Below are 233898 nucleotides of genomic sequence, written 5' to 3'. Positions count from 1 at the left end.
GAACTCAGATAACAAGTTAGGCTACACGTGGTTTAATTAAACAAAGGGTAGTTTTGTTGTGAGTTTATTTCTCTTTCTGTTTGATAGTTTATTTTTAGGTTACTAGTAAGGCCACCTTTCAGTTATTGGCACAAGTAGTGACACTTGTGCCTTCAGAGTAGACAGCAGAGATCCCTATGCCTTAATGTCCTCATTTTCATCATTTTCTGACACTGCCCATGTTGGGGACTGTGCTTGGTTGTGGAAAATACACAGTATTTGGAGGTGTCAAGGCAGCATGTTGGTGACTTATTTTCTTTCTTTCTTTCTTCCTTCCTTCCTTCCTTCCTTCCTTCCTTCCTTCCTTCCTTCCTTCCTTCCTTCCTTCCTTCCTTCCTTCCTTCCTTCCTTCCTTTCTTCCTTTCTTTCTTTCTTTCTTTTCTTTCCTTTTTTTTTTTTTTTTGAGACAGTCTCACTCTATTGCCCAAGCTAGAGTGCCGTGGTATCAGCCTAGCTCACAGCAACCTCAAACTCCTGGGCTCAAGCGATCCTCCTGCCTCAGCCTCTGGAGTAGCTGGGACTACAGGGCATGCGCCACCAGGCCCGGCTAATGTGTTTTCTATATATATTAGTTGGCCAATTAATTTCTTTCTATTTATAGTAGAGACGGGGTCTCGCTCTTGCTCAGGTTGGTTTCGAACTCCTGACCTTGAGCAATCCGCCTGCCTCGGCCTCCCAGAGTGCTAGGATTACAGGCTTGAGCCACTGGGCTCGGCCTGGGTTGTTTTTTTTTTTTAAATATCAACTTTATTGAGGTGTAATTTACATACAATAAAATTCATCCTTTCTTTCCTTTTTTTTTTTTTTTGAGACAGAGTCTTGCTCTGTCGCCAGGTAGAGTTCAGTGGCATCATCGTAGCTCACTGCAACCTCAGACTCCTGGGCTCAAGAAGTCATCTTGCCTCAGCATCCAGAGTAGCTGGGACTACAGGCACCCACCAGTTTGCCTGGCTAATTTTTTTATTTTTAGTAGAGACAGGGTCTCGCTCTTGCTCAGGCTGGTCTCGAACTCCTGGGCTCAAGCAGTCCTCCTGCCTTGTCCTCCCAGAGTGCTAGGATTACAGGCGTGAGCCACCACGCCCAGCCTGAATCCAGCAAGAATCTGCCCCTCTCCCGGGTGGCCCTGGCCAATGACTGATGGCGCCAGGACACAAAGGTCTGACCCCTTTGCCTCACTTTGGGAAATGGCTTAGTTTAATCCCAGCTCCAGAGGTCTCGTGGCATGGCGGAAGGTGTCCTTGGGATAGATTTTCTCTCCAGCCAGCTCTGCCCTCCCCGTTGCCTTCCTCCTTATCTCCCCCAACCCAATCCTTCTGCATGCAACTGTCTCAGGGTCTGTTTCTAAGGAGCCCGGCCCAAGACACAGGGGGAAGTAGCCATAAGTGTCACTTTTCCCAAGCTTCCAGGGCCACCTGCCAGCCTCTGAACAAAAGCCAAGCAGGCAATGACTACGAGGGCTTCAACTGTTTATCTTTGAGAAACACCAGATTCTCAATTAATTAGCACGATGGATATTAGACATGGGTTTTCATTTGTGCATTTAGTGGCTTATTAATTATCACAGTGGGTGTTAAAAAGGAGTTCTTACTGGTGCAATTGCTAGCATGCAATGTTGGCTGAAATATTTTCTTTTCTTTCTTTCTCTTTATTATTTTAACATATTATGGGGATACAAGTGTTATGGTTACATATATTGCCCATGCCCTCCTCCCCCCTGGCTGAAATATTTTCGATACTTGCCACTGTTGTTTGAACAGCGAAAGTTCCCGAAAGAGTTCTGACACATATGCGGACATTTTTTTTTTAAAGGGCACACACAAGGCCGGGCGCGGTGGCTCACGCCTGTAATCCTAGCTCTCTGGGAGGCCGAGATGGGCGGATTGCTCGAGGTCAGGAGTTCGAAACCAGCCTGAGCAAGAGCGAGACCTCGTCTCTACTATAAATAGAAAGAAATTAATTGGCCAACTAATATATATAGAAAAAATTAGCCGGGCATGGTGGCGCATGCCTGTAGTCCCAGCTACTCGGGAGGCTGAGGCAGGAGGATCGCTTGAGCCCAGGAGTTTGAGGTTGCTGTGAGCTAGGCTGATGCCACGGCACTCACTCTAGCCTGGGCAACAAAGCAAGACTCTGTCTCAAAAAAAATAAAATAAAATAAAAAATAAAGGGCACACATAAGAGCTTTGTTATTGACCAAAATCATAGAACTTTAAAATGCTGTTTTAAAGAACCAAAACAACACAAATGTATGCGGGCATTTAATACATAGGCCTTGCTCTGAAACTGGTAAGTGAAGGGAAAAGAGCTGGGCGCGGTGGCTCACGCCTGTAATCCTAGCACTCTGGGAGGCCAAGGAGGGAGAATCACTTGAGGTCAGGAGTTTGAGACCAGCCTGAGCAAGAGTGAGACCCCCCATCTCTACTAAAATAGAAAAATTGGCCAGGCAGTAGTCCCAGCTACTCGGGAGGCTGAGGCAGGAGGATCGCTTGAGCCCAGGAGTTTGAGGTTGCTGTGAGCTAGGCTGACCCCTCTGTACTCTACCTGGGGCGACAGTGAGATTATCTCAAAAAAAAAAAAAAAAAAAGAATGGAAAAACAAACACCACCCGTACTCTCTAATAATTTGGAACTAATTGATGGGCACACATGGGCACAGAGAGAAGTAAAAGTCATTAGAAACCAAGAAGGGGGAGGGAACGGAGGGGAGGAGTAAAAACCCACCTGATAGGCCCGGCGCGGTGGCTCACGCCTGTAATCCTAGCACTCTGGGAGGCCGAGGCAGGCCGATTGCTCGAGGTCAGAAGTTCAAAACCAGCCTGAGCAAGAGCGAGACACCGTGTCTACTATAAATAGAAAGAAATTAATTGGCCAACTAATATATATGGAAAAAATTAGCCGGGCATGGTGGCGCATGCCTGTAGTCCCAGCTACTCGGGAGGCTGAGGCAGAAGGATCGCTTGAGCCCAGGAGTTTGAGGCTGCAGTAAGCTATGGTGGCGCCACTGCACTCCAACCTGGGTGACACTGATAACCTCTCTTTTTTTTTTTTTGAGACAGAGTCTCGCTTTGTTGCCCAGGCTAGAGTGAATGCCGTGGCGTCAGCCTCACTCCTCGTGGCTGGGACTACAGGCGCTCGCCACCATGCCTGGCTGATTTTAAAACGTTTTAGAGGGGGGAGGGGGGATGGGGCAATATTTGTAACCCTAACAGTATTTGTACCTCCATAATATGATGAAATAAAAGGAAAAAAATAAAAAATAATAAAGTAAAATAAAATAAAACTTTTTAGAGAGAGGGTCTCACTATGTTGCCCAGGCTGGTCTCAAACTCACGGGCTCAAGCGATCCACCCTCCTCTCCGCCTCCCAGGGTGCTGTGACTGTGGGGGTTACGGGGGTGAGCCGCCCCTCCTGGCCTTCAAAGCACTCTTTAAAAGAACAGCAGCACGCCGTGGGTAGGCTGCTGAAGGTGGCTCTGCCGGTCCACACCGTGTTTGCAAGATTCACTCATCGGGCGGGGCACGGTGGCTTGTGGGGACAGGGCCTGGAGGAAGGGGTGGATGGATGGAAGGAACGTGAGCAGGTGGATGAAGGATCAGGAGAAAACACCTGCCCGAAGCTGCCTGTCTGCTGTGTGCGAAGGGCAGATGAAAACAGCTGACCCGTGTGGACGTTGTTAAAGAAATCAGCAAACGCCCCTGGCCCCTTGCACGTGTCCTTGATGGTAAATACGGGGAGGACCTTAGCTGGGGACGCCATTTTTTCTTGCAGACGTTGGTCTCTTCTCTCCCTGTAAATGCTGTGTTTATTCCTTTGCTACTGAGCGCGGGAGCGAAAAGCTGCCACTACCAGTGGTGACCCCGATGTGACTCGGGAATCTGCGCATCCAGTGAGCGTTTTTGTGGCCCGGTCTCCAAGCGACCATCCTGCCATTTGGGAAGGGGACCGACGGGTAGTTCAGAGCGGGTTTCTAACACGGGGCAGCACCTGACAAAAGATCAGCGAATTTCTCTGCGCACTTCGCGACAGTCCTTAGAGGCTGCCCGGTGTTCCTTTGCGACAACTCTGCAAGGTGAGACAGCGTCGCCCCTGGCACGGTAGACTTAGAGCCCTGGGAGCAAGTAGGGAAGGTTTTTAAGAAGAATTTGGGGCAGGGGGTTCCAGTGCCCCTTGCCATGTTAATTACATGGAGCCTGGTGCCAACAGCCACCAGCTGACTCCCTCACGTGTTCCTGAGGGTTCCGACCCATTGGAACCCGCTTGGCCAAGAAGGAGCAAGCGTCCCTGCCAGAAAATTCCCAAATCCTGAGCCACCATCGCCTTATGCGGCTCACCAGGAGGAACAGCTACCTCCTCCTCCTTCTCCTCTTCCTCTGAAAGGGGATTTCTCTTCCTCCCCTGGCAAACCATCTGCATTTTAACATTGCCTACAAGAGGGCCAATCTTTATGGGGACGAGATTTGCTAGAACAATGGAATCTTCTAGCTACCCAGCCTTTTCAATAGGGGCCACTGCTCAGGTGCATCCAATACGACCCACACCTTTACAATGGACGACTAATTCACCCATCTGGATACAGCAGTGGCCCATTAAGCAGGATAAATTAAAACATTTAAAATTTCTTGTCCAGGACCAACTTAAAGCAGGACATATAGACCCTTCCCCGAGCCCATGGAATACTCCTGTATTGGTCATACTAAACAAAATTAGTGTTTACTACAAGACCTAAGAGATCTTGTGTTTTTTTGTTTGTTTTTGAGACAGAGTCTCACTCTGTTGCCCGGGCTAGAGTGAGTGCCGTGGCGTCAGCCTAGCTCACAGCAACCTCAAACTCCTGGCTCAAGCAATCCTGCCTCAGCCTCCTGAGTAACTGGGACTACAGGCATGAGCCACCATGCCCGGCTAATTTTTTGTATATATATTTTAGTTGGTCAATTAATTTTTATTTATAGTAGAGATGGGGGGAGGGGTCCTCACTCTTTCTCAGGCTGGTTTCGAACTCCTGACCTCGAGCAATCCGCCCGCCTTGGCCTCCTAGAATGCTGGGATTACAGGCGTGAGCCGCATCGCCCGGCCTACCTAAGAGCTCTTAATGCTATTGCAGTCTCGATGGGACCACTACAATCCTGCCTTCCCCAGCTGTCATTAATTCCAAGAGATTGGCCTTTGATTCTAATTGAGTTAACACGGGGGAGGGGACATGTTCAAACTTCTACAGGTCCCCAGTGGTTCCCTTCCAGATGAGTTTGCCTACATCACTAGCTAAACGAATCAACCCAACAACTCGATTCCACAAATGAAACGTGTCTCCTCCAGCCACCGCCATCAGGGTCACCCTGAGACAGACACGTAACACCATGACAGTGCCCGGGATCACGTGGGGTCAATTGAGACAACTAGAGAGACAAGCCTCAGCTATGATGACACAGTTGGGGGCTCCTCCTACCCCGGGGAACGCTTTTCTGGTGTGTTTGGCTATTGCTGCTGTGGGGGCGTCTCAGTGGCACAACAAGAAAGGTATTTCCCCCCCCTTCGTGTGAAGTAGGGTGAGGCAATTAGCGAACAGCACACATCTGTTTATACTCTTACCTCCGGTTATCTCTTGGGGTGTGAAGAAAGGCAAAAGGGAGGTGGGTTGCGCAGGGATCGCGCAGAATTCAAAGAAAATTAATCACTTCAAAGGTCAGCTCATGGCCAGCGCGTAATTAGTTTGTGCCTTGCTAGGGCCCTTTGGGGGGGGGGATAAAAAGCACCCCGCAATTCAGGTCGGGGTCCTTGCCCAAGGAGAGCGACCACTGCGTTGGTGCTCTGGGGCTTGGACCCTGGCTAGCCAGAAAATAAACCTCCTCTTGTGTGATTGCATCCTCGATGTCTCTGCTTTTCTGTCCGGTGGGGCTGTGGAAGGTCGGTCCCTAACATTTGGGGGCTCGTCCGGGATTCGCCTTCCCCACAGACTCCCAGATAGAACTCAGGGCTGAGGGAGGAGTGTGAAAATCCACCCCGGACTAGCCGGGTGTGGTGTTGGGCAAGGGACGCGGAATCCCCTTGCAGGACCCCGGATCAGGACGCCGGCACAGGACCTAGGCGGACGCGCTGGTGGGTCGCCGGTCGGAGCCAGGCGGAGACGTCCTCTGGCCCCGTTGGGACTCCGGAGCTGACCTTGTAGCCTAGGGCTCGGTCAGGAGGATACCGGGGAGCAGGTCCGGACCAGGTTAGGTTTATTGTTAATTCGTTTTCCGTATGTTATCTGTCGTCTGTCTCGTTTGTCGCCGGCTTTTGTGTTCTGTCTGAATGAATGGGTTTTGTGAGTGAGGTTGTTGATTCCACAGGCCCACGCTAAGACCCGTGAGGAGACATCGGAGTGCCGAGGACTGGAATTGACTAGATCAAAACCGGAGCCGGTACTTCCTTATAGTTGCTTGTCTTACGCCACCATGGGACAAGCCATGACAACGCCCCTTTCCCTTGTACTGGGCCACTTTAGAGATGTAAAGGACAGGGCCCGTAATCTGTCCTTAGAGATTAAGAAGGGTAAATTGGTCACCTTATGCGAAGCCGAATGGCCCATGTTCAATGTCGGGTGGCCTAAGGAAGGGTCCTTTGACAGGACCGTGGTTGAGAAGGTAAAAGAGAAAATCTTTGGGCATCCTGGGCACCCCGATCAGATCCCATATATCGTAGTCTGGCAGGACCTGGTCAGAGACCCCCCGCCTTGGATGCGAGCTTTCGTGCCCCCCCTTAGGGGACGTACAGAGATCCTCACAGTACAAGAGGCTGGGAAGAAGGGGAAGCCAGGTTCGTCACCCGCCAAGGTTCTCCCAGACTCTAACCTCTACCCTGACCTGGCCGGGCTTGAATGGAATGCCCCCGCACTGCCTATAATAGTAGTCGAATACCCCAGGGCTGCTCCACGGCCTTTTTCTCCTTTTATTTCTCCCAGGATATACGGCCTCAGTTTACTGGACTCATATCTTATACCCACCCATGTTCAAGCCCCTAACACGGTGGGACTTGAGATCCCTCTGTCTACCAGTGAGTGCACACGGACTGGAGGAGTATGGTTGCCTCCACGTTCCCGGCAGAGAAATGGAGCAGACTGCCTTAATATCACAGTCAGTAGTTTATTATTCCCCTAATCCTATGAGCATTACCAGCTTACACAGTACAACATGGTGCATTCCCACGACCACCCCAAAATGTCTATGTTATCAACCGGTCGTGCCTGGTCTTGTCATTTTCTGTCTTTTACTTTCTAGAACGATGGATTGGCCAATTGACCTCCCAATGCCATTATGAAGAGACACTGGCTGAAGCTTGCATCTTTCGCCTGCTCACACTCCGTCTCTAATTTTATTTTATTTATTTATTTTTGAGACAGAGTCTCACTCTGTTGCCTGGTCTAGAGTGCCGTGGTGTCAGCCTAGCTCACAGCAACCTCAAACTCCTGGGCTCAAGCGATCCTCCTGCCTCAGCCTCCACAGTAGCTGGGACTGCAGGCATGCGCCACCATGCCCGGCTAATTTTTTCTTTATATATTAGTTGGCCAATTAATTTCTTTCTATTTTTTTTTCTTTTTCTTTTTTTTTTTTTTTGAGACAGAGTCTCACTTTGTTGCCCAGGCTAGAGTGAGTGCCGTGGCGTCAGCCTAGCTCACAGCAACCTCAAACTCCTGGGCTCGAGCGATCCTTCTGCCTCAGCCTCCCGAGTAGCTGGGACTACAGGCATGCGCCACCATGCCCGGCTAATTTTTTTTATATACATATCAGTTGGCCAATTAATTTCTTTCTATTTATAGTAGAGACGGGGTCTCGCTCTTGCTCAGGCTGGTTTTGAACTCCTGACCTTGAGCAATCCGCCCGCCTCGGCCTCCCAGAGAGCTAGGATTACAGGCGTGAGCCACCGCGCCCGGCCAATTTCTTTCTATTTATAGTAGAGACGGGGTCTCGCTCTTGCTCAGGCTGGTTTTGAACTTCTGACCTCGAGCAATCCGCACGCCTCGGCCTCCCAGAGTGCTAGGATTACAGGCGTGAGCCACCGTGCCTGGCCTCTAATTTTAAATGAAAGGCATGAGGGGACTGGGGCTAGAAGAAAGGATGGATGGATGAAAGGAATGTGAGCAGGTGAATGAAGGGTCAAGTGAAAACGCCTGCCCGAAGCTGCTTGTTTGCTGGGTGCTAAGGTCAGCTGGAAACAGCTGACCCGTGTGGATATTAGCAAACGGCCCTGATCTTTTGCACGTGTCTTTGGAAATACGCGAAGGACTTAACTGAGAAGGCCATTTTCTCCTGCAGGCTTTGGTCTCTCCCCTTCTCTCTAAACACGATGTGTTTCGAGTAATTCCTTTGCTACCGAGCACCAGGGCGAAAAGCTGCCACTACGGTGGCTCACGCCTGTTAGCCCTTTGGGAGGCCGAGGTGGGAGGATCAGTTGCACCCAGGAATTTGAGGTTGCAGTGAGCTATGACACCATGCCACTGCACTCCAGCCTGAGTGACAGATGAGATCCTGTCTCAAAACAAAAAAATTCTCATGTTGGTAGCTGCAGTTCAATTTCCACTTCCACGTAGTCTTCCCTTGCATGAATATGGCATAATTTACTAATTTTTGCTGACAATAGACATTTGATTTTTTCTTATTTCAGTGTATTACAGGGGGTCAAATGTTTAGTTATGTATATTGCCCTTGCCCTACCCGAGTCAGATCTTCAAGCGTGTCCAGCCCCCAGACAAGATACTTGAATTGTTTTCTTCAGTTTTTTGCTATTAGAAACCATGCTGATGTGAACATTTTTGCACGCGTCTTCTGCGACACGCATACATGCCTCTTTGGGGTAGCGCATATAGACCTAGGCGTGGAACCGCTGGTTCACAGGGTAGGCATTTACTAAGCAATGCCAAATTGTCTCCAAGGTGTCTCTACTGAGTCACACTTTTCCATCAGCAGTTCTGTTGCTCCGTGTCCCTACTGACACTTGGTGTTTTCAGATTTCTGGACTTTCTTCCTAATCTAGTGGGTATGATGGTGTTTCATGTGGCCTTACTGGCATTTCCCCGAGCGTGTGTTCACGTGCTCACTGGCCACTGAGTCTGATTGCTTATTCATGTGTTTTGTCCATTTTTTCCCATTGGGTTAACTGTTGTTTATTTATAGGAGCTCTTTATATATTCTGAATGCTAATCCTTCAAGAGGTGACATAGCATCGTCAGTAAGCCTACAGCCTGATTCTGCACCCGTGAGATCATGGGTGAAGCACCGTACATACGTGCCTGTTTCCTGTAGAATGTGGGTCGCTATAAACGTCACCTCCCAAGGCCCTGCGAGGCTGAAATGAGATCCTACCTGTGAAGTGCTTAGAACGGTACTTGGTGCACAGTAGCTCAGTGAGCACTCGCTGTAAGTATTCGTTATGTGTATAACAAATATCTCAGTCTGGGGTGGGCCTTTTAATCTTCATGATAGTGGTTTTTATTTATTTGAGACAGAGTCTCACTTTGTTGCCCAGGCTAGAGTGAGTGCCGTGGCGTCAGCCTCGCTCACAGCAACCTCAAACTCCTGGGCTCAAGCGATCCTCCTGCCTCAGCCTCCCGAGTAGCTGGGACTACAGGCATGTGCCACCATGCTCGGCTAATTTTTTCTATATATATTAGTTGGCCAATTAATTTCTTTCTATTTATAGTAGAGACGGGCTCTCACTCTTGCTCAGGCTGGTTTCGAACTCCTGACCTCGAGCAATCCACCTGCCTCAGCCTCCCAGAGTGCTAGGATTGCAGGCGTGAGCCACCGTGCCTAGCCTCATGATAGTGTTTTATGCAGATTATTATTATTTTTTTTTTAATGACTCAAACTGGGTCTTGGTGAAGCGGGAACACAACACGCTTTGCCAATGTCACCAGGAGGCAAGACCGAGGGAAGAGGGGAGTAAACTCCGGATGTGTCGGCAGCCACAGGCGCTTGGTCTGGATATTTGGGCAGCTGCATTTCTGCAGAAATCACGCCAACTGAACTGGCAACATGTGTTTTCGTTGCTAATGTGAAAAATAAAATGGAATAAAACTTAAAACTCGGAAAAAGGAGGAGTAGGGTTTACTTGCTCCTTTCCTGGGAAAGTCTGGATTCCCGGGCCAGTCCCCTCTCCCCGCGTCGCTTGGCTGCGCTTCTCTCCGCGCCGTCCTTTCTGGGGCAGGGTCTCCCGCCAGTGTGGCCAGAGTAGACGCCAGCCACTCTGCGCTTCCGTCCCAGGAGCTTGGTGGCCCTGGGTAAGGAGACCGCCTCTAGCAAAGAGCTGAGGGAGCTAGGGGGCGTGGCCGGGGCGTGGCCAGGGGCTACCGTGCTCTGATTGGCAGGTCTGGATCAAATGCCCTCCCCTTGGATCCGGGGAGGGACCGGATCCACAGGAGCCACGTGGCTTGGAAACAAGGGACCAGTGGATCCTCAAACATAATAGGGGTGCTGCTATCAGAAATAGGGGTAGGAGCCCGGGTGGGGTGGCTCATGCCTGTAATCCTGGCACTCTGGGAGGCCAAGGTGGGAGGATCGCTTGAGGTGAGGGGTTGGAGACCGGCCTGAGCAAGAGCGAGACTGTCTCTACTAAAAATAGAAAAATTAATTGGGTGACTAAAAATAGCTACACATGGTGGCGCATGCCTGTAGTCCCAGCTACTTGGGGAGGCTGAGGCAGGATTGCTTGAGCCCAGGAATTGGAGGTTGCTGTGAGCTGGGCTGATGCCACTGCACTCTAGCCCGGGTGACAGAGCGAGGCTCTTTTCAGATAAAGAGAAATAGGGGTAGGGGATTCCAGGCTGGCAAAGCAACAGACATCCCTACGATGACATCGGTGCGGTTTTCTTAGGCTGGCTGGGGAAGCCTGCGTGGGCCCGGGGTGTGGGCGGGACTGACAGGACAACTCTTGTGGGCTGGGGACAGCCCTGCAGCAGGGAGCCAGAGGGCCTTCAGTGAAGCGAGAACGTGGAGAATCTGGCAGAGGTGGCCGTGGAAGGGGCAGAAGCAGCAGCCCAGACCCGAGGAGGTACGTGACCACGGGTGGAGCCTCGGGACTGGCAACCTCTGACATGTGACACCGTGTGAGGCACTCCTCTGAACACATCACACGTAACTTGTTTGCTCCTTGCAACAACCCTCTAAGGAAAGCCCTACTGTCCCCCCCTCCCCCATGGCAGAGGTGAGATGGAGGCACAGGGGTTAAATGACTTGCCCAAAGACACTCAGCTGGAAGTGGCAGAGCTGGATTCGAACTCGGGCCCTCTGGCTCTTGACCCTGGCATGGCCGTAACTACCCTCACACGCCTCATATGGGGATGGGGAGGTGGTCTTAGCAATTCTACAGGAAGCAAACTTGTTTTCTGTCCCTCTGTTGGTGGCCACACAGCTGGGGGGCTTGGACAATATCTGTTGGTCCACCTGGAGGGAAGGATGCCAGAAAGCTGGAGGGACATCGAGGTGCCACCGAGGTGACAAGGCTCTGGTAGGGCAGGAACCCCCTCACTGAGGGGGGGAGATACCCGCGGTGGGTTTGTGGCCTTATCTGCACCTGTTTCTTCCATTTCTTCCAACAGCCCCAGAGTCGTCCTGGGGAAACGCTGCTCCACCTGGACCCTGAGTTGCGAGCGGCCACGATGGGCCATCGTGGTCACAGGGGGCCCCTGGCTCCCAGCCCAGGACAGATAGATGCAGAGAGAAACGGGACACACAGAGATGGGGACAGAGAGACGTGGATTCAGACGGAAATAAAAAGAGACAAAAACGTCGGAGATGGGGAGACAGGCTGAGATGGAGATATGAGGGCAGGGAGAGAAACCGCCAGATGGAGAGAGACCCAGAGACACAGACCCGCCTCCCGCCCCACCGTGGCCCTGCCCAGACCTGCAGCGACAAGCAGGCAGAAACGCACCCCCATACTGACCTCCTTCTTAGCGCTCCCACAGCGGCAGCCGGTCCTCCCTCGGCTCTGCCCGCCTTCCCTCCTGCTGCTGGCCAAGCCCATTAAGCTGCTACCCTGGCCACAACTGAAGGCCCCACGCCCCAGGGAGGAAACCACAGAAGAGGCGTCCCTGCTGCCTGGCACCCCAAACCATCAATTAGTATTAACGAGGGAAGGCTCCTCATGGCTAAAGACCCCCATCGAAGCCCGGATGCAGGTGAGGCCCCACCCCCGTGGTGACTCAGGAGGTTAAAGGGCTTGGGGCCCGCCTGCCAGCCCAGAGTGTCCCGATGGCGTGCGGCGGCGGGAGGGTCACCATCCAGCTGGTGGGCGAGGGGGCCGGGCCGGGCACCGGGGGCCCGCAGCTCTTTCGGGGCCAGAGATACGAGGCGATCCGGGCGGCCTGCCTGGAATCCGGGATCCTGTTCCGAGACCCTCATTTCCCCGCGGGCCCCGATGCCCTCGGCTACGACCAGCTGGGGCCCGACTCGGAGAAGGCCAAGGGGGTGACGTGGATGCGGCCCCACGTGAGCTGCGGCTGGGGGCCTGGCCCCCCCCCCCCCCGGGTCTGGTGGTGGTGGGGGCGGCCACCGTGGGGCTGGCTCAGCGCAGGCTCTGCCGGGCGGCGGGGTGGGGGACTGGGGGGGTCGAGCCGAGCCCCCACCCCAGGCTTCGCAGGCCTGTCGGGGCAGGAGGCCGTCGTCACTCTGGGGCAGGGAGGGCAGGCGGGGACGCAGGGTCTGACCCCCGGTGGCTCCTTGCCTGGCTCCCTGCGCTGAGCCCGGACCCGTCACCCCCAGGAGTTCTGTGCCGAGCCCCGGTTTATCTGCGAGGACATGAGCCGCACGGACGTGTGTCAGGGGAGACTGGGTGAGACCCCGGAACCCCTCTCGGGCCCTCGGGTCCAGCAGGTTGCCACCGGGCCCCCGGGTCTCCCTGTTTCCGTCCTCGCCCACTCCCAGCCTTCCCTCCCAGGTAACTGCTGGTTCCTTGCGGCCGCTGCCTCCCTCACTCTCCACCCCCGGCTCCTGTGTCGCGTGGTGCCCCCCGGACAGGGCTTCCACAGTGGCTACGCAGGCATCTTCCACTTCCAGGTATAGCTCAGCTCCTCTGCCCGTGCCTCAGTTTCCCCCACGGTGGAATGGATTTCCTAGCTGACTTTGCCCCCTTGGGGCTGTAATTCCTGGACTCTGGGCCTGGGGCAGCAGGGCCGGGGGGTGGAGGGTGAGAGCCGAGCCCTGCTCCCCCTTTTCCCGCCAGCTCTGGCAGTTCGGCCGCTGGGTGGACGTCGTGGTGGACGACAGGCTGCCCGTGCGCGAGGGGAAGCTGATGTTCGTGCGCTCGGAGCAGCGGAACGAGTTCTGGGCCCCGCTGCTGGAAAAGGCCTACGCCAAGTGAGGACCCTGAACCCCCGGCTGCAGCCCACCCCCGGCAGCGGCCCCAAGCCACCACGGGGGCCCTGGAGTCCCCTGAGCTCTGGAATCCCCCGAGGATCCCAGACCAAGTGACAACCCCGGAACCCTAACGTCACAACATCCCCTAAGGGCCTCCACGTCTTAGACATCTCTACCCCTCGATATTTCACAGAAAATGTTAGGGACGCACCGATCACCTAATTCATAAGGACCCTAGATCCCACATATCCGGCCCTGGAGGCCCAAATCTGAGATCTGTCCCCTCGGGGAACCTGTGATCTCAGAAACCCTCTCCCACTCCACTGAGAGTCTGAAGCACCCCGAAAACGTTGGGTGTAATCCCTGGGCCCCCAAACCTTTGCCTCTCCCCATGCCGAGGCTCTGAACCCCCTGCCTGGGCCCTGCAGGGGTTACCCCCAAGGCAGACGCCTCCCACAGACTCAGTCTCAGACCCCCGAACCCAAACCGCACAGTCCCGGTGGCCCCAGGGACCACGGGCCCAGCTGGCACAGCCTTCCAGTGTGGGGCACGGTCCCTCACCTCGAGCATCTGAACGTTTGGGGGTAGCCCCTGGGGATCCCACACCCTGGGCTAGACCCCAGGTCCCAGGTGGCCCGAGGTGTCGCGCCTCAGCTCTCACCCGGCTCTGCTCCCGCAGGCTCCACGGCTCCTACGAGGTCATGCGTGGCGGCCACATGAACGAGGCTTTCGTGGACTTCACGGGCGGCGTGGGTGAGGTGCTCTATCTGAAGCAAAACACCTTGGGCCTCTTCTCTGCCGTGCGCCACGCCCTGGCCAAGGAGTCCCTTGTGGGCGCCACTGCCCTGGTGAGAGAATACATCTCCCACGTGGGCCCCCACTGGAACTTAGAGCAGTCGGGGCTGGGGTGGGGGTGCTCCCTGTGTCCCTGTCTTCTCAGCTGCTGCTGTTGGCTTATTCTCTCACAAATCAACTAGCGTAAGTCAGAAGGAAGTTTATTTGCTCTCATTTAACAAAGCAAGCTTCAGGCATAGCTGGATCCAGGTGCTCAGAGAATGTTGCAAGTGTTTTTTTTCCATTTTTCTGCGTTAGCTTCGCTCTCAGACTGGCTTCTCTCGTGGGCATAAAAGGGTCCCCCATAGCTGGAGGTGTCTCCCCGTACCCCAGGGGTTTAGGAAAAAAGGAGTGCCCCTCTCTGAGGATCTCGGAAAAAGACCCAGGATTGACTCTCACGGGCTTAGCTTGGGTCGTGTGTTCATCTCTGACCTCATCACGCCCTCGTTTGTTCACGGAGTTGGTCTAACTCATTCACTCGTTCATGTACTCTGTCCCCTGCTGGGTCACTGATTCTTTCTTTCGTGTGTCTGTCACTCCTCTTTCCATCTTTTTTTTGTCCCTTGTTCCCCCTGCCGCTCACGCGAACCCTGGCAGCCTCCCTGGGCCCTGCGTTCTGTGCCCCGGTTGGGGGCAGGAGGTCGGGCCGGGAGGAGCAGCCACCCTCCCCTCCCCCACCTCGGCCTCACCGTCCCTGTCCTCTGCCCAGAGCGACAGCGGCGAGTACCGCACGGAAGACGGGCTGGTGAAGGGACACGCGTACTCGGTCACGGGCACGCACAGGGTGAGTGTCCCCGCGAGGGCGGGTGGCGGGGCCGGCGGGGCGCCACCCTCACTGACGCGCTGCCCCAGGTGTCCCTGGGCTTCACCAAGGTGCGGCTGCTGCGGCTGCGGAACCCCTGGGGCCGCGTGGAGTGGACCGGGGCCTGGAGCGACAGGTGCGGCGGGTCGCGGGCGGGGGCGGGGCGGGGCCACCTGCGCACGCCTCACAGCCCGCCCTCCCTCCCCAGCTGCCCGCGCTGGGACGCGCTGCCCGCCGAGTGTCGCAACGCCCTGCTCGTGAAGAAGGAGGACGGCGAGTTCTGGTCGGTGCCTGGGGTCCCCGCTCTGCCCCTGGGAGGGACGCCGGGCCGAGGGGCTGGAGGAGGGACAAGTCCCGCGGGAAGGGCAACGGGGAGCCCAAGAGGACGGGGGAAGCTGTGCGTGGTGTCGGCGATTTGGGTGTCGGGTCCCCATTTTGGAGAAGTCAAGACGGCGCTGACGCCGGGGCCCGGGAGGCACGGGGCGTCCGGGGTGAGAGGGAGGGTGGCGTTTAGGGCGACGGAGGGAGGCTGGTGATGTTTGGGCGTTTCCTGGGACGCAGCGTGCTGGGGGCTGGGGGACGCTTGTCGATCATGGAGAGTCTGATGGCCTTGACAGCCGGAGTGCGAAAGCCATCGATGACATTTGGGGGCAGCTCGTGCATCTTGGCGACTGTGGGGAATTTCTGAGGACGGAGGGCTCAGCCCCGTGGGGGGGTCGTGTCTGGAGAAGAAGGGTGCCTGGCACTATCCAGAGCCTAACGGGGGGCTTTGTGATTTGGGGGTCACTCCTGGGCCCTGAGCTGTTTGGGGCCGGGCAGTGCGTGACCGTGCCACCGTCCAGGATGGAGCTGCGGGACTTCCTCCACCACTTCGACACGGTGCAGATCTGCTCGCTGAGCCCCGAGGTGCTGGGCCCCCGGCCCGCGGGCGGCGGCTGGCACATCCACACCTTCCAGGGCCGCTGGGTGCGCGGCTTCAACGCGGGCGGGAGCCAGCCGAGCGCCGGTGAGGTCGGGCCCTGGGAGGCAGGCGGGGGGTGGGGGGGCTGTGGCAGGCCACGGGACCCCCCTCTTTCTCCTCTCTTAGAAACCTTCTGGACCAACCCCCAGTTCCGCCTGACGCTGCAGGAGCCCGATGAGGAGGACGAAGATGAGGAAGGGCCCTGGGGGGGCTGGGGGGCAGCGGGGGCGCGGGGCCCAGCACCCGGGGGCCGCGTGCCCAAGTGCACCGTCCTCTTGTCACTCATCCAGCGGAACCGGAGGCACCTGAGGGCCAAGGGCCTCACTTACCTCACCGTGGGCTTCCACGTGTTCCGGGTGAGGCCCCGGGCTGAGCGCGGGCAGGCTGCGGGTGGGGGCCGAGGGGACGTGCAGGGGTGGGGGCCGAGGGGACGTGCAGGGGTGGGGGCCGAGGGGACGTGCAGGGGTGGGGGCCGAGGGGACGTGCAGGGGTGGAGGCCGAGGGACGTGCAGGGGTGGAGGCCGAGGGCCGGGCTGAGTTAGACAGGGAGCCAAGGGAATCGGAGGGAGAGGCTAGAGTGGGGACAGAGGCTGGGGGCCAGAAGGGCCAGAGGTGACCAAGCAGACGAGAAGGGCTGAGGGCACAGATGAGGGCGGGGTTGGGGACTGACGAAGGACAGAGGGAGGTCGGTCCCGGTAGAGGTCCAGTGCAGGAGGGAAGAAGGAAGGGACGGGGTGAGGCGGGGATGGGGAGGGTACTCAGGGTGGTGGCTGCCTCTCCCCTGCCCCTGACTCCCCTTGCTCTTTCTTGCAGATTCCAGATGAGGTGAGCCTCCGGGCGCCCCCACCCCCTCCCCCACCCCCTCCCCCACCCCCTCCCCCTCCCCCACCCCCTCCCCCACCCCTCCCTGCGCGGGGGACATGGAGGGCTAAGCCAGGCGGGCTTGGAAGGGCGGCGGGAGAGCGGGAGGGTGAGCCTGGCCGGGCCTCGGTCTCTCCCCGCCTTGTCCCCAGCTGCTGGGCCTCTGTCTCTCCCCGCCTTGTCCCCAGCTGCTGGGCCTCTGGGACTCCCCGCGCAGCCGTGAGCTCCTGCCCCGGCTGCTGCGCGCGGACCGCTCGCCCTTCTGCGCCCGCCGCGACGTGAGCCGCCGCTGCCGCCTGTGCCCCGGCCACTACCTGGTGGTGCCCAGCGCGGCCCGCACCAGCGACGAGGCCGACTTCATGCTGCGCATCTTCTCCGAGCGCCACCACACGGCCGTGTGAGCCCCGGGACCCCCAGACCTGTCTGCCCGCCCCCCCCATAGACCTGACCCCTCCATCCCGCCCCGAACTGCCAGTCCCCGGGGGATGAGCCCAGCCCCAGCCCCAGCCCCGCGGGCGAGCGGCGCCCTCCCCATCTCCGTCTGTCATTCGCAGGGAGATCGACGACGCGATCAGCGCCGACCTGCGGGTGCTCCAGGTGGGCGCTGGGGGGGCGGGGCGCCGGCGGGGGGAGGGCTCACGTCTGGAACTGAACGTCCCCTCCCCCGCCGCAGGGCCCCTGCGTGCCCCTGGAGCTGGGCTTGCACCTGCTGTTCGCGGAGCTGGCTGGAGAGGTGAGGGGGGATTGGGCGAGGGCCCTTCCTCACCCAGGGGTGTCATGTTGATTTAAGTCCTCCCTCCCTCTCGGCTTAAATCTCCTGACCACCTTTTCTAGAAATGTTGTTCCCTGCCTCAGGGACTTCACTGAATCGGTCCCTTAACACTGTCCTCACCCTGCCAAGGTGCCTTCCTCTCCTGGTGCTCCTGGCCCGGCCTATCACTGCCCTGCCCACTGTGGGGCCGGGGCTGTTCCCCCCACTAGGCCGGGAGCTCCGAGGGTGGCCCTCCCGGCGCAGGGCCTGGCCCAGAGCGGTTGAGGGGCCTCACTCCAGTGGCCTCACTCCGCACTTTCCCTGACCAGGAGGAAGAGCTCGATGCCCCGCAGCTCCAGGCCTTGTTAAGTGTCGCCTTGGAGCCCGGTGAGTCAGTTGGGGTTGGGGGGACGTTCTTGGCAGGTCGTGCATCCAGAGCCAGCCCCCGCTGGTGTGTGTTAGTCCACAGTGCTGCTGGGAGTCGGGCCACGGAGGCCTGGGCAGTGCGTGGGGCCTGGCAGGTGCCCCCTGCCGGCCATGGCCACCCACAAGACTCCCCTTCCTCTGAGGGGCGGGATGTGTAGCTGCCTTGAGCACAGGCTCACATCCCAGGCCTGTTAGTCACAGCAGTCCCTGGCTGTGCCTCAGTTTCTGTAAAATGGGGGAAGCAGTAACGTCGACTTCAGGAAGTTACGTCCACGAAGCCCTTACGGTGGTGGCCGGCGTGCAGCGAGTACTGTTTTCCCTTTTTCCTGTAGCCAGGGCCCACACCCGAACCCCGGGAGAGATCGGGCTCAGGACCTGCGAGCAGCTGCTGCAGTGTTTTGGGGTACGTGGGGGACAATGCCTGGGTGGGAGGATGGGTTAGGATGTTGGGGTCTCTGTTCACCTTATGGGGACATGGACCCTAAGCAATGGTCCCCATCCCCAGCACGGGGGCAGCCTGGCCCTGCACCACTTCCAGCAGCTCTGGGGCCACCTCCTGGAGTGGCAGGTAAGGCGGCGGGAGAGGCACCTTCAGGGACAGGGAGGTGGGTCTTCACGAGTAGGGTCCCAGGGAGCAGGTGGGAACCGGACCACCCTACGCTGACTTGGAGTGACTGGAATGTCCCTGCCCCGTCCACCCCTCTGTGGTCCCTGGAGGGGTACTAAATAGCTGAGGATCGAGAGCACAGCCTCTGGGCCTGGGTTAGAATCTCTGCTCAGCCCCCTTTTGGCTGTGTGACCGAGTCGCCTTCCCCCCGAGGGGCTCGACTGCCAGTGGGGGCTCTGACCCCTGTGGGAGGGAAGGGCCAAAGGCCCCTCCGAACTCATCGCGGCGAGGAGGCGCTACCTACTGAGCCTCACTAAGCCCTTTGTGGGCAGAATCTCGATCAGGAGCCTGCAGGCCACGCTGCTGTTCCCACGTTACGGGAGCCAGAGGTCCAAAGTGGTTAGGCTGCTTTGCCTGGGGCCCACAACCAGGAGAGAGGGATTCTGGAAGCCCCCTTGGCTTGGCAGCCCTCCTGGGGGTGCCCGGTCGCTGCCCAGGGGTTCTGGGTGGTGAGATTGACTCCCGCCTCCCGCCCAGGCCATATTTGACAAGTTCGACGAGGACGCCTCTGGAACGATGAACTCCTATGAGCTGCGGCTGGCCCTGAACGCAGCAGGTGTGGACGCGGGCCCTGGGGCGGTCACGGGGACGGGGGGCCGTCCGTCCCCTTTTCTGTCCCGTCGTCTGTCTGCCCACGAGACCCACGCCTTAGTTCCTTGCCTGTCCCTCGTAAGGACTTGGGCGACCCTGAGAGGGGCCAGATGGGGGCTGCAGCTCTCGGCCCTGAGGGGCCAGCAGCTCTGCAGCAGGGCCGTTTTCCTGGCGCCAGGACAGGCCCGTCGCGTGCGCGGAAGCGCAGCGCCCTGACCGAGAACCGCGCCAGAGCGGTGCTGTTCACAGGCTCGGAAGCAAGCGGGAGGTGTGGGAGTGGAGGGGGCTGGAGGCTGCGGTCAGACGCGGAGCCCCCAGACCCCCGTCTGTCCCCGCACTGCAGAGGGAGCCCTGGGGAGGATGTTGCGGACGTAGGGTGACTGTGACCCAGCCAGCGTGAGGGTTTGGGGGTGTGTGAGACCCAGCGCGGGTGGTCAGGGGTCCAGGGCTGTGTGAGCAGAGTCGGAGCCAGGGGGGGAGGGACAGAGGGGCCGATGGGAGGCTTGTGCTCACGCGTCCAGCGCCGCTGCGTGCCGGGGCCCCGCCGGGAGTCACTCTAGGCAGGAGAAAACTGATGAAGCGCTCCTGAGAATTTCTCCCCTGGGACTTCCAACGGGGTCAGCTGAGGGACTCTCGGGTCCTTTGGCCCCCTCGGGCTGGGTTTCCCACAGCCCTGGGCACAGCGACAGTGACCTGGGGCAGGTCACACAGCCGCGCCGAGCCCAGAACGAGGCAGCGCTTGCCAAACACTTGTTCGTGAGGAACGGGAGAGCTCACAGAACTGCCCTCGCACTGTTTTTATCTGGCCGCGCGGGGGGTGGAGGAGAGGTCAGCAGGCGCCCTCGAGTCCCGGAAAGGGGTCGAGAACCATCGTTTGGGGCTTCTAAAAGCCTCTGTTGAGATTCCACAGCAGAGACGGCTTCTAAACTTGAGAAACGGCGTCTGATGTGCAGTATAAAGAAACTGCCTCCACAGGGGACGAACAGAAATGTGTTTGCTGCACAGAAATATTCCCTAGTGGGCAGGAGGGGGAGAAGGTCCTGCCGGATTTGGAGGAATAATACGCGCAGTTGACAGGCGTCACTGTTCTAAGCGTCTCCCTCCACTTAACCCACTTAATGGTCACACAACCCCCTGAGGTTGAGACCTTTATCGCTCCCATTTGATGGATGGGGAAACTGAGGCCCAGAGAAGTGATAGGAACAGCCTGGGGTCACCCAGCTCGCTGGGGCAGAGCTGGGATTTGATGCCCGTGGGGTGAGTGGCACCCCTGGGACAGTGGAGTTCACAGCCCCCCTTTCCCCCCAGGTTTCCACCTGAACAACCAGCTGACCCAGGCCCTCACCAGCCGCTACCGCGACAGCCGCCTGCGTGTGGACTTCGAGCGCTTCGTGTCCTGTGCGGCCCGGCTCACCTGCATCTTCCGTGAGTGCCAGCTCCGGCACCGTGGGGGGCCACGGGGAGACTGTCTCCCGCGGCTGGGGGCGGTGGGCCCTCACCCTGCCCCTCTCTCTGGACAGGTCACTGCAGCCAGCACCTGGACGGGGGTGAGGGCGTCGTCTGCCTGACGCACAGACAGGTGAGCCCTGGCCGGAGGAAGGATGGGGGGCTCGGACACGGGCCCAGGAGCCCGCTGCCTCCAGCCTGCTGTCTCCCCTCTCTCGCCCAGTGGATGGAGGTGGCCACCTTCTCCTAGGACCCCAGGAAGCGGGGGCACCTGGCGCAAGATGGCCCTGCCCGGCGCTGGTGACCTCTCTGCACTGTGCTCTCCTCAGCTGGACTCAGGACGGCAGTGTAGACGACACAAGCTCGTCCACGGTGCCGGCTGTAAGAGGGTCCCCAGCGGCACCTCCTTACTCTGCTGCACTCACGGGGAGCAGGGATCACGGGGCCTGTGTTCTGCCCTTGCTCTCCGACACGTAGGCAATGGAGACAGGACAGAGAAAGAGGACACTGTGGGAATCCTTAAAAATATTACATGTTTTATTATCCTGTCCCCAGAGGGTGGTTTATCCAGAAACCAAGAAGAAAAAAATCAATCAGAATAAACTCAAAAAGGGGAGGAGGGAACCAAACCCTCAACTACCAGGCAGCCAGGCCCGCTGCCCGCCGCCATGGGAGGGTCCCCGAGACCCAGCCCCAGCGGCAGACGGAGGGAAACCAGGAAGGGGGAGGCAGCTCACCTATGTGTTCATTACGAGAGCAAGAGACGGCAGAGATGTTGCCAGGTGAATATATATTTATATAATAAATCCGTAAGTTAATAAAGTAAATAGTAATTCTCTGAGAGTTTTTAATTTTTTTATAGCTTTTTTTTTTTTTTAGAGGTTTTTTTTGTGGATTTTTTTCTTTTTTTGGTCCTTAGAAAATCTGAGACATGTACATGTGAGTCCAGACAAAGCAAGGCCCAGGCTGGCTGGGGTGGGGTGAAGGGCCTGGTCTGCCCCCCTTTCTCTGCTTACAGAAAGGGGGTGCTGAGCAGGGCCCTCCTCCTGGCCACAGAAATTGGGGAGGGGGGTGGGGCCCCGGTAGCGGTGGCGCCCTCTGCTGGACCCTTCGCCGGGCCCAGGCGGTTCCTGGACAAGGCACGTGGGGCTCTGGCCTGGATCTGGGAGGCCTGGAAGGGAAGGCGGGGGACGGGGTGCACGGGACCTGCTTTGTTGGGGGGATCCACTCATCCCCCCACACAGGTTGGAAAGACCAGAACACGTCATACACGTCTACCAGACCAGAAGCACTGACCCCAAAGGCCTCCCTGGCGGCAGGAGAGGAACCTCCTGGGCCATGGGACAGAGAGAGCCTGCGCTGGGCTGCGCTGCCACCCGCCCACGAGAGGACCCACAGGGCGCTTTGCATAGATACAGAGTCGGAGGCGGCCTGGCCTGCCGGGGAGGGCGGGGCTCGAGGCCGTGAGGAGGGCGCGGTCCGGCTCGCGAGGCCTCACAGGTCGCTCTCGCCGTACAGGGCCGTGGAGAAGGACTTGTAGTCGAGGGCGCCGGGCACGGCGTCGGGGCCCTGGTACGGCGCCATGCGGGCGATGCAGTACTCGGCCTGGTCCGGGGGCAGCTCTCTGCGCAGCTCCTCGGCCGTGATGAAGTTCTGGGGGCGGCAGGCAGGACTCTGAGCCGCCCCGGCCCGCCAGCCCCCCGCCCGTCCTGTGCAGGGACCCCCCCCAACTGGCCCGTGTGCCTTGGCGGGTCTGGCTCACCTTGTCCCCCGCCAGGACCTTGAAGGAGGCGATGACCTGGTCGGCTGTGTCCGTGTCGGTGGTCTCCCGAGACATGAAGTCGATGAAGGCTTGGAAGGTCACAAGGCCGCTGTGGTTGGGGTCGACCACGCTCATGATGCGGTTGAACTCGGCGTCGCCCTGCGAGGCGGGGGGACAGCGTTGGGCGGGGCGGGGACGGCCAGGCCGCAGGGCCGAGTCTCACAGCAGAGCAGCCAGGAGAGCCTGTGTCGCCGGCCCACCTCCAGTGGCCTTGGCCTCGGGCAGAGCCTGCGCTGCACTGGCTACCCCAGGCCCCTCTGCATCCTGCCCGGTGGGGAGTTGGGGTCACCACCCCTGAGTCCAGGCTTAGCGCCGGGGGGAGGGGAAGAGAGAGAGAGAGGGGAAAAGAAAGAAGAGGGGCAGAGTGCAAGAGGGCTGTCCCCTCTCTGGAGCCCTCTAGGGAAGGAAGAGGGGCTCCAGGAGTCATGGGGGACCCCAGCCCGGCAGGTGCAGCAGAGGAGGAGGAGGGCAAGGCCGCGCTGTGGGGGGAGGAGTGTCCCGGAGGACGTGGGAGCTCTGGAGGCGTGAGGGGGGAGGAGGAGTGGTTGGAGCGGCGGGGAGGCAGAGGCGGCATACCAGGCTGTATCCTGTGGAGATAAGCAGAGCCCTGAAGTCATCGGAGTCCATGCTGCCTGTCTGCTTCTGCTCCCAGGACGCAGCATAGCAGAGGAGGCCGGGCCCAGAGCAGGCAAGAGGGGCCGCCCCATGTGCACAGCAGGAAGACAGGACAGTGGCAGGGAGCGGGGAAGACAGAGGCCCCGAGAGACCAGGTAAGGGGGAAGGTGTCCAGAGAGACACGGCAGGGAGGAGGCAAGAGAGCCGTGGAGTGGCACACACGATGGCGGGGGTGGACAGGCGAGAGGGAGGAGGGGAGAGAGAGAGAGAAGAGCAGTTAATGCAGAGTCCGCTGGGGCCCAGGGGTGCGCGTACCTGCCGGTCGTTCTCCACGTCGTAGCCCAGGCTGATGAGGCAGGCCTTGAACTCCTCGGGCCCCAGCGCCCCGCCATGGTCCTGCCGGGCCATCCGCAGGCGGGTGTGCGGGAGGGGAGGTGTGGAGACCAGGACGAGGGGCCGGGGCCACATGCAGAGGGCGGGGGGAGGGAACACGAGGGGGAAACACAGAGTTAGAGGCGACGTGGACAAGGTGATGATCGGGACAGAGGGGGCAGGGGAGGTGCAGACCCTTTCATCCCCGCCTCTGGCTGGCAGGGGCCTCCCGCACCAGGACTTGTGGGAGGGGGCGAGGGACTCTTTCTTTGGGGTACGAGAGGGGACCTCGGGGCTGGCTGACCGTGCAGAGCTGAGGCTGCGCACTCCTGCCTACCAAAGCCAGGCGCCACGACAGCCCAGCGGGGCTGGGGCAAACCCTGGCGCCCAGGGCCCTCTAAAGCGGCTGCCAGACTAAATCTGAGCGTTAAAACTGTGTGTGGACCAGGTTCGCCAGCCAGGGCCCAAATCCCAGGGTGCTGGACCCAGTTTCAGGGTGTCCCTGGCAGGCAAGGACGCGGCCCTGGGGGCAGGACCTGGGGCCGAGGTGCCACACGGCCGCTCACCAACTGCGACAGGACAAACCAACAGATGCAGAGACAGGGGAGCACTGGGACGGTGGCGGTGGGGAGGGCAGACGCCAGAGCAGGACACGGAGCCGCTCACCTTGTCGAAGTGGTTGAAGGACGCCCGGAAGTCCTGCATCTGCTCCTGGCTGATGCCCTTGGCGTCCCGCGTGAGGATCTGGTTCTCCACCTCGTTGATGGTGCGGGCGATGGTGGTGAGCAGCTGCTCCCAGCCCACGCGGATGTGCTGGGGGAGGACGGTGGCGTGAGCGTGGGGGTGCGGGGGCAGAGGGGACCCGAGGCAGGCCTGCTCTGAGGACCCTCTTCCCAGGGCCACTACAGCCCCTCCCCCATCTGCAGGTGGGGACACAGGGCCCTGGGGGCCGCTGCAGCCTGCTTCCCAGTGACGGCGGCGTATCAGGGGGACACGGACCCAAGATGCTTGTGCCGGGATCCACGTGGGACCTTTTTAGAGGCGTGTTGCTCAGTGTTTAGCAACTGGCCTTCTGGGGGAAGAAACAGAACACGAGCTCTGGCCTTCGGGTTTGCACGGCGCGACACTCGTTCAAGCTACCACTGTGATCCCGGCTCGAGAGACCCCGGGCACGTTAGCCCTTGGCGAGCTGGGCCTCAAGCGAGGTTGTCACGGCTAAGCCCAGTCCCCTTTCCCTAGTAACGTCCCCCTGTAAGCTTGTCCTAAAGTGGGCAATGCTAGGAAAACCTGGTTTTCAAAACTGCGGAAACATTCTGGTCTAGTCTTTTTGATCATTTCAAACAAAAGCTTAAAAAGAAAGATGGATGGCCAGCGTGGTGACTCCTGCCTGTAATTCCAGCACTTTGGGAAGCTGAGGCAGAAAGAGCGCTGAGGCCCGGAGCCCGAGCCCGAGCCCGGCGGGCGGCGCAGGGAGACGGGGCGGCCCACCTCCATGGTGTAGTTGGTGTGCTTGTTGTCGAAGATGAGCGCCTCCTGGATGAGCTGGTGCTGCTGCTCCAGCAGGTCCAGGTTGGGCTTGTAGTCCACGATGCTGCGCTCGTACTGCTTCAGGTGGCTCAGCTGGTCCTCCAGCGTCCCGTTCATCTCGATAGAGATGCGCCCGATCTCCTAGAGAGCAAGTGCGGGTGCCCGCGGGCAGGGTGAGGCTGGGGACCCTCTGCCCCCCGTCCCGTCCTGCCCTCTCGTGTGAAAGCAGCCAGGACGGGGCATCTTTCTGTGCCGAGAGCTCCACACGGCCAGCCTCACTGTGCCAGGCCCTGATTGCAGATGTGAAAACTGAGGCTCAAGGAGGGCAACTGATCCCAGTAAGGGACAGTGTCAGGATTTGAACCCAGGCCTGGCCGACCTCAGACCACACTCCCTGCAGGTCCTCAGTTCCCAGTGGCCGCACACACGGTGGAGCTAGCACTGCACCCTGAGGCTGGCCCGCATGGCACCTACGGGCTCCCTCGTGGGCTTGAGTTTACACAAGGCCCCTGGCACGTCAGTGTGGCCATGGCTGCTGTTGGCCACATCACAAGCCCTCCTGTGGCTGGGGCACGAGGGGCCGCATGAGTGCACTAAGGGCATCCGAACTTGGCCATCCTGTTCACGGTCACGGGTACACAGTGGCACTCATGACAGGGCCGACACAGAGCGGCATGTATTGAGAGAATAAAGTAACTATTTTCATCCCCATTTTAGAGGCGAGAAAACTGCGCGTCAGGTTACACCATGCCTGAGGCCTACGGTCATCAGCCCAGGGCCGAGTCGGGCTCAGCGTGTCCATCTGGCTCTTCAGCCAAGTTTCTCTCTGGTCAGCACTGTCACTTTCATCAATATGATCTCGCCGACCCTCCTAACCACTCAAGGCCCCCAGCCAGTGAGAGTGGCCCTGGGCCCGCAGAGCTGGGCCGGGCGCCTCACCTCCATCTTGGTCTGGATCCAGGGCCCCACGACGTTGGCCTGGCTGGAGAACTGGCGGCGGAGGTGCTCGTTCGACTGCTGCTTGCTCTGCTCCTCCAGGAGGGCGTGGTCCCGCTTTGGCACCAGCTGCTGCACCTGGTGGGGGCGGGACGCAGAGCACTGGCGGTCAGGGGGCAGCCCCCCAGCCCGGCCACCCCTCCCCCAGCGCCTGCCGACGGCCCCGCCCACCTTCTCCCACTTGGAGTTGATGATCTGCGGGGTCACGGTGGTGTAGGGGTTGCTGCCCGACAGCTTGATGTGGTTGCTCTCGGCGATCCTCTGGGCCTCCTTGTGGATGGCCAGGATGGCCTCCCGCTCCCGGTCGGCGTCCGGCAGGGTCGACTTGAACTGGTCGTGCGCCGAGATCAGGCCCTGGGGGGAGAGCGGGAGTGAGGGAGCAGCCCCACCCCACAGAGGCCCCTGAAGGTGCGGGGGAGGAGGGGACACGGACCTCGATCTCCTCGATGGTGTGGACGATGAACATGTCCTGGAGGTCCTCCATGGCGCTCTCCATCCAGTTGTTGAAGGGCGCTGCCCGCTTGGCGTACTCCAGGTGCAGCTGGTCGATGGTCTCCAGCTGCTTCTCCGTTTTCTGGAGTGTCGGAGCAAGCGGGAGGGGTTAGGGACGGGGGTCCATGGAAACCCACGGATCTGGGCACAGTCCACACCCCCGCCAGCCCTGGGGGGGGGGCACAGGGCTCCATGGGCGATGTCACCCCCTCCTCACCTCCAGGGCTTCCCTGCGACTGTGGGTCAGAGAGCCGAGGGCATCCCACTGGTCGCAGATCTTCTGGCACCGGGTGTTGACGTTGTGGGAGTCATAGTAATCCAGCTCGCTGTGGGCCGCAGGCAGCAGTGAGACCCGGCAGGGCAGGTGGGGTGCGGCTTGGACCCACCTGCCCCCGGGGTGCCCAGGCCCAGGTGCCAGCCAATGTCCCAGGGTATCAGTAACCAACCGCCCCTCTGCTCTGGCCCCTGGCACCCCCAGGGCAGGAGGGAAGGGGGCATAACAGAGGGCCGGGGCCGCGTCCTGCCTGCTCTCTTCCTGCCTCACTCTGCCACCACAAGCCACCCAGGGCAGCCTCCAGAGTGAGTGCAGCCCTTCAATCAGGCCTGGGACCTAGATTGCTTTTTTAATTTAGAGCACCTCTAGCAGAGTGCAGTGGTTAAAACAATGGGCTCTGGAGGCAAATTCCCTAGGTGTGGATTCTGGCTGTAGGATTTATTATTTGTGGGACGTTGGCCAAGTACATTCCCTACTATGGATGCCGCACTTTTCTCATCTGTGAAATGGGAGTGGGGATCTAACCAATTAATGCAAGTAAAGTTCTTAGGTGGATGCTAAGTAAAAGTAGCAAATGCTATTTATTAAAGGTTTTATTTTAATGGGCACTAAGAATAAAATACATAGCCTACAATCTCATTCTAAGCAACTAAAAACATTTTTAAAAAAATGTGAGTTGGCTTAAAAGGGCAAATACATAGTGGTACAGGGAGCCTCTGAGTGACAGTGGTCTGGGAAACGCAGGGCTGGCGCACGCTGCTGCCCCCGCCCCGGCACGCTCCCGCCCCGCCACTTGCACCTACTCGGCCAGGATCCCAGTGAGTCAGTGTACACTGGGGGACCTTGGGGAGCAACTGTGGGAGGAATAGGACATGGAGACTAGGCGAGCCAGCCACAGGGGGGCGGCGGGACCCGGGCAGGGGAGGGGAGGGGAGGCCATGTTCCGCACTGGGACTCCCTGTCTGCCCACTCCCTAGCTGTGTGGCCCGGGGCAAGCCCGTTGGCCTCTCTGGGCCTCCGTGGCCCCTCTGTACCACGGGGTTGCTGGGGGGATTACATGAGCTGGTACACACAGCGCAGAGAGCCCGGTGAGCTGCTGCTGTCGCCATCAATCAACGCCCAGCAGGGCTCCTGTCCAGCTCATCGGGACAGTCCACCACCCTAACTCAGCCTCGACAGAAGGGACAGCACCGCACCAGCCCTCCGTTTCTCTCCTGCAGGGCTCTGTCCAGAATGCTGCTTCAGGGTCACCTGGCTTAGGGTAATGGGCTTCACGGGGACGTCACCTGGTGCCTGAAAAGTGGGCCGGCCAGCTGGGGTTCACCCCAAGTCTGTTTCCTACCAGCTTCAGGGGCTCCCCAAGTCAGCTCAGGAACCTGCCCACGTGCCACCACCACAACCCCCGGGAGTGGCTGCACCTGGGGCCTTGCTCTCCTGGCTGCAGAACCCCCAGGGGTGCCCCAACTGTGCCAAATAGGGGTGACGTGGTTCCCGGTGCTGTGAAGGCCCCACAGTACTTCAACCTCTGGGTGAGCAAACGGTGAACCCTCAAAGCACCGGGCAGCGGGGAGGGAGGGAGTCGGGGAGGAAACCGGCCCTGCCCAGTGTGGGGCTCCTCTGGCCACACTGCTGGGCCCCAGGCCAGTAGGAAGAAGCAGAACTTAAGGGGTGAATGTGGCAGGGCGGGGGTGTCTGTGGAAAGGGCAGCTTCAGCCAAGGATTCTATTTTTGTGCAGGCGGCTATTTTGGGAGCCCTGATGCCCCTCCAGGGCCTGTGGGTTTTCCATGAAGTAATGGTCTGGCCTCCCGCTGCCTGGGCCCTCCCTGTTGCTGGCTGCCGGCTGGTGGACTGAGGCCCCATTCACGGGCTCCAGGGGCTCGGTGTACTAACTGTGCACACAGTTTATCTGACTGGGGCGGGCAAGGGAGGGGAGGGAATTCGGCTGCCTGCAAGGCCTACAGTAAGTGCATTCTGAGCGAGAGAGGACAGGGGCTGGGCAGAACAATGGGCTCACTGTGTAACCCAGTTCCCTCTGCAAGCAGCGGCCAGGAGCCACTAGTCCAGTGGCCTGCCCCCTCAGGGGGCGAGGGGCTGGCTTGGTGTGACAGGCAGGGAAGGTGGTGCCCCAGGGACCCCTAAAGCCTAAGAATCAAGATAAGGGGCCAGAGACCTTCCTTCAGCTAGAAAATCTAGATCCCTTGTTTCTCGGCCAGGGTTGAGACAGGATGGGCAAAGACATCAACCCATAAGGCTCCTCCCTGGAATCTGATAGGAGCCGAAGGAGGAGGGCTGGGGACCCTGTTCCAGGCCTCGAGGCAGGCTGGGCCTTGGGAGGCTGCCGCACCACTCTGGGCAGGGTGCAGAGGGGAGTAAGCGACCGAGCGTCACGAGCCCACACGTACTTGAGCTCCTGGGCAATCGCTGCGATCTGCTCCACGCGGTCCTGGTGTGCGGCCAGGTCACTCTCGAAGGCCTCGTGCTTGCGGATGAGGGCTTTGATGTCCGACAGGGTGGCTGTCTCGTAGTCCCGGTGCTTCAGCATGGCTTCCTTCCCTGGGGTGGGGCAGAGAGTCACTTAGCAGCGCAGCGCCCCTGGGCCGGCAGCCTGGAGGGGCTGTCTGACCAGAGCGAGGGGCGGGGGGACTATGGATCCACATCCTTCCACACCAAGGATCCCACGAAGGCTAGAAACTTCCAGAAGCATCTTCCTTGCCCTCCAGGGATCTCTAAGCCCAACTATATCCTGGGAGTCCCTGGGAGACACTTCGAGGTTGGTGGGCCTGAGACAGATATCCCATCTCAACCTGTGTGCTCAAAACTTAGCATCCTTTCCTGGTCAGGGACTATAAAAATCGGATTGTGACCAAGAGAGGCACCAGGGGTCACAGCCCATACCCCGGCGGGCTCAGGGAAGGGGGAGTGTTGGAGCCGGGGTTCTTCCAGAAGCCCAACCTCTGCGCCTGCACCCCGGCTCTATGGATTTGGGTCCCATGTGGGCACGCAGACATGTGGGCCCATCACACATCTACGTGCTCCATGCTGCTCTTGGGCTTCTTATGTGCAGCGGGGCAGGGCCCTCCATCAGGCCTTTGAAGGGAGAGAGGAACGCTGTCATTAGTCCTGGAGCCTGGCTAATTACACAGCCCAGAACAAAAGCTCAAACAAGCCCTGCAAGCAAGTTACGGTCTTACAGAAAACTGAGGGGAAAGCGCCAACCTGGGAAGGTGGCTGGCACCCCCAGCTCCAAAAGGGGCCATGCTTCAGGGAAGCCACCTCAGTCTCCCCCTGGAGCGGTGGCTCAGAGATGACCCTCAGCCGAGCACCCGACAGCCAAACAGCTGCCCGCGCGGCGGGGCGGCAAGGCGCTCCGGGGCCCACTCCTGCACCTGTGAGGCGGGCCAACACTAGCCTGTGCTGCATGGGACTGTTCCGAACTTTCAGCGAGAGGATGTTCGAGAACAGCAAGCACAAAACCAGGACCATCCTCATCGCAGCCTCTCACGGGGTCATCTGTCTGGCAACTACCAGCCACCGCTAGGACAGGGACTGGCAGGCGAGATGGCAGCCTGGGAGACTCGGGCTCCACTGGCCCCAGGGCAGGACGCTTAACCACAAAGGCCAGTTTGCAATTCCCTCCTCCAAATTGCTTTCTCCCAAGGGTGGGAACCAGAAATAGTAGGTTACGACTCTCGGCCGCAGCAGTTTCAGCAAGGCGGCAGGCAGGGGTGTGCTGGGAGGACTCGGAGGAGGGGCCACGGCCATAGTTGCCTGGGACACAGGCCAAGGGGCAGCCACAGAAGGGACAGGGGGCCTGCTGGCTTTTGGTTGTTTCCCCAGGAAACCCAAGTCCCTCGCCCCTGCGGGCCATGCGGATGATGAGGGGGACAGAGAGTGATGGCAGCTCAACCCAGAACTGAGCCCCTCCCCCACAGCTGAGGAGGCTGCCAGGACCAGATCCCAGGGGTGCAGAGGGGGCGGGAGGCCAGCCTCTAGTTTCACATAATTGGTGGTTCAGCCGACAGAGGTTCGGGTCTTGGGAGTGAGAGTGGGCAGGGCCAGGTGCCAGATGCCTGCAGGGGTGGGGCAGGGATGTGTGGAGGCCGATGAACCAGTTGGACCTTGATCTGAAAGTCGACTTCTAAAGGCCTCAGGTGAAGGCCAGCCCCGGGGTCATTCCCAGGGAGGGGCCCTCCTGGGCCACCAAACCCACAGCCCTCTGCCTCTGGACAGCTTCTTCCCAGGGCCTCGTGGAGCCCCAGGCAAGGGGCTGAAGAGCTGCAGGCATGGGCAGAACTGTCTTGGAAGGGAAATCACAGGGACGAGCCTCCTCGGAGAGGCGGAGAAGCAGCACATGCGTGATACAGCCGGAGACACCTTGGTCTGAGCGTGGGACACGGGTGCTACGAAGCCCACTTACGTGCCCAAGGGCTCTCTGATAAGGAAAATGTGAAAACCTGCTGGCCTGGGAGATCCTGGGCAGGGACCTCACCCGCCTAGGATCTACTGTGCACGGGGCCAGGTGTAGGAAAAAGGCTCAAAAGACACCTGCTGAATGAATGCACTAAACGCTACCCCTCCCTGCCAAGACAGCATCACGGCCAGCGCCCCTCCTCGCATGGGCGCCGTTCTTCTGCAGGGCAGGAGGGAGGCACTCACACCCCAGGCCCCACCTGGCTCCTGCTGGCCTCTCCCGGCGGGAAGGGGTGAGGGCACTGCTCCGGACCTGGCAGTGGCTGCGGAAAAGCAGCCAGGCTGAGCTCATGGGAGGAGGGCACCAGCTGGGCCACAGCCAGGGACACGGGGTAAGGGGGGGCCGGGCCTGCAGATCATGTGGAGCTGCACGCTCGCATGGCAGGGGTGGGAGGGCCATAGAGGGGTGCCCCTGGGTGGGGGGTCTGAGCATCTGGCCAGAGCTGGGGTTGCCTGCCCAAACGGTGGAGAGGCTGGGGGCTGGAGGAAGCCCCAGAAGCTCTGTGGGGACTGTGAGTCAGCTGGGCAGAGTGGTGGCAGGGGGGCAACAGAGTTGGGAGGGAGGTGGCCAGAACGGGAGGGAGGGAGGGAGCGCTATGGGTGGCTCTTTCGGCTTTCCTAGGCAGTGCCAGTTTTCTGAAGGCTTTCGGGCTCCTGGGATCTGGAATCTCAACCATGGTGTGGGACCAACTGAGGGCCAGGGACGTGCTGGAATGCTACATCCTGAGCCAAAGGGACAGGCTGCTGCAGCTGCCAAGAAACAGGAGGTGCTGCGGCCCTTCTGGGAGAAGCCTCCTGCAGGGGGAGCCAGGCACCTTGGAAGGGGCTCTGGGATGGGGAGGGCGGGAGGAGGGGCTTCCAGCGTGGGCCATGCGACAGCTGGGGGGCGGGCAGCCGGTGCGCCTGTCTGGGTCAAGCCACAGAGAGGAGGCGGTGCCCGGGCCTTGCCTCTGATGAACGTGCTGGTGAACCCAGATCCATCCAGCACCAGCTCTGCGGTGTGGGGGCCACGGTCACAGAAGGTGTGGGGGAGGGGAGGCACGGTGGACACGGGCTGCCAGCAATGGGAGAGCCCTGCCCCACACAACTGCCCTGAACAGGGAGGGACACCGTCCTCTGTCCCTGGATGGCTGAGCTTTGACGACCAGGATGACCCGCAGGGGCCCACATGGCCGCCTGCGGCTGGATGGGCCCAGAGCAGTGTTTCTGACATGCACGTCCCCAAGCAGCAGCAAAGGGGCCGACACACAGACCTGACGCGGGAGGGGCTGCGTGTGTGCGTGTCGGGAAGAGGGAGCCGCGGGGACCGTACCGTCCGTCCAGGCCTCGTGGATGGAGGCCTTCTGCCGGAACTTCTCTGCCAGGTGGTCCAGCCGCTCCAGCCTGCGGATCTCATTCAGTAGCCACTCCTCGTAGCCCTTCTCGGCCTGCTCCAGGTGCTGCCAGCCGTTGTTGATGTCCTGGGGGGGCAGGAGAGGGCAGGGCTGTCACAGAAGCGTGGGGCCCCAGCAGGAGGAGGCCTCCCTGAGGGATGCTGATGGAAAGTCGGCAGAAATGGGCTAGGAGCTGGGCGCGGCGGGGCACGCCTATCGTCCCAGCTACTTGGGAGGCTGAGCTGGGAGGATCACTTGAGCCCAGGAGCTCAAGTCCAGTCTGGGCAACACAGCCAGACCATCTGTATTTAAAACAAACAAGCAGACAAAAAACCCGCCCGCACATATACACAAATGGGCTGGGTCACGGCTGTGCCCTGCTTTGCTATATATGGATGCCTAAACAGGACACGACAGGTACAATCAACTCTTTAGGAGTAAATGGATGAGCGTGTGACCAGGGGAATGAATGAATGAACACGTGCCACGAATGGGGCTGTGTGCGCCAGAAGGTGAGAGTCAGGCGATCCCGGAGACCCGGCAGACTGGGGTCCAGAATAAAACAGTTCCACACAGACCGTGGTGTGGTATCGGGGTGGGTATAAAACTCTGGGTGTGGCCGGGCGCTGTGGCTCACGCCTGTAATCCTAGCTCTTGGGAGGCCGAGGCGGGCGGATTGCTCAAGGTCAGGAGTTCAAAACCAGCCTGAGCAAGAGCGAGACCCCGTCTCTACTATAAATAGAAAGAAATTAATTGGCCAACTGATATATATATAAAAAATTAGCCGGGCATGGTGGCGCATGCCTGTAGTCCCAGCTACCCGGGAGGCTGAGGCAGAAGGATCACTCGAGCCCAGGAGTTTGAGGTTGCTGTGAGCTAGGACGCCACGGCACTCACTCTAGCCTGGGCAACAAAGCGAGACTCTGTCTCAAAAAAAAAAAAAAAAAAAAAAACAAACTCTGGGTGTAAGACAGGGAGTAATGGGCAAGGGGGGGCGTGGCAATGTGTACGTATACCCTCCCCCACCCACGCACCCTAAAGGCTGCGTATCCCCGTTAGGAAAGACCACAGTGGGCAAGCAGCGAGCCTGCAGGCGGTCCTGGAACTGCCTCTGCCCCTCCCGGCTTCCCCCGCACCCCGGGACGCTGGCCGGCCCGGGCCCCGAGCCCGCGCTCACCGAGACCATCCTGCCCTCGGAGGGCATGAAGGCGGGCCGGTTGCTGAGGCGCAGCTTGGTCTGCAGCGTGTTGAAGTTGATCTCCAGCTGGCACTTCTCCTGCACCTTGGGCGGCTTGTGGACGCGCCGGTAGTCGCGGAAGTCCTCCAGCTTCTGCTGCATCTCCGTGATGGTCTTCTGCGGCACGCGGTCCTCCAGCCAGGGGATGGTGCGCCGGATCCACTCCAGGAGCTGCGGGCCGTGAGAAGCTGTGGCGGCCTTGCGGGGCCCCCGAGTGCTGACAGGGCCACCCCTAAGCTTACGCGGGCTCTGATCTTGTTCAAGGACCCTGTTTCGGGGTCATCCCTGCTCCCTAGCCCGACTTCTCCGTGACTCCTGTGGGAACCCCACAGAGACTGGAATTCTGGGAACGTGCCCCCTCCCGCTGTGCTGTCCTCTGGCTACTTCCTGTCCATGCCCTTGCTCTTGGTCTTCCTCTTCCTCAGATCTGGGCAGGGCAGCCGCCACTCACACGCCCCTCCTCAGAGGGCCCCCCTCTTCCCTGAGCTCCGCGCTGTCTGAAAACCTCACTGCTTCCTGGCTCCCTGACTCAGAGCCTCACGGGCAGGGGCCGACAGGCACGCCACCCCCTCATGTGGGGGTGGCCAGCGCATGCACAGGGCCTGGGACACAAATGAGAAAATAAGATTGAAAAACAAAGGAAGATGTACTTTTAGGAGCTACTCAGATCTTGGATGGGGTAAGGAAGGGCACGAACATGAGGACATTCTAAAGCAATTCCACAGGGGTAAAATCGGTCATTTTCTAGCATAGACATGCTTGAGAAGCGGCCCCCAAATGCCAACTTCTGGCAAAGTGAGAAAACCAAGGACAAAAGTATTCATATGCACATACATCTTGATGCATGGTGCTAATTACCCCTTCTTGGCAATGGCTGGAGTTCTAAGAATATAACCTCTTTACCTTGTCTTGGTGTTAGAAATGGCGGTGGTAACAGATGGTTGTGTTCTCTTTTTAAAATATCCTTGACTTGGCAAAATAAAAAGTTGGCCACCCCAGATTGGCTAAATACTTTTGCAAATTTTCCTGGTCCATGAAATCTCAAAGTCTGGGAACCACTGGTTCTAGAAGAGCAGTCAAATGACTGCTCTTTGCGAGCTTACATTGTTTTTATTTTTTAATTATGGAGATTTTAAAAACAAAGAAGAGAATCCAGAAGACATGTACTAACCACCCACATTCCCGACTGAAACGGTGGTCCAGGCTCTATAGCGGGGCTGCCTGGGTTTGAGCCCCAGCTCTCTGGCCCACCAGCTACGTAGTGAGCCTGAGCCTCTCTGGGCCTCAGTTTCCTCCCTTGGGAAGGAGGGGCTGCCATGGAGACTGAGCTGATCCTGACAGGAAGTGCTTGCATGTGGGGCTTGCCACTGTTTCTGTCCTCGGGTCCCTCTCTACCTTACTGAACTAGTCTCTCCAGGAATCAGGGATGGGAACAGCTCTTTTAAAAAGCTCCCCGGGTGATTCTAAAGCGATGAAGTATCCAGGAAACTCCACCCCTGAGCACCTCCAGGAGCCCAGGCTTAGGACCACGGGAGCCAGCTGGCATGGAGACCCCCAGTCTGACCCTCATGAAACCAAACTGAAAGGTCACATACTGGCTGAGTCTGTAACCTTCTGGCCTCTTCTAGGAGCTAAGGACCAGGCCCTGCTTTTCCCCTGCAAGTGTCACACCACTCCTTTGGTCAAGGTAACAAGAGGTGACCCCATCTTTCGGGTGTGGCGGGGCCACCAGGCGGGGGGCAGGCGGCACACTCACATCGCTGGCCAGCTTCTCGTAATCTTCCATCAGGTGCTCGTTCTCCTGGTTGACGGCCAGCACCTTGCAGATGCGGTTGGCGGCAGTCTCGGCCTGGGGCGGGGGAAGCGCACAGTCAGGGCTGCCTGGGGGCTGGCGACCCTCCCTCCTGACGGGCACGTCCCTGGAAAGCAGCTGGTCCGTGGCCCACACAGAACTCGCAGAGGAGGGAAGAGGAGGAAGCACACCAGCGAGACGGGGCCCAGAGTGGCCACGTCCTGACAGCTCACCGCAAAACGCCCCCAGCCCAGAGAGCCCGGCTATCGGCTCTCTTGGCCCAGACCCTGGAGGCCCCGAGGAGGGTGGGGGGCCTCCCCCTCTGCTAGCAAGCCTTCTAGCGCCCTGCATGGAGGAGGCCGGGTGAGGCCATCCGTACTGGGCCTCAGACCCTGAAAGCGTCCCCCCTGGGTAGAAGAAAGACTAAGAAAGGCCAAAAGCTGGAGAGCTGGGGGGCAGCAGAGTGGGGGCCAGTGCCCCCAGAGGAGCTGGTGGTCAGAGTGCAGGAGAACATGCTCGGCCCTTCCTTCTCCTGCCTCGGAGGTGGGTATTAAGAGGAGCCCATGTGGGCAGGAGGGGGCCAGGGCTTTGGAGAGCAGGGCGTGGTGGAGACAGGCCCTGGCCCGGAACTCCAGGAGAGACCTGGCGTGTCCTGCCGGGGGGCAGTGTAGGCGTGGAGGAGGACGGGAGGGGCCACACGGGGAGAGGAGAGAGACCAGGTACCTTTCAGGAAGCACAGAAAGGGTCCAAGAGGAGGAGTTGAAACAGCAACAGAACAGGAACAGAAATAGTGAGGAGGGTCTACAGAGTGATGGGGAAGGAAAACGGAGAGGCTTGGGAGGCGGCTCCGACGCCGGCCTCTCCCGTCCACACAGCACACCCGCAGACAGGCGGGGAGGCGGGGGCAGCTGGGGTCTGCGTGAGCGCACGCATGCACACGCACACGCCCTGTCTCAGGCTGCGGGACACACGCCAAGGGCCCCAGGCAGTGCTCCTCAGAGGTGAGGCTCAGGAGGTTCCTCGGCCCATGAACACCAGCCCCAAACCAGTGCGCACGGCACAGCCAGGGGTGCAGCTTGTGGGGGAGCCACACGGGTCAGTCCTGACCCCTGACATGGCAGAGGCAACTGGCACCCAGAGCTCAAATCCTGGGTGCCACCACGGGGCTGCTGGTCAGGGGTGTCTGGTTCCCCTGCTGCGTTCCCAGCATCTTGCTCAGGGCTGTGTTTTAGGTGCTCAGGGCTGACGAATGAATGAGAGAATGAAAGAACAAGGAGGGAATGCTTCAGTGACCAGGAATAAACTGTCGGGACAGAATGGGCAGACTCGGGGCGAGGCCTGGGGTTTGCCCTGCGCTTGTAAAACAGAACAAAGCCCAGAGAGCGCTCTTTCAAGGGACTGGAATGCGTCTCTGGGGAAACAGAGCAGTAAAAGCGTCACAAGGCTGTCCTGAGCAGTGAACGCAGGCTTGGGCCTGGGGAAGCTGCGTTCGTGGCTGGAGAAGCCTGAATCTAGCACTTTCCTCGGTGAACGGGCCAGCTCCCCACAGCCTGGCCTTTATTTCCTCCCCAACAAGAGGGGCCAACAACAAGCCCTCTGACCTGGCCACCTCAAACACCTGCAATGCCGTGACTGGGCTGCACAGTCCCCCCGGCCCGCCCGCCCCAACGCCATGCTGGAGTTTGGCTCAAGCGTGGAGGAGCAGATCGGGGAGAAGTGGAGACAATCAAGCGAGGGCAGTGTAGGGGGCAGGGAGGCTGGCTCGGGCCCACAGGGCAAATGTGGTTGGGGTTCTTGGTGAGGAAGCTTCCACCACTGTCCATCCCCACTCTGCTGGGGTTGGGTCGGGGGTCCTCCCTCCACCTTCCCTGTGTCCCCAGCAGAAGGCTCCAAACACGAGTTCCCACACATGCTGGCTGGGAGGTGAAGAGGCAATCAAACTTCTCTGTCTGTGCTGGGAGGAACCACCCTCCCCCAGGTACTAGTGTGACACCCATTTCACAGATGGGGAAACTGAGGTTAAGTGGCTCATCCACGGTCACACTGCTGAGAGGTGGCAGAGCGGGGCCGGGACAGACTGCCCATGGGTACCACACCTGCTGGCCGTGGGGCCTAGGAAGGTGGTCTACGGAGGTACAGCCCCGTCCTATGACTTTAGAGAGGCACAAAGAGCCGTTCCTAAACTTCAATTTCTCCCGTTTGAAATGAGGTTAGGTGCACCTAGCCCCCCCCCTCCCCCCGGGGCACCTACAGAGACTCTCTCAGAGCCTGCGCATGTCAAGTCCCTAGAGAGTGCCTAGCACGTAGTAAGTGCTCAATCAACAACAACCGACTCCTTCTCCTCCTCCTCCTCCTCTTGGCACACCTGCCAACTGCTAATGCAAAACCGAGGCACTGGGAGCACTGCCCAAGCCACTGCAGAGACCGGCAGGTGGACAGAGGGAACAGAGGGGCCAGGCCTCCACGCAGAAGCTGGGGCCCGACAGAGGCCGTGGCGGGGCATGAGGTCAGCCGGGCTCGGGTAGAGCTGCCGCTGGGAACCAACGCTTCTGACTGCTCTGCCTGCTTCTGGAGGGACGGGTCACAGAGCAGCCCCAAGACGTGGTCGGGCTGTCATGCTGAGCCCTTCCTGGCAGTCTGGGAGGGGAAGGAACTGCAGAGGAGGAGCAGAAAGCCCGGGGCTCCCCAGTAACAGGGCACAGCAGGCAGCCCTGCGGCAGCTCATGGAGAAGGGGACGGGACAGCCCAGGGGTCACCCCCAGCTCTGCCATTTGCCAAGATGCTGGGCTTCAGGTCCTTGCCCGAGAGTCTGGGACGCCTCCCCCCCACCTCCCAGGGTGGGCTGCGGTCAGAGGACACCTGTGGACCCCCAGCACGGGTCCGGCACCAGCCGGACGGCAGGAGGCGCTGGAGGCCCCATAGTCACAGGAAACCTGCCCTAGGTGGCCTTTCCAAGTGAGAACCCAGCAGGGTCGGTCCTCATGGCTCGGTGGCCTATGGCCTGGCCAGGGCTCCACCCACAGACAGACGGTGGTGACACAGGGTGACAGTGAAGGCAAGTCCGAAGCCACAGCAGCAAGGGTGCGCCCGCCCCAGCTCACCTTCTGAGCCCCCGAGAAAGCGTGGTAGAAGCAGGACACGTAAGTCATGATGGCCTTCTCATCTGGCCTCAGAGTGCCCACAATATCTGCACAGAGAGAGAGAAAGAGAGAGAGAGAGAGGCAGGAGAGAGTGAAAGATGCAGGGAGGGCGGCCAGCCGGCCCGAGGCTCATGCGGGAGGAATAGCGCTTGCTCTGGACTGGAAGCCAGACCCCGGCTGAGGCCTGCGTGGGCACGTCCTGTGCGGTTTTGTATCCAAATGAGGTATGTTCCTTTCCTAACCAGCCTGGGTTGTGACAGAGTAGCCATGGGCTCTATAAAGCAAGCTCTGTTTGGGGCACTTCAGTAGGACTGTGTCATGTATGACCGCCTACCATCCTTGTGCAAGACCCCTGACGGTCTCCTGTGGCCCTCAGAAGAAAACGCAGACTCCTCATCCCAGACCACAGTGGTCTTGCAAGGCCTGTCCCTGTCACTGCCTTTCACTCCCTCTGCTCACTCACTTCTCTCCAGCCACTCCTTGAATAAGCCAAACTTATTCCTGCCCCAGGGCCTTTGCACTTGCTTTATCCTCTGCCTGGAATGCCTTTGCCTCAGGTCCTGCTCACCGCTCCAAGTCCCTGTTCCTGTCACCCTTCCCTGGTGAAGGCTCCAACTGAAAGTGACCCCCTGCCATCTCTCTCCTCGCATCCTAGACCACCATTGCTCTCTATTCTGCTGCTTGCCACATGAAATGACTTTATCTGCTGAGGTGCTTGTTGCCTGTCTCACCCACTAGCACGCAAGATCCCTGAGGACAAGGACCTTGCTGGCCACAAGGGCACTACTGTGTCCTGTGCCTGGAACAAAGCCTCAACAGACACTGTGAGCAAGGACTGCTCAGGCAGCCATGCTGAAGAGCTGGGGGTGGCTTCCAGTCGGAGAGAGGCCACGGCCGTCTGCAAGAGAAACGAGGTGAGCATGGGAGGCGAGAGGCAGCAGCGGCATTGGGCAGTGGCGGCGCGGAGGGCCCGCCTGGCCCTGCCCGGTACCTTCTGCGCTCCTGAGAAGGCATGGTAGAAGCTGGACACATAGGTCATTATGGCCTTCTCGTCGGGCCGGGCCGTGTTCACGATGTCTGCAAGTGAACGACAAGGGTTAAACCGCCCAGTGGGGCGGCTGGGGGCGCCGCTCACCAGGATGCAGGGGCTCCCAAGGCCACAGCCATCAGAGTGGATGCGGTGACACCTGGTGACTCGGGTGGGCTCAGCCACACCCCAGCCCCCTTCCCCCATGGCCTTGGGAAAGGCCAAGGCTGTGGGAACTGGACTGAAACGAAGCCACTTCCTCTCTCTGAGAATGGCCCCAAGGGGCTGCTGGACAGTCAACTCCAAGGGCCACCAGAGGCCAGAGACCTGGGTCCTGGCAGGGGGTGGGGCACGGCTGGGAAATGGAGCAAAGCCGGAAAAGGAAAAAACAAAACTCTCCACTTTGGCAGGCTCCAGACTCCGTGCTGCGGCAGCAGGGAGGGGAGAGGCCAGGGCTGCTCACAGGAAGTCTGGAGCCAGCCCTCCTCGGCCACTTCGTCCCCCCTGGGCCTTGGCAAGACGCAGCCCCCGGAGAGCTGATCCTTCGAGCTCCCCTTCCCACCCCTTCTCTGTCCCTGAACGCGTCTGGGCGGCTCCCCAGGTCACCGGGACTCACAGGGCCTTTTCCGCTGGCTGTCAGCTCCCGGGGTGACCTCCGAGCTCTGACGCACCCATGGGCCTTTGCCCAAAGCCAGGCCTGGACAGATGAGGCCCAGGGAACACAGTGCTGACCGAACAGAAACATGTCCTTACCCTCTGCATCCAGCATCTTGGGGATGTCGAGGTATTTCTCGGCCACTTCGAAGGCATTGTTCAGGTTGGTGACCGGGTCGTCCTGTGGGAGGCAGGTGGGGAAGGAGGAAGGACTCCATCAGGGGCAGGAGGGAGCCAGGGCCAGCCTGGAGGGGAGGGAGTGTGGGAGGGGGACAGGGCTGGAAGGTTGGGAGGAGGGCATACCCCAAATAAATTCAATTCCTACCCACAGGAACACCTCTTGAAACCTTTGTGGAGCAAATTATGGGCCTTTTCTCCAGAAAAATGCAGGCCTGCTCTTTTCATACAATTTCCAGCTATTCACGGACCCCAGATTAAAGCCCCTCCCCAGAAACGGGGTCCAGACCTGACGGGGCTAGAGGCGGGGGAGGGGAGCAAATCCAGAGCGCCCTGGTTCCACCCTGCTGCTTACAGACTAAAGCCCCTGACTCTCCGTCCCCAGAGCCCAGCTCACCTGCTCGCTGTGGCTGGAATGGGCCACATGCAGGCCAGTCCCACCACCCATGCCCTCCTCTGGCTTTAACCTGCCTCCTCCCCCAGGGCCCTTTCCTGCTCCTGCCAGTTCAGGGTGCACCAGCCTCTCCCGGCAGCACTTCAAAAGTGTCTGACCCCACCCCCCTCGCCCCGTTCAGCCCGAGCCCTCCTGCACGGCCTTGTGCGGTGGTCACTCCCGATACAACTGTCCTGCCTTCCCTGGGAGGCTGGGGGCTCCTAGAGGGCAGGGACTAGGGTTTGCTTTGTACAAACTAGAACAGGACCCCGCACAGGAAACGCCGGCTGGTGGTGACCGTTTGGAATTCGTTACCTTCCTCCCCATCGGGCAAAGAGGAATGCTTCCAGAATCCAGACGGTTAAGGAAGGGGAGTTAGAAGGCATGGCTGGCCAGGCCCTAAAATAACCCTGGGTGGGTTGCAATGTCCACAGAGGGAGATGGGACAGTCCCCAAGGGGAGTAAGTGAGGGAGACTTGGCCTCTAGGCCAGGAGTCTGGGGAAGCTGGCAGGAGGCTCTCCCAGCAGGCCCATCTGAGCACAGGACCCAGCTTTGGAGGCTGGCATTGGTTGGCCTTGGGGACGGTGACCCAGAGTTAGGGCTTCACACTCAGGTGCCTATGAGCCATGGAGGGGAGCTCGAGACACACACCTTTCTCAGCTTGTCGTACTCGATCAGCTCCGGTCTGTGCCGGTGGATCAGGGCGTTGAAGGCAAGACCGTCCTTCCAGCTGGGGGAGGAAAGGCAAAGGTTACGAGGAGGGCACCCTCCCCACCGTGGGGTCCCGGACGGCTCTGGGCACTGCGGCAGTGATCAATTCCCACCTACTGAAGTTTGGCGAGTGCCAGCACCACAGGGGGACAGGACGGGGAGAGCAAACTCCGGAGCCAGCCAGCCTGGGGGCAAATCCTGGCTCTTCCACTCCCTGACAGCCTGACCCCCTGCAAGTCGCACTGCCTCGGTTTGTAAAAAGGGGATAGCAGCCTAGGGCTGCTGTGAGGACTAACTGGGTAAATGCTTAGACCAGTGCCTCCCTCACGACAAACACTTTGGGACTGCTGGCCTACTTGCCAGGCGAGGTACACGGGAGGCCCCCGAATGGGACAGGCCCCAGCCCCACCGCAGGAGGCTGGTGGCTGTGCTGCCTGACCTCTGCACCTTGGCCGTCCTGACCCACCGGAGGGCCAGTCCACGGGCTAAACGCCAGGATATGGCTTGGCACGAGAGTCTCTGAAGGAAAATGACCCTCCACAAGGTCACGAGCTGGTCACAAGCTGGATTGGTTACACTCTCCTCCCTGAGATCCTCTAAAGGCTGCTTCCTTCTGGGGTCAAGCTCAATGTCACCTCCTCAGAAAGGCCGTCCTGGTCACTTTCTGTCACCTCATCCTACACTGCTGTCTCCGCACAGCACTTCTTACTGCCTGACACTGTGCTGTAGGGTTGTTTGCTCACTGCCGGTCCCCTGCTGCAGTACAAACTTCCCAGGGACGGGGACTCTGTCTGGAACTGCCGTATCCCGACCATAGCATGCAGCAGGTGCTCCGCAGATATTTACTGAGTGAATAAACGAGCGAATGAAAGCTCAGAAGGGAACAGTCGGTTTGTGGCAGAAAAAGGAAGGAGACACACAGAGCAACCAAGGGAAGGGCCACGCGCTGTGAATGGCAGAGCGTGATGAGAAAGGCCCTCGACAGCCGAGGACATGGCAGGACTGCTGTGGATGCCATGAGTCCCTGCTGGTCACTGCTGAGCACACCCCTCCCAGAGGCTCAGCAGGGTGAAGTCACAGGGTCAAGCCGGACCTGACGACCTCAGGGCCACCCCAGGGCCCGTGCTCCCAGCCACCAGGCAACCTCGCCTCCTGCCGCATTCTGGACCCCGTGCGACGGTGGACACATCTCGCCTCCCTTTCTCACCACGAGGGAGACAAGTTCACGGCAGGGCTGAGTCTCGTTCAGGTTAGTAGCCACAGAGTACATGTTCTACAAGATAAAATTCACTAGCAACTCCAAGGACTAATCCCTCTGCTGCTTCTGAGAGTCACCGTGCCGGGGAGGAGGATTTTCTAAGGTCTGTGGGAGAGCCAGGTCTTGCTGCTGCAGCCCAGGACAGCCGAGCGGCTGCCTCTCCTCCCTGGGGAGGAACCAGGTGACCTTCCTTGGGTCCCGGCAGGAAGTGAGGGGATAAGAAGGGCCGCGGGGTGCCCTGGTCAGGCACTTACCTGATGTGGAAGTTCTGCACGTTGACGTTCTTATACGGGGCAGTCTTTCTCTGGCACCAGAGGAGGAGCCCTTCCTTGGCAGAGGTCTCTGCAGAACACACAAGGACAGTGAGCACTGGCTCAAAAACAAACCCTCAGAACTCAGCCCAGGTTGGAACGGACTTCTGCCCTCAGACTTGGGGGACAGAGAACCTTGGATGCAACAACGGCAACAGTGAAAGTGGAAACAGCAGCCACTCCGGTTCTAGATATGGAAAGACCTCTGCCACTACTCCTGCTTAAGCCTCACGGCCGCGAGGAGACCAACTCAACCACAGCTGCCCCAGGAAGTGGCAGTGTCAGGACAGGCACTGTGCTGCTTGCCTGACCACCAAGCCTGTACCTTTAACCACCAGAACACAGTCACAGACGAGCCCTCGACAGCAGCCGGGGCCTCTTATGAACAAGGTGAAAAACACCAGCATGGACAGCTCAGGAGGCCCTTCTATGCCCAGGGACGGCTCATTGTCCTTGTCCTCACAGACTAGGAGTCCTACAAGGGCAGGGAACACGTCTGACCTGGCACCCATCCCCTCTACGTGCTGGCCAGGTGGCTTTGCTCATCTTGGGCTGCACGCAGGTGCCTGGAAGCAAGTCAGTCTGCTCCTGCGCGGCCTGAGCCGACCCAGCTGCATGGAGGCAGGAGTCCAAGGACGGGGACATCCAGTGGAAAGAGAACCAGGCCCTGGCCCAACTCCGCCACTAGTTTCTTGTGTGACTCAGTTTCCTGGACTGTGAAATGGGGCCAACCTTCCACGCCTGCTTCACGAGAGGGGCTGAGGGTCCGCTGAGAGAACAGAGGTGCTCTGGGCAGGTGCTAGAGCCCGGAGCGGGGAGGGCTGTGGGGGCGGGCCCCCTTCACCTGCCGCCCACTCACCGCTCCTGTAAATGGCCAGGCCCTGGGAGTGACCTCAAGGCAGCAGGGAAGAGGCCTGAAGCACAAAGCTAACACTCAGGAATTCTGATCTAACTCACACGACTTGAGAGGACCAGGGTGGGAAGCAAAGGCGGGTCTCGCCCAACTCTTACCTTCCACAGAGATGTCCTGGATGGCGAACCTGAGGATGATGGTCCAGATCATTCCCAGGGTCATCTTTGCGTTGCCGTCCACGATCTCTGCATGTGGGGGGGGGCGGAGGGAGAAGGCTGTTAACACGAGATGCCTCCTCTTTCCCTTCCGTCCCTTCTAGAGACCAGCTCTGAGTGATTTGCCGGCGGGACCACCCAGGCCTGTCCTCCTCCACCTCCTGGGGAGAGAATGTGCCTGAACATTCTCTGGGAAGCTCTGCTGTTCCCTGCCTGCTGCTGCTGAGGGCCTGCAGGCCTCTGTGCGTTGTTTCCTCCACCATGACCCCCCCCCCGCCCCCACCGCCCCAGCTCGTCGCCTCGACAGCTCCGCGTTTGGCCCTCTGTGGGCACCCGGGTGTGCTCAGGGCAGCGACGGCCGTCTCTAAGCTGCGGTCGGCCAGGGAAGGCGCACACACACTGCGCTGTCGTTTGTTGACCGTGCCGCCCCATCTCTCCCAGCGCCTGCTGCAGCTACCCCCGCTGTACCCCCAGCCCATCCTACACAGCAGCAAGGAGGTCGTCTTTAAAAGGCACTTTGGATTTGTGTCCGATGTCACAACGGCAGCGAAAGCAGTAACAGCCACCCCCATTCTGCACGTGGGAAGCCCTCTGCCACACTCCCTGCTCTAAGCTTCTGTCTGCCACAAAGTGCGCCCCATGCGCCTGCCCCACATGGCTGGTCCTCATCCTGAAGGCCTCTGCTGTGTGTCACCTCTCAAAAATGGCTTCCCAAGGAGCTCCCCCCGTCTGCCCAGGTCCTCTCTACCTGTCCCACGTCACCATTTGTGATCGCGGATCTGCTGGTTTGTTTACTTGTTTGCTGTCTGCCTTCAGGGGCAGGGCCGTTCTGATCACTGTGTCCCCGTGGCTGGGCAGGCCCTTGAGGGACACATGCTGCTGCTGCTGTGGTGTCAGAAAGGGGAAAGCAGGGGACACGGGCCAGACTGCTGGGCTGCGTGCTTTCTTAGCTAACCTAAAAGCAAACATTTGCTCGAACTTCTGGGAGCGAGAAAGAAGAGCAGGGACCACACGTTCTTCAGCAACTTAGAGAAAAACCACTTCCACAAGGCGAGGGGCGGCGTGGATCTGCCGCTGGACGGGACAAGTCAGCGCCTCGCCCTGCAGCCCCTCAAGCAGGGGTGCCTGGGGCAGTCCTCTAAATGCCTTCTGCTCCCGCATCTCGCAGGCTCAGGGACAGGGCGAGGTGGCTTCCGAAGAGGGAGGGGGCTCCACCGCCGCAGCCACTGGAGGGGAGGGGCTGGGCAAAGGGCGAGTTCCAAAGCTAACTGCAGAGCTGGAGAAGGCTGCGAGGGACCCTGCAGGAGACCCTGTCATGCCTTGGATGCACATGGAGTGGTCACCCAGAGGACGGGGCCTGCCTTCCCCAGGGACACCCCCAGAGGAAGGGGCTCTATTAGCCACAGTGGAGAGGCCCCCACAGCACAGTCACGGCCTGTGGCTGACGGCAGCCTTTGAACTTTGGGTTTTAGGATGAGGAAATACGCTCAGTCTGCTGCCCAGAGGCAAGGGAGGAACCCAGAGTCTGTGCTGGTCCTGCCCCAGGCAGGGGTCCTCAAACCCCCCTTTTTATTTATTTATTTATTATTTATTTATTTATTTATTATTTATTTATTTATTTATTTATTTGAGACAGAGTCTCACTCTGTTGCCTGGGCTAGAGTGCCATGGCATCAGCCTAGCTCACAGCAACCTCAGACTCCTGGGCTCAGGCGATCCTCCTGCCTCAGCCTCCCGAGTAGCTGGGACTACAGGCATGCGCCACCACGCCTGGCTAATTTTCTCTACATATTTTTAGTTGACCAATTAATTTCTTTCTATTTTTAGTAGAGACAGGATCTTGCTCTTGCTCAGGCTGGTCTTGAGCTCCTGACCTCGAGCGATCCTCCTGCCTCGGCCTCCCAGCCTCAAACTTTTTAAACAGGGGGCCAGTTCACTGTCCCTCCAGACGGCTGGAGAGTGCGGTGCACATTCCACACATGCGCACTGCGGGCCTGGGACGAGTCGGCTGCCAAGCAGGACAGGCAGCGGCGGCAAAAACACCCGGCCGGTCCTTGGGGGGCCACATGTGGCCCGCGGGCCGTAGTTTGAGGACCCCTGGCTCAGAGCCCCAGACCAGAAACTACGCAGGGCCCCCTGCCCTTTCCCAGCGTGGGGCGAAGGCAGCTCTTCCCCCAAAGCCAGGGAGACGAGCACAGTCTGGAGGGGAGGCCGCGGCTCCCACACCCAGCCGGCCGCAGGTGCGAGCTGCTCACGCAGGGCTTAGAGTTCCTGTGAGGAGAGGAGGAGGCGTCTCTCGTGACACATCCACCAGCTGCTTCTCTGACCCGCAGCTGTGCCTCGGCTCCTGTCCTTCCACGAGCCCCCGCGACTGCTAGAGCACGTGGAGGGACGGGAGACAGGGCAGGGGCGAGGGCTCTCAGGTGCTCTGAAGCCCAAGGAATGTCCCCACTAGGCGCCCTCCAGCTGTGTCCCAGGGCCTGGAGCTCACAGGGCTTGGAGTGGACCCATCTGGGCATGAACAGAGAACATTTTTAGACTGAGTTTTTCTCCAAATGAAAACTGATGACCGCCACAGGTCTCTCCTCTAACCCCTTCTGTATTTACAAACTAGCATGTGAGCAAAATAAATGCAGCTGTGAGAAGCAGAAGGCTGGAGTGGAGCCCAGAGGAAAGATCCATGCAAGGACAGAAAATCTCAGGGCCTGATTGAATTTTTGGGTTTTGCTTTTTCTTTTTTTTTTTAAACAAACACCAACCACCTCGACTGTGGCATGCAAGGCTTGGCACCTCTCCTCGGAGAGGTCCCGGGCTGGGGCAGAGCCTTGGAACCCAGCATGCACATTCCGGCCTGAAGTCTTGGCCACGCTCTCAGAGTCCTGTCATTAATGGCAATTAGTTTTCTTTGTTTTTCGAAAAGCTGGGACAACATGGACGTCAGGGTGTAGAAACCCTGTTCTGACTAATGAGCGGAACCTCGAGCCCAGATGCTGGGCTCGATCAGGCCTCGCCTCGTCTCCGAAAGCGCCTGGGAGCTCAACCCGGGGCCCCGCCGAGAGCCCGCCGCTCCAGTGCGAGGGCCTGGGGGTGGCAGATCGTGGTCCTAGGTGTCCACACAGAAGGATCCTGGGGTGGTCAGAGGACGAAGTCTGGCACTGACCTTTGGATTCGCACTCCCCGCCTCAGTGCCTGACACAGGGCCTCCGGCCCCCACCACGCACACACAGAGACAAGGCAGGGCATAACAGCGAGGGTGCTCCTGGCACGGAGACAGGCCACGTCACGTGTCTGTCCAACAGGCCCAGCACGAGGAGGACTAGTGAGGGCAACCAGGTGTCCGTCAAAGCCATTCCTCCCCCTATGGGGACAGCTTGGCCCCCAAGGTTGGCGTTGCACCTCCCAGATTTGGACTGCACCTGCCTGGATTCCTCTTTGGAGCTGGGGGGAGCCTGGGAGCCCAACATCATATCAAGGGCAGTCATTATGATCCCCCCTATGTACTGAGGCTTTAAGCACCCCAAGTGCTCTGCCACCGACGAAACTTCTGTTCAGAGTGCAGGTGTCGTGCCCCAGAGCCTGGAGGTCAGAAACCGAGCTAGGCGCTGGCTGCCTCATCTCCGACTCACCTTCCGCCCCGATGGAGACCAGCTTGACGCCTTTGCTGGCAATGAAGTCCAGCGCCTTGTTCACGTTGTTGATTTTGTGCACTCTCATCTTCCCCCGCTCCGGCTTAGGTAACCGCTCCCCTGAGATGCACGGAGAGAAAGGGGGGCAGGAGAAGCGTTAGAGCCCCCCCCTGCTCTCCCAAACCAGGCCTCTGCTCCCCGCTGGCCCGCCTAGCGGCTCCAGCTCCAGCCCCACCACCCTCGCGGCAACGGGGCGGCCGGGTGGGCGGCGTCTCTAGGGGCTGCACTGCGACAGTGAGAGCCTCACCTGAAATGACCTCGAGGAGAAGCATGAGCTTGAGCCCGTCTCGGAAGTCCTCGTCGATGTTCTCGATCTGCGTGCCCGCCTTGCGCAGGTGGGAGTTGCACCACGCCGTGAAGGTCTGCGGGGCGGAACAGGGCGTGAGAGCCGGCCGGGCTGTCGGGGCCACCACAGCGCGGGGCCGCCGCCCTGGCCTCTGGAGAACAGCGGTCACCTCGGACACAGGCCCTAGACCCACAGTTTCCCATCTTCAGTGACCCGGGCACGAAGACACAAGGAAACTGAGGCTCGGGGTGGTTAATGATCCGCGCACAATCACCTGGGCAGTGAATGGCAGGGCCTGGATTTGAACCCAAGTCAGCCAGCCTTGGCAGCGGTGCTCTTTCCACAACACCAAGCTGCCTCGAGGCGCCCAGTACGTGCATCCGACAAAGGTGCCTCTGCCGCGGCCTGCTCACTCGGTCACCCAAACCTGACTGTGCGCCAGGCCTGGAGCGTGGAAACGGGCAGGGCCCTGTGCTCACGGGCCGGAAGGCCCAGCGCGTCTCAGAGGGAGCGCTGGCTCGGACACGGGTCCCAGGTCTCTGTTTGTCTGTCCTGTTTTGTTGGGAGCGATTTGGTGGGAGGCAGGCACCCCGCCAGGTCAGGGCGCCGTGTCTGAGGAGGTTTCTGAGGATCAGCTGGAAGATGGAGGAGCCGGAAGGTAGGGAGGGTCCTGAACAAGAAGTCTACACCCCAAACCAGAACAGACCAAGGACGACGGCAGAACACCTGAGGACAGGGCAGTCAGCCCCCTGCGAGCTGGGGCATGTCCCTGTCGCCAGACCCACAGGAGCATCTCAGACGAGTTGACACCGCACGCCCAGACACCTTCCGGGGAAACCAGCCCACCTACCCTACCGCGGGAGTCTGGGAAAAGCCCCAGGTCTCTGCTTCTCACAGGAGCCTCTGTGCCCCGCAGCCCACCCTGCCCCCCGGATCTGCAGGGGCCGGTGTGGAAGCGGGCAGACCGCCAGGGACAGGCAAGAGCACATTCCACACCCACAGTGCGGGCTGAGGCCATGTGGGGGACAAGGGGCTTCCACAGAGCCTCTGGCCAAGCACCATGTGTTTTGACAACTGACATCAGTCCTGCTCATTCAGACAGAGACTTGACACAAGGCCCCTCCCAGACAAAGCAGCCGCCTAATTAATAAGCTGCACCACGGCGTGCACTCGGCTTAGGCAGCGAGACCACCCCCACCCTGCCTCTCCCCAGCAGCAGAAGTTCCTCTGCCTGGGAGACAGACACTCCTCCTGGTGGCATGATCCCGTTCCCCCAGCCAAGGATACGTCTGCCCTGCTTCTGAGTCGCCCTGTAGCCAGCACCTACCTACCCTCAAAACTCAGCCCAAGCAGGCGCCTCTAGCTTCCCCCACCCGGCTCTGCACAGACCGCACCCACCGCAGCGCCCGCTCTCTGGTCTCCAACAGTCGTGTTTCCTCTTCTGCCCCTGCCCCAGCTGTGGGCTCCTTGAGGGGAGGGGCCGCAAGCGGGTTCTCATTCGCCGTCCCAACCCTGTCTCCTGTGCTTCCCCTACACAACCGCGAATTCAGACAACCCAGGGCTGGACCGCTGGTTACACCACCAACGTGGCAAAGGTGCCCAGGCTTCCCAACTTCCTTCTCCTCCTCTGCAACTTGGCCATGAAGATACCACCTGAGCAACGGCCAGCGTGAGGGCTCGCGGCAGTAATGCCTGCAGAACGCGCGGCAGTGCGCGGTAAGTGGCAGCTCTCCAGAGGGCCCTGTGCCTCCCAGGGTCTCCTCCCTGCCTGCCCCAGGCTCAGGACTCCTGCCCCCCTCCTTCTGCAGAGCACGTTCTCTCGGCCCTGCCTGCCCTTGCCACCACATAGCCTGGGCATCTCTCTGGCGGCATCCTCCAGGCATTTTTTGTCTTATTGGATGTCGCACACACACAGCTCTCTCTCCTGCCACGCGTGAGCTCCGAGGCGGTCCGGGGTACGTCTCACCGGGCCTCTATAAGGCCCAGAGCACAGCCGGCCTCGACGGCAAGCGGCACGCGGGCCTGGAGCCCAGCAGCCCTGTAGGGCAGAGGGCAGGAGAAAGGAGTGGCCACAGAGGCTGGGGCCCTGCTCTCTCTGTGCCTAAAAGACGCTGTTGGGCAGTAAAGTGACCGAGTCACACCCCACAGCCCGAGGGTGCGAGAGGGCTGCCCCTCGAGGGCCGTCCCCCGGTGCTGTGGTGTTGCCGGAGCCCATCCAGGCACGTGGTTGCAGGGAGGGCCGTGTGTTTCTGAACGGCACCCCCACCACCTCGGCCTGCGTGGGTCGCTCTCCTCTGTGCCCGGAGGAGGCACAGACTGGGTGTGAATGAAGCCCCTCAGCTTATTTTTCTATGTTTCCAACCAAGTGACTTCACCTACTCAAGCCCGTCTCCTTCTCTGTAAGGTGGATTTGTCAGAACCTACCTCTTGCAGTTGCTCTAAGGATAAAACGGGGGTGGGGGGGTGGGGGGATGTATTTGAGCATCTGACACAGTGCTTGGCATGAGCAGGTGCCAGGTGGTGCACACACACGCATTCTGACTGGGCGCTCCTCCCCTTCTCTGCAAAGGCCCTCAGCCCACCCCCGAGGTTTGGAAGAAAGATGGGACTGCAGGAGACCCTCTGCAGACCGTCCCCTCCTCACCACGGGGAGGCTCTGAACAAACCTTGCCCCTCGGGCTCAGGCAGGCGGGGTCGCCGCGCTATGCACCCTCCATGTACACGGCCCTCCCTTGCTCATCTTCTCTGGACAGTAAACAAGAGCTCTGCCTTGGGGGCCGCTCAGACCTGGATTCAAATCTTGCCTCTGCCACTGCGGCAGTCTGCTGTAACCTTGGGCAAGCAACGAGCCTTGCTTTCCTGGTTGATGAATGGGGACCATAATCTCTCCTCTTAAGATGAAGATTAAACAAAATAATGCAAGTAAATCACTTAGCACTGTGCCTGGCAGATCTAAGCATTCAGTGTTATGCATATGTCAAAGGAAGGTCTATTTTTAAATAAATGGTAACTCTGCCACGCGCTGTCTTCTGACGGGAAGCAGCGTCCCAAGCAGGACACAGAGCAGGTGCTCGGGGAGGACACCCACTCGCCTGGCCTAGGGGGAGGAGGAACAACTCGCTCCTGAACTTGAACCTGACGCAGGCTCAGGAACCCCAGGGACGGCCTCTCACCCTCACTCCCTGCCTCGCTTGGTGCTTTCTCCTCCCGCAGGATGAGGGGCATACCTGACACCAGAGGCTCAGGGAGCCGCCCCGGGGAACAAGTCAACCACGGCCGGCTGCTTCTCCGGGCGGTGAGACCTGCGAGTAGGAGCTGGAGTTCAAACGGGACATTAAAGCTTCATCGCGTTTTCTTCTTGGTTACAAAAATAACACTCTGCTTATATGCTTCCTCTCCGTTGCGGGTTTAGACTAAGACGTGTGGGGTGGGTCGAGTGGAGAGGTGGTTTCCATAGATGGCGGCCTCATGCGCCCACCACCGTGCGGAATTCTCCACGTGCGCTACAGACCCTGGCCTGCACGGGTCCCGTCTGCTCCACAAGGGCCCAGGCCACACTCACTTCTCCAGCAAGCATCTGCTGAGCGTCAGGGAAGGACCAGGTCCCGTGCTGAATACACAGCAGTGAGCAAAAGCAGACACGAGCTGTGCTCCGTGGAGTGCCCCGTCCGATCTCATTAATCAAGTAATTACTCAACTACAGAAATAACACCCTTAGGAAAAGCGGTAATCACTGTCACTTCCATAGAGTCAACTGCGTACTAGGCACCGTTCCAGGCACTTTGTCATGTCCTAGCTTCTCTCCTCCTCACGATGATTCTGCGAGGCGGGTGCTATTACTGCCCCCATTTTACAGATGAGGAAACTGAGGGCCTAAGAGGCGAAGGACTTGCCTCCGTCAGTTACACACCTAGAAAGTTACAGAGCTGGACTGAAGCCAGGTAACTCGGGCTGCAGAGGCCGTGTGCTTAGGTATTATGCTGCACCTGTCCCCCTCCGCCATAACGGGAGCCGGTGAGTGTGTTCGGCATGGTGGGCGAGTGCCAACTGAGCGGTGGGGGCAGACGCCCGCAAACGTCCCCGAAGAGGCAATTCGCAAACTCTGAGCTGAAGGATGAGGAGTTAATGAGACAAAAATGAGGGGGGCTTTCTAGGGGTCAGGAACAGCGTGTGCAAAGGCCCTGCGGCAGAAGGGAGAAAGGGAGGGAGGGAGAGTGCAAGCCCCATGGGCCGGCCTCGTGGGGCCTTTCAAAGGCCACGCTGTCTCCTGCTACATGGGGCAAACGCTGGAGGGGGCACGGGTCAGCGTGCGACGGCCAGGAGAAAAGGAGGGTGAGGAGCCTCCCAGAGAAACGTCCTCCACGCAGGAGGGCGGCAGAGAAGCCATGTCAGAGACGCGACCAAAAATGCACACTCAAGGTTTCCATCTCATCGGGAGGAACGCGAGCTGCCGGCCCTGTGAGAGAGGAAGGAAAGGCAGAAACCCGGCCTTGCGGACGCGGCTCGTTTTCCAGGAGTAGCACCAACCCGGACAGGTGGAACGTGGCAGTGGCCGCGCCCCAGCGCCTCACCTGCGCGGCGCCCGATGCCTTCGCCTGCCGGGCGGATGTGGGCTGGGGACCTCTCCCGACCACTGGACGGGGAAGCAGCAAAACAGACATGTAATTTACACTCGGGGGGCAGGGGCACATCAAAGGTAACAATAAATGCTAGTTCTTACTATTTACATATTGGCGACTCTTTAAAACCTCCAGCCCCATGACCACATGAAATGGTGTCTTCTCTATGTGATGGATGAGGAAACTGAGGCAGGGAGAGGGTAAGTGACTTGCCTGACGTCACACAGCTAATAATAAACACAAACACGGAGCGGGCACTCTCTGAGTGGAGTGCGGGGTCCGGCAGAGTGAGGGGGGAGACGGCACAACCAAGGCAGGAAGGGCCCGGCTGCAGCCGAGTCCCCAGGCCGGAGGTGAGCTTGGAAAGCAAGGCAGGCAGGGTGGCGCCCCCCACACTCGCCTGCTTCTTAAAGGGCGGCCCGGGCAGGGTGAGGCAGGCAAAGGAGTGCCAAGAGCGGGCCTGCTGCTCCCTGTCCCTGGCCACCCTGCGAAGGGAGCTCACACCCAGCCCTTGACCTATCTAGGGAGGAAGGAAGGATGCGGACGCGTCTGTCTTTGAGAACACACGTGAGAAAACCGCAGAGAGGAGCCTTCAGAACGGCCCCTGCACACTGGCAGCCTGTTAAGAGAGTCCTCTGGTTGCTAAAATAGCACAGGGTGTGAGTTGGGGGAGGAGGAGGAGAACGAGGGGAAGGAGGAAGACGACAGACAAGCTTGTGGCTTCGTTTGGGGTCCACTGTCACCACTCCATGTGCCGAGGCCCACGGGGAACTGGACGGGGTGGGCTCAGGGAGTTGTTTCTGCTTTGTCACTGTGGGCTGCAGGGGGAAGGGACCCAGGATCACTGGCCATAAAGTCCTTCCTGTGTCACAGGGACTGGACCCCTCCCAGCTGCCAGGATGTGGGGCGGCCGGGTTGAATGAATGATGGATATTGTTCAGGAGGTGACCTAAGCAGGCAGGAATGTGGCGGCAGTGGGCTTTAATGAGCCATTCATCAATGACGCCCTCCCCCAACCCAAAGAGGTGAAACACTCTGCTCTGGGGCAGTCCCCAAGTAAGTGACAAGCATCGAGAAAACACAGGGCAACCCCGCGGCGCGCCAGTGGGCAGAGCGATGGGACACATGAGGACGGGAGAGGGTTCTGGTGGGATGGGGCGGCCCCAGCTGGAAAAACTTCCCTTCCCCTTTCTTCCTGACTTCCTGTTACAAAACATGGTCTTGGTGCCGAAGGGGGCGGTGTGGAGGGAAACGTCTGTTGGGAGCTGGAATTCCACTAAGCCCAGGATAAAAGGAGTCTCTTGTGAACTCAGTTTGGGCCTAGAAACAGGCCGACCGGCCCCCAGGTTGCGGCGGGTGCGCTTGCTCTGAGCAGCCCGGGACCTGGGCCAGGGCCGGGGCTCCTCTGTCCCTCCTGCCTGGCAGACGCTCACAGGTGGATTCTGTCCCCTGCGCCTGACAAGAGTTTAGGGAAGACTGATCACCGTCTCATGCTGTATCCTCTGCCTCCAGCTAGGGGCACCCACCCGCTCAGCAGGACAGCACGGGCCGGTGGGCTGGCCGAGGGACCAGGCGCGGGCGTTTCCCCCGGGGCTCAGGGCTGACTGCAGCTGGCCACGGCAGGCTCCCCCAGGCTACGCAGACGCCAGACAGCGCTCCCTGGAGTCCTGGGAGTTTTCAAACCTTTGAAATACCGTGTTGGGTTTGCTGTTCCGCGGGGGCCTCGGCTGCTTTGAGGGGCAGGGCGGCGTCCCACCTCCTGAATTCCCGCCTCGCCTGCTGCGGCCTCTGAGGCTGCCCATGGTTCCCGCTTCCAGGGATCCTTAGGACGGGTGTCCGGGACTTGGACACAGGGGAGGGACAGCTATTTATTCCTACGGTAGGCACCCACCCTTCTTATCACCCATCTGCCAGGCTACGCCTGGCCCCAGGGGGGCACCTTCTCAGTTCCTGAAAGCAGAGACCGCTCCCCCGGGCTTGCCGTCAACTATAAAGGCGCCTTCAGGGCCCGGCGGCTAAGCCACCTGGAATCTGGGTTACCAGCCGCCCAAGCAAGGCGGCAATCGCGCGGCAAGGGAGTTGGTGAGACTGTACATGTGAGCACTGTTTGGAAGATCCATGGCCTTCACCAGATCCTAAGAGAAAAACAAACCCAGGGACTAGGCCGAGAGAACAGAAGATGAACTGGTTGAGACGACACGGCCACAAACGAGATGGGTGCAGCAACGCGGAGGCAGAGCCCCGCCAGCGTGGGTGACCAGCACTGGAGCCACCGCAGAGCGAGGACACGAGGGGCTGCCCGGCAGCGCCCCCCAGCCAGGGGCAGAGCAGGCGAGCTGTGTGCGCCTGCCCCGTGATGACACAACCCGATTAGGAAGCAGCTACAGTCAAACATGGAATGCTTCTTATGTCCTCGCCCGAAGTTGCCTTATTCGGAGTTTTCTCAGCCTACACGAAAAAGCTCTTACTTCCCAGTTGGAGCAGAGGTATAAATACTGCGGAGCGGAGTAGTGAGCATTCCTAAGAACCTGCGTGGCCATCCAGAAGCCAGCGCCTCACCCCATGGCCCCGCTCTGAGAGGCACGAGAAAGCGTGCACGCTGCTGCCGCCACAGACCGACCCTGGAGCACTGTCCCTTCCTCATGAGACACGCTGGTCCTGAACGTCCTCACAGCTCTTTTTTTTTTTTTTTGAGACACAGTCTCACTGTGTTGCCCAGGCTAGAGTGAGTGCCAAGGCGTCAGCCTAGCTCACAGCAACCTCAAACTCCTGGGCTCAAGCAGTCCTCCTGCCTCAGCCTCCCCAGTAGCTGGGACTACAGGCATGCGCCACCATGCCCGGCTAATTTTTTCTATATATATTAGTTGGCCAATTAATTTCTTTCTATTTATAGTAGAGACGGGGTCTCGCTCTTGCTCAGGCTGGTTTCGAACTCCTGACCTCGAGCAATCCGCCCGCCTCGGCCTCCCAGAGTGCTAGGATTACAGGCGTGAGCCACCTCGCCCGGCCTCACAGCTCTTTCTTTACAGGGCTGGTTCCGTCTCATCACTCACGACTTCCCCCTCGACTGTCATCGTCCCGGGAGGCCTTCCCTGCCCCTGTCCCGAGTTCACAACCAGTCTCCCTCCCGAGTAGCTCCACGAGGGGAGGGCCGTTTGCTGTAGGGCCCCACTGCCTGGAAAGGTGCTTTGCACATAGTAGGTGCTCGATAAATCCAAGAATGAATGGAATAGGGACAGGGCTCCTCGTGTCCAGCTGTTTAGGTCTCCACGGTTTCTAAGCCCATTTTATACTAGACAGGGTCCCTACTTGATAAAACTGCTTGCTTTCAGAAGTTAACAAAAATAATCCTGGGGATGTAGACAAGCCAGGGGAGAAAACGGTCTGGGCTTGCCACTCCGTGGAAGAGCAGGGCCCTCGACAGCCTTCCGCTCCGGCCTCCGAGGCCCCTGGGCTTGCAGGGACCCCGGATCAAGCGGAGCTGGACCCAGACGTGGGCAGCAACGGGTGGCTAGAAAGAGGCAGGTTGAGGAGCTGACGAAGCCTCCAGAAAGCCTATCTGCCTGGAGAGGACAGCATGGCCCAGTGCTCCAGAGCAAGGGCTCTCAAGTGTAAACAGACAGGGGTTCAAATCCTAGCCTCGCCACTTATTAGGCGCGTGTGGCCTCAGAAAATGAACTTCACCTCTCTAAGCTTCAGCCTCCTCCTTTGTAAAATGAGGAAGAATACTCACTAGGATAACATAAAAACCACTACCCGCACAGCCTGGCAGGAAGTAAGTGATCAACTGATGTTCTATTCATTACTCTGTGGAAGGTGCCACTCCTTGGTATCAGCACTACGGTTGGTAAAGTCAGATCCTTCTAGGAGTCCCCACGTTGATGGCTGCACTCTCGTGGCTGACACAAAGTGGCTGTCCTCAAACCTCCCTTCCTTAGCATAGCTACCCAACTACCAAATGAGTAAAGGAATGTAATTATCAGATCTGCTCCTTCTTGCTTCCAGAGATCCTTCAAATCCAGTGGTTCTCAATCCTGGCTGTGCGTCAAAATTACTTGGAAGCTTTTCTCTCTCTCTCTGAAATAATATATATTATTAAGCTTTGAGGCAATTTGTTACACAGCAGTAGATAACTTATATAATTTAGTAGCAGAGTTGCTGGATCACAGATGTGTGTGTACTCTTTTAGAACACATAAACCATTCAAGGAATCAGTATTTTTTTTTATTGATATAATTCACATACCATAAAATTCACGCTTTTACATTCATAAAATTCAGTGAGTTTTTAGTATATTCGACACTGTGCAACTACCACCGCTAGTTTCAGAACGTCTCCATTAACCCCAAAACTGTTAGCAGTCATCCCCACATCCCCTTCCTGCCCAGCCTGCGGCAACCACTGGTCTACTCTCTCCACGGATCTGCCTATTCTGGACATTGCACACAAATGGAATCACACGGTATATGGTCTTTTGAGTCTGGCTTCTTTCACTTAGCATGTTTTCAAGTTTCATCCATGTTACAGCATATATTAATACTTCACTCCTTTATATGTCTGAATGATAAAGGACATATCCTTTTACTTTATCCATTTTATTCACTCATTCATTAGTTGTTAGCCATTTGAGTTGTTTCTACCTTTTGGCTATCATGAATAGTGCTGCCATAAATATTCATGCACAAGCTTTGTGTGGCTATATTTTCGACTGCCCTCGGATATATACACCTACGAGTGGAATTGCTGGATCAAATTGTAACTCTATGTTTAAAAAACTGAGGAACTGCCAGACTATTTTCTGAAGAGGCTGCACCATTTTACAGCCCCACCAGCAACGTAAGGGTCCTGATTGCTCCCATCTTTGCCAATACTTGTTATCATTTGACTTTTATTATAGCCATGTAGTAGGTGTGAAGTGGTACCTCACTGTGGTTTTGATTTGTCCTAATGATTAATGTTGTTGAGCATCTTCTCATGTGCTTATTAAGCATCTGTATATCTTCTCTGAAGAAATGTCTACTCAAATCTTTTGCCTATTTTTAACTGGCTTGTCTTTTTACTGTCGAGTTGTAAGAGTTCTTTATATATTCTGGACACTAAATCCTTACCAGATATATAATTTGTAACATGTCTTTTAATTTAATAGTGTCCTTTGAAGCAAAAAAATGTTCAGTTCTAGGCTGGGCATGGTGGCTCACACCTGTAATCCTAGCACTCTGGGAGGCCAAGGTGGGCGGATCGTTTGAGCTCAGGAGTTCAAGACCAGCCTGAGCAAGAGCAAGACCCCATCTCTACTAAAAAATAGAAAGAAATTAGCCGGAAAAAAACAAAACAAAACAAAACAAAAACCAGGCATGGTGACGCATGCCTGTAGTCCCAGCTACTTGGGAGGCTGAGGCAGGAGGATCGCTTGAGCCCAGGAGTTTGAGGTTGCTGTGAGCTAGGCTGACCCCATGGCACTCTAGCCTGGGTAACACAGTGACTCTATCTCAAAAAAAAAAAAAGTATTCAGTTTTGAAGAGGTCTAATTTCTCTATTTCTCTTTGGTTGCTTCTGTTTCTGCTGTCATATATAAAAAGCATTGCCTAATCCAAGGTCATGAAGATTTATACCTGTGTTTTCCTCTAAGAGTTTTAGCTTGTACATTTCGGTCTTTGATCCATTTGGAGTTGATTTTTGTATATGGTGTGAGGTAGGATCCACCTTCATTCTCTGCTGGTGGATATCCAGTTGTTCCTGCACTGTTTGTTGAACTGTCTTGTACCTTTGTTGCAAATCAATTGACAACAAACATACGGGACCTGGGAGCTTTTTAAAAATGCCTGAACTTCACCAAAGGCCAGATGAATCAAATTCCCTGGAGGTGAGTCCTGGACAATGACATTCTACAAAGACCGGGTGAGTCTAATAATGGAGTCAGGGTTGAGAAGCACCACTCTAATCTAACCCCCTCATTCCATAAAGGAGAGATCTGAAACCTAGGTAGAACCAGAGAGGCCTTGCCACTAGATTTGTTGGACCGGATCGGACCCTTGGAGTTAAAAGAAACCCCAGAGGAATGGAGGATAGTCAGCCCAGGGCTGGGAGAGGCCCCCAGTCTGAGCCTGTCTCTTTTCTCAAACAGACTTTTCCGGAGCCATCCCACACACAGAGAACCAACCCACCCACTCACCCAAAGCTACTCGGATGACATTCCACAGATCTGGGTCCTCACTAAGGGGCCTGCCCTCCTCACACGGAGTCTGCCTTCACAGGAAGACGTGGTCTGCACTGAAGGCAGTGCCCAGCCCTTCAAGCAGAGCTTCTCACCAGGAAGAGGAGATGGGTGAGGCCCACCTTGAAATAGCTACCTTTAACAGAGGAAACTTCCACTCCCAAAAGGCATTTTAAAATTAGGGCAGCGGCAGAGGCTGGGGCCTCGCCCTCCGCCTCCTCTGGCCCCAGCTGGCATTTTGCTGTGAAACGATCGGGCACACAGGGCCCTTCACCTGAGGAACAGGGAGTTTGAGCTACAAAAACCCCATTTACTTACAGCTAAGCTCGGGTTTCACGGTGGGGGTGGGGACTAAAGATCATCTGGTTTAAACTTTGATCCTTCAAAAAGATAGCCAAGTAAACCAATTCTGGCCTTGCGACTGTGTGGCTTGGAATCCTAACAGGTGTGTAAGAGGCCCAGTCTTTAGAATTAATGGTTTAGTTTGGACAAATGGACCCAGGGATTTGCTCACCCAGACAAGGGGCATCTGGTATTTGGGGAGAAGAGGTCGGAAGGGGCACTGATGAAATTGTGGTTGAGGCAAGTGCTAATCCTACACACCTCTGCCCTGGCTACAGATGCCCACCTCCACCCCCACCCCCACGCTCCCCAACAGATCTTTCCAGGTGCAGAGGGCCCTAGGAAAGGGGCGTCCGGAAGCAGAGCAAACACTCCCGCCATTTCTCACCCCATTCGCCTCCCTAGCAGGCAGCTCTTTTTTTTTTTTGCCGGTGTTCACATTATTCACAAACTGGGCCTTGCTGGCTGAAGGGTGAATGGCCCAGGAGTGATCCTTAACAGTGACAAGGGTTTTGCCTTTGACAATTAAAACTCCTTCTTGGTGATCTTTTTCCTTGTTTGCCGGGTGGCTCTGATTCAAGAGTCCACATGGCTTGGTCAGAGCCTTCTCCTACTACGGCAAAAGCAGAGAGTCTGGGGGTGAGTGACATGGTCTGGGGGTGGAGCCAGGTGAGTATGGAAATCTGTGATCCTGACTCACTGGGGGGGGAGGATACAGTAGCCCGGGGTACGTACAAGTGTCACAGACATGCCCTTGTTTCACATATACTCTGCGCCCTCTGCCTTCCCTCCCTCTGAACCTGGGGCTAAAAAGACCCCTTTCAGAAGCAGGTGAGCCTGGAGCACTGAGAGGAGTCAGGGGATTTATCTGCATAATCAACTCCCCTCTCTTAGGGGTGGAACAGCACTGGTGGGGGGCCCAGCCCAGGGAGGTGCTTGGTGCTCATCAGCCAGCTTGCCCTTTGCCAAGGCTCAGCCAGGCTCCAGTTCAGGACTGGAATTTAGCAGGGACTCATCAGCAAGTATTGGATGAGGGGGTGAGTGAACCCATCAGTCCCTCTAAGACGTGCCTCAGACCAAAACTTCCATGCTTGGAGTTTGCGCAGAGGCAAGTGGTATGTGAAGAGTTCCCCAACTTTGCCCTTAGCCTTGGGTGAGCAGGTGCTGGCTCTCCTGACTGGCACTAGGATGGTATGGGGCACGCAGTTTGGGTGGGTTAGGAAATCCCTCTGGATTTAGGGGCTTTTTTCCTTTACCATGTTTAATTTACCCCAGACCCCTTGGACACATGAGATGGACAATACTAACAGCATCTTGGGGAAGATTAAAAAAAAAAAAAAAAAAGAAGAAGAAGAAAAACCAAAATATGGTTCTATAGCCAAAGAGTAATTATAGGATTGGGAGGAACCAGTATAGAGAGACTGAAACCTCTGAGTCATAATTGCTGCATTAAAAATGGTGAAACCATTTGCCCTGGCGGAATACCAGGGCTAGACTCTCCCCCTGGCCTGCCCCACCTACAAGCCTTCCTGGGGCTGGTATTGAGGCCTGGCCAAACCACACGGCAGTCATGAGGATGGCTGTCTCGGGGAGCAGCGTGACGTCACGGGACGGGGCCCTGCCACGCACAGCACAGCCGGGGACAGTGGAGGAGTGGCTTGCTCGGTGTGGAGGGTGATGGGCACAGGGCACGCATAGCACTGTGAGCATGCGGGCTGTTTTCCAGGGAGGCCCGCAGTGGTCCTGAGTGCTCTCATTAGGGCATGGCAAGAGGACTGGGGACTCTGGGCACCATCTCAAATTGCCCCATTAAAGCGACTGAGACTTAGCTGAAGACAGCAAGAGGTGTTTTTTTAATTGTTGGGTGGGGTATAAGGCTTGCCCTAATTGCACAAATGACTCACATTTATTGAGTGCTTACTGTGTACCAGGATTTTTTTTGAGTGCAATAATTTTACAGACAAGGCTCTGAATGCTGGAGCGATCTGCCCATAGTCACACAGCTGCTAAGCGGCAGGGCTGGGACCCACAAGATCCCCTAACTAACCTCAAGCCTCGCCGAGGCTGTTTTCCATTTCTAGTGCTTGCTGAAAGGCCCCACGTGAGGTGCTTCCTGTAGCTTCTCCCATTTGATCTACTCTAAGGAAGACACAAAACCAAGGGCAGTCCCAGGAGGCCCCTGGTGGATTCCAGCAGCCGCAAGTGCAGCAGGCCTGGCCCTGAGCTGCAGGGTGAGTCATGGGGGAGGGAGGGAGGGCGTGTCAGGTGACCGGGTGAGAATCAGAGCTATGCTGAGGTGGCCTGGTTACCTTGACATTCCTGCGATTCTGCCAAGGTAAAAAAGTAACCTAAGGAGTTTGCCTTATATGGGCACAATGACAGATTTCGACAAGACAACGTGTTAACTGACCCTATATCAAATCCCTTCCTGGACTATGCAGGAGACGCCTGATAAAGCTGTTCTGAAAGCATAGGAAATAACAATTTATGACGGGCTATCACTGGTGACTCATAAAACAAAGGTGCAGCCCAACTCCATTGTGTGCCATTTACAGAAAGGGGGAAAGGTTGGTCGCCCGAGGGCCAATTGGCTGTATCATCCTCCCTCCCACAAGTGGCAGGAGAGGCCTGGCTCAGACCTCTCCCTCCGTTCATGGGGCCCCGGTTCAAGGCAGGGCTGGAGGAAATCAATTTCAGGTTAGAGCTGATGGCCCCTGTGGGGGTTCAGAGAGCCCTCAGCACCTGCTCTCCCAGAGGAGCCCGAGGGAAGGGAGGCAGAGGCCGTGCTGGGAGGTACAGCCTCCCAGGCCAGCAAGGAACAAAATGGTTAGTTGTGAGTACACTGATACTGCGTGAGAACCAAAGAAGGCCAGGTGCGGTGGCTCACGCCTGTAATCCTAGCACTCTGGGAGGCCAAGGCAGGAGGATCGCTTGAAGTCAGGAGTTCGAGACCAGCCTGAGCAAGGGCCGAGACTCCATCTCTACTAAAAATAGAAAAAATTAGCCAGGCGTGGTGGTGAGCGCTCCAGCTACTCGGGAGGCTGAGGCAGGAGGATCACTTGAGCCCAGGAGTGCGAGATTGCTGTGAGGTAGGCTGATGCAAGGGCACTCTAGCCCAGGCGACAGAGCAAGACTCTGTCTTAAAAAAAGAAAACACCAAAAAACCACCAAAGAAAATTACTGGGCCTCACAGGACTCCACAGAGTCATCCCAGCCTGGCCCCCCCAATGCTGGTACCAGACAGCCCCTCCTAGGTGGTGCCCAGTCCTCAGGAAGGGGAAGATCGCTGCTCCGAACTTAATTCATCCCAACTTAAAAATGTCCCGGGCATCTACCACGTGCCATCTGCTATCCTGAGCACTGAGATTAATTACACAGACAAACTCTCCTGCCCTCGTGAAGCTCACCTTTGATGGAAGAGACAATGTAGACAAAAACAAGACAATGAGACAGGGCGAGGTGCCACAAAATGGAGTGACCTGACAGAGAGTAACTGGGAAGGGGACACCCAGCAGAGGAGGGAACCAAGGTCAGCCCATGGGGACAAGGCCTCTCTGTGGAGGTGACATTTGGGCCCAAATGAATAGAAAGAGCCAAGGAGAGGAGGAGGGAGATCATTCCAAGGAACAGCACCAGGTAGGACAGCCCGGTGGGTGCGGCTGGCGCAGAGGGCGCTGGGCATGAGGGGCTGGTCCTCGGGGCGCTGCACATACCAGGGTGACAGTGGGGTTCATCCTGCGAACAACAGGAAGCCTGCAGAGGGCCTCCTGGGGAACAGCAAGACCAGATTTTTGGTGTGAAAAGAACCCCCGCCCCCCACTCATGGAAGGCAGGGTGGTGGCTTGGGCCACAGTCACAGCGGCGCAGCCGTGAGAACGGGGGCATCTGGGACACATCGTGAAGGCAGAGCTGACAGGACTTCCCGTCCTCTGTCAAGGCCTCCCCTCTGCAGAACCATCACCTCCAGGAGGCCAGGGACCGTGAGGCGGCCACTGCCCGGCACAGCACTGAGCTGTGTCCAACAGGCAGACCCAGGACCCAACCGCCCCGCCGTCTGCTTTAGGACACATGGCTTGAGGGTGACCCACAGTGGACTTCACAAAGGGACGCTCAGAGGGCAACAACCACGGACTGTTTCCCTCAGCAGAGAAGTAGAAGAAACGTAAGTTAGACCAGGGATGGATTTTTCACACGTTGTTTCCAAAAGTGCTCTGCCTTGAGGGGCACCAGGGGTGAGGGGTGCCCCCTACTCAGATTTAACAGCAGCAGCTCCTTTGTCTATTTTATGATGTGGCAGATCCACGTGAGACCGTTTGAAGAGCAGCTGCTCTGCTGGAAAATATCTTTGCTTTAAATCTCCAATCTTCCATGCAAAATCTACTCCAAATGGCTGTGGCCCGTTCCACAGTGGCCCCCACAGCCCACTGGACGGAGGGGAGGACAGGGCTGTCAGGCCGAGCTGTGGACGGGCGCAGAGGAGTTTCTGGTTCCACTGATGTGTACACCCCACCCCTCTCTCTCCTCCCCCTCTGACCCTCTCTGTCCTGTGGGTGGCAGGCTGCAGGTCCAGCCCGAGACGGCTGAGGCCTGCTCCTTTCTGTAAGGTGGAACAACAGAGGGAAGATAAGAAAGCCTGTATCCTGAATTCCCCCACAGAGAAATGCTATGATTCCAGCACCTGGCCGAGTGCCAACAGATGGAACCTGACTCGGAGACCAGACAAAAGCAGCCTGATTTGCGGCAGAACTGCCGAAACACGCAGACATTCCCCCCAGTGGAGCAAGCCTTGCCATAAGCTTCTAACTTCAATGGCACTTGAACAAGAAAATGGGGGGGGGGGAGGAAGAAAGAAAAAGAAAAGAAACAAAGGCAAAGACAATTGAGAAATCCTCAGCTTATTTAACTGAACATCTACTAAGTGGAAACCTGCCTTCAGGTAGCTTCCCATCGACCCCGAGACCTGAGTTTCAGCACAAGCAAAGAGAGGATCACAACCGAGTGTCTAGGGGGGAACGTGACAGTTCTGTCCTCAAGAAGTGCACGGTCCGGTTGGAGAGGGACACTGGTGAGCCAGTCACTGCAGGGCAGTGTGATACGAGGACAGCGGAGGTCAGGTGACACCTGATACAGGCCTTGAAAGAAGAGTGCTATTCTGATAGGCGGTGACCTGGGAAGAAGGTCACTCCATGCAGTGGGAACACCAGGGGCAAAACCCACCAAAGCGCAGATGTTTGGGGACCCCAGGAGAAGAAGTGGCAGGGGACGGTGTTAGCTGGGGTCCAAAGGCAGAGAGACTGAAGAGCTCAGAACTTGCTCTGTGGGTACTGGGGGCTGGAGGAGGTTTCTCAGGGTGACCTGATTAGATATGAATCCCAGAAAGATAACATTCACAGAGCCACCAAGGCAAACTAGGAGACCGGAGTAAAGGCCAGTCATGAGGCCACCGAAGGAGACGTGGACCCGGATGGCGATAAGAGCCAACAGAGCATTTCCCGAGCGTTGGACGTAGCCCTCACGGAATGGGTTAAGTCACGTGCCCAAAGTCACGTGGATCGGGTAGCTGTCACCAGCACTGCAGCTGCTTCGAAGTCTGCACTTCTGAGCACCCCATGGGGTTCTGAGTAAGGACAAGGGCAGAAATAAGGAAGGCTGGGGTTCTGAGAGAGATTTGAGAGAAAGAAGTAAAACTCAGTGCCCGTACCATTACAGGGTAAGGGATCAGAAAACGATTCCAAGATTTCTGACTCAGAAGACTTATGTTTGGGACAATGTCAAACCTGGGGGTGGGGAAGCCAGGAAGAGGGGCTCCTCGACGAGTTTGGTGTTGCACATGGCGAAACTAAAAGTACGTACTGCCAACCTGCAGGCATTTAGAAACTTCAGTCTAAAACTCAGCAAAAAAGCCATTTGTTCCCACATGAATTCATTCGGCCACTCGCTTCGACGGTGGGTCAGGCGTGGTGCTGGGGGGGGTGCGGGGAATAACACAGGGCTCCTCCATGAAAGACCTTGACGTCCAACGGGGAGAGGGATGTAATTGCCATGGAGCGCGGAACAGGCCAGGACCAAAGACACGGCCGGAGTCACCACAGGTGGGGTATTTTAGGCTGGGGGTGGGGCAGGTGAAGTCTTCCAGGGGAAAAGGACAGCACGAAATGCCACGTTTGAGAGATAGGGAGAGGGAAAGGATTCAAACAGATGAGAAAGAAAGTCAGAGAAATAGAATGTGATGTCAAGGAAGTCAAGGGGAGGAGTTCCTTTTTTTTTTTCTTTCTTTCTTAAGACATGGTCATATGAATTATCCTATATACAGAAAGAAAGAAAAACTATAAAAAAAAAAAGAAAAAGACATGGTCAAAAGCACCAAATATAAGCATGTGGTGATGTTAAAAATGTATACATCCGAATCTATTCGAGAAACAAAAAGCATCTGTGGGCAATGTCTTGGGGGGAGTGTGTTGGGAAAAGCTAATGAAACAAGTTTGGCAAAACGTTAATCATCGCTGATGCTGGGTGATGGCGCCTAAGGGTTCACCCCACTTCTGTACACAGCACATACATGTGTTTGTGTGTTTAGCAAGTACTGCAGAGAGGTTGAGAAGAGCACAGCAGGGACCATCGCCCGTATCCCGAGCACCTAACATAGCGGCAGGCACACGGCAGGTATTCAGCACCCTGATCAAGGGGTGCTGTGCAGATCCTCGGGAAGGAAATCAGCAGACAGCCTCTAGAGACCTTTGCGAGAGCAAAGTCGGTCAGGCTCGTGGGGGCTGAGAAGTATTTGGGAGGCGAGAAAATGGAACCCGCAAGCAAAGGCTTACACATTTTAAAAATGTGCCCAGGCCAATATCCAAGCACGTTCCCTTTCCCCAGGATATGACCCAGCTTGCGGGCCATACGGGACCGTTCTATTTTCCGACAAGGGAAAGACAGGCTCGACTGCTCCAAGGCGAAAGCTGAACTTTCCCACCCCACACATCAGCTTCAAATTCCCACCGAGGTCCCTGTGTTCTCCTCCTCCCATCCCGCAAAGGCTGCTGGGGCAGAGCCGGGCCCTTTTCAAAGGCGTATCAGAGCACACCCCACTACCGTCAAACGAACAAGCCGCCTCTTTCTTGCTTTTCTCCTCTCCTGCACAACAAGGTTGCATTTAAAAGGAGAAACAGTCTCGGGTTTTGTCTCCCAAACAGAGCAAAGGTCCCAGGGGCAAGGACTCGGGGGAACACAGAGTGGCTGATTCCCCGGGACCGGTGGCGGCTGACAGTGAAGGAGGTGTGGAGGGACACGGGAGACAAAGCCCAAACCCAAGCCAGACAGCGGAGAGAAAAGGGGCGGCTGTGTCGCTGCTCTGGGTCCCAGGGCCCGGTGAGAGCCGAGGAGCTATCGGGTTCTGCTCAACCACACTGTGTATCCTCTGTCTTTCTCTAGATTTTCCATGGCATTGACTTCGCTGCCAATGCCCCACAAATGACAATGGCCACCAAAGACGGCCCAGACTGCTCTTCCTTTCCTGGTACTGCACGTCTCCAGGCTCAGCTCGATAAGCGGAGACGAGTGGGCTGCCCCAGAACACGGCCCGAGGAGAGTAAGCCGGGTTTCAGGAAGGTGGCCAGCCAACTAAACCGCAGGGCTGTGCTTTAAGGGTTTAGCTATCCCCAGAAACAAAACACTTTGTCGTCTCTTTTTCTATATAAGCTAATTTTGTCTATAGGTAGCAATTTCTGTATAAAAATGAAAAGTTTAAAAAAAGAAAAACACAAAAGGCCTCCTGCATTTTAGCCAGATATATCATTTTTTTTTTTTTGAGACAGAGTCTCGCTTTGTTGCCCAGACTAGAGTTCGTGCTATGGAGTCAGCCTAGCTCACAGCAACCTCAAACTCCTTGGCTCTAGCAATCCTGCTGCCTCAGCCTCCTGAGTAGCTGGGACTACAGGCATGTGCCACCATGCCCGGCTAATTTTTTCTATATATATTAGTTGGCCAATTAATTCCTTTCTATTTATAGTAGAGAGGGTCTCGCTCTTGCTCAGGCTGGTTTCAAACTCCTGATCTCAAGCAATCCACCCGCCTCGACCTCCCAGAGTGCTAGGATTACAGGCGTGAGCCACCGTGGCCGGCCAACACATATCATTTTTGAGGGAGGGGCCTTCTCTTGTCTCCATTACCGACGTGTCGCTGCTACCTAGACCCAAAACACACAAACACCTAGCTCAGTGAATATTTGCACAAAATAGGATGAATTTTTCTGCTCTAACAATGATCATCCCACCTCTCCGAGTGACAGTGATGTCTCCCTTTTCTGTCCACTTGAAAAGCATCCTGTTTGTGTCTCGTAACTAACAGGCACCGATGCAGAACTCCGCGAGGACAAGTGGCTGCCCCACTGGTCTAGAAGTGTCCCAAGGAAGCACTTCTTATGACCTTCCAAAGCACACAGCTTACTGTACGGCCAGCCTTCAGACGGGGCACAGGCCTGCCCAGGTGAGCTGGACCTGGATGGTGACAGTACACTCTTCCTAAGAGGATGGGGCCACGGGTGATCAATCTCTACCCCCGACACCAAACACCGCTGCTGCTCCAGGGGAAATGCTCAAACAAGTGGCTGGACGGATGAGTGGCAGGTCCATTCTACCTGTCTGATTGGTTATTTATCCATTCACTCAATGTGTATTTCTTTATTGAGCACTTATATATGTCACACATTGTCCCAAATGCTAGGGACACAGCAGTGAACAAAACAGATTCTCTCTCTGCTCTCACGGCCCTCAGTCTCGTGGGGGATGGAGCGACGAAGACGGTAAGAGTTAAGAGGACAAGCAGAGGTGATGGGCATGCCCCTAAGACAACGAACCTAGGCGGGAAGCGCCAGGCATGACTGCCCTACAGACAGTGGAGTAGAAACCGAGCTCTGAAGAATGAAGCGGAGCTGGGTAGAGATGGGCGGGGAAGGGGCAGAGGCAAGGGCCTGTGTACAGGCCCCAGCAGGCGGGAGCAGAGGCAGCTGGTGTGCCTGGAGCTCAGAGACCATGATGGCAGGGGAGAGGACAGACCCTGCAGGCTCCGAGCACTTGCACATCTGATCCCAAGGGCAAGGGACACCGATGAAGATTTTGAGCTGGATCCCATTTGGCCCCCCTGTGGAGAACAGATTGAAGGGGCTCAAAGGAATGTGGGGAAGCCAGGGAAAAGCTGCTGCTCAAATGTCAGCGTCAGCACCTGGGCCACACTGGTTTTCCAGCAGTGCCCCGGGAGCTGGAGCACCTGGTCATGCTCTTGCAAAGGGACAATGAGGCTCATTAGGAGAACTGGTGGGACCTCAGGGCTTCCTGAGATGAAAAGCTAGGACTGGGGCCCTTCCGGGCCTGTCTGTGGTAAAGAGCAGAAAGATTGCCTGTTTACCTTCCACATCCGGCCCCAGAGGCCCTGCCCGGGTGGAAGGTTTCCCAGAGGGAAGGACACATGCGGCATTCAGCAGGACACACAATGCCTCAGTTAGCCTCCTCCAGGCAGTGCGGGCCCACTGGCCTCCCTCAGCGAGGTCTCCGTCCCACTGGCAGGACGCTGTTATGGAAGAGCCTTGCCTCTCCTGGCCCCCTTTTCTTGTCCAGCAAGGCATAAACCACGGGCTCCATCCACCACTCCGAGTGTGACATAATCAAGGACAAGTAAGAGGCTGCTGCTTCTGCCACTTCCAGGACCCCTTAAATGCTTACTTATCTAGCAGTTGAACTTGCTGGAACTCAGGGTAAATCCTCAAAGAGTAGCTGGCTTCAAATTTAGACATCTATTGCCTTGGTTCTTTGGCTAAGTTTCCTAGTTGAAGAAAGGTTCTCTGATGCCCACTCTGCCAACCAATAAAACCTACTGGGGCGCAGTGGCTCACGCCTGTAATCCTAGCACTCTGGGAGGCCAAGGTGGGAGGATCACTCAAGGTCAGGAGTTTGAAACCAGCCTGAGCAAGAGCAAGATCCTGTCTCTACTAAAAATAGAAAGAAATTAATTGGCTAACTAAAAATATATAGAAAAAATTAGCCGGGCATGGTGGCGCATGCCTGTGGTCCCAGCTACTCGGGAGGCTGGGGCAGGAAGATCGCCTGAGCCTAGGAGTTTGAGGTTGCTGTGAGCTAGGCTGATGCCACGGCACTCATGCTAGCCTGGGCAACAGAGTGAGACTCTGTCTCAAAAAAAAAAAAACTACTGGGACCTCAGATCCAACAGAACAAGACCCTATAAAGGCTTCAATCCACTGAATCCTGACAAACTAACACCCCGAGAACCCTGAAGTACACACATTATTGGCCTTGTTTTGTAGATGGGGAAACTGAGGCTTCCTCACCTAAGGCCCTACAGTCAGTAAGTAGCCGGTCTAGGATGAGATTGAGTCTCTCTGGGAAGCCGAGTCTATAGCCTCCGATGCGGGAGGCAGCTGCAGGCCCGGAGCCCAGCACCACGCCACGGCACCACTGGGGCTCTCTGCTCGGCCTGGCTGTGCACAGGAGGAGCCCCAGGACCCCCACGCCCAGGCCTTGTGCCCTCTCTGCCATGAGGCCTCTTGGCTGGGTGACGAAGTTGGGCCCATCCAGCTGACCTTTCATCACGAGACCTAGTGGTAAGGGCTGAAGCCTCTGCCCAGCCAAAGGGCACAAAATATTAATAGCAACGTGGACTTGAGCCCTTTCAGCCATAAGGAATGTGGCTCAAGATGTTCATAAAGACCCTCCCTCCTGAGAGTTATTTCTAGGCTTATCAAAAAGTAACAAAGTTGAGAAGGCGACACCCAAGCCAGGTTGGCTATACTCTCAACCATATGCCTTTCAGACCAGGATTAATTCTTTGGCTGGTTTCAGACCTTCAATTTCAAAAATATCTAGTTTGTGCTTGTCTACAAAGGAATGTGGCCGGGCACCTCCCACCAGCAACACAGAAAACAACTCCCACTGCCGTCACCTGTTCTTTGAGATCAAGCCATATATAGGCAGACTGAGCCCAGAGGATTGGCCAAAGAGCTCATTCAACTCCCCAGCTCCACGCTGCTGTTTAGGCAGGCTCCCCCACACATGTCGTTCAGCCAAATGCTCGTCTCCAATCTGAGACGCCCAGGTGAAGGCGAAATGCCCCAGAACTGGCAAAACTCTGGGCTACTGAAGCAGGGGTATCACAACCTCTCTCCTTTCCCCATACCACATCCCCCAGGACCCAAACCGTAGGTGCTTTGATCCTGTCACATGCCTGAATTCCAAGGAGCACCGTGAGCACCATGAGTCTTAATACCAGGGTCATGAGGCAAGAGGGCAGGAGAACTCAGCCCTGACGTGGGAGAAATAACCTTAAAGGAGACAAGTCTGGTTTGATTCTCAGTTCTGTCCTCTACTGGCCAAGGGGCCTGGGGCAAGTTGCGTAACCTCTCTGGATTTCAGTTCCTTCATCTGTAAGGTAGGGATAGAAACGGCGGGCTGAAGTGTGTGGCTAAGCTGAAGAAACTGTTGGAAAGGTGCTCTCTGTCCTGGCGCCGACAAAGACATGCTTCCACAGCATTCCATCTGACTGCGAGCCCTGGGATCGCTCTGTTTTTTTCACTGCTGTATATGCCCAGTGCTTAAAAACAGTGACTGGTATGCAATAAGTATTCGTGGAATCAATGCTTTCTCGTTGCAGCTAGATTAAAATCCAAGATCCTTGCTAGAGGCATGCTCTGGCTGCTGTCATCTCTCCGATCTCATCTCACGCTGCTCTCCCCACCTGGCCCCAGCTACCCTGGTCTCGTTTTATTTCCCTCCTCCCACACCGTTCAAGTCCTCCTGACTGAAACACTCTTCCCTTCTCTCAGTTTGGTTCCTACTCGTCCTCGTTTCACTGCCCCCATCTCAGAAAGGTCTCCCACCCAATCTACTGCAAGTCTCCCGCTGTCCCCTCTTAAAGGGCTCCACTCTTTCCCTCCACAGAAATGATCACAATTTGGAACACTAAATATTTGGGATTTTCATTGCTGTTGAATACCTGTCTTTCCCACTAGGCTGCAAGCTCCATGAGGACAGGAAGGACTACTTTGTTCACATCTCTTTCCCCAGCATTTTGTTCACAGCACATGCTAGATAAATGCTCAATAAATGCTGCATGGATGGCTAACCCCATCCTCTCCATCAATCATGCTGGGATTAATTATTTTAACATGGTGAGAGGGCTTCTCCTTATCAAGGGCTTCTCCCTTCCCCTCCACAATTCATTTCCTTCCTTTCTGCATTCATTCTGAATCCATCAAAAAGGTCATAGATCAAAAAAGACAGCCTCGTGTAACAAATACTGCTGTGTGGTCCGTATAGCTGGCAGTAAAGCCCACTATGGGAACTCCCACCACTTTGGTCCCTACCCTAACCCTAATGTACCTAATGTTGCAATTGGGCAGAACTAGGAACTTTCTCATCCCAATCGCTGTATAGATAGAATAATGTGAAAAGCCAGCAGGACAATGAATTCTCTCTGCCCAGCTATTTTTCTGGGTGAAAAGCCCTTTCCCTCACAGTTTCCATAGAAGCAGTGAGCAATGCAAAGCATTACAACCATTTTTCCTCCAGCTATTTCTAGGCACACAAATAACATCTAAGGACTCAAGGCCAGCTTGAGAAAACAATCGAGCCAGGAAATACTCAAACCACAGCAGAGGCAACAGAGACCAAAAAAGTTAAAAGTTGAGGGCAATGCCTTTATGAGGAGTTTCCTGGCTTTTCCCAGACAGACAGCTCCAAATGCAAAGTTTGATTAAGGACTGCGGGACCACTACTCCAATTAACAGGGGCTCAATTAGAGCTTAGAAAAAAAGTTACATAAATTTCTCAGGGATAAGCATCAATTTTTTTTTTCAAGAGTCAACAAATTTATTGCACATCTACTATTAATATATCCCATTTTCCCGAAACTCATCAACTCTCTCATCAGGACGAAGTGCTGTGTTCAGGCTTTTCTGTCTACGCAGATCTTAGAATTGATCTCTGTTCACACAACCTGGATCACCAATAGCTTCCAGAAGTCAAATTTAAGTGATCAACCCTAAAGGAGCGTTTCTGTACATCTGCCACTTGGGTGCAAGTTGTGAACTGGCAGTTCAGTTTGAAGGCTGGCATTGTTCACGGGTTATTGTGCGTGCAGAATAGCTCCCTTTGTATGAAAGTATTGCTTTGGGCCTTTTAAAACAAGCAAACAAAAAAAAAAAACCTTTCCGCTATTTTTGTTAGTAGAAACCTAGAGCCAGATCCTAAAAATATGTATATGGTGAGAAGAATTTTGAGTAACCAACTCTTAATTGTCTATGGTAACAGGAAAAGGGGAAGAGTCCAGAGGGTAGAAAACCACAGATAAAGCAAATCCTTTTTGCTACCATTCACACTTCAACCACCTTTTATCAGAGCTGTCACTGAGGAGCAAAAGAAAGTGGATTTTCTTCCTTCCAGTAAGAGGATTCAGAAGCGGAAATTCAGTCAAGAGGAAAGGAGAAACTAAAGGAGAGGCAGAGACAGCATCAGGAACATGCAAGGTCAGAGGTCACAAATGGGTAGGTAGCTTTTGGTGCCAAATAGGCCCCATTTGTGCAGCCTACAAATTTTTTAAGTTGAATTAATTGCCCCATGAAACTAAGGATTTCCAGCTTCTTGGAAAATGAAGTCCCAGGCCCCCATTCCCACCTGGCCACAATCAGCTGGAACTGAGCAGTGGCTGTCCCAGCCACCACCCAGGGTACTTCATTTGTTTTTGTCACCTGCCCTGTGATAATCTAGGACTGCAGTCCCTCAGCCCCAGGAGAAGAGAATCAGCAGCACTCACATCCATTCCCCTCACAATGGCCCAAATGACAGACCCACCCACCCCAAGCAACAAGATACGTGCCAGTATGGAGCCACCCCTGTCCTCACTGTTCCTGAAAAGGGACCAAGAGGAGAGCTGCCCTGGAGTGGCTTTCCGCCCAATCTGACCCCCATCCCACCATGCTCCTGCGCTCCCACAGATGACCTGAAAGCTCAGGTGGAAGTGCAGGGTGTTGTGTGATCCCCAACTCCCATGAGTAGAAACACCAAATTTCCTAAGGGACCTAGGAGACATTCTTTCCAGGCACCTTACCCAAATGGTGGGGCCGAGAGGCTGGCATGGGGCAAATGGAGAAAGGTATAGTTAGGAAAATGTTAGAAACACCAGATACACTGGCTCTGTGGGCCCCTGTGGAATGACCCTCTTCAGCTGCCAACACTTTCCAACGAGCACTAAGAGTGAACAGCTATTTCCACTAAAGATCAGAAAAGCACTGAAGTTTCCATACCTTGAAGACTGCGCCTTGATATTCTTGGCTGGGCTGCAATTGCCTTTCCCTCCTTCTCCCAACTCTTGCTTCAAGCTACCCAAGGAGTCTTTTGCTCGGGGAGCTGGTGGACCAGCCTGCCAAGCTACAATTTCAAAGTGTTCCCAAAGAACAAAACCCCAGGGCTACAACCATGAGGGTGTCAGCCCTGGTACTATAACCAAAAAGTGGTGCTAACCTCATCAACTTCCTGAGGCCACAGTGGGCTCAGCTTCCTGGCAGTTACCACAAAACTGTGGCACCAACTGCACCCACATAGCTCCTGAAACAAGTAGCAGCTCAAGCAATCCGAAGGGAGCCCATCTTCCTAGGAAATGGCTAGGAGTAGCCTTTGCCACCCACACGCTCCGTGATCTCCTCAGCTGCCTCATATACACAAGCAATCTAAGCAAAAACAGCATGCCTACAGCTTCAAGACTAGTCCCCTACCCGGATCCATCCACTTCAAACCACAATGGGGCACCTAAGCTTTTCCCATGTAGAAATTCTAGAGACTCTACTGGTGGGGACACGTCCAAACTCTGGTTTCCTTGGCTAGAAGATGCATCCCTCTTGCCTAGATCTGTCATTCCTTTCCAGCAATATGTCCCAAGCCAGGAACTAAGCAGCAGCCAGGATCCCATGGTGACTCCTCAGCCCTGGGCAGCCTATGAGACCCCACACCAAGAACCAAACACCCACGACTCTCCTGGAGGTTAATTTATAAGGGAGGCAGCCCTGAAAACCTGAGTTCTCAGACACAGAGGACGTCAGAAAAATCCTTCCCAATCCCAGGAAAGCAATGTCCACGGGCCTACTTAAGTCAGTCAGTAAGCAGTAAACCACATTCACCTCCGCACGTCGCCCTAATACTCAGCTCACCCTAATACTCGGCTTGGTTCCATCACTTAATTCACTGCCAGCCTTTCCTTCAAGAATGTAGCTGCTATTAAGGACAAGGCTGGGTTGGTTTTCTTTCGTGCTATTATCTCCAGGCCTAACACAGAATCTGGGTAAATGTTAGTCGAATGAGGAAAAAAAGGTTATTAACAGATCACAGGAAACTTACACGGCTCCCTGTTTAATCCTCAAACTTCCTTCTAAAGCTGTTAGGATGTCAGGAGGGGCACAAGGAGGGGGCTCTCTAACCGTGTCCTGATCCTGCATTATTAGCATTTCAGAGAGCGTTGCTTCCTTCAAGAAATGGGACTGTGCAAACCATGAAACGAGACACCGCATTACAGCTCATCTGAGTAATCATCCATGGTTTATTTGGAATTCTAAGGAACAGGCACCTCAAAAGACATAACTCTCCTTAACCAGGCCTGGGTCTTCTTATGACTGCCTTCTGCCGTATAAATAGTAAGCCAGCTCGCATAGTTTGCATTAATGTCTTCACGCAGGGCTGCTTTGAGTTTATTTTTGTTGCTTTCATTTTAAGACTGTGTTTATGCCTCTCCGACTTCCAAGCCAGAGGAAAAATGACAAGATGCAAAGCTTGTCCTTTTTTCAGAGATGCTCCAGACGGTTCCTGGAGGCACATGGGCAGATTAACAACTTATACATGCCAACTCTCTGGCACTGGGTAGTTTTCCAAAATGTTTTTTGCGGAAGAAACAGACACATCAAACGAGTCCAGTGTCTAGTCTCCACGCTTCGTAACAACCTAGCGAGCATTTACCTAGTGCCTAACTTACCACACTGCCTTGCGGGCCACAAATTCCATACTGTAACAGCCAGTTACCCAAGCACTAAATGGGGAACGGCTCAGAAAAGGCTGTCTCTGAAAAAGCAGCAGCATTTTGAGGAGCAAAAATAGTGAGAGAGGATTTTTTTAAGCTTAGGAAAACAAGGAAAGCTGAACCCAGATAAGAATACTTCCAAGACCGCCTAGCCCCTGTGATTTCTTTCCCACTCAGCTTTTCACTTGACTTGCCTCTTCTAAACACACGCACACAAACCCATTTTCTAATCCCGCCAACCCTCCTCCCCCAAGGCCAGAGGCTTGGCGGTGACAGCTTTGAACAATGACATCACCCCAGGTTTGCCTCCTTGGCAGGGTCACCAATATTGTTTGCAGTGAATTTCCTGTAAAGGTTCTTAAGACAGGAAACTAGTCCTGTGCCTCGAGTCCTCCCCCTGTTCTGAGCCATCCTGTCAGGTCGAAACAAAGGCTTTTTGTGTTTTTTTTTCCTTTTAAGAAAAAAAAAAAAAGCAAAACTTCCCTGCACTTTTAATGAGCACCTTAATTACAAGCTAAAGAATTAGATATATTTACGGATGACCTCACGCTTGCTGATAATTAGCAATTTGAAAGACCTGCCACATCCCTAGACCTGGTTCCTTCGCCTTCATCCCCTCCCCCAAGCATTCAGGTTAATTACTAAGCTTGACCTTCCAAAACAAAGCAGGCTAGGCCCGGCCGGCCCGGTCCCCCAGGGCTTTCCAGAGCGGAGGGGCTTGTTCCTCCCTCCCCCTAGATGGAAACTGCTTCAGAGAGGGTTGATTTGCTTGGGATAATGATGTAGGAGGGGTGACAGGTTTCTGGGGGGCCCCACTCCAAGTGTTGACAAGTTTTAATTAACGCCAGGGCTAATTTAACCCTGGCACAGTCAAAGGGAAGAAAACTGCTCATCTCAGAGGCAAAAGTGTTTGGATTTGCACAGTCCCAGCCATGACGGAGGGGAGATGTCTCCAAGCGTGCTCCCACGGCGGACTTTCGTGTTTGTACTCTGTGTTCTCCTAGCATGCAAATCCCACGATTGGAGGTGCAGCTGACTCAGGCTGTTACTTTCCATACACTTTTTTGTGCTAGAAGGGTGTCGACACAGCCTGATTTGGAAGGCGCGGACCTGGTGGCCCTCCCTCAGGGCTCCTGCCTGCAGCCAACAACAAGGCTCCTGAAAATGGCTGCACGCCCCCCGCCCCACCCCCAACCAGTTGTCACTCTGGCTGTAACATTTTCCAAATTTGCAGCGGGCCTGCGCCCTGTTAGGGGAGAGGCTGGGAGGCGGACATTCTCCTCATTCTTTTGCCTTATTAGGTTGTGGATTTGATTGCTTTTGGGGGGGATAGGGGCTAAGTTGAGGAATGGCATCAGGAAGTGACCCCAGGAAAGGGGGGCTGGGAGGAAGGAGGAAAAGAGGATGGAGCAGCAGGCGTGAGAAGCACTGGGGGAAGGAGGCCTGGAAGGGCACAGGCCTTCCAAGCCCTCTACAAAGCCTCACGTTCCAGGTCAGCAGCTGGGCACAGGCTCCTGCGCACCTCTTGGCCCTGTGTGACAGCATTTCTGGGCAGTCATTTTGGGGGTTATCAGTGGGAAGCCCTTCCTGTTTCTACATCATTTACCAGTTGAAGAGAAGGCAGCCTGACTAGGTTGCGGGCTGTTTCTAACTTGAGTCAACAGGATTTTTTTTTTTTTTCTTTAGGGGTCAGGGGACAGGGAAAGAAGAGGACCCAGGGAAAGGAGGCCCTCAGCTGACAGCAAACTTACTAACAAGCTGAATTACTCACGAAAGAACCTTCTTGGCACTGCCTATGGCTCAACCAGACACAAAATTGTTCAGGGGCCGCAACTATGAAACAAGAAGCCACCTCCCAGATAATGAAGCCCAGATGGCCGCAGAGGCTGGGGAGAGGGCTGTGTCGCTCCAGCTCAAGTGCACGCTGCCACTTGATGGAGGGTGTTCTTTGAAGTTGTTGGCTGGGTTTGGCAGTTGGAGTTCCCATGGGGAAACTGCAGGAAAGGGGGTCTATGTTTTGGTTTCCCACTGAGCTGCACCTTTCAGCGAGCCCTTCCAACCCCTTTGAAGAGGGGACTCAGCAGCAGACCCCACCTGGATGCAGGATGGTGAGACACTGAAATTATTTTGAGAAGTTTATTGAACACTTACAACATACCAGGCACTGTGCTAAGTGCGTTGTACACACTATAGAGTGCACTGCTCAGAGTCATCCTGTGAGATAGGATGATACCCCTTCTCAAAGGAGCGCACCGAGGCTTAGCCCCTGTCCCATGCCCAGGGTCACGCAGCCAGCAGGTGGAGGCGGCCGGTGTGAAGCCCAGGACAGTCTCCCTCCAAAGCCTGTGCTCCAGCTGGGCCCTCTGCCCACCCCACGCCTTTCACACCTCCTGGTTCTGCTGCCGGGGCACCCTCCCACAGGAGCTTCAGCGGGAAGCTCCGACACCCCTCCCGGGGTGCAGCTGCTTGGGCCAAGAGACAGCCTGTGACACTGTGAATCCCAGTGACATCTGAGCCGCCTCCTGTCTTGGTGGGTAGGCTGGGTGCTATCAGCTAACCCACCAGCTGAACAGGCCTCTCCTCCCAGCCCCTGGGTCCACGCAAGAAACTCATCCTGAATATTCTGCAACTTCTCCCCAAGAAACCTCGCCCCAAATGGGGGTGAAGCAAATACATTCCCCAACTACAAGTAATGAACCTGGGTTGTCTTCTCAAAGAATGGCCACCTCCCTATCACCTCTGCCTTTCAAAAAGGGAGAAACAGGCACCCTGCAAGGACTGCAGGCAGGCCCTGCCTGGAAGCCCTGACAGGTGGGAAAGGAAATAGTAACCGGTTGTGCTAATACCCTAGGGCTCTCTCCCTAATGGCAGCTAGGGCTCTCTCCCTAATGGCAGCACAGGGCTTCGGTGCTCAAGCTACAGAGACTAAGCCGATCCAAGTGACACTTTCCACCCTTACCATCCCCAGCAAATCCTTCCACAGCAAACCTACAGATCCCTGTGGAGACCAAATTCTCCTGGGCGGTGCGTGAGCAGAACCCCACCTGAAACCACACACAGAGGCGAGGGCCAGAACACAGTCGAGTGTGTCAACTTGGGGAAAGCATATCAAGGACACTGCACTATCTGAGTCACACATTTGGCCATGAGCATCAGCATGAGGATTTTTTTGGTTTTGTTATGTTTTTTAAACATGCTGGAGTATTGCCTGGGATGGGAACTCTAAGTTCCACAAACCAGCTCTAAGGCATTTATTTAAAGAAAATAACAGCACCTGGAAGCTGAGCTTGGCAGGTAAGAATAAACTCTTAAGGCAGAACACACCTGAGCTGCCCTCCTTGCAGGGACAACCGCGAACTGTGGCACACCAAACCGGCCAGCTCCAGAGTCGGCCCCATCCACCTCTCACTGCAGAATGGCCGTCCCCAGTTTAGAGTGGCCACCGGGACCAGGAGACTGTGCGGCACCACACACCCCGAGGGGCTGTTAAGGCACAGGGCTTGGAGAGACCCTTAGACATTAGAAGAGAGGAAGAGAGTCTCTCTTTCTTTTTTCTGAAACCTGTGCTTATTTTGAAGAGACCATTGGCAAACCCAGAGCACGTGCCTCAAAAGGCCGGGGGCAGGGGCAGACTCCCTCCTGGGAAGAGGGTCTGGCCCACCCGCTGTAGTTGTGAAAGTGACAGGACCCAGAACCTGCAGTCTTGCTGCTCAAGGTTCTAAGGCATGGCTAAGTCACACAGAGCACGAGGAAGGCACCAGAGGCAGCTAAGGAATGCTGTCTAACTGCCCGCAGGACCCTCTGGCGCTAGCCCCCAGGCACCTGCCCACCCCTCCTGCACACTCACCTCCTTTATGAAAGTTTCCATGACTGACCCCACCTGCCCTTATTCACCCCTTTCCTCGCCCAGAACACGGCTAGAGAGCTGTGGGCTTGTCGGTGTGCCGCTTAGTGTCCTTCTGAGGTCTCATGTGGCTTCGCTCTCTGCCCGACTACACTGCGAGCTCCTTCAGAGCATGGGCCGGGTCTCCGGTTTCTCTCAGGCCCCAAAGGCTCGGCACAGCTCCGCTCTGCAGAGGGGCCCAGCGAGGGCTGTCGTCTGGCCCTGGCGGTCATGTTTCTACCTGAGTGCTGGACTCCAGGACCCACGAAGCCCCAACTCATGTTACACAAGAAGCTAGATGGCTACGAAATGCAGACCCACTTTGCTCACCAGCCTCTAGTTCTGTTACCCAAGTGGCAAATGCTGAAGTCTTTCAAAGTACCTTCCAAGTCTTTATAGTGTGACAGTGAGGCAGCCTCCCCTCACAAGAAAGCCTTTTCTATCTGCAGCAACAACTTGGAGCAGGTTCAGCTCAGCATAAATGCATAATAAGCCACCCACCACGGAAACTTACAGCTGCATCCCAAACGTGGGGCAGGACTCAATATAATCCGACACATTTTCCACTTGCCATGTACTTTCTTCCCACTCTGAATCAATTTCATAAAGGGGAAGTTTTATTTTTGTATTTAAGGGGAAAAGGATAAACACATAAACACACACAAACTTATCTCCCCTCCTATACAGCTACTTAAAAGATTTAACAAGTTCACATGAGCATGCTGCCAGGAGAATGGAAACCTCGCCGTAGTCTTTCTAGCTGAAGCAGCTGGACTGGCTGTGCCGTCACAGGACACCTTCATATTCATGTGTTCCTCTATATGCTGTCCACAGGGACCATTTTTGCTCCCGAATATCATCAAGGATAGGGCAGAATCCGAGCCCATGTGCATGATGGACACTTTATGGCCCGTGAACTTAACTTCTTGCCAGGTGCTATGTGTACAGAGGCAGGAGTGTCTGTTGATAGCCCAGAGCTCTCTCTGGCTGTAACTCCCACCCTCAGTAAAGCCACAGAACCAGTTTGACCAGCTCTGCCTTCAAATGGGGAGCCACGGGCCCAGTGAAATCTACCTTGTTCCTGGACTGGCTTCCAGTGGAGTACAGAAAGCTGAATGTCTCAGACTGAATCAGCCTGCATGTCCGTGTCTTTCTGCAAACTAGAACCGCCCTAGCTCCACCCAACCAAAGGAAACAAGGAGGAAATACTGAGTAAATGAAAGAGGGATTTATAGAGAAGAAAAAGACCTAAGAGAAAAGCCAATTTAAAAATCAGACTTCCTGGCTTCCAACTTCAAAGAGGGAGACTCAACATTTTACAAAAGATGCTTTGTAAAGCGAGTGGCATCTCACCAGGTGGAAACATCCTCTCGACGAGACTGAAGGGGGCTGAGAACTTGTTCATGTGGTATAAGTTAAGTTCTATGAGCGAGCCGCACTACAAAGCCACTGTGAGCGCAGTGCAGTAAAACTCCAGATCCAGAAGTTACCAACGCGTTAATCGAGTACAGGTGCCTACTGCGCAATGACCACACAGATAATTAAAGCTTTTGTTTGGTCTAATGTTCTGCAGCCTTGGGATTCCCACTTAGAAGCCAGTTCTGGTTTGGCCTGTCCATGGGGCCTGGAAGGAAAGGCTGTCGTGCTACGTCCTGGAAGCATGAAGTCCCCGAACTACTGGAGTCTAGCAGGGACTGAATTTGCAGACACAAGTTGGCTCCAGCTCTAGTCAGCGCGCCCGACAGCACAGCTCTAAGTGGCCCGGTTGTGCCCATCTCTTCCCCTTGTCCTGTCCTGACCACTCTTGCCCTCCTTCTGCTCCCAGGGCTGCCACACTTCCCTCTGCGTGGAACAGCCGTCCCCTAGTGCTCTCCCGGCTCCCTTTTCCTCATCCTTTAGTGGAACAGCTGAAACCACCCTCTCCTGGGCAAGTGGCTTAAAGGCCCATGGATCAATCCATTTCTGCATGTGTTCTATAAGGGTAACACCACCTCTCTCTCCTCTCTCCCTCTCTGGATTACCTAAACCACTCCAGTGTCTAGCACAGAGTAAAACGCTGTTATTTAATTTATAGCACATAACCTTATCTGAAGTTACTTTATTATTTACTCACTTGCTGTCTATCTCCCCCATCAGCCTGTGAGTAGATTAAGAACATATAGAAATGAGATGGAATCCAAGGGCAGGAAAAGAAGAGTAAAAAAATTTTTTTAGGCCGGGCGTGGTGGCTCACGCCTGTAATCCTAGCACTTTGGGAGGCCGAGGCGGGCGGATTGCTCAAGGTCAGGAGTCCGAAACCAGCCTGAGCGAGACCCCGTCTCTACCAAAAATAGAAATAAATTAATTGACCAACTAAAAATATATATACAAAAAATTAGCCGGGCATGGTGGCACATGCCTGTAGTCCCAGCTACTCGGGAGGCTGAGGCGGGAGGATCGCTGAGCCCCGGAGATTGAGGTTGCTGTGAGCCAGGCTGATGCCACGGCACTCACTCTAGCCTGGGCAACAAAGTGAGACTCTGTCTCAAAAAAAAAAAATTTTTTTTTAAAAAGAAACGAGATGGAAGATGGTTTGCATTTGGTCATCTGATCTACTTGGTGGCCACGGCCAATCCCAAAGCAGGGGCACACTCCACAGAGACCCTCACTGCCCACATTCTGACATGATCCACAGAGCCTGCACTGCTACTCAGAAATCTCATGTTTAAACTATGCTTGGAATGTCTGATAGGAACATACACTTATTTTTAGGCAAGAACGTTGTCTCCCAAGCTAACCCCATGGCCCTAGAGCAGGCCCTATTTGGCAAGGACTGCTTTATGCTTATTTATTAAAGAGGCCCAGAATTTTCTCAAGTCTAAGGTAGCTACTAAGAGAACTGGTCAAAGCTTGTCCCCTTTGAGTCTCTTTGGTGTTTCTATGCAATTGAGTAGGAGCTGAGTGCCAGCCCCTTACCTTACACAGCTTTGGGCCATGATCCATTAACCAATCGTCCCTAAATCAGTTCACAGCTCTCAGTGGGTGAAATTCTCTTCCATGGGTTGTCCCTCATCAGTGACTTAATGAAAGTTACAAATGGAAAGGGAAAATTCGTTTCAAAATACGGCTAAGAATTCCCTCCCCTAACTGGTCTAAGTATTTATTTCTCCTACCCTCACCAGGAGACAGGGTGCTGGGTGACCACAGCCAACATCCCTGAAAAAGACATCTTGATACAGACCTTTCCGTTTTACAGAGTCAAGTCCTACCACAGTTTTGGCAGTGTAGCTCAAATGATCAAAAAAAAAGTAACCGTCTCACAATCCTGGTGTTTACTGTCTGGATACCTTCCAGGACTTGAAAATCTGAATCACCACTGGCTAGCAGACAGCCTGTAAGAACGGTGGATTCATCAGACTGCCCTCGAACCAGCCTGGCAAGTCGGCTGCGTCCAGACATTTTGAATTTTGAAACTGAGTTAATCTCATAGGCCAGAACTGGAAGATCACATAAGTCTTAAAAAAAATCTCTGACCCTTCCAGATGCAAGGCATGCCAGTAACAGCCAAAGAACTTTGTGAAAGCATCTAATATTTTCATCCAATACATAGTTTAATGCAAAGGTACTCATTTTCTTAACGGAAAGAAGGGGGGGGGAGTGATTGGGAGAAAAAAGTATATTTTCTGCCGAAGTTGTAGTAGGAAGGATGTGTATTTTTTTAAAAAAAAAACGTTACTTGTGCTTAGGATTTGCTGGAAACTTTAGCATTCTTTTTAATTTGTGTTTGTGAAAGCAGGCAAAAGATGCCGGCACATTTTGCCCTGCTATTAAGAAGTCACATAGCTGAGATTCCAACTCTAAACGCCTGGAGAAAAGGCACAAGTCGCAGCCACAAAGCCAACAGCAGCTTTCATGGTGTGCTCTTCTTTTTCCTCTCCATCTCTCATGCACCCCTCATTAATAAAATAGTCTGAGGCAGGTCTCTGTAGCTCATGCCAGTAATCCTAGCACTTTGGGAGGTTGAGTGAGGCAGGAGGATTACTTGAAGCCAGGAGTTTGAGATCAGCCTGGACAACATAGTGAAACTCTTACAAACCTTAAAAAATTAGCCAGGTGGGGTGGCACACGCCGACAGTCCCAGATACTTGGGAGGCTGAGACAGGAGAATTGCTTGAGCCCAGGAGTTCAAGGCTGCAGTGAGCTATGATGACACCACTGCACTCCAGCCTGGGCAACAGAGACCCTATCTAAAAAAATAAAACAAAAATAAAAATTCAAACAGAAAAAAAAAAAAATAAAAAAATAAATATAAAATGGATTGGCCTACGTCCTGCACTTGGGGACAGAGGGATCTCATCCTCCCACCCAGCATGGACACTATGCTAGTGGGTATTTTCCTGTGAGACCAGCTGGCAGCATCTTTTTTCTGCCCAGGAGACTAACACTCCACACCACTAGCGCTGCCTTTGGTATGCTGGCACTCCCCAAAACAGTAAGCAAGCAACCCGGTTTCCATGGTGATAGCAACTAAATACCTTTTACTCATACCCACATTGAGATTGATCATACAGCACTAACGTGTTAACTGTTACACCCGCACATATCAAGGCCCTGATGACAATGACTGAAGTCAGCTTCCAGCACTGCCCTTGGCCCCTGGCAAAGGAGGGCCTGTCACTTTGATAATACAAGCTATAGATTCACAAATCCTCTTACTGGGATGACGCCCCTCTCAAGCAACTTCTCAGCGTGGTTGGATGCTGAATCACTTGCAAGCAAGCTTCCTTCCATGATGGAAGGAAGGAAGGAAAAGGAAGGAAAAGGAAGGAAGGAAGGAAGGAAGGAAGGGAGGGAGGGAGGGGGGAGGGGAGGGGGAAGGAAGGAAGGAAGGAAAGGAAGAAAAGAAAGGAAGGAAGACAAAGAACATCTATTTAACTTCCTGCAGTGCCTCCATTCTGAATGGCTGCTAATTAAGACATTCTTAGAACTGGAATCGGAGTCACCACTACTCAGGAGGTAAGATATGGAAACTCTTTATCTTAGAGTTTTTGGAGATATAAAACCCAAACGTGTTCCCTTCAGACATGGAGAACAAGCAGCGAAGCGCATGGCCTGCTTTCTGCGCTGCCTCCGATCCACCTAGACTGTGGCTTCCACTCACTCTCAAAAGCCATCAGGGAGGGCGGGGAGATGAAAAGAAAAACCCACTAGAAAGCTAGTGACAGACATCACTCAGCCCCACACACCTTTGGGGGTAAAACCTAAAACAGCATAAAACAAACCACAATGTCTTCTTTATTCCTGCCTGAAGCCGGAGACACAAATGCTATTGTATGGCTGGTGTTCTAGCATCTCATTCAATCATTGCAACACCCTCAATATTTCCCAAGATGACTTCACTGTGTTCTGCAGAGTAGTAACTGCTGCTACTACTACTTCTGTCCCACGTGGAGAGTTCCACTGGAAGACAAAGAATCTGTTCTGTTCTCATATTTGAAAGAAAAACATTTAAATAAGCTTTTCTTAACTCGGCAGGAGGGTACTGCTCTCCTTTCAGAATGGAGGGTTCAAATGCCCAGATGGGGTAGCAGTATGCTTTATTCATGGGAGCAGCCAAGCTTTAAGTGTGTATGTGTTAGAAAACCGGAGCCTTAAAAAGGAAAGGCTGTATGAGAGGCAAGTGATAAACCCACAATTCTTACACACAATCGGCCCTCTGTATACACGGGTTCCAAATCAGTGGATGCAACCGACCATGTTTTTTCCGAACATATTCAGGGGAGAAAAATGAATGACTGTCTCCATAACTGAACATGTAGAGACTTTTTTCCCTTGTCATTATTTCCTAAACAATACAGTCTAACAAGTCTAATGCAGCATTTACATTGTATTCAATATTATAAGTAATCCAGAGATGATTTAAAGTATTCAGAAGGATACTCACGGGTTATACGCAAATGATACACCATTTTATGGAAGGACCATCTCTGGATGGTCTCTTGACCATCTCTGGATTTGGGGAAGGGGGATGTCTTGGAACCAATTCCCCACAGATGCCAAGGGACAACTGTATTTAACATGTGGCCTGGCTTCTTAAAAAACAAAACCCAAGGCTGGATTACAGGCTCACACCTGTAATCCCGCCACTTTGGGAGGCTGAGGCAGGAGGATCTCTTTAGGTCAGGAGTTTGAGGCTGCAGTAAGCTGACTGCGCCCACTGCATTCCAGCCTGGGCAACAGGCTGTCTCAAAAAACAGAAACAGATACCCACCCAAAAGCCCTAACATTTGAAATACAAGATTAATCAAGTATCATCCAATCACAAGCAATATCTTCAAGGCAAGAGGGGCCGTGTGTTTCTGGGTAAGTCACTAACCTGCTCACCTAGATTTTAAGGATTATTCACACCTTACATTAAACCTTGAAACACAATGAGAAAGTTATACTCTTTGATTCTCTTGTAAACCTGACAACTCCAAAGAGAAAGTCTCTGCTTGCTGAGTCTTTAGCACCTCACCAACACTCTGGTTAACAAAGAGAGCAGGCCTCAGGCCCAGAGCCTTCTGCAAAAATACTATCTACCTAGAACCCAAGGACACTGTTTTGTTTTCAATGTGTTTGTTTTTGTAATTTCCTTTTACTTATGGCCAGGGAAGCTGGTTTTCCATTTGCCATATTCGTATCAATTTTCCTTTTAAAACTTAATTTAAAATGTAAATTGACTTAAAGAAAATAACTCAGCATATAAAAGTGGTCATGGAAATATCACAAATGACTGAAGTTTGGGAAGCATGGAGATAAGCACAGGGAGACCACTGTCCCTTCTGGAAACACAGGATGGTCCCTCACTCTTGGGGTAGGGAGGACAGGATGGGGCTCATCCCAGGAAGGCAGGAGCCAGCACAGCGACAGGTGGCAAACAGCAAGCCCTGAGTAAACTCAATCCACTCACTTTTACATAACACTTCAATAAATCACATCTAAGAAAAAGGCCACTGGCCTCTTCCAGAGTAAATACTGTTCCAACCAAAGGGAAGGCCACCCAGTTCCACCAATCAGCTTTTAAAGACTGTCCACGGACATTCCAAGTTAATGCCTCTGTTGTTTACAAGAGAGAGGGGACCCAGAGGACATGAAAGAACACACCAAAAAAGGCATGACACCAAGACAAATGTCTCAGGGATTTTTATAATCCCAGGGAGACTGCCACTACTTGGATAAAACTTCCCAAGCGCTAATATAAGGACCCTCTTGCCAGTTAAACATATGCAAAGATTTCACTTTCGGGAGTAGGTGGGATCCTTCCCTCCAGCCACTTGGTTAAATTTTCACCTGAATAACATCACTCTTTCCTGGTACATGTCATAGAGGTTAAAAAATAATAATAATAAGATCATTCTTTAAACACACTGGAATTTAAAACAATTATGTTTCTCTTTGATTCATTGAAAATTACACTCCTTGATACCTGGCATATTGACTAAAATGTAACTCATAAACCTTCTTGAAGAAAAGTAAGTGATACTTGTGCCACTTTCAGACACTTTATAACAAATTCTGGCGCCTACAACTGCCAACATTGTAAAACTAAGTTTCCTTATAACTCTGCTTTGATGTTTCAAAGTTTAAACCCTTCCTGAAGGAGACTAATCTTGAGCTCTCAAACTACCTGCGACATAAAGGCTTCTTTGAAACTTCCACGGATGACAGTATTTGTATCTGGTCAAGTAGAGACTTCCGTCTACCTTTAATAGGTCAGTGTTTCAGTTACTGCTGCCATTGAATTACCAACTTGCTATCACTTGCCTCTTATTTCCATGAAAAAAGAAAAGGAGAGGGAAAATCTTAAACAAGGTAACATGAGCGTTTTTTGTGACTCTGTAAACTAAATACATAAATAAAGGCAACGGAAGGAAACTGAGGGAAGGGAACCAAATGTGAATGATGAGAACATGGATGTCACTAAGTGAAGGAAACAAGCAGAAAGCTGGGGAAACGTTGCTCTAGAATATACTAAATGCCAGGGAAGAGATAAACATGTTGATATTTTAGCTATTCAGAAAACCTGAATGAGCAAGTGATACTACAGCAAACAGCTGTTCAGTAATTATTTTTGCCCTTCCCTTCTCCCCTTCAGAAAATAAAAGCAGCAGCAAGGGAATCCTTTTTTTAAAGAACAACCCTAAGATCTGGTCAAAGGCTCATACAATTCCCAGCACACTATAAATCAGTATAGCAAAAGCCTAAAGTGTTTGTCTCAACAGTCTCAGATTCCTTGGGCCTTCCCAAATCAATTCTTTTTTGGCTCCATTCTCTTTACTGTCATCTGCTAGAGAGCACTGCCAGAGAACTTGTACTATGCACTCAGTTAATTCTGAAAAAGGGTGCTGTCTGGCCAAAGTCTGCCATGACTGGAGTATATGTTGAAATGGCAGCAGTCCCCGCTCCAGAGGCTTGGACTGGACGCTAGACTTGTCCCTGCCATCGGATTAAGAGGGCATTTTGAGAGGGCAAGCCTGTATTTTAACTGACCTACCTGACTGCATCTCAGGAGTTTAACAGCACATGGCAGCACCTGGATATTAATACACCACCCTCATTTCCTGGGCTGCTTCCTCCAACACTTTCACCAAACATTCTGCAAAAGGCAGCCCACTTGAGGCCAAGCAATTGGCTTCCATTAAATGAAGGCTATTAGCGCCAGTTCCAACTGGAGGGTGAGTCAGCTCCCTGCCGCCAAAGTAGCCTTCCTGTCGGTCTCAGAAGCCGGAACCAGGGTGGGTGTTTCAAAAAGGCAGAGGGCAATCCCTGGGCCACACCCTGGACTGCCTATTATTAAGTGAAGTGGCAGGCACCACTCCATGGCTCCAACCGGATCTCAGAAGGCCCTGCACGCCCTGGCCATGCTCCCATACCTCACCTCTTCTTCAGGCAGTAAAGTCATGTTCTAAAACACATTTGGGGAGAACAGAGTGCTAGCAGCTGCCCCTACCCCTCTCCCAAGAAGGCACATGCGTGTATCTGCACCGTCTTGTTTTTAGATGATAATTGAGTTTGGTTAGTTTTTTATTTTTTGTAAGTATGTTATTCAATTTTGAAAACTGCTAAGGACCTGTTAGTCTTAGCCAGATCCTAAGAGGCAAGCAATTAGAGTAATGGAACAAAATAACAGATGGCTACTTTGGGGCCTCCATCATCGGCCTTTTAAAAAAAAAATACTTGGAGAAAAACAAAACACCACTGAACTTTTCAAATAATTAACTCACACCTAATACAGCTGAAGCCAAAGGTCAGAGTCTAAACGCTGAAGCCCCTGTAAATAGTGATGTTTCGATGAACACGAAAGCTTAGCAAGTGAGGCATTTCTTCTGGCTGTGATGAGAAGTCTGGGCATAACTATCAAGAGGTCTCACCCTTCCAGGACAGCAGAGGGTGGCAAGGCCACCCATGACCCCTTTTAGAAACTGGGAGAGGGAACTGTGGCCCAGAAGTATAATTGCTTAAGAATTTGACCAGGGCTCCTCCATCTGCCCAGGAGAATACTTACGGCCCTCCCGCGTAAAAACTGTTGCATAACCTACTTACTGGATAACGCCTTGGTTACAGGGGTCTCCAGAAGTCAGAGCAAAGGGCTTCCAGGTAGAAGTGAGATACAAACGCCCTCTGACTTGGGCCAACTCTTGCTTAATTCCCGAAAGAATTAAACGCTACCCACTTTAAGGGCCTACAGCTGTTCTGTTCACAGATTTTTTTTTTTTTTAATGTACGCACAGGACACTCATAGGACTGTCACTCTCCCTATGTCCAGTGGCTCAGCTTTGGAGAGGCAAGAAGGGCACCCTGTCACTCACTAAAGTGACACTGCAACATAGAAAAATCCCAGCCAGCCTGTTGGAGGTGGAGGGGAGAGGGTCTCTTGGAAGGCAGGGAGGGAACAGCACAGATTGGTGAATTCCTTTCCACTACTCCTCCCCCCATTTCATAAAGAATCCCTAGCCCACAACGGGAAAGGGCACAGAAGTGAAACAATCCTCCCGCCCCAAAAAAACATAGCTGCGTGTAAATATTTGCTGGAGTAGCAGGACGTACTAGAACCTGGCCCGTACTGACAATCTAAAGCAGCTGGAATTAGAGGACACCGCCACCCACCCTTTTCCTCAGCCCCGCCTGGCCCTGGAGGAGCTGGGAGCTAAGGGGAGGGAGAGTTACACAGGGCAGCAAGGTGTTGGGGTTCCAGGGACTCCATGTTCCCACCCAGGTGCCTGAGTGGTGCCCAGCCTCACCCTGAGGGCAGGGGACACCACAACCTCGAGCAGAACGAGCACACGCCCTAACTCCCAGTAGGGAGTGGAACTGAGCTAGCAAAAGGAGTCACTTGGGGAAGGGCAGAAGACAGGAAGGGAGGGAAAGGGAAGGTTCCCCACCCCCGTCACCGGAGAAAAAAGGGTGAGGAGCTCATTCTCTCCAGTACCTACAGCCAGAGAAGACAGATCCTAGACAGCCCCAAACACAAAGCGGTGGTCCCCAGTTCCCCTCCCAACTTTCCAAGTCTCTTGGCAACCCTAAACCTTTTCCAACCTGGCGCTGCCTCAGGCAACACGTTATTGTCCAGACTCCAGACTAGATCTCCCCTTCCCATCAAAAGCATTTTTGTGTCAGCTATCTCAGGGTGCCCACCCCAAGGCAGGTGGGGCAGCGGATAAGCACACCACTCCCAGCAAGCCCTGCCGCCTCCCACTCCCCCCCCCCCCCATTGCTACTGAGGAGGAAATTCAAGCAGACACTGGTAATTTACCCAAGGTTAAACCACCTCAGCTGCCTTGGAACTGCTGCTCCTTCCACACTGGGCTACCTGTGCACCAACTCACACCCTCCAGAGACTTCCAGCCACACGCTCCGCTTTCTTCCCTCAGCTCACCACTCAAGCCCCTTCTGTCGGCCCCCATGTTCCTGAAACAGCTCCAGCAAACCCACTCTCCCAAGTCCTGAGAGCCAAAGTCCCAACTCCATACACGTCCATCTTTATAGAGCCACCCTTCGATCCCTTCTCATTTTACAGATGACAGAACTGCAATGAGAGATCAAGGGTCTTGCCCAAGGCCACAGAGCTAATTAGTAACAAATCTGGCAAGAAAATCCAGATCTCCGGATCCCATTTAATATGCCTCTAACTTCAAGTACCTCCCACCCTCTTCACACACACTCCTGAACCCCCTCCCCGACGCCCACTCAACACACTCCTCTAGCTCTCACTGCACACACTCCAACTCTCTCTTAAATCGACTCAGAGCTCGCCCCCCCACATTGCATTATTCCCCCCACACACCCTAACACCTTCCCTGGGCCTCCCACTCTACTTCTGATCTCCCTTTCACTCCTGTGGGTCCCTCCTAAGTTGCTTCCACACCCCAAAGTGCCACCTGAAAACAGACTCTGCGCTAGGATCCTTTCACCTGCCTTTCTCTCCAAAAAGACACAATTCTTCCTGGACACTCTTCCTCCCAAAACTCCTTATTTTCCCTTTACAACACATATATGCTCTCCAGTCCCAGGACTGCATTTCCAGAAGCACCCCCCCCAATTCCTTTCTCAGTCTATGCATCACACATTCCCTCCCTAATGAGACTTTCATTTTCCTAAACTAACCTCCCTCCCATTATCCGCCATTCCAGCTCACGCTCCCTCCCACCGTTCTCACCTTTCCCAGACTGTTTCTTCCTCAGGATCCTCCACCCTTTGCTGAGCTTTTCAAACTCCCATCCATTCTTCAGAAACCCTCTTCGGAATACCCCCAATACTCTCTGTATCCCCCTTCGGCTTCTCTGACCCTCATCAATTCCTCATTCCTCCTATCTCCCAATCCTTCTCCTCTTCCCTTTGAAACAGGGGACCCCAAATCAATCCCACCCTCTTCAAAAACATCTTATTCGCAGGCCCCTTAACGACTCCCGTCAGTATCCCACCCTCTTCAGGGCCCCTAGTCCCGCCAGACCTCCTGAGCACGCCTGCCCTTCCTCACACCCTAAAGCCCTTGTCTTTTCAGACCCAATTCTGTCCTTTCATCTTCTCGGCCTCCCTAATCCTCCCACCCCCTCTTCAGATTCCACAATCCCTTTCCTGGTACCCCCACTCCATCTTTAGACTTCTGATTGTTCATCTCCTTTAGAACGCCTCCAACCTAAGGCTTCCCCAATTCCAATCTTCTTCAGATCTTTCTTCACTCCAAATAACCCCCTCCATGTTTGAGATCCTCTCCTGACTTCCCAAACCCCTAATTTTGCCCTCACCCACAAATTCCCTTCCCACATTCCCTCGCTTCTCCTCCCAGCACTCCCAACCCACCCTCTGACCCTTCAATCCCGCCTCAGATCCCAATTCCATTTTAACCTCCCCCACCGCCTCCTCTGTTCCCCCTAATTGCCCTCCCAGACCCTCCAAATCCTTCACCAGGCTTCCTGATTCCTTTTTTTTAGCCTCCCACATTCCCTGCTCGGCCGCCAATTATTTTTTCAGGTTCCCAATTCCTTCCTGGAGCTCAGCGATTCCTTTTCCAACTCTAAATCCCTCCTCAGACCCGCCAATTCCTTCTCAGGACCCCCCGTTTCCACCACGGACCCTCCAATGCCCTCTTGGGACCTCCGACCCCCTTCCCAGCCCCCGACCTCCCCTCCAGGACCCCTCCAGCCCGTCCGGCCCGCGGGCCGCGCACCTTGCGCTGCTGCTTCTCCCAGGCCGGGTCCAGCAGCAGGTCCCGGTCCCAGTCGTCCTCCTGGGCCATGTAGTCGCCCATGCCACCCCCGCCGCCGGCGCCATTGCCCGCGCTGCTGGGGCCGTACTGGTACGACTGGTTCGCCGCGTGGTAGTCCACCATTCCGCCGCCGCTCGCTTGCCCACCAGCCGGTCCGCTCCCGCCTCAGCTCCCGCCCCTCTGCCCGAGCCGCCGCCGCCGCCGCCGCTTCTTCAGCTGCTTCAGCCCGCCCTCCGCCTGGCGCCTGCGCACTGCCCCAGGCGCCTGCGCACCGCGCCGCCGCCGCCGCCGCCCTCCCGCGCGCGCGCGCCCGTCAAGCCCGAAAGGCACTAAGACCGCTCGGCGCCTGCGCGAAGTCCAAGTCCCCCTCGCCTTCCCTCAGCTCCCGTACGAGCCACGCCCCACCTCTCGCGTGAACGCGCGCGTCACTGCGCGTGGGCGGGGCCAGAGTCATGAATGATTCATGAGGCGAGTCGCGCCACTGGGCCTTCACCTGCTCAGGCTTGGGCTGTGCTGCATGGTTTTCCCATTCAGCTACACAAATTTAACAAATGTTTCTGGGACGCCTACTGTGTGCCAGACCGTGTTTTACACAATGGCACTAAAGAAGACAGACAAAAATCCCTGCACTCATGAGACTACCTTCAGATGAAGGAAGACAATAAACAAAACAATTTTTTTGAGACAGAGTTTCGCTTGTTCCCCTGGCTCGAGTGCAGTAGCATCAGCCTAACTCACTGCACCCTCCAACTCCTGGGCTCAAGCGATCCTCCTGCCTCAGCCTCCCTAGTAGCTGGGATTACAGGCGTGCACCACCACCCAGCTAAATTTTTTTTCTATTTTTAGTAGATATGGGGTCTCACTCTTGCTCAGGCTGGTCTCGAACTCTTGACCTCTAAGCAATCACTCCTGCCTCGGCTTCCCAGAGTGCTAGAATTACAGGCATGAGCCACTGCACCCAGTCAAAATTGTAAGAAATATATAGCACTGTATATTCCAAGGTGGTAAGTATTCTGGAGAAAAATCAAGCATGAGTTGGCATGTAAATAAACTCCTTGAGGTAGGCTCCATGGAGAAGGTGAACATTGGAACAAAGAGGAGTCACAAAATGGACACAGGAGTTAGGTTAGACTGGAATAGGTACTGGCTGGTTGGTACTGGGAGGTAGAGGATTCTTTGAACTTGTCTACCTTCAGTCATCCAACAAACATTTATTGAGCATCTACTATGCACCAGGCACTGTGCTTGGGTACTGGTCGTATAGTGGTGAGCACGATATGCCTGGTTATTTCTCAAGTGGCTAACCTCATAGTGGGCAACAAATATAAGCAAACAAATACAGGTAAATGATGTTACTGCCAGCTGCGGACCTCACACCTGTAATCCTAGCATTTTGGGAGGCTGAAGCAGGAGGATCATTTGAGGTGAGGAGTTGGGCGACCAGCCTGGACAACACAGGGAGAACTTGCCTCTAAAAAAACAAAAAACAAAACATTTAGGCAGGCACGATCATCCCACAGCCATCCCTGCTCCAGCTCACGGCACCTCCAGCCTTCCTGCTGCTCGGCCAACAGGCCTTGCAGTCATCCCAGACTGCTCTTTGTAGTTACAACCCACATCCAGTTCTTCAGGAAATTCTGTCGTTCCATCCTCCCAGAATATTCCAAATCCACCCACTTCCCCTGCCTCCACAGCCCCACCCAGGTTCTGTCCACCCTCGCCTTGTCTTCCATTGTGGCAGCCTCCTCACTATCTCCTTTCCTACAAGAAGCCAGAGGGAGCCTGTGATCATGTCCCTCCCTCCTCTGCTCAGAACTCGCCTGTGGCTCTGCACTCAGAGTAACAGCCAAAGTGACAGAAAGGAGGAAAGGCCAATGCGGCAGAAGAGTCTGCCCAGCTGAGCCCAGCCCACTGACCCTAGTGGTCTTCCACATCCCGGTCCCCATTTCCCTCCCAGCTCACCCCCAGTCTCCTCCAGCTCTTTGGCCTCTTTGCTGCTCCTGGGACCCATCAGGAGCCACGTTCCAGCCTCAAGTCCTTTGTATTTGGTTGTCACAACGTGGAGCACTCTACCCGGGGTACTGGATCCCCGGGGTACTGGATCCCCGCAGCTCCTCTCCTGCAGGTCGCTGCAGAAATGTTACCTTCTCATTCGAGACTAACCTGAACAAGAGTGATACCCTGTCTCTACTATAAATAGAAATAAATTAGCCAAACAACTAAAAATAGAAAAAATTAGCCAGGCAGAGTGGCACATGCCTGTAGCCCCAGCTACCGGGGAGGCTGAGGCAGGAGGATCGTTTGAGCCCAGGAGTTTGAGATTACTGTAAGCTAGGCTGAGAGCTAGAGCTAGCCACAGCACTCTAGTCCAGGCAAGAGAGTAAGACTCTGTCTCAAAAAAAAAAAAAAAAAGAAGAAGAAATGTTACCTTCTCAGTGAGACTTTCCCTGACCACTGTATTTAAAATAGCACCCCACACCTTCCCTGCTTAACTTTTGTCCATAGTACTTACTGCCATTTAACACGCCACAAGATTTACGTATGTATTGTGTGTCTTGGTCTCCCCAAGAATAACAGCCCACAAGGGGGAAACCTTTGTTTTGGTCACCACTGTATCCATAGTCTCTGAAGCAGTGTCTGGCACCAAGCTGAAGCTTAATAAAGCCTGGGTGAATGAATGGGCTTAAAACAATGATGGGGAATTTGAATTTTATTCTAAATGCAAGAGGAAGTCGAGGTAGGACTCTAAGCAGGGGAGGGCTGTGATCTGACTCAGCTGCTCACTGGGTGTCTCTGGCTACTTTAGGGGGACAGACTGTAGATGGTTGAGCACAGGGGTCCAGGGAGGAGGCTGTGACAATGGTCCTGCTGGAAGAGGGAGGCGTGGGAAGATTTAGGAAAGAGCAGCTAACAGGACTCACTATCATGACTTTGACTTTGTTGGCAGAATCCAGCCGGCTCCGAGGTTTTGGACCTGAGCAACAGGGAAGTGTGAAGCGCTTTACTGAAACAGGAAGGACCCGAGGGGAATGGCTGTGGGGGTAAGGACTGGAGTTAGACTAGAGCAGGAACTGGCCGTGTGACAGCAGGGGACTCTGTCACAGTCCAACTACTTGGGGTTGAAGACTAACAGGCATGGCTCCTTCAGGCATGGGAGCTGCAAGGATCCCTCTATACCTCTCCCAAAGGCCCATGAAGGGACCCAGTAGCAAGGAGAGGACGGGGACAAGGCCCAGGCAGCAGCCTGGTTTCCTAGGGCATGCTGAGACCGGCCAAAGACTCCCAGACATGCTGGCGGTTTCCGAAGTTGGACTGGGCTGGGGTGCAGGTGGGGCGGGCGGCTTCTGCCTCTGAAGCCCAGGAATCTTGTGCTGGGCCTGGTCTGGGGGAAAGGCCGCCCAGGTGATGGGCCGTCTGCCCCTCCCTGCCTGTTCCCAACAGACACTTGACAAACCTCCCAGACAAGGGCTGGGAGATGGAGCCGATGGCCCCAGCCACTGAGGTTTAAAGGCTCCTTTTAATTGCCAGCCTTGAGGCCACTTCCTGGCAGCCATCCACGACAGTGTAGTAATAATAGCTGGTGTGTCGCTCAAGGGTCCAGGGGCAGCAGGGGAGGGCCTCAGGCAGGGCCGGAAGGGACCAAAAGGGGTTCTGAGTGAGGGGTCCAGCCAGTGGCTTTGTCATTTCCGCACCCTCAGAGCTTCAATCAGAATGTATTAAATGTTGCACCCAATGTTAATGCTACTTAGGGGACGCAGACTAGAGAGAGTGTCTTCGCAGGGCGGCGATGTGAACAGAACTGCAATGTCTGGAGGTGTCCATGGAAGCAGCTGAAACAGCAACCCTGAGCCGAAGCGAACGTGACAGGCCATCACCAGGAGGCATTTGGAGACAGCAAGTTTGCAGTTTTAACAATGTGCCACGCTGTTGTCAACTCTTCCCAGGCATTAACTCCCAACTACTGAAGGCGATATACTTGCTACCCTCCCCAGCTGTCAAACTGAGGCACAGCAGGTGAACTCACCTGCCCGGAGGCCACTAGGCCAGGGCTTACCCTCAGGCAGCCTTTCTCACACCCTCCCGGCTACTCAGACTAGACGTGGCTTCCAAAGGAGCCTATGAAGGTCGTTTCTTCTTCCCCTGCGGAGCAGCCATGGCCAGTTGTGCAGGCTGTACCCTACACAAGGGTACCTGCCAAGTGGGTGACTGGGAGTTGTCCCCACCCCCACTCAGGGTGCCTTTTGCTAATTTGCACGAGTTCATGCGTGGGTAGTAGTAATATCCGAATCCTCTAATCCACTCAGATCTGGCTCCCAGTGAGCTGCAGAAGCGCCCTTTCGTTCTGTCCCCAGGGTTTGGACACGGTGGCAAAGCTTCCACACCGGCACACGGCTCTAAGGAGCAGCTGCCAGTCTATACTAAGACATTAACACCTGTTGGGGCATTTCGTTTCCTCCATTTTTCCCAGGAGGCAGGCACCCAGTCCCCTCCCGCCAAAGACAAGACTCAGAGGGGAAAACAACTACCCAAAGTCACCCTGCCAGAGTGCCTGGAGCATGTGTGTGCAGAATGGGAATGAACACCGTCCCGCTGAGGACCAAGCTGGTGAGCTAGGGATCCCGGGGAGGAGGCGGGGACCCGGGGAGACTGGCCTGGCAGGAGGGGCAGCCTCTGGCTAGCTCTCACACTTTGTCTTCATGGGGGGAAAAATACCAAATTTTTCATCGAGTTTCTCCAAACAGAAGAGTACTGAAGACTAGTTAGCAACCTTGGTGACAAACCCCGAGTCTGAAATTTTCAACGGCTCGTGTTTTCTAAGAGCAAGAGCAGGCTAGCCCCGATCTAGGACCTTAAATGCAAGAGCTCATGGAACCTGCACGGCTTTCAGGAAGGCCCATTATGCTCCCCTTGCACAAATGAGGAAACTGAGGATTAGAGAGGTACAGTCGCTGGAGCAAGGACACAGAGCCACAGAGCCAGGATCTGAGACGGAGGGGACCCTCCCTCCACTCTCCCAAGAGGAGCCCAGGCTCCACTACATCCCGTTCATGCACTTCTCGCTGGCTCAACCTGCCTCCCTACCCTGACCTCAGAGGGGTGGTAGGGGCCCAGCTGGAGCACAGGCCTGCTCCTGGGCTCCCTCTGGTGGGCGAGGGCCAGAGGCCAGGGACGAGGAGAAGACAGCAAGAGACCGCAAGGCTAAGTCAACAAATCTTTATTAAATGCCTGCAGTTACTGGGAGGAGGCCATGATGCTGGACACACCTGTTGAAAAGAGAAGGAGAAACCAGAGTGAACTCGGGAAGAGTGGGAGACGAGCCTCCGGCACCCACAAGCCCCTTCTGGACCCGGGTTACCATCACAAAGGCAGTTTGGTGCAGTAGTTAAAAAACAAAACAAAACAAACATGGAAACTGGAGCAAGGGGGCCCAGGTTCAAATCCCAGCTCTGCCAATTACCAGCTGGGTAACTATGGGCAAGTTACCTAACATCTCTGTGCAGCACTGTCCCATCTTTCAGCAGCAGCTACCCTTTAGGACTACAGGACTAAATGAAGTGCTTGGAACAATGTCCCAAGTGTGGTTTATAATTACCACCATCATAAGAATATTTACTACATACTATTTGCAGCATATTCTAAGTGCTGGGCTTGCAGTTCCTCACTGCAGAAGCTTTTGCTATCACAAAAAAACCCCAATGCAGCAGGCGCTTCTTAGAGGTGAGATTCCACGGTCCACAACAGCAGAACCGCACTTGAGAGGAGGGAAGTAGGCCCAGGGGCCAAGGGAACAGGCCACTGCTGTCCCCTGCTCTCTCTCAGGACACCTGCCCATGAGCAGAGTGACAAGAGTGCATGCTAACGGAAGAACTATTTCTCACCCCTTTTAGCTGAGCAACCGGTTGAGTAAAAATGTGCGTATGATGATGACAATTATTAACATTTCATGAACTGTGTGACTGGCTCCTTGCTAAGCGTTATACGTGGGCTATCTCACTTCACCATCCTACTTCCATGAGGCAGGTATGATACTATTTATATTATCTACTTATAACCAGGGCACCTACATTACAGGGCTGATGTGAGGATCGAATGACCTAAGTGTAAGAACCTCCAGTGCTTGTCATAATGATCGTGGCTGTCACCCCCATGTTGAGACGAGAACACTGAGGCACAGAGAGGTGACATCACCCAAAGCGGAGAATCGAGATTCCCGCCGGGTTAACCGGACTCCAGAGTCTGCACATTAGGCTCCTGGGACCAATAGAGTCGTGGAGACACGAGGGCCCAGGAAGTCCTGTTGAGTGCTACCGGGCAGGTCACAGCGCCTGGAAGTCCCAGGGAAGGACACGTGGCAGCCCCACCGTTCCTCCCTGGCAGGCAGCGCCGAGAGCGCAGGCCAGTGGCGTCGGCAGATGCAAATGTCCCAGCCGTGCACTAAAACAGATCTACCCTGGTCCTTTGGGCCCCAGCCCTGGTCCCTGCTGAAGGGCACCCCTTAGTCCCACAGCCTGAAGCCTCAGGCCACCACTCACTGTCAAAGTCGATCTTCTCCACGATGTTCTTGGGCTTAATGCTCTCTTCCTGGCTACAGATGAAGATCTGCCCCGACTCGTCTGCGCTCCAGCCGTACTTGCTCATCCACACCTTCAGCTGGCTGTCTGCAGGTGACACGGGCAGCGAGGGGCTTCGGTCAGCCCGATCCCACAGTGCCAGGGGACCGGGAGGCAAGGGAGTCACAGCTCACCAGGCCAGGGTCCCCCCCTCCACGTGACTGCTCCGCTGGGATCTCCCTGCTGTAGCCCCCACCCCCGCAGGTCATTCTCAGAACAGCCACCAGAGGGAGCCTTTCAGCTTTCTCATCCTTGTACCATTACCCGGCTTCCCCTTAACATCTTTTATTTTATATTCCCCTCCAGGGCACAGCGTGGTTCCTAACAAGAGCAGTGATTTACTCACCTGCTTTCCCCACAACATATATGGAATGGTTGCACAATTTGGATCTCATCATTGTCGCAAACAATAAGCCTTTTGCCCTTAGTGTTGGTAAGGATGTGCTGCCAGAGTGGTTTTCAGTTACCCGAAATAATTTTGTGAGCCTTCACTATCAGTTTGATACAGAATCACCCAGTTCTCTTTATATCTAATTCTAAGGCTTGTTTCATACCCTTTTGATTAACTTTTCACTTTTAAATATGTAAAACATATACTTTATATAAAAACACTTAGTATGGTGCCTGATCCAAAATGTGTAATAAAAGTTAGTTTCTACTAAAAAACAACAATGAAACACACCTCTACAAAACTGCCTGGGCTGGGCGCCAGTAATCCTAGCTCTCTGGGAGGCCGAGGCGGGCGGATAGCTCGAGGTCAGGAGTTTGAAACCAGCCTGAGCAAGAGCGAGACCCCGTCTCTATTATAAATAGAAAGAAATTAATTGGCCAACTAATATACATAGAAAAAATTAGCCGGGCATGGTGGTGCATGCCTGTAGTCCCAGCTACTCGGGAGGCTGAGGCAGAAGGATCGCTTGAGCCCAGGAGTTTGAGGTTGCTGTGAGCTAGGCTGATGCCACGGCCCTCACTCTAGCCTAGGCAACAAAGTGAGACTCTGTCTCAAAAAAAAAAAAAACAAAAACAAACAAACAAACAAAAAAACTGCCTGATTCAAAAGGCAAAAACTAGCTGGGTGCAGAGCAGATAGAGGGTCCCAGTGCAGGGGGCTGCCTGGCATGTTCTCGGGGCAGCCAGAGTGCAAGTGGCTGAGCACAGCGAGCTTGGATGTGACGGACGGGCCTAGAGCAGAGAGGTGTGTGTGTGGGGGGGCATAGGGCCAAGGATTTTGTCCTTTCCCCCCAAGTGAGTTGGAGCCACATGAGGGCTCTGAGCACGGAGGGCCATGGTAAAATTGATATTTTTAAGAGATCCCTCCCAAAAACAAAAAAGAAAAAAACCGTGTATTTGCTTGTTTTTGCAAAAAGAAACACAGAAAGGAGAATCAAGAAATTAAGGAAAATGGTTACTCCTGGGAGGGGAGGTGGGAACAGGGAGGACTTCTGAGTATCTTCCTGTATAGCTTTTGCCTTTTCTTGTTCCTTTTGTTTTGTTTGAGACAGGGTCTCGCTCTGTCGCCAGGGCTAGAGTGTAGTGGTGCGATCAAAGCTCACAGCAGCCTTGAACTCCTGGCCTCAAGCGATCCTCCCGCCTCAGCTTCCCAAAGCGCTGGGATTACAGGTGTGAGCCACCACGCCTGGCAAGGGCACGTCTTCACCGAGGTCTGATTTCCTCCCTGGGCTGAGCCTTCGATATCAACCTGGTGAGACCAGGATGGGTCCCTCCGCGGAGCTGGCAGAGGCCCACTGCTCCTGCCCACCCCCGGCCACCAGATCTGCACGAGGACCAGAGGGCCTTACCTGACAGGTCCCCGAGCATCTCGGCCAGCAGCCAGCGGTCAATGTGCTGGTAGGTGATGCCCACGACGTGGCAGATAACTGTGGAGATCAGAGACAAAGGCAGTGAGGGGCTGCCCCCCACCCCCAACCCTGCTGCCACTCCCTTCCCCTTCCCTCTGGGGAGCCCAGGCTCAGAGACGGACTTACATTTTCGAACGGAGTCTTCAAAGCCAGTTATACCTTCTAAGAGGTCCATGTTTTCATCCAGGGCTTGCTGTGACAGGAATGTTGATGGTCACAATGTTATCATCAGCATCAACAATGCTAATATTAGTAATATTAACAAGAACAGCAGCTAACATTTCAGCATCCATCCACGTGCTAGCCACTCTTCTGTGTGCAACCCTACAATGAAAGTTACTGCTTTTGTGCCCATTTTAGAGATGAGGAAACCGAGGCAGCTAAGTGATCTGCCCAAAATCTTAGAACTAGAGTTTGAACCTGGCAGGCAGAAACCATAGCCCCAAGAGAGCCATGTGCAATTTCTGCTGCAGCTGCTTCTATTTTCTCCCAAGAAGCCAGAGCAAAGTTGAGTTGAGAAGAAAGGGGAAGAGATGAGAAGGTGTGAAGAGGTGTCCAGAGGTCGGGGAGGGAATGAACTGGGCGAGGAAGCAAGACGGCGGATACAGCTGGGGATGGGGAGGCACGCACGATTCAAGACAGAGCAGGAAGCAGAGCCGGAGGAGTGCAGACAGAGGACGGGGGCTGCTGGCCAGGCCCAGGAGTGTCAGGTTGGGACTTCGCGGGGGTGAGCGGAGAAGCCAGGAGGAAGTGACCAGAGAGATGTCCGGGATCCACGGGGGGAGGAGGGCAGCAATTGCTGGTGAGGACAAGTCTGAGGCAGGCAGTGGCTCCCAACCGTGGCCAGATGCCAGAATCACCTGGGATAACTTGTAAAAATCCCAAAGCCCAGACTACACCCAGACCAGTGACATCGGACTCTGTCAGGGGAAGACCAGAGTAGCGGTATTATTTTTTAATAATAATAATAATAAAACGGTCCAGGGTATGACTGGGAGTGAGAGGCCAAGGTCAAGGGGAGAACAAGGTAGTTGGGCAAGAGATCAAGGAACCAAGAGGGCTAGTGCTCAAAGGATCACCCATGTGGCTTTTCAAGCATCTAAGAATTGGGGTAAGAGCAGTAAAACAGCAGTGAGGAGGAGCTGAACTCTTCAAGAAACAAGGAGCAATCATCTAGGGGGCTGACACCAACAGGGTGGCATGGGAAGCGCTGACACGAGAGCTTCAAGACTAGGGTTTCCGGAGGAGCAGTGGGGGACAGGAAGGCGATCCAGCCTACACTTGGGGGGCTGCAGAAGTGGAGGGCCAGGCTCCGCTGACAGCAAGAAAGGGAGAGACGTTTTGGGTTTTTTTTTGAGACAGAGTCTCATTCTGTTGCTAGGGCTAGAGTGCCGTGGCATCAGCCTAGCTCACAGCAACCTCAAACTCCTGGGCTCAAGCGATCCTCCTGCCTCAGCCTCCCGAGTAGTTAGGACTACAGGCATGCGCCACCATGCCCGGCTCATTTTTTCTACATATTTTTAATTGACCAATTAATTTATGTCTATTTTTAGTAGAGACGGGGTCTCGCTCTTGCTCAGGATGGTCTCGAACTCCTGAGCTTGAGCGATCCTCCCACCTCGGCCTCCCAGAGTGCTAGGATTACAGGCGTGAGCCATCGAGCCCAGCCAGGGAGAGAGCTTTTAAAGAGGCTGTGGAGAAGGAGGATTTCTACTCATGATCAGTAGCATGTACCAGAGGGCCCAGTGGAAGGACGGGGGAAGGGGACAGGGTCAGCCCCAGCCTTGTGCCACCAGGATGATCTGTGAGTCTTGGCTCTGTGTGAGGATGACGATTCCAGGAGATCACACGCAAACCCGAGCGCAGGGTCCATCGCCAGCAGGCAGACGACATATGTGCGTGATCGTTACCTTTAGCATTCCGCTCCCCGTGGCCTTGCCACCCACCGTGCCCCCGCCACCCACCGTGCCCCCACACCAAGGCAAGTTACCCAGAAAGCCTGGAAGTGGCAGGTCTCCAGCAGGTCCCCGAGGTACAAGATCTGTCGGATGGGCCGCTCTTCTTGCTGGGAGGGGGAGCCATTAAGGGAAAATAGCCCCGGAGACTGAGGAGGCTGGGGCTGGGTCCTAGACCACCTCTCCCCACCCGCCTTCTTCTAGCACCCGTCTTCCAAAGGCTCAGCTCAAACAAAGACATAGAAAACGGAGCACCCTGTTTCTCCTGCAGATGTGCACAGGAGAAAAGATGTTCGCTGCGGTACTCTTTGTAATGGCAAAAGGTGAGGAAAAAACCTAAGGGTCAAACGATGGGAACAAGGAAATAAGCGGCCGCCCATTCCTACACTGCGACCGGGTCTACTCTCGTAGAACAGATATGGAGGACGGGACACCTGAGATTACGAAAACAGCAAGACACTGAACGACTCACGTGATACCCTACCATTGGGTGGGGGAACAGGTGCACGTGAACACACACACCTGCGTTTCTCCATACACATCTATGGAAAGCATCTGTGGAAAGGTTCCCAAGAATTGCAAACAACTATTGCCTCCTAGGAAGGGAGTGGGGTGGCAGAGGGACGAGGAGGGAAGAAGCCTTATCTTTTGTATTTTTAACTGTAAACCACATATTTTTTAAAAGCCACCAGAACACACCTACGTGAAGTGGACAATCTCTCAGAAGGCAGGAACCCCCACAGGCACACCTGACAGAGCGAGCTCAATAAGCCACCCGCCATTTCACGGATCAGCCACCAATGAACAGCCAGTGTGACAGCTGTGGGCACAAGGGCCCAGCCACCTGCCTTGTAAAGCACAGGTGAGGAGGGACTTCCGGGTTTGTTAAGTGATTAAACGAAAGCCGGAAGCCCGCCTGGCCCAACAACGGATCAGTCACAAAAATGCAAGTCAAGGCAGGAGAGAGCAGGGTCACCGGTTTTCACCAAAAGCCAGCTCTGTGCCAGACACTGAGGATATGTGTAAACGGATCCAGTCTTCATAGCCCCTCCGGCCTCTTGCCTGAAGGTTCTCTAGTCAGCTGGGACCCTCAGGGAAATCTTTCTAAAGCACACGCCTGCCTATGGCACCCTGCATTTTTGAAGGTCTTCATGGTCCCGCAGAGCCACGTGAGTCTGGCCACATTCTACTTTGGATCACCCTTACTACCCCTCATCTTTCAGATCTTCCCCCCTCCAGGAAGCCTCCCCTAACCGCCAGGCAGGCTCAGGTGCCTCCTCTGGCCCCTGTGCCCCAGCCCTGACCAGCCCGGGCTATCACTGATGTCTCCTCACTGGACTGTTGGGAGCTTCGTGGGCCCCCAGTGAGACCAGTGTCCCAGCCCCACCCGGCACTGGGCCAAGCCCAGAGCAGGCACCCGGTATCTGTGGCTGAGCCCGCAGACCATCTCCCTGCGGATTCGTCTGCTCTGACTCCCGCGCCCTGGCACTGCCCCCTGGCACTGCCCCCTGGCACTGCCCCCTGGCACTGCCCCCGGCCGAGGCTGGAAGGATACGTGCGCCTGGTCGATCATGCACTTGCACAGCGTGAAGTCGGTGTGCGGCAGGTTGGTGAGGGCCTTCAGCAGGATCTGGGCGGTGACTGTGGTCTGAAAGAAGGCTGGGTTGAACTGGTACCTGAGAAGGGGAACGGGAGACATGGCAGCACTGGCAGCTCCAGGTCCCCAACCCTCAGCAGGTGCCAGGCCGGCTGCCCACCACTGTAACCTGGAGCACGGGACATGCCTGGACTCTAATCCCAACCATGACACTTTCTGGCTGCGTAACCATAACCTCCTCGAGCCTACTTTGCTGCTCTACAAACAGGGACAGTTAGTCCTCACCACCTCACAGGGACAATATAGCAATTGAGTGAGTTAGTACGTATAAAGCTTGTGGCACAGTTGCTAGCACACGGTGGGCACTCATCGGCGGTGGTAATCACCAACATCTAAACCACCCCACAGATACAAGCGTCATCTCCATTTTACAGACGTGAAAACTGAGGCTACGTAATCTGCAAAAATCACACAGCTGGTCATGTGTCAAGAAAGCACCCAAAAGCGGCCAGGCGCGGTGGCTCACGCCTGTAATTCTAGCACTCTGGGAGGCCAAGGCGGGAGGATCGCTCAAGGTCAGGAGCGAGACCCCATCTCTAGTAAAAATAGAAATTACTTGGACAGCTAAAAATATATAGAAAGAAAATTAGCCGGGCATGGTGGTGTATGCCTGTAGTCCCAGCTACTTGGGAGGCTGAGGCAGGAGGACCACTTGAGTCCAAGAGTTGAAGGTTGCTGTGAGCTAGTCTGATGCCATGGCACTCTAGCCCTGGGCAACAGAATGAGACTCTGTCTCAAAAAAAAAAAAAAAAAAAAAAAAGAAAGCACCCAAGGGAGAAGAACGCAAAATGTCCATCAAGAGGGGAACAGATCATTAGGACAGAGTCACACAATGGAACACTATATGGCAATAACAAACAAACTGGAGCCACACAAAAATGGATGGATCTCACAAGCCCAGTGCCGAGTGGAAGATGACATCATGCTGTATGATTACATTCATGTCAAGTTCAAAGGAGGCAGACCCAAACTAAGCTGATCCACACACATGCATGCGTGGTAAACTAGCATATAATGCCAGGCCACAAGAGCATGACAGTGATCACTGGGGCACTGGGGTTGGTTGGCACAGAGCATGTAGGGCAGAGGGCTTGTGGTACTAGCAACACTTTTGCACCATGGAAGGCAATCTCATGGGAGTTCATTTACAACAGTTTGTTAAACTATATATTTTATGTACTATGCTGTACATGTATTTTGCAATTAATTTTTTAAAAAACCATCCCTCTTCCTGCCCCAACTTCCTTGGCTTCTTAGTCTTGCACACCAAGAGAAGCCACATCCTGCAGGCTACCCCCAGCCCCCACCACCCCTGCCCCCACCCTGTGTTGACAGGGGCACCCTGCCAGCTGCTGGCATGGGGGTATGGACGGGGCTGCACACTCACAGCTTTAGGACAGCCAGGTTGGCTTCCAGATCATAGGCATTCTCTTTGGCCTGCGTCTCCACATAGCGCTCCAGGGTGGCCAGATTCTCAGGATTGTACCTGGAGGAGAATCAAGATGGGTGAGCAAAGAGGAGATAGGTGCTGAGGTCAATCATTTTATGGGGCAAGGGGCCACTGTAATCTGTTCCTCCTTCCCTTCCCCTCTAAATCTGGCACCTGCTCTACCCAAGTAGTGAATTGGATCTATAATTTCTAATAAAACCCGTGCACATCCTAGACCTCTCACCTAAGCTCTAAGCCCCATCAGAGCCTTGGGTCTTACCTAGGATGGCTCCCCACTTGCTCAGCCAGGTCACTGCAGTGTGTACACATGGCTTCCAGGACATTTCTGCTACCCACCCCTTCCTCTCCTCAGGCCCCCACCCTGATCCAGCCCCATGCTCTCCTGCCTAGGTTACTGTCTAACTTCGCCATCTCAGCGCTAAGCACTCCTGGCTATCACTGTCTGTTGTAGGTTTTGTCTCCCCTCTGGAATGGGAGCTCAGTCCACGACCACACGACCTGCAGCTGCCTTAGTCACCCCTGGTTCCCAGCACTGCGGAGTGGACTTCAGTGAACGTGTGCTGATGAATCACATGAGGAGCAGAGGAGGGGGAGACTAAGAAGCACCGAAAGACTGAGAAGCAGAGAGAGGGAGGAAATCGGGGGCCGAGAGGGAAGGCTGAAGCGCAGAGACGGAATTCTTAAGCAATTAAAGAGCATGAGTGGTAAGCAAGGCTCTCTCTCTTGCCTCTGGGTTGCTGCAGAGCTGTTTGTTCCCTTAAACACACCCCCCTCCGGGATGACCTCCTGACATCCAGGATGACGGAGAAGCCCCGCGCCAGCGCAAGCCCAGGACCCGGACCACCCCTTGCCGTCTCCGGAAAATCCTCTCCTCCACCCGCTCGGCCAGAGCGCGCCCTCCGCCCGGGCTCGGACCTGTCGATACCCTTGAGCAACTTGCCCACGTTCGCTCTCATCTGCTCAAACATCGCCATGACTGCCGTCGCCGCCCACGACCAGGGCTGGAGGCGAACACCGCACCGGCAGGGCGGCCTCGAGGACCGGAAGAAGAAAGAGGCCGTGGAGACGGAAACTGCGTCACTGTTGTCGCTCCAGCCCCGGAAGAGCGGGGAAGGGCGGGGAAGCTTTTGCAGCTGCCGTCACGCTTTCCGACTGCCGCGTGACTTCTTCCCGGCGGGCTCAACCGGAGCGTGCGCATTCGCTCCGCGCGAGCGGGAGCGACGGCGTGAGAAAAAGCTTAGTCCGCCCCAGTGCGCATGCGCCACTCGTGGCGAGGAGGCGGGGCTAAGCATTTCCCGGGCCTCCGGTGCCCAGTTCCAGCGCCTGGGGCGCGCGCGTGCGCGGACTCCGCGGGACGCGCGCGCACGTCGCCTTGCGCGCGCCGTAAGCCCACGGCACTCCGCGGGAATGCTGGTAGTAGCCCTGCCCAAGGCCACGGCCACGTCCCTAGGGAGGTGATCTCAGAGGTCCCTCTGGCCTGAGGCAGCATCCTGAGCTCTCCAGTTTCAAGACCTGCACCCTAGTCCCTCCCCTCCATCCCAGATCCAGGAGTAGGATCTCACAAAACCACTGTGCTCTGCCAGGCAGGGATTAGGGTGAGGGGCTCCTGGACCCCCGCCGGATCGCGCCCAGTCTCCGTTAGGTTCCAGTCTTGCGGCCCAGGGCGAGCGCCCCACCTTGTGGTGCCATGAGTTATTTGTGTACAGAGTCTGTACACTGCAGGCGTGAATGCACAGACATGTACCTTGTATGTGGAGGTATATGCCCTGGGTATAGCCACATGTGTACACACATATATAGGCATGTGCATGTCTACATACCCGCGCACCGTGCAGGAGGCAATACAAGTGCATGTATGTGCCCCAGGTGAACAGGCATGTACACTGCAGACCTGCCACCTCTAGGTTGTGGCCAAACCTTCAAACACCAAGGGGTTCAACTACGGTTTTTAGCCACCGCCCAGAACGGGGGAGGGGGTGCTAGGGCGCCCCCAAGGTTACAATTAAGTTCTTTTGCATCGCATTTACATCCTGTCCTGGGCATTGAGGGTGGAGGGTGGTCCCCTGGGTCCCAAGTAAGCTGCCTTGCATAGGCTTTCAGAACCCTGGGGACAGGGGGTGGAGCTAGTGCATAGCCCTGCAGCTGGGGCAGGAAGCGAGAGTGGGGAGGGGGGAGGCCACAGCCCGCGGAGGCAAGGCGGGTGCAGGGCTTGTGGGGAGGGAGGGAGGTGCCAGCACTTGAGCCCTGAGGCCCTGCTGGCCCCTGGGCGCAGGCCTAGCTCCTGCCCCCCAGGAATGGACCTCGCGGACCCCGATATTTTTAATAGAGACCCCCGGGACCATTACGACCTGCTGCAGCGGCTGGGTGGCGGCACCTATGGGGAAGTCTTCAAGGTGAGGAAGCCCCTTCAGTCCCATCACCGTCAAACCAGTGACCTTTGGAGTCAGGCCCAAGAAGGGAAGAGGGTGCAAGAGGGCCGCAGTCCTTGGCCTTGGCGCAGAGATGCTAAGGCCAGTGGAGCCTGCCTGACTGCCAACTTCCCCTTTACAAGGCTCGAGACAAGGTGTCCGGGGACCTGGTGGCACTGAAGATGGTGAAGATGGAGCCTGGTGAGGAGGGCAGCCGGGAGATCCTTCCCCACACCCCACCCCTGCCTCCTGGGCACTGGGACCCCCCTTCCCATGGCCCCCTCCCTGCAAGCGGCCTTTTCTCTCCTGCTCCTCCTCGCAGATGATGATGTCTCCACCCTTCAGAAGGAAATCCTCATGCTGAAAACTTGCCGGCACGCCAACATCGTGGCCTACCATGGGAGTTATCTCTGGTGATGAGCTTTAGACCTCTGCCCTAGAACTCAGCTCAGTCCTAACCCAGACCCCCATTTCTGAGAGGGACACCCCCTAACTTGATCTCCAATTCTGAACTTCCATTTCTGACCAGGGCGCCCTAACCTAACCTCTAATCCTAGACTTTCATTTTTAACTGGGCCACCCCTAACCTGATCCCCGCTACAAAGTCCCTCGTTTCTGACCACAGTACCCCCTGACCTAATCCCCAATCTAGAACTCCCATTTCCGACCTGGGTCCCCAAAAATGATCGTTTCATAGTAATCCAATCTGAAATTAACTCCCCTAAAACTAATCTCTCATCATTCTGCCCTTTGGGTCCCCCAGTTTCACTCTGCTCCTTGGATATGAACCCCTAAATTTCCTGACCCCCAAATTAATATTCCAATGGCCCCAATAATGACCTCAGCTTCCCAGAACTGGCTCCCTGGGCCCCTCTGTCCCCTCCAAACCTCTGCAACCCGTGAGATCTCTGTTCTGCTCCTAGCTTAGCATGGGACCACAGAGGGGTGCCCTGGGTTTGGAGCCCAAAGATCTAGATTCAAGTTGAGTTGCCCCTAAAAACACATTTCCTCTCTGAGCTTTAACTTCCTCATCTGTAAAATGGGAATGGAACAATCTCACCCTGGTGGGCAAGGGGAGATAGAGCAATGACAGCTGTTAAAGATCTTACTGAACTAGAACAAGACAGCGGACGAGGGGCTCTCCTGTAATAATGTATTACTGCTATTATTGTTGTTATTACTCTCGAACCACTGTAGGTTGCAGAAGCTCTGGATCTGCATGGAATTCTGTGGGGCTGGTTCTCTCCAGGACATCTACCAAGGTTAGAGGAAGGACGGGGGGATCCCCCCACCCCCAATCACCCCTTCCGTCTCTGTGTGCATGTGTCTCGCGGAAACTGACTTTCTGGTCCGTATTTCACGCACTGAGCCCCTCCTGTGGGCCTGGCCTGGCTGATGCTGCAGATACCACGGTGACCAAGCTGGTGACCGAGCTGGTGACCCAGCCAGCCCAGTTGCAGTCTCTGCATGCAGTGATCTTCCTCCCCCTCCCAGCTTTGTCTTGGTGTCTGCATTTTCTTGCCAAGGCCCATTCGTGTGTTCGAGTATTTCTGCATTTTCTGGCTCAGAGGTGCCCACATTTTCGTGGAATGAGTGGACGAATGTCTGGTTCTCTCTATCCGCCTGCCTTTCACTCTCTCGCAGAACTGGAGTGCAGGGGTGTGGCTGTGTGATCACCTCTCTGCACGTCTGATGCCCACCTCTGTCTTTGGCCATCTCCCTGACTCTCTCCTGTCCTGGACCTCAAAGTGAGAAAAGGAAGGACTTCTTAGCCCTCGGGGGGGAAACTGAGGCACACAGGAAGGAAGTGAAACACACAGCCGGTCTGCCAGAGCCGACCCCACTCCTCCGTGTCTCTCCCTTTCTAAACGTGTCTGTCTTCCCACGTTCCTGTCTCTGACCGTCTTTGTCTCAGTTTGGATCTGTCCCACTTTCTCTTTCTCTTTGTCCCTTTCTCTGCCATTCCCCATTTTGCAAAGTCACATCACTCCCTTGTGGAGATCCCTCCCCCACCCCTTTCCTCCCCGCACCCCACTGCCCTTCAAACCCACCAGGCGCCCTCCCTCCCGGCTCCCCAGCCTGCACGTGCTGCTCCCCCTCACAGCGGGACCCTCACACCTTTAGCCACTGTCACCTAGAGTAGCCTTTGCTGACCACCTTGTGCAAAATGTCAACCCTTCCCACGCATATTTCCATTCCTGCTTTATTTTTCTTCTTCTTATTGGTCAGCATCTCAGAGGCTACGTATTTCGTTTATTTATCTTGCTTCCGTTCCGTCTGCTCTACCGGAATGTTCTCTCCCCGAGGGCCGGGATGTCTGTCTCTGTGTGCAGCTGTGTCCCAGACGGCACACGCGGCGAACATCTGCAGAATGACTCTGCCTCCGCTGGCCTCCTCGCTCTGTCGCCGGCCATCCCGCCACCTCCCCCTCCCACTGGTCCCTTCTTGGGTCCCCTCCCCTTGTGGCTGGTTTGGGTGAGGGGCAGGACTCCCCGACCCAGCTTTCCTGGCTCCACCCAACGCCTGGCCTGGCCGGGGTGACCTTTGCAGTGACAGGCTCCCTGTCCGAGCTCCAGATCGGCTATGTGTGCCGGGAAGTGCTGCAGGTGAGGACAGGCCTGGGGGACCTGGGGGCGGCGGGGTAGGACCCCCCTGCAGCCCCGACACTCACAGCCCCCTTGTCTGCCCTTCCCCCAGGGACTGGCCTACCTGCACTCACAGAAGAAGATACACAGAGACATCAAGGTGGCCTGGGGGCGGAGGGGTGCCATGGAGGGGTGGGGTCCAGGCGATGGGAGTGGCACTGGGGGGCTCAGGGTGGTGTGAGCAGTGGGGTGGGGGTAGCAGGGGGTCCCGGCAGCCTCTGATCGCTGGTGCCTCCCTCTGGTCTCCAGGGAGCCAACATCCTCATCAACGACGCGGGGGAGGTCAAACTGGGTAAGTGAAGCTGGGATGGGGGTGGATTGGAGGCCTGTTTGCTGGTCTTGGGGGGACATGGGACACCAGGTCACTATATGTCTCTGTCTGCCTCCAGCTGACTTTGGCATCTCAGCCCAGATTGGGGCGACGCTGGCTAGACGCCTCTCTTTCATCGGGACACCCTACTGGTGAGGGGTGCCCGGCGGGCAGCTAGGGGCAGGCCGGGGGACAGTGGCTTTTCCCACCCTGGCTCCCTGGGAACCTCCTCCTGGCTTTGTTCCCTGCCCTTGCCTTTCTCCCCTGAAGCTTCTCCCGTTCTCTGGCTCTCTTGAGTTGTCCCTTCCCCTGCGTCGCTGTGCCCTTTCTGCCTGTTCACTCGGGGTGTGTGTGTGGATTTTCATCTTGGGCTCTGTTTCTGTATTTTCCCTCTGTCCCAGTCTCTGTCCCTTTGTTTTCTGTCCTTCTCCCTCCCTGTCTGTTCATCTCTTTGTCTCTCTCTGTCTGGATCCTCCAGGCTGTCCCTGCCCCCAAGACTTTATCTCTGTGTCTGTCTCTCTCTGTCCAACTGTCTCATCTCCCTTTGCCCCATTCTCGTCTCCCTGTCCCTCCCCTGCCCCTCCCCGTGCCACCCCTGGCTCTCTGAGGGTCTCTGTCCCCAGGATGGCTCCAGAAGTGGCAGCCGTGGCCCTGAAGGGGGGCTACAATGAGCTGTGTGACATCTGGTCCCTGGGCATCACGGCCATCGAACTAGCCGAGCTGCAGCCGCCGCTCTTTGATGTGCACCCTCTGAGGTAGGCGGGCCTGGCGGGTCCTCAGGCCCAGGGACCCTGCCCAGCCCTGAGCCTGAAGACCCCCCTGCAGTCAGCCTCCCACGTCCAGATCCCTCTCGGGAGACCACCAGGGGCTCCCCCCGCACAGACAGCCTTCGTGTGAGCCTTCCGTACCTGGAGCCCTGACTCAGGGGTCCCCGCCTTGGTCCCCTGCACCTGCTCCAGAGTGTGATGAACGTGTCCCTGGGGAGAGGCGTCCTAGCGTCATAAGACCCTCACTCTCGTCCCACCCCTTGCTGCTGGGAAGCCCTCAAGCCACGTGGCTTGTCTGGCCCCTTCGGGGGTCTGAACCCCACATTCTTTCCCTGCCATTCCAGGGTTCTCTTCCTCATGACCAAGAGTGGCTACCAGCCCCCCCGGCTGAAGGAAAAAGGCAAATGGTGAGACAGGGTGACAGTGGGGGTGGGGCGGGCGGGGTGGTCGGTGGGAAGGCCTCTGGTCCCCTCACCCCAGAACCCGGATTCTTCCTCCCAAGGTCGGCTGCCTTCCACAACTTTGTCAAAGTCACCCTCACTAAGAGCCCCAAGAAACGACCCGGTGCCACCAAGATGCTCAGTGTAAACCTCTTTCCCTGAGAAGCCCCCAGACTCTCACCCCGGGATTCCTCAGGGCCTTCCACGACTCCCTGGAACATTCAGTCCCACCGAACCCCGTGGCCCTTTCAAAGTCCCTGGTGTGTCAGAATTTCCCAGGACCCCACCCCCCACCAACTCTCAAAATTGTACCCCAGATCTTCCCTGGATCCCTGAGTCGCTAGAACTCACGCTTCCCCAAGGGCCCAGGACGTGACCCCGAGTGTCCTCTCCCAGACAGCTCTGGGGTGCTCCAAGGCCCCCTCTGAGGACCCTAAATTCTTCCAGTCCCTAAAACTTCTCAGGATCCCCCAGGCCTCTGAGCTCCCCAGATCTCCCTGCCGGCTCCTTCGGCTGCCACCCCCCCCCACAATTCCTTAGCTGAGTCCCCCAGCCCCGCCCCGGCCCTTTCCCTCCGGGTGTGGACACCTTGTCCCTTCCCCAGCATCAGCTGGTCGCCCAGCCTGGGCTGAACAGAGGCCTGATCCTGGACCTTCTTGACAAACTGAGGAACCCTGGGAAGGGCGCCCCCATCGGGGAGATCGAGGACGAGGAGCCCGAGGTGAGGGCCCGGGGGACCAGAGCACGGCCCCTCTCAGCTTTTGCTCAGGCTGCCCCGCGGGGAGGGGGCCCTTCCTGCCACCGCCCTGAGAGGACACGGGGCAGGAAGCCGGGCAGCTTGGCAGGAGGCCTGTCGGGGCGAGGAGGGCGCGCGGTGGGCCCACAGGCTTGGGGTCGTGATCCCTGACGAGGCCGCCCCTCTGCCCAGCTGCCCCCTGCCATCCCCCGGCGGATCCGATCCACCCACCGCTCCAGCTCTCTGGGGGTCCCGGACGCAGACTGCTGTCGTGAGTAGAGAACTCTGACGTTTGGGGACGTCTGACCCTGTCATAGACCCCCCTTTCCCCGACATCAGACCACCAGAGACCTTCATCGCCACCTGACCTACAAAGTGACCATAGAGACCCCACCTCTCTGACCTGCCTAAAGACCCCAGGAGACCTCCTGTCACCACCCTGATCCCAAAAGAGATCTCAGAACTCTCTACCAGTGCTCTTGACACCCAGTGGGTGCCGAGAGCAAACGCTCCCTGACGACCTTGAGCCCCAGCCTCCCTGATCCCAAATGAGACCCCCTAACCCTGAAAGGCGGTTCTAGTCTCTGAGATCCTGGCTCCAAGACCCCCCAAATTCTACCCTTTCTATTCCCAGCTACATGTCACTGCCCCGCCCCCGCTCACTGTGGCTTCCCCCACACAGGGCGGCACATGGAGTTCAGGAAGCTCAGGGGACACGAGACCAGACCCTTGTCCGACACCGAGAGCCGCCCTCCTCCGCGCTCCCCAGACCCCCTCCTCGCACCCTCGGCCACCGCCGACCCTTGCCCCGTCCCGCAGGCCCGCTTGCAGCCCCCCAGAGACTGCAGGAGCAGCAGCCCCAGGTCAGGGGCCGCGGGGGGGGGGGGTCGGGATGTGTGGGTACCCGCCAAGGCTGACACCTGTCACTCTTCAGGCAGCAGCTGTCGGAGTCCGAGGATGATGACTACGACGACGTGGACATGTAAGGGGGGCCTGCCTCAGCCCCCACCTTCCTGCAGGCCCGACCCCAACCACACCCCTACCGCCCTTCTGCTCGGGAGCCTCCTGCAGCCCCGCCTGCCTTCCTTCCCAGGCCCTGTCCCCTGCTCCCACTCGCCACCCCTGCACCTCCAGCCCTGTCCCCACCCAATCCCAACTCCAGCCCACCTTCTTTCCAACCTCCCACACGACCCGTGACCTGACCCCAACTTGAGCCCCCACCTATGCTCCTCCCGGCCTCGGCCACATCCCAGTCTCTGCTCCTCCCAGATATCACCCCCAGCCAACCCCGGCCCCAGCCCTCATCTTCTCGCACAACCTCAGGCTCAACCTTGGCCCCTGGAAATTGCCCAAAGGCCAGACCCTGAGCCCCAGACCCAGACCTCAACCCCAGCCGTAAGCCCAGGGCCCCCGGCCCCAAGCCCAGAGTTGGGTGCAAGGGCCACCCACCCATCGCACCCATCTCCAGCCCCAAACTGCCCCACCTTCCCCCGGTCCTGCTCCCCAGACCCCGCCTGCTTACCCCATCTTTTGGTTTCAGCCCCACCCCTGCTGAGGACACGCCTCCTCCACTGCCCCCCAAAGTAAGGCCCTGGGCCAGGGCTGGGAGGCTGGGGTCAGGGCCCCTGGGTTCCAGAGGGCCAGGGCCTTGGGTGCTGGACACTGGGCTCTCTAGGGCTGGGCGTCCGGGAGACAGGGATGATGGGCGCATTGGGGTCTGTGGCATCCCTCAACCTGGGGGTGGGATTCAAAGTATTTAGCCTCGTGGCACTGCTGCACCCATCATCAGCCCATGAATTTCTAGAGCGTGTTGATGGCCCAGGCGGGGTGTCAGAGGGGAGGGCTGAGTGGTGGCAAGATGTGGTGGGGAGGGTCAGAGCCACCAGAGGGGCAGTTCCGCCGGGGCAGTTGGGCTGGGCTTGCAGAAGGCTGCCTCCCCACGCTCCCTCCCTTATTCCAAAGCCCAAGTTCCGGTCCCCATCAGACGAGGGTCCGGGAGGGCCAAGGAATGAGGGGCAGCTGAGCCCAGGGGTGCTGGTCCGGTGTGCCAGTGGGCCCCCACCGCGTACACCCCGTCACAAGCCGCCACCAGCCACCAGCAGCCCCCACCTCTCCGCCCATTCAGGTAACGGGCCAGGCTGGGGTGGAGGGGGGATGGGGGGGTGAGGGGTGGCCTTGGGGGCTGATTTTCTCCCAACCCCTCTCAGAACCCTCCCTCTGGAACCCAGCCTCCCGGGAGTCTGACCAGCCCCCGCTCCTGCCCCCCAAGAAGGAAAAGATGAAGAGGAAGGTGAGGGCCAGCCATGCCGGGGATTCTCACCTCTGGAAGGGGCTGGAGTTGCCTGGTGGGGGTGGGGAGGGGGCAGGAGAACTGATAATAATGGTGACATTTGTTGAGCACTTTTCTGTGCCCAACACTGATCTCATGTCTTTATTTATTTATTTTTTTGAGACAGAGTTTCACTTTGTTGCCCAGGCTAGAGTGAGTGCTGTGGCATCAGCCTAGCCCACAGCAACCTCAAACTCCTGGGCTCAAGCGATCCTCCTGCCTCAGCCTCCCGAGTAGCTGGGACTACAGGCATGCGCCACCATGCCCAGCTAATTTTTTCTATATATATTATTAGTTGACCAATTAATTTTTTTATAGTAGAGACAGGGTCTTGCTCTTGCTCAGGCTGGTTTTGAACTCCTGACCTCGAGCAATCCGCCCGCCTCGGCCTCCCAGAGTGCTAGGATTACAGGCGTGAGCCACCGCGCCCGGCCTGATCTCATGCCTTTAATGGTGTGAACCTTCACAGATGGAGGTGGATATCACAGAAATAGATATGAGCCCCCATTTCACAGATTGGGAAACTGAGGCACAGGAGGCTAAGTAGCTTACCTAAGGTCGAATATACATCTTTGAGGAGGCAGAGGCAGGATTTGAACCCTAGCACTCTTGCTGCAGAGTTTTAACCCCTGCACTTTCCTGTTCTGTTGCTCCCTTTGGCTGGATCTGCTGCCTGGCCCCACGCGGCCTGCCCAGGGACGCGCCCTTCTCGTAAAGCTGTTCAACGGCTGCCCCCTCCGGATCCACAGCACAGCCGCCTGGACACACCCCTCCACCAAGGGTGGGCATTCAGGAGGGCCACGGGGAGCCTGGCGGGGCTGGGGCACAAAGGCAGAGATGGGGAGGGTCTTGATGGGGGGGCTGGCCACGCTGAAACAGGCCAGAGCCTGTGGGTCAGCTGGGACTTGGGGATCAAAGACGGGTAGAGGGAAGATGAGTTGGAGAGTGAAACTAGGACAATTAGGGGGGCTGGGAACGTCAGAATGTAACAGAAAGATTAGAGTTTGGGGTACAGAAGGCGTGGACAGAAGTCCGCTGGAGGTTACCGGTAGAGACTGCCGTCAGCATTTTGGGGTCAAGAGTTCTGAGCGTCTGAATGCAGCAGCAAAGGACAGAGTCTGGGATCAAAGATAAGGAGACACGGTCGGTGAGGGAGTCGACATTAAAGAAAGAGCATCGGTTTTCAGGGTGTCATACTGGAAAGAAAAAGTCATATTTGGGGGTGTCTGAGTTTGAGGATCAGTGCTAAGACAGGCTTAGCATTTGGGGATCAGAACTGGGGAGAAGGAGGGCTATTTTGGGGGGCTATTTTGGGCAGGTCTAAGGTTGGGGTCAGAACTGAGGGCCAGGATTTGTGGGTGTCCCCCCAGACCAGCACCTGCTCCTGGGGGCAGAGGAAGGCATCTTCATCCTGAACCGGAGTGACCAGGAGGCCACGCTGGAGATGGTGAGGGACAGCACCGGGGTGGGGCGAGGGCAGGGGCCGGAGCTGGGGTGGCTGGGGTGTCACCAGAGCCACCTTCCCTGTCTCTGCAGCTCTTTCCTAGCCGGACTACCTGGGTGTACTCCATCAACAACGTCCTGATGTCTCTCTCAGGTCTGGGTTTGGGTGGGGGGAAGGGGAAGGTCAGAGGTTAAGGGGTCAAAGGTCAGGGGGATGGGAAGTAGATGGGCACAGCTGAAAAAAAAACTTAGGTTCTTCATCCCAGAGCCCTAGCCACCTTTTCGCTGTGCTCCCTGAGCCTCAGTTTCCCCCTCTGTCAGATGGGCTCACAATAATCTCCACCTCTCAAGTCAGTTTTGAGATAATGTCTACAATCAGTCTTTAAATAGTTTTCATGTTCAGACGACAATCAGAACTTATTTCGCACTTACAGTGAGCGAGTTACAGATTTAAAAAATCTGTACCATTGTTTTATAAATGTTTTGTGTAAAAGAATTTCTAGTTTTGGAGGAAACACCCAACCGAATAGGATTCATGAGCTAGTTAAATATCACATCTGTGATGACAAACTTGAGGAGAATTTATAGATGTGTTTCTTCTTAAACTTTGTAGTATGTGTAACTTCATCTAACTGGATGTGGCCATGGTTTCTTCTGTGGCTACAAGACCCACGAGGGTAGGGAACAAGGCCAAGGCCAAGGCCAGGGCCAAGCACAGCAGGCTTGGCGACAACAGGCCTTTGAAGTACGTGGAGTGAGAAATGAACGAATGAAAAGTGCTTGAGACTTGCAGGCTTGGGGGTTTCAGACAAAGGGATGGGGCGGAGGGAAAGGATGGAGGGAAGGTGGGATGGGGTCCTATAACGGCCTGCTTCCCCTCACATACACACACTGCAGGAAAGACCCCCCACCTGTATTCTCATAGCATCCTGGGCCTGCTGGAACGGAAAGAGACCAGATCGGGAAACCCCATCGCTCACATCAGCCCCCACCGGCTACTGGCAAGGTACTGGCTCCCAGTGGCACGGCAGACCCCAACGGCCCCCTCTCCCCCCTGCTGCTGTCCACCCCCCTTCACGCCTCCCTTTCCTGCAGGAAGAACATGGTCTCCACCAAGATCCAGGACACCAAAGGCTGCAGGGCGTGCTGTGTGGGTGAGAGACACCCCCTGGGCGCGGAGAGGAGGCTGGGCCTAGCCAGGGGCCGTGGCGTGGGGGGATGAGTCCTCACCCACCCTTGCTCACCCCACAGCGGAGGGTGCGAGCTCTGGGGGCCCGTTCCTGTGCGGGGCACTGGAGACGTCCGTGGTCCTGCTTCAGTGGTACCAGCCCATGAACAAGTTCCTGCTCGTCCGGGTACGGGGCCTGGGGGGCTGCTGGGGACCCTGGGGATGCCGCGGCCAGGGCCTTCCGCCTTGGGGCTTCTGGCGAGAGCTCCGCGAGGCCCCGCCTCCGCCCAGGCCCCGCCCCAAGCCTCAGAGGCCCCGCCCACCTGTGGGCGGAGCGGGAGGCTCGCCCTTATGAGGCCTTCCCGATCCTTAAGCTCCGCCCCTCATACCTGGGCTTAATTATTGCTCAGGCACTACGCCCCGCCCCCGGGTCCCCAAGGAGAACTTAGAGCCTGTCCCTTTGAGTCCCTAAGGAGGTTTTTGCCGCCTTCGAGGCCCTTTCTGTCGCCAAAGTGGCACGCCCCCACGCGGAAGCCACACCCACTCTGAGGCCACACCTTGTGTCTAAGGAGGCCCCCCAAGCCCTCTGGGGCCCTACCGCCTGAAATGTGTAGGTGCCACCTGCACAGGCTGAGGGCCCAGGTTCGGAGGTCCCCGGCCTGCCCCAAGGCCCCGGGCCCCGCCCGAAGCCGCCTCTGAGCGCCCCCGCCCCGCGCGGCCCGCAGCAGGTGCTGTTCCCGCTCCCCACGCCCCTGCCGGTGTTCGCGCTGCTGACCGGGCCGGGCTCCGAGCTGCCGTCCGTGTGCATCGGCGTGAGCCCCGGGCGGCCGGCGAAGTCGGTGCTCTTCCACACCGTGCGCTTCGGCGCGCTGTCCTGCTGGCTGGGCGACATGAGCACGGGTGAGCCGCCGCCCCGCCCCGCGCGCCGCTGCGAGCCGGGGCCTGTTGCTCGGAGGCTGGGCCTGGGCGGGGCTTGGAGAGAGGGCTGGAAGGGGCGGGACAGAGGACGGCCGGCTTCATTTAATTGGTGAGCGTGACAGTGGGTGGGGCCTGGAGGGTGGGGCCTGGAGGGTGGGGCCTGGAGGGTGGGGCCTGGAGGGTGGGCGGGGCTTAGCCTCTTTGGGAACAGAGGGACGGGCCTAGGGCAGGTGTGGCGAAAGGGGGACTGGGCGACGTCGGTCCTTAAACTCCACCTTCTCTCAAACAGAGCACAAGGGACCAGTGCAGGTGACGCAGGTAGAGGAAGATATGGTAATGGTGTTGATGGACGGTAAGAATCCTCCTCCCTCCCCGCATCCTCCATCCCCGTGCGTGGGTCTCCGCCCCCAGACCTTGGGCCTCTAGAACCCCTAAAGCCCCTCCTGACCTTGCACCCTTATTACCCTTCACACTGAATTTGTTGCCTGGTCCCTTAGTGACCCTCTAAACCCTGATCACAGTTCTTAAAACTCTGTCCCTACCCCCTTCCAGGCTCTCTGAAGTTGGTCACCCCGGAGGGAGCCCCAGTCCGGGGGCTTCGCACGCACGAGATCCCTATGACCGAAGCGGTGGAGGCCGTGGGTATGCGCAGGGGCAGACGGGAGGCCCATGGTCGGAGTGGAGGCGCAAGTGGCCCTCGAGGGTAACGGGCGCTGCTTTCTCCCCAGCTATGGTCGGGGGTCGGCTTCAAGCTTTCTGGAAGCATGGAGTGCAGGTGTGGGCTCCAGGCTCGGACCAGGTAAGCTCCTTCACCAGAACCCCATGGCCTGTCCCTCCTGCCTCAGTCTCCACCTTCATCAGATGGGCCTGAAGAAGTCCCGAGTCAGGCCGTGAATTCCTGCAGGGGAAGCTTCCTCCAGTTTCAGTTCAGACAGATCCGCTTCTCTGCCCCCGAATCTCTTGAGTGCCAGTGTCATCGGGGGCCACTGTGTGACCTTGTGCAAGGAACTTTGGCTTCTCTTGGAGCCGTTGTTCCCCGACTGCAAAATGGAGATCCCTCTAGAGCTATATGGATGAGTAAGAGCACGGACCACATTGCCTGGGGTAGAATCCAGCTTGGTGATCTCATCAAGTGGCTTAACCTTCCTGTGCCTCGCTGTCCTCATTTGGGAAACAGACAGTGAAATGGTGCTTGTCTTCTAGAACACTGCCAGACACTGTAAGGCCCTTACACTTGAGGATTTCCTTTAATCTTCACCATCAGCTGCCAGCTAGGTATAATACTATGATGTCACAGGTCAGTGATCAGAGGCACAGAGAGGTTGCATAGCTTCCCCGAAGTCACACATTTGGTGCATGGTATTGGCAAAAGTGATTGTGTCTGGACCTGAGGCTAGACATTTGCAGTCAGTTCCTTGAGCTGTTTAAGGGGTCGTGTTTGGGGGAGAGCAGAGGGTTGTTCTAGGCACTGATAACACACGCACGCTTCCCCCCACCCAGCTGCTGCAGGAGCTGAGAGACCCCACCCTCACCTTCCGTCTGCTTGGCTCTCCCAGGTATGTCTTGAAGAGGACAGAGCGACTGGGGGGGGGGGGGTGTGGAGAGGGCATCCTGAGGCGTCCCCAGCCGAGTCTCTTACCTGGTATCCTGGCTTCCATCCCCACCCCATAGTCTGTTCCCCATAGTGCAGCCAAGGGGGCATTTTCATTTTATATTTCTATTTTATTTTAAATTTCAACTATTAAAAATGACTATTTTAACTTTTTGTTTTTACACTCAGAGGAGTTGCAAATATATTACAGAAAATTCTTGTATCCTTGGCCGGGTGCAGTGGCTTAGGCCTGTAATCCTAGCAGTCTGGGAGGCCGAGGACTGCCTGAGCCCAGGAGTTTGAGGTTGCTGTGAGCTAGGCTGATGCCATGGCACTCTAGCCTGGGCAACAGAGTGAGACACTGTCTCAAAAAGAAAAAAAAAAAAACAATAAAACCAAAAAGAAACCAAGGACATACTTGCAAACCATGATGCAAAAAAAAAAAACCAACACTGAGACGTTCCAACCTCCCAATTCATATTCCCATTTGGGTTTCACCAGTTGCTCTTTATAACAAAAAAATAATTTCTTTTTTCTGGTTCAGGATCCAATCCAGGATCACAGGTTGCTTTTAAGAGTCATGTTTCTTTTGTCTTTAGCCTGGAACAATTCTTCAGATTTATTTTGTCTTTCATGACCTTGACATTTTTGAAGAGTACAGGAAAGTTGTCTTCTAGAATGTCCCTCAGTTGGGTTAGAGGTGCCCAGTTCGTGCATTTTGGGCAGGAATGCCACAGATAGGATGTTGTGTTCCTCTCAGTACATCCTATCAGGAGGCACGTGATGTCAGTCTGTGCTATGGCTGGTGATATTAACTTTGATCATTTAATTAAGGTGGAGTCAGCCATTTTTCTGTGCTATATAGTTGCTTTTTTTTCTTTTGTAAGAATAAGTATCTTTGGGGGAGAGTCCTTGAGACTATGTAAAGATATCAGACTTTCACCCACTGGTTGTAGAATCTATTGACGATTTTTGCCTGAATCTATCATTGTTAGGGTGGTCACCAAATGGTAGTTTTCTGATTCTATCATTCCCTGCACGTATATTAGTTGACATTGCACTAGAGGGAAAAGCTGTCTCTTCACCATTGTTTCTTTCTTTATATCAGCATAGTCTCATGGATTTCTATTTTATTCCTTTTTTTTCTTGTTGTTGCCCAGGCTAGAGTGAGTGCCATGGTGTCAGCCTAGCTCACAGCAACCTCAAACTCCTGGGCTCAAGCAATCCTGCTGCCTCAGCCTCCCGACTAGCTGGGACTACAGGCGTGCACCACCATGCCCGGCTAATTTTTTCAGTATATATGTTAGTTGTCCAATTAATTTCTTTTTTTTATAGTAGAGACGGGGTCTCACTCTTGCTCAGGCTGGTTTTGAACTCCTGACCTTGAGCAATCCTCCCACCTCGGCCTCCCAGAGTGCTAAGGACTACAGGTGTGAGCCACCACGCCCGGCCTATTTTATTCCTTTTAAAAAATTATTTTTATTTTTAATTATTATGGCCACAGAATAGTTGTATATATTTATAGTGTAGGATTCCTATTTTATTCTATGGGATATTGCTTTCATTGTTTATTTTGAGGCACAAATAGTCCCAGATTTAGCCAGTGGGAGCCCCTTTAAGGAGCGCTGTGCTTTTTTGGCATGCCAGAGGGGTCTTTGTAAAATCCAAATTTGATCGTGTTACTCTCTCCCTGCTTAAAATCCTCCTATGGCCTCAAGAAAAATATTTAATCCTGGCCACAACCCCCAAGGCCATAACATCTCTGGCCAAGGCCCAGCCTCTCTCTTACCTCAAAGCTTTTGTACAGGCTGTTCTCTCTGCCAGGAACACTGTTCCCTGCCCTTTCACCAAATACCTTCCTGAGAGTCCTTCAGGTTCCACCATCTTTCTTTGGGGGAGTCTGGGCTGACCTCTTGGGTTAGGTTTCCCTGCCACGCACCCCATGATTCTTTGCACTCAGGTAATTCACTGATTCATGCTGGTCTCCCTCTCTAGGCTGTGAGCACCCCAAGGGCAGGAACCAGTATGCTTGTTCACCGTTACAGCCCAGCATTGGGCTGGCACAGTCTCTATTAACTTCTTTGTGAATGAATGAATGAATGAATGAATGGGTGAAGGAACAAGCAAATGAATGAATGAATGAACTGAACTCTCCTTTCCCTCCCCAGGCCTGTAGTGGTGGAGACGCGCCCAGCAGATGATCCTACTGCGCCCAGCAACCTCTACATCCAGGAATGAGTCCCTAGGCGGGTGTTAGGAACTAGTCCCTACACCCCCCTCCTCAACAGACACACTAGTGGTCACGACATAGCCTCATCTGCCAATAAACATGACTTTAGCCTCTGTTGTCATCTCGTTTTTCTGGGGGGAAGCAGAATTTCTGGATGCCAACTCCAAAATTTCAGCAACCCGACACAATGATGCCAGGTGTGTAGCACAGACTTTATTTCTCCAGCACAAGGTCACCTCTCCCCCAGCTGCCTTGGGGGGAGGGGCTTGGGGGAATCTAAGGGGCTTGCTTACGAGAATAAGGCACTTGAGTGGGGGTGGAGGGCCGGCTGGGGCTGTCTCAGCTAAGCTGGTCCTCATACTGCTTGCGGAAACAATCGCCAGCCGGGAAGAAATCCCAACATCTCTCTTGGTACATCTTCCAGACATAAGACTCCTAGGATTGGGGGATAGGGATTGGTCACATCTCCAAACGCTTGGTATTGAAACCAGCTTTTTACTGCCACCTGCTGATTGGCCTTATGTTAAAGCTCTCCATGTCTCTGCCCACTGCCCTCCCATCAACGCCCCCTCACCTGACCCGTGTGTTCCGTCTCGTCCTTGTTGATCAAATACATCAGGAAAAACCTAAGAGTGGGAGGGCGCAGGAGACAGGTCAGAACCACCCTTTCCTTCTGATTGGCTGGCTGGGGATCCACCCACATGGATGCCACACCCTCTACCTCCCTGGGCCCAAGTCCAGTGCCCGCCCCTGGTTGTTGGCAGCCACGCCCCCGCCCTCCTGATTGGCTGGCGGGCCCGCGCTCACATGTAATTGGCCAGATTGTGCTCCTCTAGCGTGTGAGTTTCAAATCCGTGCGGCGTCGTATCAAAATAGTCGCTTCCGATTCCGCAGATGAAACACTTGGTCTGTGAATGGTGAGAGACATCAAAGTCGAGGCCCATTTGCCCTCCTGGGCCCCATAATCCCTCTGGGTACCCCCAGACAGGACCCACCTCCATATCCTCCTTCACTTGCTCTTGCTGGTCTCTGAGCTCACCGAAGGCGTCGATGATCAGACCTGGGGTGGCAGGACGGAGATCAGTGCCCGGCGCAGTTCAGACTCCTCCCTCCCCGGACGCCTACCTCTGCGCTCTGCCTTCCGGCCCCATCTCCCTAATCTCACCCTGCTTCCTAAGAAGAATAATACCAGGCGTTTACTGAGCACTTGCTTGAGCCAGGCACTGAGCAAGCATGCATCGACCTGGTCCTCATCACAACCCTATCAGGTTGGTACCATGAACACCCTCGTTTTGCAGATGGGGAAACTAAGGCCCATAGGGGTGACCCGCCCAAGGTCTCACAGTATGGAGAGGCAGAGCTGGGATCCGAATCCCGGCAGACTGGACCCCGGGCCTGCACTCAGCCCTGGAGCTAGCCTGCCTCTGGGCACTGAGCACCCTCTCCCAGGCCCCCGGCCAGCACTGACCCTGGATGATGGCCAGGAGGATGACGATGACAAAGAAGAAGAAAGTGATGTCAAAGACCACCCGGTAGAGCTCGTATTCATCGCCTGCTGGGTCCTCGATCTCGTCCCCGATGCCTCCGCCAGCCCGGACGCCCACGTACATGTGAAACAGGTAACACTGAGGAGGGGGAGCATATTGGTCAGTTACTCAATCATGGGACAGTCACAGTCGTTCAAGTACAGCCCTGGGCGAGGCAGGCCTGGAGACATAACGACTAATCGTGGTTGACCTCGGCTAAGGTCACGGGGTTCCCAGACGGCATCGGACAGTGACAGCCCAGAAATGGTCAGGGCTGTGACAGTGAGAGCACAGGCAGAGGGACCAGGCAGGATGGGGGGCATGGCAGAGGGGTTGGGCATTTGGGGGGCATGGCAGAGGGGTCGGGAGTTTGGGGGGTCACTGTGAGATTGAGGGTGAGCTGGGGAAGCACAGAGCTTTGGGGGCCCAGTGGAGGCCTGGGACCCAGCCTCGGCAATCAGGCCAGGCTTCTTGGAGGAGGAGACATGTGTGAGCTGGAACCCAGAGGCGGTGTCAGGTGAAGGGGTGGTGGGAGAATGTTCCAGGCAGAGAAAACCACATGCTACATCATCATCGGGGGGGGGGGGGGGGGGGAAGAAGAAATCTTGCTCCTGTGAGGAACTGAAACAGGTTTAATGGGGCTGGAAAACAGACCTCCTGTGAGTGAGAACTAGGACAGAGATGAGGCCAGACCTGGTCACAGGGCTCTGTAGGCCCTGGCCCAGCCAGTGGTCAGGGAGGGCTTCCTGTAGGAGGCAGCATTTAAATTGAAAGGTGAGGTACCAATGGAAAGGTGAGGTGTGTGTACAGGTTGGGCTTGGGGTGGGAGGCAGAGAGAATGTCAGGTGCAAGGGGCTTGAGTCAGGAGGAAACACACGGTCTTAGGGGAACTGAAAGAGGACCAGGCAGCCAGAAAACAAAAAGCAAGAGGGATTGTGGTTAGACGCAGGCAGGGCCAGCTCCCTGCTGGCTTTGTAAGCCATAGTGGGGTGATTTAATTTTATCTACAGGGTTCTGGGGAGCCACAAGAAGGTTCTACGCGTGGGGTGGGGGTGGGGGTGGAGCATGGTCCACCTGGCACATGGGAAAAACTTTGCACTTGTTCTTTCTGTGTCCCCAGGATGTGGGAGAACCCAGGTGTCTCGGGTTAGGGACTAAGGCTGTGGACGGCAAGGCCGTGTCTGGTGGGGCCTCGAATGTCTGAGGAGCTGGACACTGTCTTGACAGCAGGGACTCATGGGGCCAGATCACAGGACACCTTCTAAGATAAACCCCGAAACAATTCTTTCAACTGTGGCCCGTGACTCCAGCAAGTTAAAATCAGTCTGGCCGGGCGCGGTGGCTCACGCCTGTAATCCTAGCTCTCTAGGAGGCCGAGGCGGGCGGATTGCTCAAGGTCAGGAGTTCAAAACCAGCCTGAGCAAGAGCGAGACCCCGTCTCTACTATAAAATAGAAAAGAAATTAATTGGCCAACTGATATGTATATATAAAAAAAAAATTAGCCGGGCATGGTGGCGCATGCCTGTAGTCCCAGCTACTCGGGAGGCTGAGGCAGAAGGATCGCTCGAGCCCAGGAGTTTGAGGTTGCTGTGAGCTAGGCTGACGCCATGGCACTCACTCTAGCCTGGACAACAAAGCGAGACTCTGTCTCAAAAATAAATAAATAAATAAATAAATAAAATCAGTCTGGGTTATGACCGCCATCATTGGAATAAAAGAGAAAATATAAACATGCGTTGCATGTTGGTCCTTTGGGTGAAACTTCTAATTATGGAGAATAATGCTAGTAGCTAACATCTGTATAATCCTTAATACATGCCTAGCACTATGCTAAGTCTTTTTTTTTTTTTTTGAGACAGAGTCTCACTCTGTTGCCCAGGCTAGAGTGAGTGCCATGGTGTCAGCCTAGCTCACAGCAACCTCAAACTTCTGTGCTCAAGCGATCCTCCTGCCTCAGCCTCCCGAGTAGCCGGGACTACAGGCATGCGCCACCATGCCCAGCTAATTTTTTCTCTATATATTTTTAGTTGGTAAATTAATTTCTTTCTATTTATAGTAGAGATGGGGTCTCGCTCAGGCTGGTTTCGAACTCCTGACCTTGAGCAATCCTCCTGCCTCGGCCTATGCTAAGTCTTTTAAGTGTGAGCGACCGGGGAACACTGTTTAGGAGTTGGTGCTATTATTATACACCCATTTTTCAGGGCATAGGGAGGAGAGTAAGGAGCCTGCCCCAAGTGACATGGCTCTTAAGTGGCCAGGGTACTTTGCCTGAGCACTTTTCCATGTTAAAACGTCAAGTAAGGCCGGGCGCGGTGGCTCACGCCTGTAATCCTAGCACTCTGGGAGGCCGAGGCGGGCGGATTGCTCAAGGTCAGGAGTTCGAAACCAGCCTGAGCAAGAGCGAGACCCCGTCTCTACTATAAGTAGAAAGAAATTAATTGGCCTATATATATATATAAAATTAGCCGGGCATGGTGGTGCATGCCTGTAGTCCCAGCTACTTGGGAGGCTGAGGCAGAAGGATTGCTTGAGCCCAGGAGATTGAGGTTGCTGTGAGCTAGGCTGACGTCACGGCACTCACTCTAGCCTGGGCAACAAGCGAGACTCTGTCTCAAAAAAAAAAAAAAAAAAAAAAGTCAAGTAACATTGAAACAATGGCTAGGCTGGGCGCAGTGGCTCACGCCTGTAATCCTAGCACACTGGGAAGCCGAGGTGGGACGATCGCTCAAGGTCAGGAGTATGAAACCAGCCTGAGCGAGACCCCGTCTCTACTAAAAATAGAAAGAAACTAATTGACCAACTGAAAAATATATATACAAAAAATTAGCCGGGCATGGTGGCGCATGCCTGTAGTCCCAGCTACTGGGGAGGCTGAGGCAGGAGGATCGCTTGAGCCCAGGAGGTTGAGGTTGCTGTGAGCTAGGCTGACACCACAGCACTCACTCTAGGCTGGGCAACAAAGTGAGACTCTGTCTCAAAAAAAAAAAGAAAAAAGAAAGAAACAATGGCTAACGTTTAAGGAGCAACTTATCATGTGCCTGGCAGCGTTGAAAGTACCTACATGGGTCAGCTCACAAGTCCATGAGGCAGGCGCTTTTACTAACCTCTTCACAGACGGGAAAACGCGGCGTCACCTGCCACTCAGCACTCACCGTCATCATGTCGTCGCACTTCATGTCGGGCTCGTCCTCGTCCTCGCTCTTGTTGTAGAACTTGCGGAAGAAGTTGAAGGCCACCACGGTGTACAGGTACACCACCACCGCCAGGAGGCCCACGGTCATCACCAGCTGGGGGCAGGCACGGACGGGACAGGTCAGTGCCACCCTCGGATTGTCCCTCCCCCACGCCCGTTCCGGGTCCTTACCCCGGCTCAGCCCGTGTGGCCCTCAACCCCTGGGGCTCACTGCCCACGCTTGCCCAGCTCAGCCCGCCCAGCCTCGCCCCTCCCTGGCCCGGCTGCCGGCCCAGACCCCTCCACCCCTGCCCACACGGCCATGCCCGTCCCTGCCCAGCCCACACCCCTCCGCCGGGTCCTCTCCATACCTGTTTCCCATTGTGGGTGACGGAGGACAGGATGGTGCGCAGCGTCTTGACCCCCATGGCGATGTCCAGGAGGTGGGCAGCGAAGAAGAAGTTGTTGTAGTGGCCCAAGAGGGACATCACCATGTACCAGCCCAGGTACAGGAAAGACTGCGGACACAGAGGCCGGCAGTCAGGGCGCACGCGGGGGCCGTGCTCCGGGTGTGGGGCGCCACCTCTGATCAGGGAGCACGTGGAAGACGGGAGCACCAGGAGTGAGGAGCACTCTCGGTCCCGGGCACCCTGGGCAGGTGGGGAAGCCCTGCAGAAGGAAGTCATCTGGGAATCCACCAGCACTCGGGGGCAAAGGATGTGCTGGGGGACAGGGAGCCTGGGCGTCAGAGCTACACAGGGGCTCGGGAGTCACTGTCTGGCCAGGGACACTGAGGGTGGCGCCCCCAACCCCCTAACAGCCCTCCCCCGCCCAGTCCCTCCGCTCCTCACGTTGTCTGTGAAGATGACACCAAACTTCCAGATCTGGTACTTGACATCGATGGACATGAGCCTGTGCAGGGGCAGGGGTTGGGGCAGGTGCCCGAGGGTCAGAGCCCGGCCACCTCCCCCCGCATCCCTGTCCCAGGCCTGCCCAGGGGCGTCCCCGGCTCACCAGGTCAGCAGCCCGGGCGGCGGGCTGGGCTTGCGCTCGTTGTGCGCCGTGATCTCCAGTGTGGCCAGGTCCATGCCCAGCAGCTCCGCGATCCGCTCGCGCCCGTAGATGTCCCCGTGTTTGTCCAGGACCTGCATGGGACAGCATCAGGCCGCGCACACACGGGGCAAGGCAGGAGAATGTGTGTCGTGGCCTGCAAGGGCTGTTTTGGGGACACTCTGGACTCTGTGTGACAAGTTAGGGGAAAAGGGCCAGAGCTTTCTTCAGATCCTCAGGGAGAGGGTCCAAACATTATAGAGGCCCAGCTGATTCATTAGCCAAATTAACTGGGGTAATTATTTTTAGGTAGCCAAGCAAGGCATCCTGCATAATCTGGCCCCTGTCACCTATGAACGTGCCTCCTCCCCTTCGCCCCTCACTCACTCTGTTCCAGCCACATTGGCCTCCTCAAACATGCCAGACTCAGTGTGCCTCAGGGCCTCTGCACGGCTGCTCCCCCATCCCAGACTCTTCCCCCAGATTTCCACTGGCTCACGCCCTCGCCTCCTTGTTGGCTGGCACCACCTTTCCCGAGCGCCCTGCCCACCACGGCAGCCTCTCCCGAGCACATGCGCTCCCCACCCCTGCACCACGCTGCTGTTCGCTCGGCTCCTTGCTGACCCCCCGCACGCCATGAGCGTCTCCTCATCTGTCCTGCCAGGCCGAATGTCGGAGCCACTGTTTTGCTTACTGCTGGATCATTAGTTCTTTTTTTTAATTGTTTTTTTTATTTTTATTTTTTGAGACAGAGTTGCATTCTGTTGCCTTTGCTAGAGTGCCGTGGCGTCAGCCTAGCTCACAGCAACCTCCAACTCCTGCGCTCAACCGATCCTCCTGCCTCGGCCTCCCGAGTAGCTGGGACTACAGGCATGCGCCACCATGCCCAGCTAATTTTTTCTATATATTTTTAGTAGGCCAATTAATTTATTTCTATTTTTAGGAGAGATGGGGTCTCGCTCTTGCTCAGGCTGGTTTCGAACTCCTGACCTCGAGCGATCCAACTGCCTTGGCCTACCAGAGTGCTAGGATGACAGGCGTGAGCCACCGCGCCCGGCCTGGATCATGAGTTCTTAAAACGTTTCCTGGCGCTCAATAAACATTTATTGAGTGAATGAATGCTTATAACAGCCAACACTTATCTAGTGTTGCCAGATACTGCTCACGTAGCAGGTCATATAATCTTACAAGCCTGTGGGGTTGGCCCTATGAGTGCCCCACTTTGAACACGAAGGGAACCGAGGCACAGAAGGGTTGACAAGACAGGAGTGGAAGAGCAGGCAGTTGGGGTGCAGAGTGCATGTGTTTCAGACAGGGCTGCGCTCGGTGCCAGGCCCTCGCTAAGCCCTGTCCACACATCGGTCATTCACGCAGGAAAGCGTGGTCACCGCCCACTGCCCCATGGGGAGACGGAGCTGTCCCTAGAGGCAAAGCCCCTCGCCCGGGGTCACATGCAGAGCCAGCGCGGGGCAGGCAGCAAGGGCCCCAGCCCGCCTCGGCATCCGTGTCCTCTCACCTTGCGCTTGACAAACTTGTCCCAGTAGTTGCTGGGGAAAGACCTGGCAGGAGAGAGCGGCCGTGAGATGTCAGGACAAGAGGGGTCCAGAGCCGCCAGCCAAGCCGGGGCAGCTGGGAACCCCAGTGCTCTCTCGCAGGGGACTCCGCACAGCGGGGACCCCGGTGCCCTCTTTGGCGGGGCCCAGGCAAGGCAGGGGAATCGCACTCCTGTAGGGGACTCTTGTGTGGTGACAAGCACGGAGGGGTCCAAGCCAACCGACCCTGTGCCAACTCCAGGAGAACAGCCTGCTTTCTCCCACTGTTTTATTTCATTTTATTCGATGATTCTGGCCCTTTATTTACCAGTTTTCTTAGCGATAAGTTATGCCCTGGCAAAGGTGGCCAATAAGTTCTTTTTTTTTTTTTTTTAGAGACCTTCTGTTGCCCAGGCTGGAGTGCAATGGCTCTATTATAGCTCACAGCAAGTTCAAACTCCTGAGCTCAAGTGATCCTCCCATCTCAGCCTTCTGAGTTGTGTAAGATGGGGTCTTGCTGTGTTGCCCAGGCTGGTCTCATACTCCTGGCCTCAAGCGATCCTCCCGCCTTGGCCTCTCAAAGTGCTGAGATGACAGGTGTGAGCCACCACACCCAGCCGAGTTTTGTTTTGTTGAGGGGCTGGAGTGAAGATGTGTTAGGAATTCATGAGACTTAGACTTATTTGAAGGGTTTCAATTCATTGCACTTCCTGTCCGTATTGATGTACATATTGGCCTGGCTTTGCCCAGTGGGAGCCCCATCTAGCTGGCTTCTGGTTCCTGTCACCATGTCACTGCTCCTCATGGAGCACATCCTTGCTTTCTGATCCAACATGACAATCTAGGCTCATCATGTATGTCCCCTGCCCCAGCCCTAAAAGCTACCATTTCTCTAAGGAGGTGGCTCCTTTTCATGGGAAATGGCATTTAGAAGTCAAGATCTTGAGCAGACATTATTATAAACAGTGCTCCCTCCCTCCCTCTCTCCTCCACCTTCCGCTAAGCACATGTACCTAAATGTGTGTAAGCTAAACGTGCCTTTGACGGTGACAATGAGTGTCGGATGTGCTTGGCGTGGCTTACCCCCTCTCCCCTCCTCTCACCCCTCTACTAGGCAGGACTCCGCAATAAAATGACCTCCAGCCCCGGTCTGGGATTTACTGTGCTGCAGAAACTGACTGAACCATGACAAGATCTTGTGAGGTCAGGGCTATTATTTATCCCCACTTTACAGATGAGGAAACTAAGGCATGGAGACGCAAAAGCGACTTGACTGAGAATTCTCAGCTTGGGTATGGCCAAGTCAGGGGTCGAACCTGGCCTGGTGTTCTTTTTTTTTTTTTTTTTTTTTTGAGACAGAGTCTCACTCTGTTGCCCTGGCTAGAGTAATTGCCGTGGCATCAGCCTAGCTCACAGCATCCTGGGCTCCCTTCTGCCTCAGCCTCTCGAATAGCTGGGACTACAGGCATGCACCACCATGCCCGGCTAATTTTCTCTCTATATATATTAGTTGGCCAATTAATTTGTCTCTATTTTTAGTAGAGACAGGGTCTCGCTCTTGCTCAGGCTGGTAGATCGAACTCCTGATCTTAAGCGATCCTCCCACCTTGGCCTCCCAGAGTGCTAGGATTACAGGTGTGAGCCACTGTGCCCAGCCCTGGTATTCTTATTCTGTAGCTGTCACCCTCTGACGCTGCAGCCCCACTGTAAAACACATGGAATGGGACCTCGTCTGGGGGAAATGGAGGGGCTGGGGTGCAGGTTGGGGGCCAGACTCTCATCGCATGACCCTCACACGCCCTCACTCCTTTCCTGCTTAAAGACCAGATGGTTTCTTACTTCCCACTCACGGCAGCCGGGTGAAGATCACACCCGGGGCAGGATTCAAAATGCAGGTTCCTGGGCTCCGCCCCAGACTCAGTGACCCAGAACCTCCAGGGCTGGGACCCAGGAATCTCCACGTGTCACCAGCCCCCAACCACAGGCACTTTAACACAGGGGGAAAGTGTCTACTTGATGGAGAGGAAGACTAGGGCTGGGGACAGTGAGTCAGGGCCAGCAGGGACGGGAGCCCTGGTCCCCCTCCCCGTCCCGCAGTGAGGCTGGGCCTTACGGAGTGTTGAGCACCAGGCGGTCCCACTGTCCCTTCACGTCGTCGTCCTCAGGCTGCTCCGTGATGTAGAGGCCATCGAACTCCAGCTTCCGGGCCAGCTCCTTCTCCCGCTTAAAGATGACCAGGGGCACCTGGATCGTGGAGGGCGCAAAGGGCGGGTGTCAGGCGCCTCGGCGAGACCGCGGCCTCCGCAGACCCCGCCCGTGAGACGCCACGTTAGAACAGCTTTCCCAGAACGGTGAGGGCAGGAACGGGCCCGGGCAGAAGGGCCGGGCTGGGATGGGGCATGGGCGGAGGGGTCGGGGCCAGGGTGGGACAAAAATGGGGCAGTTGTGGGGCCCAGAAGCGGTGCCTGACAGTCTGGGGCTTCCCGAGGGAGGGAGGTTTGCACTCGGACCTTTGGAACGAGTAAAACAGGCGGGGGGAAGTGGGTGGAAGCAAGGCAAAGCATTGACGGTAGAGGGAACAGCATATGTGAAAACGTCAAGCCCAAAGAACTCTTGTTCTTCCGTTCCGGTTCCCCAGCTATGACATGCGACAGTTCTGGTTTGAACGTCGTCCTTGCTGAAGCCCCTAATACCGTACCCAGTATCCCGGTCCTTACCCTGACTCCAGGAGCCCCTGGCCTGACCATTGCTGGCCGGCATTGCTCCCTCCTCCCCGCCCCGGAGCCCAGGGTCACGGCCCACCTTGAGGCAGTTGTAGCCAATGATGCAGAGAAAGGCCACCAGCGTGTGGAGCAGGCTCAGGCACCGCAGCGCGGGCTCCATGTAGCCCGTGCTCTCCTCCAGGAAGTAGTACACCATGTTCTCATCCTCGTCACCCTCAGCCTCCTCACCGGCCCCCGAGCCCCAGCCAGAGCCGCCACCAGACCCTGCGGTTGACAGGTCCCCAGTGGCTGAGCCCTCCATGTCGTCCTCCCCTGGTGGAGAGTCTGAGACCTGAAGTGAGGACAGAGGTCCGTCAGGGCAGGGCCACGGTGTCCTGGCTCCTGAGCTGCCATACCCAGAACCCACTAACAACATTAACAGCCTCCATTCCTGACATCGGACAGGGCCATCAGATACAGTCTTGGTGGGACTGTCAATCAAGAACGAGGGGCGGGCCCAGGACCCTAGGTAGCAAATCAGACTCTGTCCTGAGAATTTGCCCATTGAACCACGTGGCAGAGGACTGAAAATGGTTGATTCATCTGCGTAATTGAGCCCTAAGGAGACTGACCACTAATATTAACACTAACCCTAAAATTAATAATAACTACCGTTTACACAGCACTTTCTATATGCCGGGTACTGTTGTGCTTTACATATATTCGTCCTTTTTTCATCCTCATAGCTCTACGAGGCAGACACTGTTACTCTCCCATTTTGCAGATGAGGAAGTGAGGCACAGAGAGGTTAAGTGTCCTGCCTAACATCACACAGCCAGTGAGCGGTGGAGGCAGGACTCTATGCCATACAAGCCACACTCTGATCTTTAGTCTGCCTCTCTGTTCTGTTATCTGGATCCCTGGCAAGACCCCCCCAGGGTCCCTTTGTCCTTTGGGAGGCCTAGTTCTTAGCCCTTTCCTTCCATTCTGTGAGCTGCCCATTTCCTCCTCCCCACACAAGTCTCTTTCGTTTATGTGACAGCAAAGATGCTGGATTGAATCAGTGGGTGTTGCTGAGAGATGAGGGCTGGCCCCCCGCAGAGCTGGGCAGAGAATCCGGATCCCACTCCTGCTCTGACTCCCACAGGCACCCATGCATCTGTCCCAGATGGACCTTGACACCCCCATTTACCCTACGCTGGGGGGGGGATCCCAAGATCCAGGTGTCCATGCTGAACTCTCCTAAGAACCCTGAGCCCAACTCCTTGTCCCTTTACTACAGGGCCCTGGGAACCTGCAGGGGGCCGAGCCTCCCACCCCACAGCCTGGGCAAGGGCCTGACCCTCCCAGCCCCCCATGAGCAGCACCTTGTAAAACAGCAAGATGAAATTGATGGCAAATGCCAAGAAGAGCGCGAGGAATCGCAGGGTGTAAAAGTTCCGGGAGAGGTAGTTCTGAGAGCAAGAGAAGAGGGGGAGAAAGAGTTCACAGTCAGCCTCTTCCCTGGAGAATCCATCCCATTATCACCCTGGGTTCTCAATATCTGATCTCACAACCTCCTATTTATTGAGTGCCTGCTGTATACCAAGACCTGGGCTAAGAGCTGTATATACGTGAACTGTTTAATTCTCACCACCACCCTATGAAGCAGGTGCTGTAAAGTGTTATACCCACTTTGCAGATTAGGAAACTGAGGCTCGGGGAAGTTGTGTCTTGCTCAAGATAACACAGCCAAGGAGTGGCAGACTGGGCATATGAGTGTGACGGTTGGGCTCCAGAGTCTACATTCCCAACCTCTCCGCCGTGCTGCTTCCCATGTGAGGCTCCCCTGTCTGCTCTGCCCCAGGCAGGAGACATCTTCCGTCTCCCCCTTCCTCTTTTTTCTCCACCTCTGTCTTTCCCTCTGTCCCTCATTCTTCCCACAATCCTCACTTAACCACCTTCTGCTTCATGTGTTCCCTCACTCTCTCCTATCAGGCTGGGCCTGGAGAGGAGACAGGACACACGGAGCCCTGGGACCGGCCTCCCGGACGCCTGCCCCCCTTCCTGGCCCAGGTGACATGGAACTTCCCCAGGAACTCAGACCTCCACCGGGGCAGCCGGGGCTGCTGTGGGGGCCCAGATCCTAAAGCTGAGAGCCAAGAAACGGGCTATGGAGGAGGGCCAGAGCGGTGGCCTCAGTTGAACTTAGCTGCGGACAGAGGGTGGGGGTGGGAGGCTCAGGCAGGTGGCCCTGGATGAGCACAGGTATGGAGGATAGGACAAGGACGGTGAGCATGGAAGGAGTTAGGAGCCAAGCAAGGGTCACCTGAACATGCCACCCTGTCCCCAGGTCTCTGCCCTCTCCCCAACTGGGATTCCCCTTGGAGATGAGCCTGGATGGGTGAGCTCAAGAACAGAGTGGGGAGGAGGGGTGAGTGGGTGGGGAGGAGGGGTGAGTGGGTGGGGGTCTGGCTGGGAGCCTCACCAGGAACTTCACCCTCTGCACCTCCAGTTCTGCCCAGAACTCGCTCCCAGCTTCCTCCTTCTTTGGAGGGGGTGCAGGAGGTGCTTTCTTCTTGGGGGGCTCTGGTGGGAGCTCAGGGACTTCTTCCTTCTCCCCGTTCTCCGCACTGTAGGGCAGGACACAGAGAGAGGTCAGGAAGTGCCTGGGCAACGCATTCATTCCTTCATTCATTCATTCAAAGCCACTCACTGGCCCAGGTCTGAATGGAGCTGGGGACACAGGGTGAAAGGAAAACCTCAGGCCCTGCCCTCAGGAGGCTCCAGTCCAATGGGGGAGACAAATAGTGACAGTGACAGTGTGACGGTGTCACCAGGCAGTGACAGCCCCGAGTGGTCAGGGGATGAGGGAAGCTCAGGGAGTTGTGGGAACCTGGAGGAGACACCTCCTCGACTTAGGAGGGGGCAGGTGCTAATGTCGCCTTCCCGGACAGGAGCCACGTGAGCAGAATGGAAAGGACGAGAAAGACTCAGAAGCCCGGGGGAAGGTGCTCCAGGCAGGGTGACAGCGCACACGAAGGCCCGGCGGTAAGAGAGGAGCACTGATTTCAGGAGCCTCTCCTCCGTGCCTAAATCTGGGCTGGCTGGTGCTGAGGACACACGGTGGCCAGGACAGCCTTGGGCCCTGACCTCTAGAGACTCCCAGTCCAGGGAGCTGGGCCCCAAAGCCACTCACTCGGCTTTCTCGGGCTCCGGCTCTGGCTCTGGCTCCGGCTGGGGCTCGGGGGGCAGCTCCTCTTCCTCACCATCCACCTGGGGGCAGGGCAGGCATCAGGCTCAGCCCCCAGGCCACCCGCTTCTCAGTGCCGACCTTCTCTTCCTTGGCCCTGGGTGATCTAAGTCCCACACTTCCCCCAGCAGAAGGCAGAGGGTGATGATCCCCATTTTACAGAGGGGAAACTGAGGCTCCAAGAGGTAGAACGTCTTGCCCAAAGCACTGAGCAGAGTCAGGCTGAGTCCGAGGGGAGCTCTTCTCCCCCAGGCTCCCAGCACTGCCTTGACCTCCACTCCCCCACCCCCACCCCCGCCCCCATGGCACTACCAGCGCCAGGGGACGTTTCCACTTGGGCTGCTGTCACTCTCCACAGCCACGTATGTCTCCGAGGGTCTTTCCCAGTGTCCCTGACCCCGTCTCAGGTCCCTCGGCCTCCTGCTCTCTCTGATCCCCCAGTTGTCTCTTTCCCTGTCTGTCCCAGGCACTGCGAGCCTTTCCCTGTGTCTCTCCATTCCTGTCTCTGAGGGTCCCTCTTGCCTTGCGCCTCTTCTGTGCGTGTCCCCACCCAGCCCCTCTCTCCAGAGCCCCGGGGCGCCGCCTCACCCCCAGCTTCCTCTTGATGATGGGGGAGCCCTCGGGCGTGGGTGGCTCTGCCGGCGTCGTGTCCCCCATGTCCCCAAGACCGCCAGCCCCTTCGGGCCGGAATGGGCCCCCGTCTGACACGGACACAGCCCCGTCGGGGCCGCCCGGCCCGGCGTCGGGCCCCGCCGCCTCCTCGTCGCCAGCGCCCTCTGCTGTGTCGCCCGCGCCCTCGCCAGCGCCCTCGCCGTCCGCGTCGCCGCCGGGCCCCACCGGCTGCTCGCCGTGCACCTCGTCGCCCGTGGGGTCGGGCATGCCCGCCAGGAGCTCGGTCACCGTCACCTTCTTGGCGCCCTCCACGAGACCGCCGCCGAAGAGCGAGCCCCACAGCAGGCGCAGCGCGCCCTTCGCCGCGCCCGCGCCCGCGCCCCCCGCGCGCGCCACGGCCGCCCAGAGCAGCGCGGCCGCCGCGGTGGCCGCCTCCCGCGCCGTCAGCCGCCGCAGCCGCCGCACGCGCCGCCGCAGGCTGCGGTAGCTGAGGCAGCGCAGGGCCTGGCCCGCCGCCGCCACCGCGCGCGCCGTCGCCCCCGCCGCCGCCGCGCCCGCCGCGCCCTCGGGCCCCGCCGCGCCCTCCTCCGCGCCCTCGGCGCCCGCCTCGCCCGCGCCCTCGTCCTCGTCCGTCTCGGGCTCGCCCTCCGGCTCCGAGATCTGCGCGGCGATCTGCATCTCGAAGATGGTGTCCTCGCAGAAGCTCACGAACAGCTCCATCTTCTCCGACTCGCCGCCCTCGTTCACCACGTCGAAGATGAACTGGCGCTTCGACTCCTTCACCTGCAGCGCGGGCAAGGGGACAGGGTGGGGCGCCGTCAGCGGGGCTCGGGACTGCCAGCGCTCACCGTAGCAGGCCCCGTCCGGAACGCACGGTGGTTTTACTGTCAACAGCAAACCTGCAGAGCTCGCCGTAGGTGCTCTGGCGAGTGCTTCAACAAGACCCCGTACCAGGCAGGCACATTTAACGCATAAAACTCAGGTAATCCTGACAACAACCCTAGAGAACAGAAGCCCAGAAAGTTGCATGCCCAGGTGACACAGATGAGAGGCAGCAGATGTAGGATTCGAACTCACAACAAGCTGTTTTTAGCTTCTTTGAGAGAAACGACCATAGTGATTGCAGGCAAAGGTTCTGCAGCCTGCTTGTCTGGGTTCCAATTCCGTTTCTGCCACTAGGTAGCTGAGTGATTTTGATTTAACTGTCTGGGCCTCAGTTTCCCCCTCTGTAAAATGGGTATAACAGCAGGACCTATGTTATAGGGTTGGTGTGAGGATTAGATGACTTAGTCAATGCTGAGTGATTACAACACCTCAGCACCTAATAAATGCCCCACAGTATTTGCTATTATTATACTGCCCCACGAGTGTTCCAGACCCACATGGCGCCTGAGGGGCAGGGGGAAGTGGGAATGGGGAGCGGCGAGCAGGAGGAAGTGGGTGTTTGGAGAAATAACACTATGTGGGGCGTTGTGTGGGGTGGGGGAGGGGCGAGCTCCCACAGCGGGTGTGAAGGCCACAGTGAACAAGGGCTTCCTGCAATGCACAGACATCCTGAGTGCAAGGATGGCGCAACCGTGGGTGGGCCAGGTCGGCGGTGAGCGTGCAATGGTGCCCCAGGGGACACAGGTGTGCAAGAGCACCAGAGACTGAGGGAGGGATGGGGTAAGGAGGGCACGGCAGCATGGGGGCTGGCAGAAGTGCGTGACCGTGCCAGGCTCCGAGTGCACAGCGGGCGTGGGCGTGGGACAGGCCCCAGAGGGCCTGGCTCGCATGGGGGAGGGGAGGCGTGTCAGCGTGGCCGGGGCCAGCATGCACCCGAGGCTGGCGGGAGTGTGGGGGGGGGGGAGCCGGGAGCCAGGGTAACAGGGCCCAGAACATAAGGACAGGGCTCTGTGTGGGACTTGAGCCCGTGTGCATGAGCCAGGTGTCCGTTTAGGAGAGATGTGAGGGGCCCAGCAGTTAAGGAAGTGACGGGTGTGCGAGCCTCACGGGCTATGAGTGCGAGACAAGTGTGTGCAGAGCCCGTGGGAGGAGTGTCAGGTGCCTGGGGGTATTTGAGAAACACAAGCGAAGGGCGACAGCAAGGGCGTGCTTGGGGTGCGGGGTGGGGGCGGTGTGCGAAGGCCGTGCTTGGCCTGTGAGGGGATGGGGACGGGACAGGCCAGCTAGGTGTGTGAGGGGGCTGGGGACATGCCAGGGCCACGTGAGTGTAGTCTTGGGGCAAGTGAGAGCATCTGTGGGCTGAGACAGGGCACGCCGCGCTGAGGAGGACATCCGGGCGGCCGAGGACACGCGAGGGCTCTGGTGGGTGAGTCTGAGAGGGTGGCCCGGTGACCACGGCGATCACAGCCGTGCTAGGGCTGCAGAGGGCATGTGGGAGGCGAATGAATGAGGCACGCCAGGGCTCTGGGAGGGCACACTGGCATCCTCAGGGTGAGTGTGCAAGGGCTATGCGTGGCTTGCACGCAGCCACAGTGAGGGCACACCAATGCTGCCGCGTGTGCAACGCGTGTACATGCATGTGTGGGCCAAGTCTGCAAGTGGTGGCCCTCGGCGGGGCCAGGGATTGGTGAGGGCACAGTAGGGCCCATGAAATGTGCACAGAACGCTGGGCATGGCTCATCAGATGTGCAAGGCACACACAGCGCCATGCGGGGGCCAAGCGTGCAAGGAGCAAGCACCCCCACTCCCGAAGGCCAAGGAGGCCAGCAGGCCCCCACGCGGGTCCCCTGACCTGGGGCATCTCCCACTGGGCACGGTTGGTCTCCGAGATCTCGAAGTAGATTCGCTCGATGCGGCGCGAGGAGCCCATGATCTCGATGCGGCCCAGGTAGGGCCGGAAGTACTCGAGGATGCTCTCGGCCAGCTCCAGGAAGGTGCGCAGGCGCGGGTCGTGCGGCACATGCTCCGACAGGTTGGTCAGCAGCACCGCCACGTTGAAGCCGATTTCCCGCGCCGGCTCCTGGAAGCGGTTGGCGAACTCCTCGCAGTTGATCATCTCGTTCTCATCCGCTTCGGAGCACGAAAGCAGGAACTGGATTTCCGGACCGCTGAACTGCTTCTGGCTGTCCATGGCCTGGGGGTGGGCAGGGAGGTCAGTGGGGGGGGGGTCTGGGGGACCCCAGTTCTCGCCTTGCACGTCTGCTTTTTCATAGGCACAGAAAAGTCCAGAATAACATAAGCAGCACCCAAGGCTAACACCCAGCAAGACGGCCCAGGTAGGGTTGTACCAGCCATTAAAATCCTGAAATATGCACATCAACAAAGCCAAGCCACCGTCTACTGTAAGATACACCCCATTTTCAGAGATCGTAAGATGTGAACAATGTACCCCCAAGAACCGATGAAACTCAGCTCGTGTAATTGGTAAAAAGATGCTGCACCAAGCTCTCCAGGCTCTTGTCACCCTCCCGCCACCCTTGATGGCACCCACAGTCTGACCCAGAGGCTGTCTTAGCCCTCTGGCTTCGGGGGACTGTCCATCTGGGAGCAGGGAGGAGGACACAGTCGTGGCACTTTTCTCCCTGGCTTCCTCCCCCTGCTGGAGTGTCCCTCACTCAAACACCACCGGTCCCTGCAGCCCTGTCTGCACAGCTCCTTCTGTCCCCAAGTTGGGAAACTTTTCTTTCCCCCAGACTGGCTCCCTAAAGTCGAGAGGTGGAAACAGCTCCCAGCATGGTTAACCCCAGAGGCTGCCCAACCCCCACCTATAGCTTTCTTTTTTTTTTTTTGAGACAGAGTCTCACTTTGTTGCCCAGGCTAGAGTGAGTGCCGTGGCGTCAGCCTAGCTGACAGCAACCTCAATCTCCTGGGCTCAAGCGATCTTGCTGCCTCAGCCTCCCGAGTAGCTGGGACTACAGGCATGCGCCACCATGCCCGGCTAATTTTTTCTATATATTTTAGTTGGCCAATTAGTTTCTTTCTATTTATAGTAGAGACGGGGGTCTCACTCTTGCTCAGGCTGGTTTCGAACTCCTGAGCTTGAGCGATCCTACTGCCTTGGCCTCCCAGAGTGCTAGGATTACAGGCGTGAGCCGCCGCGCCCAGCCAATGCTATGTTTTTAAAGAATTAAAACATTGCAGGTATGACTGGAGCCTTCTGTGTGCCCTGTGTTTGCCCCATTCCCCCCACACTCCCTGGAGGTGACCACTATCCTGGAGTCAGTGTATAACCTTCCGAACATGCGACAATACTTCTACTACCTATATCCAGTCATTGGCCACAAAAAAGTATATAGTTATCCTGTGCATTCTTTTAAATTTAGACAATTGCTGTTATAATCATGTAATTGAAACTTGCTTTTTCCATTCTACTGTATGTTTGCAAGATCTATCCATGTTGAGATACACAGATCAAATGAATTCATTTTCACTGCTGTGTAGTATTCCTGTTCTATAACCATAACACTCTTCATCTATTCTGATAGTGGACATTTAAGTTGTTTCCTTTTTCTTTTTTCTTTTTTTTTACTTTACAGACAGAACTTTCATGGAACATTCTTTTTTTTTCTTTTATATTAAAAAATTTTTAAATTATTCTCTCTTTTTAAACTTAGGTCACCTTACTGCTCTTGTGTCATCATGGAACATTCTTGTGCTGATCTCCTACGCGATTTTTTAAACTTTTCTTTTTTTTAAAATTAGGGCATGTATCTCAGCCTTGTCCCATGTACTTTCGCAAGAGGGCCGTTTTTCAAATGTTCTTGACTGCACTTGCAGTAAGAATGCATTTTACAATGTGACTGAAAAAAAAAAAGGTTTCGCAACGCAATTCTGACTTCTGCCGTGCAACACTCTCTCTAATGTTCTATTTTATTTTTAAAGATGCTGATCATGACTTACTAAATTCATGTCATGACCTCCAGCTGCGTTGCAATATGCAGCGTGAGAAGTGTTGCTCTGGGGTTTGAACAGAAGCACAGTTTTCTGGCTCTAAAAAGTGCTTTGTACAAAGCCAAGATCTTTGCAAAATGCTTTCTAAATGAGTAACATGCTTTGCAAATCATGAAGGGCTCTAGAAACCACAGAGACATAATCACACAGGAACTCCTCAGCCTCTACCCTCGCTCCACCGGCCTGCCTCCCCCCGTTTTAGGAGCAGTGTGTGACACTGTGTCTCTCAAAGGACCACCCCGTCACAGGGGACTGGGACCCTACCTCCTCCATTCGCTGCTGGACTCTGCTCTTGTGATTTGCTGATCTCTCTTTGTCATCATCCATTTGCCCATCCCCCACTTTGTTTTTTTTGGTATCAAACTTGATTTATTATAATGCAGTTATTTCTTCACACTAGTAAATCAAAAACCAAGACTCAGATTTTATATATATATAAATATAAATATAAAAAAATATATATATATAAAGCAATGCAATTATTGAACTTCATCTTCTGGACAAGAATGCCAAGCTCGTCTTCTCTTCATAAAAAGCAATAACAATTTGAGGACACTTCATATTTGCCTCTTTGTGCCAGCACCAAATCCGCCTCATCTGAATCCTCCCATCTCATAAGAAATGTTAATTCTCCACTGCTGTCTGCGGCAACGATTATGCCTTCAGGATGGAGAATTCTGGCAAAGCCTCTTCGTTTGTCAGCAGCCTCTCTTTTCTTCTTTGATTTGCTATCATCAGATTCACTGTCAGATAAAAGATTTTCTTTTTGTGCCATCTTTTTCTTTCCCAGCTCTTCGAGAATTAAGACATGCTCCAATGAACTCTGGACAATCTGAAGTTTCTTCAGGTCCCCAAGTATTGTCACCATCTGGAAGTCCCTCCCTCTGCAGGAAACACTGCACTTTCCCATTTACTACACGTCGATCCAGTACTTTGTCCACCACAAAGTCTTTAGGCTCTGCCTCTTCGACCTTTTTACTCTTCCCATTCATTTTCTCTCCCATTTTTTGCAATGTGGTTTCATTGGAGGCCATTTTTTATCGCAGACTTGAATTATTTATCATTCACCGCCTCTGAGCTGCTCTGGGTCTTGGGTCTACAATGTCTCTCCGTTTTTTTTTTTTGAGACAGGGTCTTGCTCTGTTCCCTGAGCTAGAGTGCAGTGGTGTCATCACAGCTCACTGCAACCTCAAACTCCTGGGCTCCAGAGATCTTCCTGACCCAGCCTCCTAAGTAGCTGGGACTACAGGCATGGGCCACCATGTCCAGCTAACTAATTTTTCCTTTTTTTTTTTTTTTTTTGTAGAGATGGGGTCTCAATCTTGCTCAGGCTGGTCTCAAACTCCTGGCCTCAAGTGATCCTCCCGCCTCGGCCTCCCAAAGTGCTATGAGCCATTGCACCCAGCCACTTCCCCTTAGTTTGAAATATCTTCTTCTCTATTGTCAATTTCTTTTCCTGGGGTATACTACTCTTCCAGGCTTCTAATGAGTGGGGGGTGGCCCCAGGCCTGGGATTTTCACCCCCTTCCTGAGCTATGTGTGTTCCCCGGAGACATCCCCGAGGCCCCAGACTCCGAATGCCACCCCACACCAGTGACTGCCAAGTCTACATCCCCAGCTCTGACTGTTCCCCAGAATCGGGACTCTTGCAGCTGGAGCCCTGAAAACCACACGATACTTTTTAAATGTCTACCTCTTCGTGGACCTCTGTCCCCAAAATGAAAATGCCATAAACTGAGCTTTTGATTTCAAAAACCTCTCCTCCCGCAATCTGAGCCATCTCAGGATTAGCGACACCACCCACCCAGGGCCTTAAACTAAAATCTTTGAGTCATCCTTGATTCTTCCCCTTCGTCACCACCCACACCTGACCCAGCGGTAAGGCTGTCATCTCTGCTTTCAGGACAGATCCAGGCCCCCCCACTTCTGCCCCGCCATGGCCCCAACCCTAGTCCTGTCCTCCACTGTCTCCCACCTGGACCATCATGGCAGCCTCCTTCCCAGGCCTCCCTGCTCCCCCGCTGTCCCCCCACACGGGGGGGAGGAACCCGTAAACACCTACTTTGGGTCACGGCTCTTCCCTATGCAGAATCCTCCCTTCCTTCCACCTCATTTGGGTGAAAAATCAAAGTCCTTCCTGCAGCCAGCCAGGCCCTGTACGCCTGCCCCTGTCACCTCTCAGACTTCCTTTCCCCTATCCTCAACCAGCCACCTTGGCCTCCTTTCTGTCGCTCTCGTTCCCATCGTCCAGCCTTTGCACTTGCTTTTCCCTGGGACACCCCACCCCCTGCTTCACAGGGTACCTTTCAACTCTCAGCCTCAATGACCCTTCCCCCAAAAGGCCTTCCTCCACCAGCCATTTCCAGGGCTCCCTCCTCGCCGATCAGCGCACACCACCCTGCTCATTTCCTTCAGACCACAGGTTGCAACCCGCAATCTGTCCCTCCCCCCAGGACTGTCAGCTCTGAGGGTGGGGTCTCTGTTTTGCTGACTGCTGCACCTTCAGGTCTAGGGCAATGCCTGGCACACAGTAGGTGCTCATACGCCTTTGTCCAAGAACGAAACATCTTGAAAACTGAGAAGAGTTTTGAACTTCATTATACTTTTTGAAAATTAAGAAATCCTTTAGGCCGGGCGCGGTGGCTCACGCCTGTAATCCTAGCACTCTGGGAGGCCGAGGTGGATGGATTGCTGAAAGTTAGGAGTTCCAAACCAGCCTGAGCAACAGAGAGACCCCGTCTCTACTTAACAAATAGAAAGAAATTAATTGGCCAACTAAAAATATATAGAAAAAATTAGCTGGGCATGGTGGCCCATGCCTGTAGTCCCAGCTACTCAGGAGGCTGAGGCTGGGCTTGAGCCCAGGAGTTTGAGGTTGCTGTGAGCTAGGCTGACACAACAGCACTCTAGCCTGGGGAACAGAGTGAGACTCGGTCTCAAAAAAAACCAAAAAGAGTGGCCCTTGTTTGGGCCACTTGGTTCAAGGAAACGGCAAAAATCATATACGGTAGTTATGGGATTTGGAAATTTGAACACTAACGTATTTAGTGATGATTTAAAGAACTGTGTGTACTTTTTGTTTTACTTTTATTGTTGTTTTGTTTTTGTTTGTGTTTTGCTTTTTTGGTTAGGAGTGATAATGACATTGTGGTTTTTTTGTTTTCTGTTTTTGTGAGATGGGGTCTCACTCTTTTACCCAAGCTGGAGTGCAGTGGCCTCATGACAGCTCACTGCAACCTCAGTCACCTGGGCTCAAGGGATCCTCCTGCCTCAGCCTCCTGAGTAGCTGGAACTACAGGCGTGCACCACTGCGCCTGGCTAATTTTTCTATTTTTTGTAGAAATGAAGTCTTCCTCTTGCTCGGGCTGGTCTTGAACTCCTGAGCTCAAGAAATCCTCCCATCTCAGCCTCTCAGAGCGCTAGGATTTTGGGCGTGAACCACGGTGCCCAGCCAACTTCGTAGTTTTTCGAATAAAAGGAAAGCTTTTTAAGACCACACATATTTTATGGTATCATTTATATGAAGTGTCCAGAATAGGCAAATCTATAGAGACAAAAAATAGATTAGTGGTTCCCAGGGGCTGGGGTGGGGGAAATGGGAAATGCTAAAGAGTATAGGGTTTCTTTTTTGGGGTGATTAAAATGTTCTAAAATTGGATTGTAGTGATGGTTGCACAATTCTGTGAATACATTAAAAACAATTGAATGGTACATTTTAAATGGGTAAATTTTATGGTATGTAAATAATATCTCAATAAAGAACCTTTACAAGAGAAGTCTTTTAATTAAGAGATGCATAAAAAAATCTTTGCAAGGCCGGGTGCGGTGGCTCACGCCTCTAATCCTAGCACTCTGGGAGGCCGAGGCGGGCAGATCGTTCGAGGTCAGGAGTTCGAAACCAGCCTGAGCAAGAGCGAGACCCCATTTCTACAAAAAATAAAAAGAAATTAATTGGCCAACTACAAATATATAGAAAACATTAGCCGGGCATGGTGGCACATGCCTGTGGTCCCAGCGACTCAGGAGGCTGAGGCAGGAGGATCGCTTGAGCCCAGGAGTTTGAGGTTGCTGTGAGCTAGGCTGACGCCATGGCACTCACTCTAGTCTGGGTGACAAAGTGAGACTCTGTCTCAAAAAAAAAAAAACAAAAAAAATCTTTGCAGATAGGAAAAAAGTAAAGAAAACTCAAGACAGTTTAGTAAACAGGAATAAATTAGTAGCCTAAAATGTGGTTTCAATCACCAGAAATGGCTTTCCAAACTGCAGATTTTTTTTTTTGAGTCAGAGTCTCACTCTGTTGCCAGAACTAGAGTGCCGTGGCATCAGCCTAGCTCACAGCAACCTCAAACTCCTGGGCTCAAGTGATCCTCCTGCCTCAGCCTCCCAAGTAGCTGGGACTACAGGCATGCGGCACCATGCCCGGCTAATTTTTTTATATATATATTTTTAGTTGGCCAATTAATTTCTTTCTAAAAATAGTAGAGATGGGGTCTTTACTCTTGCTCAGGCTGGTTTCGAACTCCTGACCTTGAGCAATCCGTCCGCCTCGGCCTCCCAGAGTGCTAGGATTACAGGTGTGAGCCACCATGCCTGGCCTGCAGTAGAATCTGCAAAGGTCTTCACCGTTGGAGATGTGCTTTGTGAACTGTCAAGAACTCTGTCAACCATGAATAACTTGGGAAACCAAAAAATAATGCTATCTTTTTAATGCAGATTTACATACGAATCGAAATTCAGATAAAACATCTGGAGAGATGTACACAGAATGAATAACAGTAGCAGCCTTTGGAGAGGTAGGATGAGAACAGGATTGGGGATGGGGACCAAAGGTGACCTCAGCCATAAGTATAAGTTCTGAGTTTTTTTTTACAAGAGGAATGTATTCCTATTTAGTTAAAAATTTAAAAAATATTAGAAGTTATTTTCTACATAAAAAGAAAGTAGTCTGCATGGTCAAATGGCACCATAAAAAAAGTCAAAAGACAAATAAATGGTGAACTAGGAACAACAGTTGCAACTCTTATCACCAACAAAGTTCTGATCACCTAATATGTAAAGAGCTCCTGGAAATCAAGAAGAAAAATACCAAGATCCCAATAGAAATAAGCCAAAGATATAGTCTGTTCACAGAAAAGATGCTTAACTGCCCTCATATTAGGAGAAATGCAAATTAAAAGTGCACTGCAGGTCGGGTGCAGTGGCTCACGCCTGTAATCCTAGCACTTGGGGAGGTGGAGACAAGAGCATTGCTTGAGCCCAGGAGTTCCAGACCAGCCTCAATAAGAGCAAGACCTCGTCTCTACAAAAAAATAGAAAAATTACCTGGGTGTGGTGGCACATGTCTGTATTCCCAGTTACTCAGGAGGCTGAGGTAGAAGTATCGCTTGAGCCCAGACGTTTGAGGTTGCTGTGAGCTATGATGATGCATGGCACTCTAGCCCAGAAGACAGAGCAAGAGTCTATCTCAAAAAAAAAAAAAAAAAAAAAACCCAAACCAAAACAAAACAAAAAAGCAAAAAACCCTGCCTCGCAATACCATTTTTCATCTATCAGATTGGCAAAAATCCAAAGATTTGACAATGTGGTCTGGTGGCTGGGCTGTGGCAAAACAGGCACACTCACATGATATTAATGAAAGGGAAGGCAATATCTGCTCGAATGACAAATGCATCTACCCTTTAACCCAGCAATCCCACTTCTGGACGTTCATCCTCTGATAGAAACCACATGCATGGAATGTTGTATATATAAGGACGGTCGTTACAGCCAGCATTTGTTCTGCCCCATATACAGCCTTCTTCAGCACACTTTCTTCCATCTGCTAAAACTCTGCAGTAATAAATATACAAACACAAAATGTCTATGCGATAAATGGCACCCTTGTGCAGTGTAGAACTTGCACAACTATCTGTGGCGGCCCTGACTGCAGCGTGGGTTGTAAGAGTAAAACACTGGGAACAAAGCAAGTGCTCACCAACACGGAATAGACAAATAAACCATAATATATATACTAAGTGGAATATTGGGCACCTGTAAAAAAAAGCACGGAACATGTTGTTAAATAATAGAGACCAGTGATATAGTGCCCTGCCTATTATGTATAAAAGGAAGAAAGTGAGAATATCTGTTCATATTTGCATTAAAAGTGTTGGAAGGATATAAAAGAAACTCATCAAAGGGTGTCCAGTGGTGGGGGTGCCGCATGGGTAGAATGGGAAGGGGTGGGAATGAGACTTCTCACTTCCTACCTTGTTATATTTTGGTTCTTAAAATCGCATGAATGGGGCTGTGTATTCCAGAAACAAAACAAATGCATTTCTTCAAGTTATAGATGGTAACTTTGTGAAACCAGATGTTGAGCTGCAAAATGTCACACACGTCACATCAAACCTCGTGATCTGTGAAGCCCGGAACAGGCAGGAGGGATCCTTACTCATTTTCTAAATCTGTGAGTGATGCGAACTTTAGCTCCTGCACGGTGGCGGTCTTGCTTTCTGCTTCCCTCGCAGCTGGGAGTCCGAGCAGGGCGGGGACTCCCGTGCAGGGCCTGGCACTCTGGAAGTGCTCGCTGTTTATTATACTGGATCGGCAGATGGATCTGGTGTGCTCTGGGGCCAGACTGCCTGAGTTCTAATCCCAGCTTTGTCGCTTATTAGTTGGGTGACCTTGAGCAGGCTCAGTTTCACCTCCCCGTGCCTCAGTTTCCCTATCAGTGGGCTGCTGTAAGGAGTAAACGAGCTCATTCATTTATGCAGAGGACCTGACACAGACTGAGAATCTGTCTACTTCAAGCAGATGGAGGGCTCAGATGCGGTGACATTTGGGAGGCTGGGAGGTCAGGGAGGCAGGCATTGGCCCTCAGGGCGGGGCAAGGGGAGGAAACGGCCAGCTGTGGCAAATGCCACCAAGATGACGAGTCTCAGGAAAGAGTCAGGGGCAAAGAAGTCACCGATTATCTTGGTCAGAGTAGTTTCAGGACAGTAACGGGGACAGAAGCCAGCAAGCCCTGAATCAGGGAAGGCGTGGGAGGTGACAGAGGAGTGATCAAGGGCGATGGCTCTTGAGAGGCGTGGCTGAGAAGCAGGGGGAGATCAGGCGGCTCCCCAGGACAGCGGGAAGGTATGGGGCCCCTCATTTGTCCCTCAGGGGACCCCAAGCTTGCTCAAATGCTGATGGCCAGTGACAATGTCAACCCATGGAATAAAATAAGAAACAGCAAGTCCACGTAAATGGATGAAGGAGTCAATAAACAGGGAAGAAGGAAAAACTCCTGACAGTCAAATCGTGCGTAGCGAAGGGCAAGGGTACTAGAAAGCCACCTTTGTCAACTACCTTAGTAACAATGGTTGCAGGTTGGAATCACTGGCGGGTGCCAACCCTAGAGGGCGAGCAGACATTTTCAGTCTCAAAGGATGTCCTCGCAAGATGCTTATTGGTTCCAAAGGGAATAATAGAACCTTCCCAGTGGAGACGCCGATAAACACTACTGTAACCGAGTCATCCGCGCTAACTTCAGCAGGCACTGGAAGAAATGACATCGCACACGCTTCTTGATACGGTGCAAAAGAGACGCAGCACTTCTCTGATGCTCCTGCCAAAGACGCGTGAGCCAAATCTAATCATAAGGAAAACTCAAACAAACCCACACCAAGGGACATCCTGCAAAACACCCAAATGCAATCCCCGGTCCCAGGCTGGATGCTTGACAAAGAACAAAATTTCTCCAACAAGTGGAAATCGAGTAAGGATTAGATAACAGCATCGCATAAATGTGATTTGCGTAATTTTTCTGTGGTTATGGAAGAGAATGAACCAGTTCTCAGGGAACACACCCCGAAGTATTCAGATGTAAAGGAAAATCATGACAGCGCAACAGACAAAGTTAACATTTGGGGCAACCCGGGGGCAGGGTGTTCAGACATTCCATGTGATACTCTTGCAACTTCTCCGTGAAGATCAAGTTATTTCAAAATAAGACGTTAAAGAAATGGTGATGGAAAATATCTGGCAGTAGTAATAGTGGCTAACATCTCTTGAGCGCTCACTATCTCCCAGGTCCTGTCCACATACTGCCTATCTTACAACAGTCCCGTGCAATGTTAATATTATCCCCCCACCCCCATTTTACAGGGGAGGAACTTGACGCTCAGGCAAGACAGTGACTTGGCCACGGCGACGTAAGAGCTGGGATGGGAGAGGTGGGCTGGGTAAAGCCGGTTCTAGCACTTTCCTCCTCACAGCCTCAGGATTCATACCCACACTGGCCCCGTGAGTCACTGTCTGCCTCCCCCATTAGACTATCTACCCATGAAAGGACAGACCCAGCACAGAGAAGAAAGCTAGTAAATGCTTATTAATGGAATAACTGACCCCTATTCATAATGATGATAATGTTATGAGTCTTAATAAATAGAATGGCAACAACGGTTCTCATTGGTGTGAATGCATTTCATCCTCAAACCAATCCCAAAGACTGTTTTATCCCCATTTTGCAGATAAGGAGAGAGAGGCTCAGAGAGAAGCCTCTTGCCCAAGTTCGAGAGCCAGGAAGGGCATGGCTGGCACGTGGCAGCCCCACCTGTCTACCACGCACCTTCTGGAAGTCCTTCTTGGAGATGAGGCCCCGGGGATCGGTGACGTAGTCCTGGAAGGCCTCGGAGCCCACGATGTCCTTGAGTTTCAGGAACATGTCGAAGAACTTGAGGATCATCTCCACGTTGGAGGAGGACTCCACGAGCATGTCCACCATCTGCCGGGCGATCATGCCGTTCACCACGTTCCCTGCGGGCGGTCCCGGGTCAGCGCGGCGGCAGACCCTCCGCTCTGGAGCCCCACCGGGCTTCCCTCTGTTGCTGGTGGGAGCCCCCCCGGCCCACCCAAGCCTCCCCTCAAAGGGCCACTTCCTGATCTGTGTCCGCATCCTGTGTGAACCTGGCTGACCCTGCCTCTGTGCACCTCCTCTGCTCGCCCGGGGGGGAACCAGCGACAAAGACTGCGATGACATATGACAGTAGGCACCAGATACCATGCCAATTGCTGCCTTGGCATGATCTCATGACACCCTTGTAAGGGAAGTGTGTTACTATCCATTTTGACAGAGATTCACAGAAGGTCACGCACTCAAGGTTACATAACCACTAAGGGAGGGGAGGATTTGAACCCAGAGCTTCATGACTTCTGCTTACACACCTAAAACTTCCGCTAATTGACAGGGGTCAGTAGGTCCACAGAAGCCAATGGAAAGACAGCAGGGAGAGGTGAAGACTGTGGCAAACTGAGATCCCACATGCCCTCTAAAGGCAATGGCTGAAGCTTGGCTACAGCATATTTTTGTATTTAAAAAAAATTTTTTTTCTTTTGAGAAGGGTCTTGCTCCATCGCCCGGGCTAGAGTGCAATGGTGCGATCACAGCTCATAGCAACCTCCAACTTCTGGACCCCAGTGGTCCTCCTGGACTATAGGCACATGCCTCCATGCCCAGCTAGTTTTTTTATTTTTTGTAGAGATGGGGTCTCACTATGTTGTCCAGGCTGGTCTCCTGGCCTCAGCTGATCCTCCCACCTCAACCTCCTGAAGTACTGGGATTACATGCATGAGCCACTGCAGTCATGAAATTATATTAAATTTTAACATAATTTCAAATTTACATAAAACTTTCAAGAATAGTGTAAGAGACCCTCATCTATTCCAGATTCACTGATTGTTTATATTTTGCTACATTTGTTTTACAATTCTCTTTCGGCATGGGTATTTTGTTTTTCTGAACCATTGGAGGGTAAGTTGCAGACATGAGACCCCTTGACCCCAAAACATCTCAGTGTATATGCCCTGAAAGACAAGGACATTCTCCAATGTAATCACAGTACAGTCATCCAAATCTAGAGATTTGACATCAATATAATTCAGTTATTTAATCCAGTCCAGCTGATTTTCGCCATGTGAGGATGTGGACGCAGGGCCACAGAAGCTTTTGGTTTTTCAAGAAAAGCTGGACATCTTGATGTTTAAGGTGAACCTTCTGATTTTTAAAAGCTAGTGACTAGTTACCCAAAAAACTGAAACACTGCAGGAGGATCATACATTGCAACAGTGTTTGTAATAGCAAAAATTTAAAAAGAACACTTGAATGTCCACCAGTAGGGATCTGGTTCAATGGGTCACTGTAAAGCCACATGACGTGGCCCTATGCAGCCATATAGAAGAATGAGGATACTCTTTATGAGCCTCTATAAAGAATCCCTATGGAAAAAAGTCTTCATTTATTAAATTTTTTTTTATTAATAAATTATGATTTTAAAGTCACTAAGTTTGGGAGATATTTGTTATGCAGCAAAAGCTAACTGATGGCTTATGCCTGTAATCCTAGCACTCTGGGAGGCCCAGGCGGGAGGATGGCTTGAGGTCAGGAGTTTGAGACCAGCCTGAGCAAGAGTGAGACCCCATCTCTACTAAAAATAGAAATAATTAGACAAGAACTCTAAAAATAGAAAAAATTAGCCGGGCATGGTGGCGTGCTCCTGTAGCCCCAGCTACTCAGGAGGCTGAGGCAGGAGAATCGCTTGAGCCCAGGAGTTTGAGGTTGCTGTGAGCTAGGCTGACACTATGGCACTCTAGCCCGGGAAACAGAGTGAGAGACTGTCTCAAAAAAGAAAAAAGAAAAAAGCTACCTGATATATTTAGCAAATAAATAAATATCAAGGACATGAATAAAAGTGTCTGGGCCACCCATTTTATTAAGATTTCCCGGGGGAGTCAATAAATTATGACTGATGGTACATTAATTATGTACCATCAGGATCTGGCACAGAGTAAGTGCTCAGTGTTTGGTGAGCTTGTCATCGCAAGGCCTCCTGGCTCCCAGAGGGCCATTCTCTGGCTTGTCTGAACCTCTGTACTGACCCCCATCCCGAGCCCCTGGGAGTTTACCTTCCAGTAGTGACAGCAACATCACCACCATGTCCTTCTGTAGATCCAGCAGCTCCTTCAACAGCTCAATCTGGCTTGAGTCCTAGAGACCCCGCATCCCAGCCGTGTGAGGGCTGGCCTCTGCAGAGACACCTCCCCACCTCCAGCTGCTTCTGTCCCTCCTCACCTACCCAGCAGTACCTATGACCCCCTTTCTGTCCCCTCTTACCTCCGAGGGGACCTGAGTCCAGACATGTTCCTCGGAAGCAGGGGAGGGGGCAGAGAGACAAGATTGTGGGGGTGGGCTGGCACTTGGTGGAAGGGCCCAACAAGTGTAAAGGCAAGGGGCTGGCAGACAAGGATGACTGGGGGGCTTGGAGGGCAGGCATTTGGGGCAGAGACAGACAGAGACAAATACTGGGAACAGAAACCCAGATCTGGGAATGGATGAGAGCCCAGCACTGTGTCTGACCTATGGGGGGTGCTTGACACATGTATGTTGAATAGAATGTGTGATGACAACAGTGGGACTCTGGGTTCAGGAGGAAAGCTGGGGGAGACTCGTGCTTTCTGGGGAGAATATGGTCCTATGTTACCTCCCCTGCCACAGTGCCTTGTGTGGGGCCCACAGAAACCTCCAACACAAAGTTCTGCCTCGTGGTCCCTATTTGTATTAGGTAGAGTTGCGTAAAATTGCCAATATGTGACCACTGTTGACCTACAAAGTGATAACTTCATAAGGTTCCACCAATAGAATGGAGAGGGCAGGGGAGGATACGAGATAAATGCAATATAAACCTCCTTCCACCGCAAGGCTAGTTCTAGGAGTTACTGGTTCCAATCCTAACACATTTCCAAAGTTCCAAAGCTCTGCATTCTGAATCTAAGGTTCCAACATTCCAGGATCCCAAGATCCTAAGATGGGTAGATTCCTGTGGTTTGTGTCTGCCCATGATTCAGTCCCCCTTTTATCTTAACAATCCCTCAACTTTCAACTGGGGTACCCCGAAATCCTTCTCTCAGCACCTGTGGCTACCCCTACCTCCTGGTTCTAGGGGTAGGTATATGACCAGGTCTGGCCAATCAGAGCTTTCTTTCCCAAGGCTATGGTGACTGGCTTAGGGATGGGCATGTGACCCAACAGTCCAATGAGACAAGATCTCAGGTCTTTCTTTGGAGCACCCAGGAAAGAGAAGCTCTCTTCCCTCTGGAGCTGTAAGGGGGGTGGATGAGAAGCCCTCATTTTTGTGGCCCATGGGGACAGCATTTTTGTAGCCCATGGGGACAACCTGCTTGAGAATGAAACCAAAGAGAAGACATTTCTGCTGATACCACTCTAAAATTATTGTTTTTCCTCAAGCTACCACTTTGCATTGGATTTTTAGCCTTTGCCACCTAGACCTGGATGGTGGCTGATGAAGGAACAACTGCAGGATTTGGAAGTCTACGCTTACCATACCAACATGATCTAGAATTTTAAGATTACACCACCAGCGCAACTTCAGCTGCTCTGACGCTGAGGAACTGTATGCTAAATTTAAGTCCTTTCATAAAATCAGATGACACCAGTCAGGGTTTCTGCCAGCCTCTGTGGCACCTTCGGGTAAATTAGAAAAAGGCTTCCTTAAAACACTTCCTAGTTGGGAAATTATACAGCGCCCTCTACTGCCACCTGCTGGAAAACTATTGTAATAAACGCACCAATATGTTTAGGATGCCTAGGATGTGGACCCGCTCAGACAGAAGTCATGCACGTACTTGCGAAGTGTACAGCCTGCCCAACAGTACTTGGCAGCTTTGCATATGTTTACCAGATGGAAGCAAAGCCAACGGATTAAGTGTTTGTGAGACATTGACAAGGCTGCAAAGGGTTGGGGAAAAGAGGAACACGAGGATTCTGGAGATGGGCGATGGGGCTCGACAGGGACCTTACATCTTGGGTGCCGGGGATGGGTGTCCTCTGCCGCAGGCAAGATAAAGAAGCAAAACACTTCCTCAGCCCCAGGCCCGAGTCTAGAGGCCTGCCCCCATTCTACCCCAAGGCCTGTTCGCATCTGACATGACCCCATTGACAGACATTAACCAATCCCAGAGGAGCTTTAGCGAGGGGGCGGGACCAACACATCAGACCAATGGATGTGCAGGTGGGAAACCAGCCAATTGGTGGAGGCAGAGGAGGAGGCGTGGTCGTGCAGAGAGCTAACCCAGCAGGAAGATAGATTTGGCCATGGGGGCCAAGGGGACCGTTCTGGAACGTGCCGGGAGCACTTGGGTGACAAACTGACTGAGGAGCCAAGACGTGGAAATGGTCCACTTGAGGGATGCCCGGAAGCAGGTGGAGGAAGCACACAAGGGCTCGAACCTGGGCGAGCTTCATCATCATGTGGGCGAACACGTGCAGGAATCCCACCACCGCGTCCCAGAGGCGGCTGTGCGCCAGGCTCTGCTGGTTCCCGGTGCAGGGGCCCTGGGGACCGAGGGCTGCGTGAGCGGCCGGGCTGGGCGCCGGATGCGGGGCTGCCCTGCCCCGGAGGGTGGGCCCTACCTGGATGTACTCGGTGAGACTGTTGAACACCTGCTTAGCCACCGACATGGCTTTGGAGAAGTTCCTCTTGCCCTGCTCTTCAATGACATCCTTGCCCGAGTAGTACCAGTAGAAGTCGCTGATGGATTCCTGGGGGGCGAGCAGGGTATGAGGGGGTGGTCCCAAAGCCCCCGACCCAGGAAGCACCTGAAAGGTCTCGTACGCTCACCTGCAGCCGCAGGAGGTAGTCCACCGTGCAGATGATGATATTAATAGTGGTTGTGTTCCCTGTCTGTGTCCGTAGGTAGTTTTGGAAATCTAGGGAGATGAAAAGTCATTCATTCATTGAGCATCTACCATGTGCTCGGGGAGATGGACAGTGGGTCATTTATTCATTTATGAAATACATATTTACTGAGTGTCTATTGTATGCCAGAAGGCATATAATCATTAATTTAATAACTTTATCAAGTTTATATGATCATTTATACATTTATCTAAAAATATTATCATTGCGGGCCTACTACCTGCCAGATTTGGTTAGAGGCTTATTTATTCATTAATTTTTTCCAGCAAACATTTTCTTTTATTTTGCTTTTAGAAATAGGGTCTTGCTTTGTCACCCAGGCTGGAGTGCAGTGGCACAATCATAGCTCACTGTGACTTCAAACTCCTGGGTAGCTGGGACTACAGGGGCGCACCACCATGCCCAGCTAATTTTTTCCTATTTTTAGTAGAGACAGGGTCTAGCTCTTGCTCAGGCTGGTCTCGAATTCCTGACCTCAAGAGATCCTTCCGCCTCAGCCTCTCAGAGTGCTAAGATTACAGGCGTGAGCCACCATGCCCAGCTGCTTGGGATGGTTTTAACAGCCCTTGAACGTTTTTTCCTCCCAACAATTTTACTTTCCATCTGACTTCCTCGTAGTCATTTCACAATCGCTGTATCAGGCTGGCTCAACAAAATGGCCATTTTCCTGGTTTCATGATATAGGCAAAGAATATTCTTAAATATTCAAGATTTTATAAGTAAATGTATAGGCCTTCCCATCAATAATTTCTTTCTAACTCCTTTATTTGTGTTAAATTGGACTATATGTTTAAATGGTTAATTCTCCCATAAAGAATTCTGCCAATTGTGAACACTTTCATAGACACAAATATATAGGAGACAAACCTTTTTTTCTGCTTTTTTTTTTTTTTTTTTTTTTGAGACAGAGTCTCACTGTTGCCCGCGCTATAGTGCCATGGTGTCAGCCTAGCTCACAGCAACCTCAATCTCCTGGGCTAAAGCGATCGTCCTGCATCAGCCTCCTGAGAAGCTGGGACTACAGGCATACACCACCATGCTTCGCTAATTTTTTCTATATATTTTTAGTTGTCCAGCTAATTTCTTTCTATTTTTAGTAGAGATGGGGTCTCGCTCTTGCTCAGGCTGGTCTCGAATTCCTGAGCTCAAATGATCAGCCCGCCTCAGCCTCCCAGAGTGCTAGGATTACAGGCGTGAGCCACCATGCCTGACCCCTTTTTTCTGCTTTATAAGCATTGAGTACTAAAGACATGCAAGGCTTCAGATCTTTGAAAGGTATTTCAAATATTTATTTGATTGGGCCAGTTAACAAATCCACAAATTTAGGCAGAGGACTGGTTTGCAAATTTGTTGGGAGAGTGAAATCCTACCTTTAAGAACATTCTTATTTTCATAAAGTCATAGATCCAGGGAATAAAAATCATTTTAAACCCAATGACTGATGCCACCTTAGTTCAAATTAAAGAATGAAAATGTTAGTCAGGCCGGGTGCGGTGGCTCACGCCTGTAATCCTAGCTCTCTGGGAGGCCGAGGCGGGCAGATTGCTCGAGGTCAGGAGTTCGAAACCAGCCTGAGCAAGAGCGAGACCCCGTCTCTACTATAAATAGAAAGAAATTAATTGGCCAACTAATATATATACAAAAAATTAGCCGGGCATGGTGGCAAATGCCTGTAGTCCCACCTACTTGGGAGGCTGAGGCAGGATTGCTTGAGCCAGGAGTTTGAGGTTGCTGTGAGCTAGGCTGATGCCACGGCACTCATGCTAGCCTGGGCAACAAAGCGAGACTCTGTCTCAAAAAAAAAAAAAAGAAAGAAAATGTTAGTCAGAGGCCGGGCGCGGTGGCTCACGCCTGTAATCCTAGCGTTCTGGGAGGCTGAGGTGGGAGGATCCACTTCAGGTCAGCAGTTCGAGACCAGCCTGAGGAAGAGTGAGACCCCGTCTCTACTAAAAATAGAGAAATTAGCCGGGTATTGGGGTGTGCACCTGTAGTCCCAGCCACTCAGCAGGCTAAGGCAGGAGGATCGCTTGAGCCCAGGAGTTTGATGTTGCTGTGAGCTAGGCTGATGCCAGAACACTCTAGCCTGGGCGAAAGAGCGAGACTCTGTCTCAAAAAAAAAAAAAAAAAAAAAAAAAATCTTAGTCACATGGCACAAAGGTATTTAATAAACCTTGGGGGAAAACTAGCTGAGGACACAAGAGTTTTTGAGAATGCTAAGCGATGGATCATGCTTTATCCTTTGTTGAAAAGAGTGGAGATTAAAGATATTTACAAATCAGGTACCATAAACAGCACCAGCCAAGCGGGGCGAAGGCTACGGAAGTTAGATTTCTAATTACTCTGATTCTTGTCACGAAAGTTAATTTCCAGGTAGTGTGTGGTTTTAAAATCATCTGCTAAGGGTTATAACCACAATCTTGAGAATGTACGTGTTTGTTATAGGAAATGGCATTGGGTAGAATGTTTGCTGTACAGAATTTTGACTGTTCCTTTAATGTTTTTTTGTTTTTTTTTTTGAGACAGTCTTGCTTTGTTGCCCAGGCTAGAATGAGTGCCGTGGCGTCAGCCTAGCTCACAGCAACCTCAATCTCCTGAGCTCAAGTGATCCTACTGCCTCAGCCTCCCGAGTAGCTGGGACTACAGGCATGCACCACCATGCCCGGCTAACTTTTTTTCATATATGTATATTAGTTGGCCAATTAATTTCTTTCTATTTATAGTAGAGACAGGGTCTCGCTCTTGCTCAGGCTGGTTTGAACTCCTGACCTTGAGCAATCCGCCCGCCTCGGCTTCCCAGAGTGCTAGGATTACAGGCGTGAGCCACTGCTTCCGGCCTGTTCCTTTAATGTTGCAAACTATGTGTGCCACTCGAGACTATCTTTTCTTATCAGTGATCTGGGTAAGTAATTTGCTGTGTCATCCTCAATCTTCTTAAATTGGCTGAACTAGAACAAAAGTTGTGAAAACTCTTAAGTTAGGAAAACTTTTGCTTAAGTTAGGAAAGAATCTGTAGGCCTTCTTCCTGGCAGAGTTTTTTATAAGCAAAATAAGTAAATGATTCTATTTAATTCATGTAAAAATTTCAGGCAATTTTTTCCTCTACAGATCCAACATATAAAATCTACTGCACGTACTGAAATTTGGCAGCTGCTGCAAAATGCCTGTGGGAAAATGGTGTGTAACAAATTGCCTATTTGGGCCAACTGGTTTTTGGCCAAATTGGTTGTCGGCAGATTGCTTTTCGGAAATCGGACTTGCCAGAGGAGGTGAAAGGGAAGCAAAGTGGCTAGATTCCAGAAATTCCAGGGAGGTTTTGGAAGGTAGATGTGCAGACACTGGCTGGAAGTAAAGGATGAAGGACAGCAGAGTCATGGACAAGGCCGGGGTGGCTGGTGAGGCCATCAGAGCATAAGGGGAGGAGGGGTGTTTGGAGATCAACTCATACAACCCTTCCAGATTGACACCGAACCTTGGCCTCCTCTCTGCCCCCCACCTCTCCTCCTCACCATTATTGTGGCCCTCGCAGAGCAATTGCAGGAATCGAAACAGGTCTTGTGTGAATTCATCATCTGCCATGACCTTCTCTCCTGGGTGGAATGGAGGGGGCGGGGCCCAAGGGCAGTCAGAGGCGCCAAGACAGCACATGCATGCACACGGCCCATGCACACTGCACGCACATGCCCAAAGCACGGGGGTGCTGGGAGGAGCAGCCACCACTTCAAAGACACTATGAGGGCCACTGACATCCATGACTCGCGGGGACACCGACCTCAGAGTCCAGGACATCAGCAGATAGAGACCTGAGGGGCCCTGAGTCATGAAGCTGGGGCCTCAAGTGTCCTGATACAACATCAGTACCTCTCTAATGTCACCACTTGTGCGACATCAGGGAGCGTCTGCCAACCCAGCAGACAGACGTTCAGGCAGCTGGTATCACCCTCAGCCCCCCTCCAGGCTGTGGGGGTTAATGGGTTATGGGGATCGAGGTCACTGTCACACCAAGGCTCTGAGCAGGGGGATGTTGGGCAGGGGTGAGAGCTGGGGACTCAAAGCTGGCCAATTGGCCCAGATGCCTTGAAAGCAGCCGATCCAGGAGAAGCAGAAGGGAGGCGTAGGTAGAAACATGGGCCAATCAGAATGGGCATCTGAAGGAAGCCAATCACGGTGCATGGGAGGGGGGAGTAGACGTTGAATGGACCAATCAGAGCAGGCGCAAAGGAGGCACGCACACCAATCAGAGTGGGTGCTGGAGGCAACCAATCCGGTTGGTGGATGGGAACCACTGGCCGACCAATCTGGGGTCAGGTGCAGAGAGCAGAGGAGGTGGGAATGGGGGTCGCCCCACACCCGGACTGCGAATCTGGGTCTGGAATTCGGAGAGTATCCAGCTGGAAAGAGATCTTTGCCATCTTCTCTAGCTTCTATTTTACACATGGGGAAACTGAGGCCCAGGGAAGGTAAGAGAATTGTTCACAGTCCCACGTGTTTTCAGTGGCTAATCTGGGACCTGAATCTTGGGCCTGGATTCCTGATCTCAAGACTTCGCACCACTGTGGTGCCCCCGCGAAGGGTCGCTCCCTGCCCTGCACGTCCCAGATCCTCAGCCCGGAGGTGCGGGGCGGCTGGGGTTAGGAGGGGCACACGGCAAGGAGCAGGGGCTGGGGAATTACCGTTCTGGCGATTGATGACTGGGGCAGCCAACAGGATGGGAGGAGGAAGCAGGAGAAAAGAGAGAAAAAGAGAGACAGAAGGCGACGGAGAAACAGCAAACACACACAGTGACACATTTGGGGACAAAGACGCAGAGGCGGAGAGAAACGACCCACAGAGAGAAAGTCAGAATGAAGAGACAGGAGGAGGTGGATTAGCAAGGAGGACGGTGGGGAAAGAGGGTGAAGGCAGAGGGAATGAAAGAACAGGGCAGAAAGAGAGAGACACGGAGAGGCAGAGGTGGAGAGGCAGGAGGCGAGGATTGGGGTAGAAAGGTTAGACACGTCACGACACGGCAAAGAGGAGACGCGATTAACCCGGATTAGGGACATTAATAAGAGAACAGCAACCAGGGCGTGAGACTTGGGGCACGTGGAGGGCGGGGACCACGTGGTGATGGGGAGAGAACACGGGACAGAATGACCCCCGGGGCAGGGGACCAAGGGATGGGGGCGAGCCCGGAGAATTTGGGGGTGGAACTGGGGACCACAGCAGGGGGAGGAGCCCAAGGGAGCTGTTGGGAACCGGGTGTCTCGGAGGAGGGGAGCTCTGGGCAATGGCGGGCAAGAGGGTCGTTGGGAGGGCGGGATTCCTGAAGGAAGATGATGTCCTGGGGAGAGGGAAGCCCAGGAAAGGGCCTCACCAGTTCCATCCTCGTTGACCATGCCCAGCCCCTCTGCCTTGTTCTGTCTCTCGAAGGCGTTGAGATCCAGGACGCTGCGGGAAAGGAGGGAGAGACGGAGGGTGTGATGAGGACTCTGTCCCCCTCTCTTCCAGGGAGTGACAGGCTGGAGAGCCATAGTCTCCCATGTCTAAGCTGAAACCAAGAGGAAGCAGAAACGAGGTGGCAGAAGCTACAAGGTAGCAGCTATAAGGTAAGGCAGGGCCAGGATGAGCCATGTAAAAGCTGAAATAATGAGGAAAACTATCTAAGATTAGCAAAAGCTATGAAGGGGTAGAAAAAAATCAGTTGACAGCAAGAGGCGGACAAAGGTGGGCAGTAGCAGATCCATGTGAATAGGGGGGCTATCGAGTTTCCAGCCATAGCCCAAAGTCCCCGCTGCTGCTTCCCTGGAATTCTTAATAACCTCCTGTTTCCACTGTCTGGAACCCATACGTAGCTCATTTTGAAAGCCTGAGACATTTTGCTTCCCTCATTGTCCCACATTAATTCTTACAATAAACTCTGCTATTTGAGCTACCCTGAGTGGGTCTCTTTTCCTGGACAGAGAGAGCAGAACTAGAACCGGAAGTGGCACCAGGCATGGGGGCACAGCCATACTCAATAGGGCTGAAACGCAAGATGTCACTAGAACCCACCTGCACGTTTGCATGAGCGCCTGGATACTCTGGAAGAAGCCAACTTCCTTCTTGTCCTTCAGATAATCCAGCATTTTCTGCAGAGGGGTGAGCAGGGGAGGGGGAACTGGGAGTCACACAGGAACCTGCCATCCCTCTTTGCCCCCCCCCCAGGTTCCTTTGTCTCCGTTACCTGCTGCACCTCAGCATTCCCACCGTTGAGGATGGAGATGCCCAGCTTCAGGGTGGAGGACACCATGGCGCCTGTCTCTCCTGCCAGGGGGGGAGGGGACAAAAGATGGTCCGCCTGGTTTGGGGGCAGCGTGTTCCACCCACCAGAAGACAGCCATCCCAGGGGATGTGAGAGAAGGGAATGGAAGAGTGTGCAAACGCATGCGTGCAGGGCTGATTGGGATAGAGGGGTGTGTGAGAACTGCAAGGGGAACGTGCCAGGGCTGGGGTGTGAGTGCACATCACAGGCTTGGAGTGGTGGCAAGGGGGTCCACATGGAATGGGTGGGCCGGGGAGAGTGGGGACAACATGGGCGAGCTCAGAGGAGCCGAATGCACGTGCGAGGGGCACCTTTGCAGGCGCTGATCATCTGGAGCACCATCTCGGCGGCCCCCCGGTTGTGCAGCCGCGACTGCTGGTACAGGAGCCTCTGCTTCTCCATCTCCTTCTCCTGGGGCAGAGAGGCGGACCCGTGGGGGCACGAGTGAGTCCAAGCTCACCAGCCTTTCCCCCTCACAGCCTTGACCTTCACCCCTGCCCACCCTGTTTCAGCCATATCCACAGCTCACTCCTTCAACTGTGAGCTCCCCCATCCCCTGGGACCCACATCCTGGGTTTGTCCCCTGTACCTAGCACAGGGCTAGGCATGGAGCCAGGTCTACACGAGTCAGGGCTGGACGTGGAAACGTCTTAACCTAGGCTCACAGGCCTCCAAGGGGTCAGTGGACCGAGTCTAGGCCGTCTATAAACTTGGATGATGAAACAAGTTACATTTTTTATGTTTACCACCCTTCTAACAGAAGTGTGGCATTTCCTTCTGTTATGGATGAGGCCATAAATCACAGGAATGTTAGCAGAACCTGTGGTTTTTGTCACCACTAAAAATCACAGATGTTTCCACATCACACTATTGTTGCTACAGACATCTTGAATTATCACTTGTGCTCACTGCTACTTCTCAATTATATAGTCGTTATTAGATCCACTGCTAGCTCTTATTATCTGATAGATTAATAAAGAAGTGCAGGCCAGGCACGGTGGCTCACACCTATAATCCTAGCACTCTGGGAGGCCAAGGTGGGCGGATAGCTTGAGGTCAGGAGTTCGAAACTAGCCTGAGCAAGAGTGAGACCCTGTCTTTACTATAAATAGAAATTAATTGGCCAACTAATATATCTAGAAAAAATTAGCTGGGCATGGTGGTGTGTGCCTGTAGTCCCAGCTACCCAGGAGGCTGAGGCAGAAGGATTGCTTGAGCCCAGGAGTTTGAGGTTGCTGTTAGCTAGGCTGATGCCACGGCACTCACTCTAGCCTGGGCAACAGAGTGAGACTCTGTCTCGAAAAAAAAAAAAAGAAGTGCATATATTACTGTATCACAAATTTGTTTTCTAAATATTTTGATAATCATTTCATACATGTTTCCTCTGCTATGAATTCATTGTATACATTAAAAAACATAATTCTTATTTTTATTTTTTTAGAGACACAGTCACCCTATGTTGCCCAGGCTGGTCTCAAACTCACAGCCTCAAGTGATCCTCCTGCCTCAGTCTCCCCAGTAGCTGGGATTACAAGCACTGAGCCCAGCCTAAAAACATGATTCTGAGAAAGGCTTCGCCAGATGCCAGAAAGGACCCCAGCAGAAGAAGGTTAAAAGACTCTTAAGGAAATGCTTGCTGACTGCCTTGATGAATGAATGGGTTGGTTAATTGCACCTTGACTAGCCTCCTCACTGCCTGGCCTTTGCATATGCCATTCCCTCTATTGAAACCCCTTTATCTATTTCTCCACACGGCACTCCCCTTTTATCCTTCTGTCTCAGATACCCCCTCCCCTGAGAAGCCCTCCTGATACCCTTTCCCCCCCGACTGGGTCAGGCACACCGCCTGGGCTGCCATATCCCCCGAGAGTCCCCTATCTCGGCCTTAGCTCTCCCATCACATGGTGAATACTCTGTGCTGTTACTCTTTGGCTGATGTCTGTCTCCCCAGTGGACTAACTTGGTGGTCACTGCTGTGTCCCCAGAGCATTGCTGAACGAATGGGAGATGGCCGAAGGCAGGGTCCCTCATCCCTCCAGGATCTCCTGATCCCACCTACCTCAAAGGAAACCTCCGCCTCCTCCTCCTCTTCATCTTCGCCGCCGCCACCACCACCACCACCGTTCTCCTCTCCTTCCTCCAGGTGGCAGCTCTGGGGACGGGGCGTCAGTTAAGGGATGATGTGAACAAAGGAGATGGCCAGTGCTGCCCCAGCCCTGAGAGTGGACAGGCACTGCGGCTGGGGAGAAGGGAACCCGCCCCCGGTGGGGCAGGGCCTCACCTTTGCCATGATGTCGGCGTAGGCGATATACAGGTAATCCTCGTCCAGTTTGCTGAGGAAGCAAGCAGGGAGGGTCAGGGCCCAGCGGAGAGGACTCCATCTTTTAATACCCCCCCACACCCGTTTCCTTCAGACAGCCAACCCTCCCCACATCCAGGCTGTGTGGTTCAGGCAGGGGTGAGGGGGGCCGTCCCTGCCAGGGTGGCGCTCGATGAAGGCAGAGCCAATGAGCACTTTCTACTTGGCCACAATAATAGCTAAGAGATGGTCATGTGGTCTGGAATGCACCCTGGGAGTTTTGCCAGAGCTATTGGTAGCGGCGCCCCCTTTGCCCCCCAAGATGCTAAAATGGAGCGATGGAAGGCTGGAGTCCCGGGGCCACCTGTTGCCTCCCTTAACAACGATGGCCAACCTCTTGGGTGTCATAACCAACACCTACTAAGTGTTTGCATTAACACGACGTTAGTCCCTGTTCTAAGTGCTTTATATATATTAACAAATTCGTTCTCACAGTAATCCTATTGGATAGGTATATTATGAACTTTATAGTTGAGGGAACTAAGACACAGAGATTCTTCCTGGCCAAGGTCACACAGTCCCAGTCACACACTGGGACTCAACTCGGAGAGTCTAGCTCCAGAGCCATTGCTCCAAATTCTGGCTGAGATACGTTACGTGTGGAAGTCCACAGCAGAGAGCTTCCCTTCTTAGATAAAAAGATCAAAGGTCTTAAAGGGGACTGGCATGTGGTCGTGATGCCTCCAAGTGCTCCATCCATTCTCGTGACCACAGGACAAACGCTAAGAAGGGCAGAGCGGAAAGCTAGAAAGAGCCTGGGTCCCTGCCAATGCATGTCACTGTGCCACAGCCCAGCCCTGGACTCTACAGCTCCTGACTTCACATTATGTGAGAAAAATAAATCCCTGAGCCTCCATAGCCTTGTCTGCAAAAAGCAGCTGAAATCGGATCTCCCTCGTGGTATGAAGGTTAAGTGAGAGAATATACACGTCGAGTGCTCAGCGCGGCGCCTGGCACGTAACGAGCACTTGACGAATGCTGCCTGTGATTACCGGCGGTGCAGCAGCAGCTGGAACCTCCTCCTTACACTTATTTATTACTAAGCCTGCCATTAGAAGGGATTAGAAAACAGCCATCACTTCCATCTGCTGGAAATCGGTCATACATAGAAATTTTTTTCATAATATGCTGATTCTGTTTGAGCAAGACGCTTTCTTCTGGAAAAGCCTAGTAAATCTCCATTGCCGGTGACATGAAACCGTTGCAGGGGATGCCCTTGTAAGCGCGCAGGCTGCGTAGCATACGTGGTAGGCTCGCCTGTTCTAGTAAAGTGACATTTAAAGATCAGTTGTGGGGCTCCCTCAGAACCCTGAAGGCCCCTCTTGAGGCACAGGAGGGTTGTTGGATTGGGGGGGGTACTAGGTCTCTTTCCAAGGACCCTGGGGGCACTTCTGAGGCCCTGGGAAGCGTCCTCACCTCTTTTCGGTCAGGGCGGTGCGGCTGAAGTGCAGGACCAGCTGGTGGAGGGGGTCTGGCTTCTTCTCCTCCACTTCTTCTTCCTCCTCTTCTTGCTCCCCAGCTTTCTGTGGGGAGGTGGCATTGGGGGAGGGGGTTCTAGAGTTCCCTCCTATCTCTTCCCATAGCCCTGCTGGGCTGGACTTTTTTCTCTTTTCCTACATCCTGCACCCTACTTTGGTTCTATCCAAGCCAGGCTCTGCCATTTCTTTTTCTTTTCTTTTTTTTTGAGATGAGGTCTCACTATGTTGCCCAGGCTGGTCTTGAACTCCTGGGCTCAAGTGATCCTCCTGTCTCAGCTGCTGTAGTATCTGGGATTCCAGGCACAAGCCACCACGCTTGGCTAGGGGCTGCCATTTCTATGCCCCTCAAGGTGGAGGGCAAGCCCAGGAGGTACACAGAGGGCGGCCTCGGCTTCCAGCCGTATCCAGCCCTGACCCCACATCCCCAGAGAGATGACACTCACTGAAAGGTCGTCTATCATGCGGTCCTCAAAACTGTGGTCTTCAGCCATGATCCATGAGGCCTTGTAGCTCTCCAGGAGCATGTTGCATGCCCGGTGCCTGCAGGGAAAGGGTGGGGGCCACTGAGAAGTCTCCTCCTCCATGTCCCCCGACCTCTCATGCATCTGCCGCCCCAGCCATCCCCAAGACGCCATGGTGTCGGCACTCCATCCTCTGGACTTCCCAGTCACCCCTCCTCCACAGCCCATCAAGCTCCCCTCCCCCCTGGAGGCCTTACGTGGGCAGGTTGTACAGGGGTGTCATCCGGAAACAGGCCACGACTGCCCGCCGGCGCTGCTTGGACAAAAGCTTGTGCCACACGGCTTTCTTGGACTTGTAAGGGTGCTCAGTCTGGGGGATGGGACAGTCTGTCATGTCTCCAGACTCTGCCTCTGGCCCGATTCCCACTCCCCGTCCCGGGTGAAACTGCCCGTCTGTGCCCATGTCCATATTCAGGGCTGACTCTCGGGCAGAAGGAATATCTTGGGTCCACCAAGTCAACGTTCTGGCTCTCCCTCCAGACCTAAATTTCCATCCTAGGCACCGTCCACAGAGCCAGGGCCGCTACCCAGGTCCTGTCCCATTTCCAAGGCCCACCCAAGGCCCTGCCCACAAACTCCAAGGTATCTCCACTAGGCCCCACTCCAGACCCAAAGTCCTGCCCCCACCCCCACCGTGTCCCCAGATGCCAGATTAAGCAGGTTTCTCCCCCAGATCTATTCTAAACCTCACCCTAAACTCAGGGCTCCACCTCCTACCCCGCCCCCATACTTAATATTCATCTCCGGGCCACGCCCACACGCTTCAGGCCCCGCCCAGAGACCCAGCTTTGGCCACTCCGGGTAGAAGCCGCAGCACCTGCTCCAGATGGTAGAGCACTGCAGACACTTCCTGCACCCTGCGCACGATTTTCTCCGGGTCGTCGGCGTCCTCCTCCCGGCCGGGGACGCCCCAGTACAGGGCCATCTGCCAGCGCAGAGACGGAGAGCCTTCCACCTGAGGGAAGAAGGGAGGGCTTCTCTGAGGGTCCCCGCCCCCCCGTTTTAATATTGCAAGGATTCAGTAAGTGCACGCTAAGGTCCTGCTTCGATGCGGGCTACGTGGCAAGTGCGTTAGCTATTGTCGTGGCTATCATCCCCATCTAACCCCTTTGGGTGGCGGCGGATTCAGCAGGCGTACCTTGCCCTGAAGGTGAAGGTTGTTTTGCAGAAACTCCCGGACTTCCTCATCGGTGTCTTTCTGCGGAGACATGGCCAGGCTGGGTCACCCTGGAGGTCCCAGCCTCTTCCTTGGCCCCACACCCTTGCCCTTCCAGGCCCGCCACCCCAAAAACTGGGGAAAGGTGTTTTGTTTTGTTTTTTGCAGGGGAGGGGGGCGACAAAAACTGAAAGAACCCAAAGGTAGACAGCGATCAGATAGGTGTCTTAGAGGGGACCAGAGGGCCACGATGGGACCTTGAAGAGACAGTAGTGACTCGAGGGGCCTCGTGGGAGAGGCCCCGTCTGAGAGGAGGTAGGGGGTGGAAAAAGAATGTCATCAGAGGTCGGATAAGGCCAAAGAGGGACTTTTGGGGGCAGAGGAGGGTCAGAGTGGGGCAGGGAGTTTTTGAAGACAGAAGGGGAGAGGGGCTATGAAGGGAGTCAGCAAGGTCAGCAGAGGTCATAGGGAACCGGCAGGTCAACTGAGTCACCAGTTACACAAGAGCCAGGGTGAGGGGTCAGCAGGGCTCCTTGGGATCCCAGCAGGATCCAACAGGTCCTAGGAGGAGATTGAGGTCCTGAGAGAAGGGGGCTTTGGGGGTCCAGGAGAGGGGTCCTTGTGACACCAGGCGAGAAGTCAGGGTCTTCAGGGCCCCAGGGGTGTTAGCAGGTTGTCAGAGTGAGTACGAGGTCCTGGGGGAGGACTGCAGGGGTCTTGGGGCAGAATCCTGGGAGGGCTTCTTAGGGTCCCTGAGGCTGAACAGGATTGGGGAGATTGTCCTTGCTGTCCCGTACAAAGGGAAATGGGGTCCTGGGAGGCCCCCTTGGGGTCCCAGAGGGCTTAAGAGATTCTTGGTGCACAGCCAATGGGTCCTCAGGATCCTTGAGCCCTCAGAGGTTTGGGTGTGGTCCTGGGGAAGGGGCTATTAGAACCCTGGGGGACTATTCGGGGCAAAGGGGGTCACTGGGAGTCCTTGGGGGCTCAGTTGGTACCTAGAGGGTCCGGGGGAGGGGAGGTGAACTGGATGGCTCGGTAGGAACCCAGATGTTCAGTCCTGAGGGTACAGGGGAGGGTCGGGGTCATGCAGGGCTCAGTGGGTCCCAAGGGGTTTTGGGGAGTCTTGGAGGGCTCAGAGGAGTCTCGGGGGGCTCATGGTGCCTTGTTGGGGGGATTCTCGGGGTCTCAGCAGGCTTGGTATGGTCTTAGGGGCCTCAGTGGGGGTCTGCAGAGCTCGTTAGGGCCCCAGGGGTCTCAGAGGCATTTCTGGTTTCAGTGAGATCCCAGTTAGGGCCCTGAGGCTGCAGTGCTCTGGCAGCATCCTCAGTGTGTCCCCAGCAGCCTGGGGGAGAGCTCAGGGCGTCCCAGAGTCCTCGGGGCCCTGGAGGAGGCTCAGCAGGGTCCTGAGGGAGGGCTCCCGGGGACCTGGGGGGCTCGGAGGGGTGCTGGATGGGGTCCCGGCAGGTTGCCAGGATGGGCTGTGCAGGCACCAGGGCGTAGCGGGTCTTGGCCAGCGTGATGAGGTCCTGGTCGGTGGGTGCACACATGTTCAGGCCGATGGGCAGCATCTTCTTGAGCGTAGCCACGATCAGCGACGTCTGCACAGAGTACCGGTCGCCCCGGCGCTTCTTCTTGGTGCGTTCCTGGTCCGAGCCACCCGACTGTGGGGACACGGGGCTCAGCACCGAGTCCCAAGCCCAAGCCTCAGCCCCAACCTGCAGCCATTGTCCGCACTCCAGCCTGGATACCAGGCACCCCGCACCCCCGCCAGCCGCAACCTCAGACCACACCTCAGCTTCCAGCCCAGACCTTGCCGATCCTTCACTTCAGACCCCCAGGCCTGACCGCAGACCCTCCCGACCCAAGCCTGCATCCCCAATTCCCAATTTCTTTCTATTAAAAAAAAAAAAGATTTTTATTTCTTAGTGATAGGCTGGACTATGTTGCTCAGGCTGGACTCAAACTCCTGGGCTCAAGTGATCCTCCCATCCCAGCCTCCCAAGTACCTGGGACTACAGGCGCGCACCACTGTGCCTAGCTCCAATTTCTAACCCAAACCTTCCAGATTTCCCAAAATTCTGGGTCTTTCTCAAACTCTGGCAGTCCTCTCCCAGAATCCCATAAGAACTCCCAGTACGATCCAAACCCCACACAACATGCACAACCCCACACTTCATATCCCAAGACTGAGCTCCTAAGAATAAAATAAAGATGCAGAACCACAAAGAGTCCCAGAGACAAGAGAAGTCGGAAGAAAAGACACTGAAAGACTCAGAAGATGTCGGAGAAAGACACTGAGAGACTGAGACGGACAGGGAGGTGCAGAGACAGAAGATGCAAGAGACATCCAGAAAGATCTAGAAGCAGAGGCACGGGGAACAGAGTCCCACAGCCGTGCTCTGCAGTCTTGGGTGCACCCCGTGGCCAGGGCCACCCCAGTCATGCCAACGAGAAGCCCTGATGACAAGCTTCGGCCAGAGCCACACCCGCGCTGGCTGGCTGTATCGAGCATGGCCCGTGTGCCAGGCGCTGCGAAGGCCGCACATGCAGCAGCTCACGGAGCCTCGCCGAGTCCCAGGGCTGGAGGCCGTTGGAGGCTCAGAAGGGTGGCATTTGACCAAAGCCACACAGCTAACTACCAACACGGGATTCGAACCCAAGACCCCAAGTCCGTCTGATTTCAGGCCCTAGACCACCGCTTGGTGGGAGTGCCTGCCGCCTCCCCAACCATGCACTGCGTGCCTTCTCACCCTGCCCGTGACCTCAGCCCACGATGCTTTGGGAAAGCTGAGTTGCTGCTTTTTTTTTTTTTTTTGGTAACAAAAGTAAAAAAAAAAAAAAATGTCAAATTGCCAAAAGCTGAGGGTTGGGATGGAAATGGAGGGTTGGCGGGAAGGGAGGAAGGAGGGGTGGGGACTGGGAGCCAGGACAGGGGTAGGGAACAGGGACAGGGGCTTTCTGGGGGGTGCAGAGGCTGGGGGTTGGGGAGCAAGAGGACATTAGCCAAGAGCCATGCGGAAGGTCCCAGACGTGGGGCTGACCTGTACATCTCCGGCCTGCTTCAGCGGATCGCAGACAGAGACAAGAAGGGTTACCCCGGCCCCACAGAGAAGCCCAGGCCCAACTCCAAGTAGGCGGCACCCAGCTCCCCCCGGCCTCCCCTTGCCCCCCGCCACTCGCCCCCTAGCTGGGCATTTGGACAGGGGTAGGTGGGTTTGTTCTTTAGACCCTGCAGAGGGTAGTTCTGAGAAGGACAAGAGAGTGCAAAAGGGGTATATGGGATAATGGGGAGATGAGGACAGAAATTGGAGATGGGAGATGGTGGGGGGAGGAGGGAGACAGGAGGAAGAGAGGCAGAGGAATAGGAGGAAATAGAGATGAGAGAAGAGGGAGATGGGGTGACAGGGGCTGCTATGAGGGCTGCAGGGAATGTGACCAGACAGGGCAGGCTGGGTTAGGAGGGGTCAGGTAGCAAGCCCTGGAGGGTGCTCCCTCCCTCCCTGCGAAGTGCTCCTCCCAGACCCAAGTGCCCACCTTGGCCATTTTGCTCTTGTTGTCAGCAGTCAGAAAGGACATGTTGTTGATTTCATTCTGGACCACAAAGTTCTGCTCCTCTCGCTTGAAATTCTGGTGTGGGAGGCAGGGTTGGGGACAGATGGGTGAGGGGGGCACCTGTGGGCAGCGGCTCCTCTGCCATGGGGGGGGGGCGGGGACACTCACGTGGGACTTGGACCAGTAGATGAAGATCTCGCCCACCATCCTGAACAGCTCCTCCGCGCTGGGGTTGGGCTCCGTCAGCCACTGTGCCCTGGGCAGGGGACGGGTGGTGAGGGATGGGGTGGGGATCCCAGGGCAGGGGCCACACAGGGACATTGCAGAGAGACAGGATGGGGGACCAGGGGACATCCAGTTGGAGGGATAGAGTTTTCTAGGTAATCTGGCCATTTGGATGAACATTTAAATTTTTTAAAGATATTCCTTTAAACATTTTTTTCTTTCTCTAAACTTTTAATTGAAACTAGCCTCTCCTAGGACTCACCACCCACCGCCAGCAACTGATTCTCGAATGAGACCACCTGAAGACCCTGTGACCTCGAACCTCACGCAACCCTGCCGCCTTCCCCAAGCTACCATGAATCCCTTGCTCTTGGTCAGGGACATGGATTAGAGACTATGTCTCCCACCAGATGTCTTTTGCATTAAAACCTTTCTCCCTCAGCAATCTTCGTTGTCTCAATGATTGGCTCTTTGTGCAGCAAGGGAGGGACCTACCCGGGACCCCTTTTTGGGTTAGTAACAGGCAGAAGGGACGCGGAGGGAGGGCGCGGCTGGGTGGGGCCAGGCGGGAACTGGGAGGAGCCCATAGCGGGGCAGGAGGAGGGTCCTGCAGGGCTCAGGGAGGTCGGGTCGCAGTGGGGGACCGAGGGGCAGGTGCCCACCTGTTGTTGTCCACGTAGCGGATGAGCAGCGGGTACAGGGCGTACAGGTCCCGGCACAGCACGGAGAACTCGTCCCGCACCAGCATCTCCTCGGCTTCGGCCTTGGCCTCCAGGCGCAGCTGCTCCTCCTCGGCCACCACCTTGCCCGCGCGCTTGCGCAGCCGCCCGATGGTGGGGATGAAGTGCGAGTGCAGCAGCTCCGGCCGCGCCCGGCTCACGATGGGCTGGGCGAACACTGCGGGGCACAGCGGGCAGTGTGGGCGCTCACGGCCGGCCGGCCCCAACAACAGCACCTGACCTCTGACCTCGGGTCCCACCTCTGAGCTCTGACACAGCCCCTGACCTCTGTTCCCAGCCCGTGACTCCTGACCTGTACCTCTGACCCAGCAGCTATCATCTGACCCCAGCCTGACCCTGACCTTGGACGTAGTCCCTGAACACTGATCCCAACTGTAACCCCTGGCCTAAACCTAACAACACTCAGTCCCCAGCCTGTCACCCCAGCCTGGCACAAGTCCTTGACCTCTGACCCCCAAGAACTGAATCTTTTTTTTTTTTTTTTTTTTTTGAGACAGAGTCTCGCTTTGTTGCCCAGGCTAGAGTGAGTGCCGTGGCGTCAGCCTCGCTCACAGCAACCTCCAACTCCTGGGCTTGAGCAATCCTTCTGTCTCAGCCTCCCGAGTAGCTGGGACTACAGGCATGCGCCACCATGCCCGGCTCATTTTTTTATATATATATCAGTTGGCCAATTAGTTTCTTTCTATTTATAGTAGAGACGGGGTCTCGCTCTTGCTCAGGCTGGTTTCGAACTCCTGACCTCGAGCAATCCGCCCGCCTCGGCCTCCCAGAGAGCTAGGATTACAGGCGTGAGCCACCGCGCCCGGCCAGAACTGAATCTTTAGCTGATATCTTCCCCTTACCCAGCATGACCACTGACCCCAACCTTCAGCCTCTGACCCGGCCCGTACCCAGGCTCTTACCGCACTCTGATTTCTGACTATGACCCCCAGCTTCTTATCGCAGCCTCCGATTCCAGCCCCCATCTCTAACTTGACCTTAATCCAAAACCTGACTGCTGACATAGAACTCCCGAACCAGGAATCGCAACACTTTAGGGACCCATTTCTTGACTTCTGACCTAGAACCCTGACTGTCCGTATCAGGAACCCTGACACCTGACCTGACCTCTGATCCTTCATATGAGGAACTCAGGCTTCTGACTCAGCTCCTGACCCCTGATCTAACTCTCTCCGAGGCTCCAGAAATTCAGAATTCAGCCTGGAGGACCCTGGGACCCACTCACCCACCCCAGACCCTCTGAACCTGAGATTCCGAGCCTGGCCTTTTGACCCTGAGAACACCTAAACCCTGACTCCTCCCAACTCCCAGGAGACCATGGAGCCCCCGATCTCCCTCTCAGACCATCTGGCCAAGGGACCCCAGGCCACCGGCCCACCCCCAGACCCACCAGCGAGCCGCTTCATCCAGGAGGCCTCGTCAATGCCCAGGTTGTTGACGATGATCCGCAGGATGTTCCCCAATAGGGAGTTGAGGTGGTCGGAGGTGACAGCCGTGCAGGGTGGCGGGGCGCCAGCGGTGGGAGGGGGTGCCTCGGGCCCGCGCTCCCACCAGCGGGGCAGGTAGCTGCACAGCATGGGCAGTGTGATCTCGATGACATGTGGCATCTCTGTGTAGCGGGCCCCCGACTCGGCCAGCCCCCCAATGTCTGCCATGAGCCGCTCCAGCACTGGGATGTCAGGACACATCTCTTCCACGCTGTTGGGGAGCCCCAGGACTGGGGTGCAGGGAGAGGTCAGGACATGCCAACCCATCACCCCCAGACTGCAGAGCCCTGACCTCCCTGACAACACGTGACACACCACTGAATTGCCACCCGCCTAACCTATTTCTCCCAGACCCTATTCCTGAGATCTCACCCTCCCAGCCAACTACCTCTCCCAGCCCTCACGCTGAAACTCAGTAGTCCCCAAACGCTGCACATCCCCACACCTGTCTGTGCCCTAAAATCTCTCTCAATTTCCAGTCTTACTCCTAGGAACCATTGCTCCTAACATCTCGCAATCCCCACCCCATGCCCCACCCCTGCCATGCAGCATACTCTGCCCCCAGTCTCATCTCTCTGAATTCCACACCCCGAGTCGGTCCCTTGAAACACACAATTCGTCACTCGCTGACTCTCGGCCAGGTGCTGTCCCGAGCGTTGGGAGCACAGCTGACCAAAAACACAAGTTTCCTGCCCTGGAGCTTATATATCCCTGAGATCCACATGGCATTCTAACCTCTGGACTGAGAGCTCCAGGGACTTTTGTCTGTTTGCTGCTGAACATCATGTGCCTAGGACAGTGCATCGCACACAGTAGGTCCTAGGACTCACACACAATAGGTGCTCAGCGATTATTTGTCGAACGAATGGATGGATCCATGCTTTCCCTCAATCCTCCCTCACTCAAATGCCCCTCTCCCCAAATGCAAGGGTGCTAGAAAGCCCCTCTGTCCCCAAGCTTGATGTTCTTAAATGTCACATCATTAAAATAAACCCCAAAGTTCCGACTTTCATCCCTGACCTCCTAATGCTCCTCATATAAGTCTTTAACTGTCCCCATACTGCACACCAGGGACCCCGCAAACTCTGGGGCTCCCGAACGTGCGGCGCCCCCAGCCTGGGGGATCCTCAGCCCCTCCCACCCCAGACCTGGCCCCACTGCCCCGAAAAGGCCCCCCCCCCCGCAGAACACGGCCCTCCGCCCCACCCCGCCGCCGCCCCGCGCCCACAGCTTACTGGCCCGCTCGCGGGGAGACTTGGTGGTGTAGACGGAGCAGGCGTTGTACTCGTTCAGCTGCGGCTCCAGGAACGCCACGGGCATGGCCGCGGCCAGGCGGGCCAGGCACTCCCCGAGGGCCGGCCGCAGCCTGCAAGAGGGGACTGCGCTTAGCTCCCCCTCGTCGGGGTCCTGGGTCCCCATAGCAGCGCCTCCCCCTCCCCAGGACCCTTCGGGGCAGAGCTGCCGTCCACAGGTGCGCCCTGAAAACTTCTGCGCCAGTGCACGCGGCTTCCCTTGCAGTTACTGGCTCTGTCAGTAACCCCGGCTCCGGGGAGGTCATATGGGCGCCGCCCCCCAGCGCTCCGTGGCTGCTGTGTGCTGCCCGCGTTTCTGTGAGTCCCCCAAACGGGTTCCCCGGCCACAGGCAACCTGGCGGCCCGGCCAGCAGGTGTCTCGCTCCCAGCCGGCTCCGCCCCCGCCCCCGCCCCCGCGACTGGCCTCCCCGAGCGCCCTCACGTGGCCGTCTCGAGGAACTGCAGCAGCCGCGGCGTACCGGCCCGTTGTTGAAGATCCCGAACACCTGCCCTGCTCTTGCCCCACCTGCGTCCTCTTCCCCAGCCCCTCCCTTCCCTCCCAGCCCCACAGTCCCCACCCAGCCGCAAACTAAGGCCCCTTCTCCTTACTTTTCCACGTAAGCGTTCCTGGTGGTTCCCAGAGAGTAGATACTGCACAGCGTTCTGTAGCAAGAGACCTGGACATCGTCCACTGAGGAGACAGGGAGGGCGGGGGTCTGGGCCGTGCCCCCCAGACCAGTCCTCTCCCACCACCCCGCTTGTCTCCAAATAGGCCCGTGCAGCGGGTAAGGGCAGCAGCGGTAGGGCCAGCCTGCCATGTACTAGATTGGTGGCTTGAGTAAGTACCAACTCCCTCTTAGCCTCAGTTTCCCTCTCTGTAAAATGGGGATAATTGTGGTAGCTTTCTCACAAGGCGGCTGTGAGGATCAAATGAGTTAATATCTGGAAAGCAGAACAGGGCACACAGCAGGTGCTCAATTGTTGTTTTCTTGCACAGGAGTGGTGGATCTCTCTCTCTCTGATGAAAGCCACGGGCACTCTCTCTAGAAAAGTGCAAACAATTCTGCCCTCCCAACTATTACTATAATCTCAGGTTATCCGAATAGCTCCCAGACAGTCAAGGTAAAAGCCTCATTGATTTTGCCAATGTCATGGGCAAAAAGAAGCCCTGGGCTGTTCTAGATAAAAGACACTACAGAGACCCAATGCCATGGGAGCAACCTGACTGGATTCTGAAGTTTTTTAAAAAATCAAAGACATTTTGTGGGTAACAAGGGAAATTTAAATAGGTTAGGTGTGATGATGATTTTGCGGTTCCATGAGAGAAGGTTCTTATTCTAGGGGACGCAGGCGGACAGCTGAGGGATAGCTACCCCCGTGCCTGCAACTTACACTCAAAAGCTCAACAAAGAAGTGTGTAAATACTTTCACCTGTAAAGTAAAAGGTGAAAAAAATAGGGGGGGGGGCAAAATTGTTAACAGTTCTTTTGATTTCTCTTATATTTTTAAATTTTCAAAATGAAAGACTGGACAGGGGAAGAACCTTATTCAAGTGCCACTTTCTTACTTTTATCAAAAGATTCTAATTTCAAATAAACAGTGAGCTCAGACCCAGTTCCAAGTTCCACTATCGCTCAGTCCCATCAGCCCAACAGCCCAGCCTGGACACCTGCCCCTGGGTGTCCCCAACTCACCTCGGCATCTCCCCCCAACTCCCTACTTCTTCCACTCTGTGCCTCATGGAGACCCCACTGTCGCCAGGCCCCACTCGGGACCCCTCCTTTCCACGGCCCATCTTCTGGGCCTCCTGCCCCTCGTTGGGCTCCACCGGGGTCCAGGCCACACCTTAGAAGGCTCCTAGAGGACCTGTCCACACCACAGCATGGCATTCTGCTGGGTGTTTCATGTTTCCTGTGTCTCATCAACAGGGCCCCATAGGATACACACTCCTGCACCATGTGACCTGTGTGACAACATCCCAGCCGCACCACACTCCACAGGTGTCATATGGAGGAAGAACATGGCAGACACTACTAGTTGACCCCAAGATCTGCTGTTACCTTCTCCCTGTTCTTTCCTTCTTTCTAGAAATAAACCTACAATTATTATTGTTATTATTTTGAGATAGAATTTTGTTCTGTCGCCTGGGCTAGAGTGCCATGGCATCAGCCTAGCTCACAGCAACCTCAAGATCCTGGGCTCCAGTGATCCTCCTGCCTCAGCCTCCTGAGTGGCTGGGATACAGGTGTGCACCACCAGGCCCGGCTAATTTTTGCTATTTTAGTAGCACTCTTGCTCAGGCTGGTCTCGAACTCCTGACCTCAAGCAATCCTCCTTCCTTGGGCTCCCAGAGTGCTAGGATTATAGGCATGAGCCACCACACCCAGCCTCCAATATTTAGTTCAAGACATGACTCCCAGAATAAAGGCTACTTTCCCAACCTATCTGCAGTGACTTGTGGCCACGTGCTCAATGGGCCAATATGCTATAAGCAGAAGTGATAGGAGCCACTTCTAGGTTGTCCTGGGAAAGAACTGAAGTGCCCTCCTCTTTGATTTTTCTCCTCTCCTATGGGCTAAAAGGATGAAATGACCCACCTTGACCATGTGGATAAAAGCAGTATTTCAGGGAAGGCTGGGCTTTTGGCATTAGAGTCCACTTAAAAGTAGACTGTTACATGAGAAAAAAAGAAACTTCTATCTTGTTGAAGCCACAGTGAGTCCGGGTCTTTTGACAGAGCTGCTGAACTCACATCCTAATTAACTCATTCTGTCACCTACCACTTTGCTGACCGCATGCTTTGCTTACAGCAAGAAATCCACACACTCAGACACCCGGAGGACTCTCTCGGGCACCCGGGAATGGGTGATATTGGCCAAAGTGACGGCCCCCCACCCTCCTCCTGCCCTCGGGGTCAGGGGTCCTTACGGATGACGTCGTCGCCGAACTGGTGCTGGGCGATGTGCTGGAAGAGGGTGGTGAGGACCGGCAGCAGCGCCACCGTGGTGTAGGTGAGGTTCTGGCCCACGCCCTTCACCTGGGTGCGCGCCTGCGACACCTTGCCCAGCCGCAGGTTCTCCACCATCTTCTCGATGTCCTCCGAGGCGCTCTCGAAGAAGGAGCGGAGGCCAGCCTTCACGATCTCGGGGCCTGACTTCATCACCGTCCTAGGAGGGAGGCGGGGGAACCCCAGTTCTAGAATCTGAGACTTCAGAGAGTCTAGGAGGCCAGGGGCGGGGGCCCGATGAGCGTGGGAGTGGGCGCCGCAGTCCGTGGCCCTACCTGGCATCCAGGGAGCGAGCCAGGATGTGAAGACAGTTGACCACAGCAGGGGCGTCCGTCCCTGGGAGAGGAAGACGGACCAGGGGAAGCAAAGGCCTTGAGGACAATGCCCACCCTGCCTGGGCTTCTCACCAGGGTGGGGTTGGCAATGAGAGGAAGGGAGAGAAGATTCGGAGAAAGGCTCAGAGACCGCGGCCACTTACCAAAGAGAGAGACTCGGTGGCGGACAAGAGCAGCAAGTTTGCAGAAGAGGCTGAGGAAAGAGAAGGGGGCAGAGGATGGGGGACAGGGGGTGAGGAGGCCAAGGGGGTCAGGGCAGTGGTGCCCCAATGAGTGGTAGGGACAGAGGTGACGGGGAGAGAGGGACAGAAGACAGAACCAGGAGGGGTGGGGACAGGGCAGAGAGATGCGCGAGCAGGAGAGTCACAGGCGGGAACTGGGATGCTGGGCAGGGGTGTCAGCCTTTCTGACAGGGTGACCAACTTGTCCCAGTTTGCCTAAGAGCCCCACGTCCTGGGCAACCCCTCGGTCCCAGGCAAGCCAGGATGGTTGGGCACCCTAGCCCTTCAACACCTCTGCAGGTAGAGTGCTCAGTCCCCAGCACCCAGCTCAGAGCCCCTAAGGGCCAAGGCTGGGAGCAAGGGGTCCCGGGGGCTGGGTCAGAGGTCACAGGTGGCTCACCTGGTGATCATTTCCTTCTCCTTGTTGGAGGCGTGGCCACCACTGCCCAGCACTTTGGCCGGTGTGGACAGGAAATAGAGGCAGTGGTTGGTGAAGTACTGGTTGATCAAAGGGAGCAGGATCTGGAGATGGGGGGAGGAGAGAAGGGGGCTGGGTGAGGGGTGGGGAAAGCCCACCAGTCCCCAGCCCCCTCCACCTTCTGAGCCCACCTCTCACCTTGGCAAAGAATTTAATCTCCTGTTCATGTGGGGACTTTTCCACTCGTCCACTGCTGACCACAGCCTCTGTGGGGGAGGGGAAACAGGGGTCATGGTGGGTTCAAGGCTGGGGAACCCATCGTGTTCTGATGGGAGGGACTCTGGGGGAACAGTTAAGAAATGATGGGAGTTAAATTCTTCGTATAAACTCACCTCTGTTGACTTTTGGATAAACCTTCTCTCCTACCTTTCATTCAATCCCCCTAACTTCTTGATCAAACCCTTCCTGAAGCTGACAATGGGGAGAACAAACTGGAATGTGTTAAGTCATGGAACATCCCCCTCCTCAATCATCACAAGCCCTTTTCTTTCTGAATTTCAATACTTGGCACTGAGTAAATCTGGGATAAATATTGAATGAACCAAATGAAACAAGAAGTCAATATAAACAGACTAAAGTCGGTTTTAAAATGGAAGTCAATTTCAGACAATAATAATGGTGATAGTAACAATTAATACTATTAAAATAATAATATTGGTTATTCTTATAATAATAGTTATTCAATGCTTGCTGTCCCTGGCACTGTGAGAAATGTCATGCATGCACAGCCACCTCCCAACTTGGAGGTCTATATAGTCAGTCCCCTTCCCCCATTCAGATGAGGAAACTTAGGTGAAAAACTCACCCCTGGTCACCCAGCAAGTGACAGAACCATGGCTTGTTATGGTGAGCAGTACCCCCATATCACAGAAGAGGAAACAGGTTCCAAGGGGCAGGAAATTGCCAAGGGGGTGCGCAGCTCAGAGGCCCAGTGTGTGAACTTTGCGGGGAGATATGTGAGAGGGCATCCTGCTCTGCCACTCACCTGGAGGGAATTTGGGGGCTCCTGGGGTGGCTCTCAAGGGGAATTCTGGGGGTTCCTGGGAAAATTGGAGGGGATTGTAGGGGCCCAGCTGTAATTCTTAGTGGTATATAAAAGGCATTGGGGCCGGGTGCCGTAGCTCATGCCGGTAATCCCAGCACTCTGGGAGGCCAAGGTGGGCGGATTGCCCAAGGTCAGGAGTTCGAAACCAGCCTGAACAAGAGTGAGACCCCATCTCTACTATAAATACAAACAAATTAATTGGCCAACTAATACATATAGGAAAAATTAGCTGGGCATGGTGGCGCATGCCTGTAGTCCCAGCTACTCGGGAGGCTGAGGCAGGAGGATTGCTTGACCCCAGGAGTTGGAGGTTGCTGTGAGCTAGGCTGACGCCACGGCACTCACTCTAGCCTGGGCAACAAAGCGAGACTGTCTCAAAAAAAAAAAAAAAGGCATGGGGGGCCATCCCAACAGCCTGCACCTTCCAAATGGACCCCAAATCTTCCCAGTTCTCACCCTTCTCCGCTCCTGCCCCCACTCCAGTCAAGCCAGAGGGACCCTGTGAATACCTGAATCGGATCACATCCCACCCATGGCTCCATCTCACTCCAGGTAAAAGACAAACTCCTCACCACAGCCTGCAAAGCCCTGTGTGATCTGCCCCTGTCACCTCTCTGGCCCCTTTCCCCCTCACTGTCCCCCTCCATCACTCTGCCTCAGCCACAGGGCATCTTAATGCTCATACCAGGGACCTCTCAGGGCCTTTGCACTTGCTGTTCCTTCACCTGTGGAAGGAAGAGATGTCCCCCAGATGTCCGCACCGCTCCTCCCTCGCCTCTTTCATGTCTGGCCTCAGATGTGACATTCTTGCCCTATTTAAAATTACAGCTGGCTCCGCAATCCCAATCCCCCTTAATTGGCTCTACTGTTTTCTTCTTCCTATAACACTCACCATCCTCTAATATACTAAACAATTTAGTTATTTATTATATTAATTGTCTGAATCCACCACAGGGATGCAGTAGCAGGAGGGCAGGCGTCTTTGTGACCTTCACTGCGGTATCCCCCGCACCTAGAGGTATCCCCCCGCACCTAGAAGTGTCTGGTGCATAATAGAGGCTCAATAAATATCAGATAAGGGGAAGAGGGAGAAATGCATGAACTGGTTTCCGCAGGTGAAGTGGGCATCAGGACCAGGGAGGGAATGCTCCGTACCCAAGTGGGCGATGAACTCCTGAGAAATGTCCATCCAGCGCAGCAACTGCTGCAAGAAGCCGAAGGCGAACCGCTTCTCAATGGACGATGAGTCCAGCTCCATGTCCTTAAGGCCTCTACGTGGAGACGCAGAGAGAGGGGTCAGCCCGGGCACAAGCCCACCCTGTTTCCCGCTCTTCTGGGTCCATCAGTGCAGCCCCTACCGGCTTCTGCCTCACCGCAGGTCCATGCTCCACTCTGAGCCCGCCCCTGCTCCTCAGGCCCCGCCCCTCAGCCAACTCCCCTCTGGCCCCGCCCCCACCCAGGCCCCGCCCCTCCGAGCCTCTCTCCCTATGGCCCCGCGTCTGCCCAGGCCCGGCCCGTCCTAGCTTCTTCCCCTCTCTGGCCCACCCACCGTCCTAGGCTCCGCCCCTCCTAGCCTCCTCCCTCTCTGGCCCCGCCTCCCCCAGCCAAGGCCGGCGGGTTTCTGCCGCGCTCTGGCAGGGCTGGCAGCCTGCGTGCCTAGTGACCGCGTAGCCGTTCATCTGCAGAAATTTCAGCAGCTCCTGGGCCTTCTCTCGATCTCGTGCCTTCTCCTTGGCGGTGAGCGTGTCGTAGGGGACCAGCAGGGGGTGGGTCCCGCCACCTGGGGAGGCAAAGACCAGAAATCAGAAGCCCCAGGCCATTCTCACTGCAGGGGTGCCTGCAGTTGTGGGTTTGTGCATACTTACAGTAATAAAGATGTAGATAAGAATAAGGGAAACCTTGCTGTTATCATTCCCATTCTACAGTTTGCGGGGGAAGGCAATGGTTCTAAGTCACGGGGTGAAGCCGTGACTCTAACGTGGGCCCTTAGGACTAGGGAGCTGCGGAGAAGGGGCCGTGGGGGGCATAGGGCGCTTACCCTTGGCTTCCAGCTCCTGCTTTTTCTTCCGCCCCCACGTGTTGTGGTAATTTTCCGCCAGTTGTTCTGCCATGGCCTGGGAGTGGATGCAAGGAGTCAAGGCCTAGATTCAAAGGACACCCCCCAAAGATACCCCTATGCCCCCCAAAAGGATCAGGGTCTCACCTGCAGCTCTCGGGACAAGGTAACTCCGCTAAGGTCGGGGGGCTGGGGGTTGTAGCCTTCTCGCGCATCGTAGGTCTGGGGCGACATGGGGGAGACGGTGGGGCTGGATGGGCTAGCAGGAAGCCCAGGCCAGCCCCTCCTCCAGGCTCCGCTGCCCATTCCACCTCCTCCTCCCTCCCCTGGCTCTGCACCCATCCTCGGTGTCCTTTCCTTAAGGCCCTGTCTCTAAACCACCGCCTCCTTCTCCCCTCTGCCCTGAGCGGTTCTTCAGACCCATGCCCTCTTCTCTTCTAGATGCTCAGACCTTTACACCCCTCTTCTGGCCTCGCCCCTCTGACCCTCTCCCTCTCCCTCGCCCGGCTCGCCTCCCCTCGGCTCCACCCTCTCCTGGCCCCGCCCCACCCCGCATGACCCCGCCCTCTGCCCAGGCCCCGCCTCCACCTGGGCACTTTGTGATATCTTCCGCGTTTTTTTCTTCTCGGTCTTCTCCTCCTCGCCCTCCCTGGCCTTCTCTATCGTCCATTCCCAGGCAATCATGGCCTTCAGGGACTCCTTGATGGGCCAGCGGTAAATCTCTTTGTCCTGGGGTGGACGGGAGGGTGGGGTGTTAGCGGAATGGGGCGACAGGGAGGCAGGGGAAGGAGCACCCCCGAGTGTTGGGCCCCAAGGCTGGGTCACCTTCTCTGAAAAGGTCTTGTAGGGCCTCAGCATGGGGTGGGTCTTCTGCTCCTCATCTATGTTCTCCCCGTAGGACCAGTTGTTCTGGATCTAGAGGTGGAGAGGCAGGGTGAGGGCTAGGCGGCAGCCTGGGGGACTCAGAGGGGGAGGCTGAGGGTGGGAAGCTGGGGTCTTGAGGGCTTCTGGGAAGGGAGGAGCCCGATGCCAACCTTGTCGAAGGCCCACTTCTCATGCGTGTACTCTGCAAACTTGTTGATGAAGGAGTCCAGCTTCTCCGGGATGATCACACTGTTGGGGGGACGGGTGAGAGCATGCTGGGGCTGGGCCACCTGACCCCTGAGACCTTCCTCTCCCTCTGCCAGCCCCCAAGCCTCAGCCCCGCCTGTCCTCGGCCTCACTTGAGGGTCTCCACAGGCCGGGGATCAAAATTGCCTTCAGCGTCCACCGTGGCCTTTTTCTCTGCTTTGGACGAGTATGATGCGTCCACGTAGTCGGGGGGCAGCGCCCCGGCGATGGCACACAGACAAGGCATGGCCATGCGGTACAGCTCCTGGTCGTACTTCTGGGGATGCCAGGGTGGGTGGGGTTACGAGGTCACTGCAGGCCTTGCTGAGGCTTCAAACCCTGGAGCCCCAGGACCTCGAACTCACAAGCTCCAGTCATCAACCCTCCTCCCTGAGCCCCCAAAATTGAATTACGGTCCCTCTCCCTGAAACCCAAACCTCAGACCCACCTGGACCCTCAAGTCACCCACATATTGCCCCTCTCCAAGCCTCCTAACTAGAGCCCCACCCCTTCTTCCATAACCCCCAAACTGAAGCCTCAACCCATAGATCCAAACCTGCAGAACTGCCTCCCTCTTGAGACCCCCCCATATTTGGGGATTTCATTCTGGATCCCCAACTTTGGGCCCCGAACCCTCCACACAGGCCCCCTTTGGGACTCCCTGGTGTCCAGACCTTATGAGCCAGAGAGTCAAAGATGCCCCAGAAGAGTTTACGAGTGAGGTGCAGCTCTTCCTCTGAGGTGACCCCAAAGTTGGCCCAGCCTGTGGGAAGGCAGTAGTACTTCCAACAGCGCTCATAGTGGTTGGTGAGGAGCTGGGTTGGAGCAAGGGGGGGACACACAGATGACAGGTCATAAGCAGATGGCAGGCAAATGAAGGCCTAAGGAGGCCTGGGGGTGCCAGTGCTTTTAAATTATGAAGGTGGTATGGATTATGCAAATAGTATGCTAATAAGGGAAGGAATGGTATGTTCATTGAGGAGTGGTTCTGGACAGTTTATTATGCAAATTTACCATTCTAATTTAGCATCAAGATAGGCATTAAACTAGAGCTGGGTTTGTCTGGTATTGCTTTACACAAATTAGCATGCTAATATTAACCCATGGGCAGGGTAGTGTGCAAATGGGCATATGGATGGAGTGATCTGTGCTTATGCAAGTTAACATGCCAAATAGAAACATAAGCAGCACTGCATGCAAATATATGGTAATTGAGAAGTGGGCCCCCACCATCCAATATTGCTAATTTGAAATAGAGGCTGATTTAGATGTAATATGCAAAATAATCTGAGTTGGGGGTATCCCTTTATGCAAACTAGCATGCAAATGAAAAAGGAGAGACAGTGTGCAAATATTCAGAATAGCTATGGAACTGTTTATTCAAATAAATGCGCTTATTTGAATAGTGTAAGGCTGGTAATCTGGGCATGCGAATAAACATGCTAATTAGGGGAAATGGTGTGCCCCGTGCAAATATATGCTAATCAGGCGGGGGCTGGCTTACTGTTAGACAAATTAAATGCTAATTAGGGAATGCTAGAGACACCAATGACGCAAAGTGAATGTCCTCGGAAATCTAGTATGCAGATAAGGATGCAAAGAGGTCTCCATGGGGACGCTGCCCTCACAGGTGCAGGTGAATTGGGAGGGGACAGTGCTGGGAGCCCCCCAGTCCGTAGCAAACCGATGGGCGGGGCATGGAAATGAGAGGTTAAAGAGGGGTTTGCCCTCACTTTGAGCGGCATCTTGGCGAACTCGTTCAGGATGGGCACGTCAAACACGAGACGCCGCAGCAGGTGTTGCAGCATGGACGGGCGGATGTACCTGCAGGAACAGGCACAGGGCGGTGGCATCTCACCTGGAGGCCCGTGCTGCCCCGAGCTGCCGCCTGCACCCCGGGGGTCCCCCCGCACCTGCAGAGCGCCATCAGGCAGTCCTCGATGACGTCGCGCTGCGCCTTGGTGAGCGAGCGGCCGCGGGACAGGCGGTACACCGTGTGCAGCATGGAGTCCACCATGATGGCGCGGTGCTCGGTTCCCGCAAACAGCGGCGCGCACTTGGTGATGAGCGGCAGAACCGCCAGGCACAGGTAGCGGTTCAGCGCCAGCGCCATCTCCGTGGTGCTGAAAGTGGCCTGGGGCACAGGATGGGGACGTCAGGCCCGCTGCACTCCCCTCAGCTAACAGATACAAGCTTCTGATCATTCCCCCAAAAACTGCTTCTCCAAGTTTCTGCCCCACCCCTTATTACTTTCCACTATGCAAAATTTCAAACACACACACAAGTCTGGGATCTGATTAATGAGATTAATGAACCCCATTACCCAGATCCAGCTGTTCTGCAGACATGTGTATTTCCTCTCTGACCATCACCTTTGTTTCTGTAATGTTTTCATGCACGCCCCAGCCATGTATCATTTTACCCACACTGAAATATGCAACTCCATTCAGGCAAGTGATTCTATTTAACAGTCCAGGCTATTACGCACCTAATAGAATTAACAATCTCACAGTCTCGATGTTTATGATCAGCTGTCTCTAATTGTCTCAAAGATTATTTTGCATTTAGCTAAAATGGCTTGGATTGGGGTCCCAGGAAAGTGATCTCGGCTGACAGGTCTATTAGGGCTTTTTTTTCTTTTTCTTTCTTTTTTTTTTTTTTTGTAGAGATGAAGTCTCACTATGTTGCCCAGGCTGGTCTTGAACTTCTGGCCTTAAGCAATCCTCCCACCTTGGCATCCCAAAATGCTCACAGGGATGAGCCACCATTCCCACACATTTTTTCATCTATAACTATCCCTTTTCCTCCTCTTTTTAAAGCTTTTTTTTTTTTTTTAAGCTATTTATTTGCTAGAGAAACAGGGTCATTTGTCCTGTTTCCTGTAGGGAACTCCCTACATTTTGCCTGGTAGCTTCCTCGGGGTGTCAGTTAACTTGTCCCTCTGCCTCCAGTACTTGCTATAAACTGGTGGTTACAGATTCAAGCTCCAGTGTTCCTCTTCCCAGCTAATGGCCAGCGGTTATCTCTGCCATCTAGGAAGCGCCTTCATGTGACCAGGTTTCACCTGTACAGCAGCCTCTGCCTCCCCTGCCAGCCTCTTGTGTAAACAATTGTCACACTCACTGCCTCCGATCCCCCCCCCCCGCCCCCTGGGCTCTCTTAAGCCCTCTGCAGAAGGCTCCTGCCTGCCACCTTGCTGAAACTGCTTGTCAAGGTTACCAGTGACCTCCATTTGGCTAAGCCAGTGTTCAGTCTCAGCCCTAAACTTCCGTGGCCTGTCATCTTGTCATCACTGCCATTGTGCAGAGGTCAGTGTGTCCAGAGTGCCGAACCGTCACTGAGAATGATTTCCTGGAACTGGAGGTGTTGTAGACGCCCACCCACCCTCCGCCAGGACTCGGATTTTCTTGGTTTTTGTTTTCTGTCTTTATGGGGCTGGTGGGGATTATGGCATGTACAGATGTCCCAGGGAAACATAAGTGCCGCTGCTGTCCCATGACCGTCTCACGTTCCCCTGTGGGGGTAGGGGCCGGCCAGCTGGGGGCGCTGCTCACCGTGTCCAGCGAGGCAGCCGCCCTCATGTCGGGCAGGAAGCCCACGTCCAGCACGTGCAGCAAGAAGTCCTGGTTCTCGATGCCATACACACGGTCCAGGAAGAGCACCATGGACGCCTTGTGGTCCGGCACGAAGGACGCCGACATCTTTGGCTGTACCAGAGCCCCGTCTGCAGGCAAGGATGGCAGCAGTCAGGGATGCCCCGAGGACACAGGGGCCCCCTCCCCAGCATCGCTCCCGTGCCAAGTCCTACCCCGTCCGCACCTTTGCCCAGGGTGGGGATCTGCAGTGGGAGGCTGATGATGCCCACGAGGTCCTCCAAGGGCACGAGGGAGCGGAGGATGGCGCGGATGCGCAGGGCCTCGCCTTTGCCAGCTTGGATTAGCTGGAGGATGGGGACACAGCATCAGGCACCTGTGCCCCATTTAGTGACTGCTCCGTTCCATCCTTGCCTGGCACGCTGGCGGGTAGGGCAGGCCTCCTTCGCAAGGGGCTAACTCTAGAATTTCCAGTCCCAACCCCTCTGCCTGTGCCCCCATCCCAGGTGACCCCTCTGGGTTATCACTGTCTCACTCCCCGACTGGACTGGGAGCTCCCTGAGGCTGGGGCCTGGGGCAGTCTTGGTCACTGTCGTTCCCCAGCGTGGCCTAGCCCAGGACCACCCACGCAGCGAGAGCCCAATGAGTGCGCCGAAAGGAGGGTTCGAGGCCAGCCACCCTGGCCCTCCAGGTCTCACGTGCATCTCTGGCGCACAGCGTCCAAGCAGGTCGATCAAGGCAGCATAGAAGGACATGATGGCGTGTCCCAGGTGCACCCGGTTCTCTTCAGGGGGCTCCTCGCCGAAGCTATAGGAGGAGGGGGATGTCATGGGGAGGCAACAAGGGGCACGGGGAGGGAGGGTGGGTCGCCCCACTGAGTAGGGACCAGGAGACTCACTGCTCGCGCCGCCGGTCCCTGCGGACGCCCGGGCCATCCCTCGCCGGGTCCTCAGAGATGCGGATGGCCTCCTCAATGGCGGCCAGCAGCCCCGAGCCGCCCTCGCCACGCAGGGCAGGCCCGAAGCACTCGGGCTTGCGGATGAGCAGCCGCACCACCACGTTGGCGTTCTCCTCCACGCTCTCGCCTGCCACCCGCGGGGACGGGGGTCTCATGAGCCCTGAGCAGGGACCTCCCAAGCAGCCCCAGGCCAGCACCTCAAGGGGCGATGCCAGGCCCATGACTCAGGTGTGGACTGTCAGTGAGGATGGCTTTGGCCAGGGACTGCACACCTCCCACCCTGCCGCTGCCATCCCCTCCTCACCGTTGACGAAGACGGCGAAGCGCAGGAAGTCCAGGTAGCGCTCGCCGCCACAGGGGTTCCAGCCAATGTCGGGGTACCCTTTGGCCAGGAGCATGGGGCAGGTTTGGAGGCCACAGCCTGCCAGATAGGACACGACCTGGGGGCGGGAGAGGGCTCAGCCAGACACCAGGCACACCCCCTTCCTGCCCAGGGCTCAGAGCTCGGCCAGCTCCCCGGTCCCATTCATCCTTGCGTCCCTCGGCAACTAGCCCTGGTCCCGCCCACCCTCGTCTCCCACCTGGACAGCCCCTCCCTGGGCTCCTGCTCCCGTCCTCCTCTCGCCCTTGGTCTGCTCCCCGCATGCAGCCAGATGGACTTTGTGAACATCCCTCCACTGCTCAGAACCCTGTGACTCCTCTAACTCAGGATGAAAGCCAGAGTCCTCGCCACACGATGCCACATGACCTGCCTGTCACCTACTTCCATCGCCCTCCCTGCCTCTGCTCCAAGCACACTGGTCTCTCTGCCATTGCTTCAACTCACAAGGTTCACTCCTGCCTCAGGGCCTTTGCACTGGCTGTTCCCTCTGCCTGCAATGCCCTTCCCCTGGGATGCCATCTGGCCCCTCTCCTCCCTTCTAAGCTTTACTCAAAACTGTCATTTTTCTCAATGAGACTTTCTCTGACCACTCTTACCTAAACTCAGACACCCTCCTGACTCTCGATCTTTCTCTCTGCTCACGGTTCTCCTCCTTGGCGCTTGCCACTAGCGAACACGCTATATATTTTATTTATTCACTTTGTTTTTAAATCATCCTCTCAACTAGAATGTCAGCTTCACGAAGACAAAGATCTTTGGCCGTCATACTGCCACTGCCCTGCACAGGTGCTAACCCGTGCTGGGTGCGAATAAATATTCATTAAATGACTGATGCTATAATAGCAGCTAGCCGTTACTGCGTGCTATTTTATAAACGCTTTCCTGGATTAACTCATTTAACCCTCGGAACAACTCTACGAAGTCATTTCTATTACTATATTCATTGTACAGATGAGGTGACAGAGGTGTGGAGTCTCTAAGTCCCTTGTCCAAGGCCACACGGCAAGGAAGTGGGGGCAAATGAACCTAAATCGCTGAACTCCAGGGACCGCGCACGTCACCTCTGCATGCAGACGTGGAGGCACAGAGGGCCACAAAATGTGCGCAGGCCACCCGCCGAGAAGCACAGAGCACAGATCTGCACCCAGCCGCGAAGTGACAGTGACCAAGCAACTGGGTGCTGTTCCCTCCCTGTGAATTCTTCCCCTTCTGATTTGGCCTGGACCATCCACAATTACCCCCAGAACAGGCCCAGAACCAGCAGGTGCCCCAAGCAGACAGGTAGGGGCCAGGCCTCCTCCCTTTGCGCTGGGGGACCAGCCCCCACCCTCCACACCTTTTCCAGGTCCTGCTCCTGCAACGCCAAAGCCAGCTCGTTGTTGTCAATGACAGAGGCAGCAGCCACGTCCAGGGGCGTGGAGCCCTGCATGCCTGCGGGGCCAAGAGCAGGTAAGAATGTCACTCCTGCTTCCTCCTCTGGGAAGCCCTCCCTGAGCACCCCTTTTCCAGCCTGGGTCAGGTGCCTACTCTGGTCTGTATTTGCTCATCCCAGCCCTGACCACTCTGGGCTGTCGCTGTCTGACATAGGTCTGTCTTCCCCACTGTACTGTGAGCCCAGGGAGGTCACTACTGTGTCCCCAGCATTATTCGTTACAAGGGCAGACCCACAGGGGTTGAGACTGAGTGTTTGTTGAATGACTGAATGAGTGAGTGAACCGGTGGAGAGTAGGGCAGGCCTGGATAGGGTGCCAGGAGTGGGTCCTGGGGGGCAGCCCCTGGGCTTGGGGCTCTTACCCAGGCCGATGCCGCTGTTCTCCAGCAGGTAGCTCAGGTGGTCAAACATGGAGCGCTGGTTCTGCCGGCTGATACGGCAGAAATAGCAGAGGAAGCGGCAGCAGCTTGTCACCATCTTGGGGAAGCGGATCTCCTGGGGCAGGCAGGGTGGGCCGGTGGTCAGTGTCTGCCCTCTGTGACGCCCTCCCAGAGGTCCCCCGGCCACCCAGTCCCCTTACCTTGGATTCGCCACCCCCGAGGACGTTCACCATGACCTGCATGACTGTCTCGTGCATGCCCAGCGCCCGCATCAGGTTCGGGTGTTGGTAGAACACTTTGTTGTTCATGATGTTTCTGTGGCCAGGTAGAGGGCATGGCGTCACCAGGGGCCAAGGAGGGGAGCCAAGTCCAGGGAGAGCCATCGCTACCACTGCGACAGCAGTTAGCACCTGCTGACCTCCTGCCCTGTGCCTGGCCCCACCCGCTTCACAGATCCGAACTCTTCCCATCCTTACGGCTGCTCTGGGAGCGGGAACTATGACTGTCCCTATTTCACAGATAAGGAGACTGAGACACAGATCCAAGGTGGCTCCCTGAGGGTGGACATCTTTGTCATGTTGCCCATTGTATCCCCAAGTGCCTAGGAAGGTGCTTGCTACGTGTCTGCTGTGTGAATGAGACACCTTTGACCCTGAGTACTCGATAGTACCACTGCTATTATTACTCGCGTGAGCTCACTGAAGCCACAGGGCATGGGTGGCTCCTCCCCGTTTTATGGGAGAGGAAACTGAAGCTCTAAAAGGGTAAACCTCGTGCCAAGAGTCACACATGAGCAGAAGCAGTCCCCGCAGAGGGTGGAGGTAAAGGAAGGGGACATTACCAAAGGAGACGGGCTAGCCACTGGGTGACAGAGTCTATCACCCCAAGGATGGGCCAGAAGTTGGGGACCTTATTGGGGACCTTATTGTACAGAGGACAGAATAAGGAGACCTTACTGTACAGAGGACATCACCCGGGGGACAGGCTGGGGCCACCTTCTCGGGGTGCGTGAAGCCAGGGGCGGGGCCTCACCCGATGCTCTGGATCATGAGGTTCTCCTCCTGGGGGCCCATCTGCACGATGAGCAGCGAGCGGATCTGGCCCAGGCACTCGAGAAGGCTCATGGTGTCCTCCACGGACGACAGCGAGATGGTGTAGGCCCGCGGCAGGGCGCGCAGCAGCTCGCCGAGCCCGTCGTACTGCCGGTGCAGGAGGCTAAACATGGCCCGCACCAGCTCGGGGCTCTGCACGAAGTCCTCCTGGGCCCAGCGCACCACCGTGTGGGACACCAGCTCCTGCAGGGACCCTGGGGAGGGGACACAAGGGTCAGAACTCTGTGCCAGGGCAGGACAGCACGTGTTCCATGAGTTTTCCCAGCTATTAACCACCCCCACCCTCCACCTGCACAAGCAGGAAGATTCTGGAAGACTCTTTTCCACCGCCCCAAGAATCTCCTCTTCCCTCCACCCTAACATCCAGACCAGAAGGGCTTCCTCCAAGTCTGAAGAGGAAAAATAAACTGCATCTTTGAAAGCACGAGCGGCAATTCCATCTGTTCTATAAAATACTGCCGACTTTTCACCAAGCGAGACCACAGACACGGAGTAAAACCGTGAGGACTCTGGTTTCATTTCAAAATGATGTCAAAATAACTGTGTGGTTTTTTTTCTCCCTGGTGACCTCCCAAGAACTCACCCCCCTACACCCAGCATCCATTTATCTGTCTGTGTCTCCTTCTCTCCCAACCTTTTTCTCCTTCCAAGAATGTCTGGGGATGGAAAAGAGATGTCTCCTGTGTCTCAGGGTCAGGAGAAACCACCCTGCACTGGCATTGAATGATGGTATCAATGCAGGACCTGTGACATGTTGATCCTACTTTCCTTCCAGTGGCCCCACCTGATCTGGACTTGTCACTTCCCTGTCCTCTTGCCACTCTAGACTCTAAATGTACCAAGCATGTCCCTGCCCCAGGGCCTTTGCACTGACTGTTCCCTTTGTTCCAATCATCATTCCCCAGGGTCTTTGCACACCTTGCTCCCTCACTCCAACCCACCTCCCCTCCTTCCTGCCTAGCTGTCCATCCTTGCATCCCTCCTCATGGCCTGCTTGGGACACAGAGGCTCCCCAGCACAGGGCTGCCCACCCGCCCCACCGTCCCCTCGTCCTCACGGGGCCGGCTCTCCTCAGCTGGCTGCTCCTCCTCAGGCTTCTCCTCCTCCTTCTTCACCAGCCGCACTTTCTCCAACAGGCTCATTAGGCGGCTTCCCAGGGTGGTCTCTTCCTCAGGTTCCTCCTCCTCTCCCTCCAGCTGAATTCCTGCAAACGGTTAAGAAGGAAGGGAATGTCATCCATCTGTTTGCTTATTCACCTGCTCAATCATTCCCTTCTTCATTCATTCACGCGTGCATGCATTCATGGAGTTTTTTATTTCTTCTGTTTTTTTGAGATGGGATCTCACTATGTTGCCCAGGCTGGTCTTGAACTTCTGACTCTGGCAATCCTCCTGCCTCCGCCTCCTGAGTAGTTGAGATTATAGGAGTGTGCCACCATATTTCTTTGTATGTTCATATCTTTGCTCATTTATTTATCCTATGAAACATTTGCCTTTTAAATCAGCTATTGCAAATATGTGTAAAAAACTAAAGGAAACCATGTCTGAAGAATTTAAAGGAAGTACAATGACAGTGTCTCACTCAGCAGAGAACATTAACAAACAGGTAGGTAATATGAAAAAGAACTGTATAGAAATTCTGGAGTTGAAAGGTACAATAACTAAAATAAAAAGTCAGTAGAGAGGTTCAATAGAATATTTGACCTGGTAGGAGAAACAATCGGTGAACTTGAAGACAGGACATTGGGATTATCCAGTCTTGAAGCACAAAAAAATGGGAGAATGAGGAAAAATGAAAGGGAGCCTCAGAAGCTTGTGGGATGCCACCAAGCATACCAATATATTCATTACGAAGGTCCCAGAAGTAGAAGACAGAAAGCAGCAGGAAAGTATTTGAAGAAATAATTGCCAAAAACATCCTAACTTTGATAAAAAGTGTTCATCTACCCATCGAGAAACTCAACAAACTCCAAATAGGATGAATTCAAAGAGCTCCACATGTGGACACATCATACTCTGTTGAAAGGTAACGACAAAGAGAAAATCTTGACAGTCAACCAGGGGAAAAATGACTCATCATGTGCAAGGGAATCTCAATAAGGCTATCAGGTGACATCTCCATCAGAAACAGCAGAGGTAATCTGCCCGTCCTTCCAGCCAGCCACCTCTCCACCCAACTGTCAACCATGCATCTAACCAGCCAGCCATCTTTCACTCCTCTCTTTCTGTATTCGTCCATCCTTCTATCCGTCCATCCACACACCCATCCATTCACCTGCCTGTAGCCATCCATCCAAATGCCCACATAGACATCCCCTTCCACTCGTCATCAATCTGCTCACTATACATTCATTCGACCATCCAACAGTTGCATAGCACCAATGCCATAGAGGCTTAAGGTCAGGAAATCTCAGGGAAACTTCGGGAGAGGTTTCCAGAGAAAGTCTTGGGGACGGGCTCTCCGATCCACTCTCCTTACCGCAATGCAACAGCAGGTCTTGATGAAAGTCCAGCAAATCCTGCCGCAGCTCTTCAGGGAGAGGACAGTCCTCCTCCTCTGGGACATCTTTGAAGTGCAGTAGCATGTTGATCTAGGGCAAGGTCAAAGGTTAGAATGAGGGTCTCAGGCCCCAGCACAGGAACTCTGAGATCAGGGATCAAAGAGCCAACTGTATTAAATAAGTCCCTGTCTAAAGTCTGGGTCAAAGTGTGACTTAATGAAGAGTGTCCGGGAGACCCAGGGCAGAGGTTTGAAAGGGATCAGGGTCAGTCTGAGCTGACTCAGAGGTCAGGGTGGCTAAGAGAGAGCTATGAGAGTAAGAGGTAACTGTATCACCAGGGTCAAGGGTCAAGCGTGGGTTTAGAAGCGGGGCCAAGTAGAGACCAGAGTCAGGAGAGACGCTGAGGTTGGGATTTGGCCAGTAAGGCCGGCCAGAGTCACCTGCTCCTGGGGTGGGGAGCGGAACTCGCGCGTGCGCCTGGCGGTCTCGGCGGCAGACATGGTGAAGGCCTTCATGAGCAGGCCGTAGCGGTTGCGCTGGTTGTCCTGGAGCTTGTCCACATAGCGCTCTGCGAAGGCCGCCAGGGACTCCACGCGGTGCTGCAGCTCTTGGTCACAGAAATACTCCAGCAGGTGGCACATCTGAGGAAGGACCGCCATGCAGTAGGACAGATGAAGGGGAGTCCATGGGGACCTCCTTGAAACTGTTTTTTGCTTCCTCTCCCCTCTCCATGGCCCTGCCAGGTCCAGCCACCATCATCTCCTGCGTGGGTCCTTAAGCCAGCCTCCTGCACAGTCTCATGCCGCACGGAAACCATAGAGGTCGTTCCAAGCCAGCATTGCCCCCTGCATTTCCACCGCTCCCCATGCCTCAGGATAAAGTCCAGACTCGTGTCCCCTCCCCAGACCCCGTGACACCCAGCCCAGAGAACAGGAAGGAGCAAAACCCACCTGCAGCTTCACCGACTCTGGCAGCTTCATCTGGAGCAGCCCCTCCTCCAAGCCTTCTTCTTTTTCTCCTTCTGCTGCCTCCTCTTCCTCTTTTTCCTCATCTTCTTTCTCCTGTGCCTCTTCTTCCTCATCCTCCTCCTTCTCCTCCTCATCCTCCTCTTCCTCCTCTTCTTCCTCCTCCTCCTCCTCCTCTTCTTCCTCAGTGAACACTTCGGGCTCAATCATCTTCAAGATCTGTTTCACATCGTCATCGCCAAAGACGCCCATCACCTACAGGACAAAGTCTGGGTCCCTCACTGTGGTCTTCACTGTGGTCCTTCCAATAGCCATGGGGTCAGGCGGGGGAATGAATGGTTGGCTGCATGGCTGGAAAGATTTGTGCATGAAAAGTTGCACAGATGGATGTATGGGTGAATGGTTACCTGGGCGTATGAGTAGAAGGGTACACGAAACAAGGGATGGACAGAAGGATGGAGAATGGATGGATGGGGGGGATGAATGGTTGTAGATGGCTGGATGGATTTGTGGATAGGTGGATGGGTGTACATACATATGGATGGAGAGATGCATGGATGATGAAAAGGTAGGTGGAAAATTGAGGAATGGGTGGATCTGTAGGTGGGTAGATGGATGGATGCACAGGTAGAAAGATGATTATTAGACGTATGGAAGGAAGGACAGATCAATAAATGAGTAGGTGGATAGATCAATAGATCAATAAATGAGTAGGTGGATAGATGAATAGATCAATACATGAGTAGGTGGATAGATGAATAGATCAATAAATAAGTAGGTGGATAGATGAATGGTGGATGGACTGATATATAAAGGAATGGAAGGATGAGTGGGCAAATAGACTAAAAGTTGGCTAGATGGACACATGAATGGATGGATGGATATGTGGGTGGAGAACAGAAGGACAGAAGGTGGATGGGCTTGTTGATGGAAGGATAAGGATATATATGAATGACTGGATGATGGAGGGTTAGAAAAGAGGGTGGAGAGTGAACCAAGTGATGGATGGATGAATGCAGCTAGTTGAATAGATGAACGAGAAAAGGAAGAAGAGATGAATAAACATGAACAGGTGACAGATGAACGGATAGAAGGAAGGTGAATGAAGGGTGGCTAGATAAATTGAAAGGTGGCTGGATGCATGGAGGAGAGATGAGTTGGTGGCTGGATGCATGAACAGGAGGGGGATTGACGCATGCATGTTAGGATTATTCGGAATGTGGAAGAACAGGACAGAGGGAGGCAGGAGGAAGCCATTACCAGCAGCGTGGACACCAGCTTGAGCACAGGCACGAACTGGAACTCCACGGAGCCCCCGACGGGGTCGCGTGCGTGCTGCCCCCCGTCCCGCACGGCCTCCCCCAGCATCCTCAGGGCCTTGTCCCGCAGGGCCTCCAGAGGGATGGCGGGGCTGAGGCGGGCGGGGGCTTCTGCTGCCCCAGCAGCTGGCAGGGCGGCCACGAAGCAGGGGGGTGAGAAATGGTGCGGGGGCCTGAGCGAGGTGGTGACTCCAACGCCAGGCAGGCCGTGTTGGCGGGGACCGTTTTCCGCGCCTCGTCCGGCGGGGAAGAGCGTGATGGAACGCGTCTCCTGCGTGAGCGGCACGACGTACTCCGAGAGCATGGAGCGGCGGCTGCGGCAGGCGCTTTCAAGGTGGATGCTGATGAGGAGGTCGTAGAAGCCCGCGCGCAGCGGGCCGGGCAGGTGCGCGTCCTCCAGCGCGTGCAGCAGCTGCGCCTGGTCCACGTGGCTGCACAGCGCATGCGCCACGCGGTTGTTGCCCAGCGCGCACACGGCGCGGTAGAGGCGGAGGGTGTGCGAGTGGAAGCGCTGCAGGTCCAGGCGCTCCGACAGCTCCAGGATGTCCATGCACCTGGGGGACGGACGCACAGACCACAGAGTGAGTGCTGGTGGCTCCAGCCGGGAATCCCAGGGTCCTGCTCCGGCAGTAGCGCTGGGTGACCAGGACCCTTTCAATAGTTCTGTAAGTCCCTCAGGGCTCTGGGGCCCCTGGAATGTTCTGGGACTCTCGGGGTATCTGAGAGTCCACAGAGAACATATGATGACCCTGAGAGGTGTCTGGGCCACCCAGATTGGGTTTGAACCCTCTGTGGCAAGACTGAGTACCCTGGTTATATTTGAACACCGCAAGAATGGAAACTCCAGCCAGGCAGGTTGTTTCTGCCGGTTTCCATTTGGTTTTGTTTGTTATATTTGCAGCACCTAAAACAGGAGCTCAGTAGATATTTGCTGAATGAATAAACGAATAAATGGATGTGCCTGAGTCCCTTTGGACATGTCTGAGCACCCTGAGTTACGTGTGAGCATTACTAACGCCACTTCATGAGGACTTGGCATCTCCGGCCTAGAATTCTGGTGAACACACAGGAGGAACCCAGAGGTATTTGTCAAATGAATGAACAAAGGAATGAATGAGGCACGTGAGAAGCCCCCGGGCATGAGTCTGGGATCCCTGGCCACGTTCAGAGTGCTTAAGAGTATTTCTGCTGTCCACATGGACATATCTGTCACCTGGGTGTGTCTGAGTTCCCTGGAGTCGGTTTGCGATCTCCCTGGGTATGCCGGGGAGACCCAGGGTGTATCTAAGCCTCTCTCTGAGTAACGTCCGGGTCCCCTGGCATGTTGTGGGGGCTCCCTGAGATGGGTTTGGGGTCCTGTGAGGTGGGTCTGGGCCCCTGGGGTGCTGTCTGGAGTCCTAGGGTTGTGGGGGGACAGGCCTGAGTTGGATCCAGACCCTAGAGGGCTCACGGCGCCCGCCCCATCCCCATGCAGCCGGGCAGGCCCTGACCGGTTCTCCTCGGGGACGTGCAGCGCCATCATGGTCAGCGGCTCCTGACACTGCACGGCCCAGCCGAGCCGCTCGCCGGCGCGCCGCGTCTCCACCTGCAGGAAGTGGTTGGGCATGCGGCTCCAGGACACGGGCATGAGCATCTGCATCTCCAGCCTCGGCGGGCACTGCGGGGCTGGGTTCTTGCGCTCGCTCAGGAACATGGCTGCTGACAGTGGCATGATGTTCTGCGGGCATGGAGGCACTCGTGGGTCAGGATTCCCAGACCTCCCTGTCCCACCACTCAGCCTCCAGGGAGACCTCCGGGATTGCTAGCTTCCCTTCAGCCACTCCGCCAGCCTGACCTCCCCCCACCGCCCCGTCCGCCTCAGCCTGTCCCCGTGAGTGTCCTCATCACTGCGTTCTTACCTTCTGCTTCCCCAACTCGAACTGGATGACGTTCTGGTGGGTGGGCAGGACAAAGACGGCAGGAAATAGCTTCGTGTTGGGTTCCACCTGGCAGGGGAGAAGGGGGCAAGGTGAGGAAGAGGATGGGCTGGAAGCAGTGTGGACTCTGGACCTCAAACTCTGGGGCCAATCTGCAGACCCACACTTGAGCATTAGAGGCTTCACAATGGCTCTGAGGTCACCCTTGGGCTGGGCCAGCCAGGCCAACCTCCTCCAACTCCCCCAGGGCAGCCTGTCATCTGGGTCTCATCATGTCCCCACCAGGCATGCCCTTCCCGTTTCTCTCCCAAACATACTCATATTTCAAATCCCAAAACGTGTCCTCGGGCTGCCTGCCTTCCCTGCAATCTTCCCCGTGGAACCCACCCAGCCAGCCCCTGCCGCCACAAACACTGTCTCTGAAGCAGTCTTGCCCAAACCAAACCTGAACCTAATCGCACCTCTGGACTCAATTCCCAACTTACAGGAAATACAGGGGACAGAGGAAGATGTTAAAATGACAGCCCAGGCCGGGCGCTGTGGCTCACGCCTGTAATCCTAGCTCTTGGGAGGCCGAGGCGGGCGGATTGCTCAAGGTCAGGAGTTCAAAACCAGCCTGAGCAAGAGCGAGACCCCGTCTCTACTATAAATAGAAAGAAATTAATTGGCCAACTGATATATATATAAAAAATTAGCCGGGCATGGTGGCGCATGCCTGTAGTCCCAGCTACCTGGGAGGCTGAGGCAGAAGGATCACTCAAGCCCAGGAGTTTGAGGTTGCTGTGAGCTAGGCTGACGCCATGGCACTCACTCTAGCCTGGGCAACAAAGCGAGACTCTGTCTCAAAAAAAAAAAATAAATAAATAAAATAAAATGACAGCCCAGGAAGCCATCAGCCAGACAGAAAACTCGACCAGCACGTCCAGATGTTAATGTACGCATGTTCCCTAGGATCTTGTTAAAATGTAGATTCTGGTTCAGCGGGTGTGGGGAGGGGCCTGAGACCCTGCATTATTTATTTATTTATTTATTAGTTTGTTTATTTATTTATTTTTCTTTTTGAGATGGGGTCTTGCCCTGCTATCCCAGGTAGGATGCAGTGGCTTCATCATAGCTCACAGCAACCTCAAACTCCCGGGTTCAAGCAATCCTCCTCTGCCTCAGCCTCCCAAATAGCTGGGACTACAGTTGCATACCACTACACCCTGCTGATTTTTCTGGTTTTTTGTAGACATAGGGTCTCATTCTTGCTCAGGCTGGTCTTGAACTCCTGGCCTCTAGTGATCCTCCCGCTTTGGCCTCCCAAAATGCTGGGATTACAGGCACGAGCCACCACTCGGGGCCAGATTCTGCATTTCTGACAAGCTCCCAGGTGACACTAATGCTGCTGGTCTGGGGAGCGCACTTTGAGGAGCAGAGGGCTACCGGACACACAGCCCATTTCCTTCGACAAATACATTTCAAGGGGAAAAAAAGAGGTGGAGGGGAAACCTACATAGGAAAAGAGACTCGAGAGACATAGCGCCCAAGTAAAATACATGCCCTTACTTAGATTCTGATTCAAACAAACAAACAACAAAAAGACATTTTTGAGACAACCAGAAAAACTTGAACATGGACTGGATATTTGATGATATTTGGCAACTATTGAGTTTTTTTTTAAGGTAATAGTGGCATTGTGGTTATGCTTTTTAAAATAATCCTTATCTTTTAAAGATATATACTGAAAAGAGATAAAACCATCTGATGTCTGCAATTTCCTTCAAAATCACACAGTGGGTGTGGAAAGGAAGGAAACATAAAGATGAAACAGGACCAGCTGGGGTGGGTGACATGTGACACTATGTCATGGGGGCTTGGTGGTTCGTTATGCTACTCTATTCTTGGATTTTTTTTTTTTTTTTTTTTTTTTTTTGAGACAGAGTCTCACTTTGTTGCCTAGGCTAGAGTGAGTGCCGTGGCGTCAGCCTAGCTCACAGCAACCTCAGACTCCTGGGCTCAAGCGATCCTTCTGTCTCAGCCTCCCAAGTAGCTGGGACTACAGGCATGCGCCACCATGCCCGGCTAATTTTTTCTATATATATTAGTTGGCCAATTAGTTTCTTTCTATTTATAGTAGAGACGGGGTCTCGCTCTTGCTCAGGCTGGTTTTGAACTCCCGACCTCGAGCAATCCGCCCACCTCGGCCTCCCAGAGAGCTAGGATTACAGGCGTGAGCCACCGCGCCCGGCCTATTCTTGGATATTTTTTAAATTCTCCATTTAAAATAAAGTTTTACAAAACCCGCCTTAGATGGATTGATGGATAAATATGTGATAAAGCCACTGCAGTAAAACAATCATAGATTCTTGGTGGTGGGTAGATGGGTATTTGCTATACAATTCCTTCAATTTTGCTATTTGCTTGAAAATTTTCATAATAAAATATTGAAGAAGAAAAGATCACCTTAGGATCCTGGCCCATTCTAGTGTGTTCCCTGGTTCGTGAAAAGGTAGTGACTGGTGTCACCCAGCACGAGAGGGTATAGGGACCTCTCTCTCCAAGGTCAAGGCTGAGCTCTGTCTCCTCCATTCTGGGGCCCAGTTTAACGGAAGTCTTAAGGAGGCAATCTCCCAGGGACCTCCCAAGGAGAGACTAGGAGCTGGTTTTGTCCTGTCTTTCTGGAGTCTGGCCTTTGGGGGCAGTCTGGAAGGTGGTGCCCGGATGCTGGGACATGAGGATCCTATTGCTAAGTTGCTGTGGGCTGGGCTTACCTGGAAAAAGGTGTTGCTCTCTTTGCCATTGGCTGTAAAGGTCATTAAGCCAGTGGCCACGTCCACCAGGCAGCCAATGACAAGGTCCGAGTGGCTGATCCGGCCTTGCTGCCCGGGGCTCACGAAGTCCCCGCCCCACACCATGTAGCAGTTGCTGCACTTGAGGCTGGAGGAGACAGAAGCGGTCACTGTGGATCCTCAGCTGAGGCACTCTGGACCCTGGACACCCAGGATACCACGGTGACCTCAGAGCCCCATCACCAAACCCCCACCACCTGCAAACCTGATTGCTGAAACCCCTCACCCCAGACCCTGAACTCCTCAGAACTAGATTCTTAGAGGCTAGTGGGGGGGGTCCCCAAGGGAGGAGAAGGAAGGGGAGCAGGAGGAGCAAGGAGGAGGTGACGTGGAAGGAGGAGGTGAGATGAAACAGGAGGAGAAAGCAGAAAATGGAAAAGAAGAAATGGAGAAAGAGGAGGAGGAGAGGAAAGAGGCCAGAACAGGAGCAATTGGAGGAGAATGAACAGGGAACAGAAGAAGAAAAGGAGGAGGATGGAAGCTTCTGGGTCAGGTGCCCGGCCCTCCAGAGCTTCCCTCGCCCCAGAATGTCCCCAGGTCCCACAGCCAGGCAGCCACAGAGCTGGGGTCAAGAGCTTCTGCCCTTCTTGTCCCTCAATCTCCCACCTGTCACGGGACCCACCCGCCCTGCCCTGGCACCTGCTGTGGACGTTGCCTTGTTCGTCCCCCATGGTCACCGTCACTGCTCGGACCTTGCTGAGGTCGAAGTTCATGTCGTGCTGATGGTAGTCGGGGGTGACCCAGCCCACCCACACACAGCTGGGCTCCTGGCCGGCAAAGACCCTCACGGAGTAATAGTACTGGGGACACAAAGGGGGCACCCAGTGGTCAGCCTGGAAGTCTGGGGACTCGGGTTCCCTGGGACTCTAAGTTGGTTTTCCTGGATTGTCGGGGTCCTCCGGGAGTTTAACAAGAAGTTGCTGGATTTGAGACCCCCCACCATCCCCAACTGGGTCTCTGTCTCTCTGTTTCTGTGTGTTGATGCATTTCCAGATTCAGGAATCCTTTGGGAATGTTTTGTGCTCCCCCCACATTTGGGCTCCTCCCCAGGGCAGAGCGAACTAATAAATAAATAATAGCTCACACTGGCACTGGCTGTCCTAAGGTTTAACACACATTGACTCACTTCAACCTTGCGACCTCCATGTCACTGATGGAAAAACCGTAGTATTTCCGTGGAAGGAAAGGCACAGAGTGGGGAGGTGACTGGGCCACATGGCACCTCGGTGGCCTGTGAGCCTAACCACTGGACTGTCTCCTAAAATATTTTAGATTTGGGGAATGCCAAGACTATATTGGGATAATTATGAATTTTTGTCCTCAGGAATATATTAGTTATTAAATTGGGGGTATTGCATTTATATGGGTGAGCCTCAGGGTCGGTGTCCCCTGGATTCTGGGACCCCTGGGAGTTACATCAGGGTGCCTCATGGCTTCACTGCACTCCCTGCCATTTTTAGGCCCCTAGCTATACAGGCGCAAAGGATTAAATCGGTGTGTGCTGTATTTCGTGAGTCTGGTGTATATTGGGGTACCCCCACGTATGGGCTGCTGCACTAAATTGGGAGGTTTAGGAGCTCCCATGCTGGCGGGAGGGGTCCCGGTTCACACCGTGGTGGTTTTGAGGATGATCTCGGGGTCGTCGCGGTTGTCGGCGGGCACCACGTCGCGAGGGAGCCGGGGCAGAGCAGGAGTGGCTGGTGGCTGGGTCATCATGGCAACCTTCTTGGCCTTGAATAAGAAGCTGGCGGGGGGAGGAGAGGTGTCCTGAGAACTAGCTCAGAAGCCCGGCCTCAGCCCTCCCACCATTCCTGCCCCCCATTGGCCTAAACGCACCCACGTCCTCGCCTCTGGAGGTCCAGACTTCCCGCCCACGCCAGCCTGACCTGCTCTGGGGGTGCTGCGCCGTGTGCTTGTGGGTGCTGGGCCCCCCAAGCTTAAAGGTGCCTTGTGGGAACATGGGGGGCCCTCTGGGGGCATGCAGTGGTCTCCCTAAGTTGGCATTTCTCATAAGGGTGCTAAACCCCCTTTTGGAAGGGACAAGTCTCCCTCGTGTGGCACTGTCTGGTGCTGCAAGGCATGTGGCACTCTGGGGTCCCCCCACCCCGGCAGCAGCATCCCCTCCCAAACTGCAATAACCAGCAGAGGTCAGTCATTTCCAAACACGCCCCCAAGAGACACCAAACTCCATCCCAGTGGAAACCTCAGGAGGGTTCAATACCTTCTGAGAGTCTCCCTTGGAGTTAGTTTTTGGGGGTACACATTTGAGACAGAAAAAGAACCCCAGTGTAGACCACTGGTATTCACTGGGAGATCCTGGAGTAAAGTGAACTCCCCCAAATGCTGAGGGCTTCTTAGCGTGCATGGACGATGCAGTCCATTGGGTGAAGCTCTTTGGGCCCGCCGGGCACTCCAGGATTGTAGAATTCTCCATACGTACAGTAGGGTACCCCAGTTTTACATTTCCAGGGAAATTAGAGCATCTCGGGAAAATAATGGTGTTCACTGGAGACATGGTAGGAACCCTCAGTATTCTGACTCCACTTAGCTTATATGGGGCCTCTTTGGGGTACAATTGGGGGGGTTCTCGTTATTGAGGTTGCCTAATTGGTGGTGTCAAGACAGACTCCAAACCCCACTCTGGCCCCAGCCTCGACTCACCCTCTCTTCTTGTTCTTCTCCGTGGTAGCGTCCTTCTCGTTCTCCACCCGGACGGGTGGGGCCTCTCCCCCAGCCTGGGGGGCGCCCCCAGGCACCCCCTCCTTGGCAGTCCCCTCCTTGCCGCCCTCAGCCTCACCCCAGCGCCCAGCTGAGCGGCGCAGGTTTTCATAGTCGGGGTCAGGCTCTGCTGCCCGGGCCTCGTCCTCCGAGGGCGGCTGCAGGCCAGGGGGTGCCAAGGGGGTGGCCCCCGCGGTGCAGCGGAAGTGCTGGTGGAACTGGACCGGAAGGCTCAGTCGCAGGAAGAGCATCTCCACCAGGCTGTTCTGGGAGCCCCAGGTGCGGTGGGTCAGGCGCAGGCAGGGGGGCGTGTCCACAGTGCCATCCACACGGGCCACCTGGGGGCAAAAGCCACTGAGCTGGGCAGGTGGACTAGGCCAGGCCATTGGCCCTAAACCTGTTACACACGTAGGCCTTAGAGCACTGCTGTGAGAATTAGTCAAAGACGCCCCCTCCTCTGGGCAGATGAAGCTCTTGGTGGAGCACACAGCTTGGCTGTGGGGCACTTTTAGACCCTGTTAACCTTTGTCTGGGGCCATATGCAGTGGCAGCTCTGATTATACGCTGGAATCACCTGGGGGAGCTTCCAAAACCTACCTATATCCGTGCAACCATCTGTTCTGCAAATATTTACTGAGCATTTGCTGTGTGCCAGGCCCTATTCTAGGTGAACAGAACAAAGACCCTGCCCTCCTGGTCTCTCGGGGACACTCCTGGGGGAGAGCAGCTCAGCAGGATCAGAGTTTTGCAAAGGCTCCCCCAGCAAATTCTTATTAATTTCATTGTACCTGGAAATAGAACACTCAGAAATATGCACACGTCATAAGTGCACGACACCGATATGGAGAAATGCAACGTGACCAAGGCCCGGGGAGCCTCCTTGGTGGCCTCTGTTAGTCACCGCCCTTCTCAAAGATAGTGAGGGATTGGACGAGGGAAATGCACTAGCCTGGCCGAAGTCAGGGGCCAGAGCTGCGAGAGGGGCAGAGGCCTGTGCTGGGCACTGCAGAGATGATGAACTCTCCAAAGTCTAAACAACAGAAGAGGTCCCCTTTGATGCCCCTCCACAAGCCAGCCTCTTCAAGGACCGTTGCTGAGATGAACCTGTGTGCTCCTCGCCGGGTAATGAATTTGCTCCACGATGAGCACAGATTCCCTGCTCCCAGCTCTGTTGGGTGTTTTTCTCTCCGTTCGCTCCCTTCTGGCTTATAAATCCTGTTTTCGCCTTTGTTCCCCGACAACAGGCAACCGACTGGTCTCACTCCTGTGATTTGTGTGCAAAGTAACAAACCTTGTCTCTGAGTTATTCTTTTTTTTTTTTTTTTTTTTTTTTTGGGACAAGAGTCTCACTTTGTTGCCCAGGCTAGAGTGAGTGCCGTGGCGTCAGCCTAGCTCACAGCAACCTCAAACTCCTGAGCTCAAGCAATCCTCCTGCCTCAGCCTCCCAAGTAGCTGGGACTAGAGGCATGTGCCACTATGCCCGGCTAATTTTTTCTATATATATTAGTTGGCCAATTAATTTCTTTCTATTTATAGTAGAGACGGGGTCTCGCTTTTGCTCAAGCTGGTTTCGAACTCCTGACCTTGAGCAACCCACCCGCCTCAGCCTCCCAGAGTGCTAGGATTACAGGCGTGAGCCACTGCGCCCAGCCTGAGTTATTCTTGCACAGTAACAAACTTCCTGAAATATCACAGCACAGATCAGCTTTGCCTGTTCTCGAACTTTCTATGAATGGGGTCCCAAAGCCAGTGCTCTTTTGTGCCTGGCTCCTTCCGTTTGACACCACGTCTGAGATGCGTCCAGGAGCTTGTGTGTGTTTCTGTTTATTCCTTCTACCTGCTGCACGGCACTCCGTGCCTCGAATCGAGAACCATACCAGGCAGGGGCAGGTGTCAGGAGCGCCATGTCTATTCCACCATCCTGTCCTGCCCCTGCCACCTCTCTGGTCTTTCTGCCTCCACTCTGGCCTCCTATAACCCACTGCCAATGGGGACTTTTCCAAAACTCAACTCTCAACTAGATGCTCCCCTACTTAAAACTCTTCCCCTTTTGCATAGTCTTAAAATATCTCCCCACAGATCACTTATAGTTACAAAGAGAAAAACAGAAACTTGACAGCAGAGAAACGTGGCTCAGATAGTCAATCGAATAGCCGAGTTAACAATCAGTATTCAGACAAAATGACACGCACCAAACAGGACACAACCCCACTTCTGTGATATTCCTGCCAGATACGCGTGGTATGAAGCCATGCATGAGGAAACAACTGGCAAACCCAAATTGAGGGACATTCCACAAGACAACCAGCCAGTATTCCTCAAAAATGTCAATGTTAGGAAAGACAAAGAGACTCAGGAACATTCTACAAGGAGACTAAAAAGACATGACAGCTAAATGCAACATGTAATCCTGGATTGGATCCTGGACCAGAAAGAAAGGGATGTTTTTGCCACAATTGACAAAATTTGAATACAGACTATGAATTAGGTATTAGTAAGTATTAATGTTTAATTTCCTGACTTTCATAACTGTACTGAAATTCTGTTAGAGCATAGAAGAAATGCACAGTGAAGTATTTAGGGGTAAAGAGGTGCAATGTCTCCAAGTTAGTCTCAAGTGACTTAGAGAGAGAGAGAGAGAGAGAGAGAGAGAATCTGTGGCCATGGATGGGAACACTGTGTACTGTAGGCTTAGGAAGAGACAGTCACATGCCCAGGGTCACACAGCAGGTGAGAGGCCAACTCCAGGTCAGTCTGCCTCTAAAGTACCAGCTAAAGCCCAGCCACGGGGAGTTCAAGTTCTTCCTGTGCTGAGAAAAAGACTCTCACTTTAGTCTGTGTAGGGCATGTGTGATCAGGGTCTGACCCTGAGTTTGACTTTGGGAAGGAAAAGATGTTGAAATCTAAATATTAGCATGCATAGATTGATGAAGAGCTACTAAAAACAAACTCAAGAAAAAAACAACCAAAACCCAATACTCAGGTAACAATTAGTAAGGAAAATGTCAAAATGTACCCAGGGGTTTCTATTTCTTTAAATCTTGTTCTTAGATCAGATATCTATAAGGACTCAAAATTTCCATTGGGGTCATTTAATCCAACTTCTCTTTTCTCTCTTCCCCTATTTTATAGGAACTCAGGACGGTTGTGATTTGCCAAAGTTGTACCCTAAAGGGCAGCCCCGGGAGCCCGGTATCCTGACATCCCTCATGCGCTAACACAGAGGGAAGGGGCGACTCAGGGAAGAGAACTGTGGGAAGAAGGAGCTTTGCAGGCAGATCAGAAGGTATTGAGTGGGGCCGGTCCTCACCTCATAGTGGGGGTGTTCGAGGGGCACAGCCTCAAATTGGGGAAGGCTCTTGCTGAACCAGGTGGTGACTGGACGCTGCATGTTGATGGCAAATGGCTCAAAGCCCTCCTGGAGGCCACAGATGGCAAAGAACCGCAGGGAGCTCACGTCCTGCCCCAGGTTCAGGTGACCGACCTGGCCGGGTCCCAAGCTGCAGACGGGCAGGAAGCCTGGTGGGAGGGGATAGATGGGCAGGGGTGAGGGCAGGTGGGCAGGGCAGGGTCAGGTGAGAGGGAGGAAAACCAGAAAGGGCACGTGCAGCAGTCTCAGCGCTCACCGTCCCCAATCTCAATGTCCCGGAAAGCTGTTTCAGAGCCTGAGTCAGACATGAGGACCTCGCCATTCAGAGTGAAGATAATGGTGTTCTCTGTGAGGTCGATCATGCAGCCGACGACATCACCCGACTGCCAGGGGCGCCCGAACGGTTCACTGCCCAAGTGCCAGCGCTGGCCCTGTGGGGAGCCCAGGGAAGACGAGGTGCAGAGACATGCAGAGAAATGGAGAGATGAGGAAGCAGGGAGAGAGGGACACGGGAAGACATACATGAGAAGCATCAGGTTCAGGGCATGCGGGACACCCCACAGTGTCCCCATCTTTCCCCACATTTGCATCCACAATCCCTAGAATTTCCCTCCCCACTAATCTCTGTCTTATCCCTTCTGCCTGGGTTCTCTGCTGTTGCCATGGCCGAGGTTATGCAGATCACCAAAGTGGTAGTGGGGGGTTGGGGACAACAGAAAGTGGAGGGATGGAAAGGAAACATGAACCTATCAACATCCCCCATACAGACTCGTATATGTCCACAGAATAGATGGGTGGATAATGAGATGGACAGATGAGAATTTGGGTCTATGGCTGGATGGAAGAATGCATGGAAAGTTGAGAGTCTATGTGGGTTGATGCAGGGAAGGAAGAAAGTGTATGTAGGTGCAAAGATAGACAAATGGCTGGCTGGCTGGCTGGTTGACTGGGTGGATGGTTGGGTGGATGAATGGATGGATGGACGGATGGATGGTTGGGTGGATGAATGGATGGTTGGTTGAATGGAGGGATGGGTGGATGGATAGATGAATGGATGGATGAGTGGTAGGATGGAAGGATGAATGGATGGGTAAATGTTTGGATGGATGGATGAATAGTTTGGTGGGTGGGTGGATAGATGAGTGGTAGGATGGAAGGGTGGGGGGATGGATAAATGGTTGGGTGGGTGAATGGATGAGTGGTAGGATGGAAGGGTGGGTGGATGGATGAATGGTTGGGTGGGTGGATGGATGAGTGATTGGATGGAAGGATGAATGGTTGGGTGGGTGGGTGGATGGAAGGGTGGGTGGATGGATGAATGGTTGGGTGGGTGGATGGATGAGTGGTAGGATGGAAGGGTAGGTGGATGGGTGGATGTTTGGATGGATGGATGGATGGATGGATGGATGAGTGGTTGGATGGAAGGATGAATGGTTGGGTGGGTGGGTGGATGGATGAGTGGTAGGATGGAAGGGTGGGTGGATGGATGAATGGTTGGGTGGATGGATGGATGAGTGGTAGGATGGAAGGGTAGGTGGATGGGTGGATGTTTGGATGGATGGATGGATGGATGGATGGATGGATGGCTGGCTGGCTGGCTGGCTGGCTGGCTGGCTGGCTGGCTGGCTGGCTGGGTGGGTGGATGGATGAGTGGTTGGATGGAAGGATGAATGGTTGGGTGGGTGGATAGATACATGAGTGGTAGAGTAGATACAGGGAGAGGGGACAGAGTGAGGCACAGGCTGGAGTGTATGAGCTGTGGGAGGGACAGCAGGGCCTGGCAGACTGGAGCCCAGGGAGGTACTCACGCGGTGCCCGTTGAAGACATAGGCCAGCTCATCAGCTCCCAGCTCTACATCAGGCCTCAGCTCTGGCCTCGCCCAGCCCACTCGCATTTCACCCGTGGTGACTGCCTCGAACTCAAAGTACCAGCGGCCACTCTGCACTGCATAGGACTTCTCTGCCCGGAAGATGCGCACCCGGTCCCATCGAGACTGGCTCTCCACCTGACCTACAGATGAGGCCAGGCAGAGTCAGAGAGGCCGAGCAGGGAGTGGATCCCAAGACATCAAGAAGTTGGTGGGAGAGACCAGTGAAGGTAAAGGCTTTGGGGGACTACTGCAAGAGGGACAATTTCTTGGTGCTAGAGGAGTACTGGGGAACCTTAGACTAGTGAGAGAGAGGCAGGAGGGACCCATTGAGAGACCTCTATCTCTTTAGCATTCTGAGTTCTCAGAACACAGAGATACTGACAGAGACACAGAAGGAGAAAGTCAAGTCAGTGAAATGGTTAGAGCTTTGATCTGAGGTGAAGGGTCAAGATTAAGGTCAATGTTTAAAATCAAGGGTTGAGGCCGGGCATGGTGGCTCATGCCTGTAATCCTAGCACTCTGGGAGGCCAAGGCAGGATCGTTTGAGCTCAGGAGTTCGAGACCAGCCTGAACAAAAGCGATACCCTGTCTCTACTGAAAAAATAGAAAGAAATTAGCTGGACAACTAAAAAAATAAATAAATAAATAAATAAATAAATAAATAAATAAATAAATAAATATATAATTAGCCAGGCATGGTGGCCCATGCCTGTAGTCCCAGCTACTTGGGAGGCTGAGGCAGGAAGATCTTCTGAGCCCAGGAGTTTGAGGTTGCTGTGAGCTAGGCTGACTCCACGGCATTCTAGCCTGGGCAACAGAGTGAGACTTTGTCTCAAAAAAAAAAAAAATCAAGGGTTGAGAGCAGGATTGGGGATCAGAATCAGGGACAGGGAGGGGATAGAAATTGGGGCTGGGACCAGGGGTTGAGCAATTGGGGGTTGGGAACCATGGCCAAGGTTCGGAATTGGGAGTCAGTGATAGGTTAGGGGCAGGTTAGGGGTAGGGATTAGAGGTCCTGACTCCATGTAACTCCAGTCCAGAGATTAGCAGTTAGGAGTCAAAGCTGGGGGGCAGGAATCAGAGTCAGGGGTCGGGGTTAGTGCTCACTGGGCTCCCAGTCTGGCAGCTCAGTGTTGTAGCCACAGCCCAGACAGGGATGGAGCCAGGTCAAGGGCAGCGGTGAGCTCAGGTTCAGGGTTGGGGTTGGGGTAAGGGTGAGAGTTCAGTGGAGGGGTTAGTAGGCTCAATGTTATAGAAGTAGCCCATTTGGGGGCCGAGTCAGGTCAGAGATCAGGGGTCAGGGGCTGGGATGGGGGCCAGTGTCGGGGGCCAGGGCTCGGCGCTCACTGGACTCCTGGTCAGGCGGCTCGATGTTGTAGCCGTAGCCCAGCAGGGTGCGCACGGCCTGGCACAGGCTGTCCCGGTTGCTGCGCTTGGTGGCCTCGTCCAGCAGGCGGTAGGGCACGAGCCGGGGGTTCCGGCGTGCAGGGATGTCCTGCACGGCGCTGTAGCTCCAGCCCTGGCCCACGCGGTCTCGTGCCCACACGTTGTGCCCATTTTCTGCCAGACGATCCACCAGTGTTGTCTGCGCCGGCGTCAGCCGCACGTGGCTCAGGTCCAGCGGGGCCGGCTTGTACCCGTTGCTCATCATATACCTGCAGGTGTGGCAGGGGCCCCAGGGTGCGGCCTTCACCTCTGCTTCTGGGCTGTGTGCTATGAGATCCCTGACCTCTGACCCTTGACCCCAGGATCCTTACCCTTGAGCTTTGGAATTTTTGACCTTTGATCTCTAATATCACAGTCCTATGACCTCTTAGAATAAGTTTTGAGATCCCTGACCTCTGAACTCAGTATCTGTGACCTCTCAGCCATAATTTTAGGATCCCTTCCTCAAAACCCCAGTGACCTCGAGATTCTCCCCTTTTACCGCTGACCTCTGTCCCTAGCGTGGAGATGTGGTGTCTGCTTTCTCTTCCTCTTGACTCAACAGCAGGCCGTGGCCCTAGGTCCTGGCCTCACACCCACTCTCTCCCTGGAACTCCTAATTCCTCAGTCCTGGACACTCACCTCTGACCCCAGAGCCCTGACCCCTGACCCTATGACCTTCACCCGAACCCATCGCCCCTTCCTCTCTGACCTCAGCCTCCGCACAAGACCCGTCGACCTCTCCACCCTCAACATGGCACCCCAGCCCCGCAGCCACCCCCCCACAGGACCTGCCCGGCCACGCTCACGTCTTGGGGAGTTTTGTCTTCTTCAAGTTGTCCTCCGCCTTCTCGTCCGCCATGCCCACGTGGCAGCCCAGCGCCAGCAGGGTCCTGGGGAACAAGGGGACCAGGGGTGACAGGTCACATGCCTCGGAGCTCCCTGCCCCTGCTCCTCCCCTCAGCCCCCAGGTCTCTAGTTCTGTCCACTTCTCCTCCTGTCTGGGGGCCTGTCCCCATCTCTCTGGGTCTTGGCCTCCGACTTTCTGACGTCTTTCTCTCGCTGACTGTCTCTCTCCTTCAGCCTCTATCTCTCCTTCTTGCCCTCTATCTGTTTCCATCTCACAATCCCTGTTCCCCACCCTGAGCTTCTCTTTGTCTCTGTCTCCCTCCCCACCAGCCGTCAGCCGACCACCCCCCTGAACCCCTCACTTGAGCGTCTCCCCCGACATCTGCAGGTTGTAATTCCTCTCGGGCTCCGGCAGGCTGTGGAAGTCCACGAGACACGGGTGCAGCCTCTTGTTGTCATCCCGAACCTGGAAAAGCCCTGGGCTCAGCTCTTCAGGTTCCCCTTCCCTTCCACCAGCATGCCCAGACCGTGACCCCTGACCTCCAAACCCTAGTTCTGCCACCTGTAGCTCAAGGACCCCTGGTGTCCTTTTTTTTTTGAGACAGAGTCTCGCTTTGTTGCCCAGGCTAGAGTGAGTGCCGTGGCGTCAGCCTAGCTCACAGCAACCTCAAACTCCTGGGCTCAAGCGATCCTCCTGCTTCAGCCTCCCGAGTAGCTGGGACTACAGGCATGCACCACCATGCCCGGCTAACTTTTTCTATATATATTAGTTGGCCAATTAATTTCTTTGTATTTATACTAGAGACGGGGTCTTGCTCTTGCTCAGGCTGGATTTGAACTCCTGACCTCAAGCAATCCGCCCACCTCGGCCTCCCAGAGTGCTAGGATTACAGGCGTTAGCCACCACTCCTGGCCCCCCTGGTGTCCTAAAGTCCCCCCTCCAACATCCACCCCACCTAGCCAGTGAGCCATTCTCACCTGTCCCACTGAGAATCTACCCTGCCTCCCTCGTGCTGCAGGCAGCCCTCACCTGGCCGTAGGTCCAGCCCTGCTCGATGCGAGTCAGCGCCCAGAGCTCGTGGATGTTCTCCGCCAGCTTCTCCCGAATGCGCTCCAGATGGGGAGGCAGGACGATCTGGGGGCAGAGGAACATTCGTGAGGTCCCTGGACAGGCTCCCCAGCACCCCCTTTCCTGATACCCCCAGCCCTGCTGCCCAGCCCTCGTCCTGGCTCCGGGTTGATGAGAGAAGACTTAGCAGATGAGGGAGGACTTAGCATCGCCAGAATTAAGGAATCATCTGGGACGGGTCTGCCTCCCCCTGTGGACTGGGAGCTCCCCGAGGGCAGGGCCCAGGGCTGCCTCAGTCTCCACCGTCCCCAGCCCCAGCCCAGAGGAGAGGCTCGGGAAGCGCTCGCTGAATGAGTGGAGGAGTCTCTGCCTTCTCTGAGTGATGAGAATCGTAACAATACTTAACTCACAGTGCCTACCTCGCAAGGAATCAGGGAAATCATCTACGTAAACTACTAAATGTTATGTAGCTTCTATAAATGCCTGGCACACGGTAGGTGACTAACAAATATCGGTGGTATTGGTGTTGTGCGGGTGAGAGATTATGATAGTTTGGACTGGGGTGGGCCGTGGGAGGAGAAAAGGGTGTGACAGCGGTGTCCAGCAGGCCAAGTAGACAGCTGGGGGAAGGGGAGGCATCCAGGATGGGGCCCAGGACTCTGGTCTGGGGACAGGGGATGTGGAGGTCACTTCTGAGATAATATCACTGCTACCAATAACTAACAACTGTATTTATTGAGTGCCTACTATTTACCTAGGACTGCATTAAGCTCTTCAAATACACTAATCCACCTAATCTTCCCAGTAATGTGATGGGACAGGTCACATCGTTACCCCCTTTGCCTCACAGATAAGGAAACTGAGGCACAGGGAGACAAAGTCCTGGCCCAAAATCACACGACTGGAAACCAGACCCCTGCTGTCAGGCTTTGAGACACAACACGCATTCCCTCCTCTAGGGACATGCTTGGGGGGAACGTGGGAGCTCAGATTGTCATATGAGCATGAGAAGCTGGGCACAGAAGGGCTACTCCCCAGACTGCAGTGGGTGGGACCACAGGCTTTGGAACCACACCCCCCAGTTCCAATCTGCTGTGTGACTTGCACAGACTGCTTAACCTCTCTGGGCCTCACTTTCCTCAACTGTAAATTGGGGGTAACAATATTCCTTTTGTTATTGGGCAGTGGTGAGGACTCGCTGAAACTGGGATCCTGCCTTGACAGAATCCTTTGCCTCCTCTGTGCCTCAGTTTCCCCATCTGTTAAACAACGAGGTTCCCAGCTTCCACCCCAGCTTCCCGCCTCTCGGACCCGAGGAGAGCCCGCCTCCCCAGAAGCCGCTCGCAGGGCAGGCAGTACCTGGACGGTGTCCACAGGGCAGGGCACAAAGTCGGTGTGTGAGAGGCAGCGGCTGGGGCCCACCAGGTGCGGCCCCCGGGGCCCCTCCCGCCGATACTCCTTGATGGGTTCGAGGTGGAGCCGCTCTCGAGGGAGCACAGCCTCGTGGCACGGGGCGTAGCCAGGTGGCGGGAGGAACTTGAATTCGCCATGGCGGCCACCGAGCAGGAACCGCACCCTGGGAGAACGAGCAGGGAGCACGGAGGGAGATTACAGGGGAGAGTCTGCGGTCAGCGGGGGGTATGGGAGCAATCCGGGGTTCAATGGAAAGTTCTGGAAAGACCTGAGGCCCCCAGTCAGTCTTGGAAGGCTACTGGGTCCTGGCCTGGTGGCAGGCCGGGGAGGGATTGGAGAAGCTGTTTGGGGTCAGTCCCAGGTCTGCGTCCTGGAAGAGGGGCAGGGGGAGTCCTCACTTGACACCGGCCGAGAAGCTGACGACGGGGAAGAAGAGCCCGTCGAGGTTGAAGGCCTCGAAGACGCCCTGCACGGGACAGCCGTTGATGCGGAAAGAGATGGACGGCACGCTGAGGTCCAGGCAGCAGCTGACCACGTCCTCGGGGGCCAGGAGGTGCTGCCCTGGGGAAGTCACCGGGCGTGCCACGTGTCCTGTACCGGGGTCACCAAGGAGGGGTCAGAGGTCAGAGGTCCAATGGAACCAATCAAGAGACGAGGGACAGCCTGGGTGCAGTGGCTCACACCTATAATCCTAGCACTCTGGGAGGCCGAGACGGGTGGATCATTTGAGCTCAGGAGTTTGAGACCAGCCTGAGCAAGAGCGAGACCCCATCTCTACTAAAAATAGAAAGAAATTACTTGGACAGCTAAAAATGTATAGAAAAAATTAGCCGGGCATGGTGGCGCATGCCTGTAGTCCCAGCTACTCGGGAGGCTGAGGCAGGAGGATCGCTTGAGCCCAGGAGTTTGAGGTTGCTGTGAGCTAGGCTGACACCACGGCACTCTAGCCCGGGCAACAGAGTGAGACTCTGTCTCAAAAAAGAAAAAAAAAGAGACACGGGACAGATACTGGAGAATCTGTGGGGTCTAGATCCTGCAGCCCCTAAGGGCAAGTGTTCCCAGGAATGGTCCTAGAGGTCACAATAATTTGGGCGGTCCTGTGAGATCTCTAGGTTTAAAGGTCATACCTCGTCTCAGGTCAGAGTTCTGGTGGTTATAAGGAAACAGATCAGGGCCGGGGTTCTGGAAGCTCTAGGGTTAGGGTCGTGGGAAATGAGGAATAAGAGGTCAAATCTGGCCTCTTCTAGGGGTCAGGATCCCGAGACCCCCCCCAAAGGTGTGTGGTCAGAGTCTTAGGGACTCGGGAGTTCGTGGGCAGGGGTGAGGGTCCCCTGGAAGGGTCCGGTACCTGTCCAGAGATGCAGCCCGTCAAAGCCGTAGGAGTAGAGGTCATCACCAACCCCGTTGCCGCCCCAGCCCTCGCCGCCCCCGGGGTAGGGGCTGTAGCCCTCCGTGAGGGCCCAGCCCACCCGCAGGTGGGTGGCCTGAGCTGTCAGGAATGGAACCACCTCGTCCACCATCACCTCAAAGTACCATTTGCCGTACTGCGTGGAGCCGTCCGCGCGGCCCACAAAGATGTTGGGGCGGATGCTGCGGGAGAGATGAGATGGGAGGGGTGAGGGGGAGACGGAGAGGAAAGCCAGGTAGCAGGGGACAGAAAGAGAGACATCCAAAGACAGATGGAGAAGAGAGAGATGAGAGAGAGACAGGGAGGAAGAGCGGAAGACAGAAGGAGACAAAAAGAGAAAACACAGAACAGGGGAGGGGGAAGAGACAGAGGCAGAGACGAGCCAGGGAGAGGGGACCGGAGGCGTGGGGAGCCCAGGTGGGGGGGGGCCTATGTGGACATCCGCCAGGACAGGGCATAACCCCGAGTGGGAGGTGCCGGAAGGGACATCAGCTCGGCGTGGAGCCCCAGAGCCGGGGAGAGGACTGAGAGGTTTGAGTCCTGGGGCCAGAGGTCAGGGGCCGGACCTGGTGACGTAGTTGATGAGGTCTGTCTGCAGCAGGAGCTCACGGCCAGGGAGCAAGTTCTCAGTAATGAGGTCTTGGTTGGAGCGCACAGCCACGCCATTGCACACGCACAGGGAGCACAGCACGTCCAGGACCTGGAGGTCAAGGTCAGAGGTCAAGGGGTGAGGGGAGGGTCTATGAAAGACCAGGGAGGGAAGCCAGAAGGAAAGGATGGTGCATCGGGACGAGATATGGGTAATTCAACTGAGAGGAGGGGGTGAAAGTGGAAGGTCAGGGGTCACAGAGAAAGGTCAGGGGTCACAGAGGAAGGTCTGATGAGAGGCTAGGGGGTCACATGGGTTGGGATAAGGCATCAATAATGTAATAAAGGAGATACTGTAGTAGCGAGGTAAGAGGTCAGAGGGCAGAGTGACAGGGCCAGTGGGACACAGGAACCCAGATGAGACTTCAGATCGGCAGGGGTTGCAAACTCGTGTCTTTGGGGGCCAGGTAGGTAAGGTAACTGTGAAGCGGTTAGAACTAGTGCAGTAGGAACTTGTGGGACTATAGCAAACGGCAGAGTATATATACACCCCACCAAAAGGCCATAAAATTGGAAAATTTTCAAAACATTTCAGAGATGCAACGCGGCACGTCTGTGGCCGAGAATCACTGCAAGAGCCGTGAGTTTGAGAGGCGGGTGTCGGGAAAGAAGCCGGTGGGAGGCAATAGATGAGATGGAGGAGGGGAGGGAGGGAGTGAACAGAGTTCTGGGGCTGTGGGGACAGGTCGGGGTTCAGAATTCAGGGGACAAGAGGTCAGGGGTGAAGGGCCAACCTTGTGGTTCCTCCCATGCTTGTCCAGGAGGGAGATGATGGACTTGATGTGGTTCTCCTGGATGATGTTCAGGACCTCAGGACTCTCGATCAGGACACAGTACAACACCTCCAGGATGCCTGCCCGGGGGGCCGGAGTGAGAGGCAAGGTGACCGTGGCCCTCCCCTCCCCCCATCCTCTGTCCCCCTCTCCCCGGCTCTCCTACCAGACGAGGCCTCCAGCCGATCCAGCTTGCTGACCAGCCAGTCCAAGTTGGTGGAGAAGAGGGCACAGTTGGTACGATTGCCACGGATCAGAGAGGCTGAGGGTGGCAGAGGCGTCAGACCCAATGGGACTGGGGATCTGGGGTGCTCTCGGGGGAGTCAGGACTGGGGCCCCTTACCCAGGAGTTCATAGAGCAGATTCACAATCTCCTTCCAGGACTCAGCTGCCTCCTCCCCCGCAAATTCGGCAAAGTGGGCAGCGGTGGTGTAGACATTTAGGCGGTCAATGCAATTCAGGACCAGGGAGAGCATCCCCTGGGGTGGGGAAAACAAGTCACTGTGAATCCTGCATTGGCAAATACTGAACCATTGCTCCTAGGGCAACGACAGCGAGTTCCTGTGAGTCTCTGGTCACAGAATTTTTGTCAACCAATCTTTTTTTAATGTGTTTCTATTTAAAGACACTTATTTAATATATATTGTTGATTCGGTCACATTAAATTCATGGCCTACTTGATCCCCCCCCAAAAAAAAAATAAATAAATAAATAAATAAATAAAATCTACTTGATCCCCCCCCAAAAAAAAAAAAAAAAAATTCATGGCCAACAGCACTGTAACTCATGCCTGAATGAAGCTTATCCAAACGTATTTTCTCAGTAAAGCGAATCACAGCCTTCTTGAACTTAGGAATGCTAGACAGCACTGCAGCACGACACTTGAGAGGCATTTAAAATAGTGAAATCCAAAAAAAAAAGACAAAAATTTATGGTTTTTGTACTAAATATGCTGCAAAAAAGGATACTTGTTTACAGGATGAGAGTTGTAACAAGAAGACAAAGCTTGCCCTTGTTCAATCTCAGCTGATATCATGTGCATCAGACAACTCAAATTTTCTATTCCTCTGCTGCACCCGTGCACAAATGACCGCAAAAGTGCTACGAGTATTGATATCAGGGTTACAAATAAATTTTAGTGAGTAGGCAAATCTGCAGATATAAAATCCAAGAATAATGTTGATCAAATGTATGCAGTTTAACAAACAGGTCTAAAAAACACCAGTGTAACCATGATTTGGGACAAGGAAGAAAACATTGCCAGCGGCTCAGAAGCCATCTAGATACCCCCTGGTCACACAGCCCTCCCTGCTAGGAATAACCACTGTTCTGACTTTTATAGAAAGCCCTGCCTTGCTTTTCTGTTTTTACCACTTATGTATGTGTCAATCAAGGGTCTAGGTGAGACTGGGCGCAGTGGCTCACGCCTGTAATCCTAGCGCTCTGGAAGGCCGAGGCGGGCGGATTGCTCCAGGTCAGGAGTTCAAAACCAGCCGGAGCAAGAGCGAGACCCCGTCTCTACTATAAATAGAAACGAATTAATTGGCCAACTAATAAATGTAGAAAAAATTAGCCGGGCATGGTGGCACATGCCTGTAGTCCCAGCTACTCAGGAGACTGAGGCAGGAGGATCACTTGAGCCCAGGAGTTTGAGGTTGCTGTGAGCTAGGCTGATGCCATGGCACTCACTCTAGCCTGGGCAACAAAGTGAGACTCTGTCTCAAAAAAAAAAAAAAAAAAAAGTCTAAGTGAGTTTTTCCTCCTTTTGAACTTGGGGTATACAGGAAGATTATTTTGTATAATATGTGAATTATTTTGCTGAATACAGTTGACCTTCACATTGGCAGGTTCCCCATCCAAAGATTCAACCAACCAGATCAAAAATATTTGGAAAAAAATGATTTAAAAAATACAAATACACTAAAAATATAAATACACTAAAGCAACTATTTACATAGTATTTACATGGTATTAGGTATTATAAGTAATCTAGAGATGATTTAAAGTATGCAGGACTAGCTGGGCACGGTGGCTTACGCCTGTAATCCTAGCACTCTGGGAGGCCGGGGCGGGCAGATTACTCGAGGTCAGGAGTTTGAAGCCAGCCTGAGCAAGAGTGAGACCCCCGTCTCTACTATAAACAGAAAGAAATTAATTGGCCAACTAATATATATAGAAAAAAATTAGCTGGGCATGGTGGCACATGCCTGTAGTCCCAGCTACTCAGGAGGCTGAGGCAGGAGGATTGCTTGAGCCCAGGAGTTTGAGGTTGCTGTGAGCTAGGCTGATGCCACGGCATTCACTCTAGCCTGGGCAACAAAGCGAGACTCTGTCTCAAAAAAATAAATAAATAAAAAAAATAAATAAATAATGCAGGAGGATACGCACAGGTTATATACAAATACTTTGCCATTTAATATAAGGAACTTGAGCTTCTGCACATTTGGGTATCTGAGGGGGATCCTGGAACCAATCTCCCCACCATACCAGGGGACAACTGTATTATGTTTTAAGATTCGTGTACAGGGTTGCAAGTGGCAGTGGTTTGTTTCATTTGCATTTTCACTACTGATTTGTATTCCATTGTATGAATATGCCACATTTGTAGATCCATTCTAGTGTTGGTGGACATTTGTGCTGTTTCCGGTTTTAGGCTGTTACAAACAGTGCTATGACAACTGCATCTAAATCTGGGGCCCGTATCACTAGGACGAGAGGCAGTGCATCATGTAGAGAGCATGACCAAGTTGGAGTCATACGGTCTGGCTCTGCCACTAACTAGTTGTGGCTTTAAAAGACCTAACTCTCCTGTGGCTCCTAAAGCCAAAGTCCTCACCATGGCCTGGCCCTTGTCACCTCTCTGTCCTCATCTCCTCCTGCTCTTTCCCTAGCCACCCTACTCCTGAAACTGCCTCGCTGTTTCTGGAACATGCCAGGCACACTCCCACCTCATGGCCTTTGCACATGGCTGCCTCTCTGTTCAGGTTACCCTACCTGACCACTTAATTTTAAATTGCAAAAGACCAGCACTCCCTACCCGTTCCCTGCTTTCTTTTTCTCCTTAGCACTTAACACCATCTAATATACCATGCAACCTACGTATTTATGTCACTGATCATCTGTCCCCCCTGCCATGTCAGCTCAGTAAGGACAGAGATTCCCATCGGTTTTGTTCACAGCTGGCATCCGCTCCCTGACGCCCAAAGACCTACCTGTGGCCCCATCCTCGCACCCCGCAGCCCCGCCCCCACGGACACTGTTCTGAGTGGCAGCCGCGCCCCGCCCATTCTCTCACTTCTCGCACTAGGGGCCTCTCCTCCCAGGCCTCGCCTAGGCCCTGAGCGTCACACGGCCCCGCCCTCATCTCTCCAGTTCCATCCCTTTCTCAGCCACCACCCCTGCTCGGCCATGAGCCCTGCCCCTCCTGCACAGGCCACGCCCACCAACACAGGCCCTCCCCTGGCCCCGCCTCCTACAAGTTCAGAGGCCAAGGTCCTTCCTTGGCTCCTCCGCCTGCCCCGCCCCCTCTCAGATCCCCCTCCCTCAGGTCCCTCAGGCCCTGCCCCGCCCAGCGCTGCGGCCCCGCCCATCGGGCCCCGCCCCTACCCGCAGACCCCGCCCCTCGCCTTGGCCCCACCTCCTCCTGGAAGAGGCTCTGGCGGTTGCGCAGGCTGCGCAGCTTGCTCTGCTTCTCCTCGTGCTGCAGCTCCTCGGAGGGCGGCTCAAAGTAGACGATGAGGTCCTGCAGGCTCAGGATGACGCCCTCGATGGGCAGCACCGTGCCAGCCGGCGTCCCCGAGCCCCGTGGCTTCCCACTGAAGCTGTCCAGGCCCCTACGGGGATCACGCAGCTGTCAGCCCGTGCTGAGGGCACCGTCACCACGCCACCCCCCTCCGCAGGACTTCCACAGACACACTCGGGGAGACTGAGCCACAGAGAGGGAAAGGCATTGGCCGGGGGTCACATGGTGGCCAAGGGCAGAGCTGGGACTAGGACTAGCCCCAGCACAGGGGGTCATGGAAGCAGGAGTCAGGGCTGGGGAGGTCCAGGGTCAGGGTCTGGGTGTCAGGGAGGAGTGAAAGGTCAGTGTCAGGGGTGTGAAAGGCAGGTGATAATCAGGTTAAAGGTCATGGTTGTCAAGGTCAGATTAAGGGTCAAGTCTATAGAGGTCAGGAGTTTAGAGGTTAGGGGTCATGTGTATGTTAGGGCTGTAGTGTCAAGCAGGCTGGGTGTAGGGAGCCAGGAGCATGGGGGTCCCTGGGCAGAGGGGCTGGCCCCTACTTGATGAACTGGTTGTACAGGCCGGCAGTGCTGTAGATCATGCGGGCGGCCTGGGACTCCTCCTGCTGGCAGCGGGTAAGCGACAGTGCGTCGTCCATGTGGCCTTCCTGGTGCAGCATGGCCTGGGAGTGGAGGGGACAGAGGTCAGGAGGGGGACCAGCTGCCCAGAGCCAAGCCTCCCAAATTTCTGCCCAGACTTTAGCCCCACAGCTGCCCCCACTCCCCAGAATCTCTCTGCCAAGCCCCCATCTGTCTGTCCCTCACAGCTGTCTCCTCTGTGTCTTTCTTTCTCTCTCCTCTCTGTCCCTCTCTCTGTTTGTTTCTGTCTGTCTGTGTCTCTCTGTCTCTCCTTCTCTTTCTCTGTCCACCTTGCTCATCTCCAGGCCAGACACTCTCCACCTGTGCCTACTACTGACTTCGCATCTCCCCCCTAGAAAGCTCTAACAGCCCCCCAAACTTAGCATGTCCCAGACGGAATGCCTGACCACCTTTCCGTGAGGTGAGACCATCACGGCTGCCAGCTTCACCCCACGCTGACCTCCCCAGGACTTCGCCCCGTCCGCAGCTGGAAATACCATCCACCTGCTGGCGACTCCCACGTGTCCCTCTCTGGCCCAGCCTGGTCTCTACATCCTCAGCTCATGTATCTTCAGGCCCCACTTGTTGCAAATGAATATGTCCCTGGGCTTCCCACTCATCCACTCAGCAAGTCCTTAGCGGGTGGCTCTATTCTAGGCACTGCGGGTAAAACCCAAGATCTCTGTCCTTCCGAGCTGACATCGACTGTCCCCGACTCAGTTGATGGCACTTCCATCCTTCCAGTTGCACCAGGGCAAAACTTGTGCCATCATCCTCAGCCCCTCCCCCTCTCTCACCCCATAGTCAATCTGTCAGCAAATCCTGTTGGCTCCACCCTCAAAATCCAACCAGAATCTGTGACCTTTTCCCCACTCCACAGTCCGTACCCTGGCCCTGTCCTCTGCCATTTCCCGTTTGCAGCAGCCTCCTCTCTGGTCTCCCTGCTCCAACTCTGTCCCCCCGGCCCCCAGTCTGTTCCCACAGGCAGCCTAGGAACTTTGCGACCCTGAGTCAGGTCAATTCCATGCCCTGCACAACACTGTCTCGTGGCTCCATCTCACCCAGGATAAAAACGAGACCACCTGATCTCATCTCCTCTGTCCTTGCCTCCTACTACTTCCCCTTTGCTCACCCTGCTCCAGCCACACTGGTTCTTCTTTCTGTTATTGCAACAAACCAAGCTCATGCCAACCTCAGGACCTTTGCACATGCTGTTCCCTCTGTCAAAAGTAGCTTTCCCATGCCTCAGTTGTAAACCTGTGTATTCCTTAATGGCAGTTTATTCACTATGTCTGAGTACTGAAGGAGCAGAGAACAGGGCTGTATATTTTTCTACACACGCATCCAGAACTAGGGGTTTAATAATTGTTTGCTGAAAGTCATTCTCAGTTGATCACTGTCCTTTTCTCTCTCTGCCTCTATTTTCCTCTGTGTTTCTGATTCTATGTCTATTTGTTTCTACCTTTTTCTGTCTCTGTTTCTCTTTCTCTCCATGTATATATCCCTCTTTGTTTCTTTCTGTCTCTGTCAGTCTCAATTTCCCTCCCAGTTTCTGCCTTTCTCTCAGTCCCATCCTCAAACTCTCGAAGGCTCACGTGTGACCCCCCAGCACCCTTCCTGCCGCTGCCCGCACCCTCACACCTCCCCCTGCCAGGCCCACCTTCTTCTTGAGCACGCCGAGCCGCAGGGCCTTGGGGTCGGGGGCGGCATAGGTGAGCCACAGGCCGGAGGCCACGTGCTGCACAAAGCACAGCGACTCCCCGTACTTGATCTCAGGGGGGCCCATGCCCTCCACGTCCCGCTTGGAGGCCACATCCAACTTTTCCTGCAGAGGGAGGGGACAGAGGTCACCCCCTTCTGTCTGCGGGACTGCAGGCTGGGGCCAGATCGGGGCTCCAGGTGAGGGAGGACACCCCGACCCCGGCCGACCTTGGAGATGCGGAAGCAGAAGGAAGTGGCCTTGGTGTGGGCCTTGCTGGCGTCAACCACCACCAGGCCCTGGTCCTCGGTGAGCGCCAGGTACCGCCCGGTGGTGACGTGCCGGACCCGAAATGGCTGGCCCCAGCGAAGGTGGCTCCCGCTCCAGCTGCAGAGGGGCAGGGGGAGGGGAGTCAGAGGACACCCCCCCGCCCGGTCCTCCCACAGGCACCACAGTCTTGGTCCAGGCCCCCAAACCTTCCTCGTGACCCCCAAATCCACTCCTCTCTCAGGAACCTCAATCCTCTCTCAGGCCCTCACAGCTTCCTCAGGGCTCCCCAGATGTTGCCAGCGCCCCCAGTTGTTCCAGACCCCTACACTCCCCCCAGTTTTACTCAGGACCCACCCTGATCTCTCCCTCAGAAACACCACCTCCCCTCCCCCAACGTTCTTTTCCTCCAGGGTCCCTGAGGACCTTCCTCTCTCTTGGGGTCCCCGAATTTTCCCATAAGACCCCCGATCTCTTCCTCAGATCTTCCTCCCGGACCCCTGAGGCCCAAGCCCTGCCCCTGCTCCTCCCCAACCCCTGCCCACCTGATTCTCAGCGGCTCCAGCCTCCAGAGGGAGCGGGCATGGGTGCACACGGCTCCGCCCTCGTAGTAGACAACTCTGGGGACACAGAGAGTGGGGACAAGGTTCAGTCTCCCAGAATCTGGTCCCTAATCCCACTCATAGAGTCCTAGCCTGCCCCCCACCTCTAGCCCTAGACCCCAGCCCAAACCTGCGCTGGTCGTCACTGTCCGCAGGGGAAATGGTCAGACACTCATCCATGTGTCCGTGGAACAGGCGGAGGACGTGGCCCCCTGTCACGTAGCCTGGAGAGGAGCAAGGCGGTCACTGTGAGGCTAGAGCCCCAGGAAGGCCCAGGAGCCGAAGTGGAATCAGGGGTTCTGCTCCTCCCCTGTGGGAGGCTGGGGCCGGATTTTGGGGTTTGCAGTTAAAGGTCTGAGTTTCAGAGTCTGAGATATAGGCCAAGTCTGAGGCTTCAAGTGGGGATATAAGATTTGGGATCTGAAGTTGGGGACCTAAATTTGGGGATCTGGGTATGCAGGGCTGAGGTTGGGGAGGTTGTGGGCCTGTGGGTGTGGTTTAAGGTTTTGAGTTTGGATTTTTGAGGTTGGGGTCAGAGTGTGTGGTCGGAGGTTTAGGTCTAATGTTCAGTGGTGTCAGGGTCTAAGTTCCAGGACTTGAGGTTTGGGGTCTGGGTTTAGAGGTTCAATGGTTGCGTCTGAGGTTGGGTTCTGGGGTGAGGGCTGGAATTGTGATTATTGCTTTTGGAGGTCTGAAGCTGGATTCTGAGGTTTGGGGTCTGGGGTTATAATCTCATGGTTTTTGTCTGGAAGTCTGAGCTTTGGGGTATGAGATAGGAGAGATCTAAGCTTTGTAGTTAGAAGTTAATGGGTCTGAGATCACAAACTGTCTGAGGTTTGAGTCTCAGCTTGGGTCTGGTTTAGGACCAGAAGCTTTGGGTGTGAGAGTTGGGGTTGGAGTTTTGGGGCCATGCTTTGGAGTCTTAGCATGGGGACCTGAATTGGGAGTTTGATTTTGGGGATTTCATTTTTTTGAGATTTGAAGTTAAATTTTGGAAGTCTGAGGCTGATGGGCTGAAGTTTAGGGTCTCAATTAGGGGTCTTGGTTTGAGGACCTGAGGTTTTTAATTTGGGGATCTAGGTTTGGGAGGCTGAGGTCTCAGTCTGTGCTTATTGTCTGAGGTATAAACTCTAAATTTAATGTTCTAAGCTTTGCATCAGAGTTTAGGGGTCTGACCTCTAGGACCTGAATTTGGCATTTGAGATTTTGGGACTTAATACTTTGGTGTCTGAGTCTGAGAGTCTCATACTGAGTTTGGGTTTGGGGGTCTGAGCTCTGGGGTTCTGGATTTGGGGTCAGTTGGAGATCTGAGTGTGAGGGCCCTAATTTGGAGATCTAGGCTTGGGGTCTAAGGTTCCGAGGCTCAGTTTGGGCATGCCTGAGGGATAACACTGAGGGTTTGTTTTGGGGGTCTCAGCTTAGGGAGCAAAAGTCTGGGCCCTCACCCTCTTCACAGCGAGAGCAGATGGGGTTCATGTTCCACAGTGTCTGCATGAAGGAGGCATCGACCTGGAGCTCCCCGCTGGCCGTTGACAGGTGCTGGGGACAGGCGGGATGTGGTGGTCAGAGACGATTGGGAGGGGGGAGGGGAAGGCAAGAATCCCAGAGTCGGGGACCAGAAATCAGAGTGTATGCCAGGAAGCCAGCAGACGGGAGACAGAAAATCAGAGGTCACAGATTAGGAAACCAAAATAGAGTCAGAAATGGGGGATCAGAAATCGGAAAATTGGATGTCAGAGGTCAGGAAACTGGAAATTGGGAGTCAGGGCCTTGGGGGTGGGAGACCAGGAGGCCAATCAGCGATGAGGAGACAGCCCTGGGGGCAGTAGGAGCCGAGATGGGGGTGGGACAGCTCACCAGGTAGCGCTCGGAGGAGACACTGACAAGAATGAGGTCATCTCCCACGCGGACCTTTTCTCCTTCGGACCTCTGCTTGGAGGCTGGGTGCATCGTCCACCAGCAGGCCTCTCCTGTGGGTGGGGGCGGGGGCCCCAGCCACTGAGCCTCCCAGGCCCTTGGCCCATAATTCTATTGCTGCCACCAGCTCTCTGTCTAACAGGTCCCCATTCCCGCCCTCAGACTCTCTGCCTAGAGCGCCCCCTCGTGCTTGCCCGGGTCTCTCTGTCCAGAATGTGCCCAGACTCCGCCCCAAAGCCCTCTGCCCCAGGGCAGTCTCAGGGCTGTCCCCTGACTACCTCCAGGTCCCCACAACAGCCCTGCCCCTCCAGCCCCTGCACCTGTGGCATCTTCCTGCAGTCCCACGTCGAAGGCCAGCTTGTCAGTCAGGGAGCGGGAGGTGGTGAGGCAGCTCAGGTACTAGGGTTGTAGGGGGAGGTCAGCCCTCCTCTGCCAGGCCCTGCACGCCCTGCCCCCGCCCACAGCTCCTCGCCCAGCACTCACCATGCGGCTGTGTGCGTGCCGGAGCAGGATGGCATGGCCGTACAGGAGCGTCCTGTGTCCCCCGCCCTGGGATGACTACGGGGGAGGGATGGCACAGAATAAGCACAGACACCCCCCACACTCTCGAGGCCCCCCATGAGGTCTGGCCTAGTCACAGCTGGGAAGATGCTCCCCGTAAAATACCGTGCTTGGGGCTGGAGGTGAGGAAGCCTCAGCTGAGGCTCTCAAGAGACTCTCTGCCTCAGTTTCCCTGTCCATGGAAGCAGGGACTGTGTCTCTGAGAAGCCCACTCTGTCCTCCCTGCCTCCTTCATCATGTTGATCAGGCCCCAAAATCACTCAGGGAGGATAAAACCATCTTCCAGGTTCCTGGGGACGCTCAGGAAACCCCAGTATCTCATGTTCCATGGCCATCAGTGCCCTCTCCTCAACCTGCCCCAACACAGCTGAGCTGCAGCCGGTACAGTCCTAGCAGTCGCTCAGTGTGTGAACCCCACCCATAGTGACAAGGCGACCACCCCTCCGGAGCAAAAGAACACTCAGCCATGGGGGTGGGACACATCTGACTGCCCGATGGCATCATGCCACCCATCTCGGCTGTCACACGCCCATGCTCTGGGGGGCCATGTGATGCCAAGTGATCACATGGCGGACCCACTCCTGGAGCGGAGGGGACCCACGCTTGGGATGGGGGAGGTGAGGGGAGCAGTCCCATGCGGAGAGGAGCTGGGATCAGGGTGGGGGAGAAGATGGCAAGGAGGAGAAAGATGCAGGAGGGGGGCTGAGCCCCCACCGCTTCCTTCCTGCCTGCCTGGCCTGTTCTGGGCTCCACAGCCCCTGACAACTGGGGTGGGGAGGAGCCCCAGCCCCCGTGTGCAGGATGTGGGCCTGAGAGGTGGGCCTGGGGTCAGGAGGTTGGAAGGACAGGTGACACCCAAGGCCAGACCTACCCACTTATCCAAATTGAGGGCCTGTGGGGCGAGGCAGAGAGAGGAAGAAGAGCAGATGGTGAACGACCCCAGGTCCCCAGGTCCTTGCACCCCCCCCTGCCTCTGTACCTGCCCCTGGTGGGAGCCTCACCTCCACGCCGGCCTCCACCGTGTTGGCCAGCATCTCCTGCAGGGCTCGCACGGACAGGGACTGCTCCAAGACGAAGCAGCAGATGGCCAGATCGGGGGGCACATTCTGGGTAGTGAGATGTGAGGGGGAGTCTGAAGACCCCCAGCACTATTCCCTGGCACACCCCCTCCCCACATCCCTGAGACGCCCAGACCCTGCCCCAATGCCACAAGAAGCCCCTGGCCTCTGCCACCCCCCTCAGACACACTGAATCTGCGCCTCTCCTGTGCCTCCTCCCTCAAACACTAAGCCCCTCTCAGACTCCACAGAAGCTTCCACACCACCTTCGAGTTTAAGTCCCCATGTCCCACCCAATGTCGCAGGAAGCCTCAGCCCTGTGCCTCCCCGCTCCGACACACTGAGCCTACTCCACGACAGGCAGCGCCTGCTCCGTGCCCCCCACTGCACACGACCCCGACCTCTCCAGTCCCCAAGGAAGCGCCCCTCCTGCCTCCGCCATCAGTCCCCGTTCCCGCCTTCGCCCTGAAACGCCTGTGAACGCTTCGCAGACGCTGGAGGGCCTCACATGCCTCCCTCCTCGGTCTCGCACCCCAGTCGCCTCGACCCTGGACACGCTCCCCTTCAGGGGACCCGAGACTCCGGCCCTCAGACCCCACTCACCCCGAGCCTGAGCCCTCCTCCCCCTCAGATTCCACGTCCCCGTCCCCCAGGTCTCCTCCTCTCGGCCCTCAGGCCCCAGACCCCTCCACAGTCAGCCCCTCTCTAAGGGGCTTGCCTCGAGGCCCTCTGCCACCCGTGCCCCTGGCCCCTGAGACCCCAGCTGCCCCCACCCTTAGAACCCCAAGCCTCAGACCCTGGGATCGCCTTCCCTCAGACCCTGCTGTCTAGGACCCTCCAGCGCCCGCGCCGCCAGACGCCCTATGCCTTCCCCCCTCAAACAACCAGTCCCCTCCTCATTGGACCCAAGGTCCTAAGCCCTGCTCCTTTCCGGCCCCTCCCCCTGCCCCTCCCCCTACCCTTCCCCTCCCCCTGCCCTTCCCCCTCCCCCTGCCCTTCCCCCTCCCCCTGCCCTTCCCTCCTGAGACCCCACCCCGGCCCCTCCCCCTGACCCCAGCCCTTCCCTCCTGAGACCCCGCCCCGGCCCCTCCTTCTGACCGTTGCCCTTTCCTCCTGAGACCCCGCCCCCAGCCCCTCCCTCTGACCCCTGCCCTTCCCTCCTGAGACCCCGCCCCCAGCCCCTCCCTCTGACCCCTGCCCTTTCCTCCTGAGACCCCGCCCCCAGCCCCTCCCTCTGACCCCTGCCCTTTCCTCCTGAGACCCCGCCCCGGCCCCTCCCCTTACCTCCTGAGACCCTGGCCCCGCCCCTGACCTCTGCCCTTCCCTCCTGAGACCCCGCCCCCAGCCCCTCCCTCTGACCCCTGCCCTTTCCTCCTAAGACCCCGCCCCGAGCCCCCTCCTAGACTCTCAGGCACCTGCGCTTTCTGCGCTCCGAGACACCTGCAAGGAAAGCTCCGGATCAGCGGCCCCACCCTGGCCTCCCACACCTCCCTGTGCACAGGGCTGCCCCAGGCAGGGGCTCTCTCCAGGCCCCTGCCCCTCTGTCCTCAGACCTCGACCCCTACCTACCTCAGCCCCTCGCCCTTATCTCTCTTGTCGCCCTCCCCACTTTCCCTCCTGCCAGCGCCCCCTTTCGGACTCCCGCCCCTCCCTCCCGCGGACCTGGGCGTTGCTGGTGGGCTCCAGGAAGCAGAGGCGGTTGCCGAAGCCCTCGGCGGCCAGGCAGAGCTTGAGCTGCTCCTTGAGCACGGTGGCGCTGCACTGCAGGACCACCTCGTCGTCCTGCGGGGGACCGAGGGGTTCAGGGTCTCAGGTGGGGCCTGGCCCGGACACCACGGACATACCACAGGCCACTGTCCCCCCTCCCCCTTATCCTTATGAAAAAGAAAGCAGCGAATAACACCCACCCGCACCAGCCAGGGGCGGCGCTGAGCCCTCCACCACCTACTCCTAACATTCCTATGAGATAGGTCATCCTCATTTTAAAATGGGGAAACTGAGGCTCAAAGGGGGACACTGATTGGCCAAGGCCACACGGCTGGTAACAGGAGGCGCTGGGATTTGAACCCAAGTCCAGTTGGCTCCTAAGGCCTCCTGCAAAGTGATCCACTGGAGTGGGAAAAGTATGAATCCCTCCTTCAAAAGCAAGCGAAATTGCTTTTTAAGCTCATTTTTCTCTAAGTTCTCTCTTTTGCGTGTTGTTTTAATAATAGAGTGCTAGTTTTATATTTATTTATAGAATGCTTTCTAATGGCACCTGAATGCAAAAGGAGGGCCCAGACTGGATCCTGGGTGGAGGGTAAGTGCCATAACACACGGTACGGTACGGAGACAATGGTGCAAAGCTGAGTAAGGGCTGTGAATTACATGACAGTTTCAAATCCACACTGAATTTTCTGATTTTCATAACTATTCTGTGGTTTGGGGACAGACTGCCCTTGTTTTTTAGGAAACACTCATTGAAGTATTTAGGGTTTGAGGGCATCACATATTCAGCTTACTCTCAGTTTGGGGAAAAAAATACAGAAGGGAGATGCACAGACATGTTCCCATGTGCCCATGGTCTGTCCACGCAGCCTGGGAGTGGCAGATGGGACAGACAAATGACTCGATGGCAGGAGTCCCCAGGACTGCTCCCTCCTGTAACCCCAAGCCCTGACACCCTGGCGCATGCTGGGCACTTGTGTATTCATAGTAATTATATACCTTGCATTTATTAAGCACTTACTGGCTACCAGGCCTTACGCTCTGAGGCTTTCCATTCATTTAACAGACACTGAGCATCTGCTATGTGCCAGGCACTGTTCTAGGCACTGGATACAGAACAGTGAATGACACAGACCACAGTCCCTGCCCTGCCCTGGGGAGCTGACATCTGGTGCAAAGACAGGCAATAAACAGATGAATAAATATATAATTTTAATGTCAGTGATAGGTGTTATGGAAAAAATACCCCAGGGTGATGTAAGAGAGTGGCTTTTGGGGTGGGGATGACATCAGTGAGGGGGTGAAGTGACAGCTGAGAGGTGACACCAAGGAGGTGACATTTGAGCTGAGCCTTGTCCACATAATGACAAGGAATCAGAGGAAGAATGTTCCAGAAAGAGGGGTAGCCTGTGTGTGCGAAGCCCTGTGGCTGGAGGGAGTGTTGGAGGAACAGCAAGGGAGACAGGGTGGCGTGGGACAATTGAGGGTGGGGTCAGAGAGATATTTGGATGGCAGTATCTTGAATCTTTTTTTTTTTTTTTTTTTTTGAGACAGAGTCTCGCTTTGTTGCCCAGGCTAGAGTGAGTGCCATGGCGACAGCCTAGCTCACAGCAACCTCAAACTCCTGGGCTCAAGCGATCCTCCTGCCTCAGCCTCCCGAGTAGCTGGGACTACAAGCATGCGCCACCATGCCTGGCTCATTTTTTCTGTATATATTAGTTGGCGAATTAATTTCTTTCTATTTATAGTAGAGACGGGGTCTCGCTCTTGCTCAGGCTGGTTTCGAACTCCTGACCTCGAGCAATCTGCCCACCTCGGCCTCCCAGAGTGCTAGGGTTACAGGCGTGAGCCACCGTGCCTGGTCTTGAATCTTTATTGTGTGTATTTTTGTCCCCATTTTCCAGATGAAAAAAATTGAGGCTCAGAGAGAAAAATAAAAAATCACTTGCCCAAAGTTAGGAAGCAAGCACGTGGGCAAAGTCGGGTCATAAAGCAGACGGGGTCATGACACCCAGTCGTGACATTCTGATGATGCTCCAACTTTTCCTGAATCCGAATGAAGGTGGGGGTCGGGGAGGGTCTGGTTAAAAGTGCAGCTGCCTTGCTGCTCCAGTCCCCCCACCCCCGAGAGCCTGATTCAGTGGCTCTGTGGTCAGCAGGGAGTCTGTACTGTTAACCAGCCCCCAGGAGGTCCTGACCTGAGCCTGGCTTTGAGAAAGCCCAAACTGGGCAGGCCAGGGGTCAACACCCACCCAATGAAATCAACTGGGGGGGTGGGGGGGTCATGGCCACCAGGCTTAAAAAATGAAATAAAATAGAGCAAGAACAGAAAACAGCAGGGATACGCCCATCATGTTTTAGGGGCTATCAATTTATGAAACCAGTTTTGCTTAAAAATAGGTGTCGGTGAATGTTCATAGGAGACGTCCAAATAGCAATATTTGGAGACAGCCCAAATGTCCATCAGCAGGTGAACAGATAAACAGATTGAAGTGTAGTCACACTGTGGAATACTACTCGGGAACAAAAAGAACCAAACTCTTAATACCTCTATATGGATGAATGTCAAAATATATTATACTGAGCAAAAGAAGAAAGACAAGCAAGCAAATATTGCATATGAAACACCAGAAGTGCCTAATGGAATCGGTCGTGATATAAAGCAGGTGACTGTGGCAATTACTACAAAGAGCAAGAGGGGACTTCGGCAGTAAAGGAAATGTCTGTGCCTCGATTATGCTGGTGGTTACGTGGGTGTGTACAATTTGTCAAAACCCATTGAACTATAACACGTTAAAATGGGCACAGTTCATTACATGTCAATTACATCTCAATAAAGTTGATTTTTTATAATGTCATGCATACGGTTGCAATATAAAATATGTTTCTTACTGGTGGGATGTCCTCCAAAAAGTTTGAGAAAACCACCACATGACCTCAATATTATTCAGAAAAACAGACCCAGTCTGGGGCCAAGAGATGCCAGGGCCAGGCCTCTGGAACCCCATCGCTGGCTACCTTGGCAAGTCTGGGCCCAGTTTTTCTCTGGTGAATGCAGAAAGCTGAGCCCCTGGGGTATCTAGAGATGCCACTTCCTGGCCTTGACCTTGGGTGAGTGATTTCACCACTCCGGCCTTGGTTTCCCTCAAATCTCCCAGGGAGATAAAGATAGGGCCCTACCTCAGAAGATAGGGCAGTGAGGATATAATTAGATACCTCAGGAGGCTGAGGCTCTGGGCACAGGGCCTGGCACAGAGTGACTGCTCAGGAGCTGGTGGCCATGGCCATGGTCTTATTAGGGCTGAAGAGGGGAGGGCCCAACCCATGGTGTCTGCTAAGGGGCTGGGGCTGGGGCAAGAGTCTGGGCTGAAGCTAACCCCTTGCCAGCTGTCCCCATCCTTCACCACCAGCCACAGCTGTTTGTCCTTCCCTCCCAGGAAACCCGACCCTAACCGGCTCACCAGGGTCCTATTCTGGGGCCAGAATGCTGTGTCAGCATTCCCTGCATGGCCCCAGGGCAGCGAGGGGGAGGGGAGGGGCTAGTGCGGGGTCAGCAGACCTAGCCCAGAGGAGAGGACATCCCCTCCCATACTCGCACCCCCACACCCTGCCAAGCCACTGGGCGGGGAAGGTGGGAAGGACTGGGAGATGGCAGCCCCTCCTCCCTCCTGTCCCCTCCCTGTCCCCTGCCCAGGCCTCAGAAAAGCGGGCTATTCTGGGAGGGACACCTGTTGTTACAATTCCCATCCCTGCCCCCAGCTGGAGATCAGAGGTGCGGGGACACAACCCAAATGTCCAGCTCTCCGGAGAGACAGCGAAACCCACGGCGCCTGAAGCCAAGGGACAAAGACAGAGACAGAGACAGGGAGACCGACATGGAGAGAGAGACAGAGACACAGAGACAGCCCAATGAGACAGATAGGGAGAGACACCACCCAGAGACACCCAGAGACCACTCGCAGCCATACTCGATCCTCCTCCCCAAAACCAAGGGGGAAAGAAAGACCCAGAGCCCCAGGGACTCCCAGGAGAATGTCAAGGTCTGGGAGTTGAAAGAACGGTGTTCTCCCGCCCACCCCAGCCCCCTTCCCAAGAATTTAAATAGGTCAGAGTCTGGAGCAAGAAGAGAATTAGGGCTGGGGTGGGGGTGGGGGCGGCTAAATTAAGCCCAGGAACTAGAACCACCTTCCCCAAGTGCCTGCGTCCAGCAGGCGGGAGGGGGTGTTCTCTCGTGACCCCTCTTGTCACATCGCCAAAGTCAGAAGAGATGGCAGCCGAACATCCCCTCCCCATTCTGCTGTCCCGGATCCTGCCCGTTCTCCGTGGTGAGAAATGTGGAGGAGACTAAAAGAGACAGTGACAGTCACTCAAAGTGACAAAGGAAGAGACTTCAAATCTCAGACACAGAGACAGGACAGAGACATTCAGAGGCAGAGAGACACTCAGAGAGACCCGAGAGATAGCCCCAGAGACCCCTAACCCGGAGCTACGCACCGTCCGCAGGAACTGGACCTCGTCCTCGCCTTCCGCGTCGCCCATGCTGTCGAGGCCCGAGGGGCCCGGGCTAAGGCCGGGAAATAGGGGCGGGGGGCTGCAGGCTGGGCGGGTGGGCTGGGGGCGGGCTGGGGGGTCGGAGACCTCTAGGGACGCCGGACGCACCCGCGAGGTAGATGGAACTGCAAGGAGGACACGCGTGCTGGACAGGGATGAGAGGAAGTCCCCGCCCCTCAGCTCCCATTGGGCCAGGACGCCCGGGCCACGCCCCTTCGCCGGAGCCCCGCCCACAGACCCAAACCTAAGTTCGGGGTGTGCGTGTGGCAGGGGGTGGGATGGGAGGGGGAGTGTCTATATGGTAATTGCGCTTTCTCCACCCCGAGGTGCCATCATTCTCCCATTTCACAGAGGGCAGACTGAGGCTCTGAATGGGGAAGCTCACACCCCAGAGCCGGGAGCACCAGGTTTCTCGACTTTAAAAAGCACCACACATAGTGATTAAGAACAAGGACTCTGAGCCAGATCGTCTGGACCTGAATCCCAGCCTTGCCGCTCCCTCAGGTTACCTTGGACAAGTTACTTAGCCTCTCCATGCCTCAGTTTCCCCATCTGGTAAAGGGAATATTAATAGTACCTGCCTCACCGGATTGTTGAGAGTTAAATGAGATAATTTATTTACTGCACTTAAAACAGTGCCAGTACCTTTTCAGTGTTATGTAAGTGTTGACGTTATTATTATCATTATTAAAAACCGCCAGATGAGGCTGGAATAATAGCTATAGCTATGTCTTTCATGCACCTGTTGCATTTCAGGTGCTGAGCTAAGATCTATTATATTACATCTCACTTAGTTCTCACGACAATCGTGCTGTTATTCACGTTGTTTAGAGGAGAAAATAAAAATGTGTGGTCCCTACCGTGTGTAGTTCTAAGGACACTACTCAAATAAACCAAGTAGTCCTCACAGCAATCTTGTGAGTACTCTTACAGTGCCCATTTTACACATGAAGAAAGCTGAGCACAGAGAGGTAGAGTGACTTGCCCAAGGTCACACAGAGGCAGAGTAGGGGATTTGAACCCAGAGATTCAAAGGGTTCTTAACTGTTCCACTTTACTGTCTTAATAATTACATAAAATCTCCTGATAACAAAAACCCACTTCCCCAGAGCCAGACCACGCCCCCTGGGATTCTAATCATTCCTCACCCCAGGGGCCAGCTGAACCACCAGAGGCCACTAGCTGGGCCACCCCTTTATGCAGATGAGTACCCTGGGCTTTGTAAATTGGGGAGCATGGAGCCCAGTAACCAGATCCTTCCTGCTCCTGGCTAGTGAGGACTGGCTCCCTAAGGGCTTTTGGGAGCTCAGACAGGAGCACCTCTGCAGTTCCCTGGAACAGGTGGCTGAGGGGTTTGGAGGCCCAGTTCAGGGTGCCACACACACCAGGGCCTCCCTGACAGGCAGGCAACTTCGTGACTTCAGGCCTCAGTTTCCTCATCTGTCAACTGGGCTAATTAGGAATAGTCCCTGCCTACTGGGGCCATGGGAAAGATAACAAGAGGAAATCCATCAGAGAAAAAGAAAAACCCCACCATATAATGGTATACATTAAGTTATATAAAACAATATCCTCTAGTTCAACAAAATTACATATAAAATCAATGTGTAGTAGGTTTCTAGGTGTTACATAGTTAAATATTGATGTGT

The 233898-nt window shown here is 54.9% G+C and overlaps 5 protein-coding genes and 1 pseudogene across 8 annotated transcripts; 2 read left to right on the top strand and 4 right to left on the bottom strand.

Moving 5' to 3' along the window:
- The first annotated feature begins 12262 nt into the window (after positions 1-12262).
- Positions 12263-20955, top strand: CAPN12 (calpain 12). The gene is made up of 21 exons (XM_075993060.1): positions 12263-12499; positions 12773-12842; positions 12948-13066; positions 13233-13366; positions 14046-14214; positions 14910-14984; positions 15053-15138; positions 15211-15285; positions 15845-16008; positions 16090-16319; positions 16777-16788; positions 17013-17221; positions 17379-17421; positions 17498-17557; positions 17905-17962; positions 18334-18404; positions 18507-18569; positions 19146-19224; positions 20568-20684; positions 20780-20838; positions 20929-20955. The coding sequence occupies exons 1-21, from the start codon at positions 12263-12265 to the stop codon at positions 20953-20955; spliced, it is 2157 nt and encodes a 718-aa protein (XP_075849175.1).
- A 266-nt stretch (positions 20956-21221) lies between these two features.
- On the bottom strand, positions 21222-92513 carry ACTN4 (actinin alpha 4). Of its 4 annotated transcripts, none has more exons than XM_012774711.3 (21): positions 92240-92513; positions 48390-48504; positions 48083-48202; positions 44400-44486; positions 43332-43419; positions 41760-41838; positions 40597-40678; positions 38778-38863; positions 35641-35733; positions 33825-34055; positions 32587-32734; positions 29207-29357; positions 26747-26855; positions 26471-26611; positions 26209-26391; positions 25981-26115; positions 25003-25182; positions 24181-24327; positions 23104-23169; positions 22468-22626; positions 21222-22358 (listed from the first exon to the last, which is right to left on the bottom strand). In XM_012774711.3, the coding sequence occupies exons 1-21, from the start codon at positions 92399-92401 to the stop codon at positions 22200-22202; spliced, it is 2721 nt and encodes a 906-aa protein (XP_012630165.2). In that variant the 5' UTR covers positions 92402-92513; the 3' UTR covers positions 21222-22199. The 4 variants fall into 4 exon arrangements, with proteins under 4 accessions (XP_012630165.2, XP_012630164.2, XP_012630163.2 ...); XM_012774710.3 differs by lacking the exon at positions 38778-38863 and adding an exon at positions 39808-39893 and having other exon boundaries at positions 92240-92511; XM_012774709.2 differs by lacking the exon at positions 23104-23169 and adding an exon at positions 23458-23538 and having other exon boundaries at positions 92240-92510.
- Positions 92514-97478: 4965 nt separating this feature from the next.
- Positions 97479-106899, bottom strand: EIF3K (eukaryotic translation initiation factor 3 subunit K). The gene is made up of 8 exons (XM_012774722.2): positions 106726-106899; positions 105748-105846; positions 104259-104379; positions 102739-102813; positions 100875-100941; positions 100689-100766; positions 98812-98937; positions 97479-97542 (listed from the first exon to the last, which is right to left on the bottom strand). The coding sequence occupies exons 1-8, from the start codon at positions 106782-106784 to the stop codon at positions 97511-97513; spliced, it is 657 nt and encodes a 218-aa protein (XP_012630176.2). The 5' UTR covers positions 106785-106899; the 3' UTR covers positions 97479-97510.
- A 1115-nt stretch (positions 106900-108014) lies between these two features.
- MAP4K1 (mitogen-activated protein kinase kinase kinase kinase 1) lies at positions 108015-122909 on the top strand. The gene is made up of 30 exons (XM_012774723.3): positions 108015-108203; positions 108362-108419; positions 108541-108631; positions 109416-109480; positions 110769-110824; positions 110916-110963; positions 111113-111155; positions 111253-111325; positions 111797-111928; positions 112285-112347; positions 112443-112524; positions 112985-113101; positions 113309-113387; positions 113799-113979; positions 114051-114098; positions 114657-114699; positions 115079-115241; positions 115324-115406; positions 116142-116226; positions 116816-116892; positions 116982-117042; positions 117786-117894; positions 117984-118042; positions 118140-118243; positions 118782-118956; positions 119264-119326; positions 119527-119616; positions 119703-119773; positions 120475-120530; positions 122734-122909. The coding sequence occupies exons 1-30, from the start codon at positions 108105-108107 to the stop codon at positions 122801-122803; spliced, it is 2544 nt and encodes an 847-aa protein (XP_012630177.2). The 5' UTR covers positions 108015-108104; the 3' UTR covers positions 122804-122909.
- Positions 122910-122964: 55 nt separating this feature from the next.
- Positions 122965-232305, bottom strand: RYR1 (ryanodine receptor 1). Its single transcript, XM_075993059.1, has 106 exons — positions 232193-232305; positions 227654-227773; positions 225935-226039; positions 224856-224930; positions 224693-224771; positions 224313-224425; positions 223901-223994; positions 222586-222679; positions 222399-222473; positions 221817-221973; positions 221548-221712; positions 219810-219931; positions 219166-219361; positions 215872-216007; positions 215695-215790; positions 215490-215608; positions 214674-214807; positions 214048-214289; positions 213098-213290; positions 212646-212862; positions 211248-211352; positions 210580-210683; positions 210178-210261; positions 209291-209598; positions 207881-208083; positions 206329-206503; positions 206013-206221; positions 202646-203040; positions 201596-201728; positions 200624-200784; positions 199907-200072; positions 197136-197222; positions 196728-196954; positions 195179-195791; positions 193904-194173; positions 193394-193594; positions 192932-193043; positions 191511-191657; positions 190374-190647; positions 189542-189656; positions 189324-189456; positions 188866-188960; positions 187452-187587; positions 187088-187274; positions 186888-186996; positions 186416-186536; positions 186151-186320; positions 184510-184730; positions 184330-184420; positions 183271-183411; positions 182710-182873; positions 182521-182599; positions 182312-182401; positions 182075-182215; positions 181634-181708; positions 181469-181544; positions 181091-181210; positions 180586-180705; positions 178524-178591; positions 178308-178429; positions 177830-177879; positions 177627-177687; positions 177273-177511; positions 174954-175035; positions 174288-174418; positions 172956-173282; positions 171488-171722; positions 170769-170856; positions 170583-170675; positions 170090-170104; positions 168539-168709; positions 167031-167090; positions 166710-166847; positions 166090-166202; positions 165815-165911; positions 165310-165416; positions 163816-163867; positions 163594-163686; positions 161846-161945; positions 161457-161536; positions 161285-161361; positions 160608-160681; positions 159925-159942; positions 158761-158841; positions 155177-155265; positions 154969-155097; positions 154786-154890; positions 152445-152526; positions 150112-150299; positions 139360-139701; positions 136599-137405; positions 135957-136033; positions 135246-135390; positions 134146-134232; positions 132879-133130; positions 132190-132320; positions 130061-130103; positions 128509-128639; positions 128346-128406; positions 127866-128012; positions 127475-127609; positions 124264-124420; positions 123791-123855; positions 123603-123703; positions 123370-123421; positions 122965-123230 (listed from the first exon to the last, which is right to left on the bottom strand). Exons 1-106 carry the CDS (start codon positions 232235-232237, stop codon positions 123135-123137), a joined length of 15129 nt encoding a protein of 5042 aa, XP_075849174.1. The 5' UTR covers positions 232238-232305; the 3' UTR covers positions 122965-123134.
- Positions 140484-142733, bottom strand: LOC105876827 (chromobox protein homolog 3 pseudogene; annotated as a pseudogene).
- Positions 232306-233898: the final 1593 nt, after the last annotated feature.

The sequence above is a fragment of the Microcebus murinus genome, chromosome 16 (assembly GCF_040939455.1).
Source record: "Microcebus murinus isolate Inina chromosome 16, M.murinus_Inina_mat1.0, whole genome shotgun sequence".
NCBI classification, from domain to species: domain Eukaryota; kingdom Metazoa; phylum Chordata; class Mammalia; order Primates; family Cheirogaleidae; genus Microcebus; species Microcebus murinus.
Note: the sequence above shows the minus strand (reverse complement) of the source record. Positions and strands in the feature narration are given on the sequence as shown.

Excerpts from the sequence above, each read along its gene's own strand:
- EIF3K (XM_012774722.2), bottom strand. The coding sequence starts at position 106,784 with ATGGCGATGTTTGAGCAGATGAGAGCGAACGTGGGCAAGTTGCTCAAG. Across the intron at positions 104,380-105,747 it reads AACCTGGCTGTCCTAAAGCT|GTACCAGTTCAACCCAGCCT; the intron begins GTGAGTGTGCAG and ends TCCCCTTCTCAG. Across the intron at positions 97,543-98,811 it reads GGAGAAGATCGACTTTGACA|GTGTGTCCAGCATCATGGCC; the intron begins GTGAGTGGTGGC and ends TCTTTTCAACAG.
- ACTN4 (XM_012774709.2), bottom strand. The coding sequence starts at position 92,401 with ATGGTGGACTACCACGCGGCGAACCAGTCGTACCAGTACGGCCCCAGC. Across the intron at positions 48,203-48,389 it reads TCTCCTCGAGGTCATTTCAG|GGGAGCGGTTACCTAAGCCG; the intron begins GTGAGGCTCTCA and ends CGTGCATCTCAG. Across the intron at positions 34,056-35,640 it reads ACGAGAAGCTGGCCAGCGAT|CTCCTGGAGTGGATCCGGCG; the intron begins GTGAGTGTGCCG and ends CACGGCCCGCAG.
- CAPN12 (XM_075993060.1), top strand. The coding sequence starts at position 12,263 with ATGGCGTGCGGCGGCGGGAGGGTCACCATCCAGCTGGTGGGCGAGGGG. Across the intron at positions 15,139-15,210 it reads ACCGGGGCCTGGAGCGACAG|CTGCCCGCGCTGGGACGCGC; the intron begins GTGCGGCGGGTC and ends CTCCCTCCCCAG. Across the intron at positions 15,286-15,844 it reads AAGGAGGACGGCGAGTTCTG|GATGGAGCTGCGGGACTTCC; the intron begins GTCGGTGCCTGG and ends GCCACCGTCCAG.
- RYR1 (XM_075993059.1), bottom strand. The coding sequence starts at position 232,237 with ATGGGCGACGCGGAAGGCGAGGACGAGGTCCAGTTCCTGCGGACG. Across the intron at positions 203,041-206,012 it reads TCGAACACCCCCACTATGAG|GTGGCCCGTGTGGATGGCAC; the intron begins GTGAGGACCGGC and ends TTTTGCCCCCAG. Across the intron at positions 178,592-180,585 it reads GGAGTTCATCGCCCACTTGG|AGGCTGTGGTCAGCAGTGGA; the intron begins GTACGGAGCATT and ends CCTCCCCCACAG.
- MAP4K1 (XM_012774723.3), top strand. The coding sequence starts at position 108,105 with ATGGACCTCGCGGACCCCGATATTTTTAATAGAGACCCCCGGGACCAT. Across the intron at positions 109,481-110,768 it reads TCTCCAGGACATCTACCAAG|TGACAGGCTCCCTGTCCGAG; the intron begins GTTAGAGGAAGG and ends TGACCTTTGCAG. Across the intron at positions 115,407-116,141 it reads AGGAAAAGATGAAGAGGAAG|GGACGCGCCCTTCTCGTAAA; the intron begins GTGAGGGCCAGC and ends CGGCCTGCCCAG.